Source organism: Corvus cornix, chromosome 2 (genome assembly GCF_000738735.6).
Source record: "Corvus cornix cornix isolate S_Up_H32 chromosome 2, ASM73873v5, whole genome shotgun sequence".
Taxonomy (NCBI): domain Eukaryota; kingdom Metazoa; phylum Chordata; class Aves; order Passeriformes; family Corvidae; genus Corvus; species Corvus cornix.
Genome location: NC_046333.1, coordinates 71,161,079 through 71,449,436, shown reverse-complemented (window position 1 = coordinate 71,449,436; position 288,358 = coordinate 71,161,079). Strand labels below are relative to the sequence as shown.

At 41.0% G+C, this 288,358-nt stretch overlaps 1 protein-coding gene across 2 annotated transcripts; it reads left to right on the top strand.

The window, feature by feature from the left end:
* The first annotated feature begins 138,008 nt into the window (after positions 1 to 138,008).
* On the top strand, positions 138,009 to 256,803 carry CDH20 (cadherin 20). Of its 2 annotated transcripts, none has more exons than XM_039549551.1 (12): positions 138,009 to 138,315; positions 219,075 to 219,442; positions 225,965 to 226,259; positions 227,960 to 228,079; positions 231,215 to 231,382; positions 233,246 to 233,433; positions 238,035 to 238,288; positions 241,648 to 241,784; positions 244,276 to 244,397; positions 246,303 to 246,420; positions 253,534 to 253,785; positions 255,195 to 256,803. In XM_039549551.1, the coding sequence occupies exons 2-12, from the start codon at positions 219,200 to 219,202 to the stop codon at positions 255,692 to 255,694; spliced, it is 2,397 nt and encodes a 798-aa protein (XP_039405485.1). In that variant the 5' UTR covers positions 138,009 to 138,315; positions 219,075 to 219,199; the 3' UTR covers positions 255,695 to 256,803. The 2 variants fall into 2 exon arrangements, with proteins under 2 accessions (XP_039405485.1, XP_010398465.1); XM_010400163.3 differs by lacking the exon at positions 138,009 to 138,315 and adding an exon at positions 145,792 to 147,053.
* The last annotated feature ends 31,555 nt before the right edge of the window (positions 256,804 to 288,358 follow it).

The following is a 288,358-nucleotide window of genomic DNA, read 5'->3' as shown; positions in this document are numbered from 1 at the left end:
AGAGCAGCGAAGGCTCGAAGCAACGGCGGGGGCAGGATGGCCATGGCCCAGCTCCCAGCGGGGCAGGGAAGGTGGGCTTGGGAATCCCAGGGCTTCTCAGGTAGAAGGAAGGCAGCCGAAAAAGCAGAAGCCTGCCCTGCTTATGAATTCCTTCCAGCCTCTCTCTCCATCCAAACGCTGGGAACTAACAGCCCACAAGCTCAGGTGAAAGAGAGTAGCCAGATGCACCCCTCCCTCTGTGGCCAGGTCTTTTGTTTTTCTTAAGCACCCAGTAATTGGTCCCCCTGGCAACACGTACTAGGAAAATTCTTTAAGAGAAAAAGAAAACAAAAGGAGAACTCCTAAAACCCCAACACATGTGATACTGAATGCACCATTAAGTGGAGGTGAGTAGTTAAAAAGAATGGTGCTGACTCTCAGTGCTTTTGAGGCACTGTTTGCCTGATCTGCCACTGATCCATAGCCCTACACCCTGCTGTCATATTCAGCCCCCTCCTGTGGGTACCATAACCTTTCTTTCCCTCCCCCTCCTTCATGCACCCGTTCATCTGTTTCAGCTCTTGCCTCTGCCAGTAAGAGAAGACATAATCTTAAAAAAACATGGGGGACAGTGTGAACAACCACCACTAGAGTCCCTTAAACACATGGATTTGTAAAACTTGATTGTTCTAAGCCTGTCCAAGCCAGGACTACAAGTTGAATTAAACATAAAGCAATTCCTTTCACTGAATCAATAAGTGCAAATAACATAGCTTGCAACCATGTTTTATTTCCCAGGCCAAAATGGTTCTTAACAGCTTCTGAAGGCTATGCTTCAGCCACCTGCTGCTAAAGTTGTTTGCATTTTCCTAGAAAATTTGATCTTCTACAACATTAAAACAGACAAGTATGCCGTCAGCATGCTTGTGCATGCTTGGGGCTAGATGTTTGAGTCATATTTTTTAATGAACACTATAACTTTCTACAAACTTTATTTTAGCAAGTATGAATGACAAGGATGGAGGGTGGAGAGCCGGAACTGTGGGAATTTTTCTCTCAGACTCACTTAATTTTACCTGCATTTTGGACACAAAGGCAATCCTCACTGCTATTGAGAAATGTCAGTTTGCTGTTTTGCCATGTACCTCTTATTTGCATTTCTAATACTAGCTTTCACTGCAAGATCCTGTTCTCTTGGTATTCTTCTCTGGTATGTGTGCTCTGGTATTTGGGTTCCTGCAGGGACCTTAGAACATGCATTTTGCAGTACTTGTTTCCATTTTGCAGATACACTGAAGCACACTGTAATACCCGTTGATTTTTGCAGCTGGCATATGAATGTATTGTACTCCCAACAGGAGAGTGATTGAAATGCAGACGTTGAGAACAGCTGTTTACAGTGAAATCCTCTTTCCCAGTTGGTTTGTTCTGAGCAAGAGGAGTTTCCTAGAAAAGCGGATAACCCCTGCTTTTCCTTCCTAGAGGTATAAATGCTGAACAAAGGTTCCACATTTGCTATTTCACAATTCGTTTCATTAGCAAAGCTAACAACGAAAATTCCCTTCTCTAAGAGCTCTTTTCTACTATTGCTCTTATCCTCTCCAGGCCACCAAGTAGTGTATTACTTCATGCCTTCCCTTTGGTGTTCAACATCAGCAAAAGCATTAGGTACAGGCAGTGAGAAGTGATAATTTCCAGCATTGAAGATCATTAGAATTTCATGGGATTTACTTTCTGTTCCAATATTCCCATATATTACAGATCACTACTGTTTTTCAGTCTATTTCTCTGCACACTTAATTGATACTTAAGTAGCTAACAGGTAAATAAGGGAGGACTGGAAATTCAGATCCATTATTTTTAAATCCTGAGTCAAACATGCAGGATGACGAAGAGAAAAATTGTATAAATCAGCATTCTCTTGGGTGCTAATTTACACCAGATGAGGATCTTGAGTGCTATACAGTTTCTAACTTTTTAGTTTCTGTCTTAGAGTGATGCCTCTGCAGCTATGCATTAAAGCTGTTGTATGGACAGCAGGCAAACTGCACTTAATAACATGCTGTTGCTAAATCTAAACCACTTTTTTTTTCTATAGAAGCGCTTAAGGGGAAAGGAAACATCCAAAATCCAGTCCAAATTGTATCTTTATGAAACAACAAAAATAAAAAGTAAAAGCCAGACAAACTGAACATGTTTTTTATTGTTATTAAAAAGAATGTGGATCTGGACTGACAGCTTGTAAACTAAGAGCAACTTGATCTGTTTTCAAATGCTGTACTATCCTCGGAACAACACATGGAAATCATGATGTTCTGTTAAATGATTCAATACTCAGGGATTTGATTTGTCTTCTTAGTAAAAGGAGATTATTTCTCAGAAGAAATATTTGTATTTTCATGCAGTTACCCTTTGACTTAACTATTGAAACCAGCAGAAAACAAGCTGTATCTCAGCAGCTGTGCGGAGACACATGCTCAGGTGATCTAACCCTGTTTTGCCCCTCACCACTGCTCCTTTTTAGCCTGATAGCCCAGTCACTCCAGACTTCCCCCCATTTGCTTTTCTACCCCCATGTCTCTTTCTTTGCAATCTTTGATGTGGTTAACTGGAGCCTTACTTAAATTGGAAAATTTTATCAGAAGTGCAACTGTACTCTTTCTAAACAGTGTTTTCACAAACATCACTTCTGTTGGGGAAGATGAAACAGGAAAGCCTTATAAATATGATTGCCTGACAAAAGATTTTGGGAATATGAAAACTACAGGCAACATCGAAATGAAAGCCACTTTTGAAATACCAAGTCTTAGTTACTGAACAACTGGAAAACAATGGTATGGCCGACTGAAGGTAATCCCCTCTTGATGGAACAATACCCTCTGCTTGCAAGCAGGTCCAAGGGTCAGAGCAGACCCTACTAGCTCAGCAGAAGGGGTCCAAAGAGTAGTTTTTAGAAGTTAAGATGTAACACTCTATGGTAATATAAGAACTCTTATAGGCTGTATGTAAATGCTATAGGATTTGTATCTTGTATTAGATTGGTTAGTGACAATTAGAATATTCAGTACAGAAGATGATTTATTGTATTGTAACCAGGACTTCAGACATTCCTTACTACTACTTCCACTCCTGCTCTTACTTCCACTCTTGCTCTTACACTCTCTCTCTCTCTCTCACCCGTTCACTCTCTTGCTCTCTTGGGCCTGCTCAGAGCTGAGTCTGGCAGCTCTGAGCAGTGCCCCTATACCCACGCCTTTTACAATAAACCGACTGTGTCCCAAGACCTGCCTATAGAGATCTCTCGTCACCGTCTACGTCCGGCCGTCCGGTAACCTACAACTTCCACCCTAGCTATTCATGGTTTAATCACACCAAGGGCAATAAAACTCCTCTTTATTTATGCTAGACTAATGCTTTCTTGAGTATAATGAGATAAACTTTGGCAGGTGCAACTGCAGATAATTTGTAAAAGCCCAATGGACATTTATTACTTCCCTACCATAATTATATGTGTTTGGAAAATGTGTGTCAATAGAGGTGAATACATACATACACGTGATTGTAAAAGTAAATGAACAAGACGTAAACCAAAACTGACAGACTAATTCAATAGGGAAGGAATAACCAAAGGAAAGAGAGCTGATTACTTAAATATGAAAAAAAGTGCCACATCAATACAATATTTGGGTTGCCCTGGCACTGGAGTGAGCCAGGAGCTGCTGTTACTCCTCACCAAATCATACCAGGCATCTCTGCTGGTTGCCAAGCCCACAAGTCTGTGTACAGAGATTAGACAGGAGGTACGTAAGTAACAACTACCACCAAGTGAATGAATAACTATAGAGTACAACCAAGTGCTTAACTTCTGAGAGAAAAGCAACATCTCCTTAAACAGCATGTCTGTCATTCCACAAGACATAAACACTGTATTGCATAAATACTCTACTTTTGCTCCCTAAATGATGTTTTGCAAGTATTTTTTAGCAGCTGCTAAACCAAATTGTTTATAAATGTGGCAGTGGAAAAACTGCATCCATTAACTTTATCTGAAAAATGAAAAAGAACCCTGCTGTTAGGGAAGTAAAAAATAGCTGACAGCCATTTCTTGGCTCTTGGTGGGTTTATTGAGCTATTCACTGTGATAGAGGGGACTACACAACCACAACACTGTTGAAAATTAAAAATACCTCCATAAATAGGTGGTATAAAATTAGCAGTGTTCAACCAGATGAACATGGATGCATTTAGCTGCAGCTTACATGCACATTGACTCAGTGAGAGTACACCTGGGGGTGAAATTCACAGTCCTGTGTGCAAAAGGTAGATGCTCACTTGACAGCAAACCAGTTCATTACCTTGGTGGTTTTTTCCTCAAGAAATGTCAGTGTCTTTTAGCTTGGTCCAGGTGCGAGAGATGTTTCAAACCTAAATGTAAAACTGTTGGGTGAAGGTTACAATGTGATGCTGGTCCAATCTTAATGCATGTAAACACATTGTAATGCTTATCATTAATGGATTATGGTGCAATATAACTGAAATTATAAGAACCAAAATATTTTAATCTGTGATTTGTCTGTAGTAGCCTTTCCCTTCTCTCTATCCTCCTCCTCCTTCAAAAATTTTTTCTTTTATTTTAATGGAAGCAGTGTCAGGATCAATTTTGCTGCATTTCTAACTGCTTTGCTTGGGGAATTTGCAATATTATTTCAACACAATTTTTAGGTGTCACCCCAAGGCTTCAGCTGACATTCTTCCCATTCACACAAATGTACCACTCTTAGATGGGAATAGGAAGACAAGCAAGGACAGAAGAACTGTAAAGTTGAAGGAAATAGCAAGAAAGAGCAAACCATACAAGGTAATGTTGAAAGTAAGAATGGGGTCAGTTATCAATACCTAGTATAGGAACACCTAGGACTGAGATTCAGGTTGGGAGCCAAATGATTCATCTGTATTTGCTGAGGTGAACAGTAAAAAGGGGGCAAAACACCATGTTGTGATTCACATATAGTACAATTTTATGTATACAAATATCTAAAGGATATACAAAGTAAAAAATTCTTATCCTTTTAGAATATTTGAAGCTGAATTCAAAACTTTGGTAGATAATCATGGCAAAAGTCATGTTAGCCAAGTTAATTTTTCTCTAACTTTCAATATTTTTCTGACTTTGAAGCTAAGAAGGGTAGTGGAGACAGGACAGATGAAAATCTCTTATATCTAATTTAGAGTTAGAATTGGTTGATATTTTTTGTGTGAAACTTTATTTTTGCTTCAAAAGTTCTACACATAACAAAGCAATACTTCTAAAACAGAGTACATAGCCCTCCATTTAGAACTGATTTTAAAATTGGTTCTGGTTTGCAATCTTACATTACACTTTAAACAAGAAAACAAATGATGGATGTCTTGAGCTACATTCTGTTGTAGGTAGCAGAACAGATTTGACTTGCCTCATGGGGGACAGAACTGTGTGTGTGAAAGACAGCTCCTTTTTGGGGTTCTGCTGGAAAATGCTAAGGTAATGGGCTCCTTGGTCTTTAACAATAACAGATAACCTGCTCTCAGGTTCTGCAGTTGTGAGTTCAGTGAGATGAATGTCCAGTATTTGTGCTCAAAGCTGTGTTCAGGGCTTGTAGTTCAAAGGAAGAGCTAAGACAAAACTAGGACAAAAAGGACAGCTACTCACTGGAACATCTGTGGGCTATGTGACCAAAGGACACTTTCTGGGAGATGCAAAACAGAAAACCAGATCTTCACCATGAACAAGAGATTGTATTTTTAAATTCTTGCAGGATGAAGGATTTCTAACACGAAAGATCAGAGCAATCAAAATTCAGGAAGACTGCTGAAAAGGATGTCACACTCCCTACCCTTTTCATCACCAAGACCACGAGCAGAAGGAAAAAGGGATATAATGCAGAAAGACACTAATTGTGAACTGATCTCACTGGGAAAAGGTAAATGACTTCTCAGGAGCCCTCCCTTTGGTTTTTTCTCTTTTGAATGTTGTTTCAGGCTGTTTCAGACACAAGAGTGCCAGAGTGATTTTGCCAAAATGATAGAGATCTGAAATGTTTAAAATAGAGTCATAGAATCCTTAAGGTTGAAAAACACCTCTAAGATCCTTGAGTCCCACAATTAACTCAGCACTGCCATCCATCAGGACACATCTCTGTGATTCAGTGCAGCCAGTTTTAGTTGTGTTCACTCTGACCTTAAGATAAATAGCTTCCAGATCTGCACTGGCTCTCACTCTCCAGTTAGGAGGACAGATGGCACTCGTGACACCCCTTTTGCTGCTCTTGGTATACATAACCTCCAATCAAAATGATACTATAGATGTCAAAAACATGAAGCAAATTATGCTCATCAGAGCATGCAGAATAGCAAATAGACATTATTCCAAAAGCATGAAAATCATGGAGAGGCACTTAATACCATATGGCAGTACTCCGGTTTGGTGGGATCCGTTTACATAAGGGAACAAGACAAGATTTCAGACAACTTGTGCTGGCATTTTGTTTTCCTTGCTTTCCTGGTGTGTCCTTTTTGTTCTTCTAAGCCCCCTCTTTCTGAAGAAAATGAAAGCCCCAGCAGAGTTTTGCTGCTGTTTGTTGGCATTCCAGGAGACCTTCTTGTCTTGGTTATATAGATGAGCCAGTCAAGGAGCAAAAATGCCACCACATGGTTGTAATGACTGACAGAGTCACTTCAGTAATGAACCTCAGATGTTTGGGTACGTTTAGCTAAACCTTAAATGTTTAGCCAATGAAAAACTGCCTGGCTGAAATGTGTTTTCAACCAAATATCTGTAGGGCACTATTTGAACAACAGATCAGCTCATACATCATCTCCCTGTGGGCTATCCACAGTCGGGAAAAGGAGCTAAATTCAAGGAATAGTCTGCAGTAAATAAACACTCTGCTGTAGAGTCTCTTCTTCTCCATTCATTTTTCTCCTAGTTTCTGCTCAGCACTTCTGGGCAGACTGTTTTCCCAGAGAACTCTGTTGATTGCCATAGGCTGCTGTTGAGGAATAAAGTTCAGTCACAGTCTCCAGTGTAATGTCAAAAGGGAAAACATTAATTAAAAGAAGAGGCAATCTAATACTCATGCCCTGTGAACAGACCCCAGACAGTACAGAGCTGATTCTTCTGTTTCATTTCTCCATTGTACTTTGGCATTTGTGCTGAGTCAGGTAGATGAAACTATGCCTAGAGCAACACTCTTTAACTGTTTTTTTTTTTTCTATGTGCTGAACACCTGTCCCCTACTGTCCCAGTGCATTTAAAAGAGTAGAGGTCTCATATCATCATTTTTGTGTCTTTTTCTGAGAAAAATGAATTGAAATCTCTATTGATATTTAACAACTGCTCTTTGGTGCGAGATGATAATTGGCTAAAGAGAGATGCATCTCAGTGTGGTTCTGCTTGTGTTTTTAACAGCTTTCAGGCATTAAACCAGCAGGTCGGGTTCTGACCCAATATAGTAATCCTCATCATCCATATAACAGAGAGAAATGGACAACAGGTTATATTCCAAAGGGGAATGCAAGGAACAGAGTCATGAACAGCTTAGGAACAACTTCACTGGGAAAGTCTCTCGTAACATTGAACATTTTAGCTGTTAGGTTATGTCCCGTGGTATCAATGCTTGTATCTCCTCAACAGAGATGTTAATACTATTGCAAAAGGGTATGGACTCAAGTGTATCTTAAATGAAGTCCCAAATAGTTCTTTGCCTCAATTATTTTTTTCCAGCAATGAGTTCTTCACTGAAGATATCAAATTGTTGCATTGTTTTCAATTTCACTGCCAGTCTTTTGTCTAAGAATAGATGGTTTACCTGATTTAATTTCTGTAAGCCATTAGTCATCACATATTACTTTGTTACCTTTCTTTCTGTTAAATATATCATCTTTTTCTCCTCCTCCAAAAGCTTTTTTGAGCTGTTGATACCCATGTTCCTACTTCTGAAGCACTTTTTCTAAAGAATTTTCTTGACATAGGGGTCATGACAGTGCACAGTACAATGGATTTTCTGTGATGCCTGGATCATCTTCCAGAATTACCAACATTTATTTAAAAGTCAGCAATGTACTCAGGTAGGTCAAATGCTTTGTCCTAATTTGTGTTACCTTGCATTTTATGTGTTGTGCTCTCAGTTCACCCATCTTTACTGCATGTCGCTGGAGTGCCATACAGCCTCTAGTCCTAATTATTCTGTGTAACTCTGTGGCATCTGCAGGTTTTTGCCACCTAGCAAATCATTTTTAGATCTCTCATGGATAATATGAACTAACCTGCCTCCCTGCAGGGCTTTGTGCAGTCACTGACAACTTTTTACACATTTTAATTGACCATTATTTCTCCTCTTTAATTTCTGTCTCTCAGCCAGTTTTTATTCAATGATGGGACTTTAGCTTTGGTTTTGTGTTTTCCACTGTACCTGTAAGCCATAGAGAGGTATTAATTCCTTGAATGTTTCCCTGTCTGGCAGCTAATTTTCTGTTGTCATTTTAGCTGTGGATACCAGGTCACTTGCAGCTGTTCCTGACTCCTGCAAGGCAGTAGGCTTGGCCTCTTTCCCAAGGCAAATCCTTTGCCTTCCCCCAAATTCCTAGTTTCCTCTAGAACAACCAAGAGCTACAGAGTCATATAAACAATACCCAAAGGCTGCCCTTCCCAGTAAGGGAGGAAAATTCCACCCCAGAGCAACCCAAAATCCACTGAACCAAGCAGCGTTATCTGAGGCAGTCTCATCACTTAAGGGAATGCAGTAACATTGCAGTAATATTGCCACACAAATTGAGATGTCTCACAGATCCAAACTCTGCCTAAATAAGGGCCATCCATAATTCAGTGCTGGCTGGTCTAGCAGTAGTGGTCATTATGAAGCAGTCTGGGGAAAAACAGGATCATAGGAAGCTGAAGCGGCTTGATAAATATTAACAAGTTAGTATCACACCGGGCGTAAATCATCTTAAACACCTCTATAATCTCTAAAACACTGCCTGTGCCTGCCCTTGGATGTAGTTGTACAGGTCTGAAAGTTTGTTCCTAATTCAGGCTGACAAGGGTGATGGAAAGCACTCACAAGAGAGCAGAGTCTGGTTCTTGAGCTGCAGTTATTGCTTAGCATATACTTAATTAATACTTAGTGTTCTTTGAATGAGAATGAGTTTTTAACACATACAAGCACCTACTGCTCCACAGCTCTCTGAATCAAGGTTGTGCTGTCTTAGAGCCACAGGATCCTTCTACTTTGTAGAAGTAATCTTTGACCAGTTTTGTTTTCAGACACCATCTCTAGCTGAGCACTGAGGCTGCAGCTCAGAAAAAAAATCTCCAAGTCCTCTAACTGGAAATACTGCTTCTCTTCCCTACTGGAATTAAATTAAAGAAAAGTGACATTCATTTCTACTGATGTAAGTATTTGCAAATACGTATATTTGTAAAACTTTAATTTTAGGCCTAAGTTAACCTGACATGTCTTTTTAAGGAGCTTGCCCAGGGCCACACAGTGGCTCTGTGTCAGCCAGGATTAGACCTCAGGAATTGTTGCCTTTCAGTCCGCTAGACCAAGCTGCCTCTCATGCTGCCGTCAGAGCTCTCCAGGCCAGATCAGATCAGTCTGATCGCTTTCTACATGGGGTTGATCTTTAAAAACATGTGTATGTTAACTGCCTGAGAAACCAAAATAATGGTTTCCTATACCAATAGAGGGCATAACCGGTTTTTCCTCTTTTGATTTTAATTTTTTTGTAAGACAAAATTAAATCACACCTGTGCCCTAAACTTCAGAAAAAAAAAATCCTGAGGCACTTAAAGCTCCAGAGATGCTGGTCCCACTTTGTGTTCTCATCACTTCATCTTTACCTTTTAGCAGGATTTCCTTTTCCCATTTGGCCAACTCCAGAAGGGATGTGGGTAGCATTCACAGTAGCAAGAAATACACACGAACTCAGAGTAAAAGACTTGAACTCAATTAAAGCATTAACACCTTCTTCATTATTATTTCAGGTACACCTGGACCACAAAACATATTATCCAGAGGCTTTATTTTGTGTTATCTCCTTGTCTCAAGGGCTGTGCAAATCAGATGGTGCCTGTGTTCCCGGCTGCATCATGCTCCTTAAGGAGCAGTGGAAATCTGCTTCCAGCCAAGGTCTGGCTCCAGGCTTTGACTGCTTCTTCTTCCTTCCCCACTTAGCTTGTCCTAAGCTCCAGGACAGGACACACTGCACGTACTTTGTCAGTCTGCTGCAGGACTCACTGACTGTCTGCCTGATATGTCGGACACATGCTGCAAAAGAGGGGTCTTGCAGCTGTGCTGCAGCAAGCAGCACAAAACCCCCAAAGCCCTGTGCCCGCAGGAATGTCCATGCTGTACTCTCTGTTGCCACGCTGGGGCTGTGCATCCATCCCAATCCGAGCACAGGCTTCCCTTACTGTGGCATCCAAGGGATGAGTTTTGGGGGTTACGCCACATGGAGAGATTTGGGGAGCTGATGGCATGACAGAAAGATCAGAGAGGTTTTTTTTCACAGTAGCTGTGAAGTGTTTGGAGCGTGAGAAGAGGATACTTAGCAGAACAGAGATTTTGAAACAACCAGCTGAAGGTCTGACACTAAGGCAATTAACAAATCAAGACAGATTATGTAGATTTCTCTGGATCTACTGGGAAAATGCTGCTTATTGCAGTTTTCCAAAGCCCTTTAAAACTCTGCCTTTACTAAGCCAGACTAAATAGAAGACCATTGCAGCTCCTTTTGTGATGTGATAGGAAATTTGCCAGCTTTCAGATTTTCATTATATACACACAGTAGCTGTGGGAGAACTTCTTACCATCTGCAGGTAATAACAGTAATGTCTCACACTGTTTCCATGCCTTTCATCTGTGGATATCAAAAGGCTTTCTAAACATTAACTAGTTAAATGGCACTGCTCCAGTGAGATATGTACTTCTAACTTGGGTGGCTTGGGTGACTTTAAGAGCTCTCATAAGGCTGTCAAGGCTTTGCTTACGAGGCAAAGATAATGATCAGGAAAGATGTGTTGGTTTGGAGCCTGAGGACTAGGACAGTTTAGGGAGGGGGACTACTTTAATTGTGCCATTTTTATGTATTTTCACTGTGTTCTTAAAAAACCTTTAGTGACCTAAAATCTGAGTAGCCATGTAAAAGGAGATAAACATGCATCTAGGGATAGCTGAAAGTAATGTATTTTGTAGGGGAAGGAATATAAAAAGTCTTGATGTTGACTCAAGGTAAAACAAAACCTAACCAAACTACTCCCACAGTAGACACAAACCCTTTGGTGGCCTGTGGTGGTGTTCCATCAAACCCCTGAAAGTTGAATTTACTTTTGGAGTTTTTATCATCCTTTCAATAGATTTACTTTCTAATGGAGGAGGAGAAAAAATTTTTCTGGCACAGATGTTCTATTATTAGATGGGTTAATTTTTTTTATATTTCTATCTGAGAAACAGTGAAATCACTTTGGCCATTTTAAAGGGAATCACTGGGAATATGAAATTGGGTGTTGCTTGTACTCAGACAGCTGAGTTGTATCCATCCTCACTCAGAGCTGAGGTGAAGAACCCTCTCTCATTCCAATTCAGCCTTTGTTTAAGCCGGGCTTTTCAGGAGAAGGAAGGAAAGCACTCACTTCCCAAGAGAGACTGGGCATCTGGCAGAGACCAGCCCAGATAACTCTGAAGTATCTAAGCTGTTCAACTGGGACTGAAACCAGGGCTTACATTCTGGTGACATAGCTTTTCCTTTGCTGTGATCTGATGAATCCTTTAGGCAAAGCCCATGGGGCTCCACCATCAGCAGTGTGGTACTGACTTGCTGAGGCGGGTGTTTGAAATTCTTTGATGCCATTGTTTTGCAATGAGCTCCACACAGACAAGATCCCAAAGAAAAAATGTAGTCAGCTCTTGGGCCAAGTGAGATGTAGCTCACAGTGGGATTGCAGCTGCCCTGTGTGTGTTTATGCAGCTGCCGACCACACTGTGATAGAGGTACTCCCCAGCCGTGTGCTAAGCCTTGTCAGGCCAACACCTTCACAGAGGTAGCCTAGAAGAGAAGGCCAGACAGAGTAACCATCTATTAAACTGTAACAGTCTGCCAGGCTCCTTGGCATTCCTTGGTCAGAGCTGCTGTTTTTAAGACACAGACATGTTTTAGGATACTCTCATTATGTTATCCTGTTTAGGAGACAGTGTTAGACCTACAGGCAAAGAACTATGAATATGCATAGAGAGCAGTGCTAGAATTCAGTCACGCTCAACACTGAAATATCCTGGTATAAAACCAGGTCACCTTAATTTGAATCAATAGACTTCCTGTACTTTTAAGCATGCAAAGAATAGCACTGACTTCAGTGGGACAGTTTGAATCCTTAATATTAAAGATGTATTAGAATTCATGGGAGGAGGGAGACTAAGTATGTATGTGATTTTCTCACTCCCATACCAACACTGCTTCAATGTTACAGGAAAGCAGTGGATACTACTTGGGCACTATGTGTCCCTACGGGAGAGAAGTTACAAGTCCCATCTTTAAAAAAAGGTAAAAAAATAATCCACTGTGCATTTACTGTGTGAAGCCAGCATGAGAACCTCTTCAACACCATAATAAACACCCAACACTTCAGCTGAAGTGAACATACACCTCAGCAGAAATGAGTATATAATTATCACTTCATTGTTTAATTGTGATCATGCCCCAAGGACTTGTACCATTTCAAAGACACAGGTGGCAGTCTAAGTAAATGCAGGATAAAATGCCTGTGTGTTATGATTTTATTTTTTAAACACAAAGTTTAAAATCAGTGTTATATGTGTTTTCAGTGGGTAACACATGGATCTCCTTCCTTTAAAATACTCTCCACAGAATCTGTATGTGTTTCTGACTGATCCTGCTAGGGCTGGAAACTCTCTTGTGCCCTCTGACAGTGTCCATCTAACAACTGCAGATTTTAGCATTGACCCACAGACCCCACTTGAGCCCCCATGCTAACTGAGGACATTCCAGCAAGGGTGGGTTATGCAGGGTCCCACTGGTGTTAGCAGGAGCAAGGAAAAGGCTTTAAGAAGGGTTCTTATACTTTTGCTGAACTCAGCTGGAGTTGTGCCAAGCTGCTCACCATTACTTTGAAAAGCAGAGAGCATAGTGTGGCCATCAATCTCAGAAGATCAGAGTCAGGCAGTCCCCTTCAGCAGCTGGTGCCAACTTCCGAAGAATTCTTACTACATTTCTCTTGAACTCTTCTTCTTGTCTTCTTTCCTCCTTTTTTTTTTTTTTTAATTACTTACAGTCCTCGATATCCTACTGATAGGAAGAAGATGGGTGTAAGGGGAAGAAATGTCCTACATAAGTAGTTTGTATTCTAATTATTGCTTGAGCAGTCAGGTGCCTTTAACACACATACAGTGCACGTACAGTTCTTGCTGTAACTGCAACATAGGTCACTGCTCATGAAAATTTATAGACTCTTTCAATCTTTAAAGTCAATCCCAAAAACAACTTTCAGTATACCAGAAACCTCACATCCTTGAAGGAGAAGGGAGAGTCACAACAAATTTCTTTAGTGCTGCATTTTACTTCATCCCAAGTGTTGGCTAGCTTTTATATTTTTCATTTAGAAACAAAAGGAAATGCTTATCATTTGTTTATCATCTGATAAACTGGTGTACTGGAGGGCAAGTCCTATTTCTGTAAACAGGCATTGATGCACTTAAAGTATTACAAATGGTGGTTGATGAATATTCAGCTTACCCAGTTTCTTCTCTGTGGATTTATTTTGGAATAAAAGGGAAGGCATAACAAGACTAAATCAAGTATATCTCTACTCAAAATCTTTCTGCAGTTCTCTTATACCACTCTGGGTGCACAACGAATTTATGAAAGGATTCTGCATTTTATTTGTGTCTGAGAACAAGCCTCAGGTGTTCTGTTGCTCCTCAGCATCTCCTGTGGCCCAGCTTGTGTGAAGTGCTGAGACCATTGCTCAGACAAGCACTTGCAGGCAGGCAGTGCATGCCCCATGCAGGGTGCTGCTGTGCCAGGATCTGGGCAGCTGAGCACTGGCCCAGGGAGGAAGCACCTCAGAGCTGTAGAAGGATCAGGGTAAAGGCTGAAGAATCTGGGAGGATGGGACTCAGAAGGATTGCTACCTTCACATGAGTGTGTAGGCTGGAAAACTGGTAGGGCTGGGGTGAAATGGGCAAAGCAGTGAGATCTTAAGCTGTGTATATGAGGGATTGAATATGTGTGCAGTGGATCCCAGAGCTGCACTAGATGTTAGAGGTGGTTTGCAGGCCATGGATATCTGTCAAGTAATTCACTGCTGCTGCTTGAGGGTGGGAGGTTTAAAAATGTACTTTCAGAGGTAGGAGATTTGAGGTCAGATAATGACATGACAGCGACTTACTAGGAAACTGTAAGCTTTCCATAATGGCATCTATACTGAATTATTGTCCCTATATAACATTTTAAAAAAAGCCCAAACCCCCAGCCAAAAGAAATGAAAAGGAAAAATAAAAACCCTGCCATATACACACTCACAAGCCATGATGTTGCTTAATGAGAGCACTGTTTGCAGTAGAAACTCACTCAGCCACCCTTCTAAGTGCTGCCATCACTTAGGGTAAATGGTTTCATAACAGCTTGGAACAGAAATTGTTACAAGTCAGAGATGTGTCATTCAGAGCAAATCTAGAGAGAAGTCAAGTGACTATGATATGTGAATCACATTGAATTTGGCTGACTACAGGATATAATTACCTCCATTTATTGTGTTTATGAACATTTCTTTGTGTGAAAAGCTGTTTCTTCAGTTTTTAAAATACTTTGGTGGGACACAGATTGAGATAAATTCCAACAGAGTGGGAGAAATGCATCCTTGCACCTGTTTCTCCATCATTAATCGTATTAAGTAGCTGAGAACAATTATGCATTGTATTCTTACAGTTTGAGTTTAAAACAAATGCCAAAGACAAGATAAAGGGACATTATTAGCACAAATAATTGAGGGAGCACCTTTCTCTGAGTGATTTCAGCATCACATTTTTTGCCTGTGTCATGTCTAATTGTTAAACAAGGAGCACAGTTTTAGATAAGTGACCGAATAGCCTTCTCCAGTTAAGGTTTACCTTATAAAAGAGAGGAAAAAGTAAGTCTCTCTTCTCACTGCCTCATTGATTGGTAGTCTATCTGCCTTGTCATCCTTGATGCCTAAAGGCTGTATTTCCAGATGGAGAAAAACTTTTAGTGTTCCTCACTTTTCATCAGTGATGTTATTTCAAAGGTTAGAGGAAGTGAGACAATTTGCATAAAACAGCCCTTAAAGAAGTAATGTAGAAAAGTGACTCAGCCCCTGCTCCCAGATTCTCTCTCTATAGTCAAATATGAGAAGTCCCGATTGGTTTTTCTGGCAGTGCAGAACAATGCTTTGAGGAGAGGGAAAGACCCGGTTTGTTGCAGACAAATATTGAGACAATAAAGCACATGAGCATCTGGCTGTTTCATACAGGCAATTTCATACATGCTTAATGTTTGAAAACTAGAAATGTTTCCTTTTTCAAAAGGCTGGAGTGCTGACTTGGTTTGGGACTGCCCCTGAAGCTCCAGATCTACAAAATGAGCTTTTCTTTCTGTCAGGACAAAGATGAGCTGCAATGGGGTGTAGCAGTCAGGGGATTTTGTTCTCCTGACAACAGGTCTCTCAGGTTAGGACATAATGCCAGGTGCACCAAAGCTGTCTGCAAGGGTCTGCAGCTGCACTGTTCATAAGATTTAAGCAAAGCACCTCTTTCCTTGATCCAGGGCAGCAGTTGTTGGAGTCCATGCTTGTTTAACCACACAGACTGTCATTAACATTTTAAACATCTTTGTTAACCAGGAACAGCCAGGATACCCTTACTTCCAGATTGCCTTTGGGCAGCAGAGAAGCAAACATATTGGTGATTGCCATGTTTGTGGGTACATTTCTCTAAGCTTGAAGCCGAGAAAACATGACCAGGAATCTCTTCTGCCAAAATGTGCCTTTACACCTGCCTCTGTCCAGAATATGTCTCGCTTCACACACATGGATGACAAATGAACAAACACTATGAGACCTGGTATTTAAGTACATTGGGGGTAAAGAGAAGTATTGGCATGCTGTGGCATCCATAGGCTCCTTTTTCCTGGCTCCCAATTCTATCAGCTAGTGTCTAGGATATCATCCAGCTCCTGGGGTCTTCATTAATGCCTTCTGCACAGGGCAGCAGGAGGCAGTGAAGAAGTGAAAGACCTAAATGCTGGTTTGTACGTTTTTGCTACAGAAGATGCAGTTTCTCAGACTGACACCAGCTGCTCATAGGCAAATGCAGACCAGCACACAGATACAGCCAGCCTATTTTTCTCTTTTTTTTTTTTTTTAAAGTGCCATCCACTCCCCTTGAAAATCCCTTCCTTAGTGCAGTGTGTCTGCTTTGATGTATTCTGCAGAGAAACCAACACTTCTCTGCAAGAACACCAAACAGCACCATGTTACTGCCACCCCAAAGGTCTGCCTTCACAGATCCATAGCAGTGACAGGGGGTAGGATCCAGGAGAAGGGAGGATGCAGACGATCCTGCAATCTTTTCAGAGGAACAGCCTCAAAAGGTTTGGCTGGGATTGCCTTGTGCTGGGTCCCACAAGTTCAGCTGCTATGCCACTCATACCCACAGGAGCCCTTCTTTTCAGTCCCCTCAGCAGGGACAAGGCAGCACAGGCATCTCCTTATTCCGGGCACTTTCCCGGGCACCCCCATGCTGTGCCCAGATGTCTGAGTTCACATCGAGCTTGTACTCAAGATTTCTGCATTCAATTAGCTCTCGAGCAGCGTGATTATCACTTGGACCTTTTCTGATAAATGGCATTAATTCACGGGAATATGCTAATTAAATAATTTGCATTTTCCCCTGTTGAAGAAAGAGGCCTGAGCTGTAACTATCACAGCCTGGACACAGATGTGTCTCACATGCTCGTTTCATGAAATACCTCCCATGGAAGATGGAAGTGGGCCACACAGGGCTGATGCAGAGTCCAGGGGGCCATCCTGCCCAGGAAAGTTTCTCCAATCTTCTGTAAGAAAATGTAGCGGTTCACTTTTCTTTCCTCACTCACCTCTCCTCTGCTATCCATTTTTTTTGAACTTTTGCATTTATGTTCCTAATTAATTTAACAAGTGAATTGTGCCATTTAATTCAGCACATCACATCTCTTTGTAGTGCACACTCTTCAGTAATAAAGTGGCATTATAAATTATTCCATTTTTCAAGCTTTGAGTCTAAATCAAATAACATATGATATCTTTGAAGACATTTTTATTGCTGTTCTTAAAATATATGAATATTATAGTAGTTTTCACACAATGGAAACCAACCCCACTTATTTGTTTTGCTTTGCTTTAATTTGATAGGAAGTATACGTATAATTATATTTCTCCCTTTTATCTGTCATTTTTCCTGGAGCCCAAATGGAGCGTGCTTCTACATAAAGCAGGCAATGAAAGGGATGTCACCTCTTGAAAGAGATTTTGCCTGTTTCCAAACAGAAATATTTTAAGGCAGATTGACTGTTCTGAATAGGTTAGAAGCAGACTTTCATAACCTCAATTATAATACATTGGTAACAACATTTGTGAGATTAGAAATTGAATTAGGTAGGTAGAGATGTATTAGAAAATAAATGTAAAACATACAAATAATTCTGGAAGTGCAATTTCTAAAGCTGTTCTATTCATTAAAAATCTACTTGCTGATGTATGATTTATTGTGTGTTGTGTAAATAAACTGCTTTGATATGAGAGGAAAGAGGGAGGGCTGTGTGTAACATCTGCAGCCGACTCGAAGCCCTTGCAAAGGAGTTTTTCACAGCTTCCACTGCACACAATGTAATATAACATAAAATATAGGTGATTTGAAACCTTCTTCAAGAGACCGGCTGTCTTAGGGTTTTCAGTTAGAAGAGTAAAGGGGAAAGATCACTATATACAGCTTTACAAAGGATGGTGATTGGTTCTTATACAAACTATATGTCAAGGGTGTTGTTCAGGTTTTGTTAATCTCTAGCCTGTAGGATGTGATTAAAAGAGTTTCTTTTCCATTATCCATGATGTGCTTGGCACTTTACAAATGAACGTTTGTTTCTACCACCAAAGGATTTACATTTAGCCATTTAGTGAGCTTGTGTAAATTAGAGGTAGGTTTGCTGATGGTAGCTGCAGGTACAGCTAGGCTGAAAGTAGGCTGCACTTGGAAATTTATAAGAGGAGCAGAATTGCAATGGATCAGCTGGAGCAGAAATTCTAGCCCCAGCATTTGACATCCGGCTCATGGTCCAAAATGGGACTAGGTGGGAGAAAGCACAACTGCACTGATGTCAGTAGTTTCAACTACATGCCCAGCTGCTTTGCTCCTTGGAAAAGCTCACAGCAACTAGCACAGGTTTGTGAACCTGGCCCTTATCTTTAAGTGCTTTACTTAATACTTTTACTTTGGGGTTTTGCTTGTTCTTTCTATTTTTTTGTAGTTTTTTTTTTTTAATGGTGAATAATTCCTATATGGCTCATCAGTTTTCACAGCATGTTTTGGCTTTCTAAAATTTGACATGAGTGACTGTGAATATTTTTGTTGGTTTTTTTTTTTTTTAACAGTAAACACTGCATGACAGAGCTAATAATTTTTTGTGGCTCCATTCTGATCAACAAAGCAACTGAATTTCTGAATGGGCTGTCTTTCAGTTTGAAACAGTGTTTTCTCATTGGCAGTGTTAGTAGTGGACATGAAATAAATGAAAAGTTACATCAAATTGTTATTCCCATCAGACTTATCCCTAGTGTCTAAGCATTGATTTTACGGCAGAGAGTAAACCTCAATGCCTTCAGCTGATTAATGTCCCATTCCCAATTTGCATGCATGGATAGCGTCTACCCAAAGGTCAGAACAGAGGAGTGAGGTGAGCTGTGCTAGTACCTCTTCCTCAAGCATGAGTTTGACAGCAAAGAGATGGAGAAAGAAAGCATGTAAAGATTCATGCCCATGGGAAGGGATCAAAAAGGTCATTTCAGGTCCATGATGTATATGTTTCTTTTAACCAGACATGACAATAATCAAACATACATAGTGGCAAAAAAAAATAAAGTCTTGTCTACTTCTGCTTATTCAGCATTTACCAAATTCAGCTCCTCTCAGAAGACTGAGGTTTGATTTGTCATAGGGTTTTCTGGTGCTGTTGTTTTCTGAGGGAAAGCATGCATGCAACAAGGGCAACCACAGGGAATGATTGCCAAGAAGAATCTTGTGGGGTTAGTAGGAATGAGAAAGAAAGATGGGCAAGAAGGAGAAGAAGTCAGGTAAATTGACCATAAGAGTCTGTATTTCCAGTCACTGATTAGTGAAGGAGGTAATTGCATAGTTGAAACTTAGTTTGGTATAATCATGTAAGTCCATTTCTTGGAAATTATGAATGCAGAGAGGGCCATCAGTTTTTCTTTAAAAGTTTGACTTTAAAAGAATAAACCATGGACCAATTTCTGTAGTAACTAGCTGCTCCTGAAAAAAAGAAAAAAAAATGCATAAAGAGGAGGCTCCAGAGATGCAGCTTCTCCACTCACCGTGTGGAGGACTGTCATTTCCACAGTGCAATGGGTCCCTCTTGCTCTGCAAGGTTTCCTATGCTGCATGTCAGCTCAATTTCTCAGTGAACTCACAAAGAATTGTGGAGGCCTGGTGACCAGACATCCTTCCCTCTGCAGTGATGCATTCAGACCACCTGAACTGGGCACCAGGCTGGAGCAGAAGTCCTCATGCCAATGGAAGCTTATACCTGAATGTAATTGAAGATTTCCTTGTATTGCTTGATTTTAGGTGGTGTTTTAAATGATTGAAAAGTGAGGTCTGAGTCCTGAAAGCACTTGCATGTGGTGGGAATCACACAATCAGGTTGTGGGGTCAAGTTTGCTGTGGTTTTTGAAATGCCTGAGCAGTGTGTTTCCTCTCAGAGGATTTGTAGATAAGAACTGTGGAGAAAAGAGGGGCTTATACAGTGTTTAAACTAATGGGAGGTCTGTCTAAAGGCTGAGTATTGAGCTTGTGGGTGACTAGGTATTAAGGCAGCTCGAGAGGTCACTTAGCTACAATAGAAAACTAGAAAGCAGATTGTGAAACTGTCATTTGTTTGTCCTCAACTGCCATAGATGATTCTTCCATCTTTCAAAACACTAAACCAGTCCATCTGCTACTGGAAATTCTATGTATTGTCTGTGTTTCACTCTGGGACCAGTCCAAGGCCCTGGATTAGTTGGTGTTGCCCCTGCCCTGCCGTCTCCTGGGCAGGCTGTACCCAAATGCAGCTTGAGGTGGTGGCACCGGGGTTCTGAATGCAGCAGAGAGGCCATAAAGAGGCACACATGGGTGTGAGAGGAGAGCAATTCTCCCAAAATGTCAGCTACTGCCTCCACATCACTCCTCAAGCAGTGCTGGCGTGGCAGATCCAGCTTTTTGGGTACCTGGACATCCCAGGTGCATGCCTTTGTCCTCTTCTCTCCCATTTAGCAGGGGAAGTCTGTTTTCAGTCTGGCACCATCTCCTTTTCATCCTTTTGGCAGCAAAACTCCATCTGCTTACATTTCCGAGGAGCTTTGAGCCAGCCCCATCTCATAAACATGTGCTTTGCATATTTGCTGTAACTTGTTACTTTCCTTATAAGTAGTGACATCCCCAGGTGTAATGCTTCCAGAATCAATAAATGCCATTAAAACCTTTATGCACGTTGTAGCTAAGAGATTGGGAGTGTTTGAATGAGTCTCAAGTTAAGCAAGCATATAAAGTTGACAAGCATTCATTTTAAACTATGGATGTGAAGGTCAGATCTCAAAGATGGTTTAGTTACTCGTTCATCTGAAACACCTGCACTTTTACTCTCTGGCTTGTTTTGATTTATTAAAATAGAAAAGAGAAATTTTTTGAAAGCATAAGGCATATTTCATTTTCTTGCTTTAGACTCTTAAAATTAACCCTTTTATGTTTGCTTTAAAATCTTGAGGGTGTTTTTAATCACTCAGGGTTTTTTAATCGGCAAAATCTTTTAAATTATCCCCACTTTATTTGATTCTGTTTTCTATTTACCGTGAAACCAACTTGAGCTCTTGATAAATGGTACTTCAATGCCCATTCAGACAGTGTGCAATTAAAAACTAAGCTTAAAGAAATTCATAAATATGTGATTGTCACAAAAATTGAATCTGATATTTTGGGGGAAGCAGGGGAGAAGGTGGGAAATTTCTTCCAGAATTTTTCAAAACTGGGTGAGAGGAAAATATGGGGAAGAATCCCAAATAATCACTTTTTGCAAGTCTGTGAAAGTACCTAACATCCTTGATAACCAAACATGATAGGCAAGTTTCTATCTTACCTTGGTCTGTTTTCCCTTTATCTGCTTCAGCTTTATTTTACCTGTCCCTTCAGCATGTGATACCATTACTTTTCAATCCAAATACACTTTCAGTACTGGAATTCTTTCACTGCAGCAACTAGTCAGCTCACATACAGAAAAGGTCTCTAATACTACTCTTTCCAGACTTTGCAAATATTGTATATTGTGTGACACTTTCCCGTGCATCCCCATCCCTCTGCATCTACCCAGTCTGCAAGGAATGAGACAAGTTTTTTTGTTTAGGTTTTTTTTTGTTGTTTCTTTTTTGCAGTGAGTATGACTCCTTTTTATCCAGAAGCAACCCTGATACATGTTGGTATTTGTTCCCAACCCACCTACATCTCAGGATGTGGAATACTCATTTGGTCTCCTCACAGATTTCTTCTTTGTCTGTGAGCATGACAAATGAACAAAACTGGAAAGCTCTACCTTATCCAAAGAGTCCCCCATGGTTTTGCACAAAAGTTAGTGCCTGATCATTCCCAAATGATGGGGTAGGGGAAACATAGTGAAAACGAGAAGCAAAGTAGAAATGCACATTAGTGAAGTGTCTAACATATGCTTCTGTTTCAGCTTCATACACCTTCATCTCAGCCCTCCCCCTCCAGTTTGACATCCCCACCACTTGCATACAATCTCACCTACCTCCAGTGCATGTTGCAAGGAAAGAAGCTATTCCATTTTGTTAAAGACACAGCCCACAGTATGATTCATTAATTTATCATTGTAGCAAGTACTTGAAGCCACATCAGTTTTATGGCCACCATTAAGTGTCCCACCTAACACAAAATGAGAGCACCTTGCAGTACCTGCCTAATATCAAAGTGATAATTGCACCATTGCACTGTTTTATGAGGCAGTAATCCAGCTCCTGAGCAGACAAACTACCAGGCTGAAGGCTGAATAGTTTATCTTGATGAGGAAACTCTATTTTTGTGGAGTAAAATAGCATGATGGTACTATCACCATTTTTCTGTGCTTGTTGTAGGAATTCTTTTGAGTTATGGTGTGGTTTGTAGGGGTTTTTTAAGTACTTGAACGTGCCTTTATCCAACAGCTAATGGTCATCTGTGTATCAGCTGCAGGAGACAACACTGACTCTGTTTATTTTGGGGTGTGTGTCTGTAATTTCTGCCACTGCTGAGGCCTAGGCAAAGCCCCCACAGGCTGCCTCACTGCCTGGCACATCACAGGGGTAACTTTAGCGCCCCAGGGGTTTCTTACCCCTTCCACAGAAGTGCACATGTGTATGAAAGGGTGTTTGTGCATGTATTCCTCTCACATACAATAACCTTGTGTGGTTTGTTAGTTTTACCCATTTTGTACCTAAGTGGTTCTTGATGACTTAGGCATCTTTCTTAAGCTGCTGGTTTTGTTATACAAAACTTCCATGCTGAGTTGAACAAAATCAATAAATAAAAACAGGAGGATATTTCAGCCGTCTTTCCGGCAAGCCTCTATTCCTCTTGACATGTGCAGGGAATGTTGAAAGGCAAAATTACTTCAAAATCAAATGATAAACAGTGCCCTTTGATTAAGTTTCGCTTATATAGAAGATTCTGAAGAGAAAACAAAAATGTGTTTCTCTCTGTCTTACTCATAACTTCTTTCCTCAGGCTTAATAGAAAAAGATAAAATGGGAAGAATTACAATGGCATTTGCCAATTTGCAGGCAGAATATATTGCAGGTGAGCAGACATTCACCTTCAGAGATAAAACGGAGTCTGAGAGAAAGAGTCCACATTGTCCTTAGAAGTAATGATCGTTCACATCACACTGGATGTTTGTTATGTGCCGTTTGTCAGTCAAACAGCAGACGTCTTTTTGCTACACTCTGGTCTCACAGTTCAAATAAAATAATGCCATAATAGATGAGGCTGTCCAGGTCACAGGAGTTACTAAATGTCTTTCCTTTGCACCTAAACCTTGTTTCCACACACCACACAAGATGAATGATATGATCCCTGTAATATTTATGTTAAAAACAAAACAAAACAAAACAAAAATTTGCTATGGTATGTTACTGAGGGAAAACAGGAAACTACGAGAGGACAACAGGACAACTTCAAAGTAAGGATCACTCTGCAACATGGTTTGCAAGGGGATACAAGAAACAAAAAGCCACATCCTTGTCTGGTTCCTGTGTCACCTGTGGAAATACTAGATGGCAGCCTGAGGAGGATAGCAGCTTCCCTGGGTTCCCCATATCTCCTGCTTTCCCAGAGAACTGGGCAGGGCTGAAGGTGGGTCTGGGTTTGTTTTAGGGTCAGCTCTGCCAGCAGTGCAGGCATACGCTGCACCTTCTTCTGTTATTGTTGCAAGATCTGCAGGTAGATTTTTCTGTGTTCCTAAATTCTCAGAAGAGTCTGTTACATCAGGATGCCTAGCTTGGCATAAGTTAGAAGAGCCGGCTGTCAGAAGATGCTGAACACATCCTTCCTTTTGCCCTCTTTCCCTTCCTCCCCTTAAACAGAGCCCTTTCAAGGCTCTGAAGTACAGGACTTCCAATTGCTAATCCATTTTTAAAGACTGTGATTGGTCTATAGGTATTCCTGAAACACCTTATCTCTGGTCTCCAGCTGGAAATGTAATGCAGCACATAATTGCACAAGTGTCTCAGTAATGGTGCAAATTCAAATTAAATTATGGGATATTTCACACTGTGCATGTAACTCCTGATGTCTGTTTTACAGGCTGCACAGTTTAGCAGCATGCTTTTTAAGATGTAGCACTACAGTACACATTAAAAACAAGAGAAATAAATGTATGGACTCTGCAACAGTATGAGATTTTTTTCCTTCCAGGGATGACACAAAGGTAAATCAGAACAATCTATTTAGTTCAATTTAATTCTTCCTGGCAATAATTCCTAAAAAAAAACTAGTTCAAGGATGGTGACCAAAGAAGCTCTTGGCCAGCCAAGTTAGATTTGGATTTTAGAACAAATATTTGTTTTCTTGGACTCAAGTAGACAAAGAGTATTCACTGTCCCAAGCCCTCTCCCTTACCAGGCTGCCACATAACACATTCTTGTTCTTTCTGTGGCTCACACTGACAACGCTTTCTTCACAGATCCACAGGGATCTCCTGTTTTAAATCTAAAGTCTGCCCCTCAGCCCCGATGCAGCGCTCTGCAGTGTGTGCAATGTGAATACATGTTTTCTGTATTGCAGCTCCATTGGGAACCAATGACCCAAAAGCAGACCATCACCAGCCAGCTCCTGGCATCCAAATACACAGTCAGCTTGGCTCTACCGGCCTCTCACAACTGTGGATCACACTACATTCATGTAGCCAAAGAAGAAATAATAAGCAAAAATGCCGGTGTTTGTCCTCCATTGTCTTTTGCTCTGCCTTTTCTCTAGTTTTCCATACATGAAGGGGAGAGATAATAGAATGAATCTCCATTGCACCATCTTATCCTACAAAACTGCTTTGGCTTAGCAGTAGAATTGTTCTTGATTCAGGCCAAACAGATTTTGGCAATGATATATTTGTATTTCCAAGCACAGGAATGTTCAGGCATCAGCAGACTGGCTATTTGTTTAGGTTTATTTTTTCATAAGACATAACCTCCTTCCAAATACTACCTGCCATTATCTTTGATGATGCTGTTACTACACGTGCTGTTCACAGCAGCACATTCAGCACTGACATTTTGATGCTAAGGAAAGCAAAAGGTAGGGAGTTCATTACAGAAGCTCCCTTCAGGCTTTTGGCAAAAGGTAGTGAGATACCAGTTGTTCCCAGTCATTTTCTGTGAACAGAATATACTGGAGCATTCAACCAAGCAGAGTATATTCAACATTATTTCCTTTTGGTTCATATATTTTGTACAAGCACGATGAAAAGAATTCAGTTGATCATGCTCATAAGTTTCCTTCCTAGCATCTTCCAAACTAGCAGTTATTCAAAATACGAGAAACTTTTGAAGGTTGTCTGCTCCATGTGGTATTCTTGCCTTCTCCCCCCTCCCTGTCCCCACTAACAAACAGTAGAAGAAAAATTGAAAGGTATTCGAACTTATGTTGTCCGTCAGAGAAGGAAGGCAATATGAAACCATTTTTTTCTTTTCTAAATCTCCCACCTATATTATTTCTCCTAGCTTTTCATCTAGTAGAGTCATGTTGTATGTTGTGACAGTAATGTATTAGTATTTTTCCAGGCACTTCTTATATGTCATACAAGTAATTGCAGAAATGATAAAAAATTTGGCTTAAACTCTTAAGTTTTAATTAATGTAGGAGTGTCATACTTAGCCCTGTTTGATTTTATGATGAGACACCTACCCACCTGACTAGATGTGTCTTTCTTGCTGCTCTCCCTCACCTGCACTGGGCACTCCATCAAGAAAGGTTATGGTCTGCCCTGACCTCCCTAGTGAGTGAATGGCACTGAGTCTTCATCTCTTGCTTTCTCAGAAAGGAACGGGAAAGTCAGAAGTTTGATAAAGGTGGGGAAAGTCAGACACCACCTCCTAGATGTTATCCCCACACACTTGCTACACCGACACCCTACCTGTTCCTGTTGGCACCACTGACAGCCCCAATCTGTTCTCCTCCACACTTTAGCACTACCAGGTTGTGCCTGACCTGGGTGGGCTCAAATCTCCTTGCAGCCCATTACTGAACCATGGAAAGGCAACAATGGTCTATCTATACTGTAATTGAAGATATGAGGGCCTCATACTCCAGCACAGTTCAGCAAGGTGTAGTCCCTCTGGCTCCAGCACAAGTAGAGTGAAACCAGGTCAATCCAGCCCTGTCTCAAGCTCACCACTGGAATATATATCAAGGTTTTCACTGTTGCTTTCAAGGGCCAGTGCTCAGGTCTCTGCCAGAGCTATCTTGCCACTGTCACTCAAACCAAATAAACTGACAAAAATTTCAACACGACTACACACGCTGCAATAGCACCTATAGCTACGTACACAAGGGAGAGAGGGAGACTGGTACCTGCACAATATAATTTTTGGCACTCAGACAAAGTAATGGAGATCATTTAGTCACCCAGTTGATGCTAATTCCCCCAGGTCCCCTATGTAGCCCATGGAGAGAAGTTCCAGTTGTATGGTGCTTCTAGGCAGGAAGATCTCAAAGCCATCAGTCTGATGTTGCAAGATACACAGCATTCTGCCATGCCGAGGCAGTACAAGTACCTTCTAGAGGAAATGGGCTTCAGAGGAGGAAGGTATCTCCTTTTTCATCATCAGGAGCATCATTGGAGGTTAGCTGGGCACTCTAAGGACTCCTCTGGCACATCAGAAATGCAGAAGGTGATCCTCGACCTCTATTATCTTTCCATAATACACAGAAGCATGAGTCATTCCACTGTTTTCCTCTGTGTCATTACTGTTCCTGCCCTAAATAAGACAGTTTGTTGGGTTTTGTTAGCCAAGATATCTTTTTTCTGTTCTACACACAAAGGTGTTGCAGGTCTGTGAATACAGCGCTCAGAGGACTGGCCTGGTTTAATTCTTTTATTTTATCATGCTGTGATGGATGTTGAGATTGCTGCTTTTTACATATTAGTTGCTCAGAATGTTTCAGTGGGATCATCTAGATTGCCTTCTTTCTGCCAGTGCCATGTTTGACTGAAGCTGCATTAAAGGCTTTCCATTTCAGTGGCCCACAAATATGCATGAATTCTGAATAGTGGGTGGTGATTTAAGCTAGGTGAAAGAAGAAAACAACACCTGCAGCCTTTGTCCTGCTGCCTCTCCATTAATGAGCACAAAATTCATGCTCCAGGTTCTGTAAACCTCATTTAGGTGTGTCAGCAAGAGCCAGAACTATATTAAAGGCCTGAAACTGGAAAAATAATTAAGAAGGTGCAATGCCAATTACTTTTCATCTTCAAACTGCTGCTTACGGTTTATTCCCTCAAATGCTAAAAGGTCATCAGCATTTTGTTTTCTTTTTCTTATGAACAGGTTATTTAGATTTCTTCTTTGTGTTCTCAGCTCTCTGTGGTGTGGTATAGAAAAAGAGCCCAATAAACTATAAGCCAAAGAGCTCATCTCTCATACTAAATGAAAGTCAGACAAGGATAGTCCATTTTTCTTTTTAATCCCAGGCAGTATTCATAGCACTTCCTTTATTTTCTGTTTTCTTTCTTATTATCATGGATAGTGCTGTGGAAATGTAATCATTTTTAATCAGGTTTAATTATATACTTTATTCTCATGCTTTATCTCTCCTACTTGCTAAAAAGGTGAGTTTCTGTCTCATTCTGCTTCCTTTGTTAGTGCACTATGAAGCCCTCAAATAATATGTGTCTTCCAAAGCTGGTGTGCCTGCTCAGACACAGGCACCCACACCAGAAGCCTTTCTTGACTTTGGAATCCTCTTGTGGGCTCCCCTTGACAAGAGGTTTAATGTAAGGCATGTCTTGAACCGCAGTGAGTTGTTGTGTTCTTGTGTGTCCGTGTGCCCTTGGAGTGACACCACATCACAAATTCTGGAGCATCTCTCACACTGCTAATAGGTCTGCCTTGTACCCATCATATTAATCTCAGGGGTCTGGTTCTTCAAAGAAGATGCCAGGCTAATTCTCATAAATATTCCTCAATTTATTAATGCTGAAAGGTGTCCCTCTCATCTTTTGCAATTTAAAGTACTCTTCTGAGGAAAAAGAGTTATAGTCCTGTGTTTAAAAAAAATCATCATTTAAAAAAAAAAAATGTTCTTACTTATGTTACTTTGAAAACTTAGATTGTTTAGGTAATTATAAGAAACAATTTAAATTAATTTCTGTTTTTTCATGTTCAATTATATTTCTTTGCATTATGCTGGACAACCAAGGTTGATGAATTTACTACATATTATTCTCTATCACTTCTATCTCCAGGTTTCATATACTGGCAGGGTTTGAATTTTAAGTGCTACAGGCAAGGGTGAAGCATATTTGTTTATTCACTTTAATCACCACTGAAATAATAATATAAAAAGCTGCAATGAGATATTTATATTTCATCAGGTGTTGTGCTTAAATTACAAAAGCATACTGAATGCTTGGAAGAGGGAGGAGAGCTTTGTCCCCATTCTTTCTTTAAACTCTACTGCCTGAGCATTCCTCAGACAAGGGATTTATAGTGCAGGTCTACTCAAATAAGGTCCTCGCTCTTATGTCCTTCCCTCAATGCTAGTGTGCACTGCATCCCAACACTTCCCTCTTTTTGTAACCTGCTGCCTTTTTGGTAACCTTTCCTTTCTTTTCCAGCTTTCTCAGATGTGAGCCACGGGCCAAAAAAATTGGGGAGGATGAAAACAGTAACAGAATTGGCACTCACAATTTCATCCAGCACATTTTTTCTGTTCATAGGGGAAATCTTTATAACCTTCTCCAAAATGTTGACATATTTTTAAACAAATGTTGACAGGGATGGGCAAACTTCAGCGAGAGTGTTTACTCAAGAGCTCATTTCCTTGGTCACTAAGACATCTATGGTTATGATATATGCTAAGAAGGCATTTTCTGGGTTGCAATAAGACAGTCTGATAACTCAGCCATCATTCTCCCAGTCAAATCTGAGGGAAATGTGGGTTTGCTCCTAAGGCTGGTTTCTAATAATCTGATAGAGACTAGCTGTGGGCAAGGTCATTTAACAGCCCAATGGCTACCATTGCTTTATGAGGGAGCAAAGTTGTAATAGGCAGGGTGGAGTGAATCACAGATATCGAAAGCATAAAGTAAAATAAGAGCTTTCAGACAGCTGTAGCACCAAGAGAGGGAAAAAACATATATCTTGAATGGCTGTAACACAGGTTTACTGAACCTCCTACTTGCAGACAGAGGGTCCTCAGCACACTGTGCCAGGTTATTTTCATGAAGAATGGAAAATTCAAATGAATGCAGGAGAAGAGGAGATCGTTTGTCAGTGACAGAGGTGTTCTTGCTTCAGAGTGGGGTTTTCAACAGTATAGGGGGTGGCATAAACTACAGGTAAAGTCCTGGCTCTGTACAAGATATGAAAAATGTGGGATTTTTGTCTTTGACTACAATGAAGCCAGGATTTCATGCCAGAAAGCTAGTGCATCTAATGCTGTAAAATATGTCAGTCGCAGAGCCAAAGAATAGGGTTAGCTGACACAGAATTTGTCATATAACAATGCTGTAGCATCTGTCACAGTGCCTGAAGATGAGAAAGTACTAGTAACAACAACAGAAATTGAATCCATGTCTCTTTCATGACAAATGTCACCTGAGTTAGCTATATGTGTGATTTTGACTGAAAATATGAAACTGGAAATGGGTAATTGAGTTGTTTATTCTCTGGCACTTGGTGAAAAGTGCAGAAGTAACTCCTGTACTTTAAATTAACTGTTGATATTTTTTATATGATTAACAAGGATTTTAAGGTTCATGAGGAATGGCTGAGGCTGTTATCCCTGCATGACACTATAAAAAGGATTTTATTTTTAATCCTGTGAAGGGCACTGTGAATTGCTTTGGTGGCTTTCACAGAATAACAGCTGTGGTGACTGACAGTTCTCCAGCTGTGTGGGGGGAGTCAACAGTTTTATTGGTTTACTTAAAAAGAAATATGGAGTGAACTTCCTACCTTTTCAATGAATGAGGTACTGAAAAGCCTCATGCAGGCAGGTACTAGCACTGGCAAATGTCATGGAAGTTGTTAAAGTGATTAACCTTGTTAGAGCAAGGAATGGAGCTTTCAATGGCTACCACTCTGTCTCTGACACAAAAGTTGCTGAGAACAGAGTTTGGGGATTGGTTTCTTCAAGTTAAAGTGTAAAAGGAGATATTTTGAGAAATGAATAATATTTTTTTTCCTCTGAGAATTAAATGCTAATTTTCATGATGAAGTTTTCTGCAGTCAATAACCTACCACTAGATTGTATCAGCACAAACTGTGCAGTATTGTTGGTTTGTTTGACTTTGCATTTGCTTATAAAGTAATTCTTACTTCAGATTTCTTTTTAACAGAAATATAAAAGTTATTGGAAAATACAGTGGGCAGAAGAGATTGTCTTCTCCCCAGTTATCACTTATATTTCTTCTAGAGCAACAGATGAAAAATGAATTATCCATAGAAATTGTTAATGTAATTTGATTTTCTGCTGCAGCAGAGGTAAAATACTAGTTTACACAATTTTTCGTATATCCACATTAAATGGTGCATATGAGTCTGAGACAGGAATATAGGAGACCTTTCACAGACAAAATTTTTACTGAATTCAGCAATTCATGCAGTCAGTCCTGAAACAGAAAAACGTGGTGTGATGCACTACAAGATATACGTTGCCACAATCTGACTTACACCATGAAGTTTGAGTAGCAGCTTCTGTGGGATATGGAGTAACATGCCTCAGTAGGGAGATGGCTGAAGTACTTAATCACTTTTAGCTGTGGGGATGGAGTAGCAATACAGCCAGTTGCATCATCAACCTCTTATAATCCACCCCCCAAATTATTACATTCTGAAAGTAGAAGGAAAATGAGATGAGGTAGACTCCACAGCCTCCCTGGCTAATCAGTTCGGTGCTCAGTCACCTGCACAGTAAAGTTCTTCCTCACATTCATGTGGCACTTCCTGTGGATCAGTTTCTGACCACTGCCTCTTGTCCTATTGCTTGGCAGCGCAGAGAAGAGCCTGGATCCATGCTCTTGACACCCTCCCTTCAGATATTTACAGAAATTGATGAGGTCTCCTCCCAATCATCTCTCAGTCTTCCCTTGCAAGTGAGATGCTTCAGTCCCTAAATCATCTTCACAGGCCTTTGCTGGAGCCACTCCAAGAGCTCCATGTCTCTCTTGTACTGAGGAGCCCAGAACTGGACACAGCATTCCAGGTGATGCCTTACTGGAACTGAGTAGAGAAGCAGGATCATCTCCCTCGATCTGCTGGCAATGTTCTTCCTAATGCACCCCAGGATACCTTCAGCCTTCCCAGGCACAAGGACACACAGCTGGCTCATGGACAGCTTGTTGTCCACCAGGACCCCCAGGTCCTTCTCCACAGATCTGCTTTCCAGTAGCTCAGCCCCTGGCCTGTCCTGGTAAATGGAGTTATTCTTCCACAGGTGTAGAACTCCATGTTTGCCTCCATTGAATTTCAGACTGCTCCCAAAAAAAATGAGGATCTTGTATCAAAAAGCCCTTGTTCATTTTCAAGTAAAACAAATAGGTGGAAGAATTTGCTGTGAATTTTAAACTCAATAAAGTGAAGTATAAAGGCAAAAATAGACAGATTGTGTCCTCTTACTTCCTAGGTCCCCAGCAACAGCTGTCAGTGCAGATGTAGGTAACATTATAAAGCATAAAATACCGAAGTAGTCTTGTCACTGGAGTCCTTCTTACCACGTTGTAAAATGTCTCTGAATTTTGTTGTATGGTTTTTTCTGTTAGCATTTTGGAATATTAACCATTCTTTTAAATGATTAGTCATAACGGAGCATTGTGGGGAGCAATGGGGAAATGAAACCAAGCTAATATTCTTTCATGCTAATCCAATTTTATGTCAGGGGTCCTGATCTTCTGCCATTTTAAGAGACTTATTTTGGTTGCAGGCTACTGCAGTATCAGAAAAAGATCATTTGGCTTTTCAGTAGAGGTAATTTCTGTTCTAAAGGAATTCCCTACACCTGGAGGAAATGTTGGTATAAATAAGACCAGACAAGTGATTGTGCCTCTCTTGAGAATTATTGGTGCTATAAATTTTAGCCAATCCCAGAGCCAAGGAATCAGCACTCTAAAGCTCCAGGCCTTTAAACACATGAATAGGTCTATTGAAAGCAGTGGCACATCATCTGTGCTTAAAGCCAAGTACCTGTATAAGTATTTACAAGATCAGGATCTAAGGCAGAAATGTATTACCCTGGTAGCTCAAATACCTAATTTTGGATTCATAATGCTAGTATTGTTTGACCCTGCTGTCATGTTTGAGTTGTCCTACCTGTTCAGCATAAGACCCTCAAGAAGCATGGCACAACTTTCATGTTTTGCCTCTTGACACTGTGGAAGAGGGCAGGTGTACTATATTTTAGTCAGCCCTTGTTTTCTGCACATAAAAGGGATGCCGTATTCATCTCTTTATCCCAACAACAGGTAGACTTATGTTTATCAATGTAAACCACACACTGAAATGTTATGGTTGTGCCCTTAATTCAGAGAGCCGGTGTTTTGCCATGCTTCTCTTCTATGGGCAGCTGTTTATAATCACAACAACTACTCACCTGCTTCTATGCTGCATCATTCCTGATGCAGGAGGTGCTAAGGACTGACTGAGAGGTGTTGTAGACCTACTGTGAGTGTCAAGAAGTTGTAGCACTTTTGAGGAAAGCAGCAAAACCCAGCAGTCTGGGATTCTTCATGTTTGTGGTAAGTGGTTCAAGTGGATTTGACTTTTGCTTTTTTTTTTCATAACTGATCATATCTCTCTTACATGGTTATGTTTTCTGCTCCATGAGATAGCACTCTGGAGATTTTTAATGAGTGATGTGTCCTGTCATTTAACTAAAAGTATGTGTGGAAGACCTTGTAAAGGAGAAAAAGGGCAGGTGAAAAGGACTCAGACTGCTGACTTAGACCACCGTCATATCTCCTCTCTGTCTTGAAGAAGAGATGAGAGGGCAGAAAGAACACTTTTCTCATAATAGGATGCATGTAGCACTAACTCTGCATCAGCTTCATGGATTAATACTAAATTTCAGTAGCTGGTCTGGGTCTAAGGTGAAAGACCCCCTAATACTGTTGTTTGAAAGACATCTTAGCATGTGCCTGATACTTGTGGGACGTTCTTTGTGCTAGCGGTTCATCTAACAAATCCTCTGGTATTTCCTTATGAATGAGGGATAGGTAGAGGTATTTTTGATAGCGGCAGCACATGGATACATTAAACTTGCTCCATGTAAAGTCACCTGCAGCTCCTAGCAAAGTGCTGCACATAGAACAGTCTCAGGGAGCTACTAAAGCCTTGCAGAGAGAGCTGAAGCTGAAACTGATAGCCTGTTCTGCTTGGTCTTTTGGGAAAATGAACTGGAGAAAAAGCTGGTTAAGTGACATGTGGAAATTCTCCTTTTTTTGCCTTTTTCTTTTTAATTACTTGAACATTTGATTCAAGCAAATTATAATTTATATAAGCTAAATAATATGGTGCTATAACATTTCTGCAGTGGTGATACTGCCTCTCTTGAAGTTACCAGGGCATTTATTTCCACCTCAGAATGTTATGTTTATAAAGGCATTCATAGAGAATTTCCAATACCTTGGTAGTAGCACCTTCATTTTTCCAATGACTGTGAGACTGGCACCCAGGGCTGCCTAACCCTTTCAAAATCCTCCAATTTAGGAGCAGCAAAAAAATGGTGCAGAGTCTGCATGCAGATGGCTGTGTCTGAGACTGAATGAATTTGATGGGTGGACTGTTTGGCAGATGAGGAATTGGTTAGCTGCTTGCATGCAGACAATAGTGGTCAGTGGCTCAATGTCCAGATAGAGATCACTGATGACTGATGCCCCTCAGGGTTCTTTATTTGGGCCAGTACTGCTTAATATCTTCATCAATGACATTAGTGGGATCAAGTGCACCCTCAGCAAATTTGCAGATGACACCAAGCTGAGTGGTATAGTTGACATGCCTGAGGTATGGGATGCCATCCAGAGGGACCTGGAAAAGCTCAAGAAGTGGACCCATGTGAACCTTGTAAGGTTCAACCTAGCCAAGTGCAAGGTGCTGCACCTGGGCTGAGGCAAACCCCAGTATCAATACAGGCTGGGGATGAACAGACCAAGAACAGCCCTGCTGGGAAGGACTTGGGGTGCTGGTGGATGAGAGGCTGGGCATGACCCAGCAACGAGCGCTCACAGCCCAGAAAGCCAATGGTGCCCTGGTCTGCATCCAAAGGCAGCCATCAGGGAGAGGGAGGGGATTCAGCCCCCCTGCTCCACTCTGGTGAGACCCCACCTGGAGCGCTGACTGCATCCAGCTCTGGAGTCCTTAGCACAGGAAAGACATAGACCTGCAGGACCGGATCCAGGGGTGGGCCACAAATTATCTGGGGAAGGACCACCTCTCCTATTAAGGACAGGCTGAGAAAGTCGGGGTTGTTTATCCTGGACAAGGCTCTGGGGAGACCTTATTGCATCTGATCAGTACTTAAAGGAGGTTGTATGATAGATGGGAACAGACATTTTGTGAGGCCTGTTGCGACAGGACAAAGGGTAATGGTTTTAGACTAAATGAGGATAGATTCAGACTGCATAGAAGGAAGACTTTCTTATGATGTAATGGTTTTAGACTAAATGAGGATAGATTCAGACTGCATAGAAGGAAGACTTTCTTATGATGTAGGTGGTGAGACACTGCAACAGGTTGCCCAGAGAGGCTATGGTTTTCCCATCCCTCAAAACATTCAAGATAGGGTTGGACAGGGCTCTGAGCAACCTGATCTAGTTGAAGATGTCTCTGATCATTGCAGGAGGCTGGGCTAGATGACCTTCAAAGGCCCCTTCCAATCCAAACCATTCTATGATCTGGAGGTGGAAAGCCTTTCTGCGCAGTCATTGTAGGACTGAGGAGGGAGCAAGGGTAGGTAGCATGCAGGTGGCTTTTGGGTAGCAGGGTTTCTTGGAAGCAGTGTCTTGGCATAGGGGGTCCTGAGAAAAAATTGTAATGGGCAGTTCAAGAACAACTATGACTTCAGTTGGTGCTCCAACTCCACCAGACTCAGGAGTCTGTGACACAGCCATGCTGACTGTAGCATCTTGCTAGAAATATTCCAAAATCACTAGTGTCATTAGCTGACTCAAAACACTCAGCCTGAGTCTCTTAAGTGGGCTAAATCTTCCAAAAGTCCTGAGCATTCATACTCTGAAGAGTGAATTTCAATTTTTAGTGTATCAATTTGGTTCTTCAGATTGTGGGATGGGTGTTTTGCCCTTTTTTTGTCTTTTAAATATAGAAAGGGATAGCTTTTGAAACCTTAGCCTTTAATCTTAGGAATTTCTGAACCATCCTCTATGTGAAGAGAGGAGATAAATTATTATGAACTCATCTGAAGATTTATAGCACTTTAACAGCTCACTGGCTGACCTGCAGCATTTGCCTTGAAATACAGGGACTGGTACAGAGCTTTGTCACAGAGCAGGTGTCACATTCCTGTCTGGAGTGAGCAAACAGTGTGTGCAGGGAAGATATTCTTTCTTGTCCATTAGTTTAGCTGGATTTATGACTGCTGATGCCTTCAATCCTTTGCATGTCTGTTTTGTGACACTTGAATTATTACATTTGCTACTAGTGCTGTACCTAAGAAGTGAATTTCAGGACTGGAAGTGCTTCTTTAGGGCAGCTTAAATCAGAATATAAAGAATAATATGTATTTATGACTGTTACTTGTTACATGCTTTTGTTCCTTATTTTCATGCTGCCTTTGCTTCCCTCCATCCAGCACCTTCCATGTGCTCACTCAGACTAAGAGGTCTATTCAAGTACTGTATTTTAACATTTCTCTGGGAGAAAAAAAAAAAAATCAATGATGGGGAAACGCACAGCAACAGGGAGTTGACCTGGCTGTACTTCAAACCAACGATGAACATAATAAGAATCTGTTGCACTGTGTTTCAATCTAGGTTAAGAATATAACTGCAAAGGCGATAGATTTATTTAATTACAGTGTGTCCTGCTAGACTCAACCTTAACCAGAGTGCTTAGGCAGGATGAAAGCACCTTATGAAGGATGTACACTACAATATCCAGGTGCGAAATCTTCGTATTAATCACTTCCATATTGTAGTGGCAACACATACCTGCAAATAATTGGTTAGAATTTTAAATTGTTACAGTAAAACTAGCTCCTGTGACCAGAATTCCTAAAACCTTAAAGCCTGTAAAATAGGGGTGGTGGACACAGAGAAGTGCATGTGGTAGAATAGCTGTTAGCGTATGTGTTGTGTTAACCATTTGGTATGTATAAACCCATCTGTGGTCACTGCCTTGCGACTCAAATGGATGTGGAACTGCTTAACTGCTGCACTTCTCTCTACAAATTTCTACATAAGCAGTTGAGCTGCTGCTGCTAAAGCAGGCAGTAAGTTCGTGGAGGGTGGATCAGGTTCAGGCCCTTGGAATCTGGCAAGGATGTCAAGCTGGTTGTTTTGCCTCAACACCTTTGCTGTAAAAATCCACCTACAGAGAGAGGAACCTTTCTGAGATCATCACAGTACCTTCTGTGGTAGGTTACTCCTTCTTGGAAATCCAGTTCAAGGGAAATGTCTTCTTCATCTTCCTCCTTCCGCAGTAAATCGATATTTTCTAGTGATGGAAGAATTGAGGTGCCGTCAAGCATTTCTTTGGTGCTGAATCAAAAGCAGCATCTTTAAAATAGATGCTTACGGTAGAACCTAGCATGGTATGGCAAACTGGGATGGATAAGACACAGATTTCGATGACCTGAATCTCCTGCATTCACTTATCCAGAAACATAGAGATTTCCATAATATATAAGGCTGTTGAAAGATGTAAATTCATGTTATTTTTGGGGTGTTGTATTTTCAGAAGCTGTAGAAAAGGGTACAAGAGCTTTGCTATGCATATTTAGGACTTGCAAACAACCCATCCTATATCATTCTCACAGGTACAATGGGGCTCAAAGGATATGGCTCAATGCTCTGCTTTCCATGTCTCCAAACAGAGCTGCCAAATCTCTGGAAATCTTAAATTTGATAGCTGTGGAGGCAATCACAAATTTGGTAGCTGGTTCATGCAGTCAAAGTGAAGTTGCTGCCTTCAGAAATCCTGTGGTCTTTGAGATGGAAATCTCCATGTGGAGGATATTTTGCTAGCCCTTCTGGAAAAGAGACACGTTCATTTTCACTGGATCATTGGTAGGCGAAGCTAAACCCTGAAGCTGTGACTTGGCATAACTCTTTCAGCTGACAGATAGGAATGCTGCACTGTCAAGTTTATAGTTGTAAATGACACTTGAGTATTGAGGGAGGCAAAATTTATATTTCGCCTCAACAATTTTCCGCTATTTCCTTGTGAATGGCACCAACGTGATCTTCTGAAGATGGAAAAAGTGTTAACGCTTACCACAATGAACTGGGGCTTGTCTGCTTTCTGCACACTTTGCATCGCATCCCTGCATTTCACTTCGGGTGGCAGGATTTTTTACTTTTTCAGAATAAAACCTAGGTAGGGTTAATTCAAATTTTGGGGATTCTGTTCCTGTGGATTCTAGTCACATTTTGTTCTTAGGAACAAAGCAAGAAAGAAAAAAATCAATCTTCACGCAAAGCACTTGTTTCTGGATGCTCTCTTTGCTTCACCCACTTTCTAGCTGTGTGAAAGGAATTAATGAGGCACAGACCACAAGCTGATGTTTGTAGTTGTTCAAGGGCTTTTTTCTTTTGCTTAACTCAACAAAATATGGACTTTTAAATCTCTTCTAAGTTCTTTAATATCAAACTGCACTTAAAAGTATTTTCTTATTAATCTGCAACAAACCATAAAATGTAATATTTTAACCATGACTGGTCAATGGCCATGAAACTTGTCAGCTTTGTCTGAGGTGTATACAGTGTTTTAATAAAGGATGTTATCCTCCTAAAATACTTCTGTTTTCTATTTAATTTGCATGCAGAATTATTACACCAATTTTGGTTATCAGTAAATTACCAACTGTTTTATGGCAGTGATGGACCCAGGCGCTGAGGCCCTCTGTATCCCATGACCTAAAAGTCATTCTGTCAGAGACGCTTAACTGTTTTCCAGCTGCCTCATTTTCACATGTGAATGACCTTTAAAAAAGGTGCTGAAATGACAGGGCTGAGGAATGGAACCCTATTAATCTTTCGAGGTGGCTTTATCATAGGCAAGAGATGGCAAAGGTACAGCAAGCTTGCGTAACACTGTGAGATAGCAGAATGTGCAAATGTATCACTAGAGGAATGTGCAAAGGGCAAATATCATCTGGGCAGGAGGAGGTTCAGCTGTGGGTTTAGCCAAAACTGATGTTTTGAGTGAAGTCAAAATGCATAAAGCTTTTTCCAGACTAGCAGTACACAGACCTAACTGGGGCTTAAAGGGTGTGAGTACTGTTCCCAAGGTACTGGTGTGTCTGATCCTTAAACCTTTCCTCTTTTTGAGCTTCTGAAATGCTCTTAATTCACTGATTTCAAGGTAGAAAATCAGATCCACCCACAGACGTCACATCAGCTTGAATTTTTGACAGGTGGAGAATTACACCTCCCTTTCAGATCTTTCTGGCTGGATTCTGCCAACATGTCAGTCAGAAACATTGCTGTTCTGAAGGGACTGCGCTAGCCCAAGTCTCCAATTTGAGGTCTGTACATGTTGGACAGAAATTGTGTGGTGTGAGTATCATCAACCCAGGCTTTGAATAACCAGTGGGAAACTGAAAGTCCTAAAGGAAATTGTCCTTTATCATTAAGATCTCTGATCACTGAAAAACACAGGTGTCAGCAAAGAACTTCACAGAGCTGGGCACATTGTTCTCTCATCCTGTCTCTTCTCACTACATAAATGTGTGTTACACTGAAGTGTGCTAAAGTCAGGCTTTTCACGCTTTTTTTCTACCATTTGAGTCAGCTTGCTAGACTTCGATGGGCTGTAGGAAGCTGCCTGTTTTCTAACTGGGAAATGCAGGTTTGGATGGTCAGCCTTGATATGAAAATATTTTTATTTGATACCTGACACAGACAAACAATTCAAAACAGGTGGGGAAAATAAGTGCTGGGATAAAACCTAACTAAAAAATTTCCAACAGTGTAGGTCTACAAAGTACATGTTGACAGAATTGAAAACTTGAGAAGAAATGCTTTTCTTCCTCCCTCTAATTCTTGCACCTATGACAACCCCAGAAGTAAGAAAGTCATTTAGTGATAATGATTGTAGTTTAAAACAGCTAGCCAAAGAAATTGTATGGATTTGGAGTAACTGGAAAGCTCACTAGGCGAAGTGGACTTTGCTGCCACTGACTTTCACTCCGGCAGCTTTAGCGAGCACTGACCTTACATGGGACCTGGGTGTCTTTGAAGAACTGTCTCTTCTAAGAGTCCTTTGCTGCTGGCACTTTATAAGTAGATGTATACCTATTTTTACACAGATATTTGTTTAGATCATCTACTACACATTGAGAAAATTATGTAATCTTTTGTACCTACATGCCACACACACATTTTAAAATGACAATTCTAATGGCATTGGAATGTTATTTATCTAGTGATTTTTGCACTCCTCAGAAGAAACTTTGATATGTAGAGTACATTTTGTCTGCTTCCAACTATTTTTCTGCTGAGTATTAATATTGTTGAGTATGTCTGTTTCATGGGATAAGAGACCAGTTTTCATTCCTAAAAAGTCAATGCCTTCTAATTTCCTGTTGTGAGTGCATGTAGTAGGACATGCAATGGAGAACTCTGATGTATGGTGTATGAAATCTTGGACATTTGGTAATGTTAAATTGCTCAGGGAGCTCTTGTGTTAAATCTTGTGCTTCCTCCTTCTGTCTTCATTCTCTTGTTTGCATATTTTATTTCACTTCTAGTTGAAACAGCAGGATATGAAGTAACTTGAGGGAGAAGGAAAGGTATTACTTTGTTTTATGGTTCATTGTTCTGCAGGAGGGAACTCGAAGATACAAAGTAGTACACAACCCATGAACTGAAAGCTGTGTTAAAATTTTGTTGCTTGTTTTCATCTAGAAGGGGAAGTTGAAAATGATTCATTAAAGAGAAAGTGGAGGAGAGCTATGACAAATGTACGATGTTTTAAGTACTCTCAGAAACAGATTTGGCATTTTCTGCTGAAGGAGATGATATGCTATTGAGTAAGACTAATAAATCTATCTTAAGTTTTTTTGAGTCTTTGGCTCTCTGACTATATATGCAATTCTTAGCCTGCAAAAGTCATATCCACTTGCCTTGACTGTTCCTTAAGGACTAAAGCAAGACAACTCATGTAAGTCTAGGTTAAAAGATAATTTGATGCATCATCTGTAGTAAGGTGCCCATCTCCTAAAAAAAAAAAAAAAAAGATACTGGTGCTTAATGCTTGGAACAGATCCATGGCTGACATGCTTCCTGAATGCAATGCATTAAATGTAGTCCAAGATCTCCATCATTTCTGATTAAATATTTCTATCTGGTAGTTACTTTTACTGTAGTTCTGACAGTTGTTCTTCATCCACTCCTTTGTCTTCTTTAAATAACCACTGCAGCATTTCTAATACATGTTGAAATGTGCAAAAAAAGTATGCTTCCTTCTTTTATACAATTCTGAGCAAAAATCCATCATTATAAAACTTCCACTGGAAAGCTAAGTATCAGGTCTTCTGAATTTCCCAGAGGAAAATATATTCATCCTGAAAAAAATGCATTTTTCACATAACTCTTGAATGCATTAGACAAATTGAAGATGTACAAACAAACTCAAACTAGTCCAAAATAAAATCCTAACAAACAGCAATTCCAAAAGCCTAGTTATTTCTAAATTTTCCTTGCCTATGAAGTAAAAGGCCTGCTTTATTTCCTTGAGCCTTTGTTCCAGTGAGATTAAATAATGAATGTTGAATTGAGCTGTAGACTATGCTGGAAGCAGTGTCTCTGTCCTGAGAAACTCTTTCAGGATTTTCAAAAATGTTTCCTTAAGCTTCTCGCAGAGAGAGGAGGAAAGTTGCTTGCATCTCCTTATCCTTGCCCCCAGCTACACCAATAGCAAGTTAATCAAAGCACCTACTTGGAGTGCAAGGAACAACAAGCCATTTAGAGCAAGAAGGCCATCTGGATTTTGCTGGGAAGCCATCTCTGTTCCCAACCTCTCTCCAACCCTTCTTTTTGTCATATCTCCCCCAAGTAGCTCTGTTATTCAAGATAAAAAAACCTTGCTTGTTCTGTCTTATCAGAAACAGTGTGGTCAGCTGGACTAGGGAAGAGATTCTCCCCCTGTATTCGGCACTGGTGAGGACACACCTCAATTTCTGTGTCCAGTTCTGGGCCCCTCACTGCAAGAAGGACATTGAGGTGCTGGAGCATGTCCAGAGAAGGGCAATGGAGCTGGTGAAGGTTCTGGAACACAAGCCCTATATGGAGCATCTGAGGGAGCTGAGGGCATTTAGCCTGGAGAAAACAAGCCTCAGGGGAGACCTTATCACTCTCTACAACTACCTGAAAGGAGGTTGTAGCCAGAGGAGGTTCAGCTTCTTCTCCCAGCCAACTGCAACAGGACAAGAGGACATAGTCTCAAGCTGCACCAGGGAATGTTTAGCTTGGACATTAGGAAGAATTTCTTAACTGAAAGAGTCATTGAGCATTGGAATGGGCTGTCCAGAGAGCTGGTGGAGTCACCATCCCTGAAGACGTTTAAGGAAAGACTGGACGTAGCACTCAGTGCCACGGTCTAGGTGACATGGTGGTGTTAGGGCATAGGTTAGACTCAATAATCTCAGAGGCCTTTCCCAACCTAATTGATTCTATGATTCTTATAAACAGAATCATAGAATATCTGGAGTTGGAAAGTACCTGTAAAGCTCATTGAGTCCATCTCCCTGCTCCTCACAGGACTACCTGAAATGAAACCATATGCCTAAGAGCATCATCCAGATACTTCTTCAACTCTGACAGGCTTGGTGCCATGTCCACTTCCCTGGGGAACTTGCTCCAGTGACCAACCACCTTCTCTGTGAAGAACCTCTTCCTCATGTCCAATCTGAACTTTCCTTGATGCAGCTTCATTCCATTTCCTCAGGCCCCATCACAGGTCATCACAGAGAGGAGAGCAGCACCTCCCTCTCCACTGCCCCCACAGAGGAAGTTGTAGCCCATGATGTGGTCACCCCTCAGCCTTCTCTCCTCCAAGATGAAAGCCAAGTGACCTCAGACATTCCTCATAAGTCTTACCCTTGAGAGCCTTCACCATCTTGCACATCCTCTAGTAGTGTGATGTCCTTATACTGCAGCATCCAAAACTGCACACAGCACCAAGGTGGGGCTGCACCAACACAGAATAGAGCAGATCAGTCACGTCCCTTGACCAGGTGGCAATGCTGTGCCTGAGGCACTCCAGTATGTGGTTGGCCCTTTTGGCTACCAGAGCCCACTCTTCACTCATATTCAGTTTGCCATGGAACCCTCAGATCCCTTTCTGCAGGGCTGTTTTCCAGCCTCTTGTTCCTCAATTTGTATACATAACCAAGATTATCCTATCCCACATGGAGAACTCAGAACTTGCTCAACTTCTGTACAGTTGTTGATTGCTGAGCTTGTCAGTTTATCCAGATCTCTCTTTTGGCCTCTTTACCCTCAAGGGAATCCACAGCTCCTCTTAGTTTAGTATCTCCAGCAAAATACTTAATGTTCATTCAATTCTTGTGTAGAGATCATTTATAACAAAAACAGTAAGGAGCACTGGTCCTAAAACTGATCCTTGGGAATCCCCACTGGTGACTAGCCACTGGCCTAACTCCCTTTGAGCCAGACCCGTGAGCCAGTTGCTCACCCGTAACATGATGTATTTATCCAGCTGTGTGCTGCACATTTTGTCCAGAAAGTTATGGTAAGAGTATCAAAAGCTTTGCTCAGAAAAAAAAAAAAAAACCAACCACATCTTCTGGTTTCCCTTGGTCAACTAGATGGGTGACCTTGTCATAAAGGGAAATTACATTACTTAAGCAGGATTTTCTTTCATGTATCCTTGCTGGCTGTGATCAGTGAAGTTAATTTATTTTGTATAAAAGAAACCCAGTGTTTCATTGAATAGGTTCTGCTTGAGGGTTTTAGGCTTGATGCTTTGACTTGAGCTTTGTAGGATAGAGGCAAGGTCACATAAAATGTACCTTCAGGACAATGTGGAAGGTCCCTATATGGAAGTCTTTTTGCTTTCTTTTTCATCCCTGTTCAGATGATTAGGCACTTGAAAAACAACTTGGAAGAAATATTTAATCATAATTTGCTGGTGGGCTCAAGGAATTAACACCTGACGCGAATGGTTATTACTTCTATGGAATTTCTGATGTCAGAGGCTGAGCATTTTTTTTCAGTTGGGTAAGGTAGATGCTCTGGAGCAGTAATCAAGAAACAAACCTTCCCATTATCAGAACACTTAGGGGATATTAATCTGTTTCTTTATGATGTTCATTAGTCAGTGGAAGTCTTAGCTAACTTTTCATTTTTCTTCACAATAGTGTATATATCCCTATCTTTTCCATCTTCTATAAAATCTCTCCACACTAGAAATAAAACTCTTCCGAGTAATGGTTATCGTAACACGAGTTAACAAATCCCTCCTCTGTAGGCACACCCTAGAGTATCAAACTTCAAATGAGATTTTGTGGCTCAAAATGGCCTGCGGTGTGATGTTCCATTATAGCAAGATTAGAAGGTTATGGTTCACTTTAAGACCTTTGTTGCTGGGGGCAGTGAGTGAATTCGTTCAAAATTAGTCTTTCTTGTAGTATTTTCCCCCCAACGGTTCAGCCCTTTGGACTGGTACATACATTGAAAATATAACAATTGCCATAACTTCTACAAAATATCCCATAAATACGCATCAGCAACTCTATTTCCTGGCCTGGGACTAGGGACTCACTCCACTTCTGTGTGCACTGAAAATAAATAAACTAAAATTAAAAAGATTTCTTTTTTCTTTTTTTTTACCAGTGCCTTGGTTAAAATAGGCAACCAGCTGGAAACTTCCCAGATAGTCATCAATCAGTGACCTATTAAAATTGATTTAAGGGTATAGAGGTTAGGAGAATGTTGTTAATACATTGTGTTACAATGACATGAAGATGACCCGCCCGCCTTCTTAAGAATTTCTTGCAGGGGAGTCCTAGATAAATCATCTCTTATTTTTCATTCAGTAAGTCTGTGAGATCCTGCTAATGTATTGGTCATAGAGTCATAGAATCATAGAATGGTTTGGGTTGGAAGGGACCATGTAGTTCTAATGTTCTTGCCATGGCCCGGGACACCTTCCACTAGACCCATCCAAGATGACCTTGAACACTTCCAGGGATGAGGCCTCCACAGCTTCTCTGGGTAACCTGTTCCAGTGCCTCACCACCCTAACAGTACAGAATTGTTTTCCAAATATCTAATGTAAACCTACTCCTCTTCAATTTGAAGCCATTCCTCCTTGTTGTGTCACTTGATCCGTAGCTCCATTCTCATGCTGGGCATTAACTTTTTTACCCTCTACCCTTAACATTCATTTGTGGGGAAGAGGGGGAAAAAGACCTACACAGAAAATCCCACAACAACAAAATAAAATGACTGAAATAATCTTTCTATCAAGGTTGCTTAATAAGGCTCCTTATGCTGTTACTTCAACAGTGTAAGGATTACTTGTTCATTCTGTAGTACTTCAGTTGTAGGATCAGGCCTGAGACTTGCCTGAGCACCTGTAGCACAAACTTCAGACCACAAAAGTTTTCTATTCCAAACCAGAAAATTTTTCTACTTTCTAATGACAAAACACGTACCATTTTTCTCTTTCAATCACAGCTTTCCTGTGCTCTTGCTTTCCCCTGTGTTCTATTCCTGAAGAGTTGCTGTGATTCATACTTGTAGAGTGCCTGGGTAAATTGAACTTTTTAGGGATGCAAACTCTTTTTAAGAAGTATACTACTGTTCATTTGCAAGTTGCAAAGATAATGTAATATCCAGAAGTATTAGATTTTCTAATATACAAGCTCAAAAAAAATGGAGCATGTCCATTAAGTCTTTGATGTTAGTGCTATAAAGCTGGTTCTTGGTATAACAAAATAAATGTAACCTAGTCATGCTTTTAATCCAGACACTTCATCCTGTTGAGTGAGAGAGGATTTAGGAGAAAAAGACCTGATATGTTCAGTGCTCAGCTGGGTCATTTAATACATATTCTCAAAAGTTTGTTCATTCTGATTTACTTGCGTCAAAAGCCCCACATAAAAACCATCAGGTGCAAAATGTTAGATAGATGAGGAAAAAAAAAGAAAGAATCAATATGCAGCTTGCAATTAAATTTTTGCTATAAGAGTTATTTGGGAAAGATCTCAAACATTAGTCAGGTACAGTAGCTGCTCTGGATGGCAGGTAGAAGGATAAACCAGACAGGTTTTTCTGCACCAATCCCTTTTACCCTATGCACAGTAACCCAACTTATAAAAGTTTCTGTCCTAAATAGAGTCACCATTTTGAAATTAACTGGATTAGGAAGAGACTGCAAGCAGTCATATGCTTAATGCCACTCTTGATAGTGGATGCAAAGTATGTAGAACTGTAGAAGTCAAAAAAATACCTTCCTCATCCTCCAATTCTTCTTTTCCCCTCTCTTTGCACCTTTCTTCCAGAAAACACAAGAGCTCTACCCATACTCTTTCTGTGTCTTAAGAAAGGAGCCCATTTTACTCAGATACCAGTCATTTTTCAAGGCATACCCTCTTATAAGCACTAACTCAGGGAAAATCAAAGTTGCAGAAAGTGACTTTCACAGGGAGATGGGCAAAAGAGGCTCTCCTCATCTTTCACTACAGAGCTTGCACTCTGAGCTCATACAAGGCAATACTGAGGGGCAACTTGTCCACCATCCTCAGACCCAGACACGCATGCACACTGACTTAGGAGGAAACATAATTAAAGTAATCTCAACGGTACAGTGGAAGCTATAAAGTTATAATATCAACCACCCTGTATACTTAACTTTAGTCTGGCACTTTACAAACAAAGCTGATTCTGCTGGTGAGGTTTCTGACAGTTCTGGGATAGAGAGAAACCTCTTGGTGACCAATAAATCTAAAAGTTTTTATGTGCGATTATGCATCTACCATTGCAAACGGAGTGATGCTGTTTTCAATTTCTCTTAAGTGTTCTCATAAATAGCGCCTGTGTTCATGTTTTTAAAGACAGTATTTGTTTGATATACTGTTTTTTCTGGACAGCCTGGGAGTGAGTGAAAATTAGTAAACATTAATTTTCAGGTGAATGACATTGTTTTTCCCTTTTATAGAACTACAACTTGCTGAATCTTTTCTTTCTGTAAGAGAGACTGAAAATAGGTCATCCAAATTCTCCATTACTACACTGTACGTGCCCTTTGGATATTGAAAAAATTGAGACATGTCAGTTAAATACAGCAGACAAAATAATATGCACATCAATCAATGACTGGAAACAGTGTCCAAAATGTTATTTATTGCAAGTTTTCATAAAATATGCATTATTCTAATGATCGACACATTACAAAGACAGACACTTGGAGAAAAATTACATGGAAGAAGACTAAAAAAGATTGCAGCCAACTTGGTGGGGAAATGTGGTTTAATTTAAAAATCATATAATTGTTATGGAAAGAGCCATATAAATCAAACTTGTCAATGTTGACAAGGTTTTTATCAGGATTTCTAGTTCTCTATAGTCTCCCAAATATCACCTAATGAGTATGCATAATAAAGTCAATTTCCAAGCTGTTGCACTAAGAATAATGATATAAGTTTTCCTTTCTCTTTTATTATTAGAAAAGTTTTTTTTGATTTATGTGAATGACTTTGGTATGAAAAGGGAAGAGTGCATAAACAGGAAAAAATAGTCCACTCTGCCTATAAAATTACATATAGTCCATTGCCCTAGGCATAGTTCAATGTATAAACTGAATGCAAGAGCCTCTGATTTTGGGGGATTTTCTTTTATATCTTTTTTTTTCTTGGTTCTGGCATGAATAGGTAACAGCTTTAATGGAAAATAGCCACAGGTACTAGGGCTTAGCTCTCAGCATCCCTTTCCGTCCCTACCTCCCCACCTCACACAGATGCACACAAACATATATGCACACAATACCCATTGATACCATTTTTCTCCCCCATTTTATAAATTCTGTGTGTTATTTAGTAATTGTGCTTGTGGTTTGCTGTCATGTTCATTTTTTCATAGATGAAGCTGTATGTATACTGCTGTTCTTGTAAAATTGTCCCAAACCGATGAGGTTTTGGAAGGAGGAGGCTGTATTTTAGCATCTCTGCAGGCCAGTTAAGGGCCAGCGCCTGTAAGTTTTGAAAGGGTAGAGAGTAGCATAAGGAAAATTCAAGTCCTGCCTAAAGACTGAGTTAACTGAAGAGAAAGGAAACCTGAAGACTTTATTAGCAGCAGCAGCAGCAGCTTCTAGTAACAGGGTGCCTTAATTTTACAGAGCAACTCGACAATGAAATGTACTCCCTATTTTTTTTTTTTAACTAAGAATTTGATTCCAAAGACTTAGAGACTCTCTTGTAGACAGCATTTTTCAATAATGCTCACAAAACAAAGTAGTTCTAATGGGGAGAAGATGGAGAAAGAAGAAGAAAAATTTGTGGGACATAGAGATTGCATTTGACAGTGTGACAGCGTGATAACCAACACTCCTTGGAGTTTAACTTTTAAATAGAGGGCTTGTGTGTCAGTTCCCTAAAATTAAAAATGGATCCAGAGGAAATGACTTCCCAGAGAACAAGCCAGCCACTTTGGACAGACTGGACACAAGCCATCCACACAGCTGCCTGTGGCTCCAGCCAATTGCTGGTCTGCATGCTGCTAGAGGAGTCCTCTATCTTCCATAGAGCAAAGAGCATATGGGCCTTTTCCACAGCTGACTCAGACAGAGAAGGAGGAAAAAAGTGGCAGCAAAACACTGGAGTTTGCTTTGCTTAATTATGGTGGTCATGAGAACTTTAAATGCCAGTAAAGGTGTATAAAAAAAGGCAAGAGAGATTTTTACTGGAAGGTTGATGTTTCTCCTTACCTGTAGCATGGGAACATATTTTGCACAAGGCTGTCGGATTTTATCCAATGAACATTTCAGAATGGCTCCTATTCCTGTCCTCTGAGTAAGTTCTAAGCCACATAAGATGCAGCAATCTGTGCAGGGCCAGGAGGAAAAAGTAGTGTTCATTTTTCTTCTGCTCTTACCTTTCCTGAAGCTGTTCAGAACTGGGGAAACTAAACCACGGTGATATTTTTATTGCTGGTCAAAAATAGTTTACTGGACAGAAAAGGAAGAAAAGCTTTACAAGCCTGGCATGGAGCCTATACTGCACAGCTCTTTCTGGCACAGGTTATAAACAGAGCTGCTCACCCTAGACCGCTCTAGTTCCAAGGCTTCTTTGGAAATACGCAGCATCACTACTGATCACTAAAACATAAGAAAGAGTATTGTAATGCCAAAAGTCAAAGGCTATTTGCATAATGCTGTAGATATGAGAAAGGAAGTAACTGAATTTTCAGCTCTTTATATCATGCTTAGATCACATAGAACTTGAACATTCAGCCCAGTCCTTTTAATTTTGAATGATGCAATGAAGCCTCACCCTCTACTTACAAAATATAGATATTAGGGACTTTTTGTTTGGTTAGTTGATTTTGTTGTGGTTTTTTTTTTTTTTGTTTCTAAACCTGTTCCTAATCTTTCTTGTTTTATGAATTGCATTTGTATGGAAAGAATGCAAATACTGGAGGAAGCTTTTCCCTTCTTTGTCAACAAACTGCAAACTGTTCCTGTAAAGCCCAAATCTTAAGCAAATACGCAACCTACCCCATATTTCTAGACATGGATGCACAGAAGAGTTAATAAGTCAGTAGATGTATAATCACTAAATGTTAGATCCACAAATATGATCACAACATTGCAATCTTATTAGGTGTGTTTTTATAATATAAGACTTTTGCATTAGAGAATGGCATCTACATATTTCTTTAGAAGGCCTTATTTCCCCGTCCAAAACAGAGAATCATAAAGTAGTTCTTCATAATAGTCTGGAGTTAGGTTATGGTCTTTTTATACAAGAAAGCTTTTCATCTTTGAAATACAATTAGACTATGACCACATAGAGGATTTTGCTCAATGTAAAAGAATTGAACATATGTCGTGTTTGTAGGACTAATGAGTTAGGATTTGTTTGTAATCTAGAAATGAGGTTTGGAGTAAGAGTCAGTTCTTGCTTTACACACGTTTTTCCCTTATCTCTGCACAGTAATCTCACACATGTGACATTAGCCTTCTCTCTAGACTCCTTGGTGTTGTTGCTTAAAAATCGAGAGCCACTGCAACAACTAGAGTTTTCCACTAGTGTGAATCTTCCTGCTGGCTCCATGAGTTTGGTATTAGCCATGTTTCTCCCTGGACATAGTGCACAGCAGAAGGCTGTGTGGGAAATGGCTTTGAGGCAGTCTTGGCATGCATGTAGAGGACAGGAGCTTGTGAGGTTGCTGTGCCCCATGTTTCCACTCCAGCACATGGAGTTGCAGGAAGAGGGGTTGAACAAGGAGTTTGAAGAACAACTGCAAGGTAGAAAAGTGCAGTGAAACCAAGGGCTTGAATTTGACATCTACAAGAACTGTTAGAGCTGATGGCAAAATCAAGCTGAAGCTTTGTCTTCAGTGACAGAAAAAGGAGAGGAAGAAATAGCGTGTACTTTTCCCAAGATAATAAGTTTGTATTAGCTATCTGGACATAAAATCTTATGCAAAGAAGATTTCCATACTTTCTTCCAGAAATTCAAAGCAAAATTATATACTCTCTCCTCATAAGTTTATCTTTCTTCGATTACAACACAGGAAAAAAAACTGCCATTATATTTGTTTGTTTGGGGCTTTAACTGCCAGATGCAGCTTATACATACCAACAACATGTATTGTTAGAAAAAAAAATGTGGGATTTCTGCTGGGTTTTAACTCCTGTTGAAGGAAGAACACAATTTCAGTACCCCTGAAAAAAGGTGACATATCTCTTTTTGGGCTTCCGGTGTAATAAGACGATCAGTTAACTGGGCACCTTTATCCTTCTGCCTTACTATGCTGTTTTCTGTTCATCTCTCTGCTATTTCTCCTACCTAGCTGCTAGCAAAATCTTCCTGGCCTATTTTTCAGTCCTCTCCTTTCTCCAAAACATCTGTGAACAGTGACCTGTTTAGAAAAAAGTGTTCAGCTTCTTTTAGGAAAAATATGAGATGAACTGTTGCCTAGTGTATTGGTAAAACAAATATAATATTCATGTACAAGTACTACAGCCATAGACAGAAAAGTCCATAAAATTGTATCTATACACTTCAGCCATCCTCAGTACAATGAAGGATGGTGTCTGTGGTACTTTTTCTTAAACTTCACCTATTCTCAGTTTTTACTTTCTCAAGCCACGGAATTTGCACCATTTCCTCTGGGAAATAACTTCTATCTTAATGGATCCTGCTCCTTTTCCTACTTAAATGTAGCCTTTTTTGATTGCATCTCAACGCTATTAATTGATGGTCATTTCCCATCTTAATCATTTCCATTTGTTACATATTATTGCAATCCTGAAAATACAGAGGTTAAGAAGCTCTGAGTGCATTGCACCATCTCAGCTAATTTGAATTGTGCCCAAATTTCAAATCTTATCTTCTAAATACCAGTGGACAGTTTTAGAAGCAGAAGCTCTGATTTTCAGAAGTAACTAACACAGGATGGGCTAGGTCTAGGAAGTCTAAAACCTTTGATAAAGTCATGCTGTAAGCTTCAGTGAAGTGTCCTAAATCCAAACTCACATTAGCAAATTTGGGTCAGAACTACTCTAAGCGTATTTTATTAATGTTGAGAAATAGATATTAAAATCCTCTGTATTATCTTGGCTGATTTCTACAAAGGCTTTGAATTCAAAATGCTATTATGGGAGTGTGTGCCAATTTTGTCCTTAATTAACCCATTAAGCCTTGTCCAGCAATCAGTGGATTATATAAATATAACCATAGCAAACCTACCTTGCAGACAAGAGGAAGACTTGCTACTCTTACTACATTCATGTTCTGGTTTGATATTCCCAGAGCCATTGTTCTTCTTTGGAAGATTATGAGCATTTCCTACATTTACGACTTTGGCCTGGATTCTACAGTAGAGAAAACTGTCATGAAGTCTGCTGATTCCAGTTGAGATACAGACCTGATTTATAGGCAGCCCTGATCTATAGCTATTGGCCCTTTTTGAAATTTGGTCTCAAGTGTATGAGTTGAAAAATAGTGTCTACAAGACCTGAAATAAAACTCCATCTTCCCAATCTCTTACAGAGAGCAGCATAATTCTAATTAAATGTCTCTGAAGAACTAAAAAAAACTGTTTAAGGTTGCAAATGTCTTTTAATTGTGCTTTCTTTTCCTCTGGGAGAATTCCAGCTGAACAAGAGCCTTGTGAGAAAACTCAAGCAACTGATCACTTTAACCATATTGCAACTAAATTAAGCATCTGAAGATCTCATTTTGTCACATTGCTCCCCCTAAAAATGCTTGATGTCAAAGCTGCACCTTGACTATAAAGGGAGAGAGGGTTCTGAGATAAACAAGCGTTTTGGGAAAGAAAAACAAAAGACTCATTTATCTCTCAGATTGGGACAATTTGCCATGCTCCTGCTGCTATGAGAAATTCTCTTCACACCAGGTCTTTTCAGGAGGTTATCCACAGGGAGAGGAAAGTGTTTCCCACAGTGCCAGAAAGTAAAAACATCCAACAAATATCAAAACAACCCTCCCTGAGGCCTGTTGGGAAGAATTTTGGGGAATCCTATGATGGTGAGAATGAGGTTGGAGGGGGGCAGAAGGAGATTTAGAAGATAAATTACTTTTGTAAGAGAAAATCTCTTTTCCTGGAAGCATATATATATATATATATATATATATATATATATATATCTCTAGGATGCAATATGCCACTCTTGCTAATGCCTACCTTGTCACTAACAAACGAAGCTTGCTGCTTGCAACCAGGAATTTTCAAATATAAACACTATAGGCAAGCTGCTGAACAGCACTGTGTGAATAGCCTGCTGCCAGGGCTGCTGCTGCTGGAACTGGTGTTTGGAGACCCCTTAAACGTGTGTCACTGTCTTTCTGTGCTTCCCTGTGCACCCATTCCTTTTTGTGATGACCAGCTAACTTGAGTATTGCAAATCTACTTGTGGATGTACAACTGTCATAGCTTTGTCTAAGATTTCACATTGCCTTGGAAATGTTTAACTTCTGAAAATCATTGTAAGCATATTTCAGCAGGCAAAGTGTATTCCAGCAACTTAGGAGACATTTGACCTACCTCACCGGTTTCCTACTTGTGCTGCTCTTGTAAAGAGGCTGCTGGTAGGTTTATACTTGCTATTTAAGTACCCACAATTGTACTGAAATGTTTATGGTCATGCAAATGAATGAAGATTGAAATCCATTTTCTTGATTACCCCCTCTGTGAGCTCACAAGAGCTAAGATATCTTGCTTACTAGCCATAATCTTAAAGCTCATGAAAAAAAGCTCACAGTCTGCATAAATAGATGTACTAAATAGAAAGGGCTAATAAGGCCTGAGGGCTTGCTGCTCAGCATGGAGCTCAGCCCTCTGAGCTTTCCAACACTGAGCTTAAGATACAAGCTCCATATCCTGTACTGCAGTGCGATCTCTTGAGTATCTCTCACTTTCTTTCTCCTGAAAACTGCTTCTTGTTGCAAACATGCTCAGATAGCTGGGAGCATTTACCCTTTATTTGCTCAGTAACAGACCTCAGGACTTCGATTTGCATGTATGAATCATTACTGGATGACCATTGCTCTGCTTCCCAGTAAGATTCCTTAAAGCAGGCCTTCAGTTGTAGCTGGTTCCAGCTGACTTAACTCCAGCATGAAGTTTACTTGATTCCCATTCATTGAGGAGCTGCCCCCATCTGCTCTCTGCCAGAGGAGGCTATGGTTATGAATACAAAGCCTTGATGAGAAAGAGAGAAGAGCTGCATTTCTTTCTTACTTCCAAATTATTCTTATATGTTGTAAAAAAGACGTATGTCCAAAAGCATGGTTTTTATTCACAAAGGCTCTTCAGACTAGTTATCACCCATACATTAAGGAAAAAAGTAAGTGATTTCTGCAGAGTGCAGCCATAACTGTTGTCTCTGTGTGGTTGAAGAACAGATTACTAGTGCCAGGATACATCAGTGATCTATCTTAAATGTGTCTGTGAATATGAGGTTCCTTTGCTTTGTATTATGCAGTTAAGAAACAGAAATGGGATTGCCCAAAAGGGACTTGATGCTGCTCTTTTCTCACCTTGAAATGGTTCGTTTTCCAAAGAATTTTACAAGTGCTCTATTACAATAGCTTTTGCGGTATTGCACATTTCCACCCCACTCTATATTTGAGAGCTTATTGCAATTACTACTATATTTTATATATATATATATATATAAACACATATAAATTTATATATATATATATTTGCAATGTCTTCTTGTAGCAATGCTGTGTTGATTCTGGGAATCTTGCCTGAGCCTTGAATGAGCCAATGGACATTGTAATATGACTGTTAATATTCATGCAGATGCATGCTTGGTCTCAGGCAGTGCAGAGAGGTGTCCACCACCTGTTTTCTGGAATGATGTTTGTTTGTGGATGCTGACTCTTGTCTGGGAGACTCAGCTGTTTCATGGCCCCAGATATAAAGATGATGTGTACACCATTCTTCTCTTTAAAGAAATGATCATTAACAATACTTAAAATTCATAGTGCTCTATTGTAAACATTGATAGGTCTAGAGGCAATTTTCACTTCCTATTAATGTCAGGCATAAACCTGATGAGTTCATTAACTGGATTTATGTAGTTTGTTGGTGATGACAAGAAAAATATTAAAGCTTTAGTTAACACCTTTTTTCATGGGTACAGAACAGGCTGAGCTTTTGATTTGTTTATTTGAACTTCAAGTCACTGCATATATATGTTTATATATATGAAGTATGCCTCTGTGTGGATTATGTTTTCTTAATGAGTATTAACAACATTAATCTCTGTATATTGTGATTGAATTTGACTGTGAAAGGCAAAGAAGTTCTTTTTCCAAGGTTTGACAGTAGATTTCTGATGCTTGTTAGAAGAATCATGAGAAGCTTCATATCCCAGTTTTAGTACCTCAAATTATGCAAAAGCATTAAAAGCCAAATGGCAGACTCAGGGCAGAAGGATCCCCAGCAATACAGGCTGGAGCTGCCTGTAAAAAGTACAAGCTGTGCTTTGTACGTGGAGAGTCCAGTCCTGCAGAGTGTCCTGGCAGCTAGGGGCATGCTGGGCAGCCCCAGCCAACACACAGCCTGCACATCCAGCAAAGGGTTCTTTCTCCTTTACAAAGCATTGTGCCCAGTTTGGGGTACCTGGATGGATTTTTTTACCTTTAAAGTGAAAATCACTAGAGAATTTAATTCCAATCTGCTGCTGCCAGAAGGAACACCACAGAGAATATCAAGCCATACCTCCCTCAGAGAGACACAGCAAAAGGGCCAGAAGCAGTGCTTAAAAGCTACAGTATTGGAAGATCCAACCGGATAAAAAAGGGCAGGGGTAGAGGGGAAATCCTGTTAAAGCCAGTCAAGAACAAGATCAGCGTTCAGAAAGTCATGGGATCTCCATTCTTGGAGATCTTCATTACTCAGCTGTCAAAGGCCACGGTTTTTAGATCTAGTTTTGAAACTAGCCCTACTTTAAGCAGAGGGCTGGACTAGAGATTTCCAAGTGTCACTTCCAACCTCAATTTTTCTGTTATTTTCTGAGTGCCCAATGTTCCAGCAAGCTTTTGGCACTTTTGAGTCTCCCTTTTCTGGACACACAGAGAATAATGTACGTGGCTCTGGGATAAGACCCCTGGGTGATGTTAGTATTTAATCTCTCACTAGCAGCAGTGGTGTTGCACTAGCAGCACTGAACTGGAGATCAAAAGAGCAATGTCAGCCTTGGGTAGTCAAGTTTTCATTAAAAAAGGGTCTTGCTTTTTAGCTACAGGTTTTCTACTTCCTCCAATGCTGTGCTCTCCAAGCCTGCCTTTGAACTTGCAATTTCTTATGGCAATTAACCAGACCTCTGAGTTGCCCTAGTTGTGTACACCCAGTGTGGAGAGATAAAGGACAATAGCTTGAACTGAAATTACTAATGCTCTTAGCAGGGCAAGGAGAAAATGACCAGCAATTGAAAATAAGGGCCATTTTATGTGGCCTAATCAGAGGATTATATTGGGAGAACATGCACTTGGCATGAAAATAAAACAGCAGTTGAAGGATTTTGTCCCTGGAAAATTCCAAGCCTTCCATCAGAAACAATGCATTTTTTTATATGTGATTTCCAGTGCCATAAACATCTGGTGAATTGAGGCTTGCTCAGAATAACAGTATGGAAAGAACACAGACTATCACTTGTCTATTAAAAAAAAAAAAAGATGTAATTAAAAAAATTATAATGTCATTTCATTTGAAGGAACCTACAATTCATTTGAATTTGAGGGGAGCAAGAGAGAAGAAATGATCAGTAAATTATTTCAAATGCATTTTTGAAAATGAAAGATTTTAATTGTTTTTTAATTTTAAAAAATCACAAAAAATTTTCTGGCATTTATAGTCTTTCCCCAAAACGTTTTTCAAAATATATTTTTTAAATAATTTTTCAATCACATATTATCTGAAAATTCTATTAAGAATAGTACAGCAATTTATTGAAATAAAATGTTTATTTACCTATAGCATCTGACAACAGAATTCACTTGGGTAAAATTTCAGTGTGATTTATCCCCTGAGCTTCACTAAATATTGCTGCAGCTGCATGTTTTAGGCCATTGAACAGCAAAGAAAAGAGAGACATTAATTGTATCTTTTACCATGGCCAAGACATACATTTACTAGATTACAGCAATCAAATAGCATGTATGTCCTTTTTTTAAAAAAAAAAAAGAAACAAACAACAAGCCTGTCAACCAAAAAATGCTTGTGTAGGGGATTGTGCACCATATATTTCCCTTCTAAAAGACCTTGTCATCCTTTATACCACTTGTCATACTGTCAGTTCTAAGCTTGATTAATGTGGAGGAAAATAAAGGAGAAAGTAAGTAGCAGAAAGAAATTCTGTACCCAGGTAATGGCTTTGGAAGGGGGGATGGGGGGGAGCTGGCCACAGATACAGTCAGTGAGCATTTCTGAAAGAGAAGAATACTGATATGACTATACATGCTTGTTTACGTCCAAAATGTGTAGTTAATGCAGGACTGATCAGACCTGTTTCTTTCAGGAGCTAGCTGACTCAAACCAGTGGATTTCATATAGCTGTGTCTCTCACCATTTCTGTGGGCATTTAATTTTGTAGGGTGATACCCAAAATGTTTCTACCTCTTTTCTCTTTACCTACTTCTAATTCTTTCATTTAGTCATGTCCAGATAAGCCAAAAGTGGCTGGAAGCTAGAGGAAGAGTTTAAATTACTTGGAACATTGACCAGTGTTCAACATATTTAAATATACAGGCATTATATATTTTAAAAATATATGATGCCTGGCAAACCTTCTGGCTTGCCACAGTGCAGTCCTAGTTTTCATCATTTCCTAGGCCTTTTCCCTGGTTTTATTTATATGTCACTTACTATAGCAAAGTAGCCTGATTAATTATCTTGTCTTCTTTCTTTCCTTCCTTTCACTTTAAAAGAAAATCATGAGGAAAAAAAAGAAAAAAAAAAAAAAGATTGTTGTTTTCTTCTTTCTGTCTGTGACACGGTATTTCTGTTTAAAGAAAACAGTTTCTGGATCCTTGCTTGGCCACTGATGGTTAAACGTTTACCAGGGAAGGAATGGCTTGACTGATAGGACTTTGCAGATCTGTGTCATGCAGTCCAATCTTCTGGAGGGATGGAGCTAGGGAGATGAACACTTTCGGCAGCACGTTTTCTAGAAATTATTATAGCAATGGGACTTTTCTGCACGTTCTTCCAAGGTTATAAAATACAAAGTTTGTAAGCTTGATTCTGGTGTCATTTATGGCACTGCACCACTGCTGACAATTTGGGGAGAAAAAACAGATGCACGCTGGCATGAGTAAGAAGAGAATCAGCTCTGCCCATTAAGCTCTTGCCATTGTGTATCTTCAAACTTTCTCAGTTCTCCTGAGGAACTCTCCCTCTGTAATGCAATGAGACATTCACCTGGGCTGGAAACTCTGAACAGAAAACATGGTATTCAACTCTCCCAACTTTTTACAATCTAATAGATGGCAAGTCATTGAGACTATCTCTGTAATGAAGAGCTCTAAACTAGATTGTAAGAGGGAAAGGGATACAACCGGGCCTGCTAAAGATAAGCCTGGGGGTGACACACCAATGTGTGAGGGATGGTGTGTGGTTGTGGTCCTTCAGTCTGCCATATGGAGCTAGGGACTGGAGATCCATGCAGCAGTGAAGACAAAAGGGCTATCAATGTGCCGGAAATCACAGAAGTGTCTTAGAATCATCACATGGGAATTAGGGCTTCTCCTGCCTAAAAGCTGGTGTGATCAACAGCCCAATCGAAGAGCATCTATACCAATACACATAGCATGGACAACAAACAGGAAGAACTGGAAGTCATGGTGCAGTAGGAAAATAGTGGCATGGCTGCCACCACAGAGATATGATGAGACAAATCACACAACTGGAGTGTTGCAATGGATGTCTATAAACTCTTCAAAAGGAATTGGCAAGGAAGGAGATTATAGAGAGTTTTGATTGTCTGGAGCTAAATAATGGTGATGATAGGGATGAATGTTTATAGGTGAGAATCAGGGGGAAGGCCAGTAATCCAGATATCCAGGTGGGAGTCTATTATGTACCATGCAACCAAGATAAAGAGGCAGATGAAATATTCTTTATGCCACTGGGAGAAGTCTCATAGTCATTAGCCCTTGTTCTCATGGGGGACTTTGACTTACCAGACGTCTGCTGAAAACACAATACGGTGGAGGGTCTAGGAGGTTCCTGGAATATGTGGAAGATAACTTCCTTACACAGCAGGTGAGTGAGCCAAGCAAAGAAGGCAACCCACTGGACCTGTAGTTTGTGAACAGAGAAGGGCTGGTGGGTGATGCAATGGTCAGGATCATGAAACAATAGAGTTTTCAGTTCTCGGGGAAATCAGAAGGGGACTCAGCAGAACTGCCATCTTGGGCTTCCAGAGGGCATGATGTCTTAGGATTTTAGCTTTTATATTTTTCATATCCTGTAATGCCTTAGTGTGTAACTCTAAGACTCCATATAGCCTGTTAGCTGCTGTTCTCCCATTCTGGTCAGACAAAACAAATCCACTCTAGGCTCAAACTTCAAGGACACCATCTCAGGCCCTGAAATATGTAAACAAAGTGTCTAAAGAGGGAGAGCAAACTTGGGGTAATGACTTCATTACCTGAAATTGTAATTGGAGAATTAACCCCAATATGCAAACAGACCAAACTTATAAAAGTATGAAAACCCGTGACCCTGTTGTCCATTTTGGGTGTAGCCTTTCTGAAGGCTTTTGACTTCCCAAAGGGTACCTGAAGGCCCTTCAATAAATACCCACTTTTATCTTAATTTTTTCTAGCCTCTGTTTTTAGGTAGCCCCATCAAGGCATCAGGCAGACTGACTTGAGCATGGTTGATAGAGTTCCTTGGGAGGCAGTCCTGATGGGCAGAGGAGTTCAGGAAAGCTGGACATTCTTCAAGAAGCAAATCTTGAAGGCACAGGAGCAAGCCAGCCCCATGTGCTCAAAGACAAGTCAGCATGGAAGAAGACGGTCCTGGATGAACAGAGCTGTGACTGGAACTCAAGGAAGAAGCAAAAAAACAAAAAAACCCCAAGAGTTTATGACCTTTGGAAGAACGGGCAGTCAGTTTAGGACTACAAGGGTGTTGTGAGGTTATCCAGGGAGAAAATTATAAGGACCAAAGCCCAGATAGAACTTAATCTGGCTACGGCTATAAAAGACAATAAAAGTGTTTCTATAAATACATTAGCGACCAAAGAAGGGCTGAGGAGAATGGAGACTCTCCTTCCTTCATTGGATAGTGGGGGAAACTTACTGACAAAGGATGAGGAGAAGGCTGAGGTACTTAATGCCTTCTTTGACTCAGTCCTTACTAGTAATAAAAATTATTCTCAGGTACCCAGCCCCCTGAGCTGGAAAATAGGGATAGGGAGCAGAACAAAGTTACCATAAGGTAAGCCACACAGACACAGGCAAGTATATTGGCCCAATGGGATCTACCCAAGGGCACTGAGGGATCCGATGGAAGAGCTTGCCAAGCCATTCACAATCATTTATGATCAGTCCTCATCAATCAAGGAGGTTCCAGTCGACTGGAAGTTAGAAAATGTGACCCCCATCTACAAAAAGGCCCAGAAGAAGGTTCTGGGTCTTCTCAGCCTCTGTGCCAGGAAGACTGTTGTAATGCTAGGTTTTGTTTAGCAGGCTGCAGCTTTCCTGAGAGCTCAGCAGAGCTGCTTAGGGCAGTGCGACCATTGTCGCCCTCCCGCAGTCCATTTCGGACGGCCCCGCAATTTTTGCTCCGGCAGCTCTCAGCATTGCAACCAGTGATGGCGAACAAGGCGAGAAGGGTCTCCCCATGAGGATTTAAGAGGATCTTTTAATAGTTACAGCTTGTCCCAGAGACCCCAGAGGCAGAGAGACGTCATGATCTGGGCGCAGTGGCTCAGGGGCGGTACATGGGTGGAGTTGGGGCACAGGAACCAACAGGGAGAGCCCGAGGGAGTGGTCAGGGCTAGGGGCAAGGAACGGGGTGGGGGGAACTATGTGGGATAGGAAAAGCAATGGGTAAACAGACCACAGAAGATCATGGAGCAAATCATTTTGAGTGACATCACATGGCATGTGCAGGATAACCAGGGGATCAGGCCCAGTCAGCAACACTGCAGGCTTGGCAAGACTCACTGGAAATCTTCCCAAAGGAAAAGGGCCTGGGAGTGTTGGTTGATAGCTGGATGAACATGAGCTGTCAGTTGTATCAGAAATAGTGTGGCCAGCAGGACCATGGCAATGATTGTCCCTCTATACTCGGCACTGGTCAGGCCATACTTTAGATCCTGTGTCCAGTTCTGGCCTCCTCACTACAAGAAGGACACTGAGGTGCTGGAGTGAGTCCAGAGAAGGGCAACAAAGATGGTGAAGCATCCGGAGCACAAGTCTGATGAGGAGCAGCTGCAGGAGCTGGGATTGTTTAGCTTGGAGAAAAGAAGACTCAGGGAGGACCTTACGACTCTCTACAACTACCTGAAAAGGAGGCTGTAGCCAGGTGGGGGTCAGCCTCTTCTCCCAGGTTACAAGCAATTGAAGGAAAGGAAATGGTCTCATGCTACACCAAGGGAGGTTCAGATTGGGTATTTGAAAAATTTCTTCATGGAAAGTCTTATCAAGCATTGGAACAAGCTGCCCAGGAAAGTAGTGGAGCCACTGTGCCTGGAGGTATTTAAAAGACATGCAGATGTGGCATTTAGGGACAAGGTTTAGTGATGGACATGGCAGTGCTGGATTAGTGGTTGGACTTGATGATCGAAATGATTCTGTGAAAATCATGGAGTGGTTTCCATACAAGGAACTATTTAATAGCTTAGAATTCTTCAGCCTGGAAAATAGGACAGCTGGTTCAGGCTGAGACAGCTGATTAATGTGAGAGTAAACATCTATAAAATTGCAGACTGGATGTGTATGGTTGATTGCTCAGTATCTTCCAACACATGGCCTAGGGGGGATTAAATTAAAATACCGAGTTCAAACAGAAGAAGGTGGTTCTCAACACGTCTGGTTAACAAAGAATTGCCCAGCAGTTGTGGTAGCTAAATGTTGGCCTGGGTTCAAAAACAGAAAAAGTTTATGGAAGGGAAAGTTTTACATTTGTAAAAAGCTATACATGTTTTCAGATAAACTGTAGCTGCAAGTTGTTGAAGGCTGAAAAAGTATTTCAGAGAATAGCACATGTAATTTCATTATTTTTTTTACTCTGAGTGCTTTCTTTTCACTACAGTGGCAAATACACTGGGGCTGGGTGAACCATTGCTCTGATCTATGCCTGTGTTTATATTCTTGTCAGGGATGTGTATTTACTACCATTTGAATGGATATGTTACAGAAGTTTTGTTATGAAGACACTGAATTGGAGCTATCCTACCCTTTTTCTTATCAGGCAAAGTAGATGTCACATGAGCAAATACACAATTGTGTTTTGCTCTCCAGTCCTACTCTAAGATATTTAACCTATTTGCTTTTATTAAAAAAAAAAAAAAAGTTGTCTTTTATGTGCTTTTATCCTTTATATACATGCCTGTGTTGTATTATAAAGAACAGAAACCTATTTCCAAGGACTTGATGAAATCTGATGACGGGAAGTTGATATAAGTGAAATTCACATCACAAAAGAGGTATGGATTTTTTTGTGGAGGTAACTAAACTATGACATTACTAATTTATTTTTAAACATAGTGAATCCTCTATTAAGTAAATTTTAAAATAAAAGCTGGGCATTTTTTAAAAAGTTGCAGTGCTACTCAACTGAAAGTAAAATTTTTGATGTAGGGTTTTTTAATGCAGACTTTCTTGTGTGTCATCAGACCATTTTTGGCTTTAAAAATCAATGGAACAACTTCTAAAAGGTAAAATTAGTTTCAGTTCTCAGAAAGGAAAGAGAGGCACAAGAAGATCAAGTGATGAGCCCAAGTTTGGTTTGGGACAGACACTACCTTCCTGACAATAACTTAGTGCTCTGATGTCTAGATTAGGTATCTTCTTGTGAAGAGATTTACATGTCTGTAAGAAGCTCTACAATAAGAACTAAAAAGCATACACTTAGCTTCTCAGAGAGTGCAACGAAGCATAGTATTCTCAGTGCAAATACACAGATTTATACCAGCCAAAGAGCTGGTTTACAAAATCTGTTCAGTACACTGTGGTAAAAAGGCATCATTCTAAATTGTAATTGTATTCTGTGTTAATTTGTAATAAGTAATCTAGAACTGGGCTGCAACAGCATTACCTCTGATTTTGTGAGCTAATCTCCAATCTGTAAAACATGCTCTGTTTGGATTATCTACAGGGTGCGCATTTCTCAGTGAATTTGTTTTCTTTGAGTAATGGGAATACATTCAAGGAAATTAATTTGCAGACAGATACAGTTGCTGTTGGATGAATGGGTTCTCTCTTTGCACTTGAGGTGTAGTGTTGTTGGTATCTCGGCTGGTGGCATGTGCAAGAATCTTTGGATTGCTTGACAAAAATTTTCCTATAATATTCTCAGAAAACTTATGTGACAGCTTTGTAGTCTGAGAAGTAGATACAAACCCCCTGCCTGCCACCTCAGAGCTTAACTAGTTTGAGTTAGAAGAGGGGGGAGAAGTATCACACAATAGGATATTTCCTCTAATGCACCTGCAGACTGTAGCATATATGTGACTGCCAGCAATGATTTGTCCCCATCATGCTTTTTTTCATTTCAAGTCTTTCCATCGTCCTGCTGTGGAAATGCAGCACAAAGCTGGTTGTGACCCAACTGATTTTATTTCACAGCATTGGCTCCGGGATGGTTGGTTTCATGTTTATACTCTAGGCAAACTGGAGACTATGCATCTCTCAGAGTCTGGGGTTGAACACAAATAATGACCAGATATTTTGCTGCCTGAAGGGAAAACTAAAAAGCCACCTCATTATCCCGTTGAATCACATAGCTGTGATTTGTCTACAACAACAAAATAAAAATCAGAAGTGAAATGTAAAGGAAGGAAAAGGGATAGTTCATTACAATTGTAGAAGGAAGGGAAATAATAGAGAGAATTGGGTCAAAAAATGTATTTTTATACATCTATGAGTAGCAAAGTGAATCTTTGAAAACATGACTTCCTGAAGATCCTATATCTTGTTCTTTTAAGCTCTAGCTGGTTTTTTTACTAACCTCTTGTTAATAGCTGTACTGAGGGAGGGAAAGAATTGGGAAGTTCATTCCTATTTTAAGCTTTCTATTCCTAATGCAAAACAAACAGCTCTGGCTTCTGTCACAAAGCTATTGTTCTTGTCTCAGTTTTTAATGGAGATAATGCTTAGAAAAGTTTGTTTCAAAGTAAAAGCTTGATGGCAATCTTAAGGACAGGATTCCTCTTGCTTAGCTGAAGCACCTTAAAAAATGTGTCTAGTATAAGCTGGTTATCCAAGCTCCCTCTGTGGTTGCTTTAGAGAGAAAGCCTTCTCCAAAAGCCTTTCTTCCCACCTTAAGATAAATGTCTCAGTTAGCAAGATGACTAATTTCCATAAAATGCCTATATCTGTCCTCTGGCAAAAACCAGAGGCTTGACAACTAGATTAAACTAAATGTGTAGTCACTGGATGGCCAGGGTTAGGTGAGACAAATTCCATCATTAGCCAGAAGCATAGAGCATAACTCGATTTATAACCATGGATTTTTTTTCTGTTGTGTAGACAGCAGAAAAACGGCTCTTACAAAAAAGTGAAGACATCTGAAATAGTCCTATAATTTTTGTTTCAGTATCTTCTGTAAAAGGGAAAAATAAAATTCTTGGAGTCTATTTCTCAGCTAGGTCACAGGCTGAGGTGGTGTACACCATGAAGAAGTCCTGGGTGGTGTTCATGTTGGGAGGCACCAGGAAGAGCTGTCAAGTGAGTCAGGTGCCACTATGCTAGGGAACAAAAGTCTGAGGTGAAGAGGCCAGCTGAAGACAGTCTGGGAATCTGAAAAACCCTTATTAAAACAAGTTTCTCAGATTCCAAATAGAACAAATCCTCTCTAGCAGGAGCTAACAGACCCAGGATATAACCTAAGTTAAATCTTTCATGTTTGTATGTGTGTATATATACATCTATACACACACATATATAAATGATTGTTTCTACAGTTGTGTGAAGATAAAGAACAAACATTAATCTCAACGCTTAAGAGAAATTATTTTACCAAAGAGCATTTTATTCTGTTTGGTTGGATAAAAGCCCCATCTAGGCTGGGGTCAGGTTTTCAATTTGTATAAATCAACATACTTCTATGAAATGAAAGTAATTCTTGTGCCTTCCCCCTTCACTTTTCAAAATTCTTTAGTCCCAGTGCTAAAAAAGATAAAATGACATCTCGTGTCCCTGAGAGATTTAAGGCCTTGCATTTAGCTATATCTAAAGAAAAAATTTATTCCAGGGAACCCAATTACAGTATCTTTATCCCTGCAATACAATTAAAGCATGTCTCCATTCCTGTGGTGTAGAAGGGACCTAAATTTTCCCTTCAGCCATGTTAAAGCCTCTTTACTCAAGGTTATAACATGGTTTGGGAATATGATTGAGGCTTTTGACACAGTAGAAATTATTGTACTTCAACTGTATTCAAGTTGTCTTTGAAACTGCCCATGGAACAGAGCCTGTGACCTTCACGCACAGATACCCTTTGACACACTGTTTTGTAATGTCATGGTTTAATTGCAAGGGTCACTTTGGTTGCCAACAAATTTGAAGGCCAAGGGGGACCCAGTAATGTTGTGCTGTATGTGAGGTGACAATGAGTACAGATCCTTGAACTGAATCTTTTATAAAGGTCTTGTGGTGTAACGTGAGGGACAAGCAGAAAGTTTGTAAATTTATATCTAATTAACTAGAAGTCAAAAAAGGAAAAATTTGCACAGTCTGAGCTCCTCTGAAGTGGAAATGGATGTGGAATAGACAGTCAGGAGAGAACTGAGATCTTCTATCCGAAGTAGAAGGCAGGCCTGTGCAATCATGTTCTTTCTACAGAGTTTGAGGGCAAAAAGTTACAGGTTATGTGATGTTAAAACCTTTCATGGAGCTACACCAGTTGGGGTTTCTGTAATTGTTCATTAGGGTGAAAAATACTTTTTAAGTATGGCAGGATATGAAGGAACATTTTGTTCTGACACTTTCTGAACAAACAATATCCTCTGACACACTCTGAACAAACAATTTATAAAGCTTTTTTTTCATATTTTCCTTCAGTTCCATTAGAAAACTTCCAAGTGTGTTTTAAATGGATTAATATACAAGATTAATATACTGCATGTATTTTCTCAAAATGCAAACCTTCATTTCACCTCAATACTGTTGAACTCTTCTATTTGCTCAAAAATGAATTTAAATTGCAAAAGTCCCACTCACATGCTTAAGTGAATTATTTAAACAAGAGAAACACTATTTCAATAAAACAAAAATGTATTTACCACAATTAATCACAGTAGGCAGTAGCTACAGCTCTCACTCAAAATACTCCTAGCCATGTTGACTAATCTGTCAGAATGCATGTTTAATGCTATAGGAAGCTTCATCAGCTTCTGCCCCTGAAGAAGGTAGGCCCTGCAGAAGAAGCTGCTTTCCTGTAACACCAGTGCCACAGAATATTGAGTAGTTTACTTGAAACTGCTAGCAGACTTCTTAGGACTTTCCTAGCACAAGCAGCTGAAGATCAGGAGAGTCAGGAAGGTACTCTGTGGATTCTCTGGGTGTTTCCACCTTGGTGCTGGCACATCTATTCATGAACATTTGTATATCACAGGTACACACATAAAAAATATCATTTAATTGAACAAAGAAGAAAAAAACTAATGCTCTTCAGCCTATTCCATGCAGAACTTAGTGTCTTGTCACAACTTTATTCTTAAGCAAGGAATAAACAAAACTAAATGTACAATGCTGCATCACTAAGATCAACTCAATGATGTTTGACAACCTGCCAAAAGGCAAGGAAGAGGGACAGGACAACAGACTGTAAAACTGCAAAATAGCTACTGCTGATCTGCCAAAAAATATCTTCAGCCCTTCTGGGAAAAGGTTTGGCTTAGAACAAAAGTGGTGCTGTTGTGCTTTCCATGAGTTGTCTCCAGAGAGTTGGTGGGATTTGCATGTGATGAAAAATAGCCCCAGATTATCCTGCCAGAGAAGGAAAAACGGATAGAAGGCTTGGCTGGAGTATTGAAAATTATTTAGGTCCCTGTAAAAATTAATCAGTCCTGCCTCTTCATCCTGTCCCCTAACACGAGGAATAAAGTACATTTTACTGAACTGCAGTACTGAAAACACAGGGGGCCAAACGGAGCTGAATAGTATTTAGCTGCATATGTCAGTCACCAAATCTCATGGTCAGGAAAGCTTGTCACAATGGCATAGAGTTTTAGTAGAGGAACGTCATGAATTTTTTAGTAAATATTTACACTAGTGCAAGCAGAATTGGTATGAACAGTAACCCTGAATGCCAGGCTGAGCAAAGATCAGGGTCCACTGAACAGAGAAGCCCTCAGCCTGGTCAGTCTCACCCACGTGAAGTCAGTAGCCCCTGTCTGTGCTACTCACACCAGCCCACTGTTCTGCCTCAGCTCTCCATGTGTGCTGCACTCACCGCCAGCTGCCAAGAAAACCCACGAGGCTGCCCCGGTGGTTACAGAGATCTCTCATTTCCCATGCTAAAACATGAAGCAGATAAGAAGAGACTTGTGTAGTGGCACAGCTTTACACCTCGGCAGAGACTTGTGTAGTGGCACAACTTTACACCTCGGCAGACGCATACACTCCTGCTCCCAGGAGGGAGCACGCTGTGTGGGGCTGGCTCCTCTCAGAGTGAACACACTTCCAACACTACAAAACATATTTTGCACTGTCACCTTCCCTGGAGAAACATACAGAGACTCTTACATGGTAACTGCTAGATCTTTAAAACAAGCAAAAGCAAACACTCCTCAACAAACAAAACAAACACTATTTATTTCTTCTCTAGGGTGAGACAGGAGTGGGGAGAGGGGGAAGGGATTAAGGGTTTGTGGAGGGTTTTTTCCTTTATTGTAAGGCACTGGGAACAGCAAGGGCTAGGGCTATTTACAGTTGGAAGTAAATGTGCAGCTGTGTATAGTAGAAACTGGTAATAGACAAGAGACTATAAAGGGTGATGGGCTGGGGAAGGTGATAGGGGAAGAGAGCCTGGGCGTACTGAGTGGGGAAGAGGGCCTGGGCATACTGAGTGGGGAAGAGAGGTTTTGGGAGCCCTGACAGAAGCAGTGGAATAAGGAAGAGGAATTGTAGTGGAAAAGAGAGAGATGGAAAGATAATGAGAGTTTGGGAAGCAGGAAGATAGTTAAACCTGTTCAAGACAGCAAGAAGTAGAATGGAAAGTGAGAAGAGGAAATGAGATTGAGAAGCTCTCACTGATGCATGTCAGGGAGAGCATGTAAGGAACAAAAGGAGAAAAATGAGGAAAACAAGATGATTACAAGTATTTCTGATTCAGCTTAATGGCAAGCATAAATCATTTTGCTAATATATGTGTGCATATGCATACATGTATGTTAAATAAAGTAAGGCATTGCCTGTCTCTGAAATACTTCTTTCATGGTTAGGGTCTCCCTTTTAGGGCTGTAGAATGTGATAAGGAAAACTATATGGAACAGACACTTCATGGCTGATTCCACCCCTTTATCTCTCCCTGGTATTCAACATCTTTCATTTCAGATGATAGTTTCAGCAGATTTGCACAACCATTTGAGATTCTGGATTTTTCATGTGAGTGCCAGTGCAAACCACTGCATGCTACATAGGGATAACTGGTTCTGACAGCCTCCAGGTAGAGCTTCTTCTCTTTCCATACCCTCAGTATGTAAATTAGATGCCAGCTAGATGTCCACAGATGATGTGAAATTGAGATAGATTACTTGTCGACAAACAGTTCCTGCTTGGAACTATCACCTCTTTGCAGAACATAGGGAGTTTAGAGTAAAAAAAAATATCGAAATTCAGGTCACCTTTCATTTTGGTTCTACCAAGAAAAAAACGAAACAGACAAGAAAATTGTACTGACAAAACCAATCCTGGTTTGCTCTATCTATATTTATTGGGTTCTGAAAATAGACGGAGCATTCAGAGCTCTCCCATGCACTAGCAGCAGGCAAAGTTCATTCATATCAGATCTTACCCTCCTCTTCTCCCTTTGGACAGTATAATGTAAAAGCTACATAAATAGAAATAAAGCTTAAAAAAGCCTGGAAAAATCCCCAGCAATATTTTAGCAACCTCCATATGCCTCTTAAATCTGAAAACTTTTTCCTGAGCACTAAATGGATGTTTCTGAGTGCTACAACCAATTTACAAAAGAAAATAAACAACTGTTAGTTTTGGTATATAGACTCCAAATATTAATAGAAGACAATATTTTAGGCTATGTGATCAACTCTGCTTTTCGGAGTTCAAACATGAAATGCACACTATCATTACATCAGAAATCTAGTTGAGATATTCCTGCTCCAGTAACCTTTGCATCATTAGCTGCCTGCTCCACTGTGCATTCAAACAATACCCCAACTTGTTAACCTGGTTTACTTTGCTCTAGTGTTATTTAGGGTTGGGGTTTTTTTAATATATAAGCTTGTATATTTATATTTTATATACTTTGTTTAGAACCTTTGGCCACATAGTTTATTCATAAGTAACCACATCTTAACAGAAGAAATCTGAACTGATATGCCCAGTGCTTCTTACACAGTTGCACCTCAATGCAAAATATTGCCCAGGCATAAAATTATGCTGAAGGAATTAGTGTTTCAAAGTCGCTCAGAATTGAGGCAGCAAAATAAGTTATCCTATCTGCAACTTTATTTAGTTTTGTGAATCAGCTGCTATGTTTAGTGATATCCTTTCCCATTATTACCATTACCGAGTTTTCATAGGACTCCTGCTCCACTTGCATATAGACTGTGGTGTGACCCGGAAATAAGTTGAAAATCCATAGTGAAATTGCATCTTTTCTCCCAGTGTCCTTACTTCTTTGTTGTGGGAAATCAGAGGTATCAGAAGAAAGAAATAAGGGGCAAAAAAAGATGAGATAACCTTGTGGTTAGGGAAGCTGAAGGGCACCTAGAAATTCCAACATAGTCTCACTTATATCCACAGTCCCAACATGATGTTTTGACCAGAAATGTTTCTCTCTTTTAGTATGACTCTCTTTTTTTTTTGGAACAGTATTATTTTAAATTTTGGTCCTGGAGTCTTATCAGTAGAAGAGCTGCTATTTGACTATGTAGGAGTCTACACAGCACTGCAAGCTTCTTACTTTGATCTCATTGAAACTCATTCTCCCACTTATGAAATATTACACTGAACTCACAAAAGTGGTGGGAATTATTATTTAGGAAACTCTAAAAAAAAAAAAATAGCAGAGCTGACATAGGAAAAGGCCTAAATAATTCATTGTTCGATTAAAATTTGGGTCTCGTTAAGTACGAGTTGCTCATTCATGATTTTCAAAGCAAAAGTGCCAGCATCTGCAGAATCAGTGTTCTCAATGAGCAAATATCCATTACTTTAACATTTTTCAATTGTTTCTCAGGGAAAATCTAAACAATGTATCCCTTCAGCTTTAAACCATATAATGTGGAATACTGTCTTAAAGGAATTGTAATTTGGGGCTGCATATGGTCCTATGCTAATAAATTAAGCAGCTGCCAGGAATGTTCCCAGACACTAAAATGTTATTGTCTGTGTCATAAAATTGTAAAAATATTTCTTGGCATGACTTTGGCCTCAGCCAATTAGCACTTTCCCAAACAGTTGCACGGGCCAGGGACAATTCTTAGTAGGCAGAGAGTGTGTGGCTATCCTGTTTTGAAAGGTAAAAGAATTTAACAGCATGCTTGGATGCCATTCTGTGTCTGTTGGTCTCAGACCGTGACCTTGGCCCAGTTATTTAGAAGTGTAAATGTAGCCATGGAATCCAGGGTCCCAGGCCAGATTATCTGTCCAAACATATTGTTCATTTTTCCTTCTACATAACCACATTGTTGCATTATGAGCTCCAATGGAATATGGATATATGGAGTATACCATGGAAAATACCACTTTTTCAGGGGGCGTGGAACTTCAATCTAACTCTCATGACGCAGGAAATCACTGCAGGGTAATCTGTTTTAACGTAGGTAACTTTTTGCGAGGGGAAAAAATTATACCAATTTGTATAAACAGGTCACACCCATTTCCAATGTGATTTGGACTCCATAAAGACTTTCCAATCCACTTTTGTTTCATTTTACAGTTCCAAGGTAAACATTGCCTGAGAGTAAGTAAGGGGTGGACAACTCTGCACACAACAAAAACAGTGATGTTCAAGGGCATGGAGATGTTCTTCTACATGAAACCCTTGGATGAGTGCAAGTAAAATAAATTTTACCCAATGAGGAAAATGTTGGGTTGGTAAAATCTAGTAAGAGGGTGAAACCACAGTTGAAATGGGAGGCTTTCAGTATCATTTCTCTTCAGAGCAAAACAGCAGAGAAGCTTACCTACTAGTGCAAAGCAATGCCCCAGGCTGGCAAGGAAGAGCACAGGCAGTGTTCCTGGCTCCCACACAAAGAAATGGTAATGACTCTCACCAGTTCTGACATCCATGACATGGAACACATTAAAGCTTACATCTTCTTTCTTCTTATAAAGTCCAAAGGACTTCGTTAAGGATCTTTTCCAACGCAAATGAATCTATGGGTCTATGAATTCATCTGATAGACAATGAGGAGAAAGCCACTTGTGCTTCTTGGGAAAGTCTGTTCAGTAACAGTAAGACTTTTTTTTGGAAACCGTGCCTTATCTTCACCATTTCTGTGTGCTCAATTATTGTCATTCCTTAATGAGGGATAAGTCATTCTCATCCTGTTTTACCTTCTTTCTTCTGACCTCACATTCTTTCTTAAATTGCCTTCCAAATGAAAACCTGCCCTTGAAGGAACCCTTCAAATTAACGTCCATTGTTGGTGTCCACTATAACAGCCATCCTCTTCTTCTCTTTGATCCCTTAGAATTGTTCCCAGCAGCTGTGATTTCAAGATTGTCTTCCCTTCATGTCTTCACTTGAGCAGGATTTTTTCACAGCTGCTATCCACTCCTCAGGCTCACAAACCCCTTCACCCATGCTTTTTGCCAGTCCACTCTGTTCTCTTTGCTGTGCCTGTCCTTAGAAGTTGTCCTTCCTCCTGTCTTCCTCATCACTGACCCACCAGTCTCCACTATGCCTGTAGTTCCCCATGTTTCCCTCCTCCATTGACAAGTTCATGTTTCTCAGCAGACATCTCCCTGAAAACAGATGCAGTTTTGGAACAATCTCATCAGGCTCACCTGCCCTTTCTGGTGCCTGATACCATAATGACAAGATGATGCTGGGCTGCAGGTGGGCACAAGCATCTGCTGTCAAAGCGCTGTGGGGTCATCAGGCATAACAAAATATGTAATGGACAGAAGTTGTTCCTCGCTGGACCGTCAGCAGCAGCCTGTTTTCCTGGTTCTGTATTTCACCTGGTGCGAGTGACAGATGGGACTTAACAAGTGAGACCATTATTACATGCCCTTTTTTGTCCTTATCTTTCAGATGTTATGGACTGAAAGAAAACAGATTATAAGGTATGACTCAGGCTTTGTTTACTCTCTGCTGTCCAGATCAGACCCAGAAGTTTGCAAGTGCACTAAAATCTTTCTTTCTTTCTTCCTTTCACTTTCCCTACCCAGCTAAGGGACAGACTGTGTGGGCACTGAGACATTTACAGGAGGCATTCATGAGTTATTTTTACTTTCAGTCATGTCTTGTATAGGAGACATACCACAGGCATATGTAGAAATGAGAACCTTTGCCAAAAGAATTTCATTCTTGGGAAAAAGATACATCTTCCTTCCTATGTGAATAGGCCTATTAATTTTTCAATTACTTTTTCCAAGCACATGAAAATTAGAATAATTTTTTTAAGATATCTATTACTTGAAATTGGAATTTATCCTGCTGTTCTAACCAAAAAGCCCGTAAATGTCACACTGTTGTCTGAAGCCCGTGCAGGTCTCTGTGACCTCATGCTCACTCCCTCTGGTTTGGTTGGTACTTCACCCACTGCAGTGCAGCATCAGAGCCAGTGACCAGCTAACACCCCAGTGTGCCTGTTGTGGCAGGTCGCTCCAACTTCCTCTGATCCATCATCCAGCTCAGCCTGGCCCACTGCAGGAGGGAGATCTCACCTGATGAAGGGTGCCACTGAGGGAGGCCTTATGCCCAAGGAATGCCCCACTGCAGTCAGAGTCTCCAGCTGCAGCCAGCTGCTGTCGTGCCAGGTAACTGGACTTGCCAAGCATGTCTCTGGCACACAGTACAGTCTCACAGGTGGAGTGCAAAGAACTTCAAAGGTCTGAAGTTAATTATCTCCAGACTGGAGACTACAAGGGGCTACTGTCTCAAGGCTGAACTACAAAATAAACTTCTCCATTAGTATCAAAGAGAGAACCTGCTCAGCAGTATCCCACTGTGATCATGTGCTGCTGTCAGGCAAGTGGCATTGGTTCAAATCACAATTGGTAGTTCTCCATCAGTAATTTACTATAGAACATTATTGTTCATTAAAATGATCCCTTTTGTCCCCAGAGAAGTAAAAGACATCTTCCCCCTGGAGTTCCTCAGTTGTCAGCCAACATAAGGGATTTCATGCCTTTGCCAAGGCCAGCCTGAGCCTTTCTCAAAGCAGTGAGCCACAGCTGGAAGTTGCCTGGCCTACATGGTGCAAAGTCCTTGGGTTTTGGACAAAGGAATCTCTGCACATTAGCCGAGCAGCTGATACAGTCTTTGGTATTTATTTATGATAAAGAAAAGGAGCAGTCTTATGAATAGGTGTAGGATAGCAGGTAACAGCAACTTACGCTGGTTTGTGAATACTAGAGCATTAATAGCTGTGCTGCATTTTTCTAGTCTGTATCCTGGGGCTTTTGTGAGTAAGGCTGTGGAAAGAAAGGACACCTTCCTATTATCACAACTGGTATGCTTAGACAGATTTTTAGGTATCAAAGCCTTTTTTTGTTACTTTCTTTTCATCTTCATAAAACGAAATACAAGAGAAGAAAAGCAGTGTATTATAAAGGCCCCAACCACCACGCAAATTGAGATCGCTTGGCCATATGCTCAAATCAAAAAGTTCCACAACAAAGGGATTTTTGTTGTGCTCCCTTATATCATAGCTGTGAGCAAGGACTTTGAGATGATCTTTCACTGCAGGATCACCTGTTGTTTTTCCTGCAGAACCCTGCTCATCCAAATCAGACAAGTAAAATCCCCCCTAGTTCCACTTATTTCAGGCTGTTTTCAGTGGTTCACTTTTCCACTTCACATTATGTTAATGTACTTCTCTCGCACATTAGGGAGACTCCCCACCTCTTCTTTCCTAGCACTGTCACTCCAGGTTTGAGGAACGCCAAGGCCCCCACCACCTGAAAGGTCTTTAAAATGTAACCTAAAGTTTAGTATACTGTTTCTGTCCAAGATCCTGGAAAATTGCACTTCTGCTGCAGTCACACCTCAGTGGGAATGCCAGTTTCAATCCTTTTCAGGGAGGGCTTTGGAAACCTTTCCCAGCCCCAAAACTGCTTTGCCAGCTGTTTACTCCCTCCTGGAAAGCCACAACCATCTCTCACCTGTCTCTTGGTCTCTTGGACTCCTCCACAGCTCTTGACAGGGGGACTGGGCAACTTTGTTCTGATCACTTTGTCACTCATGCAGATCTGGTGCTGCTCGTGAACAGTTTTGATTGTCAACCTTCCCAGTCCTGTTTTTGCGTAAGGGTTTGTATGTTTGGGAGTATCATCACTGTAGTTATTTAAACAGCTATTCTTCAGCCCCATGCTGTTTAATAGCTTTAAATATGCTGCTTTTGGGGTGTTGTTTTCAATTGCTGCACTTTCTCGTGTCAGTTCTCTGTAGCTGCAGCTCAGTTATTCTGCCTCATACCAACATTGTAACCTCAGTGAGAGAGTGTGGCCTGGGATCTCCCTCAGCAGAGACTTTGTAGAGGTCAGACACGAATTACAGCTGAGTATCAACAAAAGACAGATTGCCATTCTGAGTCCCTGTAAATACTCATTGTGATCATATGTTATCACCCACTTTATCCTTCCAAAGGACGTGAATGTATTTTCAAGCATTTATCAATTAAGCCTCAAAATATCTCATTGAGGTACTGCAAATTAGGTGATAAAGGGATCAATTTACCTAACACTGATATGCACCTACTTCAGAAATTAAATAGCACATCACAGCTATTCAACAATGCACATTTAAATCCCTGAATGACGGACTATAGCCACAAATGAGGAAATTAACTCCTGCACTGCAGCACTGTCTGGTTCATTTAGCAACAGTCTCAGCCAAGAGTTTTTGTAAGTGAATTCTCTTGGGTGAGACAAAAACTCACTAAATAGGATTGTGAAATACATGTGAGAAATAGCCTTATCTGCGCCAGTCTTATCTCTGGTGGATGACTAGACCCCAAATCTACACATCAATTGGTTACCTAAAGTCTTCTTTATGAAGATTGCCTTCCTCTGTCAATATTAAGACTACAACGACGGAAAAATTGTGCTACCTTAGACAACGTTGTTCCTTCTTTGATTACTTCCTCTAAATCCAGCAGTAAGATAAATTTCAACCAAAAAATAGAGGTACATACTAGATACCAGGAGGTGTATGTGTATTGTGTATGGAGGTTTATACATGTATGCATTCTATATATATAATATAAATATAAACACACTTATATATGTATGTACATATATTTATATATATATATATATAAAAATTATTTGTTAAGTATTTTCTCCACAAGGGAGGTAAATTATGTACTGTACACTGAGTGAACTCAAGTGTTTGACTTTAGCATTATTGATGATATTTCTTGAGGTTGCTTGATACCAAGGGAAAATGTGGCAAGGCGGTGGCAAATCATTTTGTTAACAGAGCAAGATGTAAAATCTTGCTGATTTTAAACTTTAAAATGTCATAAGGAGCAGAAAGTACTCTTCAGAAAATGTCAAAATTTAAGAGTCTGTGAACTAGACTATAATGAGATGTTTTTTGTTGCAGTAACTAGGAATTCTAAGGTCCAAGTTTCACATTGTTTCCAGAAAAAAATACACCAACACACCTTCTACAGAAGCTGTGAGCTTCAAGAAAACCCAGATGTGGTTTTCTCAGAACTTTCAAGGTCTGTGCAGAAAGCAGAATGACTATACATTTATATTGCTTTCTCCACAGAAGGCCCATCCTACATTTGTAAACCCAGGAAACCAAGGCCTCCCAAGTGACTATTTAGATAATTTGAAGAAAAAGTCAGCTTTCCATCTGATTTCTGTCAGAAATCCTTTCTCTAGCTCATTGGTAGCACATTACGTGGCATTTCTGAGAGATATTTCTGTTTCGAAGAATTGACAGCTTCTGGTGCAAGCATGTCTCACTGGAAAATTTCCAACTGCTTTCCTAGTTTCTTCTTGACAATTATGAAAAAATGGCAATTTCTTCTTTTAGAACACTGATCATCTTAGCACTAGAGTAAATTAGGAGTAATATTATTGGAGTCTTTAAGTTGGTAGAAAATTGTTATGGGGAAACTGGGGCTCTACTCTCCCTTTAGACTCCTGGCTGAATGTCTGTGAGGTATTGCTTCTATCATTTAGAAATATTGATAAATATGATCTTTAAAAAAGAATAATGTCGATACTAGATGACATGTTTGGTGACCTTGGAGTCTGATTGCAATTCTTTCTTGATTCTCTGCTAATTTATCAACAGGTTCTTGTTTATACACAATGTAACTGCTACCACAGATTTCTGGCGTGGTCATGGCCAGCATACTGCTTTATAAATGTATCTTGGTGACACTGAGGCTTCAAAAGTCATTTTAATTGCACATGTGGCCACCTTCCTAAGCATCTTCCCAACTTCACTGTATTTATGCTAATACACTAAATACCAGGAAAAGGACCTCTATTGTTTCTATTTCTCAGGTGATAGAAGAAAAATATCCTCTTTCTTCACTGATCCATCACTCACTGCTGCTGCCTGCAATCAGGCTATTGACTGCTGAGCAGGGAAGAGCTCTTGCTTGGCACCGTCAAGGCTTCTTTGTTTTGTGTTAGTGAAATGCTCAGCGAAGCAGAGGCTGGCTTGCACTGTGCACATGGGGTGTGGAAAGACAAGGTGTTTGGCTTCTGGCAGTAGAAAGTGGAGTGGCTCTCCCATGAGCTTTCAGATGCAGGCTCCTGGAGCAGAGAACTAGAATACCATGACCCAACGACTCAGGCATTCATCTTGGAGGCCAGATCAAACCTCCAGCCAGAACCAGAAAGAACAATGGTTTGTTCTGGTTCCTAAGTGTATTCTTTAGCTAACAAGCTACTGGCTGATTTTTGGTAAAACAAAAGATTATATCCTTCATGGACAGCAATTTCTACATTTGATCTCAAAATTCAGTCCTCTCACCACTTTAAAAAAATGAATAACTTTTTAGAAATTTTTTTATATTTTATAAATTTTTAATTTTTAAAAATAAAAGAAAACCACTTTTTTCAATTGTAAATTTCCCATCTGTTTCAGCTCCACTCAAAACACACATCCTTACATCCAGGATGGGTAACGTCTGAACAATCCTCTCCCAAAAACAAAAGTATAATCATAGAATCATTTAGGTTGGAAAAGGTCTTTAAGATCATCAATTATATTTTTTCAGGCTCTCTTTTATTTTCTTATGGGGTAGAAATTTTTAAATTACTTTGTCTATGGGATAAGTTTTTATACTAAACACCGGTCTCAAATGGATAGGCCTATAACAGTCTGGTCACTGTGCAGAATGTCATGGTGGAAAAACTGATGCAATAAATCCTCCCTGAGAATTTGAAACAAATTGATTTGAAAGCCCCCTCGTACTCTTGCAGGGTTGAGGTCCAATATAGTGCACTACAGAAGCACAGTAGAAGAAATAGATTCCTTTGTTCCTGTGTGGAAAATCTACCCAGAATGTGTATGTGTAATAAGACTGCTAACAATTTACTCATCATTAGGTCTTTGAATTCCAATTTAAGATTTCTTGTTGACTGATGCCAAATCCTGGAGATAAGATTCCCTCTTGCCTTTCATTTTTCACTGTGAATAGCTGATAATCTGATGCTTTACAGAAACCTGTCTGCATCCCTAACCCTGGACAGCTTTTGTGCTCCACTGTCAATTCCCCTGAGCACTATAGCTGCTATGCATGAATGCTGTAATTTTACAGCATGACCTGCAGAGAGGAACAGAGGCAACTGGAACCTATTAGACCATGAACTTCATTTTCTGAGGACCTGCAGCTCCTGTTGAAGTTGTGCATGTTGGCAATTTCTGAACATGAGAGCCCCTCCCCCACCTTTTTATAAGAAATTTTGACAAAAGCCCGTGGGGTTGGAGTACGGTTTAGGAAGGCTGATAGTTCATAAGCCTTGTCAACTCTTCCTCGTTCTTCTAATCACGTTTTATAGTGTGTTTTGGTTTAGTTTTTAATCTCAATGGTTCCCTCATCTCTCTCTCTCTGCCTGTATTTTTAGTTTTATGTCTGAAAGGCCTTGTTGGGAAATACATACACATGCATCACTTGCAGAAAAGTGAAATGTGCTTCTGATGATATTTTTTTAGTTTACAGTACATATTACTTTTTTTTTCCTGGAAAAAAATGCTTTATTGTAAAGCATTACCCTGTCTTCATAAGTAGAAAGCAAAGCTTATTTGTTATAGATACACAAACATTTTCAAAAGCAGATTCTTTCTTCTAATAAAGAACTCATGCACCCAACTTTGTCTAACTGCTGAGTCTAACAATGCAGCCACTATGAGTCCTGACAAGCTGTAGGACTGCATTCTGTGTTTTAGAAAGTCCACTAGCAGCAATCAATATAGCTGCAATCAATCCAATGATGTTAATTATCATTAGATATAAATCAGGAGTCCGTGTTCTCAATACCCTTCTTTAAACCTGGGAAATCTTTCCTATATTAATCAAGTTAATGATGTAAGAAAGTAACCTGTGTGTATACATAATTCAGTTGAGATCAGTTTCAACTGGGTTATATTAATAAATGCCATAAATGCAACACTTATAAATAACAGGACTGAACTTACAGGTAGCAATGCAAGTGCTGCAGTAATAGATTCTGTAATTCAAAAATATTACAGAGAAATACATTTAAACAACTGATTTAATACAAAGTAGTAAAATCAGTGAACACTAAATGATTTCTTGATTTTATAATGCATTTATGAATGTGTCAGATCATTGTGAGTGCTTGAGCTGCAGGACAGCTCAGTGGAATTCATTGTGACACCTACACAAAAGGTGTGTTTCTTCATCTACAGCTGCAGCAGATTTTGGTTTATCCTTTGGTCAGTCTGTGGCAAGCCAGCCAAAGTAACAACTACTGCAAATGTGTGCAACACTGATGCTAATTTTAGACATCTATAATCAAACCCATGATTTTAGATTGAATAGCAAATAAGTTTATCAGTTTAATATAGATGCTGCAAATCTGTACCCTGCCAGGCCATTTAGTCCTGCCTGAGTGAGTCTAGTGACTGGTCATAAACACCATGTTACGTGACAAGATGAGCTTTGCTTGCTGCCTTTATTCAAGACCCACCATGCAGTTGGAATAAAAAGGTCATGCTAAAGTGAAAGGGTCGGGCTGAATGTTCCTGTAAATTGCCCTTTCCCTGAACAACAGGCTTAAACCAATAAGAACTTTCCCTAGATGTGTGTTCTTCTGGTGCCACTGAAAATCAAGCTATTAATCTGTCTCCGAAAAAAACAGCTGTTGATCTTCTACTCAGTTGAATAACTAGTTCATACAGATGTTGAGATGTGAAAGACAAAACTCTGAGCGGCAAAGTCAGCACAAGTTGGGTGGAAAATATAGGGAGAACCAAGGGCAATTGTGGAAAAGTTGTGGAGTGGTTTGCTAGAGCATGAAGCAAAAAAATAGTCTATCTTTTCATGTTCACTGTTGAATGTACACACAGACATTAAAAGATCTGATGGCTGCAATCTGGTCTAACCTTTTATCTCTGAGAAGTGATCTAATAACTCACTCTGGGCTGTAGCAGTTATGAGTTATCACTTTTCTCACTCACAAAGATCAATGCAGGCATCTCCACGGCTCTCAGCCATCATGCAGTCTGAAATTCTCTCTGCCTGTGAATAAATAAGCTATGTTATTAAATTAATAACAAATATGTCTTCACTTAAGTTACAGCAGGGGATGTAGTTTTCTTTTTCTCTCTTTATTAGTAAATGAGAGCTTGTAGCTGCATGAGTGTTAATCACAAGGCACTAAGTGCCTGCTCACATCCTCTCTGTGTGCTGATGCAAATGACCTGATAGGAAACTATATATTTTATATTATAACTTTTTTTGAGAAAAGTAAAAGCCTGTATTTCATACATGAAAGCAAACTAAATCTTGATTGCTCTTCTGCAGCAAATAGGCGGCAGAAGATTTTCCCTGTAAAAAAATTAAATGGTTAAACCATAAAATACATTTTTTAGTACAGTACCAGTAAACTCCACAAAAGTGGTCATGACAGCATTTAATGACTGATTTGGTGTGTAACATTTGCACACTAGCACACTCAGAGTTTGCTTGGGATCATTAATAACTGGGTTATTAGGTGTTGCTAATAACCGGTCTTATGTGCATTATTTGATAATACATACCTTCTGTGTACCTCATATGCAGCTAAGCATAAAAGCAAGACTGAGTGGAAAACAGATCACCAAATTCTATCAATATTTCACACTTCACAGATCGAATTTCAATGCTGTAATAATTCTGATGTATACTGTAATTAGGAAAGACAATCAGTCTTTCTATATTTAAAACAAATATCTGTTCCTGGAGTTTGAAATGAAGTGTTATATTCCAAATATATGGCTGGTAAAGTAGTCCTTTTCCCCACACTGCACATTCCCACTGTTACCCTCACCCCAAAATACTTCACTGAAGGAGTAAAAATGAACTGTTTTGAGTTTTAGCCAAAAGGTCTGTCCTCTCAAACACTTTTCTTCATCAGACATGTTCTTCTTGCATGGAAGCTGCAAGTCTAGCTCTCAGTCAAAGAGACAAAATGAGGTAACACAATTAAGCACCTCTTTGCAGGGAGGGCAAGGGAGGCTGGCAATGGAGAGCTTGGGGCAGTGAGAGGCTGGATGAACCTGTAGGAACTTCTCTGGGAGCTCAGGTAGCTTCCGTAACTGCTCCTTACAGCTGGAGTCCAGCCAGCTCCTTTCCTGAGCTTCATCCCCCAGCTGCTTCTGTATGGAAGGAAAAAGTCCCTCTTGCCATAAGGGAGGACATTTCTGTGCTGTCATGGTTTAACCCCAGCCAATAACTAAGCATCACGTGGCCTCTTGCTCACTACCCCCCAGCAGAATGGGGGGAAGAGATTTGGAAGGGTAAGAATGAGAAAACCCATGGGTTGAGAAATGAAAAATGTAATAATTGTAATAATAATAATAGTAATGCAGAAAAGGAAAATAACAAGGAGAGGCAATAAAACCCAAGAAGGGCAAGTGATGAAAACGAGAACTATTGCTCACAAATGATGGATCAATGCTCAGTGAGTCCCTGAGAAGCCAACCTCCCCCCTAGTTTCATTGCTAAGCATGACATGATATGATATCCAATATTCCTTTAATCAGTTGGGGTCAGCTTTTCTGGCTGTGTCCCTTTCCAACTTCTTGTGCATCCCCAATCTCCTTGCTGGGGTGAGAAACAGGAAAGGCCTTGACCCTGTAAGCACTGCTGATCAACAACTAAAACATCCCTGTGTTATCAATACTGTGTTCAGCAAAAATCCAAAACACGGCCCCATATCAGCCACTGTGAAGAAAGTAAACCACCCCAGCCAAAAGCAGTATAGGGTGCACACCCAGGAAAGCAGAGGCAAAGGGGAGGCTCCTTTTGAGGGATCTTGTTTTATTCCTACCTGTTTGAGGAGGAAGCTCTGTTTTGCAAACTACTTATACTGGGTGAAGCCTAGCTGGTTCACCTTTGCATTTTTTCCCCAAGGCCACATTACTGCACAGTTCTCCCACAGGGTTTAGTTGCACAGCTTGTTCCAGTTTCAGAGAGATGACTGATTCTGCTGAAGGTACTGGTGCATAAAATTGGAGTGCCAGGAGGATCAGTAACATCTCTAGGATGAGAATGGACTTTAAAAGTGTAATCAGAATGATTCCTGCACTTAGAAGACAAATTTCTGCAATACTTCTACTCAACTTTTCACAAGCATCAGGCCATGAACTTTGAAACAGTCTAGTAGAAAAGACTAATAATAAGAGTTTTAGCTGCTTAAGCATTAATATTACAACAGGTGTAAGAAATAAATGTCCACAGAGTTTACATATTTATAGACTAAAGCTGCAAAACATAATCTGTCTTAAATGCACATGCTTTTAAGCTGTCCCCATTCAATCCAGTGGCAAAACTTTCCCTGATGTCAGTAGTATAGGATCAGGGCCTGTGTTTTAATACAGGTGCAGCAGCTAGCATGACTTTAGGATTGTTAAAAATGGCATGTAGGAGCTTTAGTGTAGCTTTTCAAGAGAAGAGAGCTCATGGCATTTCCAGTTTGATGTACTCCTGTGCATCTTGAGCCAGCTCAAGATTTTTCAGAGGTGTGGGGAAGATGAGTTTTGATGCTGTAGTGTGTGGGAGAAACTGGGGAGGAAGTTGGGGTTAGGCTGCTGCTTCCATGAGAAGTGAGGGTGGGAGAATGGCAATGGCTCGGAGAGCTGACCAGGAGTGACACCTGTTGCGCCCACCCTGGGTGAGGGGACAATGGGTTTCTGTGAGGAGCTGCCCCATGCCCACCAAGACCCTTGGAAAGCCTATTTTCTAATGCAGCAATGACCACTCTCACCAAGGGTGTTTTGCTGTTCTGGGCAATTGCCTGCTCAGTCCACTCCACAAGCTGACTCTGTATCTTCCTGGATTCTGTCAAGACCACCTTCTTTCCCAAAGCATAATGTATTTAATGCTTTGGGGATTTGATTTTTTCCGGAAGCTCTTTGATGCACAGCTGCAGTTACACTACTCCATATGTCAGACTTTCCAAACATGCAGGGAGAGATTAAACAAAGAGCAACCCCATGGAAGAAATGCATCCCGTAATAAGAAACCCAGTAACAAAGGGGAGCCTGCTTTTCCATGGTGTCAGATCTCATGGTTAGGTTCCTCAGCATCTGATAAGGTGCCACTTGAAGATGTCTCTTCAATATAAGGAGCATCTTTTTTCTATCAAGTGTTTCTGCCGTGTTGAATTCTTGTGATGAACAAAAGGTGAAATTATCTTGCAACTTTCCCCTCTGTGGGGATGCTAATAGGATCGTTCTTCTCCCAGCCACCTGTTTTCATGTAACTTGTGGGAGCTTAATATCTTTGACAGCAGTTTTGATTTGATTTGACAGCCCAGTGGATTCAGAAACTACGGTGGAGGGGGTCGCAGAGCACGTATTTAGATGCTGCCACAGGGATCCAAGAAAAGCTACAGTCTCACAGTAACAACACTACTATTTACCAGAAGAAAAGTATAAAAGCTCATATAAAGCAAAATGAAACAAACATGCAGAACACCATGCAACACCAGCAAAACCTTTCTCCTCTTCTTCCAGAACTGCTCAGGGTTGGCCTAGCACTGCACTTTTTTAATCCAGGGAAAATTTTAGGGCTTATGAAATAGTTTTAATTGGCATGTTTTCGTTCCTTTTCCAATTTTCATCTTCATGGAATGCCTATTTTCCTATTTTTTATTTTTTAAGGGGAAAGTGAAGACTGTGTTATCAACGTGTTAGCCAGTTCAAACTAGGTTCTGAAACTCCCTAAACACCAAGGATCTTTTCAGCAGCCAAAAGCTGAAGGGGGGGGAAATTTTTGCATTTGAAGAATTTTAAAAATTAATATTTTTTATTGTAAAGCAAAATATTTGGAAGCAAATGAGACATTTTCACAAATATATAAAATAACTCCCTCTGAATTCTAACTTTAATATTGATTTGAATGAGTACAGAGACTAAACCTGGGCAGGTTTTTAAATGGCCTCAAATGTAATGTAGGATTTTTTAGAATGTTATCAGCCAAGCTGGGATGCAGAGTGTAGTAAGGTGCTGTTCACAGACCGGGAGTTTGCAGGAGTGTAATGAGGGGCATCCTGAACAGGTGGTGTGGAAGAGGCCAAAGCTGAGTTTCATGGTGTGCCTTTCCAGTTTGAAAACACCAAACAGCTTTTACATGTTTTGTTGTGTTCTCAGCACTGGGTGCACAAGGCTCCAGCTCAACAGGGCTGCAGAGTTGGTAGTGGGCCATGCTGTTGTATCATTGCTTGAAACATACACACCACTGCTAGCTGTGTGACTGGACTGGAAGCTGCACAGTTAATGGATGAAATGCTTAGCCGTGCTCTCCTCTTTGACCAGATACTGTATTTTATCTTTAGTGAACTGTGCTGTGCTAGCAACAGCATTTCTATTAAGTTAATTTGGCTGTGAGTGGTTTTCACTCATACTTGTGCAGTTTGGCTAATATCTCCATGAGCTGGTCTCTGATTAATCTTGTCAAATATATCCTAATATACCAAGTTCTCATAAACTACTGACATATATTTGTCAGCAGATTTGAGTATTTTCTCTGCATATAGGCAAAATTTGGATCTCCTTGAGGTCATAGTCACGTTTCACAATAGGAATGTAAAAAAAATGCCTGTAAAGACAAAAACTGCAATTGGATACCTCTTAAAGAAAAAATAGCTGAAATATATTATGACCTTCAGTATCTAAACTGCAGATTAAGTAAATTTCCCAGCATATGAATGAAATCATCTCCACTAATAAGAAGAATACACTTCTTCAAAATGTAATCTCCACTGCTGGTCTGCAGGGGCAGAGCATAAAACAAGGGAGAGAAAGTAATTATGTGAATAGAATCAAAGAATCACCAAGACTGCAAAAACCTTTGCCCAAACACCAAGTCAATTAACCATAGCACTCAGTGCCACGTTCAGTTGAATTGTTCCCCTTTTTTATCAAAAACGTCATACACTGAGCTAGAATACAGTAGATGTTCCTTCCTGCACAACCTGTGGTAAATGTTTTTTTCTGGACAAGGCTCATGCCCAGCACTGCTGCACGTGGGTTCTCCCTTGCAGAAGGAGAAGTGCTGGCTGCAAATCACCAAGCCCAGCCAGCTTGTTTTCACTCAAAGCCTGATGAAAACAGCACTAGGTTTGGTCAGCCACCACCTTGCCTAGCTAAGCCTTGCAAACCTTCACAGGCAGAGATTCAACAGCCTTTACTGCTATCCTGTTCCTCTCCTCTAGTTTCCTAGTGAAGAAGGCCTTTTTCTCATATTATCCTAATTCAATCCTCCCATCCACAATCTGTTACTGCCACCTCTTGTTGCACCACCTACTGACTGAAAGAAGTTTGGGTCAGACATCTTTGCATTCTCTTCAAATACATGTAGGCTCCCATCATATTGCTCCTTACCCTCTTCTTCACCAGACTTTGCACCAGCTCATTCCACCTCTCCTTGCAGTGCATGTGTCCATGGCTTGTACTCACCAAGGCAGCTCTCTGCAGGACCATCTCCAGTTTCTCCCCTCCCATTCAAGCTAGGAGGCCCAGGACTGGATGCAGCACGCCAGGGCAACCTCATCAATGCTGAGCAGAGGGGAATCAGAGCTTTCCTCAGCCTGGTGGCCACTCTCCTCCAATAACAGCCTGGTGCCTGGTTTGCAGGGATACTAATTCATTGGCTTATCCTCCACTTGACATCCACTGTAACCCTTCAGTCGTTATCTTTGTCCCAGTTCTCTGCTACTAACTTGTTTCTTGGTCTTTCTCGAATCATCAGTTCTGTTTGAATGCACCCCTGATCCCTGCTGCTCTGTAAATTTGAAATGAGAGCTCTGTGCAATATCCAGCAGACAGTCTCACACTATATGTTGGCACAGCACTCAGTACAGTGGGGTCCCGCTAGCTTTGTTATATTCATACTTATAAACTGGAAAGGTTTTACCTTCTATTGCTATTTCACATACACATTAAATAAATTGCAATTCATCTCACCAACAACGAGAATCATATTGCGAAAGAAGAGAATGGTAAGAGCATGAGGAATATAACAGATTCTTGTCCCATGAAAGTCCAACCATTCTGTAATGGTGGAGTCTGCTTCACTGACCGGGGAGACAACTAACCACAGCCTAAGTTTACATTAGTAAAATACTGCCTAGGTTTGCTTCCGAGCACTGAACAGCAATGATTTGTACTCTTGATTGTTAAGATACCACCTTATATGCCTTTGCCCTGTATCCAGTCCCCTTAACAATTCCCAGCCAAGTTTTGGGAATCGGAATTTACCAGAAGTTATTCCTAACAGGTGATCTGTGGTCACTACACCCTAGAGGTGGAGAAAATTTAGTAGCATAAATCTGTGACGTCAAGTAGCTCAAGCACATTCAGTATCTAGGCACAATCCTGGGTGTGTTTAATTTACTAGTACAGCCATACAAGCCTGCCCCACACAGTTGCCGGGAACCCAAGTTCCATATTCATACAACCACACTAATTGAGAAGTAAATAATTTTGCTTTTATGACTGAAAAAAATAAGGCCATGCCACTTGGAGTAAGGCACTGATAGATAAAGTTATGCCAAGAAAACAAAACCCGGTTAAGACATAGCAGAAATCATACCACTTTCCATAACAGTCTTTATTCCTATCAGCAAAATAGTAAAAAAGGACTCCTGTGATTTAGAAATAGGCAAATGTGCTGCTCTTCACAGAATGTATTTTTGTCAGCTCATCTCTTTCATCAGCCTTTTCTCCTAAAAAAAAATAAATAGAAAGAAAAAGACAAAAAAAAAAAAAAAAAAAAAAAAAAAAAAAAAGAACTTGCCTGGAAAATTTTGAGCTATTTATGGTCTTTGAGCTCCGGACATCCCTCCATCTCACTCATTCCATGGTTCCCTCTATCCTGCTTCCCCTTTCACTCCACCTTGTCCATAGCTCTGCTGCCAAGGTCAGACAGCCTCTGAACTCTCTCTTCTGTTTCCTTCTCTGTGCCAACCATGGCTCTCTCACTGCTTCCACAATGGCATATTTTGTGAAGGGGGGTTGCTACATCCTCCCTGAAGTCTGATCATCCAAATTGGAAAGGGACCAACTGCGCATCAAGTGTGACGGTAACTATGCTGGTGTTGCACAACTCAGCCTCCTGCTGCTACAGTGACAGCAATGAGCTTTTTAGGCTCCATTATAGATTTCTGTGAGCATATACAGACAGCTCCCAAACTATTTCACCCCACTGAATTTTCATCTATCTTTTCTTCTCCTTTTTTTCACACTTTCTTTCTTTCAAAGCATTTTTACAAAAATACGTAATAATGTGAATGACATACTGACATTTTCTAAGGGTTTATGACTCCGAGAAAACCTCTATAGTCACTGTTTCTTGTCTTGACATAGTCATAAGAAACAGCTCAGTTCCTGAAAGGTGAAGAGGTATGGTGGTGTTAGCATCTAAGAAGGAATCACAGAGGCAGGTGCACAGATGGAGGAAAACACCCCCTGAACACAATCTAGTGACAGCAGTCCAAGAAAAAAGCAAATCTCCAGAATTTATTCTGTCTGTGGTGTGGCCTGAGAGGAATTGAGAACTCTCACCTCCAGAGTGATTTTCCTCATCACCTTACTGGTGAACAGAGGTCTGAACAATTTTTGAAAATCAAAGAGATTGAATTTCAGTTACCTGTTTCTACCATATGCTTAAGCCAAATTAATACATTCCATGGAAATTCAGTTAATCTCTGCACTGAACAGCTACAATTCCCTCTGCTCTATTCCATTTTCCCACTGTAATGAGTCAGTGTAACCCCTGACTAAAATGTAGTGCAGGAGATGTAGTCAAGGCAGAGACCAACACATTCAAAAGAAGAGGAGTGCATGATTTAGAATTACAATTTGCACTAACCTGTCACAAATCAGAGGAGCATTGTTAAGTTGTCACTCCATGCAAAAGCCTTGTTCCTTGACACATGTAAATGGATGAAAACTTGCAGAGTTCCTCACATCCACTTTTAGTCTCTATTTTGGCTTTTCATTGTGATTCAGGATGGAATGGTATCCAAGCATTGGGATGACCTGTGGGAAGGGCTCATATATGAGCCTCCCTATTGCTTGGGGTTATCCTACATGGTGTAGAGCAACTGCTGCTTGGGCAATGAATGAGTAACCCCAAGTCCTAATAACCAATCACTTAAGTGATTCTCTAAAAGTGATAATTCAGTAGTTCCAGTTAAAAACTTTCTGTTACTTTGAATTTGCTCTCAAACCTTTAAGAGAAGATTAATGATGAGTTCTTCAGATGCATTATTTTAGGGAAGGCATGTGGTACGTGTTAGTACCATTCAGGACTCTTGTCACATTCTGACTTGCTTCAGCAGGTGTTCTCAGAGCTGTGCAAATGTTAGGAGACAGCTCATCGAGCCAAGTATTTACTTCAAAAACTTTGTATTTTTCATCTTATTTCTGGTTTATCATTTTTGAAGGAGCAGTATTTGCTCTTCCATCATACAAAGTTTGTGGTTTCTTCTTTTTTTTTTTAGTTTCAGGAAGCTTCTTACTGGATTTTGATGAGATCAAATTTTCTCCAGAGCTCTTAAATTGGTTGTCACGGTAGTATCTTATTCAGTAATATGCAAATGCACAAATTCAGTTTTGTTTTCAGTGTGATTGTGTGTGCACATGTAAAATTCTATTTTTCAAGCATCTCTCTCACAATCTAGACACACCACTCAGCGTAGTTTATCTGAAAAACTGATTAAGTAGCCTCTCTAGTATGCTTCAAGTATTAAAAATTAAGTAACAATCAAGCAAAGATTATTAGAGGAAGTTACTTCATTTTAGTCCAAAGAAAACCAGTCCCATCCATGTCAAGAAATAAAATGTTTACTAATGTGTTTCAAGCACAAAGAAGTGATTTTTTTGTTTTGCTTGTTTGTTTGTTTTCAGTAGAGCCACAAAAATATTGTTGTAAGTCACCAACTCGCAGTACAGAACTCAGAATGACATTGATGAAGTTAATGGGTTTTCCATAGACCCTCAAACATTACTCTCTGGAGTTCACTAGAAGAATTACTAAAATTGTATGACACTTTTGAGCTGAAAATGACATGTATTTAGATAAAGTGAAATAGTTTTAAATATTTGATATCAATACATATCAGTAGCAAAATGGAAACAGGAGGAAAAAATACTAGTGATAATACCCTGTAGGAGACACTTTTATATTCTGATCTGGCCAACAACAAATTTGGCTTTTTGAAAATGCCATGATGTCTTTATTTATGAAGGTTACCTCTGATAGTGGTGGCTAATTTGCATCTGGCCATAGATGTGGCTGATAGTGTCATAGCTGGAATGACGTCATGGTGATGAGTAGCTGATATAAATTTTGGTAATGTTTTATCCTCTGAATATTATCTTTGGAGGTTCCTGAGAAAAGGTACCAGTGGGAAAGCCTTAAGTATATAGAGCAAATAAAGTATATTAAGTATATAAAGCAAAAATACAATGTAAGTGTTGTGATGGAGGAGACAACACATAGAAAAAAATAGTAAGAAATTCTGGCAATGTTGCATCCAGCATTGTTAGCAGTTACAGGAACTGAAAGGCAGGAATTAATTAGGTATTGAGTTCTTCCAATTTCTGTTAGGAAAATCATTGATTTTTGCTCTGTTTCTTACTGACAGTAACTTTATAGAGAAGATAACAAAGAGCTGCTGCATTTGCTGTCCTTCTGCTCCTGCTCTCAAAAGTGGGTTTACCCAAATAAATCTGGGATATATTTTCCTTCATCGTTGCCAAGGCTTTGCTGTTTGAACACCTTGGGATGAGGTGGAGCAGGAACCTCACACCCTGCGTCTGAGCAAGTAAAGAAGGGAAGAGGCAGATGTTGCAGAGCAGCTGAGCATCAGTGACAGAGCTTGCTGGAAGGGAAAATTAAGCGCTGGTCTGGGAACAAGCTATAATCTTAAGAGCCTGTCCTACCGAGTCTAACTTGCTGCCTCTAGCATAGATATGCACACAGCAGGCACAACATACATTCTGTATTTTTCCTAGGATGGATGTGCAATTTTGAAATTAAGATATTAAAATCTTGCACTATGCCTGCAGTGAATAAGGAAAGCGTGCTTTTGCAGTGAACTAGCTATCCCACACAAAATCTCACAATGGACAATGGACAAGAGTGGAGATTTAAGTTCATATTTCATTGCTGTTATCCACATGCTGTGAGGAGAAAACTGTTTAGTGCTGGCTTACTGCTTATATCCCTGGTAAAAGAGAGGTAAAAAAAGGATGGAAAAAGATGTAGACGAATTCATATAATACATGTTGTTCTTGAGATTAAATCAATTGCAAACTTTCTAATATTTTCAAAAGCAAAGTTGACTCTATCTTTCTAAAAACATAGAGGAATGAGGTTTAATCTAGATCTGTTGTAAAGATTGTTTCCACCCTCAAAATCTGTCATTCCACTCTTATGTAGCATAATGAGTTACGTCATTTTTCATTTCTTTTTCTTGAGACCGAAATTCTCCCAAAGAAATTATCTTAACATCATATAAAATACATATCTCAAGATGGGCTAGATTCTGATGCTCGGCTTCATGCCACTAAGAGTTTATATGCACTTAGTTCACTGAGAAACACACACAAAAAAAACCCCTTATAAAATAATAAGAGATTAGAATCCAGACCAAGGTGTACCCCTCATCCTTCCGCACATAAAAGCCACCAACACGTGCAGTATGTCCCAGCACAACTGATATGAAACACAATTCTCAAGTCCAGTTCATTGGCTAGATAATTAAGAGACTGAAAACAGAGTTTCTATGGATCCAAGGACACCAGGGACAGCTCAGTTCCCAATATTTTTATCAACAAGTTTCAATATGTGGGCTTTAATGACTGAATCAATGTGTTACAGGGCAGACATCAAGATGTTAAAATATTGCTGTATCACATTTAATTTGCAATGCTTTTCCTTTTTTGTCAGCACAGTTAAGAAGACATCATGCAGTGATTTAGTCACGAACAAAATGTTTTCAGGCCTTTTCCCATAGGTCTTTTATGTAAGGAATAATGAAAGTTCACTCATAATATTTTACATATAAATATAGCTAATTCATATTGTGTAGAAAGATGTGTAAGGGCTCTGTCTCTTGGATTTCTTCTACTTTTACGAAGGAAAACATATCTATAATTAAGCTGATACCATAAAGGATTTTCTTATTGAATTTTCCTTTTGAAATGATTGATTTCTGTATTGACTCTAGGAAATGGAAACCAGTAAGTAGAGTCTGACATAAAAGAAATATTTGAGTTCTGCAGTAATGCCATTTACTACAGTAAGAGCTAAACTAGAATGCGAATTGCCACCAGCTTCTTCTGCATATGCAAATGCATTTTTTTCCTCAGGGTCATAGTTGCATCCTCTTTGAGGAGGGTAAATAAACACAGCCACTGATTCATCTGTCGCTGCAATGGGGGAGGGTGGGAGGGAATTTGTACATAATTAGGATACCTGGCCTGGAATTTTGGCCTAGAAAGCATTAGTGTATAACGTGCAGGAAAAACTAAAGCCTCCCTCTGCTCTTTCACGTGGAAAAAATGTGAGAATAACCTGCAGGTGAGTGGATTTCTGTGCCAGTCTGGAATAAGCATTGGCTCTGCTCCTGTTGCTGTTATTCACTGCTCCAGATGACCAGTGATACTGATGTTGCTGTTCATCTGTGTTGAGCAGCAGTACTACTGTGTCAGATGTGCTATAGGTCATAAAATTGCAAAGTGATGGTGGTGATGTTCCAAGTGAATTTTTACCTACTGTATAATTTCATAAAACAATAAACACAAATCTCCTGCATTCATCCTGCAGCATAGTTAATTTGCAGAGCATGAGGTGAAAAATCACTGCAAGTTGCTCACCTAATAATAATAACGGTCAGCCAGAATTGCTAATAAATCAGGCTTAGACACTCTGAGACAGTCTATCTAGATTATTTATTTTTTCATTACAGGGCTTGATTTCACAATTTATTATTCCTTTTATTATTTACATTCTACTGGTGCCCATGTTTTGCTCTGTTATGGCCCAAATGAGGCAGAAGATGCACATCCCTGCCCCAGGGATCCCACACCAGCTGTCACAGCCCAGTCCATGCTTTGTTCTGTGGTAAATCCTGCACAGGGATGGCAGCTCCAGCCATCTTCCCCCAGCTCGATCCTGCAAGTGCAGGGCACAGGGACCACACACAGAGTTAGAAGTCTGGAGGAGCAGGTACAAGTGCTGTGCTGCACCTGGAGGCAGTAAGACTGCCCCTGGTGGGGCAGGAGTTTGGCTCCCAAAGACACTTCTCTAAAAGGCATCTCATGGCAGCATGGCAGTGGCTGGATTTGGGTAGGCATTTTTTAGCTGAGAAAATCATGGCAAGATGTGGAGCGAAATGCCAGTCATTTCTGTATCTCTGAATTCATAATGTGCAGAATAAAACGTTAACATGTAACATTTCACTGTTGAAAAAGATGAAAAGAGGCTATTTTCAAATTCCCCAAATGACACAAGTTCTGCAATTAGAAGTAAAGGAACTTCAAAGTCTCCCAAAAATGCTACAATAAGTGTCGTAATGCCTTCAGGGGAGAAAAGCAATAAAGCTGTCATGAGACGCGGATCTTGCCTTGCCTTCCATTTTGTTTCTGGGCTGAGCAGCCGTCTGCACAGCAAACTGTGCACGTACAGTCATGGCTCTCCTCAGTCTTGGGTGCCACAGAGATCTTCCATCTCTCTTCTTCTCTTATTAGAAATAAAATAGGCATTGCTGCTTTCACTAACAGCGTGAGGTCTAGAAACAAAGCTGGGACAGACTGTGGAGGGAGCAATCTATGAAATGTCTTTGGAGACTCACTCCCCCAACTTTTATCTGACAGTACTCAAAATCGCTATTTTCCAAATGCATCTAAGCTCTTATTTTTCTAGGCTTTTTGTGCTGATAGAGTGAATGGAAATAATTGAGTTGTGAGGAAAGGCTTTTGTTTGGGTGTACCAAGAGGCTTGTAATAAGAACATTAGCACACTTATTAAAATGTCTTGTTTGTTCATGCCCTGGGATTTAGACAGGGGTATTGCATTTTCTTTTTTTTTTTTTAAGAAATCTAAATAAAAAGCTAATAGCCAATTTCTGAGCATGGCTGACTAGATGGGAATGTGCTAACCTTAATATATTCTCATTAGACAAATTTTATCATGCTCCGGTCAACAAAGAAGACATTTGTCCATAGATAACACTCGGTTTAAAAGCGGGACCAGCTCCAGAATCCAAGATTGCTGTTCCCCACTGCACTGTCAGAAGTTTCTGCTGATAAACCTGCCAGTCCTGGTGAACCACTGGAGCCAAGAGGCAGCATATGAGCTGCCATGTGCTACCCATTTTCCTTCTGGTGTGGGGGATGTGACTGGTGGTTCCCCGGCTGGTTGTTGTGGCCTTCACCAGACCCATCTGGAGCCTGCCCTGAACCCATTCCCAGGGAGAGGGAAGACTGAAGGACTCTCTCATGGTCTTCCTCTCATCCTCATGTCACACCACTGAGTCCAGTGGAGTCCTCCCTTAGGATGCCACCCATGTGCAGGCATACCAGTGAGCAACATATTGCAGTGTTCCCATTTGGAGCCTGCATCCCAACTGCTTTCTCCAGCCTCTCTCTTTGTGGATTAATTGTGTGGCTGGAATGTCTCCGCAGCCACCGCATGAGAAAAAAATGAGTGGAAGCTCAGTGCCAGCCTGGCTCATAGCTGAGCGGAGGGCCTGACTGCTTATTAATGGGTTTCCACAAGGACACAGCATGTAATGCTCAGCTCCAGGGGACCATGGCACTGCGACCTGGATGATACATTGCAGTTTTGCACCAGGCAGGAGGCAATAGCTGGGTGCACCTTCCCTGTGAGCAAGACAGCTGCAAAGATCCACACCTTGAAGTCATAGCAGCTTTTCCACAGTTAGCAGAGATGATGTAAATCCCGAGCCAAAGCCCCCAACATCTATTTCATTTTGAACAGAAGGCTGAAATCCAAATGGTGAAATGTTCCAGATTCAGCAACCATAAATACAGGGATAGCACAAACAGTAAAATTAATAGCAGGAGCTCATTAGAGTGCTGCTCCCCTGTAAAATAACAAGAACAACAGAAAATCTCCTCATATATGCATACTCATTCCTAATTAAACTGCCTAGAATAGAAGGAAGAAAGACACTCTGGATTGCCTCAGCCATTGAAAGGCATTTTGGCATCAAACCTCCTCATTCCAGCTGGGCAGCTGCTGGAGGCTTTGAGATGCTCTCCTTGGAGGAGGGAGTGGGGCAGATGGCCTCAGTGTCTGAAGCATGCATGTCCCCTTTGGGGTCCCCCTTCTCCAACTCTCCTGTCAAGTGATCCATGCAGAAACCCCTCTGCCTGCCTCTGCCATGTTACTTAAGTATCTCTTCAAAGTTAAGCTTTCAAGTAGTATCTATATAAACTGGAAGGAGTTTCTGTATAAACTGACAATTTTGTGTATGAGTAATTACACAATAGCTTTATGATTTGCATGGCCTCTAAGCACTTCTATAATTAAAATAAATCAGTAGATATATTTACTGTAAATGTTGAAAATCTGTAAAGTAAAAATAAAATAATGGCGAACTTAATGTACTACATAAATTTGGAAATATGCCCCTTCATGTCAAAGTATAAATAAAAGCATCTATGCAAAGTGCAAAGACTATTGGAAATTCTGAGCAATGATGTTCAGATAGAGCTGAACAGCAGTTTAAATTTTATTATTTACAGGATGTGTTTCCCCTAGCATCAAAAAAGGAAATGTAAACCCATCAAGGAAATCATAAATATTTTGGATTTGCATCTAGTAAATCATGAGAGAGATGAAATACTATAACAGTTTCTCACAATGCATGATTTATTTTGCTGGGGAGAAAATAGTATTTGCCAAGAGTTTATAGTAGGCAGCTGTTTTGGAAAGTCACAGAGAGAGCAAAGGTTATGTTACCTTTCATTTGCTCTGCAGTTTGAGGAGGAATTTGTTCCAAATATCCTCCCTTCTGTCTAATCTGTCTATATTCAGTATTGGACTACAAAAAAAAAAAAGAAAGAAGGAAAACTTTAGAGAAATTCTGCAAACTGCAGGGTGAAGCATGTCCCTGAGATAATCACAGATATCTGCAGAAAATCCTTTCAGAGGTTTATTATGCTTTTTTATGATGATTGTGATGCCTCTGTGCATTTCTGCACAGTAACACTTCATTTGATATGTCTTAAGCACCTCAGCTGCCATTATTTGGCAGGCTTCATTTACCTCAGTGGCGCTAAGCCAGTTTACATCACACAAGGATCTGGCACGTGGTTTTCAGAGTTGTTTAAGACATGCATAGGCTTTTTCTATGAGGTTAGTAGAAGCAGACCACTTCCCTAAGGATGGAACATTATGTACTTCTGTTTGCAAACATCACAGAAGTATTTAACTGTTGGCATAAGACATTAAATTAAAAAAAAAAACCAAAACAAAAAACCAAACAAAACCACAAGCAAAGAGATATAAGGACACAGACAAACACCAGATTCAAAAAAATGAAATATAAAATATATAAAAGGTGGGCATGCACACATGGGCAAGACATCCATCTTCCAATCTGACAGAGAAGAATGAGCTTATTCCATGATACGAGAAGTATGATGGACATTGGGATGTAAACAGAAGATGTTCCAGGTGTACAGAATTTGTGTACTTGTCTCTTCCAGCTTTTGCTATCAGGGAACTAATTTCTGTCATTCGATACATGGAGTTTTATGGTAGCTCTTTTTCTTTATTTCTATTGCAAGGTTGTGAAAGCTAGCAAGGCAAAAAAAAAAAAGTGCTGATGTTGATTATGATAACTTATTAAAAACAAAAGGAAGCATATTAACACTTCAAACATGTTAACTAAAAACAAAACAAAGCCACAAAGACCTCTGGGTAAATCCACAGCTGGTGTTAAGCAGCAGAGTGTCACTGAGGTGCACAACATCTTCTTCTAGTTCAAAGAGAAATTAATTCAGTGAGGCTCTGTAGTTTTATGTCATGTAGGTCAGACCGGATGAGCACTGTGGTACCCTGTGGTTTTATATATAGACTGCAGAAAGTGGCCAAGCTCATCTCCTTTCTTTAAGTAGCACCATTTATTCCCACTGCTGAAACACAATCCAGGGCTAAACGGACCATTGATCTGACCTAGTCAGATATTCCTTATGTTTTTATAATTTTATCAATAAATCTTCACCAATTGATACAGGAAAAGTTCAAGCCTAAGCTGATGAAATATTTATCAAAATGCCTACCTAGGCTGTATCCTTCCTCTTGTATTCCACTTCTTCCTTTGCCTATATTTATTTGTTCTGCTCTTCAGTTAAGTTATAAGTTCCCCAAGGAAGGGTGTATCTTCTGTGTGCTTCCACCAGCGTGGCTAATACACTTTCAAGCAATAAAACAGAGTCATAAAGGTATTGCATTCTCCAGGGCCACTTGTTTTACTTCCCATACTGCAGAATTCCCAAATTTTGAGTCAAGGAAGCTGCTAGGAGAAGAAGTACATGTCAGAAGAAGTAAACACAGGTAGCATAACTATCAGAGTTGTGCTAGGGGATGGTTTGGCAGATTGTTGACTGTAGCTTCAACAGGTCAAGGTCTTAAAACTCACTTTCCTCTCTAGGATACAAATTCAGAATGTGCCTGTCTCTAGTTGATGAAAAACATGATCGTCAACAGGTTTTGTCTATATTAAAGTCAATATGGCTTTAAAGCGATCCAAGCCTACTTGGCAGACAGTCTATTTACGGTAGCCAGCTGGAGAAAACTCCAGCCTAGGCCACTGACAGAAAACACCCAAAGCACTGCAAGCAGATCTCTATCAATGGCATTACCAGCACTCATATGCCATTAATAGAGGCTTAAAGATGCGTAAAATAGAGAAGGAATGGAGCAGCTAATTAACAAGGCACAGTTATATTTAGTGACCTGTGTAAGCCCTAGATTTTTCTGGACTGGAAAGAAAAATGAAAATCATTACAAAATAGGAACACTCTTTTTCTGCAAATATCTCAGAACTTGTCTTGCTTATGTAGGCAACACTCTGTCATCAATGTGTTGCTGTTATGACTTGCAGTGCTGGAGCAAGGCTGAGCTGGTGTTGCCCCTGAGACCCTTCCCAGCAGGGCACTGAGTAATCTCAGAGCAACAACTCACAGAGGCAGCAGCTCTCACGTGTGGGAGGTACAAATGTGCCCAAGAACTGGGCTGTCAAAGAACTGGTAGAGAGAGCACTGGCTGTTGGATGACCTGTGGATGATATTTTATTGCTGCTTCTGTTCCAGTCTTGCTATCTCTGGGACATAACATATCCAAAAGCAGTCACCCTGCACATATGTGCCATAAAGGCAATACAACAGCCACAATTCACCAGTCTTTTGCTCAGGCATGACTTACAAACTCTAGCAATTATCTCAAATTAGGGTTTGGGGTTGGGACCTTCCTTGTTAAGCATGCTGATTTACAGAAGCTGAAGAGTTCCTACAGACAAGTTCTACAGGGGTGGTGTCCCAGTTTTCCACCAGCCTCCCACAACATGTTACAAGCCTGGAAGAGCAATAAACAGAAGGCTTCACATCACAGTCTAGCATAACAGCTCAGAAGACCAAGCTTTTTCTAATGAGTTTTGGGCTGAGAAAGCAGTGAGTGAAGGGGTGCAGCTGGCACACCAGTACGCATCTGATGCAGCAGGAGGGCAGGAGCCTCTAGCAGGAAGAATCTGGGAAATAAGTCCTCAAAACACTCCAGCTCAGTTTGCAGAAGTTTGTATGTCAGAGTCCCAAACATCATCTGCTTTCTGCTGTGCCTAATATTTGCTGAACCAAGTCATCTATTTGCAGTAGAGTTCTGGGAGCCACAATTTCCCCTGAGGTTTTAAAAACTGATAATCTAGCATTAGATAGGATAGCATTACATTAGGGAAGTACAATCTCATGCTTCAGCGCATGTGCCAACTTAAAGCCAGAACAGGTAGGTAGGAAGGCAGCTGAGCGGCGAGCATGTTTAGCCATAAGTATGGCACAACTTCTCCTAAAACACCTAATACTTGGTGTTGTCTTGAGACAAGAGGCTAGATGAGAGAGATTAATTCTGGTCTGATAGCTACTTTTCTCATTGTTTTTACACCAGCCTGATGATGTTAGACTAGATCTTTTTTGCGGTTTCTTCACTTCTTATGGGTTATGTAGAATTATGTAAACAATGGCACTATACTCTGATAAAAGTGCAAAATAAGGAATAATCAAGTAAGCAGTTTCAAGAACCCTGTAGTGTTGTGCTTGCAAACTGCTATATGTCTGAGTATTCCCACAGCAAATACAACATTTGGCACTTAGAGCTATTGCAATGCTAATCCGTGTCCCCAGGTAACTAGAATATGTCCAAAAAGGTGCTGTACAAAATCATTTTGATCTTCATTCAACATGAATGCCAAAATAGCTTTATGCATGAGAGTAGCATGAAGAAAGATGAGCAAAGGACTTCCAAATAAGCATGAATGAGGACCTTTTTACGTCCAGTTTCCTAGTTAGTTGGAAGGGCCTTGCCATATAATACAGCACTGGATTTCTTCTACAGTTCCTGCTGTAATAATACCTATGAGCTGTGTACATCTACATATGTATATCATTCAGGCAATATTCCTTCCATGTAATGTGGGTTATGCCCCTTGGTGATACAACACATAGGAAAGAGCTCCACAATTCAAAATCAGCTAAAAGGCTATTTAGCACATATTACCTGCCTTCATTTCTATGTTATGCTCATTTCTGGCAAAATTAAGGGAATCAATTTATTTTTCCCTGGAGTACCTGCTAAAATTATAGGAGTTTTTCATGATCTGTACTTTCTCCCCAGTACTTCTTTCTGTTTGGCTGTTGAGGTGAACAGATAAAACAAAAATGAAAATGGGTCTGGGCTATACTGATTTTCTACAAACATGACAGTAAAATAACTAGTTACCTGAGCAAGTGTCCAAAAACTGTGACATTATCCATTTAATGCAGAAATAGATTTCTTCAAAAGCATTTAAAAACTAGCATCATATTTTCACAGACACCTAAGATCTGGAATAAATACACAGCTTTACTGTTAGTTGGTTTAAGACTCACGTAATTATGTTAACAAGATACTGGACCTAAATTTGATCACTGGGGCTGAACTCAACAGCAGGATCTGTGACTTCCATATAGAAATAGCAAACACACTGTAGGTCTGCATGTCTCTAAATTTACTCTCTGTTTGAACATTGATGAATTTAATGCTCTAAGATTACTTGTGATGGCAGGAGTACTGGTGTTAATTTTGCCTTGCAAGTACAGCAAGTCACTGATTCATAAATAAATTAATTAAGTAAGTAAGTAATAAGTAATGTAACTATTCCCAAGCAGCCCCTGCAGGAAAGTGTTGCCCACTTAGAGCACCCATGCACCAACATCCTACCTGGCCTTTGCCACATAAGGAGGTAGAGGTTTCCCCTGGCACAAACTGCTGTGGGAAAAAAGGTAAGTCCACAAGAAGTTCTCCAGACTCTATTTTTTCCCATATAAGGGGAAACAAGTCTGTCTAAAAGACAGTAAGCCAAATTTCTTCTGAACTTCAAACTTTAATAAGCAGTCTTCCTTTAAATTCAATACTGAACCAATGTAGCTATATGAGTTCAGTATTATAGTATAATATACTGAAATACTACCATCTGCAGTCTTCCTTGACACCAAAGGTCACATTTATGAAATATTTTACTCATACTCTCCTTTACCTGATCCACATTTCTCAATTCTGCTTTGTGAGACTTGGAGAAAACGTATTACAAGGAATGCCTAATATCTGGGGGCAGATTAGATGATTTTTGTCTCCAAATAAAAAGTGTTAGCTAATAAAATCTGTTCTCACATCCCTTAAGAACTGTCTTCCATTATTCATTTGGAAAAGAAAAAATACTGAATGACTTCATGTCCACATGAAATAGAAGCCTGCTTTGGCCAGTGGCAGAATGACAGCCTCCTGATGATTGAACTCAGTGAAGCAGTTTTTCTGTGTTGAGAAAATGTTTCCTCTGGTGCATTACTACAAAATGTCAAATAGTGACAATATCCATAACTAAAACGTCCAATCAAATTTGTAAATTATTTATTTTTTAATGTTGTGAAATGTTTAGGTTGTTTTTGACCTTTTTGAAGTGGTTTCTATGTTTGGCTGCCCTTTAGCATAAATTATCTTCAAATTGAGGCCATTTTGAACAAAATAGTAGAATGCATCATTAAGACAATGTTGAAACAGATATAACATTAAATGGCCCATTCACTCATTCATTCACTTACTTGCTTTCTCTCCGAACAACTGAGTCAACAAACTTTTTCATTGAAAAAAACCTGAATTGAAAGACTCTAGATTAGGTAACTAATGTATAAATTAATTTGATATTCCAATTCATATACTGATTGACCTGTCCATAGTTGTTAAGGAACTCTGAAATACAAAACTTAGATTTCATGCACCTGGCTGCATGAAAACCCTGACTCTAGGTGATCACACGATACTGAAAAAAATATCCATCACATAGATGTTTTTCTAACTCCTCTGTCTTATGTCTCTCACTATGAATCTGTTGTGATATAATTACAAAAAAAGTTACAAAGTTGTAGACATTTATTAATTTTATTAAATCTTGTTAGAACTTACATCTTTACATTATTATTGCTCTCCTTCATCCTTTGTTCCCATAATCAAGTAAACCCTAAACTTTCTTCAGATATTATCTTGCATTTATTTAGACATCTGTCCCTTGGCCAGTGACTTTATTCATATGACAGACATGTTTTACAAATACTTTATGCATAATTTGCACAATCAAAGTTTCAGCATATAAATAAGTAGTGACTATGTATTGTAAGTAGTGTACTAGGTTGTACAGTATTCAGTAAAATGAAGTTGTTATAAAGGTAGGGTTCATTTCTATGTTGAAGCTAACTTTGTGAGTCTCATTAAAATATTCAAAATGGAGTTTATCTAATTTCATCCTGGGTTTGTTTCTATTGAAGTCCATACTTCCTCGGATACTTCCATACTACTTCAAATCCAGTAATATTTGAGAACAGTGTTTATTTCTATATCTATGACACTTTTAGCAGTCATCAGGGTGTATGTTCTTACTCTTGCAGTAATCCTTTCCCCATTTAACCACTAAACATTTCTTTCATTTCTTTCGCTCCTTCCACATTTTTTGTGCCTGGCTCACAAAAAGCCTTTTGGTAGTTTGTATTTTGTTGGGGTCCCTCCCCCCTGCCATGTAGCCCTGGGAGAGGGGCCCTGGGCAGGAGGCACAGGGTTTCACAGCCCCTGGTCAGCCTCATTCCCCATTGGTTGTTTTGTGTTCCCCTGCGCAGGCAAGGACCCTCGGGTCCCGTGATTGCCTCAGTTCCTGGGCAGATCCCGGCCATGTGGCTGGAGAAATAAACATCTCTGAAACATCTAGCAAGAATCTGTCCATAGATATTTCTTTTCCACGGCCTCCTTGTTTGATACATCATGTTACAGTATCCCCACTGTAGCAATATTTATATTTATGTTTATGTTTGTGTTTGTGTTTGTGTTTATATTTAACCTGTTGATTTCAGCTGAGAAATCTGGCCTTTATTGCCCCAAATATGCAAAATAATTCATTACATGCATTATCATTTTGTACAGTTGGGACTGGCTACTGTTCAGAACAGAAAGGGACTTTTTTGCTCTTCAACATACTAGGGCATTTCTGAATACTTAGAAATATGTTATGCCTTGTACTTCCAGTAGTTAACAATTTGAAGTGTATGTGTGTAATTAATAGTGTCAAAAATAGGGAAAGACATATGGTTGAGTTTTTTCTTCCTATAGAAATGAAAGTTTTAATTTCTGAAAGAAGATGCCAGACCAAAAGAATGCCCTCTTCTTGTTACCTTGATAGTCAGGAGACATAAATAGTATTATTGATGCACAAACACAAAGGGCTGGAGGGTTATAACTCTGTTTCTGTGTGATTAAAGACCTGCAGGATATCCTTGGTGGCAACAGGCAGAGGGTGTTTCTGATAAAAGGCAGTAGAAACTGAAACTGACCTTTCCTGTCATAAATGAGACTGCAACAACTTTGGGGCTCAATTTCCCTGCAACTGCCTCTTTTGTCTTCCCACCTCACAATTCCATACTTTTAGATGCTTTGTTTCGTATTACTGTGCCAAAGTCAGAGTGTACAGCTTAATAACCGAAATTTTTATCCTGCCAAAAGAAACCTAACCTTTTCTTTCTACCAACAATGTTTCTGATAAAAAGGATGTTCTTCTATTCCTGCCTTTCCTTTCCCTCAGATATCAGTGCTATGCCCTCTCTCCCTCTGCTCCATAGCATTCATGAACTTTGAAACAGCCTGGAAAAGACAATCTGGATAGCTGCACTTTGCTTGCATGCGTTTTCCCTTCACTCCTCAGCACAGCCACCAAAGTAGCTCTGATGCCATCAGGCAGAGCGTGGGGTATGAATCACTCAGATGGTTCTTGAGCTGGTAGCAGCAGCCTGTAGTCTGGGAGCATCCCAGATTCCACTTCAATCGCAAATAATCACTAGAAGTAGCCACCGGAAGGCCAGAGTGAGGAAAAAACACAAGGAATTATTTGGCTGCAATTTACCACATACAGACATACCTGTACACTTTCTGACTGTAAGGAAAGCAGACCAACACTTGTGTCTCCTGCAGAAAATAATTGACAAGTAATAATTTTGTTAGAGAGAGGTGTTGTGATAGGACACAAAATGAGAGTCTTTATTTTCCTTGACACTGTTTTCATTTGTCCTTGCTCCTTTGCACAAAATGGTAATAATAATGCTCATTGGTAAAGTGTTTCAAGGATTAATGGTGCTGAGTATTGCCCTCATTTAATAAGTGGACAGGCCAGGATATGTCAGCTATGATATTGTGTGGTAGTAGCGCCACAGACACCTTTAAACTCCCCTTGCTTTAGTCTGCATTTTGCTCCTAACCTCAGAAATGTAGCGCAATGTAGTGCAATGACTGGAGTCACCCAATCTTTACTTCATATAATTTCATTGTTCAATGCATAAACAACTATATCAAATCAGAAACCCTGGTATAGTTGCCCTAATAGAGTAATTTAGCCTTTCTCTCAGACAAATATTTCAAAATGTCAGTAAAACTACCCTCCTTCCTGTGCCTTTAACCATCTCTTTTTTTAACCTCTTTTGATTTTCTTGCTGTGGTAAAGTTGACATCAAAAACCTTCTACTTATGAACTCCAGTGTGAAGTGGTCCATAGGTTATATTGATACAGCTCTTAGGTCACTGTTTTGGTCATTTCACTTGTTCCAAGAAGCGAAAGCCTCATAAATCTCTGGTGGCACAGTCACCATCTTGCAGCATGTAATGGCCACAGGTTGAACCCCACTTAATTGCCTCTCCACTTCACCACTGGTCATTGTGGAGGAAGATAATGGACTTATTTTAAGAAATAAAATAAGAATTCCCAAATTGAAACTTTTATGTTCCATTCCTGCTGGACTGCAAAGACAGCAACATTCCCTGAGATGAATAACAGAAGACAGTGTAACAAATTAATACAAATGAAGTCATTGCTGAGCGACTCCATCTGCTTTGGAAATGAGGCTCGGACTTTCCAAAACGTGGCCATGATCCAGATAATTAGGCTTAACTCCAAATGAAGCCACACAGGTAACTTATAGCTTCATTAACTCTCCTCGGGAAGGCAGGCATCCAAGAACTAACCTTAATAGAGCAGCATATGATCCATTGACAATCTGTTTGATATTAAAATATGAACTTTGTTTTTACTATGTTACATCAGTATTAGGCCAATAGCATATGCAGAGCAAAATGTTAGGGATTGGACATGTTCTTGTATCCTGTATTACATGCCAGTCACTACATCCAGAGAACTGGGATCGTAATTTTTTGTTTACAAGGTTTAATCAAAATACATTAATAATCTACAAAACCTAAGCAAGGCACATAAGGTGTCTGCAAGTGTCTTTCCTCTGTAATCAACAGGAGGATTATTAGGTAATAACAAATGTTATTCATCTTCATAATGGCTAAATGACAGCCTGCTTAAAAATAACAAATGACTACTCTTCATCAACTATTACAGGGTGAATATGACCTTCACGTACTTTAAGCAAACAAGTCATCTTTTCAAAGACTTTCTTAGTTCTTTAATTGATAATGATGAGATGCTTTATCTGTGCAGAGGAAAAAAAGAGCTCTAGTTATACCATTTATTTTACTCTTGGAGTCATTTTATATAGCCCTCTGTCAGAAAAGATACTGAGATATAATACCAATTTTTTCATCAATAATAAATTAATGCGTAATTAAGGTGGTTAGTGATGTGCATAATGAACTCCTGTGAGATGTTTCCCTCTAATGTTTATCACTCTTCTGTCTGATTCTTTTCTTTTGACATGATGCTGCTTTAATGCAACAGAACTGGAAAAAATTGCCCTGAAAGAATCCTCAAGAAGTTCACTCATATATCTGTCTGTTCCATCCCTGGCAGAAGTCTCTCTTACTGCTTCTTGAAAACCTCCAGTGTTGACAATTCCTTCCCCAGGAAAAGCAGTTTCAATCTTTGTTACTAGACATATTTTCATAAAATCTAATCTGAATCTCCCTTGTTGATATTTAAACCCAAGTGGGTTGCAGAGCAGGCCCTGGGGTTTCCAATCTGCAGCTCTTCTATAGACCTAATCTTTCCTTCTAACAAAGTTTCTTTGAGCCTGAAAAGAATAAAGCATGCGCCACAGCTTACATCCATACAGACTGATGAGGATGGAAGCCTAAACAGCGCTACTGTAACATAGTAAAAATTGTCATTCTGCCTTGCAGAATCTTTGTACAAAGAATTTTTTTGTCATTTAGGTAGTTTTGTCAATTTAGGTCGCTCCGATCCCTGCTAATAATGGTTTACAGGAGTTCTGGCCTTTTGTGGATAGTGACAGCCATAAATGTATCTGTGTCTCTGTGTATCTGTGTTGAAGTAATGCACAGTGGTTATACCTTCCAGTGAGGTAAATTAGGATGCTCTTTTGTGAACACTATCTACAGATAAAGCAAAAAAACAGTAAATACTATGCTTGCTTCTGTCGTCTGAAAGATGCTGCCTTTGCCAAGTCACAGCCGTATTTGACTCATTTGCCATACAATTTACACCCACAGGAACTGAGATGAGGTGGAATTAGCAGCTTTCTCCTACCTCTTGTTTCTCTTACAGTGCTATGGGTGTTGCAAACAAAATTTCATTTGCCAGATAAGCTCAAAGCAGAGAAAAAGTGATACTAACATTGGTGGAGATCATTTTAGCAATCTTAGACAATTATTTTGACTGAAAATTGTTGTGCTTTAGAAGGGACATTTTAACCATGCTCCATAAAAAGCAATCCAATAGTAAAAAAAGTGTATTATTCGTTTTGTTTAGTCTCATATTAATTATAGCAGAGCATAATGCTCTATGTCAAAACTCTGTTGTTCATTTTAAGTGAAAACAGTGATCCACATCATTTCAATTTGGTCTGGTATGCTCTAGTATCTGGCTGTTCCTGCAAATCAGTGTGTAGTTATTAATCACTGACTTCTCCTTATTCAGGCACAAAATGCAGGAATTGATTTTTATTTTTTTAACATGCTTATTTAATTATCTCCATAAGTCATCTAATAACTGAATAAATACTGTCATAACCAAAAGTAAGTTTTACCTTTTTTATTTTCCTGGACTACAAGTATGTCAAAATGCATAATTGTGTCAGACATGTGCACGCACACACCCACGCACACACACACACATACACATGAATAGCATGTTTCTTATAAATACATACATTATAAATTTATTCTGATCATTTTCCCTTTTTAACAAAGGGATATGTGACAAAAATTAAATGAAGACTGTTCATTAGATTTTATTAATAACTATCTGATTATCTGATTCAAGCTAACTAGGCACAGCACTGGCAGGCAGATGGTTTGATATTCTCAGTCAACACATGGTCTGTGTCTAAAACTACTATTTGCTGTATAAGAAACATACCAGTTGTACCTTCAGCCTTAAAGAGATGATTTGCTGAAGTTATCACATCTTAGAATATCAGTGCTTTCCTGTTTGTGACAGATTTGAGAAAATCTGGAGACTGAGGAAGAGCCAGTTGAAAGGGAGCATCATCTGAAACTTTCCTTCCTGGGCTTTCTTCTTCAAACTCACTCTCCTTTTCAGGAGTGTTTGCAATCAAACTACCTGTGTTTTCTATATTTATTGCTTGTGTCATGACTTTGTGCCCATTAGTCTTATATATGAAATTATAAAATTATCAATGTGTTTTTAGTCTGAAAGCTCTGCCTTTCTTGTTATAATTGTGAATTACAGAGTGGCAGGTAATATTGAATAGGAGCCTGTTTTCCTAATCTTTCTCCAAGGTCAGTCATTTGTTAAATAAACTGCTAACAGTATAAAACTAATGTTATTCACCTCTCCACATATTATTTATTTGAAGCAAGATGACTGTAGGAAAAAGACTGCAGCAACATTAGCAACTACAGATCACAAGCTGAGGTCTAGCACATCAGACTTCATTTACTGGTTTGTGCAGAGGATTCCATATTGGGAAGAGCTGTAGTAGAGCCAGGAGTTTGCATTCCTGGTGACCAGACAGGGTCTGGATAGACTGCAACACCATGGATGGCCAAAATGTTGGGAGTTCCTGGTCTGTGTGAGTGGACATAGGTGAGGTAGTTTCCTTGGGGCTCTTTCCAGCAAAGTGCAGACAGGTAGGGGATGCTGCATGACCTTCTTGTGGCTGCAGGCTGAATAGTGATGAACCTGATGTGCCTGGGGTAGAAAGTGAAGAGGCAAGACAATTTTGGGAAGTGAGGAGTTTTAGCTTCTCCCATCAGCTCCCTAGGAAGGAGATGGACAGCGCTAGGAGACGAGTGAGTGGTGGGCATTAATGCTGAAACACAGAGGGCAGGAGACAGGAACAATGAACAACATCCCTGTCCCTCTGCAACTCGAGTTTACTCAGTTTGTTTCTATTTTGCACAGGGCTGGCAACAGTCACATTTGAGCTCTGAGCAAATGGTAGAGAATTGTGAGCAGAACAATCCCCGATCCCTAAGCGACTGATTTGTGTGAGTAAACCCTGGAAACTTTGGATTCCTCTTCTTGGTTTTGCTTTGCTCTTCCATATCTAAACTATGGAGGAACAGTGGGAAGACTCTTGGCTCTCAGAGCATATGGACATTTACCTTAAACTTAAAATGATTCTTGAACAACGATTTGTAAATTTTAGCTTGATTCAAGCTCAAAAAGAACTGAAACACTTCCTGGCATGGTTGTTTAAGAACTTTTTCTATGTTTCTTGGGATTTAATTCTTACGAAGGGCTTTTGGAAAACGGTTTGGACACAGTTAATATTGGAGTCAAAATATATGCCGATGGAAGAATATTTTCGTGAATATTATTTAGTTACCGAGACTGTTGAGCAATGTCAGCTGTGTCCTGGCGAAGGGAAGCCTGGCGCAGGGACCGTGCGGCCCAGGCCACGTGCACCGAGCGCTCTGCGAGCAGCAGCGAGGCAGTTCCCGTGCGCGGGCGGAGCCACGCGAGCCGCAGTGTCGGCGGCGGAGCGAGGCGCGGCGGGAGCGGCGGGACCCGGCGGTGCCCGCCCGGCCCAGCACAGCACGTGGTGGAGCGAGCCCCGTGAATGCCCGACCGAGAGGGGCGGCGCGCGGGCGGCGGCGGGCGGCGGTGGCGGTGGAACGGAGCCGCGCCCAGCCGAGACGCGCGCTGGAGCGGAGCGCGGGGGAGTCGTCGCTTGGGGGCCCGGCCGAGACGTGGGTACAGCACCTGGCAGCGGCAGCGAAGCTGCGACCAGAGGAGGCGATGCACGGAGAACTGAGCGGCGCGGCCCGGCCCGGCCAGCGCAGCCCCGAACGCGACCCCGGGAAGAGCGCGCGGGCACCAGCAGCCCCGACAATTCCAACACGGGAGCGACCAAAAGAGAGGGCAAAGACGCAGCGAGACAGAAAACAGCAGCCACTCGGAAAAAGGAAAAGATCATAGTAGCTAAGATCTTAGGGATAGTAAAATGGTATAATGTTAAGCAAAATTATGGTTTTATAACAAGGTGTGACAACCAGCAAGACATATTCATGCATAGAACTGCTATTAAAAAGAATAACCCTGAAAAATGCATCCCAAGCTTGGGAGATGGAGAGGTGGTGGAATTCAAAATTGTGCTAGGTAGAAAAGGGTTACAAGCATCGCAGGTCACTGGGCCTGATGGTGTTCCTGTAAAAGGCAGTATATATGCAAAAAATCGTAGTCATGTTAGACAGTATCTCCATTGTAAGCCCCCCCTACAGTTTCCCTCTCCTAATCCCACCTTTCCCTTTTACCCTATGTCCTATTACCCCCAGTGTATTCCCAATCTGTTTTTTCATCCATGGTTTCCCTCACAAAACCATGCTTTTGCCAATTGTTTCCCCAAAAATCCCTTTCCAATGCCGAGTGGGGGATGAAAAGGGGGAGGGAAGAAGTTAAACCCTCTCCTGCCTCAGTTTCCCCACAAAGCATGCTCAGAGAGTTCTGTCTCCCTTCTGTCAGCCCTAAGATGTTCCACAGAATCTGATTGGACATTTAAAGACTATGGAGGGTGGCTTGTTTTGTTTTGAAACTGTTCTTGTTATGTTTATCCAGTTGTTTTCATTCTCCTTTTATTAAAATAAAACGGGTGAGGTGTTGGGGTCCCTCCCCTGCCGTGTAGCCCTGGGAGAGGGGCCCTGAGGGCACAGACACGGGGTTTCCCTGCCCCTGCTCAGCCTCGTTCCCATTGGTTGGTTTGTGTTCCCTGCGCGGGCAGAAGGACCCTTGGTCCCGTGACTGGAACAGTTCCTCAGCAGAGCTCCGGCCATGCGGCTGGAGAAATAAACATCTCTGAAACAGCTATCAAGAATCTGTCTGTCCGTATATATTTCCTTTCCACGGGACTCCTGGTTTGATATATGTATGTTGCAATATCCCCACTGCAACATGAGCAGACAAATAATTCTGCCCTACCACATTCCCCTCCAGTTTCCTGCCCTATCATTTTTTTCTGGTGCCCTGCAGACAGCTAAGCAGGGACCAGTTTTCTCTCCAGAAAGGGCTGCATTTTGGTAAAGGATGCAGTGTGTGTTGTAATTTGAAATCAATGGTGCACTCGGAAGTGAGGAAATGGCACTACATAAATCAGTCAGTTATCGATATTATGCTTGTTGCTTAATAGCATAATTTTAAAAGAAAGTTGTCTGCAGACATTTACCTACAGTGTCTAGGCAATTCTTTAAAACAGAAGGTTGTAAGAGCGCTTGAGCTTTTCCAAGATCAGCTGAGTAGTCCTCAATATTTTTTGTAAGGTTTTAAAAGGCAGGCAGGAAAATATTTGTTCCCTTCTTTTAGGATTCATACAAGATTTTGTATTAAAGAACAGTGTCTTTCCATATTGTAAGGCAGACGGGTTCAAGTGATTTCTGTGGCTAGATGGGAAATCATATTTGGACCTATCATGAAAGAAAACATAGGTCCAAGCACAACCAAGTCACAAGAATTTGAGCAAAGTTTTATGAGTACCACCTGTATGAAAAGCCATGTATATATTATAATGCAAATATCATCATTAATTGCAGTTCTTAACAGAAATACTTAAACAAGCACAGTAAGCTGCTGAAAAGATTCCTAGTCTCATTGAACCAAACCTTGTTGATTATAGATATTCTTGATTCAGTCCATTGGGAGCATTTCCAAAACGAGCCCTACAGAAACATGTCTGTGTATTGCCTACCTCCAGTCAAAAAAGCTAAAAAAGCCACAGATTTTGTCCCCAGATATACCTGGCATTTTAAAAAAGGAAGAATACACAAGTCCTTACCAATACCAGTGCATGGGATATAAACTGCAAGAGTCAGGATTTTGTTGATTAGCAGCCTTTCTAGAGCTAATCAGCCCAAGAAAAGTGGAGGTTGCATAGAAGCCATTTAAAGACAGATCTATTGAAAAATATTTTTAAATGAGTGAAAAAGTATTACATTTCCAATGTACCTTCTTTATTACCATGCCACTTGAAGCAGATTTTTAAATGGTCCTCTATTATGCCGGCACAGTAAGGCGTGGAAGCAAATGTCTGATTTAAATGTCTGATTTTTCAACACAGTTCTTCTACAAATCAGATCGACATCTGATAACCTTATTTATTTAAGGGCATTTCAGAAAATGATGCCTGTCTGCAAGTGTTTTCTACATTTACATGCCTCATAGTCTTTCTTATATTTTTCCATAGGTAAGGGGCCAGTGCAAGGAGCTAAAATCTAATGATCTTTGGTAAAACCATAGAATCATAGAATGATTTGTGTTGGAAGGGACCTTAAAGATCATCTAGTCCCAATCCCCCTGCTGTGGGCAGGGCCACTTTTCACTAGACTGTGTTGCTCAGAGCTCCATCCAACCTGGCCTTGAACACTACCAAATCAGCCTCAAAACACTAAGAGAAAAGGAAGAGATTATTTTCTTATCGGCTCATGCTGACTGGCAGTACAAAATGTACCACAGATCTTTCAAAAGCTTCCAGAGGAGTGGATTTGGCCGTGTTGTCTAAGGATTCTTTTCGACCAAAAACAAAAAAAGGAAAGAGTCATTTGGTCTGTCCATTCTGTCCATTCCCTATGAATTGTCTAAGGAGGGGTTATTTCCATTCCAGAGAGTGAAGAGTTACCTCTGATACTTTCAGATGCCACAGAAAAACTACCAGATGCTGGACATTATTTGGGTAAATCCAAGACTGTTTTTCCCAGAGCAAAGATGAAACACTCCACTGTAATGTCTGTGTAAAACAACTTGACTTTTTATTCTGGAAAATAAACCCCATGATATTGAAATAATAGCTAAAGGGTTTTTTTACTTCAATCTTGCAACAGAACAGTAACTCTGTGAGATCAAGTAGTACACAATTTACTTTGTGCTTCACTTCCAAGGAAACAGCACCATCAGCGTCATTCTCCCTCCTTTCCCCTACAACTGCAAATAATATTAGCAGATTCTGTGACCAGAATGTGGCAGTCCTCTATGATCTTCCTCCATCAAGTCTGGGATCTCTGTCCAACGCTGGGAGAATGTAGCACTAGAAATACTGTATCAGTTCTGGCCAGAGCCAGCCTGTTCACCCATGTACATGGAAGAGTAACTACAGAAGAGCACTCAGAGCTTTCTCAGGCCTTCTGACAAGAACTGGATGAATAATGTGCATCCCACATCTAGGTGTATGTCCCTCACCTTTCAAAATGCAGTTTGGGCAAAGGGCTTCCTCTGATTTCTTCCTTTAAAGCAGTGTTGATGATCATAGAACTGTGCATGGTTGAAAACTCGACTTGTTTAACCTGCCTGTAAAATGTCATCTTTTTTTCTGGAGAGTGACACAGACAACCTTAATTAACATGCTCTAATCAGATACGCAGTCAGTGGAAGTTGTTCTCAGCTCAAGTGAGATTCTTACAGTCAAAGCTCTTTTTTTTTTTACACAGAAAGGCTGTGTAGGCCTTTCTATTCAGGAATGAGCAGACCCCTGGTAGGATGGGTCAGGTGGTCGAAGAGGATGGAAGGAGGATGCCCATGACTATGTAAAATTCCAGGGGAGCCAAGAGACAGCAGTCAGGGGCAGATGTTTGTATGTATGAAGCTAATGCATTCAAAGCTTTGCTCACCCCTACTAATTCAGGTCTGCACAGTGTTCCACAATGGGCCCCAGGGGCCATTAACTTTGTTTTGTGCTCTCTCTTACACATAGGGAGGAAAACTGTGGGCAATACCTGATCTACTACACCATTATGTGACACAGGGTTTTACTTCCTGTCTAGTCAGTGGTTTTCCCACAGGTGCTCAAGCCAAAATTTATCTCATTTGCATAAGGGAAAGTCATCCCAGTGAGTGCTGCATGAGATACTGGAACTGGTGCTGTGGTATTTCTCGATTGAAAAAAAAAGAAGTTGGGCATTCACATCCAGTTTCTTTAAAAATCATTTTTAAATGCAACATTATGAAGGTCCGTAATGGGCTGGGGAGAAAAAAAGGCAAAGCTAATTAAATTAAATTGCAGAACATTTTTCTTTTATCAAAGTATTTGTTTAATATTAAATGAGTTATTTAAAAATAACTATGGGCAATAAATGGACAAAAAAGATCAGGTGGACTGAAAATTAAAAGTGAACCTTAAATATTAACGGAGTTTTTTCTCAGAGCTAGGGTTGGTCAGAAACTTTTTTTCCACAACATTTCCTGTCAGAAAATGTTATTTCATGAGAACAAAACAATCTCTGTGAATATGTCAATTATGACAAAACAGGAGGGAGGGCCAGTGAATGACTCATTTAGTGGTATCAAAACATTTTATTTTGAAGCGTTTCTTAACATCATCAGCATGGTGCTTCTTTTAATTATAATAATTTTTTTGTCTGGTTTAAAAGTGAAGATCGGAATAAAAGATTCAAACACCAAAAAACAGGTCTTTCCAGACTTTTAAAAGTATCTTTAAAGATTGTATTTTATATCATATTCTTCATCTTCAAAATTATATTTTGGAAAATTATGTCATAATTTAGGACAAAAATTTCTCAGCTCATAATTCTTAAAGAAGGGAACTTTCAAATTTCACAGGGCTTTTCTTAACATCTGTTCATATCTTTTGCCTCATTATCTACTTTAGGTGGCTTCACACTTGTCTCAGGAGACGATATAAACGAAACCAGAGATGTTGTGCATTATCTTTATTAGAAAAGTTCATCTTTGAAATGGAACTTCTTCATATAAGATATTTCCTCCCTTTCTTTTTTCACTGATACCCCATTCCTGTATCATTCCCACCCCATCTCCCCCTTGTAATGTAAATCACAGCAAAAAAATAATTTGGTGATTTATCCAAAACACAAAAAATGGGGGAGGGAGAGTTGTTGGGGTGTTTTTAAAGTCTATTTCACAAAAATAGTGGGTTTTAATGCAGATTATTTTGATAATGATTCCTGTAATGTAACCATAGGAGAGGTGTCAGTAAACCCTGTAGGAGAGGCAGACACCAGTGTTAGTGGGTAGGCAGGTGCAAAAGCAGTGAGGAAGGAGAAAGGAACCAGACAACCCTTCTGCCAAGTTCACTACTAGAGCAAACATGTTGTAGACTTCTACAAAGACTCAGATCCATCCACAAGGATGATCCATGGGGTGGCTATTTTGACCAACTTGTTTAAAACGAGTTAATCTCATTAGGTACACACAGGCAGTAGTGGAGTCATTTCATCTGCTGTAGTGATTTATCTTTGTGCCAGATGTAACAGTGAAGTTGCCTAAACTCTGAAGGCTCCTGACTGCAGTCTAAGCTTCCAGTATTTCCAAGACAGCTGTATCCACCATTTACACATAAAATATACCCCTACACTGCACATGACATCAGTATCATGGTTAAAAATAGGCACTCTGTCTCTTTTTACAAATGACTGAATAGACACCTTAGTGGGTTGGGATTTGGTATGAGGACTCTCATCACAGAGGTCAAGGGTTCAAATGTTTTCAAAATCAATACTAACTGAGAGTTATTACCTTTGGGTGGTCTGTGCAAAATGAATGGTAGTTCTAGCCTAATTTCTAGTTGACAGATGTCTGTACCATCAAAAAAATCCCATCATTGCATTTGGCATTCTTCACATAAGCCTCAACGTAGAAGCCAAAGACAGACTGGGCACAGAGGTGGAATTAATCTGTTATGAAAGGCCTCTAGTTGGTCCTTCCAAAACAGAAATAAAACAGATTATTGAGGCAGTTTGAGGAATACCAAAGAGTTACTTCTTGTAGTTGGCTCCTCCCTGTGAATAAAGAGAGGGCAGAATTTTCATGGTTTTGATCCAGCATCTTTTCACAAGTACCAAATTGACTTTTGCAGGGGAAAAGATATAAGAGGCTTTTTTGTGCTACCAAGTTAAGATTGTGTCAGCATCTCCCTTAAAAATGCCACCAAGCCATAAGAATTTAATCTGGGCTAAAGTTTCTCAGCCCTCAAGTATGTTTTAAACCCCATTAAAAAATATGTGTTAGGCCACTTATAAGCTAAAATACTCAAGGCTAAATAACAATAATAAAAAAGTCCTTTCATCTGACTATGGAATGCAAAGAGGAAATCGAATGTCAAATATTACATGGTTTAAAAAATATTCCTGTGTCTGTGCATCAAATGATGAAGCTTTGACAAGTATTTCTGATTAAGTCTGAGGATACTTGAGTGGTTCTTTTTGCTTGAACTGTAGGGAATATTCTACCAGCAGGTCCTGAAGACAGATCACAGGGAACTTTAAGGAATATGAGTGATAACATTTTGAAATAACTGCAGAACTTCATTGCCATGAAGAAAAAATATGTAGATTTGGCTTACTCCCAATGGAAAGATGAGCTGCATAGTTTTGTGCAGCTTGAAGGCGTTAAATTTGCCTGGTGGGAAGACCAGTTAAAAGAGAATTACAGTAGTTTAAGCATGAAAAATAAGAGCCTGCTGCACATCAGCACTCTCAGTGCTCAAGCAGATATTGTTAATCTTAATTCTTGTTTGCATTTCTCAACTGAAAAAAAGAAAGAAAACTGATGATTTTAAGAAAAATATTATCATCTAATTTGTGCATTTAAAAACCACAGTATTTTTCAACATTCAGGTGTCCCCTTCACCCTTCAAGACATCATGAGCCTGAAAAGGGATAGATCTTGTCCTCAAAAAGCTTATCAGATAAATGCTTTTAAATGTGATGTAAAGGGCTGGATCTGAAATCCACCTGGGCTGCTTTAAGAACTGGACTCTGTAATGCCTCTCATTTGCTGTGGCCCTTTGCTGTTCTGCCTTGATGCCAGAAGAACGGGTGCAGATGTGAACCAGGCTGGGAAGGAAACCCAGGTACGCAGCGAGCTACTGTCTTCTCTAAATTGATCCCAACATAAACAACTAGGAATGCTGGAACCCAGAGCTTGATGTGGACGGCATCTCGCCAGACATTTAGGTTTGCCATAAGCAAATGAACATTGTGCACAGAAGAGTTTTGAGCCATGTGACCCAGAAAAAAATACACCTCGCCAAAACCATTAAACACACTGCAAGTTTCTTAATCAGAAATGCTTCTGTTCTGTGTACGTTTAAAGAGAAGAAAAATCCTACACAAGACACTTCAGGGAACCATGGCACATTTATAGGAAGTATGCTAGATAAACTAATATATTTTTTTCTATATCTAAATAGCATGGAGCTAAACTATAGATAAAAATAACAATCTGGGAGTACGGCGTGTTGATAGGAGAGTTAGTGCAGAAATACCAATGTTGCACTCACAGTTTCCAGAGATCATACAGTCCTAAATAACAACTCATAGCCCAAAATCTGATTTACAGGAATGTCTGTAGTGGATCAAATAATCCCTAGATGAGCTACCTAAGTAGTCAGTAAAAAGAAGGAGGGTACTTCATCCTGATTTAGCTCCTAGCTCGAGTGCTTCAAGAGGCCTCTTCCACAGTGATTGCACAGTGAAAGGGACATGATTGCTCTGGTGCCCGGTTGGTGAGAGCCAGGGTCTGGCTGAGGATTGCTCAGAGGAGGGCTGGTAGGAAAGGGCGAAACAGCTCTTTGCTCCCTAAGCAAACACAGGGTTTACAGAGGAAAAACAGCTCTTTTGGAGTCACTTAATTAAGCCATATATATGATATACATGCACGCTATACACATTTATTTTGTATCTAGGGGGGAACATTTGTAAACACTGTACTGGGTGCAGATGTATCGGTGCCAGCAGAGACACACCAGCAGCCCCAGGACAGAACGCAGTGGGACAGGTGGATGTGCCTTCTGGGAAGCTGCAGCCCATGGGGAGCCCACAGTGGGGCCCTTATCCTGAAGGACTGCAGCTAGTAGGAATGCTCCAGGCTGGAGCAGGGAAACAGCATGAGGAAGAAGGAGTGGCAGAGAGGAGCTGTTATGACTGCAGCCCCCCATTCCATTGCACAGCTTAGGGGAGGTGGTAGAGAAGTCGGAAGTGAAGAGTAAGGTTCAGCCTGGAAAAATGAGTGGTGTTTTGGTGCTTTTTGGTTTTATTTGTCAACCCAACTTTATTTAACTGGCAACAAATTAAATTTTCTGAGGTGGAGTCTGTTTTGCCCATGACAGTAATTGGCAAGAGAACTCTGTGACCCGTGAGCTTTTCCATCTGATGTTTTCCTGTTGGGGAGGGGGAGTGAGCGAGCAGCTGGGTGGGTGTCTGGCGTCTGGCCAAGGTCAACCCACCACAATCTCACAGCAGCAAATGAATTGCCAGAGCTCCAATGTGTACCTTGTTGGCTGCGGTATTTAACCACAGAAGAGAAAGCTGCTTATTGCCTCAAATTACCTATGAGAATTTGATTATGGTACAACATTCAGCATTTATGAGCCAGAGAGGCATCAGCTGCAGAATATCAACCCTGAAAAGAGAGCTCTTCTGAAACGTGCCAAATAACGTGGGAGCAAACAGGAGGCCTCTTGCCTGACACTGTCACAGAGACACTGCTCAGAGGAGGCAGTTTCTTCAACCCAGAGTGAGGGGTACAAAGTGAAGACTTGCTCTTGTCCCTGTGCAAGTGTCTCCAAGAACACAGCTACAAAAAAAGCTGTTCCTTTAGTCCAACAGGCTGCAGAGTCCAGTGCCACATCCATTGGGACAGGAGAATATGCTTCTTTTACAAGGGGGGAATTCTACCGCCAAGCATGTGTAATGTTTGTTACTTTATCTTTAGAAAATACAACAATTTACTAACATTTAGTGTTCTGGTTTTGCAGTGTCCTCATGTGCATACAGCTAGTGAGATGTATATCTCTCCTCTTCAATTGTTCTTCTGTATTGTGAAGGCATGAGGAGGTTCCCTATGCCAGTTTCCTGCTCTCTTAAGACAACACAGATAAAAGCAGAATTTCAGCATAATTGAGTCTTAGACCTCTCTGCTATAGGGAATGCATAGTTCTTTGAGTTTATCTCTACCCAAGGAAAACCTTTCATTATTTTTTTTAAGTGCTGGGTCTGATATGTTGCCTAGTCTAACTGAAGCTTGTAGTATGCTTGCTAAGATAATAGACCCTGTGCACCTTGTGTTCACCGTGACTTACAGGTTTTTCATTGGGAAAGATCTGACTGCTGCTGAGAAACTCAAAAAACACTTCTAATCCTCCCCAACCCTAAGTAATTCTGCTGCTCAGTGAGGTTTATTTTTTTATGAAGTGTTGATGCAGCAAGGTGTTCAACTGTGTCAGTCCGTTTCCTGTTACAGTTGCTCAACTGAAGTTCTATCGAAAAACACAGAAAACCTTCTAGATCTGTATTGCTCACAGCTCAGAATGGAGGCCCAGCTCCATTTCACTGCTCTGAGACACATCTAGGAGGAACCCTACCTCATTACATTCCTTATCTCGTCCTACAGCTAATGAAGAGGGGAGAAAGGAGAGGCAATTCCAGAGAACAGCTCCCATCTTCCTCTCTCCTTCCCCATTAGCTAGAAGAGAAGTGTGAGGAAGCAAAGTTCCTCTGGAAGGTGCTTCACAGGCTCAATCCAGTAAGTATGAGCCAGGAATGCATAAACTCTTCCTGATATAACCAGCAACCTAAATAACAAAGGCTGGGGCCAATCATCCTGAAGCAGTTGGAGCACTAAGTGAGCTCTGACAGTCCCATGGTTCCAGAAGTAAAAGGCAATCAAAACATATTTAATTGCTGTGTTGAGACGAAGCAGCAAAATATGGGAGTCCTGAGATTGCCTGGAACTGTGGTAAACAAGGAGAAAGTGAGATGGCTTTTGACTGTTATCTGCAAACAGCATCCACAGGTGCATCAAGAAGAGAGACAATCAGAAGGTAACCGGTTCTGACAGTGGCTAGTCCGTAGGCATAACATTTTGTTCTGCTAAAAACAAGAATGCCTGGGCTGTTAGGAACAGATGCCAGAGACTCTGGGAAATTACATATATGCAGAGTGACAGTTAAGGCAAAACAACCCCCTCACTGATGAGAGTCGGACCCCAGGGCCACTGCTACTTCACGGGAAGAGACTGTACCTACCCACGTCAGTAAATACTTGCTGTGAATTGCCACGGTATCACCAGAGGTAGTGGTTATCTGCAGTTGCCTGAAATTGTCAACCCAGACAGTGGAGTCACCTTCTCAGAGTCTCAGAGAGGAGAGAGGATGGGGCTGCCTCAGGTCAGCCAGCTCCCTCTTGAGGGGTCCTCTGCCAGGCAGTGAGCGCGACAGGCTGAGACGGGGGGACTTGCAGGACGCGCATGTCAGAGCTGTATCACAAGGTTTACTGCCTCCCTGGGCAAGTGACACTGAGGCTGGAACGGAGGTCTGTGAGCTTGAGCAACAGTGCTGCATACTCTGTCTGAGCTCCTGGTGTTGGTGTTAGCCTTAGCTGCAAGTGTGTAGTGCAAGGTGTTAAAAGCATTACAGCCCAGCATTTTAATGGTAAGCCCTTTTGTTGTAAGGGAACAAAATCTGGGCAGTGTGGTCAGCTCCCAAAATACAGCTTCTGCAAAGTACTGAGGATCTGATGCAGTTATGCAGAGCTGGCCACAGACCCAGGAGTCAGCTCTCTCAGAAGTCTTAAGCCCTGAATATCTAAAGAATATTTCACCCTGCTAGCAGGTGGTGGTCAAAGAGCCCCCCTTCACCTCTGCAGGGAGGTGGATTCTAGGATTTCTAGAGCATGGAGGAAGGATTCTAGGCAGCACTCAGATGTTGGGGGCCATGATGAGTGTAGGAACGGAGAAGCAAAGGAAGAGCTTCACATAAACACACTCGTAAGGAGATTCTGGGCTGCTGTTCCAGGGCTGAAATGGAAACAAAGTTGTACATCAGATTTTAGAGATACTGAACATAAATCAGGAGCCAAAGGGAGACAAGTTACCTCAATTGAGAAGATACAAAGTCATTTGCAAATGGCAAAGGCCGAAGAGCAGGACTTCAGTAAAGCAGGTGTTACATAAAAAGTCATATCATTTTAGACACTGTCTCTCACCTGTTTTCATCAAACTTGCCCTTAAGTCGCTGTCTGGTGCAAAAAAAAGATGAGAAAGTTATTGTGGGTTCTCAAAGGTAACAACGAGCAGTTTTGCCTGTTTCTGGTTTTTTTGTTTAACATAACTTACTGGATGATTTTTACAAATAAGGTAGCAACTCTGAAGTTCAGTGATTAAAAGGTGAAGTTTAAGACTGCCATGTTTGTGAACTGAATTAGTAATGTGGAAGAGATGTAACAAAGCTGCAAATTCAGTGAAACAGAGAGAATATGACATTTTCATTGAGTACAACATCAGCATAACATTGTGAGATTCAGACAGGGAGGAAATAATTGAATGTTTTGCCATTTAAATGAAGAAGTAAGTGTTTGAGCCACCAGCAACACTGGCAGCATGGTGGTTTGTTAGAAAGCTCTCCTTTTCAGTATGTTCAGATAACTGGAACTGCATTCTCATTTACAAAAAGTACCAGTCAGATGCTGTTCTCAGCCCAGCTGATATACCCCTGAAGTAACTATAATGACAGGCAAGAGGTGATATGGGGTTAGCTCCAGCACAGCTGAGAGCAGTGTGCTGTGCTAGGGTGTGTTTTCACCTGCTGGTGGGAATGGCAGGAGCATCTGCAATGGGCATGTTACATAGATGTTAAGACAATCAGTTCTAGTTTGCTTTCTGCTTAGCAGTGGCTTTAGATAGATGAATAAGGTGCTGATGCCATTAGCAAGGCTGGAGGGGAGAGTGGGTAAATCTTTATGTTGCATGGGTTAAAGAAGTCTGCCTCCCCAGAAAGGAAAAGGGGTGCAGTTTGGTGAGGATGCATCAAGCCCACATGATGTGCTTGACACAGTTTAGATGCTGCAGGAATTTATTGCTTGGTTTATGATCCAAAGGCTGTTGAAATCAATATAAAGAGACACACTGTCTCTGAATCGGGACCTCATGTTGCCCTTCACAGTCATGCAACAAAAGAGTCCCTCAGGATAACTGGATATGAGAATACACAAGAGAAGGTTCTTTGTAGAGATCTCATTACAAATTTGAATAAACAAATCCAAGCCAGAGGTAAACATTTGGATAACAATGTGTTGTCTGATAAAAATGGATGGAAAATCCTCTGCTGGACTCTGCATAGGTGAAGCCTAAAAAACCTATGGGTCATAATGCACAGCTCTCCCTGCTGAGTGAAAATGCCCAGTGAAAGAGTAAGCACATGAGACAAAAAAAGAAAAAAATATTGAAGCATAAGCCAAAACTGACTGCAGTAAGAAATGTCAGGAGAATAAACCTGACAATACTTTACTGGTGTTGTAGATAAGGGTAGCATGTTGTCCTCTCAGTATCATCTCTGGTTCTGGTGGCCCCCACCTCAGAAATTATCTGACCAAGTTTGTCAATTCCAATGTTACTGTAATAGTGACATGTTTTATTAGACCTATTGAAGTTTGTTAATATCAGAGACTCCAGAAGCTTTGGTTATCCTCTGCTGATGAGCTTTTATGCCAGTCAACAACAAAGCTCGAACATTAGAAATAGATATAAATGGGAATTTCTCCCTGATTTTTACAATGTGTCCCATGCACTGAGCTTTAAATCTCATCTTTACTCAGAATATTGTTTGAACATCTGTTTGTGCTCCAGGGAATGACTAAGACCATTTTTATTTTCTCCTCTTTCTGTATCACATTTTTTTAAAAGTTTTATTTCCTCTTGCAGTCTGTCAGCCAAATCCAAATGTTTCACAAGCTGGAATATTTCAGGCAGCTCTCACCTCTCCAGAAGTCTGTGTTAGTTTATCGCATTAAGACAGAGGGTCACAGCCTGTCCTTAACTGCAGCCTACAAAGCTGACATGCTTAGTGTTAAGTCCCAGTTTGTCTTCCTCATGAAACACCTTGGCCTTGACCAGATCTGTCCTCTCTGAGATGAACTGTGAGGTGCAGGTGTGTTCTGTCTTGTTCTGCATGGGCCCCAGCTCCCTACTATCCACACTGTCTGACCACATCTGGATGCCAGAGCCAAGTGTGGACACAGCAGCCTGAGACCTACACTGTAAAATTCACATGGGACCATGTCAGTTGTTTTCAGCATTAAAATTAATCAGCTACAGTCTCATAGTATGGATTCTCTGACTTTCATATTTCCTTTGATTCCTTACATCGAAAACCAATTTGTCTCTAAGGCACTTCTACATAAGAGTTGCAGTTCAGGTGAGGAATAAGTTTTTCAAGCAAACTTCTGAGTTGTCACTGTTACCCTGCTCTGTTTCATATTTGTATTGAAAACATGCTGACTTCTGAATGAAAATAAACCAAAATATACACTCTGGGTGCACACTGATATGCTACAAACACTACCAGGCATTTGGTTTACAGGATTAGACTAGACCCAGTCCAAAGTAAACCCTTCCAAAATGTGTACATGTCAGATACCCTGTATCACCTGTTGCACTCTACACATCCCTTCCTATTGTGCAGCACTATTTGCTAATGTAGACCCAGCCTGAGAGGATATTAATGCAAAGCTATTCCAGGTCAGATTAAACTGTCTTAGACAAGTGGCATGTATTTGGCAATTGAAGGGTGTAATAATGTAGCACAATAAATGGTGTGGAGTGATGTAAAGTCTGGCATTTAATTTTCTGCCACTTTATTTCAAAACAATCTGGATGTGGACAGTATCAACCTAATTGTAGGGATGTTTGTGAATACTAATAATATTAATATGAAAACCTGGCATCTTGAGACATAGTAAACACTCTGATTTGTATTCTCCTGTTTCATATTTTTATATAATCTTTAAAGGAGTTGCCCCAAAAAAATTAACCTGAAGCACTTTCCAGAGAGCATTGTCATGCCCTCAGAAATACGCAACAAGGCATCTCTGTGGCATCTTGTGTGAGCCCATGAGCTCCTTGAGAGGTGCCCACCACCTGCTGCTCACTGCAGGAGCAGCCAGGGGCTTCACTCCTCGGAAATAGATGCCTAAATCTCAACAACTTCGATGAGAATCGACTGTAACACCTGCTTGTGTCCTTGGCTCAGTTTCCCCATATTTTCAGCCCTCCCAGTACCCAAACTTGTGGGGGAGTTTCCATGAGAGGAAACACAGTGTTTCTCCACAAGTCTCTGGGAGCCCTGTACCAGTGAGGCAACTCGGTCTTTCATACATCCGTAATATGTAGTGAGGCACATTCACACCCCACAGACCTCAGTATTCACTAAACTCTGCACAAAGAATGGAAGTTCTTGTGTTCTTTGCTTTGCACAAGCCTGATAAAGGTAACTGCTCAAAATATAGAATCATAGAATGAGCTGGGTTGGAAGGGACCTTAAAGGTCATATAATCCAACCTCCTGCCAAGAGCAGGTTGCTCAAGATCCCACCTAACCTGGCCTTGATGTAGAGAAGCCTTCCTGCAACTTGGTAGGCTTTAGAATCTGTGATATTTGGGATGAAATAAATTTAAATCACCATAGAGCTGGGGAGAGGTAATAGAAGGCGCATAGTGTGGAGGTGACAGAGTTCATCACAAGGTAGCCAGAAGAGAGGGGGAAAAAGTCACAGTAAGAATGGAGATGGGCATTGCTTTTTAAGTCACACATGTTCATCTAGGGGTAACTGACCCATAGGGCCTTCAAAATTTGAAGTCACACTTAGAGGTGTCTTGCTTGCTTCTAGTCCTGTGATCTTCAGGATGCCAGGTATAAGTGTGCTGTGGTGGCCAGCAATCTTTATGATTCTGTGTTTTGTTGGGTGGGTGAAAGAACATGTAGAGAGCCAGTTTCTCAGTTTATTCACCCAGAACGTAAAAGGAGCAGAAACTTTAGGAATTGAGAAATTTTTTGCTTATTCCTATTCAGGGTTTAGAGAACTCATATTCTCACATGAACTCATGTGCCTTCTTGGTATCAATTCCTTCTGATGATATTGTTGGAGCCACCATAACTACAAACAAAAGCAGAATTGGATGGGGAACTGAGCTGAACTGAGAGCAAGCGAAAGACTTTTATTCTCAAATATCCCTGGCAGGGTGGCTGTTTCCCATGGAAAGACTGAACATCTGGGAGCACTGTTCAGTGTACAATGACCAAGGACAACTCCTCAGTCAAGGATGACTTAATTTGTTCTCCTAGTGAGACACACTGCAAACTGCAGAGGATGAGAGCAGACCCTAGTGAATTCTTATGATGATCCTCCTGACTATTTGTGCAAAAAGCCCCAGAAATCATCAGAGATGTGTTAATTGCAGGAGCCCCCAAGCAAAACAACATAATATTTCCCAAGGCAGGAGCATGCCACCAAACCATGAATAATGTTTACTGCATGGGAATTGGTATACAATAAATTACCCTTGTCTTTTGTATGTTCTCACCAGCACATGGAGGCAGTGGATGACAGATAAAATTACTGTGGGAGTAAGATTCACTGATCATTAAGAAAGGTATAATAATACCCATTTTTTCTGCCTTTTGCATGTTTCTTTCTCTTTACAGTATCCTCAGTCTTGTAAGCCCATGTGTTATTTGTAAACAGGGAAGTATACCCTCATAAGAGTGCTTGGGAAGGAGGCATTGAGTAATGCCTGTAAGATTTAAAAAGAGAAAAAAATCAAAACCAAAAGATAATATGACAACCCAAATACCAGATAAAATTATTTTGATAAACTATTCAAAACTACAATTTAGCTGTGCAAAAGGGAAATGGATATTTTGGAATGCCTGTTGAGGATCAAACCCTACAAATTGGCACCTACCTGCAAATTGATCTCTACAAAAGAATGCAACAGTTTATTCTTTTAAATGAAAGGTACAGTAACACTTCCTAGAAGCTCTAATTTGCAAAAATTTCTGCAAGAAGGAAAAAGGCTGACATGTATGCTGGTGTGATTTATTTTTGTTTGTCATGAGGAAGGGGAAGAAAGTATTCCAGTTCCAAAGGCAAAACAGCTTGTCATTAGAGCCTGCGTGTAACAGAGCAGGTGAAGAAGAAATTTTGTGTTGCAGGTATGAAAAAATTTGGATGTTTCAGGTTTTTTATGGAAGGCAAAATCATAAATGGTACAAGCCCATTTTCCTAGTTGGCTGCTTAGCAAGGCAGGAAGGCAGGCAGGAATGAGGACAGATGGAAAGGAAGGGAAGTAAAGAGGGAGGTGCTGATCTCTTCCTTCCTGGTATCCAGTGGTGGGACACAGGGTTCAAAGCTGTGCCAAGGGAGGTTTAAGACTGGACATTAGGAAGCATTTCTTTATCAAGAGGGTGGTCAAACACTGGAACAGGCTGCATGGACAGGTGGTAGACGCCCCAAGCCTGGCAGTATTGAAGAGGGACTTGGACAATGCCCTTAACAACATGCTTTATCTTGGTCAGCCCTAAATTGGTGAGGCAGTTTGACTAGATGATCATTGTAGGTCCCTTCCAGCTGAAATAATCTGTGCTAAGGGAAGGAAGGGAGGAAGAAAGAAAGAAGAAGGGCAGAAAGTCAAAAATCTTACTTTCACTTTCCTGTATTAAGTGAAATATATAAATGTTCTTCACATTCCTATGTCTTTGTATTAATGTATAATATTTATCTGACCAGCTGGATTTCATCTGTGGCTTTTAGTATCCTTAATAATCTTTATTATTGCAACAAAAAACCCTAGCTGCCGATGTCCTGGACTCCTGATGGCCATGAATTGATATCTCAGCTCAATGAAATGCTGGTGTTCAGGAAATCAATCTAAACCCATAGTTAGTTTAACTCCTGAGTTATCTGAGGTATGAAAGGACATGAGGAGTGAATAAACACTCCTATTCTTCTGGAGTGGTTCTCATGAACTGAAACGTGATTTTGATGTCTGTACCAGATCTGTTTGCAACTGCAGGAGTGTAAGTGCATGAAGGACATTTTTATCTAGTACATTCAGTCTGGCACCTTTGGTCAAAACAGAGCTCAAAACATTTGTGTCAGCCAAAACAGGTGTTTGGCTGCTAATGGAGCTGAAGCAAAATTTGAACATTCTGTAGGATGAAAGATGAGCTTGAGGAATGTCTAGAGAATACATTTCAATGTGTAAATATTCCAGGCCCGTGTGTGCCTCTCAGTGTTGCCCAATTCAAGAAGAAATACAGAGACAAAAACAAGCTTCTGGCAGCCTCCACCCCCATGTCTTCTTCTCTGTTTGCTTCCAGTAGGGCTAAATGCAGGCAAATAGGGAAGGCCAATATGCTACAGAAAAGAGGCACATCTATTACTAGCCAATGTATTGTCATGTCTCAGTTGGAGTGCAGTTTGCTGAATTTCCTTTTCCACTTCCAAGGACTGCCTGTCCATACTCTCCTTCCTCATCCTTCCCATCAGCAACACCTATCCTGCAGGCTGGCAGGCAAATGAGGTGTCAGGAAAGAAATACTGATGTTCCCAGCGGGTGTCTAGCACCCAGCTTTTTCTTCAGGAATAGCTTTATTTTATATAAATTTTGGATAGCTGATCTGGCAGAAAACAAATGAAAGCTGTGTAATTTATTCTGGTTTGACAAAATGCAAAGTGTTCCTTGGAAGAATTTAAGATAAAATTAAAATCTGTGGTATACTCATCACATGACAGTCCAAACATTCCAAATAAATTATAACATATCAGCTAGTGCAGCCTTTTGACAGTATGAAGTCCTTAATCTTCAGTCATTATGGTTCTCTGATTGCCCCTTCTCTCGTTGTTAATACCTCCTCCTGAGTCCTAGTGCCAGGAATTAGCTGCAGTAATTCTATTTCAATTACAGCCAATTGTTGATAATCTGAGTTTCTTATATGGTTCATATAAAGTTATTGTCAGGCTGGTACATTAGGTCTGTGTTTGTTTATCTTTCCTGTAGGAAAAAAAAAAACCAGAAGACTTTTATTTGCAAATTCACAAATTATGCAAGTCCTTCCATGATCACCAAGGCAAATTAAAAGATAAAACAGCATAATGTACACCACTAGTCTGTAAAGGATACTGCTGAATTTGTCAAAGAGGGATAAAACCTTGGGGTGCTATCTGAATCATCAACTAGGCTTGGATGATCAGCTAATGCCAGTGATTACAGAACACCACCCACAACAGACACACTCTCCCCACACACACTGTGCATCACTTTCAGATTTCAAGGAAACGTTGATCCTTTATTCTGAGTGTGTCTTTGGTTCCTGTGATGCAGATTAGACACTTAACAGCTCCCAACTGGGTTAACAAAATTCCCTGTACTTTAAACAATGCATCAGCTCCAGCCATAAAAGTCATCTTTCTGCTGCCTCCAGAGCCTGATTGCTGTCTAGAAATAGTCCAAAATCTCTTTGCTAAGGTACGTCTTTCTATTAGTGTGATGTGGTTAGGATCGTATGACATCGGCTGCAACCTTCATTATTGCAGGTTAATTTGCAGTTTTATTGAAAGAGCCCCAGTTATCAAACAGCAATCCAAAACTTGAAACCCAATAGTGAGGATCTACAGGCTAGAGTAAGGATACATGGATCTGAGAAGAAAATCTCCCAAATCTGGAGTTATCAGCATTTTATAGCATCCTATTCTGTCTCCCCTTCTCCTGTTAAAAAGTGTCTTAAGACAGGAGAGAGCTCACATCCTATCCAGTCCTACTGAAGGAAAACTGTTGCATCCACGTAGCCATGGCTTGGAAAAAGCGTTGACTGGGAAAACTGCTTTCAAGAGAGTCCAGAACAACGCTCCTACACACGAGATCAGGTTGCACAAAAAGATGCCAACAGTTTGATAGATAGTTCTGACCTGCAGCAGACATCCAAGCCCCAGCTGTAAGAGCCAGATGCGTGTCCTGCTCTCCGTGGGAGGCTGATGCGTTTGTGACAGGGAAGGCAGGGAGCACAACATGCACAGTGCCTCAGCCATAACTGGTCACACTCCTGCATTGTTAGCAAAAGTCAAAGGGGAAAGCAGATTTGTATTAACATGCCAGAGTGTCATATGGGACAACTGAGATATGGGCACATTTTTTGCTGCCCTCTGACATCATCTGTCTTAGACAGTTGCCTGCACTATCTCTTAGGTAGCAAAAGCCCTGACAAGAAGTGCAGGAAAAGAAGGGTCTGGAAAAGAAACTGCAACAATTTTGAACAATCAGAACTATAAGCCTGGTTGTTGGTTTGGGGATTTTTGTTGTTGTTTTTCTGTGAAGGAGATGGGATCAGGATCTGTATCCTTCTGCACTGAAAGAATGTATAATTATTATTTTTTCTTAGAAATACATATGACATGGAATAAAAGGAATTACATGGTAGGCTGGAGTTTTTTGTGTGTATATATATATGTCTAATGCCTCTGCTGCCTGGTTTTGCTGGTTGTCTTGCACACCATGACTACTTCTGATAGCATATAACCTTGCCATTTTGGTAGTGTGTCCAAGGCAACCCTACTTCCTTATTTGTAATATGCAGCCACTTTAGGAATGTGTAGGAAGTCTAGCCAACCTGGGCAATTGCAGGGCTGTTGTACATGTGAAGATCAAATCTGCACTGCTGGAACAACACGGCTCCCCCTCAGCCCCCCACTATGCTACTGTTTTTAGAGCTACACACACTGACAGGGACATATGAACATAAACACTGTGAAAGCAAAAATTAAGAGGCTGTGGGACCTGTGCTGTCTGAACAGATATAGAAGCCCCCAAGTTTCAAATGAAAAAGAGTGACACAGTCCTGTAAAAAAAATACCACCAGAGAGAGAGAGAAATATATTAGGATGCTTGTAGGTCATTGTTAATTAAAAAAGCATCTGATTATCATTAACATAAATTGTCACTGAAGGAAATGGGGCCTGCATTGCAGGAGACAAACTGGCTGAGTTAGCTTAAATTGCCTGGAGTACATGTACCATGTGATGGAACCAGTGAAGAAATTGAAAGCAAATTATAAATTTGCGTGTCGGTAAGTGATTCAGAAAACATTTAGGCTGAAGTTGAACTTCAGTGTTTTGTTTAACTGCAATAGAGCCAGTATAGGTAAGGTTTGAGCTAAAGCTGTAGGAGCAGCAAATTTACTATAGCTGAAAACAACATTCCTACATTTTCAAAAGCTAACACATGAAAGAGAGCAATGCAAAATGTCAGAAACTCTTGATACTTAAAGGTGTAGCTCAAGAAAATAAAATCCTATCACCTACATTAAGTTGCATCTCTCCACTTGCCAGACGCTTCTGTGCCAAGCACTCTGATAGTTTGATTTATTAATTCTTTCCTACAGACAATTCCACCTAGTTAGAAGTTGACTTGGTTGTCTTCTTGCTCCAGAATTCATTCTGCTTTGCTCTTGGATTGCCAGTGGCTATGCCAAGAATAGCCCTGTGACTGACACAGCCTCCAAAGCACTGGGAAAATTATATCTGAAACTCCACATTTACGAGAGCATTGGAAGTGAAAGTGTCTTTTGTTCTGTTTCCCCATTGAGTGGAAGAAAGACACTTGGAAAATCATCTGAGAGAAGGAAGAATACTAAATCAAGCAAGAAAAGCTGTAAATGCTACTCAGATCTTTAATTTACTTTCTGTGATACACATAGTGTTTACAATGCTATACAACTGGAGGAGATATATCTTGGTATGAACCTTTTGAATAATTTTGAATTTGTTTTTACTATGTCAACAGGCAGTTTAGCAGCTGGAGTTTTGGGATTGCTTTACTAAGTTACCTTAGTAAGTAACTTTATTGAGTACTCTGCATTTTCTTACTGTATCTCCACTTTATCTAGTATGATTGTTGCTACCTAACTGAACAACTAGTAAACTACTGAAGTTTGCCTTCAGAGTACAAAGCATTGGAGGGTAGGACTCCAAAAAGTGTAGTTTAAAAGTACTTGTCTCAAGCAATGTAATTCAGTGATTCTGCAAAGTTAGTTTGTACCGTTGGAAAACAAAAATAGCTACCAAGGTGTATATACACAGATGTATGAGATAACCACTAAGGTACTCTGTTATTTGTAATATCATTTGCAGATAGTAAACTTGTGGAAATCAGCATAATTCTCTTGATTTTGTTGGAGCTAAAAGGATTTACATGAACCACACATTTGCCTCATCTCCCATGAATGTTTTTATCAGAGTATCATATCCCTCTTCTAAAGAAGTGTACTTGGAGATCAGTTCCTGTGGAAAGTGCTGTATCATTAAACATTAATTAAACCATTTACATTATGATAAATTAATAGCTGGTAGAGTTTAGTAGAGTGATATCTCTTCTACAGATAATTTAAAAATAAATGCCTTATTTCATTTATAAATTGTTGGGGAAAATTTATCTTTTATCTTTTAATTTTCTTTCCTCCCAGTCTTTCATTTTCAGGCAAACACAAATCCTACCTTCAAATGTGCAGTGCTGTTTCAGACAGGGGACAGTTTCAGCATTTCTGAAACTATTTGAAAATGTCCAGACCTGTCTCCTCTATATTGTTGCTAAAAATGTCTGCTGATTTGAAAGCAGGTTGAGGTCTCTAGAAACTCTTTCATTTTCATGAATTTTCAGCTGGGCTCTGACTATGACAACCAGGAAGGTGCTTTCTGAAAATGCTCTCTTTGCTCCTTTTAGATTTATCTCTAGCAGGTACTCTTCATCTGCAGACGGTGACTGGGACCTTCTCTTCAGCTCTTGGATCCAAAGGGGATATGAAGGGTGAAACCCTCTGTGCCATTGTCAGTTTATCATCATTTGTTTACCTTAAAACCCTAAACTTGGAGTCCCTGGTAGGGAGGTAGCCAGATGTGTAAAGCAAAGTTGTTGTCCCCAGCAAACAGACCACAGCTAGAATTATGGCCTAAGGGCATGTTTTTGACAGAACAGACCCTGGTCTCGGAAGGGTCCTAAGAAAAAAGCACACAGGGTGCAGATTTATTGACCAACAGTTACTATTTTTGAACCCTTTGGATATTAAATGTATGCTTCTCATATCAAAAGTATTGCTTCAATGGAAAAAAATATTGTAAGTGGTTAATACTCCTGTGTCTGACCATTGTGACTTGTCTTTAAAGGAACTCGCTCTTCAAACAGGTCTCTTTACTGATCTGGAAAACTCAGAGCCTTCTAAAATATCCTGAAATTATAAAACAGTCCCTATCTGGATTTAAATTTTTTTATTTTCATTCCCCGATGTCTTGATCCCTGACTTAAAGAACAAACCTATTTTGGTTTTCGTGCAGATATTCAATGATGCTAAAATATGCATGTACAAAAAAGGCTCAGTTGTGTACAGGTTCTTTGGGGAAAATGTTTGTTGACATCAACAAGATTTTTTGCTTGAGTAAGGTCCACAGGATTTGGTCTGATAGGTGTCTTGAGGTTTTCTGCCTGAACTGTGCTGTGATGACAGCTACAGTGACAGTAATAGCAGATCAGACTTTGTTTTTTCAAAGCCTGTAAACCCAGCTCCCACACAGGTACACTGGAAAGCCCACTTCTTACCCTGGGCAGGTATATTTACATATGCAAAACAAAGTTTCAGTTGCCTTTAAGCATGTAAATTAGTCCCTTAGTGTCTGCTTGTGAGCATGTGCCTCAGAATTAGCTAACGTGCACTGAACGCCGAATTTTACTACATTCCAGAGAAAATAATGTCTTCACAGGAAAATAAAGAAGAGACATTTTGTTGACATTGCTCTTATTCTATCTACTCTAGGAAAACTGAGGACATATTTCATTTATGAAAAGCTACTTCAACCAGCTTAGCAATCAAGTTAGAGTCACCTCAACAGTAACATACTGCCTTTGTCATTTTTCATATATGTCTATATTTTATGTACTGCACTGATATGGAGCTTTTCTTGGAGAGTTTGCTTTTGAATCACTAAATAGTTGAACAGAGTGTCACTAGAAAATGCTTTGGAACTTTTATGAGCATACTTTTATTGTAAATATTAATTTACAATGAAGCTATTTCAGTACCAGAACTTAAAAAGCAGTGTCATGAAGATTCGTAGCTAAAATAATCTGCATTTTATGGGATTTATTTAGTAAAATGTTCAGTTGCAGATGGCAAATTTTAGTCAGAATTAATAAACATATGTCTGCTGATTTGCAGTATTATTTTAGCTTGTTTGCCTTTTCCGTGTACACATAAAATCTTTGAAAACCTTAAGCTTTATCAGTGTCTTTTAGAAGGAAACATAATTATGGTACAAAATTCATTTTCTCTCTCTCTGTCTGTTGGGATCTCAGTGCATTTCCAGCTAATATGCAAATTAGTATTTTCCTGCTTAACTTGTCCTCCTCCTTGAAGACAGGAATAGCATGCTGCAAGACCACAAAAGTTACAGTGGCAAAATATGTAGCCCCAACCCTGAATCACACCTCTGGTCTGTGCCAGCTATGCCGGCTAAGACTGTGCTCTGGCATGGTGTGCTTCAAACCATTGCCTAAATTTTGCTTTAGGGGGACAAATAGGTCTGCTCCTGGGGATGGCCCAACCCTGCAGCTCTGCTGAGTGCAACGGGACTTGACAGCTCTGCCTCTTCCCTGTGCCGTACCAATTCCTGAGCTGATGGGGATGGATGAGCCCATCCACTGCCCTGTTCAGAGAGGTGAGCTCGAGGCCCGAGGCAACAACCCATGCCTTTGTCTTTCTTCGCTGCCAGCTTCCCCTTTTCATTAGGCTCGAGCTGGTAACTGAAATTTATTAGCCTAAACTGGGCTGGAACTGATGAGATTTACAGAGATATATAGAAGAAATGCCGAGCTGGAGAAAACGGATGAAAAATTGAAATGATAAAGTTGTATTGGTAGCTTGTTGAGGTAATTGAAAAGCCTTGTTATGTTGTATTGTGATGGGTTCAAATAAAATATAGGTGCAATTTGTCTAGATCATGCCTGCAGCACACTACCAAATAGATTCCTCTCTTCTAGAGTTGGGGATGTGTTCAATTTTTGCCTGTCAGTGGGGATTGTGAAGGGGTGAGATGAGACTAAAACTTCTCTCAATTGATGTAGTTGACAGCTTGACATTTTTCCCACCACAATGCTTGCAGGAGGTCAGGGAGTGTTCTTCAAAGCATCCAGAGGCATTTTTGCAAAGTCCAACATGCCCATTTTTGTCCCGCAGCAGTCTCCCATGCTCTGCTCCCTTCCCAGAGAAAACTGACTAGCTCTGATGCATTTCTGAAGCTCAAGGCAAGTACCCATTGAAAATCTAAAACATTACCTTTCATTGTATCTTTCATTTATTCCCTGTTTAGTCCTAAAGTCCACTCAGGAGACTCCAAGACATTCCCAGCACGATCCATGATCTCAAGGAAATATAAAGGTGGCAGATAACCTCCTAATTCTTTTTGTTACCTGTAGAAATAAGACACAGAAGTGAGAGGGTATACCTTCTGCAGGCCCAAGGGTAGTCTGCTTTCTAGCAGACCTCTTCTAGCACAGACACCCCGTGGCTGAAAATTGCCTTCCATACCCTTCCTCAACGCTTGTAGGTTCCAATCTGGTTATTTCAAGTGGTCAGAAGAAGATTTTGTCTAAATGCATTCCCAATAAAGTAGTGAAAACATGTCAGGCACTACTAATAACGCAGAGGAGTAACCAGGTTCCCATACAGGTATTTTATAATTACATAAGCAGCAGCATTGTAACAGTCATGGTGATCTAAGATTTTAACAGCAGCTAAGTTTGCCAGGAGAAATAACATCTTTTATATAGCCAGTTTGAGCTCCTAGGGGAAAAAAAAACAGACCCTTTTTTACTCAGTGAAGAGCTTGTGTTTCTGATCCATCTTTTCATTGTAATCAGTTGGTCTAATAAAAAATATTACCTGTGTCTACAAACTTTGCCTTGCAAATATATCTGACTTGAATCAATAAATAGATCTTCTTTGCACAATACATAATCATATGATAATTCAGTGCCAGAGAGTTTGTCAGTAGTGGCATACAAGCTGCACACAAGATATTTTTAAATATAACTATATTAAATGTATTTTGAAAAAGACTTTCTGTTTGAAAGAAAGAGTAATTTTATTCCTATGAATGGAACCTGTAATGTGCTTGTGCAGTGGAATTCATCTTTCTCTGTCAATGTAGTATCTTTCTCTCTTTCTCCATAATGCCCTTCATTCTCTGCTTTGTGCTAAGGATATGTATTGACTTTGCAGAATTGCTGTAGCAAGCTGTAAATGATGTATTCAAAGAAAAATCCCTGCTCGGTTCCCATAGAGAGAACATGAACAGTGCTGGGCAATCAGAGTTACGCTGCATTTTGTATTGTGACATCCAGTGCAAGCAGGAAAAGCAGCCCAAGCACAGACATCACTGACTTAAGTTCTGACAATAGAAGCCTGTTCCTTTTACTATTCATACAGAGACATCTGAAGTGTTTTTCCTTCTTCACTTTATTTCTTTTCTATTAGCCCCTGTCATCATGCATGGCGAGAAGACAATCCTTCATTAGCTACAGTTCTCTCACTGCAGACAAGGCTGTATCTAGCAATTTGACAATTGCTTGTTTACAGCCAGCACACTACCTGTGATTTGTCCATAGTACACACTTCACATCCTGTGGTACAGGTACCACAGCAAATAATTCCCTCCTTTTACCTAAGTAGTGCAGTTAGAGATATTCAGAATTGGTTTAGTAAATGCCCGGAAGAGCAGAAAATCTGCTCATCAGCATCCCATTAGAAATGTTGTGGGAGAAAAATTGTTAAGAGTAAGTAGAGTTGTAATAATACAGTTTTGTGCATTTTTCATTTGTTTTCATTTGGAAATTCCACATGCCCTGATAAAAATAAGCAAAATGAAATGGTGCTGTCAGGAAGAGGCCAGGCTGAGGCCAAGATGACACGGCAGTTCCTTGGCAGCTCCCTCTGAGACTTTCAGCCTCCTGGTGCCCTCCATCTGAGGTGACATTTTGAGATGTGAATAGGACTCTGTGAACTTTCTTGCTACTGTCTTGAAACCAAATCAGGTTTCAAACTAAATTAATAAAGTCCAGAGCTTTAAAGTTGATGCCTACACTTGGGATTCCCTGCCTCTGCTGTGGAGTTTTAATGCCTCACTGTGAAGAAAAAGCTGATGCATCTCTCAGCAGGACAAAAAAGAGTATTTTCCTCAGCGACTCCAGACCACAAATTACTCTGCTGAAGATACTGATGGAGTAGACCATGGTAATGGTCTTTTTAGTAGAAATAGAAGTCCATATTCAATTTAGTCTCTTCCTTACGAACAGCCATTGAGAAAGAAGATACTGAATCCTACAGACCTCTCGAAAAACAATAGACTAAAACAAGACTAAAATGATAAACTGATAATTAAGGTTAAGAAGAGGTGACAGAGACAAAAAAAGACTTTATTTGAAAGAGCATGAGATACACCAAAACAAGGTTGTGCTTCCAGATGGCCACTAGATTTGAATATATGCTTGAATATGGTTTTCTTTAATTAATATAGAAGAAAATGTGACTAAGAAGAAAGCCGTGTCAGATTGGCCTTCCCCACCCTACATAAGCAATGGAGGAGACAAATCACTGTATTGAGTGACTGAGTAAGGCAAAACAAGAAAAGAAGCAGAGCAAAGAGGGAGGGGATCCCTCTCTTCTGAGAAAGGAAAACTTTACAAAGATTTTCTGACAGTGGTAAGCTCAGGTAACTCCTTGAGAAGGATTCAAATTAGGCCTTACTCCTGAGCAAGACCTGGTTGCTTGGAAGAAAAGGAGAGTGAAGGCCAAAAGAAAAACATGTGACAGAGAAGGTCATGGAGCCTGCTGAATGAGAGGTTCTGGGGTACCTCTGTATACATGTGGCAGAACAAACACAGCCATACACAGCTCTTTGTGTCCTGTGCTCTAGTCACATTAAGTTCTCCACTGGATTTTGTGTGCATACATGCTTTTCAAAGAGATGGTACAGCATTCAGGAGTTTCACCATTGTAGCATGTGACGGTCTGGGCTTTCTTGGCTGCAAGTACAGCTGATATTCTTCCCTGTGGACACGAGAACTTGAAAGCTATTCCTATTACTGGTTTAGTAACATTTTACAGAGATGGATGTGACTTTATGACTGCACATATTCCTTTCACCATTCTTGTTATATATGCATTCTCTTGCTATGTCACTTCTTCAGCAATGCGCAATATTGTTTTATTGCTTTGGAAACTTACTGCTTTTGGGTCGTGGATTCATTTTATCATTTGGCATATGGAATCATTTTTAGTTAATATTCACTTTTTCACCTTCCTGAATAGATTCTATGGTGCCCTTAACAATTGTATTTTGAAAAGCCGTGATTTATTGCACAATACAAACCAATACAGTTTAGGTTGCAATTAACTACAAAAGCAAATCAATGGTTAAATGAACACCCACCGTTTTAAAAAGCCACAGAGGTGCTACAAAAATTCCATCGTATCAATTCCTCCAACATCTCCTGGCGCAAATATACCATCCTAGTGTTTGTAAGGAGTGAATGTTTCTTGTTAGCCACCTCTAAAGTGACACCACACACAGTCCACACCTGCAAAATCCAAAACCTCTTTTTTTGTCAGAAGAAAAATGAACAGATATGGATGAACAGAGCTGGATAAAGTGAGGCAGGGGTATAAGGGACAAACATAAAAGCTGCTGTATGACATGCAATAACATAAAAGTTGAAAATAGTTGTTTTCCTGCTTTCTCCTCTCTTGTTCCTTCACCTCTGTCTTTTAGGTAACTTGTAACTCATGCCTTGTTTCAGTCCTGCAAGGCAGAAAACTATATGAACACATAAGCAATATCCATATATAATGCTTCATCTTCAAAGTCTTCGTTGTAGGAGAACAGTGTAAATAGCTTGCAGCATACAAAATTCTCTTGTTCAAACAGTGATAGCAAAATGCTTCTTTCATCTCTCAGAAAGCCTCTAAATTTTAAAACAACTCAGCATGCTGCATTCTCTAGCATTTTTTTTCATTCTGTTTGTATGGTTTTAGAATTATGGTGGAAGGGAGACCATCAAGTATTGGAGAGGAAAGATTCACTTCTTTCATGTAAGGATATTTAATCACAACTGTGCTTAATAAAATTCTCTAGACTAAACAAATTATTTTTATGGTTCATGTAAGGTTTAAGAGTTAGATTCCATTTTTGTAATTTAAAATTGTCATTTTATTTTATGTTTTTGAGGAAGGAGGTGAGACACTTCTTCATCCACCTGTTCATATGTGCATTTCACATATGAATGTTTGAAACCTTCTCTCATTTTTCCTGAAAAGCCTGGTGGTTGAAAACATGCAGTGCTGAGACAGGTGAGTTGATGAACACACTCTTTGCCACATTCTCTCAACTCCAATTTCAGAGGCACAGAAGAGCACTCTTCAGATTGTGTGATTCTGCCATGTACTGGGGAGGGGAGCCAGTGAAACAGTGAGACAGTGAAAATGTAAGTTCCTCCTATTTTACTGTGTATCACAGGTCTCAGAAAAGATAAGTCACAGGCACATTACTGAATTGTGTCCCTGTGAAGGAAGACAGCACATGAGGCAGAATTTAGAGTGTGTAGCCACATCTGCTTTAGTAAATACAATGTTTGGATAACCCGTTTGGCTGTGTATGTGAAACTGAGGAGTTCATGTATTAAATGCATGGATTTGTTCTAGTGCTTGCTCTGTGCATCATAGAATTCTCCTGTGTTTTCTGTGTCATATAGGAGTGCCGCATTATGTACTGTATATTAATCCTAAATTATAAACTTAAACAATAGACAATATTGCATTTTATTTTCATGGTACTCTGGTACGTGCAATAATCAAAGGGCATTCACCGGGGTTGCCATTCCGTTAAAACTGTCATATGTATTTTATTCTGACTTTTTTCCCCCTACTGCAGTCCAGCTTGGGGGAAAAAACCAATTCATAGATTATACTCAAACTGAAATGCAAACTTTTCAAGTGGCATCTATTTAGCCTTTAAGATTACAATCAGACTTATTCCAAGTATACCATGTTGAAACAGAGGAATGGAGATGTGTGCATATACTACAAGAAGCAAGTGAATTTATTCAGTAACCAGCTCAATTCTAGCAAGAGGTCACTGCTCTTGCAGTCAGACTCGAAGCAGTAATGGTGTACTGATAACTTTCAGTATTACAAGTATTACAAGTATTTATTATAATATAGAGGTTTTATGTAATAGAGGTTATTACAAGTATTCTGTCCTAGTATTAGGGAAAAGTGTTACTAAGGGGTCTGTTTTGCCTTATTTTTGTCAGAAGTGCACTGAGTCTCTGTGGCTGACCAATAATGCTGACAAAGGCCATTCCTGCCTCCTCCAACTGTTACATTAAAAATGTTCCATCAGCCTGAGGATGAGCCCAAAGATGAACACGCAACAGAGGAAACGGGGAGAATATTGTATGGCTTCCCAACACATCCAAGTATTCATTTATCATAGCTGTAATTCATCATTTGTTTTGGGCACTTTGCCAGCATTCAAACTTCCAACAACTTCTCTCCAGAGATCTGACTGCCCTTTTTCTTCTGTAATGCTGAAATGACTACATTGCGATCAATATGAAAAATGCAGGGCCAGAAAACTAGCCAGTGAGACCTTAGTTCTGCAAATAATCATTAGTGCAAATCTGGAGAGGAAAAAAAAAAAAACCCACCCAAAACAACAAATCTTGACTGTATAATCTGAATCTTCATCTCAAGATCTAATTGTTGAGGGACTGGCAGTGTCCCAGGTAATCGATAAGGAGATTTAGAGTCTCCTTCTGCCAGTCACTGGCTTGGCCACAGATTGATGGGGCACAACTCTGCTCCGAGCTTAGAGGAGTTGTTTGAGATTTACCAATGTACCTGAAACAGGGAATGGGCTCTGTGCTAGCAGCAAAAAGGAGTTATTACTACAGGGAACTATTAGAGGGGTAATAACCTTCTCATACCCAAGTGGACAAGTTTCCCTCTCTTTTTCACACATACACATCATCAAAGTTGGTGCAAGTTTGCTGCCTTCCTATTCTGTGCAGAAAGATGAAGGCTAGCACAGGAATGGTGAATAAGAAATACCTGCCCTCCTGGTTGCTTCAGGTCAAGATTGAGATGAATTAGTTGGCAGAAAGGATGCCTAATCCTGCCACTGCCTTTGCAGCTGTTGTTCTGCGGATGGGGAGTATTTCAGCAAGCCTGACAGCTTTTATGAACACTAAAATGATCTTTAAAGGTGGATGTAAAATCCCTTTATTATTTGGTTGTTTTTCCAAAGTCTTACACAAACCCTCCAGGAAACTCTACTGTTTGCCCTCATAAAAGCAGCTCTGACATTAGTCTCAGCATGTTCATTAACTAAAATCGAGCCTTCCAAAGAAATTCAGCTTTCATCTTTGTACCCTTTTTGCTAAATAAAGAAGCGCTTCGCCTCTCCAGTATGACTTTTGGTCTACCTCGGAAGCCCATCCTCTCGCAGCCCATGTGGTGCGTTGTGGAATCCTCCCGGGATGTAACCAGCCCTGCGGAGGGGAGACCTGGGGTTGCCCTCCCATAGCCGGGGGCTGCGTGGGGCCCGGGGGCCGCAGCTGGGGCGGGGGGTTCCCCGGGAAGGAGGGCGGGGGGCGGCGCAGGGGGGCGCAGCTCCCCGGCACCAATCGCCTCCCGCAGGTCCCCGCGGCAGCGTTAGAGCCGCCGCGATAGCCACGGGCAGCCGAGCCGGGGGCAGCGGCGGCCACTTCCAGCGGGCAGCTCCGGGGAGCGGGGCGGCCGTGGGGCTCCCTCCTCCTCCGCTTCCTCCTCCTCCTCCTCCTCTGCCCGCGGCCGCGCAGCCCCCCAGCCCGAGCCTCTCTCCGCAGCCGGAGACAGGAGCGAGTGGCAGCTCCCTCCGCGGCAGCGGAACGGGGCGGCGCGGGGATGTGAGGGGCGCACCCGGCGGAGGAGGGAAGTCCCGTCGCCAGGAAGGCAGTCGGGAGCTCCTCCACGCTGCAAGGTAACCCGACCTCTCATTCGCGGACTTTTTCTTCTGCTTTTTCCCTTTTCCCCCTCTTCCCCCCTCCCCTTTTTCTTTTCTCTTTTTCTTTATTTTTGATTCCTTTATTTCTTTCTTCTTTTTCCCCTTTCCTTTCTTTCTTTTTTTTTTCTCTCTTCTCCTTTTTCTTCTTTTTCTCCTTAGGTTTTTAGTATTCTTTTGATCTTAGTTGTTCCTTCTATTTTTTTTTTTTTTTCTTCTTCTTTCCCTGGCTGTCCATCCGCAGTCAGAGGGCGAGGAGGAGGCGGTGGGGAACGGAACGAGCCCACACCGGGTCGCTCTGGAGTTTGGCTGGGACAAGCTTCCCCCGCTCCGCAAGTGCTCTTCTGCGGCGGCAGGACTGGGCAGAGCCGGGCAGGGCAGGGCGGAGCGGGGCACGGAGCGTCCCGGCGGCGCGGCTGCCCATCGGGAGAGAGGAGCAGGTCAGAGAGACGGAGAGGGGGCAGAAAGAGCCGCCGGGGGCGTGGAGCGTCTCCCTCCAACTTTCCCGGGGCGGGGAGCCGCCTCGAGGATTTCGGCAGAACGAGAAATAACTATGGGAGAAGGTGTGCGTGTGTGGATGTGTGCGGATGCTGTACAGCCGGAGCTGGAAACTATCCCCCCCCGCCTGCCGCCCCCTCGCCGGGGCTCCCGAGGAAGAAGCGCCCCCCCGTCCGGGAGCGTCCGGGAGCGTCCGGGGGTGTCCGGGGGCTCCGGGGCTCGGCGGGCGCTGCGGGAGCGGCGCGGAGGGGCTGCGGGGGCACACAAATGGTAAAAGATACGGAAGGAAGAGCCCCAGTGGCTGGGACATAAATCAGGCAGAATATATGGGGAGTTGATGAGAATAGGTCTTTTCACCCTTAAAAAAAAATAGCCACTTTGGAAGAGAAAAAGGAGGCTGATTATTGGCATCCAGCTCTGAAACCCAGGCAGCTGATGCTGAAGGGAGCCAAAGGGAGCAGTTCTTCTTGGTTTAAAAACAGCAAGACAGTCTCTGCCAAAGATTGCTGTAAACACTGAATAAAGATTTCATTGTGGCTTGGTGTGACCGGAATAATTAGGCAGTTAATTGTTTATTCTGATCTTAAAGTGCAGTAATCAGTAGTGCACAGTAGGAAAAATGCGGGGGAAAGGGAGGAAGAACAGCATAGGGAAATGATAGGAAAATGTATCACTTTTTCCTCTTCTGCAGTTTTTTTTCACGAGGGTTGCTTTTTCTTTTTGTGTGTGTGTGAGACTGGGAGCACGTGGGTCCCAGTCTATTTAGATAGAGAACACCTTTGTAAAGCTGGGGTGTAATTGTGCTTTTGCTGCCACTGTGTCAATATTATTTTGGGCTGGACAAAATCAAATTATGAGATTTAAAGAAATCCTATTTTATGGATATGAAATCTGAAGATGCCTGGGGAAAGAACATCTTAACTAGATTGACTAATACTAATTAATGCATTTTACTTATGTGTGCACTTTATTGCCAACTCAGCAGGGATGAAAGCTAATGGTGCCAGCTTTTGTGCTGCTCTAAGACATTTCTCAAGCAGTCACACAAGGCTTTAATGGTAAACTGTTTCGAGTTTTTAACACTGTGATTGTGTCCCTGTTCAGCTCAAGTTCCTTGCAGCAGTGATTCTTTCATGGTAATCTAATGAAATGATCTCTTGTTACACTGTGTTAGCTATTCCCTGTGACACAGCAGGCAGATACAACCTGCAAGCGTTTGTACTGGAGGTGGTGATAAGTTGTCGAGCAAGATGCACTTATAAGCAACAGAATATGACTTACTGATATTAACTGGAAGATGGCACCCTAGGCAAAAGGTGTTTTGCTTTCCTGTATAGCATGTTTTTCCATATATATGCACACATTCGTGTTAAAGAAGCATATAAGTGAATTAACCATCAGAAAGGATGGAATGATGTTGTGTTTAAAAAGAAAAAGAAAAACCAACTTCGAAAGCAGTCCTTAGGCATTTAAGCAAGGTAAAAGAATTTCTCAAAGTCTAATTGTAAAGGAAACAGTCTTCCCATTCGTATAACTCTCTTGACTTTACAACAGTTACATGAAAGACTCATTTGGCTTGGAAACATCTATATAGCATGCACATCCATCATAAATAAATAAATAAACATCCTGTAATTGGGCAAGGTTTAAAAAATAATTCAGTTAAGTATAATTTCTGTCACTGCACATGTAGGAAACTAGGAGCTACCCATTGCAAGAAAAAAAAAAAGGAGGGAGCTTTCATTCAGCTCTGAAAGGTAAAGCAGTTTGTTAGATTTTGTTGGAGCTGCATTTGCTGAAGGTTTTGACCTGCACTTTCTGAGATTTTTGTGGAAAGACAAGAGGCAAAAACATGAGGCACGTTGTCCATCTAACAGAACAAAACTAATATAAAACACTGCAGTCTTCTCTCAGGTCATAGAGCTTAGAAGAGCAAGGACAGAATGATGGCTCCAGAATGGCAAAAACATCTCTTAACAACTGGGTATGTAAGGGCCAATGTTAAGATCCACTTTACGAGCATTTTTATTAAGCTGTTGAATGTGCTCTGTCCTACTACAGTGATACTCAATATTCAGTCTGTGAAGAGTATTCCTGATTTAACAGCAATCTGTGGTGAAAGAATGTCTGCAAGACATTTACCTACTGCTACAGTCTAAAGGGGGATGTTGCAAACTTTATTTGCACCTGTGTCGTCCGAGAAACCTAGAGATGTTCCACTTTCTTACAAAAATCCAAAAAATGTGGTGACAAGTGATCACATAAGAGACTCTGCTCAAGTTTCTGATTATGTTTTGTCAAAGAATGCTTCAAAAAAATTGCGTAGTGTGCCCCTTGCACGAATATCATGTTAAAGTCTAGAATAATTTGAAGATTGCTAGAAAGATTTTGAGATGAGTCTGAAGTGCAAGTGGCTCCTCATTTCTATAATAAAATGTATTGGAAACACATTTTGGTCATCACGGTGAGTTTGGTAAGAGGTCTTTCTTGCATTGTTATAACATGTGCAGCAAAATACAAGAGGATTATACACTTTTATTCAAGGAAAATATTTTTCATCAAATTGTAGGTAAAATCCTGGATACTATCTTATACCTATCCTTAATACTAACTTACAATATTTGAAATGCACAGTACATCTTCATAATAAAATTGCATTGTCACAGACATAATTGTTATTCATAACAAGTAATCTCACAAACAGATTCCATCCCTTTAAGTATTGAGTCTCAGTCAGGCCAATTATGACTAAATTACTGCATGTTCTCTCCTGTATCAACTAATTAAAGGGTAATTAATAAAATGATAATTTCATTCCATGGCAATGTCTACATCTGGTTGTCATAGCAGAGATTGTTTGACATATGGTTAAATGGTCAGATACTACATTGTATGAATGCAACATTTGCACAGAACACCTGGCAAGCCAGAGGAATTTTAACCCTTAAGACATGAGTTTCAAGAATCAATGTGTTATTACACTGGTTTGCTTGTTCTCTCCACCTAGTCTTCTTACGCCCTTAAGAAAATTTTGTTCTCCAAGTTAATTTAAGTAACTCTCTTGGGGCAGGGGAAGAGTGGGTAGACAACTTGGGATTTTAGATTGGAAACGAAAGATAAAATAGTACTGACTTTTCTGTGGGAAATAAAATGGGTGGTTCTAAGTTAACTTCTGAGAGGACACACTCCATTGGTTCTCGTATTACTGGGAGCTTCCCCTTTTCAGAAAATCAGGCTGAAATTAGCATGGCGACAAAACTATCTTTTTTTTCCCCTAGATACAGTTGTATGCCAGGATTAAGACTGAGATTGTGGTCACAAAAGCATTGAAAAATCTGCATTGCAGCCTTCCCTCACTCTACCTGTCAGATGTAGATAAAACTTATGTCCTCAGGGAGAATGACCATAAAATTCACACATGCTAAAGAAATTAAACAATCTTTTATCAAGTAAACAGATTATATAAATAAACAATTCTCCTGCAGGCAGCTGTTGTATAAAATAACATATGCACGTACTTTGAAGTATCAGTGGTTGAAATTCTCAGGGCAGCCCATACACAGGATTTTATACATATCTTAAAAGAATATATATTAAGCCTCAACATTGTCTTGAAAATTTTTGACCACTGCTGTTTCAAAATATGCAACAGACTGTATGTCTGTCCTTTAAAACATAAACTCTAAGTAGCGATATTTTAACACTAACTAAATGACAGCGTCTTATCTATACTGGGTCAAGCTGAATCCTTCATAAAACTAAAAACAAGAAATGAAGCAACAGGCATAATGTTTTCCTTCTCTTTAGAACAAAAAAAAATGCTTAAGAAGGGGAAAATAGCTAGTGCTTTTTCCCAAATAGAGCAAAGTAAAAAGGATGTAGTAAACTGCAGGAAGACATGAAAGTCTGTCTTTTCCCATGCAAACGATCCTCAATGAACAGTGAATAGTCGGGGTCGCTCATCACCTCGTGTGGTCAGGTGCAGAGCGTGGCCCGTGGTGCTTATAAAGCACTGTTTGTCCGTCTCTCTGAGAGCCTGAGTCCTGCTCCTTGAGAATTTCCAAGTGCATGGATCCGCCTCATTTTCATTCTACTCGCGTAACTCATTAACACCTGGAAAATCTTTTATAGCATTTAACTGCATCAGATGCACTGTCCGGCACATGTTTTCTTAATAGGGCTTTCACTGTGGTATTGTCAAAGAGCCCTTATGTCACAGCTGGGAACATGAATCTGTCATGTCAGTGCTGTACCTTGGGTTAGACAGAAATAGTGTATGAGTGTGTTTTATGGAAGAGCCGAACATGCCCATATACTGCGTCAGCAGGGAAGAATGTGAAGCTTGTTCTCCTAAATAAAGATTCAGGCTGGTGCTAGTAGAGTACTTTGTACCATTTAAACACTGCTGCCTCTAAGGCATTGCACTTAAGGAAAGGGAAGTTTGAGGCAAGCAAGACACATCCTAGTATTTTAGTGGTGTAATGCTGCTAGTTAACGATATGTCATCATTTACATTTCAGTAGGCAAAAAAATTGCCAGAGGTTTCTAATTCAACAGAAACAACCAGAAGTTGATATGAAAGTCCTTACCCTGGGAATATTTGTTTTTAAAACAAGTTTGATTTAAACATATTTGGCAATATAAGAAGGGGAAGAGAAGTAAATGTTTTCTAATTCCATATGGGTTTTGTGCCCATTAGATCACTCTAAAACCCAGCTTTAAATAGATTACTTTGTAGCTCTGTAATCAGAATGCCTTGGGTAATTAAAACAAGGATAGAACTGTGAAAACTGACAGCAACACATGTATAAGACCTACTTTTTTCAGAGGAATTTTTAACATAGTTACATACATTTCATCTGAAAGTTAAACACTAAAAATTCACCAGCTACAACACTACCAAGCATGTCTTGATGGCATTCCAAAAGATAGAGCCCACATTTGAAAAGTGTTTGCAGACTTGAGAAACCGTAACTGTTGTGAAGGAGTTGACTGGGGTCCTCATTTAGAGAATGAATGGATGAAAGGAGCATTTCATGCAGTCACAGGCAGTTCCAATTTTTAAACTACTTGTTGTGCTTTGAAAAGCATATGCTTTTTGAAATTCATATGCTAAGAAATAAATTCAAGGTACACTACTAAATGCAATTCTGTATGTTAAAAGTGTTTGACTGTGATGGTTTTAGTAATGGCTCTTCAAAAACCTGGGTATTCAGGGGTTGATACCCCAAACCACAACCAGCCAAGCTTAAGTTGGAACCAGTGAAACACACGTTTGGGTTATAGGTTCCTTCTGAAATGCTTTCTGAATTTCCCTCTTGGTTTTCTCCTTTTTGCCATCTGTGTCATCTCCTGTTTTTTCTAGCAGTGACAGCACTGAGATGCTCTTGTGGGCCCATGCAATTAGTTTCTGTCCATGTCTTCACTAAAGAGGGAAGGAATAGAGCTGGATAGGGCTGCCATGGGGCCCCTGGAGAAAACATGTGGATTTGTTTCTTAATAAGGCTTTTCTGTAAATTATTTTACTTTTTTCAGAAGGACTGATGCCCTTCCTGCTTCTGTGCAGATGCCCAATGGAGCAAGCACTCACTGAATTGTGTAGGTTTGCCCTGTTGGACTATGCAGCGCCCGACAGCATATTCCAAGAGGTGCTAACAGTTTTCAAATAGAGAGCACACTGCAGCTGAATTCTTCTACATGATTCCTTTTAGCAAATCAAAGGTAAAAAATGAGTCTGTGTAATTGTGTTGACCCTGGCTGGACCCCGGTGCCCACCAAAGCCACTCTATCCCTTCCCTCAGCTGAAGAGGGGAGACAAAATACAATGAGAATACAGGTCAAGATGAGGACAGGGGGTGTTCTCCACCAATTACTGTTACCAGCAAAACAGACTCAGGCTGGGGAAATCAATTTCATTTATTACACAGCTCTTCTCCCCAGACTCAGCTTCATTCCCAATTTCTCTACCTCCCTGTGGAACAGGGGGACAGGGAATTGGGGCTGCAGTCAGTTCATCACACATTGCCTCTCCTTCTTCCTCACAGGAAGGACTCCTAACACTCTTCCCCTGCTCCAGCATGGAGTCCCTCCCACAGGACACAGTTCTCCTCCAGCACAGGTCCTTCCCATGGGCTGCAGTTCTTCATGAAGTGCTCCAGTGTGGGTCCCCTGCAGGATCAATCACAAATCCTGCCAGCATAGGCTGCCTTCACCATGGGCACTCTACACGCATCCACAGGTCTTGCCAGGACCCTGCTCCAGTGTGAGCTTCCCATGGGGTCACAGCCACCTTTGGGCATCCACTTGCTTCAGTGTGGGGTCCTCCATGGGCTGCAAGATCACAGCTGCCTCACCGTGGTCTGCACCAGGGGCTGCAGGGGAATCCGGAGCACCTCCTTCCCTTCCTACTTCACGGACCTTGGTGTCTGCAGGGCTGTTTCTCTCACATGTTCTCACTCTCCCCTCTGGCTGCTGTTGCTTTTTCTGCCCTTCTTAAATGTTATCCCAGAGGTGGTGCCTTTGTTGCTGATGGGCTCAGCCTTGGCCAGCAGTGGGTCCATCCTGGAGCCAGTGAACATTGGCTGTAATGGACATGGGGGAAATTTCTGGCAGCTTCTCACATAAACACCCCTGTAGCCTCACAGCTACCAAAACCTTGTCACTCACATCCAACACAGTAATTAACCTTTGTACATGCCTAGGTATTGTGAGACACAGTTAAAAGCCCTTGCAATATGTCACTTTGTTATAGCAAAGAAAGTTAAGGATTGAGGGAAAGGCTTAACTATAAATTTTCTTGCCTGTATGAGTTTAATTTAGAATGGCAATCACGATGTAACATAAATTAAAATAGCAGTAGTAGATCGCTAGTTGGCAAATCTCTTAAGAATAATATAGGTACTTCACTAGATTAGGAGTACTTTCTATGTGCTTAGCCTATTGCTGAAATTAGTCTATTTTTTAATTTTAAGATACTTTTGAAGAGGAGAGAAGGGTTTTAACGGGTGAAGTTATAGTGACTCTCTGCGTGAACTAGAAGACTGACTTCTGGAAAGGGGAGCTTTCTTAATGAAAAGAAGCATTTCCCTTCAAATAAAATTTGAAGTTTTGCCCCAAGCATCCTCCAATCCATGCATAATCTGGAGGACATTAACCATTAAAGTAAATATTATGTATTACTTGACCTGCAGGTGTAATATATTAAGGCTTCAGAGCAAAAATATGTTTTTAAGGAAGAGAGTCGAGAAATAAAGAGGAAATCTGCAGGCCTTGTGAAAGACCTATGAAGGAGTGGTAAATGCCTTCCCAGAAAGGGAAGTATGGGAAGACTGTGTATCAGTGGTGTCTGTGTTTTAATTGGACACTCAGTTTCTTTCAATGTCAGAGGAGGGCTGCACGCAGCAAACAACTACCATATCTCCTGAGAGGAGCTGCTGCTCTGTCTCCTTCAGAATGTGGAAATGGACAGTCTCCATGCAAAGAATGCACGAAGAGTGAGCACAAGCTGGTAAATTTATTCTAATAGCAAGGTTAAACATCATCTTTTCTGCGCACCCCATGGACACCCAGAGGAGATCCTGTAAAATGACTAGTGCACGTCCTTGATAATGACAAGGGGAAGGGCTGCCAGGCCTGTTGGAAAGGCAGCAGTCAGCTGTTGGCATTATCAGACCGGCTCTGTGGCCCACAGCCATGTACACCTTCTGTCTTGGAGACGCTCCTCAGGAGGAAGGGCCACGAGGAGCAGCTCTGGAAGAACAAGCTCCACATTAAACACTTGTAGCGGAGGAGGCGCTTAGGCACAGTGCTGCAAGGAAGAGCTGAAATCAGCCTTCAAGCAGATGACAAGAGAGGATCTGTCAAACCAGCCTTCAAGAGGACAGAGAGCATGCTGAGAGAAAACGATGATAATAGCAACAAAACCTTGAGGAGACTGAACAGAGAAAGAAGCTGCAGGAGGGCAAGAAAACAGGATTTGTATAGTGAGGCAGACAGGAAGAAATTACAAATGTCTTCATACAGTAACAGAGACAAAAAAGGATAGATCTGATAGGCGGCAAGTATAGAATTTGGCTCTGGCTCAGATAGAGACTAATACAAAAAGAAGGCAAATAACTGTTCCACAGGGTTGTAAATGAGCATTGCAGAAAGCAGAGGAGTTTGTGGTAACAGATAGAGATTGGAATAACAGCATCTGGATCCCACAAGAAGTCTCCAGGGTGAGTAAAGAACATTGCGGGGGGAGGGGGGTGTTAAAAAAATCATATTCCTAGGTTTGCATGTGGTTTCAGGTCGTAGCTCATCAATATGCCAAGAGAAAGGTGTCTGTCAGCAGTGTGTTGTAGATAGAAGGGCTCTATACAAAATGTAACCATTGTATAGAAATGTTGGTCTGAACCATGGCTAAACCTTCTTTGTGTAGTATAGACTTGGGAAAGGTGAATCCTCATGAGGGTGAGCTCAGTGGTGCCTCTAAGGGCACTGTGTTAAATACACTGTGGTGGAGGATCCACTCTTCCAGGTGGGCTCCTGCTGTCTCGTGCCCATGGTACATCTCAGCATGAAGTGGAGGACTAAGGAACTGGATGCTAGATTCAAATGTGTGGAAGAGATAATGGAAGCAAAGAAAAAAAGGAAAAGAGCACAGCTCAATACTGAGCTGTCAGTCTCGGCCCGTCTGTTTTCCTTGCCTGTTTGGCCCATGTAGCTCTTCAAGTGCCCTCTTTTGTTGTCCTGCTGCTCTGTGCAAGAAAAGGAGCTCCCATTAAAGACTCATTTGTATTACAACCTGCTAAATAGACGACTGTTAGTGAGGCAATGAATCAACCTTGGCTAACAGCAGTGATACCCAGTATAGCTAATAACTTTTCCCTACTACTGTTTGCTATCTCCACCTCATTTGTTTCTCACCTTTGGGAGAAAGAGCTCCATTGCATTACCTCTGTAATCCCTTACTGAGCTGTACAGCTGTTTATGCAGAACAAACATATATGCTTGTGTGGCAGCTAGGTGCTAATTTTTTACTACAAATTCCCAGCCTCAAAAAATGCATTCTGATTAAAATCTGTTACCACTTCAATCCTGTTGTCCATCAACCCTATGAAGTCCTTGTTTTGTTGAAGCATGATTAATTACAGTATCAAAAATAAATTATAAGGCGTCCTTATAATTTTCTATAAAACTTTTAAAAAAAAGTTTTCTTTTCATTGTGTCAATTTAGCAAAACATCAGTAAAATGCTCGTAGATGACCATCTGACACTGGGGTTTTATGCAGTTTTTTCTCTTTCTTTTCTGAGTATCTAAGTGTTAATACCTTTGCAGTGGGCAAAAAGTAATTGTCCCAGGAAAGCATGGCTAAGAGTTTTGAAACTGCTGTAGGATCTGGGCACTTAAGTTCCTATTATTTTTAATGATCACTGAGCATCCAAATTCCCCAGGTAGTTACAGTTACCTACCAAATTGTCCTCAAAGAGTTGGTGGACCAAAACTGTTTTTATTCTGAGATAAACTGCCTTCTTTTCTCTGGGAACTTACCAAGTTATTTATTGAAGAGGCAATTACCAAATGTCATAACAGATTTTACTTACTAGCTGTAAATAGCCAATCTATCAACCATTACATGCATTTAAAAGCATTTTTAGGTCTACTGGTCCTTTTTTTGCCTCTTTAGGAACTATCTAGAGGGGACTGAACCACTTAACTTCTCATTTAAAATATCACCCTATGCCAGATGATTATTTTATTGGAAGACCACCCTGAATTTCAGGGCTCCAGGAGAGTTAGAAGAAAGTCTGTTTTCTGTGTTAAAGGTTGGTGTCTTCTCCGGCTAAAGAGATCTCTCCTGTTCTGTATGATCATGGGCTATTCAGACACTGAAATCACTGCTTTGATAAACTTTTTTCTGTAATAATTTACTCCCCAGGGTACCATTTCACAGTGTTGGCCTGTTACTTGAAGAACAATCACATGACATAGGGAAGTAAAAATATAAATTAGAAACTCATTTTCTACAGAGATTTTTCTTTGCTGATTTGTTTTACTGTGTAAATGGAGACCACTTAAAAAGCATTGCCGCAGCTGCACAGCCCTACCTCTGACAGTAACTTTAACAATCATACTGTCCTTTAATGCTCACCATCTCCTTAAAGATAAGAAACACAGGGTAACGTAATGCTGCATAGTTGAATGTTTAGCTTTAGAAAATTTCCCACCAATGAAGAAAGGGTAGGAAGTGGGTGTTTTTTGGAAGCTTAATACTAGATGAAAGTATTTAGAATGGAGATAATATCAGTGAACTGCAAAGGAGGATGCATTTGCAAATTCTGTCCATATTGACCAATAAACAATTTATGGAGACAACACAAACAAACCCTTAGAATATTTTAAGATCATAGCTTCTGACAAGTATACTTTATTTATGACTTTGCGGTACATTCGTCTCCAGTAATGTTTACGGGAAGTAAAAAGAGACAGGGGGAAGATGCAGTGTTCAGAGTGTTTACAGTGTTTTATCCTCTTGTCCTCTGCCATGTGTGGGGTACTGTCAACATCAGTTGATCAGATAATCTCCATGTTCCTGTCTTATAGAAAACCCTGGAACTAGAAAAAAATCACAGATGTGACATTAAATGCTTAAGGAATAGGACTGTAAAAAATGGTGCTCCTTTATCTGAAACTTGTGCAGTACTGCTGTCAGTAAATGAGTGCTGCAGGCACAGCCAAGCCAGTCTGGGTGAAAAAGGAGGCGGAGATGGGGTGGGATAAGTGTCCAGCCTTAGCACAACTTCTGCCACTGTTAGACACTCTATTGCCGAAGCCAAAGGTTCACAATCTGATGGAATTATACACCTAGATAAGAGCAGCGTTTGAGTTTAGCTTCGAATCTGCTGATACAACAGGGATTTTGTAGCTTTTGTCCACACAGGGATCTGAGTGCTTGAGGAGGTACATAAGGTTTAGGTTTCTGAGACTGAATCACCAGACAAACATAAAAGTTCTATTATTAGTTATAATTTATGGTTTAGAAGTGCCTGCAGGTGCTAGGTAATATGCAGATCCCCCCGCAGCACAAACACTTAGGGCATAATGCTCCATTGAAGTGTTTGCAGTCCAAATACCAGAGCTGGGAGATAACAGTTCTGTTTTGTCAAAGCTTAGATTTCAAAATCATCATGTTTTAGAGGGAAACCAAAGCCTTTAGAAAAAGCTCAGACAAAAGGCCTGTCAGAGCAATCATATTTAGTAATGAAGAGGTCAAGATTGTGATCTGTGTCTCAAAGTCACAAGAAAGAGCCCTGATCTGAGAAATATTTTCCTGGAAAATGTTAAAGTTCATATGTTTCTGGTGAAAAAAAAAAAATTATATTTTACTTGAAGAGAATGAATCTAAAAAGCCAAAATGCTGTTGAAAACAAGGCAGAGGGAAGGTAGAACAAGCCCAGAGAACAGTGTGGGCTGAAGGAGAAAGGCAAGAAAGAAACCAAACACTTGTGTCAGCCCCCTTGTTGCCAATCCCATACCATGAATTTGCCATCCCAATTCACCATCCCTTTTCCTCTTTTAAGCCTAGGCCAGAGTTTCTGAGGAATGGGCTGCAGTCCCTGGAATGAGGAGGGCAGCAGCCCTCTTTGCTTTGGACACCCACCAGTGATTCCACATGCTCACAGCACCAAGGGGTGCAGGCGCACACCCCGCTGTACCAGGCGTCCTTTTGGACATCGCGACATCTTGGGATAAGGCCGCCACACCACCCCATAGCCAAGGAGGGCTCCCTTTCTGGGGAGACCCTCTCCTGTCTGACCACCACTTCCTAGGCCAGCATTGCTTCCATTGCTGGAGACACACTGTTGTGAAAAACCTGGAGTAGAAATAAGGAGGCCCTTAATGGTATCTTCTGCTTTAAAAGATACCCTAACAGTGCTGGTTAACTAGACAGGCGTGCCTCTAACAAACCCATCGAGCTTGATAAATGGTTCTCTATTAATATCCTAATTTTGCTGGATCTCATGAGCAGCTTTTGGAGTTCAGAGGCAGAAAAAGACTGCTTGAAAGATGGCTCTTACAAGAAGCTAATTGCATACAGGGTTTTCAGAAATATTAGGTCAGTTCCTGTTCAAAAGTTGGGTGCCTGTTCTTCTTTAGTGGCAAAAAAATTAATTCTTCTGGGCTTGGGGAGAAAAAGGAATATTTTGATTTTTACCAGTTAATATACTGTTGAATCTTACTTCAAATAACTTCAGAATTTTTTAAGTTTTCAAACATTCCACAAAGGAACGGATATAATTTCAAGGATGAAGGATGGTGTAAAATAATTCCAACAAAATTGATTGTGTTGGAAGCACTGTGTGTATATGACTTTTGTAAAATACTGTGTTTTTAATGCTAATATTTCAGCAGCAGAGAAGAAATATTGCAGTTGGGTTCTCTTCTGGACACATACATAAAAATACCATTTACTCCAGTACAGCAGTGAAAACAATGTGATTTAAGTGGGGAAAGATCTTTCCCCATAGGCCATGTTTTAGTTCTAATTACAATCTATCTATCTTAAAGATCCAGGATTTACTGTCTAAGGATAGACTAGTGTCTGGGACAATGAGCCATGTCAATATTTCAAAGAAAGATGTAAAAAACTTTTACAACATGGCACGTGTCTTTGTTACTCCACTCTTTAATACAGTAATGCAAGCTCACTAGTTTCAATGGGGTTATGCTGGTGAAACGAGAATACATTTCATTCAAAGAGGGCCTGAGTTTTCTTTGTAGTAAGCAACAGATTTTTGATTGCTTGATTGTCTCTGATTTTTTTTTTTTTTTAAGAATTTACTGTTACTCTTCTATTACAAAGATGACCTCACCACCCTCTGGCTTGGTCATTCTATCCATCATGGCAGACCTTGCACAGATTCCCAATGAGGTCTCTACCTTATTAAAAGTTTTATAGAAAAGTGTTGCAGTGTGCTTCTTGATTTCCAGGTGCAAAATAATTTTTAAAATCAATATTGCTATGAAAAGAATTATGAAAAGTGTTGCTTATAAAACATACTTTTTAAACTTTAGGCTGTGAAGAAGGACTCATCTAAAATGCTTTTCAAAGCCCCTTCTTATTTACACATCACACTGAGATTCTAGCTTGATACTAGTCTTCTTACCTGATATTCTGCCTTGATAGTCCCACTCAAAGGATTCAAAAAGCAAGGTGTAATAAAACAACTAGGTTTGATCTCTAAAGTGTCCAATTAAGTATTTTTCTGTTGTTCATTAAATTTGAGCATGTTCGTAGGGAAAATAGACCTTTCAGTAAAATGCTTCACAGGAAAATCTGGCTGGCATATATATTTTGTAATTGGGATAAGATGTTGCATTGGTGTGAAGTATCTTGGGAACAGCTGCACCATGAGATTCTCATGCATGATGGGGTTCTAATTCTGGCTGGGAAGAGGGATCCATAGGTAGATAGAGACAAGTGGGTCAGGAATATCAACTCCCAGTTGTGGCCATCTACAGTTGGAGTGAAGGAGCAAGATCACCACACCCCTCTTGCTCCTTAACACTAAACATTTTATTTCTAAAACTTCAAGATGACCCATATCATAACATCGATGTTAAAGTTTTTGCCTTTTTAAACTGATTTTTAAAAACTCCATGGAAAGATAAATTGCATCATTTGGGCTTTTTAGCCTGACTTGGGAGAAATGCCAAATGCTATAACTTCTTGCAAGATGGAAATTCTGTTTTTCAATCTGATATAAAAATTGTATGATCCTAGTAAATATTCTATCTTAAATCTCTTCTAAAAGGAAAAATAATAGGTACTGCTACATTTCTCTCAAACAATCTTAGCTAATCAAGACTTCATAGCTGTAGTGATGTTGTAGCCATCACTCTGTGTGTGGGTGTGGGTGTGGATGTGTGCAAGACTGGAGAAATCCCAGTCATCTGAACTTGTGTTCCTAAGTGTCCTTCATGCAGAAGAGTATCTTCAATATTAAATCCTTCCAATGCCAGCATTCTATAATAGTGAACTCTGGGAAATGTGTCAATTAAAAATATCATGAAAGGCAGAATGAAAGAATCTCCTTCATGAACGCCAAAGGGTTTGAGTATTTGGGAATCAACCTTTCCCAGTGAGATGAGCCCTTCCAGTGGGATGAAGAGCAGGAAATTCCAAACATTCCTCAGTTAAGGAAAGTGAAAATGACAGTCTCCTAATGCAGGGTGAGAGGTCCTGCCCTCTCATTTTTATCCCCTGAAGACTCATCCAACTAATGTGTTAGTGCTATTTTTTGCTGATTATTTAAATTAGATCCTTACACTGCAGTTCTGCCACATATCTGTCCTCTTACGTAGCCTTCTCTTTCCCTTTCTTACTTGATAATGACCCTAAAGCAGGCTTTCTTTTACATGTGCTTTTAGCCTGAGCTCATCCACAGAACTGAAATGTAGAAGTACTGTTTTGTGCAGCCTGTAGAATACAAAGACAAGAGGCTGGAAAAGTGGCATGTCCCTTCCTTTTTGTACTTCTTTCCTGATGTAACCTGAAGGTGTGCAATAGCCTTTAAATGTTTCCTGAGCATCCTTGCATCTCTAACAGCATATTTGCCCACTTATATGTTTCAAAACACATTGATAACCTCTCTTCTGTGCTTCCCTGTTTGAAAATAACCTCTAGGTTCCATGATGTTAATCAGAAAAGAAAAAATAGCCGCTCATTGATGAAGTAGGTTATGCTATGTATTGTCCCAGCATGTAATATAACAAAGCAACAGGCCCTTTTGAAATGTTGTGATAGGTAGGCAAGTGCTCAAAGCTGGACTTGGACTGCTTTTACACATGGAACAGATGCAATTTTCCAGTGCATTATCATCTCCAGCTCCCTGTGACAATCTGTGAAGTTTTCACCTTTCTATCAGCTCCAGCAGCCAGCAGGAAGCTGCACCTTCTGGGAAACCAGGCTGAGACTTTGGCAATAACCTCCTCAGAAAACTAATGACCATTGCAAACCCCACCACTTTCTCCTTTGCAAGCAAGGTGCTGCCTTTGTTTACCTTCCCAACATACCCAGCATGTAGATTTAAAACAACAAAATCAAAGTCTTGCCAAAACAAAACAAAACACCACAATGCATACTCAGTTCTCCCTTGGGAGTAAGATGAGAGGGAGAACCCCACATGGCAGATGTTGGTTGTTTAATGCCCTACAGGAAGGCAGTCAGATGCTACAGTGACGTCTGACCCCATGGGGAGCAGGGTAAAACAACTTCCATGCTCCCCTGCTCAGCAGCGTGAGAAACAGGGATGATGTACAGGTGGAAGTAGTCAAGCTAAAAAAATGACCAGGAACGTGTACCAACACTAAGCAGTCTTAGTGCTTCCACTAGGTCAAATCCTCGCTTCGGAGGATTTAAGTAGGACAGAGCCCCATGCTAGGTTTCTTTCTGGCCATGGGTTCCACTCCTGTGTGCACATGCATGTGTGCAAGCATCACCCAGTCTAGTCAAGGCAGTGAACACAGCAAAAGTTCAAAGCTTTTGGATTCCTCTTCATCACTTTTTTTTAGGGGCTGCGTCTGATCTTTGCTTTTCATCCCTGGATTTATTTGGAAGCATTTCTCTTCCCGTTTCTTCATGAGGCAGGTTGCACGCAGATTCATTTTTCTGGTATTCAGTGACCATCCGCATTGCTTTGTACTTAGTTTACATCTTCACGGCTGTAATGAAACCGAGACTTGAAGGAATAACTGGATAAGCAGGTCTCTCTCTCCAGCTGTCATGTCTAGTTGTGGCAGAAAACTGGTGTTTCATTGTAAAAGATGTTAATTTCAATCTGAGCTGTGGCTGTGTTGAGAGGAGCATAAAAGGAATTCTTGATTATCTATATCAGTACCGTTGTCCCTGGGGACAGGCTCTGAATCTTCAGATCACATATGGCAAGAGTGCTGTGATAAAATATGCATCAATAAAACTTTGCAATTTATGATAATAAAGGAGTGGAAAGTTTTATACACTGTGATAATTATTCCTGACTGGTACTTTTTCCTTTCTTTCGTTCTTCTGTATGCCTTTGTGTTTAAGCCTTTTCTGCATGTTGTAGCAATGATTGTATCACTGAAACTGCAGGTTCACAAACTGGGGGGCTCACCTTGTTTCTAGGTCCACTGACCTCCTGTAGCCATCAGTTCCCTTCTAAAGCAGCAGGAATTTGCCATCTCTGGGCAGGTTCTGCAGTGCTGTGACTCCTCATTGTTCTTCCTCTTCTGTGCATGCACACACACTACATGCAGCATGGATTTCAGAGTAGCTTCCAAAAAGGATCAAATAATATTCCTCTGATCTTTCTTTGCATATCTTGTTGCTATAATCGAAGAGAGAAGTATACATTTGCACGACAGTAGCATTTATCCCATACTGTGTGTCACCTGCGCTGTTTTAAATGTATTTCATCTAAATAGAATTTTTATTCTTTTGAAGTAGGAGAAATAATGATATGTTTACACTCACAGGAAGTAAATGGTGGACTATTAAATAAAAGCAATATATTATCTGTGACCTTATTTTTTTTTCCTCCTCTGCTCGTTATATCTTTGGTGGCCATCCTATGAGAGAGCCTGTGTTCTGCTTTGGCACACTCGACAGCAATTAATCATACAGCTTGAAGCGCGTGGCCTGGCAGTACAAACCTCTTGCATGCTTGGGCTCTACTGACTTCAAAGTGACTTCCACATGCAGTGTTTACAGGCAGCTCCCCTTTACTGAACACCCTCACTGACATATTTGCACAGCGTCTCGCGCTGTGGGATCCCAGGCTTTACTGGGACATCTTAGCCCTGCTGCAACACAAATAGTCGTTAGTCCCATCTGTCTCGTGTTCCCCTTTTGTTTTTTCTTTTCTCAGTATTTTGCTCCAGTTGGCCTGAAGGGAATAAATCAGCCACCCTTCTCCTTTTCCAGGCTTATTTCTCCACAATTAAGGATGATCTGTGAAACTAGTTAGGAGAAACAGTGTAGCAAACAAGCTATCTCAGGAATGTTTCCTTTACTTGTGCTAACTCCACAAAATTCTGCGCTCCTGTGCAATGGTACCGGAGTGCTTATCTTGAGGCATGTGCTTATTTCCTATCTGCTTCAATAGCACTTGGTCACCTGCCTGAGGTTCAGTATGTGCTCAGAGGTTTTGCATGTCTGGGTACCAAGGCTGCCCTCATGAAATCCATAACTATTCAGTCTTGCATGTTCACCCTTTTTCTCAGATTTCTGCAGGTGCTTGAATGTCATCAAAAGCAGCAAGATTTAGATCATTCGTTTAAGTGATTAAGTGGACTTTGACATCTTTAAAAGTTCTGCTGAATCTGGACCTGCCTGGTTTAAAGAACCCAAACATTTAGCAAAAAAATAGGAAGGCTATTTGCAAGTACATTTCTTTTTTGTACAGCAGCAGTTAAAAAGACAAAATGTAGAACTGTTAGTTCCACATTAAAGAATGATGGGAGATTTAGGTTACAAAAATAATAATTTCTAATTCTACAAGTATAAGGAGGACTGGATGATTAAAAACAAAAAGGATCATGTGAGGGGTTTTCTGCCTCTGCACTTGTGTGAATTAGTAGGAAATTAAAGACTATTAGAAAGTTGATTGAATTTTGTTTCTTAACTTCTTCATTTTTCATTAAGGTGATCCTAAAAGCAGGTGGCTTTCAATTAGTTTTGTTGACAGTGCTGGCTAAAGTTGTAATGATCCTTGGGAGAGTGAAAGAAAAGAGAATTATTGCAGTAGGGATAAGCTAGGCCAGGCAAAGAGACAGAGTACATAACCACTAATTAACTCATGTAGTCATTAAGAAAAAAAAAATAAAAGGAGGAAGAAAAAACAATGTGCAACCTGAAAGAGGATTGTAAAGCATCTCTGCACTGCAGATCAGACCCTTGAGCTTTCATTACACTGTGCATATCATATTAGATGGTATATATGAGCCAATTGCATATAAATCACATTCTCCCAATGTTGCAAGTCCTTGTCACAGAGCATATTTAATTTAACATTGTAATATTTATTTTCTAAAGTTCTAAGTAGGCCAAAATATACCCACTAAATTGAGTGTTCTGCTACAGCACAGTGCCTGACCTACACTCCAGTAGAAAATTAACCCTAATTCATCTTCATAGTGACCCTATGCCAAACAGCTATTCCAGATGCTCCATTCCTGCCCTTCACTGACTTTGTAAAGTGAAGCTGTAGCGATTTGGACTAATACAGTTTGGTCTTTTAATTACATCTATTCCATTCATTTGTTTCCACTTAAAACCATCGTGTTGTGGTTGGGTGGCTTGTAAGCAAGCTGTGCTTGGTCTTAGTATCCTTTAGGGACAGGCTTAAGCCAGAAGGCGTGTACGTCTGTTGAAACCATGTCAAATGGGAACTGCTATCTCAGATTTGAACTACAAGGCTTTGTTTTCTGACACAAAGGGTCAAAGTCTGCCTAGTTATTTCCATGTGTCCCTCCCCCCTCTCAGTCCCATCAGGATTATTTTAAATTCACATTATGGATGAGCGTTTGTGTGCATATGCACAATTCACTGGAAAACAGAGGCTCTTTATTGTTCAAAGCTTCTCTAGAAGTGACTTGTTTCAGGCATTTCTCTCACAACCATTCGCACATCTCTGAAACCAGAGAGATTTCAGTCAATCTGCTAACAAAGTCTGTTTTCAGACTCCATGTGGAGAAACCTGAAATGCTTCAAGCATTTTTATTATCTGATTTTTTTTCTTATTGCTGATAAGAATTAGTAGAAATCGATTAAGAACACTTGTGCTTATCCTGCTATTATTTGAGGGATTAATACTATGTTTTATAGTACATAACACATTAATACTGTGTTTTGTAGTGCATCACAATCAAACTCTTCTTTCTGCTCCTCCCAAGATTAACAGAGATTGTATTTGATTTCTGTAATGTTTTCTGCATGTGTAGAGCTGGGCATATTTGGACTGCAGAAAGGGTGCAAAGTGAGAAGGCTGCAGAAAAGACACCAAGATAAGAAAATCTGAGTCTTCTCACTGACCTCTTGCCAGGCACAAATGAAAATGTTTCATGACAAAATCTATTAAATTTCATGTATCTTGTGAATGCAAATTATTCCTAAGAAGTTAGTGTGGAAGGAAAAGACAAAATTTATTTAAATTAATTTTTTTTAAAAACCCTGGATTTATCAAAGTCAGGTGACTTCTGGTTTTGACATTACAGGCACACAAGTAAAGCTTTGCTGTCATTTCTTAGCTCTAGTACAACTCTGCTTATGAAGAAAAATTGGACCATATGGGAGCATACGGAAAAAACAGACGGTTAGTATTTGTGGGAAAGTACCTCCTACAGGTGGCATTGTATTTAACCTTGTGGGTCCTGAGTACCCACGTTACTCAAGTGTGCACAGGTGCCATGTCCCTGCATGGGACAGGAGCACAGTTCCCATGCCAGGACCATCAGGAGCCACCTGGCCCTCAGGCCACCTTTCCCCACCATGGATCTGCTGGCAGCCGGGCTCCCCCACATCACACAGGCACCCAGTGGCCAAGGTGGAGGGCTTCCCCTCAGAGCTGGGGCCATGCTGTCGGGTAGCACCATGCTCTCCCTGAAACCCTGGGGAAATAGCAGTTGGGAGGCTGCTTTCTCTCACCCCATGATTTCCCACGCCCCCTCGTCCTGGCACAGTCCTGGCACCCAGGGTCTTGCCAGCTGGGAGAGGAGGGGGAAGCTGTGCCGCAGTCTGGCTGGCCTCGCTCCTCTTGGTTGCCCTGGCTGTTATCAAAGGGCTGGTAGGATGTGACATAGTAGCAGATTTTGGCACCCTCCTTCCCATATTTTGGGCAGAGCTGGGTGTGTCTCAGCATAAGACACAACCTTGTGGCCATGTCTCCTCCAGCCCCGTCAGCAGCTGAGACCATGCTGACTGTGCCCTGGACATCTTAGCATAGGGACAACAAATAGAAATGAGAAGTAGCCATATACACAGAGGGTCATATGCCTGAGACATTGGCATGTATGGTAGGGGAATAGGTGGAGCAAATGTGTTTGGGACTGCGAGCTCAAGAGATGGGATCAAGCTTGGGCAAAGAGTTGGACCCATGTTTTTCCCCTCAGCATGACTGCCAAACACGTATCATCAATAACTGCTGGAGAGGACACAAATTGAAGTGGATTGAGAACTGGCTGAGCAGCAGATCCCAGAGGGTCATAATCACTGTCACAGGATCTAGCTGGAGACCTGTCACTAGTGGTGTCCACCAAGGTTCAGTACTGGGCCCACTACTGTTTAACTTATTCATCAGTGACTTGGATGAAGGAGCAGATGCCTCCTCAGCAAGTTCACTGATGACACAAAGCTGGGAGGAGTGGCCAATACCCCAGAGTGTTGTGCAGGCCTTTAGAAGGACCTTGACAGGTTGGAGAGAGGGAGATGGGCAGAGAAGAACTGCCTGAGATTCAACAAAGGCAAATGCAGGGTCCTACACCTGGGGAATAATAACCCCAAGCACCAGGACTGGCTGGGGGCTGACCTGCTGGAAAGCAGCTGTGCAGAGAAGGACCCGGGGGTCCTGGTGGGCAACAAGCTGTCCATGAGCCAGCAGTGTGTCCTTGTGGCCAAGAAGGCCAAAGGTATCCTGGGGTGCATTAGGAAGGGCATTGCCAGAAGGTCGAGGGAGGTGATCCTGCCCCTCTGCTCAGCCCTGGTGAGGCCACATCTGGAGAGCTGTGTGCAGTTCTGGGCTCCTCAAGACAGGAGAGACATGGGGCTCCTGGAACAGGTCCAGCGAAGGGTGACAAAGATGATTGAGAGATGGGAGTATCTCTCTCATGAGGAAAGGTTGAGGAAATTGTGCTTCTTCAGCCTCAAGAAGAGAGGACTGAGAAGGAACCTCTTCAGTGTCTATCAGTGTCTGAAGGGAGGGTGTCAAGAGGATGGAGCCAGGCTCTTCTTGGTTGTTCCAAGCAATAGGACAAGAGTCCTGAGCAAAGAAACTGTAGCATAGGAAGTTCCACCTGAGTGTGAGGAGGAACTTCTTTACTGTGCGGGTGCCCACACACTGGAACAGATTGCCCAGAGAGGGTGTGGAGTCTTTCTCACTGGAGATTTTCGAGAGTCATTTGGAGACAATCCTGTGCTCTGGGATGACCCCATGCACCCCTTCCATCCTGATCCATTCTGTGATTCTGTGAATTACATCTGAAATAACAGGAACCAGCACAGTCGAAATGTCCTCACCTCCAAAAAGATTTGAAGCTTTTGCATAGCTTTAATAAATGCAATTTGCAGAAACAGTGCAGTGTTTTAAAATAAATTATGCTCACAGAGTCACATGCTGTGATTTATCTTTAAGAATCCTCATGCAGTGTGGTTTATTAAATTTCAACCTGGGCTCTCAACTGTTCAGTTAATGTAGATAATTAATTTGATTATCATTCAGTCAGGCTGTTTTGTGACTGAAATAGTCCCATATTGTTGCTACAAATATTTCAGTTAGCTTGTATGAAGAAATCATAATTTTTTTTTCGCTTGCTTGTTTGTTTTGTTTTATTTTTGTCCTCACTATCTTTCTTTCTGGCAGTGAGTTGTTTTAAAGTACATAGTGTTGGATTACTAATGCCTCCCCCTAATGCTTTAATGGGTTTTTTTGAGCACACAGTTAGTATTCATTCTTAGCTAGGCATGCATCTTCTAGTCACATTAGGTGACCCTTTTTTCTTTCCTTTTTCTTTATGCAGAAGATAGAGGAGGAAAAGTGTGGGCACCCTGTGTATTACGTTGCAGTTCTTAATGAATATATGTGTATTACTTACTAATTGTAAAAAGCTGTCTGGCTGCAGTATACAGGATGAAAAGTGTTATGCATTAGTAGACTACATTTTGTTACACTTCTTGACTACAAAATTATATACTAAGTACATTAGTTTAGAATTAGAGCAGAATGTAAGTACCTAAATACAGTTGATGTGCTCACCCTATTTACTTCTTGTGACAAAACAAGTGGAGTTTGTTTTTACTAGGGTCCATTAGATGTACTCCACTGTAAAAATTCCACAGAGTTCCAGAGATGGAGGTGGCTTTATGTGTTGTCGCCTCAACAGGCACGGTGGGCAGCCTGCACACCACGCATCACAGAGGAGGCCCAGTCCAGCCTCGCGTGGGGAGGTGCTCACTGCACCTCTGACCAACCAAGGGAGGTGAGTGAGAAGAGGTAGGAAGCCTTGTTGGGGCAGATGGTGAAGTTGGGCAAGACTTTGAACCCATAACTTTGCTTTGGCTGTGTCAGCCTGTCTAATTAATGAAGGATGTTGATTCTGCTCACAAGACTTGTTGCGTGACATCAGCACTGCTCTCTGTTACTATACACTGCACTCTTCTGACGAGCTCCTGCAACAACACTGAAATACCTCTCTGGAGAGCTTGTACACATGTCAGGGTGAGGAAGGCAGAGCAGAAAAAAATATAAAGAGATAGGGCTTTTTTAAGTGATTGGTCCTTTATCCCTTCCAAGAACAACTATAGACTTTGAATCGAGGGTGTTCAAATAATTTTTTTTTTAATCCAGGATAGAAATTCCACCTTGAACTTCTAATAATAGCTTAGCATGGATTGTTGATTTCATTTATGAAAAAGACCTCTGAAATTGTGTTCAGTCTTGCCTCAAGCCTTCAGGAGTATTTTTTCCCAGTTTATAGAGGGCATTGCAGTGGATGCTAGTAAAACCAATTATTTCATGAAAGTGACTGGTAGACTGCAAGGAAAAGAAAGTCCTTTCTCATCTGCCTAAATGAAAGAGTTAGATACCCTGACTTGCTCAGTTCAGACCAGTGGGCAATGTTTGCTGCAGAAGGGTATCAGTGAGAGCCTGTAGCAATTGTGCTCCTTGTTTCTTCTTCCTTTGCTTTCCCCTGATCTGGAATGGGAATGTCTTGGAAAGGTTATGGGGAAAGACTGTGATTGTGGAAGTGCAGAGATGTCTCTGACAGCAGACCTCAGTCATTGTAATGCCAGACTTCAAGCATGAAATATTTGCTTATAAAGGTAGAATTGAAAATATCAAATCTATCTTAAGCATCAGGACTGAATCCAACTCCACTAAGATTAATGCGAGTTTTGGCACTGAATTCCTTTGAAATATTAGGCTCACCAATGCACATAGGAAAGGGTAGACAATATCAGAAGACCTTGGAGAAAAAAGGAGCTAAGCTACACCTTACACTGCTATTATTTATTACTAAAAACCATTTCCCAAAGAGTGCTGGGTACTGGGGTGCAGAAATGTGTAGGAAGAGTCAACCCATGCAGCCGAGAGCCTCAAACTCAAAAGCACCAGATCTTGGTCCCTGTGGAAAGCTTTTGCAAAGAATTAGAAGGGCTTTTTTTCCCCCCATTTATTTGACCTGGCCAACAAATAGTCACAGATCTTCTTGTCAGGTTCTGTATGTCACAGGAAAGATGTGGTGCATTCTTTTTCCCAAAATCTCCATATCCCACATAGAGAATAGATAAAATGTAGTATTTTTTTCTCCACTTTTCTACACTGTTTACTGTTTAGTAAATTTTCTTTAAATGACATTCAAGTATTGTGCATTATATTATTTTGTTTTTAATAAAGACATCAGAACTGTGCTTAACAAGTACTATGGCTCAATTTAAAATAACACTGCTTTAGAATTGCTGCAGAAGACACAATCTTAGTCTTGTATCTTCATTTAGATTTCCATTGCATTGCTATGTTACTGTTGTTATTAAATTCAGATAGAATTCGGTGTGTGTGCTGGGGAAAGAAACAAAAAAAGCAAGCTTGATGTTCCTGTGACTTGAGGGCCTGTGTAGAAGCTGTGTTCAGACAAGGTCTACTGGAAAGAGAAGAGTTAAGGCAGCAATAGGTCACGGTAATGGTATGGTAATATCAGTAATGTAGTTGTTGATAACATAATGGCTTTTCTCTTGAAGGTAGTTACCTGAGAATAAACAGATTACAGTTATTTTTACATTAATTCAGCATTATTAAATGCCAAAGAGCAACTGGAAGTGAGCCTTCAGGAGTTACCTGACTGTAAACTAGAGCATATTTTAGAGAGGCATTTCTTGTAAACGCTGTGAAGACAGCTTTGGGGCAACTGAAGGGTGTGAAAGCCCAGGCCAGTAGATAAATAGGAGCAGTGCTGATGCAGGGAAAGGAAGTTATATAAGGAAGCAGAACAGTTTAGGATGTTTAGAGCAAAAGATGAATCTTGAATCCAACCTATCTTGTGTTGGTACTTTTGCCTCGTGAAGTATATTGTTAACAGTGACCAAAATGTTTGATTCTTAGGGTGAACTAAACCCCCTACATTACAGGCAGATTTTCAAGAGAAATAGAAAATAGAAGATGCGGCTACTTGTCCTGATGGTTAAAATCAGCCTTTATACACTCTGCTTGTTACTGCAGAATTAATGGACATGCACATATCTTGCTAAGTTACTTTGAAGTATATTGAAAGGCACATGTTTTATTAATCTAATTCTGCTAAGACTACTTTAAACAAAGTTGTAAAGGAAATAGTAAAATATTTTTTGCTGAGATTATAATAATTTACCTAAGTAACATTAGTAGAACAGTAGGTAATGGTGACAAATGACTATGGAATATTTTAGGCAGCAGAAATCAGGCTTACAAGAATTGAAGTCACTAGGGACCACAAAGGTAAAATAAATTTCCTGACTCTTAAATGCTGAGTTCTGTTCCACAGTGAGATGTGAAACTCATTGGGGACTTGTTTCATATAACCTCCAAATGAGAAGTAAGAAGAGAAACAGTCAGCATCATGAAATTTAACAAGTTGTTCCAGGAGCAGCACAATTTAAAAAGCCTCGAGTCATATAGATTTGTTTTCTATACCCATAGATGCCTGTGCCTCCTCTAGAGTAGCCTTATTGCCTCTGTCATGGCTCCTATTGTCTCAGGCACCCTGACAACATCTCAATTTTCCTTCCCCATGCTCCATCAGTGTCCACACAAAACTAAAGGTTCTTTCAAGGCTGTGGGGCTCTGTTCAATGACAAGGTCCAAGCCACCCATGTGCTAGTTGTCCAGCCAAATCCCCAGGCTGCCCAGCAGAGGCCAAGGCCAGAACCACAATTAAGACAGCAGAACTTGCTGTAGATTTTCTCTTCATGGGATATTCATTTGGCTCTTTCTTCTCTTTGTTGCAGTTTTGTATAATATGTGTAGGGCCCTGATGATTTCTGTTGCTGTCAGCTGTGAATTAAGCCAGCTGAAACTGACTGAAAGAACAGAGATTGAAACAGGCCAACAGATTTTAAACTAACTATGGCTAGCCAGGACAGACAGGCAGAAAGAGCCTTTTTTTAAGGAGCGGGCTGTGAGTGTGTGAGCACCCAGGGCCCCAGCCTAAAAGGACCCTGGAGACCCATCAGTCTGTGCTAGGATTGCGCTTGATAATAGAGATGATCCTGTATTATGCAGTCCTGTACAGACGATCCAATCCCACATCTCAGACGGGAAACCTTTTGAGGGAAACAAGATTTTTGTGGCAACAAGATCCTCAGCACCCCAGGCTGCTGCACATCCAGAAAACAACTGGTGTTTGCTTGCAGATAAGTTGGATGTGGGCTGTAAATCTGATGTACTGGACTGCATCTGCAGGGAGGCTGTATCTCTCGCAGGCAGCATGCCTGCCCAGACCCTGCTCCACAGGCAAGGGAGAGTCATTCCCTCATGTAGTATGTATTTATCCAGGATCACTGAGGCCCACAGTCCACACTGTCCTTCAACATTCACGTTCTGGCTCTGCCATAGACAGAGGGATGGCAAAATTATGTAATTTCTTTGTGAGCCCATGCTTTAAATGGTGCAGGCACTGAGAGGGATCTTGTTTTCAGATGGATGAGGGAGCAGACATCAGCAAAGCAGGAAAAACCCAGCCTAAACTGCAAATGAATATTCCTCTTTTTTTGTTGTAAAATGGAGTGAATTTAGAACCAGACAATTTAAAAATGAATGCAATGCAACTCTTCCACATTCAGTAAGACTGAGACATAAGCCTGACCCTGTTTTTCAGCATCACCCTGTCCTCTGGCACTCCCTCTATTGAGTTAAGGACATGCTTAAGAAAAGATGCACGTTTCTGCCTTGGTGAATTTAATGGTGCTGAAGTCCATCCCACTGCAGGACAGCAGTTAAGTACCTGCTTAACTTTCAGAAAGTCCCTATGTACCTGCTGTAATCCACTTCTGAAGCAGATAATCATCTCAAGTACAAAGATATCTCCCTAGAAATGAACGTGCCTTGAACTGTTCAATCCATTACAAGTATTGAGGATATATAATTCTTATGTAGTTAACGGGCTAATACACTATTATTTAAAAATTTATTAATAGCTATTGAATAAAAATATAACTAATGCTTACCTGCAATTAAAATCTGTCTTGATTAGGTACTGCTGGAGAAACTTCTGTAATAAAATATGTACACTGCCAAAACTTGAACAATCCTGTAGTCTGTTATCCCTCTTCCAAAGACCAGCAAAACAATGCAAAACCCCTCCAGTGGGCTCATTCAATTATGAAATACTGTGGAGGAGGTGCAGGAGGAAGAGAAAAAGACATCCTTTCTAACCCTTGTAGTTATTTGGCCTGGAGATGAAACCTCAAGTCCCTGACTTGGATTTCATGCGTGTTTAAATAGTAATCCCTTTTAAGTCCTAGAAACTGTGCAACCCACATAATGCTCATAATCCCAAACCAACACAACATTTTTCAGACTTCTCACCTTAGCCTGTCCCTTTTAGTGACTGTTGCTTTCCTTCTTTTTAGGAACTTGCCTTGCCTCCCAAATGAACAGCCACATTCCCTCTCCCATAAAATATATGGCAAAGTCATTAACTTCTGGAGTCAGTGACTGAATGGGCCCTTGCTTCTGTGGGGTGAGCCTCACAATGAGCTGATGAACAAAGCTTTTCCATTTATGTGCTAAAGTCAAAGAATAGGGTATTCCGCTGACCTAATTACCTGTCCAAATAGGGCAGACCAAGTAGAAGAAAAAGACCAGGGGTCAGATCTGGATCTGTGTTACACTGCTGAAAACTTCAGTGTAATCAGTGACATGGCTTCATATTTAAATTTGACTCTGTGTCCATTTAGTGCATTAGTCCTAGTCTCAGAATCTGTAATGAGCAACCTGCAATTAACTCACTGTTTGTACCCTTCTGATTCATCATAACACTCCACATTATTGTTAATGCAAATGGTTACCATGAAATATTTCTTCATTAGTTCTGACTGGTTGACTTTTCAGTTTTTCTCTTTCCCACTAGAAAAAATAATTACCCAGGAATAATACAATTAAGAATGTTTTAAATCAGTTCCATTAACTTGCTTTGTCTAATCAGTCGTGTGTCCCTCAGTCTCCTTTAAGTTTTATCAGAGGAGCTTCTTCTGCACTGGTGCCTCTTCAAGGACTGTTATGTGAGCTGACTGTCCTCCCCTGGCGACTGCACGGCGCGGTATCCGTGGGGGCAGTGCCATGTAAGGCCTTGACCCTTAATTGGGATGAGTGAGTTAGCTGGACAGCGCTCGCTTCTGAATTGCAGCCAACACTATCAGACAAACCCAACCTGAGCTGCATCCTCCCCTTGTAATGCTTCCATCTGGCATCATCAGGCAATGCTGCTTTGCAAAATGCCACAGCGTCACAAACCCTGTGCGCGATGGGCAGGAGCAGCCAGTTGGAAAGACAAAGGATTGTCCTCCTCCTTCACCTTCCTTGTGTACGGCCTGCCAGGGCACAGAGATGGATTTCACTGGAGGTGGGGGCAGTTCTGTTACTGCGTTGGGCACAAAGCCCTGACAGAACTTTTCTAGAACAGTATTGTAAATTCAAATTAAGATGATAGCATGAAATCATTGTATTGCAGCATCTATTTCAGAGTGCAGGCTCCAGCTAACTTTAACTTGGTTAGTTTTGATTTAATGGCTTTCCTTCCCTCTCTTCTTCTTTTGCCTCTTCCCTTTCCCCATCCCTCTCCTCCCTTTCTCTTATATTTTCTTCTTATTCCCCTATAAGTCAAACCAAGTGTTCAGTACATCTGTATGGGTAACTAAATTATTAGAGACTGATCAAAAACATAAAGCCTTTTACTTAATGGCCATGGGTTCAAGTGCAGACTACACAAAAGTCAGAAAATTGTGGTAGCCTTTGTGTGTTGTATTTGGCCATTAGTTTTTTTCATCAGTGAAGATTTAGATGGTGAAATCTATTGGGCAAGGTACCTTCTCAGTCACTCTGAGGATGAAGGGTGCTGGCAGGACCACTTAGAACAGCACAACCATCTTCTGTAGGGTCATGGAAATCTTCAGTCTCTAGGACAAAATCCACTTGTCATCTTCTCAGTGATCCTGGCCAAGTCTGGCTTCTCATCAGTCTGAAAGAAAAAGGTCTAAAGGAAAGGCATGACTCATTCTCTGTGATTTGGGAGTGTGATGTGTGAGAGGACAAAAGCAGGAATGAGATTTGTTGGATGCCACATCATGCCACCATGTGGGCACATTTGCTCTGGAGAGCATTCAGTAATTTTCAGACTAGTTCTAGGGTGGCAGGCATGGAGTAGGAAGAATTGTCTTCATACGTAGGCAAAGTCATTTTGTCGTTGCTTTTCTGGGCTCTTAGGTTTTAAAATTGGGTATTATTTGAATACCAAGAAAACTAACGTGATTTCCAGGAATTGAAGCTCTGTTACAGAGTTGCAGAAGCACAGAATAGGTAATGTTGGAAGAGAACACCTGGGGTCATCTAGTCCAACTTCCCTGCTCAAGCAGGATCTCCTCAGGCAGCCTCCTGTCTCTTACCTCTACAATTTCTAAGTAGGGCAAAATCCTAGTTCAGATAATATCTGAAAAAAACTATAGAAGGGTTGTGTTTTGAACCTGTGCTGTGCCTTGAAAGTTTAGGGGCAAGGCTTTTTCTCAAAAAACTGAGCTAAAGCAAAGCTGCTTCACATTTAAGTTATTATTGGTTTATTTCCTCGTACTTTAGTTCTATCACTCCTCTTATAAGTTAAGACAGACCTCTCTTGCTAGGAAAATGGGGGACTAAAAAGTCAGCCATGGCTTCCCAAACATCTCCCCAAAACAACATAGCAGCTTGATAGAAGGCTTCAGAGGAGGGAGATGTAAGAATCAATTATGTGACTAAAATGAAATGAGTTAAGGCTTTACTTCTGAGAAAAATGTCCGAAAGTGTAATCTTTCCCCATCACAGCAGTAGACAGGATATTTTTAATGACAATGACATATTAGGATGAGAAACTTGTAACTGGAGGCTTGCTGCAGCCGAGCTAAAAATGTAGTTACTTAAGCAATTGCCAAGGGAGAGAAAACTAGAAGTAAGCAGCAACATTTTCAGCCAAGGCAAATTAGCCCTCATGGTACCTCAACATGAAAATACCTGCTCTGCCTCAGTGCTGTTGTGGTCTGGTGCAGAGGCAAAGACAGATGCAACAGAGGTAAATCCTTAATTATGGATGACATGGGAGATGGCCAAAACAGCTGGGTGTGATGAAACAAGCAGCATTAATGCTTGGGCTTTTCTCTCATAATGCTTTGTCTTTCTTTTCAAACCATCTTTAGTTTTTAATTCCAGAAAGAGCTCTTAACACCAAAGTGTTCTGCTGTGCCTCATGGTAAACTTTATTGGAGAAGACCAGCTGAGCTGAACAAAGATCAGCCTGCTGCTATGGTCGCTTGGCTCTCTTTAATTATATCCAGTGTTTTACTGTTTCCTGCCTTAATTTTTGTCTTTAGTAGCTTTAAGCTGATTAATTTCTAGCTCAAGACTTGATCTTTTCCATCTTCTCTTTGGCTCTCTCTTTTTCTTTACTCTTCTCTTTGCTTCAGGACTGACTAGTTTGATCTTTTAACGTTTTCTTTAACACTTCATTCCTGAAGGCAGGTTTTCCATGTACTGGGATGCAGTGCAGGCTGGGGATGGTGGTTTCACAGTGTTCACCACTGTCTGCTTCCTATCCCCAAGTCCTCCATCACTGCTGCTCCCCGTTCCGCATGCCTGCAGGCTGTGCTCAGTGTCCTACTATTTTCTTTTGCCATCCTGTGGCAGCTGGTCCCAGCTTCCCCAGTGGAAGGGCTCAAAAGCAGCCCTCCTGCCACCTGCCACCATGGAGGAGACTGGCTTTCCTCTAGGAAGCCTTGGCACTGCACAAAGCTCCCTGAAAGCAGCCTCCCAACCTCAGCCTTGCTCATTTGTTATTGGAGGCAGTACATCCATGTTTGGGGAAGGGAAGAGGGAGAGGGATACAAGACCCATTAACCCCAATGCCTATGAAAAAATGACTTCTGGTCCTTTAATTTTTTTGTTTAAATTGTTTTTTTCCATAGCAATGTTAATGGTTTGGGTTTTTTCTCACCACTCCTGCAGAGACAATCCCCTCTCCCATTTTGTCTCTGTGGGATCTGTTCCTCCTTGCTGTCACAGCTTTTTCGTTTTGGCTTTCAGCCCAGTTTCTCCACAAAAGGCACCTGTAAAAGATATTTTTTTTTTTTTTAATTACTTTAACTTTCTTTAACCTGCCTGTTTGGGTTTTTTTCTCTGTTCACTCTCTGATTTAGAACTTTTCTTAATACAACCACTCTCTTAACATGTTTTCACTCTTTGGTTATCTTCTATTCTTGTAGCAGGCAGAAAACAGCCTGCAGCTTAGATTGAGATGCATCTCCTCTCCTTCCAGGCACACGATTTATGTAGTTTGAGGACCTCCTCAGCCATGCTACATACAGAAGATAGGATCTTAGAGAAATAGAGCAGCTTTGCTGGCAGTAATGCTTCTGTTAATAACCTGAAAATGACACAGAAACAAAAGGTAGATTTCAGAGCGAGACTCCCTGCTGCTCTGCACTTCTGTATAGCACATGATATCAGAAATAAAACCAGTTTTGAGTGCTTTCTCTTTACAGTAACTTTGTAGTGATTTATATGGCTGCCCAAAACTGAGGGCACTGGGAAGTCAGGCAAGACCCCTTTTAGCACTGCTGTGAGGAGGAGGAGGTGCACCTGCTTACAGCTCCTCTCTTTAACCTCTGCACTTTCATAGACTTCCCCCTTGAACCTCCAGCAATCTCTGCTGGCCCCGTCTTTTCCAATCCCTGTGAATGTGCTACTGCTGCCCTTGGTATTTTCAACACCCTTCCCTATATTCTCCTGTCAAGTGGTCATAGATGGGCTCGCTAATTTCTGTGATGCAGTGAGCATCTGAAGGGAAAATTGTCTGTTCTTAGTGCAAAAATAATTAGCCTCTTAATTGTATCTCTCGTTTAGGGGAAAAGGCTGCCTACTCCTGCTTTTTTTTTCTGTTTCACACTTTCTTTTTTTCCCTTTTTAGGAGTGCCCTTTATTATGAGAGTGACTTGTATCAGCAATGTAATTCCTCCAGCGAACTCACTCTGCTAATTTCAAGAGTCTGTTGGTGCTGTTTTATTCTTGTCATGTCGGATGCAGTAATCCAGTTTGCATTCACGATTAGATTAGGAAAGACATGAAATACCTGCATTTGCAAAATTAGTGTGGATATTTACCAGTTGGCAGCTTGTTCTCTTACTTCCTCCCCACCTCACTGCTGGAAGCCTTTAATCCACTACTCAGATGTGTAAGTTAATGCCTTGCTGTGAATCAAGAAAATGCCTTTCTGCATTGTTAATTTCTGTGACATGATCTCACCTCATGTTGTCTTCATAGGCACATGCCATGGCATAACCTGATGAGATGTAACCTGTACTCTAACAGGCAGCAGGTAGTCAGTACGCTGACGATGCCTCCCAGCAGCCTGTCTTAAGAGAGCTTTGTAAGAGGGAAAATAAAAAGGAAAAAAAGACAGGTTGGCTCACCTAGCTCCTATGGAGAGGTACACAAAACCAATGCTATATGGTGAGATATGGCTCATTAAGAGCCTGATACTCTCCATGGAAAATAATTGTCAGGGACTACTTTTATTTTGTTCTCCACTTTTGCTTGTTCCCAGGACCTGCAGGGCAGTGAACAGATAGGGAGTGCAGAGAAACATCTGAGCCTACAGCAGCCCAGAGCCTTTTTCCAGCCCAGTGTTAACTGGGTGCTGGAGACAATGATTTGCAGGCTCAGAGGGCCCATCAAGCCAGCACTCAGACCCCACCCAGGTTTAAATTGACCCTTTTCCCTTTTCACATAAACACGGCTCCCTGAACTTTGTTGCCTCTGTGTCATCCCTCCACTGAAACCTTAAAGTTCATCTGAGTGCACAAGTATGATCATTTTACAATTAAAATGTTGGTAGCTTTCAACTTTCCAGGCTTTTGTGGGAACATTCACAATAGAAATGAGTGTGCCTGGCCATTAAACTTCACTATATAATGGGAGCTAATTCCTGCAGTTTCATGGCTTGCTCTTGGTTCCCCCACACATGATCTCTCATTGCTCCAACCCCTAAAACTCTCCTAGCTCAAACTCAGATCTCCTTCAGAATGCTTCTCCCTGGATAGACAAGAGTCCCAAAGCAAGAGCAAAGACTGGCATGCTTCACATCCAGAGCTCAGCTTGCGTCACATCCAAACCTCGGTTTTGTTGGTAGTCAGCAAAGGATGAATAGATGGGCCACGCATCATTAGCCAAGGGCTTCTGTTTGTTCTTCAGTACTAGCCAGGAACATGTATTTCTAAGGCAATAAGTCCCTTGGAGAAGACACTGCTGGTAACTCTTTCATGTTTAATCTGCTGGGATGCTAGTCGGAGCCCCTTGGTGTATTACTGCAATGCCACCTCAGAGTTACAAACCTGTGTGCTGTTCTGCCAAGGAAATGTTTTTCCAAATATGCTGAAAGCTGCCAACTAGCTGTTTGTGCAGCTTAGTAAATTCTAGGTAATTTTCTTAGGAAAGTGGAAAGAGAGTAGGGGAAAGCAATAATGAAAAGTAATTTACAATTTCCCAGAAATTACCCAGAATCATCCCTTGGGAAGAGCATCAGTGGAGGCATCAGGGGATGCTCCTCCTGCCTACAAAGCTGTTCACATACCATCACTACCCCGTGATGTTTCCACCCTTTGCCCCAGCCTCTGCAGTCTCTCTCTGCTCACTCTTTCCGTTCATCCCTCAGTCACATCTCTCCCTGCAGGCAGGCTGCACTTTCCCAAGGATCAGGCTGCTCCTCTCTGACTGCTAGGAGCTGCCTCTCTAACATCTTGCCCCTGCTGCCATCCCAAGAGCAGCCAGCCAGAGAGATGTGCTTCCAGCCTGCTAGTGGCTGGATGGGCACAGGAGTGGGCAGGCAGACTGCCAGATCATCTCAGGGGAGCAATCAGGAAAGAACAGCCTTTCCTGGGGGCAGGCTTTTCCCAGCCGAGGATCCATCCGGCCAGATCAAGGCAGTTGGCCAGTATTTCCCAAGGCAAAAGCTGCAGTGCCTTGAGTAGCCAGGAAGTCAGACACTAAAATGTCAGCATCTGCGTCTCCTCCCTGGTGCATGACAGCACGGAGGACAGAAAGGCCATTTTCCTCCCCATGGTGGCCTTGCCAGGGAATGAGAGCCAGGTGGGAGCTGGTGTAAGGTATGGAGATGAGGGCTGCAGCACTCAGGACCCCACAAGTCACCTCTATCTCAAAGGGTGTGGGCTTAGCCCTGATTTGGGAGGAGCAGGGTGCTGGTGGGGTGAGCCTGTGCACCCAGGGCTGTCTTCGGTCAAAGGGAGCAAAGCAGCGAGGCTGCAGCTGCCTCCAGCATGGGCAGTGCTCTCTCCCCATATACATCCCACCAACAGGGCACACTGTTTGCCTCTGGGCTTCCAAAAGTGCTCTGTGTCCCCCCACAAGCTCATCCTCATGTGAGCTACCACTCCACTATTGCCAAGTCTTCCTGGAATGAAAAGATTTGGAAGGCAAAGGAATGCAGCCAAAGCTGTGGCTAAGCAAAGAGTGTGAGGGAGTGACGAAGTTTAAGCAAAACCAAAAATAAAAGCCTTTCTCAATTTTCATACAACTGTGTTGACATATGAAAGCTAAGCGACAGTTTATTTAAAGCGACTCTGTTACCTATTAAATTGCAAAAGACCAAGTCCTTTGGTATTCATGAAGAAGAATTCATTAATTCCATAACAGTTAACTTTAAAAATGCAGCAATATGCTGAATGCTGATTACTGAGCTGTGTAAAAAAGGGCAAAATAATAAAAAAAAAAAATCAGACCAGTATTTTATTTTGTTGTTTTCATTTCAGGTTGAACTGAAAATGGTTCAGCACTACTTCAGCAGGTGCAGTGCTAACCACTGTAACCCTAAACTGGTCTCACAAATGGCATTTCTCTGGGTCCAAAGCCCCCATCTCTTGCTGCAGCTTGCCCACAGCACTGCAAAAGTGCACACTTGGCTGTCAAGAAAGGCTTGCAGGAGCTAAGGATAGGAAAAAAAAAGAGGTAGGAGTGGGAGCACCAGGCACAAAGTTAAAATATGCATTTGTAATGTATCAGTGGTGGTGTGCTGGATTATTCACGCTTCTGCTCCACAACTTGAAATTGAGGGTGGTAAAAACAAGATGTTCAAAACCCATCTAGATGATTTCTCAGGGGGTGCTGTATAAATGCGATAACCATCACCAGTGAGAATAAAGCAAACAGCAGGAAAAAAAGTAAGCAGCCTGGTCTTTGGTGAATTCACTCTGAGTCTTATATGTCAGGAACCATTGTACTTATCATCTGAAATCCAACTCCCAGCCCTATCCCGGCTCTCCATCAGCCCTCGGTCTGCAGTGAGCAAACTTCTTCTGAAGGATTGTCGGTTTGTAGCCAGCACAGGCAACGCGTCTCTGTCAGGAACAGTAATGCATGTCGACAAGTGCACATTAATTTTAGATTATTCATCCTGACAAGGCTGTTGATTTGGAGGTTTGCTGCAACTGTTGGTTTAAACAGGCACAGAAGGAAGCTGGAGGCATGAACAAAACCCAAAAGGGGACTTCTGGGAGGGGAGCTAATATCCTAATGAAAAGTCTTCCTAAATTTGTCTAGAGCTCAGCTTTGAGCTTGGAAAGTTAAAGTGAAATAGAGATGTATTTCAAGGCCTAGCAGCACAGGAGAGGTAACCATGGCAATTTAACCTATTCAGTCTGAGATAGGAAGAAGCGGGATCAAGTTCTTTCACTCCATTTATGCAGAAAATGCTTCACGTGTGACAAAGGATGAAGGAGAGGTTGTCAGCAAATGAATGAAGGAAATTAAAGAAAGTCATGCAGAAGGAGGCAGTCTTGCACTCCAGAGCTGCTGGGGAGGTGTCCAACAGAGCCAGTCCTCACAGCTGGGGCTGACAAAAATGCTTCATTAGATTTTACCACCAGTAAGGTTAATGATAACCCCCACCCCACCGTTGAAAGAATAAAGGATATTGCTTTACATCACCAAGATGAGCTCTGTTTGGGGCTTCTCTCACAGAAGCATATGGAGAGTTATGGTTCACCAGGGTGTGGTTCAGGAGGTCCTTTTTCTCAGAAAGAAACAGTAGAGTCCTCTGGAACAGTTTTCTTTAGCATGTGCAAAGCACCTGCATCTGCTCTCTGTGGTGCAAAGCAGGTCTCGCTGCCCTCCGGACTTCCTGTGCTCCTGTGCACCCAGGGCCATGCAGCCTTTCCGTGAGTTGCTCTTGTGTCAAGTGATGCAAATGCATTCATAAGAATTTGGAAACAACCACATGGATCATCCATTTTCATGGATCACAGGTCATTTAAACAAAAAAAGACTAAAAAGCAGTTGATAAAATTATTGAGTTCCTGTTCCCACTCCTTAATATTTATCTCTCTGTGACCCTAAACCAAATAAAAATGAGTAAACTCCAGTCAGCCTAATCTGTAACATGTCACAGAGTAAAATGGTGTCATTTTCATGACCAAGAGGAGAATCTATAGAGGTGAAGTTGAAGTGTAGTGAAAAACACTGTATATTCAGGTTCTAATATTTATTATTTAAAATATTCAGACAAATACCTAAAATACAGATAGGAGTGACAGGATGGGTGTGCCTTGCTCTCACAGTGAGGAATTCCACAGTTGCGGGCAGGAAGCTGATTCTATATCTCCTTCCATCAAACATCATTGTTTTCTTTTCTCTGAAGACTACAGTTTGATGTGCATTGCACAAACACAGCTACACTTCCTTCGCATTATCTTTTGATAATCACAGCCTAATGGTCTTCGAATTCACATTGTCAGACAATAGCTCCTGTCACACATAAACTTTTCAATTATTAAAATAAAACTCGGGTAAAAAATAACATCTTTGAGATTTCCACACAGAGAGCGCAAAGAACTAAAATTGCCATCATCTCTGAAACTTCAACAGCAAGCAGACTCCATTCCAGAGATCCTTCTTCTCAAGGGATGATTTAGCCCACAGACTGCTAGTATTGGCAGCAATAATTATCTTGGTGAATATGGACCTGAGCATTCCAGATATGCAAGGCTCCAGACCCTTGATTCACTCATCTTTACAAAAATTCTGCCTTCTTCTACCTAGGGCAAGGAGAGACGTTGTGGTGGTGTATGACAAGCAGGTCTCAAGAGACCTGGTGAGCACCAAAACTTGCCACATTGAGGGTTTAGTGCTGTTAGCTCATGGTTACAGGGTGTTTTCCAGAGACTGTGTTGCTGCCTGTTGAGCATACTCCTCACCCAGAACACCTATTTAAACTCTGCTCCTCTCTGTGGTAGAAACAGCACTGAGCAGTGACATGGAGAAAGAGGCAGTTTCAGAGGTGAAATGGTTAAGCAATAGTCATCTCCCTCTGGCTGTGGAATTAACATTGGAGGCAGAATGTAAAGAGCAGCATGCAGAGCAAGGTGAGTGCAGCTTTCCCAACCGAGGATGAGCAGCCCAAGTGAGTAATTGACTAAACAGCATGAAATCTGGCAATATTCAGTCATCTGAATTCAGGTGAAAAATGTCGGCTGAGCTACTGAACCTGCTGCTGCTTCTAGCAGCAGTGCTAAGCTGGCAAGCCGTAAGACACGTTCCCTCATGCCAGTTTTACCAGCCTCCTGCAGCTGGATGGGGCCAAGGCAGTGGGCCCTGATTTAGCCTGACTTCTTAACTAAAGAAATTGCTTATGGTAGCATGTAAGTTGGGGTTTTTTTGCCTGATCACATTTTCCCCACTGCCTTAATTTTCCTTTCACCTGTGGAACTTTCTACTCTACTGTTGCTTCCCTTTTCTCCTCCTTCCCATATGCCCCAGAGTGCATCCTGCGCACACAGGTATAGCCAAAGGAGGACCAAGACCATGCCACGATTTGTAGTTGATTCTTTACTTGGAAAGCAGGGTGCAAGGCACAGGCAATTTCCCCTCAGCCTGCAGCAGGCTACGGAGAGGTGGATGTGGTGTGTTTGATTACATGAAGAAAGCCACGTTTTGAGTCCCAATCAATTACAGTTAACCCATATCAAAACATTAAGGCTTGTGAGTACAGTGGCATTGCTGGGGTTTGTGGGCCCTTCCTTCACTCTCTTGGGAAGTTAAAAAAACAAAGTAGAGCTGCAAATGGAAGAGGATTTTGTAGGGTGGCCCTTGAAATCAGGTAAACTGAGTAAAATCTGAGTAAAATCTGAGTAAGAAACTCTTCACCCATCATCACTCAGTGCTCTCAAATGCCTTACTCACTCTTTTACATACCAAGGCTTAGTGGATTTTTCTTTTTCTTTTAACTGTAACTGTTTCTCTAAGATTAAATAACAAACTGTAGGATTTTCTAATATTTGAATGTGATGTAATTTTAGTGGTCATCCTTAATCTTTTTTCCCTAGCACAGCTTTTTCTCTCATCAGCTTAGTATTTAAAATGGATTCATTTTTAATGCCTTAATATGCAAACACATTTATGTCAAAATTGATTCAATATTTAAACTTGTTCAGTTTCAAATACATTTTATGCTTCAGCTGTTTCAACTAGTAGATTATTTCAAACGTGGAATTGATTCCAAAATTAAGCAGGTTTAAATGTTCAGTCAATTTATTTTAAACTGTGTGTGTGTTTTAGAGACCTATATTGAGAAATGCTAATTTTTTTTTTTTTACTGGTGCTTTCGCAGTTTTCAGTGTGTCAGCAGTTTAAAAGTAAGTCTCTGCACATACAACTGCTCCTTACAGTTTAACCAAGTCTTCTCTAACTAAGAAAATGGCAAATTATTAGCCTGTGCTGAATATAGTATATAAAACCAGCCAACCTCAGAAACATAATTTTGTCTGTCTTCAAAAATGATTGGTGAAAATTAGGGTGAAAATCTATCTATCTGGCTGGCTGTATATTTAAATGTATAAAATAATGCTTTTCCAAAATATGTCATTTCCAGACATAACTGTGAATCTAGGCTGTATCTGTAGAACAGCTTGGCTGGACAGAAATGGGATGTGGCAGTGTGTTAGCTAAAAGGGAAGGAGGTCTGTAACTGCTGCCCACTAAGAGGATCCCAGCAATCTCAGTCAATTCTCTCCTCCATGTGAAAGCCTGCATTCTCTGAACCCTGAAAAAGGGTACTGGATATTTCAGGCAGCAGCATCTTTGCTCTGCATCCCAGCATTGTTGCTCCACTGTGTGAAACAGACAAATACCATTTTGAGTGGAAATTGAAAGCAGGTTCCCATATTCTCAGGTGAGTATCCTAACTGCAGAGATATAAAGTCCCTCTCCTTTCTTTTTTATTCTCATGGACGCTTAATTATTTATGTGAAGTGGCATAAAATAAGCATGAGAGATTAAAAGCAATGTGTAACCAAATTTCTTATGACCCTCTAGCTTTGGAAGCCCAATCTGAGATGCCTCTTCTTTCCCTGTTTCAAAGGAGAGATTTGAAGGCCATTTTCCTACTTCTTCAAGTACATGTAGAATGCTCCAAAGTTTACTTTTAAAGCTTTAATTTTTATTGATTACTTTTCTTTTTCCTCCAAAAAGTTCACAAAGAACTGAAATCTCTCCTCAGTGAAAGTGAAAAGAATGGGAGGAGGAAGGGTGAAATGGGGATGTTTTGATTAATTTTTGTCCATTTCAGTGGTGAGGAGCAGGAAAACAAACATGGCTTGAAGTAGTTCTCTTTTGTTTTGTTTTGGCTGTTGAAGAAACCCACTCAGGAAGACTTAATATTTTGTAGCTGCTTTTTTATATCACAGTAGAACAAACCCCCCAGTTTTTCAGCTAGCATGACCTTCTTTGTAGTCTTAGAGAAAATGTACTGAATGGTTGCAAACAGCTTTGCAATTGGATGCACAGGTAATGTGTTTTTGTGGTATATAGGGAAAGCCTTTGGTTTCATTGTTTAGATAGAGCCAGAAGTGCTCTGCTTCTGTTATTACTGATCTGGTATTTTTAATGAATATTAAAAGAAAAAAGGTTAAGTTTTTGTCAGACAACTGCTTGCAGTGTTGTTGATGCTTTGTAGTAGAACATCTCCTTGCACCCGTTATTTCCTGTCCTTCAGAGAGTGCTAATTTTGCATATGCTGTTAATACATTGCAATCCAAAGAAAAAAAGGTTCAGGTAAATTTCTTCTCAGGTTGGTTATAATGTGTGAAAATAGACATTAGTTAGTTTGGGCTATTTTCAAGATTCCTGTAATTTAAAAATTGTTTCGTTCTTCAAAATGAAACATTGTGTAACATTAGTTAATTATGTAGATGAGCTTTTTTGTTGTTCTCTTCAAATTAAAATTTCTAAGTTGTAAACATGAGTGTTGGCTAGAGCACACATATTAGCTGCTTTCATTTCAGAGCCATTAAATGCACACAGAAGTATTATCACTTCACATTAGGAACTGGTTGGCTATATATACCTGTAAACATCATCTGTGAAAAACAAGTGGGTTTAATATCTGCATAAGCTCAAGTTTACAATATCTGACAGATTTTATTTAAAGTTGTACTTTAACAAAACTGTAGCTAACAGAAGATGATTGCATGGGTTTATTGAGAGTTTAGGCAGTTTCAGAAGACACTACACAGACACAGATCCACATACTCCTACGGAATATGTAATTTACTATGTCATATTTGCGTAATTATTTCTATCAGTTTGCAAATTATGGTCAGTTTAGTACTGCTGACTGGGTTTTGTCCTATGAGGGACAGCAGCTGTATGCCAGTGAAAATACTCAGGTGCTCAGCAATAGGAGAATCAGGTCTGAGAGTGAGAAATGCAGCCAGTCAGCATCTGAGCAGATGATAAAAGCAGCCTGAGGTTGCATCTATCCTAGTTAATTAAACATGCCCAGGGCTGCTGTCTGACACTGAGACCAGTAGGCATGAAACGTTCCGTGAGACTGGGGACTATTCTGACAGTCTTGAAAGACAGATTACCACCATGCACTGCCCAGGCACCATTATTTAATTTACTAAAGGTTAAGATGGCCTAACAGCTCAAATCCAGAGCTAACTTTATCAGGGCATAGTCAAAGCTCCAATATTAGCACAGGCTGCATGTTTTCAGAAGCAGTACAAAGTCTCTGGATTAGTAGCTGCTATTCCCATGCAGCTCCCTTCCCAGTGGATGCAGCAGTGCAGCACCGTATGCATCTGTTCTGTGCCCAGAGCTCCTGCACTGAACCATCCTGCACCCAGCTTGGCACATTATCACACAGGAGCAGCTCAGATCATCCAGGGTGCAGGCATGGCCTTTTTTTAAGTTTCCTGTGTTGAAGGTGATGGGGAGTTGGTTTTACAGCATCAAAGGCAGGCCTCCCAGGTGAAGCCAGAAAAGCAAGAGAAGTGTGGTCCAGGAATGAGCCAATAGGCTGGACTTCTACAGACATGACCTCCATCCCTCTGGAAGAACAGGCAGCCACTGGAAGCTCTGCCTGGGAGCTGTGAGGAGGAGTAGCCTTGGTGTCAGGTCCAAAGCCTGCTTTGCAGGACAGAAGGATAGTGATACTCAGTCAACCAGTGGGAAAACACAACTTAGATGCAATCTGAAGGGAGATGGGGAAAATTATCTAGGCGTGAGCACGGGGATAAATCTGGCTTGGAAATAGCCTCTGTGCTTCCTGGGACACAGAGTGGCATGAAGGGAAGAACAGCTGAATTCTGTGTTGGTTTCAATGGGTTTAGGGGTGTTAACACAACCTTGTCGCTTCAGAGCATTAGACAGTTCAATACGTTTATGGTTTTGACAGAGAAAACTCAATCTGCTTAATACCATGGTAAACAACTAGCTTAAAAATCTATCATCCTTTATTAAATATGCAGAATAAGAAAAGAAGAAGATTAATGCCTCTGACATATAAACACTGAAGTAACTTCTTTTTTAGCAATATGCCATATTTCCTTAGACTTTAGCTGTAGAGAAGCCATTTGGCAACCATTTGACTGATATTAGAGGTTATAGTAATTGCTCTTGTTAAAGAAGAAAAATGTCATTTGAGCTGGGTTGCAGCTGGTTTGTCACATCTTGGTTCCCTGAAGGACAAAATGTGCACCAAATAAGGAGCAAAGAGCATCAAAGAGAGAAAAATTAGGCTTTGGACTCTGAGACTGGCTCTTACTTGCATGAGTGCTTCTAGAGAACAGCAGGCACCACATCTAGTCTTCTTAGCCCATTCAGTCTTTGTATTGGTGTTGGGCTGACTTGCTGGTAGCTCCCTTTTTGATGGTATGCTCAATGTAGCAACAAAAGCTGCCACCTTAGTCAAGCAGATCAGATTCACACAAAAAAGACAGACACATCAAAAAGCACACGAATGTATATAAGAACATCCAAATCACACAAAAAGAAAAAAATAGTGTAGGAAAAGAAAAAAATCGTATAGAAAAGGGACAAATAAGGATAGAGATAGAAAATGGCATAAAAAGAAATGAAAGAACTAGGCATTCATTCATTGCACAATAGATCTTGGCCAGAAGTAGTTCTGAAACAAAATACCTGCTGATGTCCTCCAAATCCCCCTGATGGTTGCTTGGTTCATTCTTATAATTTTCCAGGAACAGGGAAAGTCCCACAGTGTTAGGTGCATTGTCTGATCAGAGGAGGTGTCCCCATCACACACACCACTATCTGCTTATTTGTATTATACTCACTATACTTTCTTCCAATCAGCTTTCCAAAAAGAGCTCTCCCAATGGAAATGGTAGGTGGAGTAGCATGTCCACTCTTTATTTTGTTAGCTTATTTCTCAGCACTTTGGTTCCATACCCTCGATCTCTCAAGGTCTCATGTTCTTGTGCCTGCTGCTCAGACTTCAGCAGACTTGCTGGCCTTACCAGTAGGACACCTTGTGTTCTCCATGACTTTTGCTGACTCTTACGATAAATGTTGTGCAACAGGCTGACTTGAATTCCTGTTACCTTAGAGAGGGGGAAAAAAGTAGTTTCTGGTTCTATTACTGTATAAAACACCATAAAGTAAAGAAAAACAGCCCTATGAGATCTGAATATTCAGAAGTTGCAGTCCAGCATGGACACAGTCATAATAGGTCTATAGAGGCTTAGAAGGAGCAGCCAGTGATACATGAGTCTATTCTAAACTGTAGTTTGATGCATGAATTATCAAATAAATAAAATTAATACTTGTATACTTCTAGTACTCAAAAGCTGGGAGCTCTGAGTCCATCTGCTCTCTTTATGGATTATCTGCATTAATATAATATCCAAAAGGCATATCAGCTGCAACACTATGCCTGTATTTCTCAAATAAAACTAACATGACCCAGAAGATCTCAAAGAATTAGACTGAGATGAGCATGGGAAAGCTGGCTGTCCTAACTTGTAATATATATTTATGAAATGCACAATGCATTAGGTGACACAGACTGCTGTTTCATTAACTACACATTTTGAAGAGAGATTTTTCTTTGTCTTTTAAATAGATCTTGTAAGAATAGAAAATATCATTACATCAAAGAAAATATTCATATAACCCAGAAGATCTGACATAAGCCCTCAAATGCCAGGCAACCCGTAGGTGATATTAGAATTCTGTGTCTACCTCTAACCATAATGCAAATCAGTAAAAAGTTCGAACAAAATGTCATCTTTTATGCTATAACTCTGTGACAGGAAGACCTGCAGGCAGACAAAGTGAGTATGCCCAGCTGATCGCTTTTAACAACGGTAACATTGTCATTTTTTAAATGCCCTGATTTGTTACCTCATAAGGCAGGATTTCATACCCCTCAGAGACATAACTATGCTCTAAGGAACCTTGAGATTCACTTTCTCCCTGAAGATGCCCTTATGACATTCTGCCTGAGGGAGCCTTCCTCACCTCCTTGATGTTATCAAGCCCCCTTGTCACTATTACTTCTGCTGATGGGGTCAGTTTTGCACTTCTTACATTGCCAGTCAGCTCTTCTAGCAAGGGTATGGGGCCGGCATTGAGTTTAGGGTGCAGTCGTGTCTTCTCAGCCTCTGTCTGCCTATTAGGAGTCAAGGCTGTACTCGTGCTAGCAATTTGCTTTGGAGCAGAAGTGCAGCATTGAAGCAAAAGTGCAAATTATCATCATGCACCACATAGTGGTTGAGAAATCTGCACAGTTCTTAAAAAACAGAGTACAAGAAATATAAGAGTCCCATTCATACACAGTGGACAAGCAGAACAGACCACACAGTACTTAGCATATTGGTTTGTATTTCTTTATATTTAATTAAATTAACTTTTAATTTTACTAGAGAATAGTTTTGAATTCAGCTTTTTGCTACTCTTTTAAAATGGAAGAACACATGCCACCTGTAACAGAATTCTGATAAGCTAAATATAGGTTATCAGAATTTTTTCTAACCATCAGATTTTATGGCTTGAGACTTAAGTAATGAAGAAGGATCAATACAGACGAAGAAATCAATATGCCTTGCACGTACTGCTTCCCAAGTTCAGAACAAACTTGCAGAACTGTCTGTAATTCCTCCACTGTAGCCATATATTTTGAAATCTGTGGAAAATCAGCCATGCAAAAACTTTTCTGAAAACAAATATGAACATAAAATCATCCCTCCCTCCCCCCAAAAAAAACCAAAAATATTCATGCATTTTCTTCCCTTGCTTCAGTCAGAAAAAAAGAGATTTGCATATGCTGCTCAGCAGAGTTGATTCAGGGACCACTGATGGAAATTACTACAGACACAAAAAGTCTTCCATATGAAAAGATAGTGAAAATCTTGAACCTCCTTAGCCCGGAGATTAAATAAATAACATGGAGCATGATAAAGGTACACCGAGTAATGAATAATGTAGAGGAGGCAACTTGGGAACTCCTAATTACCTTTTCTTTATAACTCATAACCAACTGCTAAGATGGGATATACTTTTACCCAAAAGCACAGTTAAATATGGAATTCACTGCCACTTTCTATCACTGAGGCAAATTGTCTAGTAAAAAATGTTAAAGTGTATGTACATTGAAAATGTCTATAGTTACCCTGGGTCAGCTTAAAAAGACAATGTGTCATCAAGCCATATTCTTCCAAGAGGAAGCTAAATACTAACATGTTTTTGACATCTAGTTTGTTCCACTATTGTGTTACGCAGTTTTTGCACATCCTTTGAAACCTCTATTGCCAACCACTGGCAGAGGTGAGAGCCTGGGACAGAGATGTCAGTGCTCTGCGCTGGCCCAGCAGCATTTGTACAAGGCCGGTCATGCCTGAACACAGGATCAATTACACCTCCAGTTTGGCCTGGTTTTAAACATGGCCAGGAATGGAGGTGCAAGAGCCTCCCCATGCACCCTCCTGCAGTGGCTGATAAGCCTTGTCCTTGCAAGGTCACATTTTGTCCAATCCTCCCTTGCAGGCAGGGAAGCCTCCTGTGTCCGGCATCCACTGTGGGCACGGACAGTGCACTTTGCCTTTCTGCTTCACATCATACTTTTATGTGTGTGATGACTGTTGTGATGTTGCCTCCTTAGTACTTTCTTCTTCAGGCTAATTAACTGCAGACTTTCCTCTGAAGTCATGTTTTCCAGACCTCTGATCTGCCTCAGTGCTTTCCTCTGCCCTCCCTCCAGCTGATCCACACACTGGTTGAGGCATGATGCCTAAATCTGAATGCAGCCCCCCATGAAGCCTCTTCAGTGCCAAGTGCAGATGTGTTGCTTTTTTCCTGTTCATACATCCTGCTATGGTTCTTCCTTTTCTTGTATCTGCAGGATATTTTTGAATCTTGTTTGGTGTGCATGATCCATTAAAACCTCTCAGTTTTTTCCCTAGAGCTGCAAGTTGCAAATTATTTCCCCCAAGGCATGTACAGATGATTAACCCAAATAAAGTGTGTACCTTACTTTTCCTCTCTCAAATTTTGTTCAGTGTAAAATAAGAAATGGGATACCCATTTTGAATGACTGAATTTTGTAATGTAATGGGAAAGAGCTCTTGTTATTCATTTGTTAAGTGTAATTTAGCTTTCATTATTTCTTACAATAGCAAATCATCTAGTCGTAACATCCCATGCTGAAGACTGAATTCTCTGTGACTGAAAACTGCGTGACAACAAGTATTGAAAACTTTGGTTGTGTGTAGATTTGCAAAACAGAGACCCTTTTGAAGTTTTCACAGAAGACGGCAATAGTCTTGTGGAAATGTGTGATCTAACTAGTTAACTTCCCTCAGGAACTGAGGACTATTGATCTTTTAGGAAAGATAAACTACAGAAATGTATCAAATCATTAAGTCAGTGTTTTGACCCAGATAGGAGCTAAGGTTTTATCACTGATATTGCAGTGATATATATACAACAATAAATGGAAATTCTCAGATACGTTAATCTCATTTAGATGCTGACATTAAAAAACAAATATTCAAAATATAATGAAGGAACTGTCAAGAGAATAATTTGGTAATTATTAGTTTAATATCTTGAACTAAAATTTTCAGAAGTTACACTATTCTTTTTTTTTTTTTTATAAATTCCAAATTTGATTTTTATTACTAATTTTATATAGAGAATTTTCAAATATTTGTAAAGAAAAGATGCTAAATTGCACCTTTGCCTTCCAAATGACAAAACCGTGTAAGCCATGAGAAGTATGAGAAGCATTTACCTTTCTCAGGTAAATGGGCAAAACTTCTGGTATAGCCATGACTGTATTCACATTAAACTGCCTATGTAAGTAACTCTGGTTTTCCTTTTTATATGGAAGCTTTTATACTGACATGCTGGCAGGACAGGGGTTCATACAGACTTTTGTAGCCTGTGAAGGTTACAGCTCTCCAACACTGATGAATCACAGAATCTATTCTATTGGAAAAGGCCCCTAAGATCATCAAGTCTGAGTATTAACCCAGCACTGCCAAGTCCGCCACTAAACCCTGTCTCTCAGTGCCACATATGCACATCTTTCAAATACCTCCAGGGATGATCACTCCACCACCTCCCTGCGCAGCCTGCTCCAATCTTTGACAACCCTTTCCATGAAGATATTTTTCCTAATATCCAATCCAAACCTCCCCTGGTGCAGCTTGAGGCCATTTCATCTTGTCCTGTCACTTGTTACCTCTAAGAAGTTGACCCCCATCTGTCTACACCCTCCTTTCAGGCAGTTGTAGGGAGTGATAATGATGCCTTAAGAGGCCTCCTAGAAACAGACTAGACAGGAGTAAAGGATTAAAAGAGGTGTTCATTTGAAAGGCCTTCAAAGGTACCCCTTGGGGAGCCTGAAGCTGTTCTCAAAATGGACCCCAAGATGGACCCCAGGTCACGAGTTCTTCACGCTTTTATAGGTCTGGTACATTTGCATAGCAGGGTTAATTCTCCAATTAAAGCTTCAGTTTTCCCCACAGCTTACCCCCCCTTTAGAGGCTCTTTGGTTTATACTTTTGGCCTAGGACACTCTTGGTGTCCTTGGAAAGCAGGGCCGGAGAGGCTTTGTTATGTCTACCTAGCATGAGAGCAGAAATTAGCAGGCTACAAGAAACTTCAGAGTCACACACCAAGCAATACAGAATTTGAAAAATATAAAGGTTAAAACCTAAGGCATCAATAAGGTCTCCCCTGGGCCTCCTTTTCTCCAGGCTAAACACCCCCAGCTCTCTCAGCTACTCCTCATAAAACCCCACTGTACAGGGTACAATAACTGCCTTGGTCCTGCTGGCCCCACTGTTTTTGATACAAGCCAGCATGCCATTGGCCTTCTTGGCCACCTGGGCGCACACTGGCTCATGTTCAGTCAGCTGTTGAGAAGTTGAAGAGACAAGCCCAAAGATAACCCACACATGAAATGACACTCAGTACTAATCAGCCTAGCTGGCCTGGTAATTAGCTCCCAGAACCCCTTCAAAAGTCCCAGGTGCACGTCTTTGCCTGCACACCTTTACTTTTTCATCAGATCTGATAATTTTCTGGCTCCAGCCTGAAACAAATTTGAGTAGCTCCTGCTTCCCACCTCCTGCCTCCCACCATGAGTACAGGTGAAGCAGCTGGAGCTGTTTCCTAGCCAAGAAGACAGTAAATAAACCTCTCTTGGTTTGGATTAGTTTATTCTTCCCAGAAGAAAAGTGGAGTGACAAAGAGGAGCACTTTCTGAGCCATTCACTCATTCATCTGCTCTTCCATCAGTACATAAAGCATCCTCAGTGTATGCACATGGCTACTTTCTGTTTAGTTTTTAAATCTGGGGGAATTTTTTTTTGGGTCTCAAAATTTGAGCCCATACTTAGCAGGGTATGTTACTGCTTCCATTCATAGCTAGGGATTGTGCTCAGCAGTGGAGGTGAAGGAGTGTGACTAGAAAAAAATGTTTGTTTTTGCTTTATTCTCAGTTTCTGCTAATCTAGTGGCATTGATCTGCTGCTATTAATAAAAGCAATTGTTTACCTCCCTCATCAGCAGACTCCCAACATCCTTGCAAACACAACAGTGCTGTTTGCTTTATTTTCTATGAAAGCATTTTCCCTCTCCATGCTCCCACTCACGTACAGACAAAGACTATTAGCACACTGCAGCTATCTCATCACAGTCAGGACCTTGCAATTTGATTTTACTTAATGGATCTTCAAGCACAGGAAATTGTTATTATTTATTCAAAACTAGTCAAGCCTCTTGTTTTGAATGTAAAGGTTCTTTCAATTCTGCAATTCTTTCTTCATTTATTTAAGGTTTCAGAGAAGAAAAACAAAACAAAAGTAATCTTTACTTTCCATTGCATTTAAAGCAATTTAAACAGTTTGCAAAACAGAAATCCCTGCAAAAACAGTCCTGGCATATTATTTAATCAGACCTTGGGCCTCCACTTAAAATATCTTGATTTGAAGGGCTAGAGAGACCTTCAGAAATAATCCATCCTGTTGACAAGTTGAAGAGACAAGCCCAAAGATAACCCACACATGCAATGACACTCAGTACCAAACAGCCTAGCTGTTAAGCTGTTTAATCTTGGCTGTTTAAGAGTCAGATTCCCCTCTAGGTGGTAAAAGATTGGCATGTGCCAGCACTGAAATATCAACTTCTGGGTACACAGCACAGAGGTCTGTGGTCTCCACTTCTCTGATCTCCAGTTACCCAAGCTGTTGACAAGCTTTAGGTGTATTTATCTTCACAGCCTCCTTAGAAATGGATGATGCCCTTACTCCCATTTTCTGCTTTCATATAAGGAACGAGCAATGTGAAGCCATGAGCAACATGAAGACAGTGAATGCATGGCAATGGAAGGGAATGGGCACCATTTGCTCAGAAAGCACTTTCCCTTTTTATTCCCAGAAGCTATAATGGAAAGAACTGGGCAACATACTTCAATTTGCAGTTCCCTTGAAATCCTTCCTGGCCTTGTGTATGAGGAAAGGGCTCATGAACTTGGAGGGAAGATCCTGAGTTATCATTCCAAGAGCCTGATAGTCCTTTGTCAGGGATTCCTTTCTCTAGGAGGAAAGCATCTAATAAGGCATTCAACAGCCTAAAGACAGGGGGAGGAGGGGGATTTTGTTCCATTTGTATGTAACTTTACTGTGAAAAATTACCACATAAAAAGAGCATCTTCTTGCTCAGGGGGTCTAACAGAACTCTGAGTTTCTTCTGTTACTTTTCACTTTATTTTGTCCTGCAGACTTGATGCAAATAGGCAGACAGGAACTGAGGTTTCTATTCTACCATAAGCATCATCCTCAGAAGTGTTTAGAGAGAGCTATTAGTCACAACCTGACTAATTTCAGTGAGGCCAACAGAACTGCATGAGGTCCAGCAGCAGTGCAGTTTTGCCAATTAGCCATTCATGCTTGGTAGCTGTGTAAAAGGCTTTGCTGGTCCAGGTGTACATATGGTTTGCAAGGTCTGCAGTCAGGAAACAAACATCCACTTTACTCTCAAGCTGAATGTACATTATGCAGAAAATCACACACGAAATAATAAATATAGACATGCACAATGTGATTTTTGCTGTAGCAGAACTTCCTAGGAGAACACTGTATTTTAACACTCCCAGTTATGCTGTGGGACATAGAGGTCTTGGAGGTCTTCACATGTAGATGTCTTTTCACTTTTTTCCCTGAATTTAATCATGAAATTGTATCTACTGCAACATACGTTGACTTAATGTTTAATTCATTAGATCCCCAAGGAAATCTGCAGGTTCTGCAAAAGCTATGAAAATCTGTCTGTTCTGTGCAGGCACCCCATTGTCAGGCCCACCTCAACACCTCTCCACAGCAAAGATCTTGTGGTTAGAGGAAAACAATATTAGGCCTCAGCTGTGATGTGACTGTTGAGCTGTTTAAAGCTCCTCACTTCTGCAGTTCAGAGTAATATTAAAATATGCAATCCCTGGTAATTGAGACCAGAGCTAAGGGCAGACCTGTAAAGGAAAGGCAACTGGAGAATGGCTGTAATTATGAGTCCCCCTGCTTCCCTGAAACGGGAATGTCCAGTGGTGACACAGGCACTGCAGGATGCACAAAAGGGAGGGAAAAGAGAGCTTTTCTGGCAAAAGTAAACTAATGTATTTCAATCAGAAAGACCCGCCACTTCCAGCCAAAGCTAAGGAGCAGAAGTTGCACTTGGCATCCCCTGTCCTTGCTGTGGGATGTGTGCCAGAATGGTCCCTGGCACCTGCCCGTTGTAGCAGCTCAGCCCAGGATGGATGTGGCTGTGCCCGCACCTTCACCCCCCTTTGGGCATTCATCTGAGTCCTGGGGCAATCACAGGGCATCCCAAGTACCCAGAGACCTCTACACCGCTGAATTTGCACACCTGGGTTGTAAGAAAAACAGCCCCCAGGGACCTCACTGAGATGCTGGGGGAAAAGGGACCCAGGCCAACAGAGAGGCAGACAGAGGAAAAAGAGGATCTGTGAGCAAAACAGATCAGAAGGAAAGGAGAAATAAAGACAAAGGAACTGGTCACTGGCTACCCTGTATCTATTTCTCATTTTGCCAATGCCTCCTTGCATCTGCAGTCTACTGGAACCCAATGACAGCTATGTCCTTTCCCAGATTCACCATAACTAAACCTCTCTGAGGCTGAAGCACTCTGTAAGACCTCAGAATAAAATGAATGAGTAGAGTGTTTCCCATTGCCACTTTGCTTAAAAAAACACCTACAATGCCTTCAGTCTTGTGACAGTCATTCCTTCCTCAGCTGTCTCCTTGGAGTTCTTTTCTCACCCACTTCTGTTCCTCTTTCTGCTTCTTTTACATGATATTTTTGGTAGAGAGGCCATGAAAAGGAAAGGCAGAAAATACAGTGTTGTTCAACCATTGCCAAAAGCTGGAGTCACTTCACAGAGACAGAGTGATCTAGGATTTACTCTGTAATCCCAAACATGTGAAAACTGAAACAGGTCATTGTAGGGCTCAGATCACAAGATGCACTGCTAGAGGATGTTTGGGTTTTCTGTCCTGTCAGACAAAAGAAGTGTTTATTATGTTATTGCTAAATTTAGAATAAAGAAAAAGAAGAAGAATGTCATGTCTTAATAATCTAGTGTGCTGGTAAGCAAATTCATTTCACTGCTCAGGACCAGTTGATGACTTTCTTAAGCTTTTTTTAGAGGGGTTGCTGCTGTAAATTGTATGCCTCAGTTTACTTGCTAAAGAATACAAATAAGCCAACAAAAATCTGGTTGTGACTCACATATAATGAAATGAGAACAGTATCATCATCATTAAGCAGCAAATAAAGCTATTGATTATTTGCATTATGCTGTCAGGTTTAATTCAATTTCATTTTTGTCTCCTTTCAGCCCTTAATTACACAGTTGATGCTGTATCCTCGTTTTAGCAAACAGAATAGAGTGATGCCTTACCTTCTTACCTTAGCAACAAAAGCACAAGCCTACTGAGCCCCAACATATCTTTGTTGGGCTTAATTAAAGACAAACTTCCACAGTTTCTGATAAAGGCAGGTATTTGAGTCCTGAGACAGTCTGGGCGCTTCGAGCACAAAATTGGTGCTGCTGGGCTTTGTCTGCCTCTTTCTGCCCATCGCCAGCTGGGTGCACCATCAGTGCCTTCCATTTAGCTTGCAAAGGTAAACCAGGCTGATAAAAAAATGCCCTATAGAGCTGGAGCCAAGGAGAGGGTGGCAGAAAAATGCTGCAGCAGTCAAAATGTGAAAATAAAAATCAGTACTATGTGATCTCATCAAAGGGCCAATGTGGAGCAGGGTATGAAGGAAAAAGAGGTGGGTGAGGGAGAGGAGGCATCTCCTCTGAGTCCTTTCTATCAATAGCAGGTACAGAGAGCATTGAAAGTGAGTTCATGGGCACTGGGAGCCCTTCATTGTAGGATGTGCTGTGCCCCAGATGTACTGTCAGCGTGGGTTGGACTGCTGATTGCTTACAATGGCAGGAACATATTGTACCATTTCTGCAGAGCAATCTGAATAGTGGGAAGAGAGGGGGAGTTTTTGTTGATTTTCTTTAAACAAAACCCATACAGATCAGCTGAATAGCATATTCACTGGATATTGTTCAAGCAGCACTTTTCCCTGCTTGTGGCCAGTTTGCAATACATGTATTCATGCTGAGGGATACCTTATTCTGTGAGTTATTCATAAATACTTTCTTAATATGCATCAATGGCAAATTTGGCCCTGGTTGAGTAGCTGGTTGTAGGAACAGTCTAGACTGATGCTTTTTTCCACTTCTGAGTTTCTGATGAATATGGACCATGACTTATAGACAGGTTCTGCTCTCTTGCCTCAAACCTTCCAAAGCGATCTCCCTCAGCTCCAGCAATTGCAGCAACACAAACTTCCATGGGACCACTCAGTGACTTCACTCCTGCTCACTGCAAGTCAGGGGTCAGAGCCCACCGTAGACAGTGAACACTGATTATTTTAGAGGGGTCACGTCTTCTGAATGTTTCTCTTCTGCCCAGGTTTACAGGGATTTCCAACACTATTAAGGGAGTATGTATGTCCCCTTCACAGGAACTGGTGAATCGTTTTTTCTGCTCCTCCAGATGAGCATATCGTGAAAGGAGGATATTAAAATAAATCCTCTGGCATGAATTCAAGAAAACCATACCTGCCAGCACCTTAATTAAAGACAGAAGGTATCAGATCAAGTGAATTTGTGAAAATATTCACCAGGAGGAAAAAAATGTCAAGAAAGAACCTAAGGTGCTCGTTTCCTTATGAGGTCTCATGTTCTCTGCAATAACTGCTTAGACCTTGGAAAAAAAATCTGCCTTCCCTTCTTCCACCCCACTTCTTTTTTTGTCACAAGAATTAGTCCATTGAAGTATAACGAAAGTTGATGTTGTAGTACTGTTGTCACTCAGGGTGTTTTTTATATTTCAACTCTTGGGAAAGCTATGACTACCTGATTGCTCTTTAAGTTTGTATTTTTGATGCCCTACACTGCTTTACGTCAGGACTCTCAACACAGTGGAACTGTCTCTACCTGCAACAGATCTTACAGAATTGACTGATGATTTGTAGCCATGAACAAACTTCAGAGAAAAATAAAGTTTGGTTGAGACTCCCTAAGTCTTCTGAGGATGCCACCTCTGAATCTCACAAAACTAAGTTTCAGCATCAGTTTCATAATGATCTGAGGGTACTTTTCCCTGAGCAGATGAATATTGATATTTGTTATCAGTTGTCATCACCTCCGCTTTAAGCTTCGCCGACAAGATAAATGAACATGGCATAAAATGCTTCTAAAGTCCATTTCATATCCTGTAGAGGTCTGTGTGGGTATTGTGGAGCCTGTTTCCATTCTCTAAACATATTTTTTATTCTGTCTACCTTGTGGAAAATGCAGAACAGAAAAGAAGTAGTGATTTGGGGTCTGTCTTTTGAGTGAAGGAGGTTTAGATCTATGTAGGCTTAACTTTCCTGCAGGTTAATAATAATACAGAAGAGTTTGATGAAATTAATACGAGTGAGTCCATCACCTCAGTGATTTCTTGCAAAAGAACACGGATAAAATTAGGCTTCTATTCCTCTCCTATATGGCCAGGATATTTCTTAGTCTTTAGATATTTCCTTTAACATCTGTTAGAAAAAAGAAAACAGCTGTAACAACAACAACAACAACAACAACAACAAACTGTCTGATGTTTTTGACTGCTTTATAACTTTAAGATCTCTTCTTTTGCTTGTTACACAGTCTCTTTCTCTCCAATTTTCATCACCTCCTTCCTCCCTCATTTTTTTTTTTCTGTTGCAGTATGCTATATACTGAATTAAGTAAAAGCAATTATTTGCAAACTTACAGATGCAGGTGATAAAGCCAGCGACACTAAATGATAATTTCCCTAAGCAGTTTTGTTTGCAGCTTGTTTACTGCTCTTTGCAGCTGTTACCAATGCTCTTTCCCCATTATCTGCCTGGGAGCAGTTGTAATGGAGAAGGTACTGTGAGAGAAGTGTGCCCCAAATTTCCTGCTTATGGTGAGGAGCCCTCACCCATCATGACTGCAGAGAGTGCTTGGCTGCTTCTGAGGCAGAGCCTCCAGGCAATAGCACTGAAAGCAGCAAATTGTTTTGGATTTTTTTTCTCCCCATCTGATTCTCCAACTCAGTGAATCGTTAATATGGTTTAGAATGGAAATGAAAATGCCACAAAAGAGCATCTCATTGCAGGATGTCTGTAAAGATATATAAAAGGATCTTTTCATGGGTAATTATTCAAACTATTTCATATAACTGTCACCATTAAAAGGTCACTAACTTTTACCACACAGGGATCGCTAAAGATGCAGTGCTGGCACCATCTTCTAAAACTTGGGAAAGTACTCTAGTGTCACTCATGGTCATCTGTGATACTGCCTGGTTTTGTCTTCCCTTAACTCGACTCAACTCACTTCCACTTAGCTTTATTATGTTAGTAGAGAGCATCAAGGTGACCGCTGTTACTGTCAGTGCACAACCTTATAACAAATAGCAGTTCTTTCCTTGAGGAACTTTCACTCACAAAATGATAGACAGACCATATCTCAGGCCTGTCATCTTTTTACTGGTAATAATTGCAATTACAACCTACAATGTTCTTGCTGTATTTCATTTCAGATTTTAATTGCATACTATCATTCTCATTCCAAATTAAGATCCCAGTGCATATTTTAAACTGTCTGTAAATACACATTAAAAAGATGACATCCATTAGACAGCCATGCAAGCAGCGTATATGTGGCATATTAAACAAGCAGATATACTTGAAGAGCTTGCTCTCAACCCAAATGCAGGCATTTACAAAGTTTCTGTGAAAAAATAAGTCCTTTGGGTATATTGCATATAATCCTCTTCCCTATACACTATAACATCTTTTCTGTCAAATAGGGTTGAAACTGGCTAAATGGATTCCAGTTTTATTAGATGAGGACTGACAGGCAGAAAGAAACTACTATACACCCATTTCTTTGGGAAATCCAGCTAAAAATCCTTTATTCTCTAGGTAGACAATACAAGTGGTATTACTCACAGCAATGTGATATGCAGCTGAATTTTGAGGCTTCAAAATGTGGCAGGCTATACAGATGCTGTGTATCAGAGGCAGCTCTTCTGCTGCCTGAGTGAGTCCTGGGCATCCCTGAGCCCTTTAAACATTTGCAGAACCTAGGGAGGTTGCTTGTGAATAAAATGAGTGCTAGCAAACTTTTCATGCCATCCTTATAGAAATAAGTCACTACCCCCATTACATCGCAGGTCAAGTGAACTCTGAGACTCTCAAAAGGCAAAGGAACATTTGTGTCTGCACTGAAGAGGTGTTAAAGGTTTGGGAGTTCAGAGGAAGGTGCAAAAAAGCTGCGTAAACCCATCATCTTGCTCAGAGTGGGAATTCAAGGGAGATGCAAGCGTCCACCTTAGAGAGACGGTAGAGAGGGCAGAAGAGGACCCAGAAGTGGAAGATGAGCACAGCTTCCTTCTTTCCTTGGTCAAAGACAGAAATTTTCCATATGGCTAGCTGCTCAGAGCAGCAACTTTGTGTTTGTACAGACCAGAGTAGGTTGTGTCTAGTGTTTGCAACGCCTGAGAAACCTGAAATTCTTTTGCCTTTGCTTGTCCTTGACTTCTCCAATAGCCAACAGTAAAGAAAAGAAAAAAGCATTACAGACTTCACTTATTATGGGAAGCCTGGAGGAAAGTGCTTGTTTCAACTGACAATTACTCCTGCAAATACCTGTTATACTGTGGGAAAATTGTGCTTTCCAGTTACATAAACTGGAGAGTAAAGTGCTCTAAGGTGCTACATTTTTAACAACAAAGTTGTCTGCCACTGTACCATCCCAAGCATTTCACATGAAACATGGTCAGTCAATGTGTATCTGGATGCTTCATGTCTCTGGGAGCTGCCATTTCTGAGGGCCCTTAAATGTGTGCGCAATTATTGATCCAAACATACAATTACAAACAGCTTTTTTGTATGTTATTCTAATGCTTGTTTATTATTCTCATGTTTCAGTAGCAGTGGAGATGGGGGTTTTTTGGTACTGTAGCCTGTGTTAGATAATGTAGAAATTAGTGCAGTGCTCATTGTTAGTGGTTATTTCTTATTAAGAATGTTTGTTGAGTGAGCCTTTCTGCACAGTAATAGGTGGCTGATTGGTGCTGATTTAATGATTTACAGCATCTTATTTCCTGAGAAACGAGAAGTGCCAGGGACGTGCCTTTTGAGAAGGTGACATGGGCTGCATATTTCATGTACTGCTGGAGAGCACAGGCAGGCTGTGTAGTATCAAATCACAGAAGATGTACATATCTACAATTTTCCTGTGTAACAAAAATCCTGTCATCTGCTGACATGAGAGACACGAGGTAACAGTTCTGAGACCCTGCCTAGTTCTTCAGTCTGGACAGATGAGACAAATCTAAATAATTGAATATGAGCTCCTCAGACCTTCTTCACATTAGTGCAGTGCCACAGCCAAAAAGCATTGAATGGTTTTGAACTGACTGCACTCTGCTCCTGCTTGCAGTGATCATTGTGTTTTGCAGTTGCCGTCAGTGAAAGGGACAGCAAAGTCCTGGGTTCATGCAATTCTAGGTAAGACTTCCCCACTGGCTGGCAGAAGCTTCCTGCTCTGCCTTTTCTGCCACAGATTTGGGAAATTGCTGATTCCTCTTGGATATAAAGATATTAGGATAACTAAAAAGTATATCCATGCACATGTAGGTACACAAGCATGCACATGCATTTACTCATATGGACACTTCCATCTAGCAACAGGAAAACATCCAACATCCTTTCTCACCTCACTGCTCACTGCCTGTAGTCCATCATTTCACAGTGACCCTGGGCTCTGTCAGGCTTGAGAGGAAAGGAAAATTTCAGCATTAATACCCCTGTATTGAGTGGAGAGTTGCTAGCTGCCTCCTATTGGAAATTGAGAACTGGCAGTCATTTAGTCTATTGTGATTACCACTGCAGAAGATTCCTTTTTAGAACTTAGTCCTGTTTTCTTTTATTTGCATCTGTGGGTAGAACTTAGAAAAAGCAACAAAAGAGCAGAACATTCACCAACACATTCATAACAACCTACTGCCAGTGCTTTTTTATTGCTATCCCTATTTAAAATGACTGCAGTTTGTATTGACTTTACCTGAGACTCATAACATCATTTCCAACTTACTGTTTGATTTTGGGTGCTTTTTTTCTTTAAAGCTTTACTTGTTAATGTATTTTTCTATAATTACACCACAATCACTCCTAAGTGCACAGTTTACATTGAACAGAGCCATTAAGGGTTGCTGCTGGTAGTTGATTGTTGCACACAGTTGTGCAGACATCTTTGTATTTAGACCCAAACCAGCTTTACAAGGCAAAGATATATTTATCTGCAGGAATTTCCAGTCACTATTTTTGTTGATGTCTGTAATTAATCAGGCTGGACAGCCTATAGGGTAATCATGAAGCTGGTGTTAAGCGGTCCTGGGCTCAGTAGAGATCTCAATGTCTGTGCTGTGCATATGCTAATGTGCTTTAGTGGCTGGCTCTGAACTGTGCTCTGTCTGATGCAAAGGCTTCATGGCACACTATATATAAGCTATCAACAATGCAGATTTCTGAACTCTTTGTTGTTTCCTTCTCTAAACTTTTCCCAAGGTGATGAAGTGATTCTATATTCACAAAACCTGATTTTGATCCTACCTCTTTGGTGAAATTCATTTGAGTTCTGTGCCAAGTTTGTTTAAGGAGCTACAGCTCTTCAACATGTTTATGGCTCAGTGGGGTACACTATAATTTGAGGAAAACATTAGTATGTGTAATACTACTAGTGATGAATAATTAACATACAATTATAAAATCTTTCATCAAGATTTTACGTGTGCAAGAATCATTTCATTTTTCCCAAGGCCGCATTTGGAATAAACCAGAGCAGCAGTGAAAGAGGATGTACACCCACAAAAAGTCCAGGGTAGGCATTGAAGATGACTGCCACACACAGATGAAACAACAAAGGGAATTTGCTTAGACAAAAGGTATTAGCAGAAATCAAGCATCCACTGATGAGGCTTTGCACAGTGCCTTGCACATGTCATTAACTGATTTGGAATTTGGAAAGGAAACAGAAGACTTCATTACTGCCCTTTTTGAAGGGACTACTGCATCTTTAAATAGCCTCACATAAGCAAGAGCTTATTTTAATGTACTGTTCAGAAGAAAGAACACCATCTGCAGAATTAACAAGAAGTATCTGTGGCAAGTGGACGTTCTTCAGGAATTCAATACCTTTTCCAGCTCTTCCCTAGCTTTTAAAAACATGGGGAATCATAATGCAGAGTGATATGAGTGCTCAAAAGCTACTGCAGGACGAAACCAGGAAGCGGTCTATTTCTGTTTGGGCACTGTAGGTTCGCTGAATCAGGAAAAAAATGATAAGGGTGTATGAAGAGCAAACTTGAGCAGCTCTTCATACACACCGGAGCTTCGGAGAGCTCCGGCTCTGAGCACAAGGCAGGCACCACAAACGCCATTGAGATCAACCTGGTATCATTTCTGCCTCAGTATACCAAACAGCAGAACAGGCAGTCCTCAACAGACAGGACAGGGAATTAGCTTGTCCTATCAAGGGAAAGCCAAGACTCTTTGGCTTGATATTCAACAGTAATTGCCAGCCCAAACTGCTGATAAATTAAGTAGTTGCATGGAGCAGCTGACTGAGACATGCAGCTCAGTCATGAGTGCAGGAAAGCTACGATGCTTCAGTACCACCCATTATAGCAGTAAAGGCTGCTGCTCACCATACAGTCAGGATCCCCTGCTTCAGTCCAAATGGAAGCTCCTTTACTTGAGCCATTGTCTCCAGTTTTTTGAGGGAAAGACTGTAAGAAATTATCTAAGCCATCAGTAAGAAGGAGAAGTGGAAAAGGAGTGAGTCAGGCACTGGTTCTTCTCCCACTTGTCTCCTCTGGTACGGCTGGAGGTGCTGCCTTGTTGCAGGGGCACCCTGCATCTTCTCCCAGGACTACTAGGATGGAGGAAAGCCCCTAGCCAGGGAGCACTCAGGTAGCAGTGTCTACCTCCAAGGATGGGGAGCAGCAGGGCAGCCACCAGCCCACCCGCACAAACCTGCTTGTGGCCGCTCTTCACTCAATGTGAATGCAGCAAGGCTTTTTAAGCCCTTAGTGACAGCCACAATGAAACAATAAATGGCCAACAGGTGTCAGTCCTGCTGTGATTGGTTTGGGAAAGTTTTTTCCCTGCCCAGGCTCTTGGCAGATTGGCAAGGCACCTTTTGAAGTGGTTGGTTTTTTCCTGTTTAAAGTATCAGACCAGGCAGATTCAGAGCCACAACCAGCAGTCAGCCCTCGCTTCCCAAGGCTCTAAAGACGGGTCACCAGTGGGCAGGGAGATCGGTATTAATTCCTCCTATGAGTGCTCTCTCTTCTTCAGTTTGCATTGGTAACCACTTTAGAGGTCATCTGTAACTTCATCCTGACGTGAAATTGCTCTTCTATGTTTATCTTTCGCCAGAAGTTTTTTTTTCATTTTTTAATTTGTCCATTTATAAAAAAGAAAGGACAATTTTATTCCATATTCCATTTTCTCCAGCATGGTTCTGATAAATGCTGATGACAATCTAACCCACATTATTGGCATGGAATACCCTTTACTGACTCCTCCTAAGTAAGAAAGTTTTCTAGACAATAAATAATGATTGAAATTGGTCATATTTTCTTGGCAGCATTGTAGGTTTTATTGATTCTGCTGTGGTTTCAAGTCCAAAACAGAGAAAGCCGAGTTCTGTGTTCACCCTAAAAACGTCCTTTTCGAATGTGAGCGTTCGCCCATTGGATGGTGACTCGCCCATATATGACCCAACCAAACAGAATAGCTGGTAACGAGAATACATGGGACTAAAATACTGAAGACTCGCTGAAGTCCATGCTTCTGAAAATGTTAAAATCTCAGGCTTATGACTATAAAAAAGTCAATTCAAAATGGATTTGCCATTCCAGTTTTGCTGACTGTTCTTAGTTTTTAGAACTAAAGATCACACTGTAAAACTTACACTTTGCTAATTTTTTTCTTGCATGCCTAATGGAGAATGAACATATTTTAAATTTTGCATAACTTCCTCCAGAGACACTTAAAAATTATATAAAATTATGCCATGTCTTTAGGTAATTATTTTAGTTACGGGCTGTTTAAGAAACAAAATTGCTTATTTAAGATTCACAAGTTACTAAAGTTATTAAGGGCAAAGGGGCACTTTTGGGATTGACATTATAAATAGGAAATATGACTTTGCATTTTACTTTTTTTCAATCTGTCTGGTTTTCCCCAGTGTTTTCACTTCTTTTACTAGGTTTCTGCTTTTTGTGTATCATGCTAAAATGAACTTTTCTGTATAAAAGACAAAAGCGGGACCCTAGTACTTTATTATGTTAGGCAAACATTTGTCCCAAATTTTGTAGAAAATATTCTACAACTCAACATTAGCATGACTTCACCTCTGGTACAGTGTGCAGTTTTGGGCTCCACAATATAAGAATATTAAATTAGCATGTGTTCAAAGGAGGGCAACGAAGGTGGTGAAAGGACTGAAGGGCATGACTTAGGAGGAGTGGCTGAGGATATTGGGTTTGTTCAGCTTAGAGGAGGGGAGACAGAGGTGTGACCTCATTGCTGTCTACACCTTCGTCATGACAGGGAAGAGGAGAGGGAGGTGGTGATGTCGTCTTTCTGGTGTTCTGTGATAGGATATGAGGGTGACCTTACTAAGAGATGTTCCATCCAGTTCCAGTAACCCGAAGTTACCTCCTCTGGTCTTTGTTAATTACTGTGTCGCAGCTTCCTCCTTGGTTTTCTGACATGGGTCAGGAACATGAGAGCTTGAGAGAAAAAGAGCTGGAAAGGTGACAGTGCTAAGAACTGTTGGAGTTTTTTTCACTGTTAATTTCTCACTGAGTTTGTGGCTGGAGGAGTCTGACTGAGGCAGAGTGGTAGTTGAGAAGACAGTTAACAGTGAATGATGGCTTTTTAGAGCTTGACTAACAACAGTGTGTTGAAAGGTGTTTGACATATTCTCATTTGATAGCAGTAATCATGTTGGTCAAGAGAAGATCCTAATATTTCTCATTGGCATTCAGCAGCTCCAAGAATTAAGGGTCCCTTTCAAATCTGATAGTTCAGATTTCTATCTGTCACACACTGTCAAAGAATTCATTCCTTTGTGTGGTTTCAAGTCTGGCTTTGCCTGGAGAAAGCACTTTGAACTCATTTTATCTCATCTGCAAAGGAAGATGACAGATCTTTGCTATAGAAAATTTGTGTCTGATAACTATACTACCTCTTAATACAGTCTTTTCAGCCCAAGACTTCCAAATACTCACTGCAGAGACAAGGCAGAACTCTCCCCATTGATCTGTCACAGGTTAAGACTGTACTTTGTGATGCTTTCACGTAGACTAAGACACAAGATGTAAGTGGTAGGAGGCAAAGGCAGGGAAGGAGCTGTGTTTGTGTGGGGGAATATCCAGAATTTATTTTACTCTTCATTTCTATTTTTCAAAACATGCGTACATATTTGCAATCCATTCTGTGTTTCTGGGCTGCCCAGTCCACTCCAGTATAGAAACATAGAATGGTTGTGTTGGAAAACACCTCTATCATCAAGTCCCACCATTAACCTACATGCCAAGTCCACCACTAAACCATGTCCCTGAGTGCCACATCTAGATTTATTATCAGAAGTACTCCTTCACCTGTGACAATGGTAACTAGAAAGACTCCTCTTAACCTCCAACTCATTTCCTATTTGTCAGATCAGAAGGATCCACTGAGTCCATGCAGCACAACATCAGCTCACTCCTCAAAGCAGTGTCCTGCCCCTGCTATCTACAGCATGACTTCACATAAGCTGTATCCAATCTATTTCTATGCTACATTGTCACCAGATAAAATTGGTCTTGTTCCTCCATTTTCAAGCTGAAAGGGGAGAGGAACAGATAAGGCCCAGTTTAATTTGTTGTGGCAATTATTGGAAATCTCCCACAGAGAGAGGAGCCCTTGCCTATCGGTGCGGAATGACATCCAGCCTTACGGGCCCAGACAAAAGGAGACCCTGCTTTTCTGCTAGTCTATTCAGGCATGTACAGACATATTGGCTGAGGTACCAGCCCATTCGCATCTTAATGGAGAAAAGAGACGCGGACCTAAAAAAAAAGGAATAAAAACTGTGAAGCGAGGACTGGCATTGCAGCATTGAAGGCTTGAAAACAAACTGTGCACTGGTGAAGAGAGTGGGAAAAAACTCTTGACTGGCTAGTCCAGCAGATAACTACACTGCTGCTGTCTGTGTTTCAGAAGTACCAAAATATTCTGTTATTACAGATAAAGGTTACGCTAAGATTGATTTAGAAATTCAAATTCAAGATGTGTGTTTTGGAGCTGGGGTAGAAGCTAAGCTTTTTTTCTTTTCTCTTTCTCTCCCTCTCTTCCTCTCCCTCTATTTCTGAAAATCATGATTCAACATTAATTCAACCCAAATGAAAGTGTTATGATAAAACACCTCTGAGAAGCATTTTAAAATATAATTTCCTGCAAAATGAGTGTGTAAGTTTATTAAAAAACCAAAGTGCTAGTCAAAAGGTAAAAGAAATATATTCCATGATTATGGAGGAAGAAAGAGGTTATTTAAGAAATAGCTGAAATGGCAGTTCTTTTTAAATTGTCATGTGAATGCTTTTAAAATGTAATGACAATGGCAGCTATTCTTTAAGGCTTTTTCTTTATACTCTGCTCCTGAGCTGAAGGAAAAAGTGTTTGTGGAGAAAATCACTTTAAATTCCAGGTAGATTTTTTTTTCCATGCCTCTGGATTAATTTTCTCAAATTATCCCTTTAACAATGCTTAATTATCATAATTCTTATGGCCACCTAATTTGTCTACACTGAAAACAGGTGACAGGGAGAAATGTCAAAGTTTGGTCATTGATATCCCAGAAATGATTTCTTATTGCATTAATAACATATTACAGAAGGAGAGCTGTAATGTAAACTTAGAAAACAGCAGACCCCCTGCTTGTTTTTAAAGAAACTGTCAAGACCTATCCAAAGCTCACTGCACTGATTGAAAATGCTTTTGCTAGCTTTGCTGAACTTAGAGCTGATGCATTGTTTATAGGGATTATAACCTTTGCTGTTGTTGTCTGCAACAAAAATTAATAATGTACAAAGGTAGCAAAGATCAGCTTTCTTTTTGTTAATGGTGATTTCTCTACAGGATGATTAGAGGATAATTTTTCTGACTGACCAGTGCTCTAGTTAGACAAATTGGAAAAACAAAGTTTAAAAGCAAAAACTGTGCCACCAGATAGTTAGAAAGTGCATGTGTAATTCCTGGGAAATTAGTTCTTACTGCAATTAGTGGCCATTGTGTTTGAGCATTAATAGCCTGGGGAAAACATAATAAAGTTGCTCCTAACTGTTGGTAACGACACATTTCTCAGGGATTATTACTTAATTAACAATAATTTGAACGAGTGGTTCTTCTGAGATGAAGCATTCATTTATATGGTGTATCTAAACAATACCAGATCAAAACATGTCACCTGCTAAGATTTCTCATGGTCCTTTGGTTTTACTTGTGAGTGCCTGCTTGCCTACATAAAATACTGTATTTGCATCTGAGCTACTTCTTCTGTGGGTCCATGTAATAGGAATTTGTCTCCCCTTGGAAGTTTGCACATTGTTTTCTCATCATATGGTGTCTTCTGGGTCTGTGCAGATGATGATTTTAATTAGAAATGCTAACATGATCAGGGAAGTACCTCTCACGCCCACTCTTTCCACGCCCTCCACACCAGAATGGGGCAACTGTTTCCCCAACACATGCATTATTCATTCCCAGCCACCTCAACATGAAACGTTTGCTATTGTTTCCACTGTCCACTCATGTAGCTTATGTTCTCCCAGCACCATTTCCAGTGAATGGTGTCTGTATACCTCACCTCCTGGGTTACTGGTCCCATTCACATACTGGTGCATCAGTTGAGAAAGAGGCTAGATCATCAGACAAAGAGTGTCTGATTGGTTTGTGATGATGTCTTTTCTTTTTCCTGAAAGTTATTGCCTGCTGTAGTACAAACCAGACTTGTTCTCTGGAGCAGGTTATGTTAAAAAGAGGGCAGAGCTGCTGAAGCACCTGTTGCACGCACTGCTCAGAAGAGCACAAGAGAAATGCAGTGTGTAAACTGAGCTGCAGTAGCAAATGACAGAACAGAGAAATGCAAACATAGTGAAAGGTATGTTTTAATATTACTGTTTATTTTTCTCAGTGGCATAAAGTACAATTTCTCTGTTGCTTCCTTCTGAATACAGTGGATTGCTCAAAACCAGGAAAGATTTGAAAAGAATTGTATTTTTGTGTTGGTAAGAAACAATGAATATGCTGCGCTCTCTAATATGTGGACAAGCTGTCCGAGACAGTGCTTCAGAAATATTAGGTATCTGTCTGTTGCATTCATTGGTATCCATATAAGAGGCTCAGAATAATTCCATTATTTGCTCCTCATAGTCCCTTCAAAGAGACTGGAAGTTTAAACCTCTGCATTTCTGGAGAGTGACAGTGACATGGACAAATTATTCTTAAACAAGTTGTAAAACTCTTCTAATTGAAAAGATGATTTGTAAAATAGGCATTAGGCACATACATTTCTATTTGTGCTTTCAGAAAATTCCTGTTCAAAGAGCTAATCTGCATGTCTTGACTGCCTGTTTGGAAGTAGATTAGAATGGCACTTATGCAGAGCCCAGACTTCTACAGTGGATCAAGATTGATTACAGTGACACAGAATTTCATTTTTATTTCGGTAGAATTTAAAAATTTCTTAGTTCACACAACATCAAAGGTGTTCTTCTAAATAAAAATCCATGCAGTGCTCTGTCTTAGGGCATGTACAATATCATCAGATTGATACAGTATTGCATCAGAAACAACAAAGCTGTTTTGAAATGGGCCTTGTGGGAAAAAAAAAATGGGGGATATATAACAATATATGTGTTTCTTTGAAGAGAAAGAAGAGTTACAGTGAATGAAGCTCATGCTAATTAATAATGTTGGACAGATGATATGTCTTTTCTTGAAATACTGAATGAATATTAAACCAGAAATCAAAAGTTCTGTTGGCCTTGACATATTTTTTTGCAAGTAACATTGTTCACATTTTTCTAGTTTATTCAGTTTCTCTCCATAGTAAAATGACCAGAAACTACTGCTACAGAGTCCACTCTCTGAAATTAATGGTGTGTGGGGATTACAATTAAAGAATAAGGTCCTTTTAAAAAAAAAAAAAGCTTTTTTTTTAAAAAAGGCTGCAAAGACAGGTAAATGCCTGTTAAAATTCTCTCAAGCAAAGCAGACTAGCTCCCCTGTATGGGGAAATCCTCACTTTCCTCCTCCTGCCTCTGACACTGCATGAGAAGCAGTGATTATTTTGCTGCTCCACTGGGGCCATCCCTCCAGCTCCCCAGCCAGTTGCACTCCCCACATAATGGGGTGGCACTCTATCAGGGGGTCTCTGAGACCTTTCTAGACCAGAGCAAGAAGAGATTCTGCAGGCCGTGGGGCAGAGAATTTTCTCTGCCTGATTTTTAGTGTACAAACTCTGCAGCGTGCCCAGCTTCCATCCAGGAGAGCCACAATGGGCTCTTTCATCTCCATTTCAGAATGGCTGGAGAGGATGCAAGCCAGGCACCCACTGGTTGCCCACAGCCATTTGTAGGTGCTTCTCAAGGCCACGATCCCAGGCATGGTCCTTACCAGCTGGAGCAGGTGGGAAGTGCAGGCAGGCAGAGCAGGTGTAGTGGACAAACCACAGCTCAGCACATAATGCGGGAAGAACTTGGCTTCAGCCTTCACTGGTGGTGCTTGAGGCTGCCTGTGTGCAGAACTGGGGCAGACTGCAATGCTCTCCCTGTATCAGCTTTGCAAGATACCACTTCTCTATTTAAATCCTCTAAAAATGCAGCTGTTTGCTGAGGCTTCCCAAGTCAATCACATTCACTGGTTTATTACTCTACCTTCAGTATTTAACTAGAAATTATCAGCAACTGACTTAATCAAATCTGACCATTTCTTCAGTGCATCACAAACTGTGGAATTAAAGGTGTCTCTCATCTCCCTGCCTTAGAGCTGTCCAAGCACTTAGGGACGTGAGCTGCATGTATGTTGGGTTTGCCCTTCCTGGCATTATCAAGTGATGCATTTTCATAAGCATGCCATATCTCCTAGGTAAAATGGACACTGTGCTTTCCATATGTGTTGTATTATATTGCATTATGTTATATCACTTTATAGCATATTATATAACATTGTATTATACTATTTAATTTTAACTGAGTGAAATATTTAGAAACCCATTCTCCTTATATTATGCAAATGGAGATCATTCTGGCACTAAAAAGTAGAAAATTTCATTTAGGCTGCATTTTCCTTATTATCATGTGATTGTAAGAAAAATATTCCTTGAAGGAAAGATATTCTAGGGGCTGGAGAAGAGGTGATAGATTTTTGACAGGTAATACTATGAATTTATATTGCATTTCCATCCCCAGGAATGTCACAGTAGCGTCTGAATAAAATTTTAGTTTCTTCAGACATATTTTGTCCCTGCCATTATTCATTGTTGATAATGAGACAATTAATAGGCTAATGGGCACAAATGTTACAATATAGGCATTTAATTCTGCCATCTGAATGCCAAACCTAGAGTTGTACCTACAAACTATATAGTTAGGTGTTGTAATTCTTTTATGTCTTTTAAATGCCTCTGCAGACCTGTAGGTCATATCTCCATTGCTCTGCTCACCTGAATATTCTTCCTGAAGTACACTGGGAGGTGCAAATGAGCCAAGCAAGTAAGATTTACTCTGAGCAAAGTCTGTAGAAATCTAGAGACTTGGACAGAATCTTTTTCGGGAAAAAATTGGCTGGGGAGGGAAATTTGGTTCTTGTGCATATCGAAACACATGACATTGAAACATGGCAAGTCCAAGATCAAACGCAGTAATGTAGAGAGCATTGCCGTAAGACATAGGCCGAAAGTGAGACAATCAGTGACAGCTTTAGGTGGATCTAGATAAACAGAAAAGTGAGTTTGTAAGAGATGAAAAAGAACACTTGTATTCTTACAGAAAATGTCGATGAATTTTTAAAAGGCCGAGGGTCTCTTTTATATGCTAACTGCCGAATGCAAAGAGGCATTTCTTGCTGTGTCCTGTGATGCTGTACAGCAAGCTAGGATGGAGTCACTGGTGTTCAAACTTTGCTTTATTGAAAATACGTTGTACTTAATAGGAGGGGTCAGTTAATTATTTTTGCTTGGATACATGGACTGTGAACCTATTCTTAGAGGTGGGAATCAATGAGAAAAATGAGTAGATAGTCCTTATCTTCTATATAGGGATTTAAAAGGCAATGGGGAATAATGGTCTTTTACAAAGCTGCAGGGAGTTTGGCCTAGTTAGCACTTTTGTATGCTAACTTAGACTTTAATAAAGTATCAATTAGCACATGCAGAATCAGAGGCCCCTTCTGAATCAATAGAACATCGTTTGATGGTCATTTTATGAAGTAAGGCAGCACTTCAATGTGGTTAGGGAGATTACAGAGTAGCTTGCAACACAAAAGTCCTTATACTGGGATCGAGGGTACAACCTCCCGCTTGACGGGATAGTCTAAAAGAAACACTGTTTAAGCATACAAAGCGCTGGATCTGATTTACCTGTCATGAAATTATTGCTGTTACAGAAGTGGGGACCCTCCAGAGCAAACAAAGTGCAGCTAGAGCGAATGCTTTATTCCTCATTAGCCCCACAGTACAGCAATCCCAGACAAACACCTTCTGATCATCCCTTTCCAGGAAAGACCCATTTCTTATGATGATCAAGAAAAGCATGAGGGGTTTTTTCTTTATCTTTTTTTCCTAATTATCACGAGAAACACTGATCATTCCAGGATTCATTTGTTATGTTCACACAAGCCTAACAATATTATCAATGCCTGATAAGGTTTCTCTCTACCACAGAGTACAACCTGGTTTATTTGAGTACTTATGCAGTAAACGCAATTGGAACATGTGGATTCAGCCTAACAGAGGAGGAGACAAAGAGGTGGAAAGACCCAAAGAAATGATGGAGCAGACTAGACATAATGAGTCCTCAGACCTTTTATTTTGCATTATAAGATGTGATTTTTGTTTGCATTTCAGGGTTATAGAAATGTAGGTCTTCTCTAAATTACTTCTGTCTTTTGTTTCTGATGCAAGATCAAAGATCACCTGAACAACTTCCAAGACTACTCTTGAGCCTTTACTTAAAAGCTAAAAAAAATGAGATTTCACAGTTTCTATCAGTCATCTGTTCCAATATTCCACCCATCTTATGCTTAGAGATTTGGTTTGCTTGTAACCTAAATTCCTCTTGCTTCAAATTAGGTTTATTTCACCTTCAAGTGTCCTGGAAACTAATGTAGATCAGCACTCTTCTTATTATACCTGTTAGTATGCATTACACTTTTTTTTAAATCTGCCTTTATGCCCTCACCCAAATCTTGTTTTTCCAGACTCAGAAAACACAAATTTTTAACCTTTTCACTGGTCCTGTTTTGCCAGACCTCTGCTAAAACTTCTTGCTGTTTTCCTGGCAGCAGTTTGGGAGTCTGTCCATATCTCCTTTTCAGCTGTGATGTGCTGCCTTTTTATGCTGAGGTTGCCAGTAAAAATGCTCCACAGACGTGACACAAGCAGCTTGCCCAGCATCCTGTGGACACAGCACAGAGTGGCATTTTCCTCCTTTGGAACAACCCATGCAATAGTGTTGGCTCCTATTCATTTTGTGGTCATCTTTCCCACAATGCTGACTCATAGGCTGTTACTCACCTCTCTATGCCTGGGCATTTGATTTTGCTGTTCCAAGGCTTGTGATTTCCACTTGTCCTTATTGAATTTTCTGGTATCGATTTCCAAATATTTGTCCAGTTTACCAAAATCATTTTGAATTCTACCCTCATCTTCCCAAGTGCTTATAAAATCTCCCAGCCTGGTGTCCTTCTCACATTTTGTAACTGTTAGCAAAACCATTCAGTGGTACTGGTCATGAAGCAAAATCCTGCAGGACCACTCAATGCTGACTCCCAGATTAACACTGAGGTGCTGGCAGTGGTTCTTCAGGTTGTTTTCCAATCTGTCACTGTCATTTCACCTGGGTCATATTGCCCTATGCTGCCTTTGACAATGAGTTGTGGAGTTGTGTGAAGCATTTTACAAAGGTCAAGATGTGGTGCAGTTCTCTCATTGGCTAGGCCAGTTATCTTAACCAAAGAAGAAAATCAGGCTGGTTTAGTTGTCAACTTGTTCTTCACAAATACATGTTTGTTATTCCCTAGCACCTTATTATCCTCTAGATGCTGAAAATTTGGTTGTTTGTTCCAGTAACTTTCCACATATTAAAGTTATAATGAAGGCTCTGTAATTCAGAACTCTTCCCCATTGCCCTCTTCCCCTTAAATATAGGTATAATAGTTTTTCTCTGCCAGTCCTCTAGGAACTCACTTATCTTCTCTAACCACATGAAGGTATTCACTAATTTTGTCTATTGCTTTAGCTGGTTTCTGAAGTACCTGAGGGAAAATTCAGTGTGGACTGATTAATTTTGCAAGAGATTTCAAAAATGTAGGTTATATGACTTGAGAGCTGACAGAACATAATATATAATATCCCATCAATTTTCACTGGGCACTGCACCTGGCTTTTGGCTGAGATGAAGTGAAGTTGGTGAAGTAAAAATGGATCTATCTATTTCTTCATACTTCTCCCAAATTTAAAAGAGAAGCTGAAAAGCTTCAGAAAAAGGCTGAAAATATGGGAGAAATTGAAGGTAATATTTATACCACTACATTTTTTTAAAGAGAAAAAACGATTCTTCAGTCAAAAGGAAGAAATCAAAACTCACGCTTCAGCGCATAAACTGATTACAAGGGTCAGCAAGGAATTGTTCTCACTATTTCCATCATCTCACAACGGTACAGTCTTATTTTTTATGGTTAACTAAAGATTACGTATCAAGCAGTATCACATTATTGACCTCAACATTGAGCACTGGTGCTTATTGCCATTGTTCTTTGTTTTCCACTTCTTCTTCCCCTCTCTGAAACTTCAAATACAAAATATTTTATTAACCAAGCTTCTCCAACAAGGAGGAAGAAACAAAATTACATCAAGGCTGGAGTTTTCAGCCTTAACTTGAAGCAAAATTTCCTTGTGTAACATCTTTCAGGCAAATTATTTAAGTATGCAAGTATGTCTTTCATATCTCACACATTCTCCCAGCAATCTGTAGTTCAATACCTCAGAAAAATATCACTTTTTCTCCTTTTCTTATATGTTCTCTCATTAGGATTTCACTTGTGCCAGACTGGAAGACCACTCCATTTCCACTTGGGATGTTCCATTTTTCTAGCTTCCTGGTGTAATCCTCTTTGCTGCTATTAGTCACAGCTATTCTGATGTCAAGTTTCTTTTGTCAGAATTTCTTTCATTTCTGAACTATCACTTCCAAAGCATGTGAAGAGGGAGTTTAACTCTTTGGAAGTACCAGCTACTGGCAATTTCCAAAGGCAAGAATCTCAACATTAGAGCAGAGATCTAGTTTGACAAGTCCATCCTGATATCTCAAAAAGTTGCGGTGCAGAACTAACTGATAAAAATGCAGATCCATAAGTAAGAAAGAATACATTAAGAAGGTATGTAAGAAGAATCTTTTTGCTGAAGTACACATACAGAAAGGATCTTCAAATTATTTGAGGGATTACATGAAGTGGCTACCAACAGTGGGAGAAACGGGCCTTGATGACCCTGCAGTTGCTGCTTATAGGGTTTCTCTGTGGTCAGGGTCATTAGTTCTTTGTACACCGCCAATGTTTTCCTGCCTAAAGAGAAGGTGTGCCTAGATATCAAAGAGGCACTAAATGACATCTTAGTGACCACCAGTAACAGTGAATGGAAGCCATACCTTCTTTCAGGTCTGTTCTCAAAATTTGCACTGATGTGCTCTACTGGATCACTGAAAAGGCTTTAAAGCAGTGGGGAGGCCCCTAGAATTTATATGTGAATAAAATTTTTCTCTAAGACTTTTGACAAACAAGTGGAGAGGAGCAGAACTACAAAGCCTGGTTTATTATGGTTATGTCTTTCCCTCATAACTCTTCCTTCATACACAATAATTTCATCTCCTCCCAGCTCCCGTGTCATAACAGCCAAAATACCCCAGTTACTATTCCAGAACTGCATGCAAGATGATCCCTCAGTCAGAGAGATTGTATAACTGCCCATACTTTCCTCAGTGGGAATGTTAACCTGAATCTTCCTTCTCTAATTTACCTGCTAATCCCCAGGGAGCAGATAGAAATGCTGGACAAACAGTTGGACTCAATGATCTTAGAGGTCTTTTCCAACCTTAATGATTCTATGATTCTATGAAATACCGCAATCCTTGGGATCTCTGTCTTTCACAATGCTAATAGAATATCAGTGCAATTATATCACTGCATAAACTCATTTCTCTGGGAAATCAGACTCAAAACAGCTGCAGAAGATTCTCCCCTCTGAAGGACAGCAACCAGATGGCTCACAGCAGATAATGGAAGGATGGGAATTTTGGCCAAGAATACCTCAGCTCTTACAAAAGCTGCTATTACATCACCATTCAAATTGAATACTAAGACAGATGGAGCACAGGGTTTTGGAGTCTTCTCTGAATGATTCACCTGTAACAAACTGACAAGCAAAGAGTTTGCCAGCAAGACAAAAAAATCTTTTATATTCTAGTAAATGCTAGTTCTTCTTAGCCATTAAGCAATCCAGTCAGAGGAATTGCTTCATCTAGGATACTCATTTTATGTCATGGGAGGCACTGGGAAAGCTGGAAACATGTCCCAGCAGTGGATTATGAAGAAGATGAAAAATAAATATTATATACCTCCCTTGTAAGGGGTAGGTGTTGTTAGAGCCTGTCACAATAATAGGGGACAATTAGATAATAAACTCTCGCATAAACTCTCCGTGGAAACTGCAACGATTGAGTTTGAAGACCAAATCTAGAGGCTGGTATGCAAAGAATCTGAGGTTGTTTTTCAGGCTTTATGAACCTTTTGCTTGTTGTCTTAGAACCAGAACAAATGAGGTCAGCACACATTTATTCCTTCTTACTTTATTCTTTCAGCTTGAAAGTGCCCTGTGAAGGCGAGGCACTCGTATTCTGTATTTCTATAAACACTTTGAAGCTTGGTGATAAAAACAAGGTAGACTCTAGTAGTTCAGAAAAGAGAAGGAGGCTGTAAGACTTCTTTTGCTGGTTTGGTTTCATACACACTAGCTTGAAGTTGACTTGAAAATGTTCATCCTGTTGGTTAGTAGTATATGTCCTCATGCTCAGACAAGGCAATCAATGAGATCAGGGCAGGTGCAGATGCCAGTGTTGTACCACTGAACAATGTCAGAATCAAGAAATATGAATTAGAGGAAAGATTTTCACCTCTTAGATCACCTACAGCTATTTTCTAAGTTAATTTAAAGAATACCTTTTCCCTATGAAGACACTACAACAACAACAAAAATACAAGTAGACAAATCAAAAACAACAACAGAAAAGTCCACTACCCACTAAGTGCCAGTGGGTGCATGCAGTAATTATGAGAGATGGCAAAATATTGATTTCTGATTAGAAATTACCTGTTCACTTCTTCATCTTCAACAGCTGCTTTTGAAAATGGGTTGGTTTGGGTCCATTTCTAATATGACAAAATGCTGTATGAAATGCCAAATTAACAAGGAACACAGTCATAATCAAACTAGGAAGTTGTCTTCACCATAAAAAAGCACATAGGCCCTTACCAATCATTGGTTTTGATCTTCATGCATGGGAAGAAATATTACCTCTACCTGGTGCAGACAGACAGCTGCTTCTCATATCTGGCACCAGATAGGAGATAACACCTTTTCTGTCTTTGGCATTTGGGGTTATCAGAGAGCCTTATCATCTATCCAGCAGCCATGGAATAAGAAAGAGACCATTTTTCACTGCTACATGGAAATATGTCATATTGTGGGGACTAGTATGCACAAAATGCAATGTTTTGTAGCTAAAGAACATGATCTGCTACCATAGTCACCATGCAGCACAGACAGGGACACCTCAGGTTCAAAATGCGTTCCAGGTGTGCAACAGGAACAGGTTTTGTCCCATAGCAGGGGAGTGGCAGATGCCTGTATTGCTCAGGGGCCTTGAGACAAATCTGAGCAAAGGCTCCTGGTACAGTTGCAAAGAAAGGTCGCACTTTGGGGAGAGGAAAGGCTTTATGTTTTTTTTTAAAAAAACTATATGTGCTAGTTTACATGAACATCAATTCACAATTTAGAGTTATTTGTACAGGGTTTTTGACAGCGTGGCAAAAGTAGTCAGGATGTGAGAATTAAAAGGAATATTTTTGCTTAATGATGAAAGCATAATTAGTATGATTTTCATAAGTTTTGTGTATCTTTGCACATCCTTGATGAAAGAGGGATTGTTTTATCTGAAATTTATTTGAATTTTCCAGTGTATTTGCAATGCTACACTTAGTTTCTGTTGAGGCTGACTTCAGCAGAGTTAGTTAAACCAGCACAGAGCTTTAGAAACTGTCCTGTACTTCTGTACTGCTCTTTACAGTGGTATTTATAGTGCCTCACACTGAATAAAAGCTGGGGATCAGATCTTCCCCTGGTGCAAGTTATAAGCATAATTCTATTTGGAAATGTTTACTTTGTGATTGTGTGTGTCTTTCATTCTTTTTGATCTTTTTATGCATCTATAACCGTAGGGCTGGGATTTACACAATGAGACTCCCTGGGTCGTTCTGTGGGATTTTTCACTCTGCAGACATTCCACATCTTTGAAGGACTTCAGATCTTGAGCAAAATGAGTTCACTGATGTGTCCCAGGAGAGATTGTTGACTAGTCTGTAGATGTACTTTTATGACAATAGATTGTATTTTGAGTTAATGTTTATGCGCCATATGCTATATTGTCAAGTTTCATTGTATTTATGAAGATCTTAATAAAGTGAAGTAAAAATAAAAATACATGTTCAGGCCCAGTCAGTTTTCAAGAAAAGTAACAAGTGCCTCTTGATTTTTCCCTTTAATTTAAACTTGCCTCTTGATTTTTCCTTTTAATTTAAACTTGTCCAGAAAGTATAACAGGTAATGATAAGAGTAGGACTGTCCTGGACCAGGGATTAAAACAGGAAGTTCTGGAAGTAGTACAGAAATATTTAGGACTATAATCAGGCAGCCTGTTTAGAGATATGTAACTTAGGTACTGCAAGCATTAGGATTTCTAAAATCATAGAATCACAAAATCACAGAACGAGTCAGTCAGAAGGGACCACAGGGGGTCATCTGGTCCAATCTCCCTGCTCCAGCTGGGTCATCCCAGAGCCCGTGGCACATGATTGTGACCAGACAGTTCTTGTATATCCCCAGTGAGGGAGACTCCACAACCTCCCTGGACAATCTGTTCCAGTGCTCAATCATCTGCACAGTAAAGTTCCTCTTCATGTTCATGTGGAACATCCTGTGCATCAGTTTCTACCCACTGTCTCTTGTCCTATCGCTTGGCAGCTCTGAGCAGAGCCTGGCTCTATCCTCCTGACACCCTCCCTTCAGATACTTATAGAAATTGATGAGGTTCCCTCTTAGTCCTTCTTGAGAATAAGCAGGCCCAGCTCCCTCAGCCTTTCCTCCTAAGAGAGGTGCTCCAGTCCCTGATCATCTTCATTGCCCTCCACCGGACCCACTCCAGGAGTTCCATGTCTCTCTTGTACCGAGGAGCCCAGAACTGGACAAAACACTCCAACATATAACCTCACTAGGGCTGAAAAGAGACAAGTATTGCATTAATTTCTTAAGAAATTTTAGTTCCTGGATCAGTGGAGCCTCCATCCCTGGCAGGCGTTGTTAGCACCTATTGTGGTGGTCTGTCTGGTGGAGAATACAGCAAACAGCTTCTTACTCACTGGTGCTCCGGTGGGCTTATTGCAAAGGTGTCTTATGACAAAGCAGCAAGCAAATGAGGGTACAGGAAACCTAAGAACTAATCTGTGAAAACATAAAAGGATAATCCATTTCATGGTGGGTAAATAACTTCACAGTGCTTACAGTGCACCTCCACCTTCGTTTGAAATATCAGAATTGAGAAATTCAAGGAACAAAATAAATAGCTCATTTGGAGAATTCTTCTCAGTCAAATTTAATTTCTTCTTCCTGTGTTCATCACCAATTTGTTTAGTTTTTTTGCAAAATACTGGGGGGGGAAATCTTTAAATGTGTCATTAAACACAGAAATCATTTTCCTTGGCATATTCCTAGTGCATTGTATGTGCTGCTAAGAAGCTTGACATATTTGAAACACTTAAGAAGTATCACATGTATTTGTGTATCCATGTACAGAGAAAATAGAAGGGGGAGTTTAAAACTGGTTGCCCCTCTTCCCCACTTTCTCTTTCAAATGAATTGCCCTTGCTCAAGCAATGTGCCTGCATGGGATCCACTAAGGTCTGTAGTATTCTACTAGAATGCTGAGTCCACACAGCAAAATCCATTGCAAGGACCAGGCATAAAAGATATAAGCATGTAATTAATTTTGTGAATGCAAATAAGTCCACTGACTTTCTGGGAGACCACTTGCTCATGTGATGAGTACACTAAGCATGTCAGTAAAGCTTTTCAACTCTGAGCTTTTTGACTATAAAATCCTTGGCATTTATGTAAATATGTATTGAGCACAATACATTTCAATCCCAGTGGAACTCTCTGGTGCCCATATGGTCATCCAAACTATTAAAGTTTTTTATCCTTTTGTTGGAAGTGTTGTTCTCTTCAGAATTAACAAGATAAATGGGTCACTTGCAAGAAATGACAGAAGCTGGTTGTGGCAGTTATTTCATTTTCCTTTTCATCTTTGCCCAGAATTAGATATTTAATTAAGAATAGCTTAATTACAGAACAAATATGTGCTGGGGGCAGGGAGGGAGGATGTTTGTAAAACTGGAGCATGAAGAGTATGGAATATGCCTGCTTTAATTTTCAATATGGGCTAAAAGAGAAATTAATATTTTCATTGGTGGGAAGTGCATTATTTAGACTCTTTTTTGTGTAGAAAAATTAGGTAGTTCCTTTGTACGATGTATAGATCACAAGTAGCACAAAGTTCAATCAGATCTGCATGCATCTTCATGAAACCAAAAGCCACATTTGTAACTCCTGACTGACAAGAAAAAAGAATTTTCAGTAATGTTTGCAAGGCAAGAACAGAGAAAGTAACCTAAACAACTGAGCTGATAATTTAATATTAATCTCAAATGCAGGGGCAAGAAACGTATTCACTTTGGGTCAGGGATATAAACTGCACAGATACACCTAAATGTTTTACAATGGACTACACAACTGTGAGAAATGAAATGAAATGAAACATTTAAGTTATTCTTGAAAAAAAAGTACCCTCTGAAGAAATCTCACAGATTTTGGTCATGTAGTCTTCCTGGGCTCAATAATTTTTGTGTCTGAGCAAGGAAAACAAGATTTCCCTCTCTTTACTGCCTTCAAATTCTTTGCACATCCCCATGCTGAGTCATGAAACTTGTTTCTGTAATATATTTCATATGGCAAGCAGAATGTCACCAATTCCATCTTTGCAGATTTCCTTAAGAATGCCTTTTGAGGGGCTCCAAGAAACAACTTGCATTGAGGGAACATTAAAAGTTTGGTTCTGCCCCACTCAGGAATGCCAAGAAACCCTTCCTGTGTAATGGGTCCCCCTGCTTCCCTGCAAGGAACAGACTCTGCCTCCAAGCCTGAGCCATCCATCTGTGGCAAAAACCCCTATGGGCCACCTAAGTCTAGAGATCTCACCCAGCTAATACACCCCAAGCATCTGTCTTTTACCCTAACCAAATGTTGCGTCCACAGTCTAAGTGACCCTGTATTCATCCCTCACACGCAGCTGGTGAAGAAGCCATCTCCATGAGTCCCTCTGAGACACTAAGTCACCCATGGCCTTAACTGTAGCTCAGCCATCACTTGTGCTACCACACAATTCAAACCCTAAATGTATGTGAGTGCCTTTTTACGCTGCTGAGAAATGCATTCCTTGGCCTGCAGGCCTTGCAGATGCAGAGACCAAGAGTACACACCTGGGGTTGGTGACATTGTGGGAAGAGAAACAGAGAGATCAGCAGCCCCTCAGCCAGAAGTTAACAGAGGTATCTTTCATCCCTTTAACACCAGCTGAGGGCCTGAGACATTCTCCTTCAGTCTCAGTGAGTGACCATTGTGGACTAAACACTGATATTAATGGTATCAATTTTCCTTTAGGGGAGGAGCAAAATGCAGTGAGTTTGAGCCTGCTTGCTCATGTTTTGGAAAGGCATGAGAACGAGAAACTCTGCTATTAACAGAGAAAAAACCCGTTCCACTTCAATACTACTGCTTTCTTCCATTTCTACAAAAAGATATGACCATGTCACCATGGGCTGGCGTTAAATGGGGAAACTACTAGTACTCAAGGAAGGAACATCCTTTTACGAGACTTTACATTATTTAGTGGCAAGTTTCCTGATAGTTGCAAGACCCCAGAATAAGACTCCATTGGAATAATAAATGTTCTTAGGGATGTTGCTCCCGGGGACCACTGGGTTGCACACTGTTTTCAAGAAAGGTTCCTCATGGAACTGCACATTCAGATGACAAAAGCTGTTACCACAGAGAGCCTGAAGCATTTATGTCCCTACTCTTGACGTTTTTTCCACTGCTTTTACTTACCTTGCTTCTTGCTGACTTACACATGTGGATGAAAAGCATCCTGATGACCAGATTTCTTTTGCTATTGCCTCATTACAGGTATACTAGTAACTCTGCAAGTTCATTTAACAATGATATCTCGCCTAAGCACTGTTGATCCTTGATGGCTGAACTTAACTGCAGGAGACATCTGGCACCATTAGTTTTGAATTTGTGGTTTGAGAACTCACCTACAAACACAATTCTGATTGCCACAGAAATTGGTCCATCATGTTGTATCACCTCTTTGTCACATAAACAAAGATGTAACTGATCTGTGCAGTAGCCGGAATTTCTTAAATGCCCATCCAGGCAGGACCTTAGCTGCTGGATCATAGCCTGACCCCACTTTCTCTTCCTGTTGCATGGCAGAGCCAGTGGTGGGTTCCCTCAAATTACATTGGGGGGTGGTGGGAAGCTCTTCCCCACATTTACTCACCAGCAAAACATGGGTTGTAAATAATTTCCCCCTGATTTTGCTGAGAATAACTTCCTGTTTAGAACATGCCAAGAGCATGGTGGGCGTGCTTACGTGCAGAGAGCTTCAGCCTTCTTTCCCCAGTGTAGAGGTGTGTCGGCTGTTTGGAGCGAAGGCGTCACAGGACAGAGAGAGGCAAACCCTGCATACTATTGGACTCCTTTGGTTGTGGGGATCAGCAGGGGCTGTGAGCCTTGTCTCTGCCTCTTACAAAAAGCTGCCACCTTCTTCATTAAGTGACAGACACACAGAGATTACTGTGGTCCTTCTGGGCTTGTACTGCTTAGGTAAATCCCCATTCTTTGGCTTTGCAGACAATAAATCCTAAGATATTATGTAGCCAGTGTCTAAACAACCAGCAGTTCTGTACATTGCTTTGCTTAGAAGAATTTTACCATGTTCTGTGCTTATAGTTTTGTCTTTCTTTGTGGTATCTATTCAGTCTTAGGTTGTAAATTTTTCAAGGTAAAGGACCCATTAGTTTGCTACACTTCACAACTGTATAGGCTAGCAGCACTGTGTAATCACACTTCTTCTAGGCTTTATAATTGGAAACATTATCTTGTGTAGAAATTAGTCTTAGATGGTAATTCTGGCTCTACTCCCCCTGTGGAAACCTCTTCCAGATTTACACTGCCATTTTCAGATTTCAGCCAACTTTCAGATTCATTTCTGAATTTCTGTTTCAGTAGATTTCTAAGTGTACCCAGTTCTCCAGCTTTACCAGCCTCAATGCTGGGGAATTCACAAATACTCTCTTCTTCTCTGTTAAAAATGTTGCATTGCCTCAGTCTTTAAAGTCATGCAACTGTCAAAAATACTTTTTATGATTTTGAAATCTTTCAAGGATTTCAACTGTAAGTATTTGACAGCCATCTCCTGCTACATTTATTTCCACAGGATAAAACAATTAATTAAGCCTAAACACCTAAGTGTAGAACAGCAGTAAAAAGAAGGGTGAACTACTTGCTTAAGTCTCAGAGCTCCATGTGCCTTTCCTAATGAGTCTGTCACAAAAAAAGAAGTGTTCTTTAAAAGAACAGCAAAAATACTGGGCCAACAGAGGATGTATGGAGTGTTTTGACAGAGTAACTTGCGTGCAGCACTAGATCATTATGTTCAGCAAAATGGTGAAGGAAAGGTTTGCTATAATCCATAGCCTGGAGTGAGGTCACCAACTAAACTGACTTCATGACAAGAAAAGACCCTAGACTGATGAGAAAGTGTCCTCTGATAGAGGTCAGCATTCCTTTGCCTAAACAGGTCTTTCAGGCCTGTGGAGGAAAGAAATGTGTTAGCTTGACTTGCTTGGACATACAGTACATAGCCGCCAGCACTGAGAAACCTTTTGTGGGTCATAAAATGATTAACTGACCATTCAAATTCTAGAAATGTTGCATTTGTAGCAGCAATCAGCTCCTCAGAGACAAGGCAGCAGTGTGAAACCCGAATTCAAAGAGCAACAGAGAGGCTGAAAGAATAATTAAAACTAGAAATAACTTGAAGCTGCTAGAAATTATATTCAAGGTTTGCAATATAGCAATAATATCTGTATTTATGTAGACGTGTGCATGGATATATGTGTAATGACAATGACATAGTTTCCAAACAGAAAGATGGTTGCCAAATATTGTTCTCCACCTATCATAATTTTCCAGAGTGAACTGGTTTTAAATATTCTCTGAGGACTTCTGGTCATAAATATTTCTGAAGAGTATGCACTTAGCTCATGCCAATCAATATCATAAAGTAACCCTGCAGCTAAATTAGCAAAGTAGAGATCTCGTGCTAATTGACTAAACCCTGATGTTTCTTGTACCTAAGGCTCCAGGTCTGCAGCTTATATGGTAATAGTATTTCTGGTTTCGAAAGGTGTGCATCCTGATGTTACAATTTTATATAGAAGATTAAATACTTTATAGCATATTTACCTATTGAGGAAACTCATTTGCCTTGAGGAAAAAAGCATTCTCTTATGAATTTCCTTTGACTTTACAGGATACTGTGTTTCTGAGAACCAGGATTTCTCCTGGACATTTCAAAGGACTACACAGAGGACCTACTTTTTTCTCAAGGGACCCAAGTTACTGTGTTTGGACTTTTAAGTCAGTCCTAGTATACGGATGTGGACTTCAGGTAGAATGAGCAATGCAAAGAACTTGTTTGGACTTGGCGTCTCCTTGTATTTTTGGGGACTGATGGACCTTACTACAACTGTGCTGTCAGGAAGTGCCAGGCCCCTCACTGAAGGGCAAGAAGACAACCTGTCAGACAAGCTGCATCAGCGTATGAAGAGGAGCTGGGTGTGGAACCAGTTTTTTGTTCTGGAGGAATACACAGGAACTGACCCTCTCTACGTTGGGAAGGTAAGACCCGCAGCAGGAGGATGTCTGGAAGAGTGTATCCATCTGTGTATCTGCAGATTGTGGTGAAACATGGGATGTTTCCACAAGTGCCTTTGCCTTCTTTCTGGCAGTGAATTTATCCACATTAAATTCACTTCTGCTCCCAAGAGCTTTTGCCCCATGTCACCTTTGTTTGGGAAGAATTTCTGCTTCAAGGGGCTGTCAATATAGTTGCCTATTTTAAAGAGATCTGCTGCATCAATCATCATCTGTAATTTGAGGTAGTGTTAGAAAATCTGCAGCGATCTTTCCAGGGACTCCTACAATGTCAAGGCAAAGCAAGGTTATATTGACATATAAGGATTAGGAAAGAAAGGAAGAGTTTGTGATCATGCTTCTGTCCATGATCAGGTCAGCTAGAAGCTGCAATTCAAAATCATATTAAATAGCCAGTTTCCCTTGAAAACTGACATTTCAGTTTTTGTTTTCTGCAAATCTCCAGGGTCAGAGTATCTTCTGACTTACCATATCTTGGCTGCAGGTTAATTCTGTGGACTACAGAGAAGTTGCTCAAGATCAAGAAGTGTAAAGGGACAGGTCATTAAATCCAACCATGAAGGGTCCTATTTTTGGATCCCTTATACCCCAAGAACCTACCCATCAGTACAGATATGTGTAAAATGTGTTCCTGAGCTCATCCTATATACTTGGTAATATTTGGCATTTACTTTCCTGTGTCTCCTTGAGAAAGAAGCTGATGGAAATCAGACCAGTGACATCTGCCATCACAATCTGCCTCACTATAACCATCCTCCTTTTTTGTTTTGAGAGACCCTGAATCGCTGACCCTGTATTGATCCTGTTATTCAAAGTTTTATGGTCAGCATCAAGTTTGCTTCTATTCTACTCCAAGGTGGCAAATCTGGACAAAAATGTGGAGAGAGTTAATGTATTTAAGTGTTTGAACAATACAATCAAGATTTTACATGCCTAGAATATCAGATATGGCTATGACAAGTGGAGACTATGTATAGGTATATATGAAAAACAAAGAACTTAGAATGTCAGAAAACAATTCCTTCACATTTCATTGCTTATTTTTTACATGATACAGGCTCCATTTTTCCTTCCAAGTTATCCATCTGCAGGGAAAAAAAATGTTACATATCCAGAGGCCCAGTTTGGACTCATATTTGTCATTCTACAACCCCATAGAGCTAAACTGTGCTCTCAGTCACACCAGTATAAATCAAAATGAATCCACAGCTTCAAAAGACCTCCTCCTAAATTATCCCTGCACGACTGACAGCAAGATGAGCTCTTCTTCCTCCCACAGCAATGGCATAACTAGTGATTGCCTCCAGATGAGACCTCATTAGTCTTCATTCATCTGTGCACCTAGCTTTTCAGCTCTTGATATCTCTATTGATTAAAGAAATTAATATTTGTTTTCATGCAATTCCCAGCTTTGGAACAAGGGCCAGACTTATTATTTCACATTCTCAGTTACATCTGAAATGACTTCAGGCTTCTACTTGTGAGCCAAATCTTAGGTAAAACAAGTACAGGGAGAAACCAGCTCATCTTTTAGACCCGACAATGTCATTAGGAGCACATGCACTTGGCACAGTCAGCAGCACTCCTGAGCTTGCCACCACTCGGCTTTGCCCAAGGGAAGGACACCAAGACAGCTCCTCACGGCCCGTGCCCACCACTCTGAAGCCCAAGCTGCCGTCGGGGAGCTCTCTCCAAGTCTGCCTGCGCACTGGCTGTGCTCGCACCGGGGTGCGCAAGGGCTAATTAGCTCCCACGGCTAACAGGGCCAATTAGTCCCACGCACTGCTGAGCTGACATGGCTGGATTGCTCGGAAAGACTCGTAACTCGGCAGTGCTCCATGGAGTCCCGGCCCCAGGGAACTCTGCTGCCAAAAGGGCCCTCTGGGGCTCACACGTGCCATTGTGTCCCATCCCCGATGCGGGTGCGGAGCCGCCAGCCGAGCCGTGCCATGGGGGCTGTGGGGGCTCTGTGGGGCCAAGGCTTCCCCTCGCCTCACCCAGCCGGAGGCAGGGGCGCTCCCACGAGGCAGCAGCCTCCCACAGTTCATCGCCTGCCTGCCTTTGTGCTGCCTGAGTCTTAGGGATCCTTAGGAAAGGGGTCAGCAGGGAATAGACTGTGGGGTGAATTAATTGTTCTGGCAGGCCAGAAATTTTTCAGCCCAAGTCACCCCAGGCTGACTCAAAAATAGCTCTGTAAAGGCTCGCACAGAGTGGGGCGGAGTTGCAACAGGGCTTCCAGTATGCTGCTGGCTGCTCACACCAGCCCTCCAAAACAGCCCTGGGTCCCATACCAGGCCAGGCAGGGCCTCTTCTGACTGATATCACCCACAACATCCTGAAACATCCTCATAGCCAGGCCTTGCTTTTATCCATCTGCTCTCTCCAAGCCCCCGTCAGAAAGAGAAAGAATGCATAGCACAGAGCTGGTTGTACAGCTGGTTCTGGCTGGTTCTGTATGACTGGAGCAACCACAAAAGCACCTTGACTTGAACCATAGGTCCAGGCTTGCCTAATATGATTTCCAAGGCTGCTATGATTCCATGAACTTTCCTACACAACTGTTAAGGCAAAATATGTTCTGGACAGGGAAATGAAAGAAACTTCCTGATGTGAAGTCAGTACAATTTTTGCTTTTCTATCAGTGTTCATGATAGTGATTTAAAGCACTTCAGCTTCAGAGGGTTCCTGGTCCTGTCACAGATAAATACAAGGCTTCAGTTTTCCTAGAGGTAGCCATTATTGGCTAATACGATAAACTAGGGAAACCAAAGCCCCTTCATTTGCTACAGCAGGTATTTTCCACATTCACTGAGCAGCCTACACTGTGTCAGTAATTGAACTGGGGATACACTTCACCATTTTGCTGTGTTGGAGACTCCCTAACCCTGTTTCAAAGAAGCATTTGAACCGCAGCAGCTGAATAAATGAATAAAACGCAACCTCTTTGCAGATTATCAATGTACATCAACCGCATTCACTCATGCATCCTTACAAAAATCCCCTGCAGGTGCTACCTCCCTGGAAGCAGAGAAGGGAGAAGCACATCAAGGATGGAGTCACACACACTGGTTAGCAGAGCTGTGTGAGTCCTCCCCTGAGCTGCTCACTGCAGCACTACCCTCTTTCACATGCCCTTTGCCAGGAAATGTGTCATTCCAATGCAGATGTAACATCCTCATTTTTTTGTACTATTCTCATCAAAAGAAGCAACACGGGTTGACACAGTTAAAAATTTCTCAGGAGTTATCAGCTTTATTCCTCCAATAACCCATTCCTTAATATGGAGGAGAAAGTACAAATTAATTCCTCCTACTCTGTATCAGCCACATGGCAGCACAATTTATTGCACCATCCATAAAACAGAGCCAACTTAAAACTAGATCACCTTTCCGACACAGTGACTTTTACACTCCAAACTACAGCATCCTGATATTAGGTTTGGGGTGAGCTTCAGTCCCTTCAGACACCAAATTCTTTCAGATTTATTGCAATCTGGCAGTGTTATGTCTTTTATACTCTTTTTTGCTTTGTCTCGGAAGAGCAGGTTATACAAGAAGCTGCAAAAGTGTTGCTAGCATTTCTTACTGCCTAGCCTTGGTTGAGACCCAATGTTTCTAACAAATCACAGTTAGACAGAGATCCTCTTGTACTCCCAAATTCTTAATAGCATGCCATGTTCATTCCTTGTTTGCTCCCTTCACAACTGCATTTATTCCAAATAGGGCTTTGGACAGAAGGTGTAATTTAACCCATTAGTTTGATTCATTATTTGTTTCTAAGTATTCTGAAAAGTCCTGAACACCTACTGCTATCTCAAAAAATGCTTCTTTTTTTCTTTCTCTTTTCCTTCTTCCTTTTCTCCTTCTTCATTTTCTTTTCCTGTTCTTTTTCCCCTTTTCTTTTTCCATTTTCTTTTTTCCTTTTTTAAAATTTCTTTTTCATTTTTCTCTTTCTTTTCTGTTTCATTTTTCTTTGCCTTTTCTTTGACTTTGAATTTGACTTTGACTTCTTATTTCTCTTTTTTTTTTTTTCTTTTCCTTATTTAATGAGGACTTGTTGTTGTTCCAAAACACATTTTCTTCCATCAGGGCTGGCTCTAATTCCCCAGTCAGGTCTAACATCTGTATCTGTCTCAGCAGCTGCATTCTTTCACTGGTGCACTTATGCACTAAAACAAACACCCAAGATGTAGCTTAGTGGTTCTGAATCAATTTGAAAAGCTATAATAGTGTCCTCCTTCTGGAATTATCTTGTTTACTAGCTCCTACAGTGATGATCTCTGAATTATGGGTGTTTAGGGTAATGACAACCACTGTCTTTTTTTAAATTAATCACAAGATGGTGTTTCCTGAAGATACACCAGTTTGCAGTCCTAGTGCCTGCATGTGAATTAATACACATGGCAGCCATCTAAATTTAACTGTTTACCCCTGCCAAATTTTTCTGGGCTTGTTCTTCCGCCATTCAGTTAATACATCACCTGAGAGCTGCCAGCTTTCCTCAAAAGGATCAATGTTTCTCAGATGCAGTAGCCATTGCAGGGACAGAGACAGAGGAAGAGAAAGGGAAATACCAGTGGCCTGACAGCCGTTGTCACAAACCTGCTGCACCTTCAGCTCTTGCAGCCACATTGCAGTGCTGCTGCCCTTAAATCTCACTCTCCCAGCAGTCACTTGGAGTCCGTGGGCCACCTCCATGCACACCTGTCTGCAGGCTGGGATATGCCATGGAAAACCACAGGATCCCACCTCAGCTGAAAGCAGTCTTGCCCTAAAACCAGGAGTGGGTCCAAGTTTTGCGTGGGTCAGGTGACCTACCTGAGAGGCAAGTAAGGGAGACAGAGAATGAGCATCTTCCAACCAGACCCTTGGCTGGGGGAAAAGGTCTTTCCTCTCCCCAGTCAATGGGATCGTGTGCCCTAAAACAGCTGAGGAGGAACTCTAATGGCACTAGAAATGCTTAGGTCAGATAAGTCATTTTGTCCACACCCCTATTAAACTTTTTCCTATGAGGTAAGTTATCCTATAGGTTCTTTATGTTTTTAAACTGCTCAGGGATGAGATCTCTTCTTTCGTTCTTGAGAGGAATGCCTGTAATCAAATGTACAAAGTTTGACTTCTGCTTTTCGACACAAATTATCCATTTCTGTTTGGATTCTTTCTTCAAATCCTACCAATCCTGTGTTCATATATTCAGTTTACTATTCTAAGATTTTTCTCTCCAATACAAATATTTACCTATGTTTGGCCCCATCCTTCAAAATTATTCCCATATGTCCTTTAAGCTCATCAAAGCACTAAACACACACTTAATTCTGACCATATTTCTGAGATGATTTGCTCGTATATGCATTTCAAAATGTGCTTAACTGAATCCAGCCCACTTTCACTATTTTTTAAATAATTGTTTATCCTTTATTCATCTCCCAAAATGATAATCACACTGGAAAACCATATTCACATCTGAACCTTTTTGATTACTGCACTTCAAGTCTATTGCCTTGCTGTCTTTTGGGACTGAATGATTACCACCACTGGGCATTGGTCTTTATGCTCTGTTCCTCAAAAGTGTGGAAGTGCGAGCATACCATTGCAGATTTTCATAGTGTGAGTGAAATTAAGCAATTCGATTGCTTTTGATAGTCATTCCAGTATTTCATAGGAACCAGGTGTTTAACAGAATGTAGTCCCCAGAATGATTTGTTTCCCTGTTTTAGATCATAATTAGTACTGCGTTTACTCTTTCTCTGTTCTGTTGCATTCACAGCTATCTGTGGCTGCTCAGAACTAATTAGCAGTCATGCAATAAATCCGTTTGCTAATTTCCTAGAAAATCTGGGATGGTTTTCATCTCTGTAGCTTGCCATGGTCATAAGCAATTGTTTCTTGCTGCTTACCTTACCTACTGTTTGACAGTATTCCTTCCTGAAGTTGTAAGGATCCAGACTAATTTTATTACTAAAATTTAATGGAAAAAGTCATAACACTTACTGAACCATAACATTTACTGAGTAGCTCTCCCATTCTGCTTTCCCCTTGATCCCAAACAGATTTGCCTTATTTCTCCCACCATTATGCTACCCCTGTAGTATTTGACTCCTCTTAAGCCATGTGAGCAAATAGTCTGCAGGTTTGCTGACCTCACTTTATCCCAAATCTTCCCAGTGGCCATTGCAACCAGGTAAAAGATAATTATTGTGTTGAGTGAGATTCCAAAAAGGCACAGAGCCTGTTCCTGTTTGGGTGCCTCTGCTTTTTCTTTTGGCACAGCCATGGGTGGAGAAACAGGAAGACAGGAGAAGGTTTTTAATTGCAACTATGTGATACAGACTTTACTATTTGCCTCTTTCAGCAAAGCAAGTTCATTAAAACTACCTTGTGAGTCCCGACAGTGAGAGCAGAATGCTCGGCACGAACACGTGCTCAGTGTTTCTCAGCAGCTGTTTACCCAGCGCACGGTCTAATTGCATCCTGTTCCTTTCCACAGCTCCACTCTGACATGGACAGGGGAGATGGCTCGATAAAATACATCCTCTCAGGAGAGGGAGCTGGCATTGTGTTCACAATTGATGATACGACAGGGGACATTCATGCCATTCAGCGGCTGGACCGGGAAGAAAGGTCACAGTACACCCTCAGAGCACAGGCTCTGGACAGGCGAACGGGCCGGCCGATGGAACCAGAGTCAGAGTTTATCATCAAAATCCAAGACATCAATGACAATGAACCCAAGTTCCTGGATGGACCTTACGTAGCCTCTGTTCCGGAAATGTCACCTGTGGGTAAGGCAAATTTTGTGGAGTCTCTTTCCCTTATAAGAAAATTGGAGATGGTCACCAAAACACAAATTCCCTGACTCCTTGAACTCAGCTTCTGCCCCTTGCGCAGGAGCTGCAGGACAGAGGAGCTCACCCTGGGGTGCCTGGTTGCTGTAGAAAAGGGAATGCAGGCTTTACATCAGCATCAGCTCAGCCCCTCTGAAAGAAAATGTGCCAAGGGAAGCCTGAGAGCTGAAGAAAGGTGTGAATCAAACATGCCATGCTCAGACAATTTGTAGTAACATAGTGCCCCTTCTCCTCTGACATCAGATGGTAGAAATAGTAATGACCATTAGACAACTATTACCATCCCAAAAATAACACAGTCTTAGCAACCTAATCAAGTTCATACTGAGAGCTCAACTACTGTCCAGGAGCCCTTGAAAACATGGAGAAATTACAGCAATCATTAGCTCCTTCTAATCCATGTAAGCCTGCACTAAACAAAATCCAGTGAATCCTGAGATTATGGTACTATTTGCCCTCCACTTTTAGAGAATGGGACCATCTTGAAGACACTCCTGTTATTGCAATGTAGAAGACAAACAGTAGCTTTCCATCTACACAAGTCAGGAGAAATCATTTCCATATAGTAAATTAAATAATCACATAAAATACTCTTTTTCTGGACTCTTTTTCTTTCTTTTTGAGTTGTTTTTTTGCTTATTGCTTTTGGGCTCTGTGACATCACTGCAGAGAAAATAATACCATATAAATTTCATGTCCTGAAGTTACAGATATGCTTCAATCCCTCATTCTTCAATATTATGTTGACATAAAACTAGAGAGAGGCATCAAATACAAAAGTTCCACTCAGAAATAATGTTTCTTAATGGTAATGGCTAGCCTGAATTCAGATTTATCTTCAAGTGCTTATCTAGTAACACTGGATTTGTTTCTAACACAAAACATTATGTAGAAGGCTAGATACATTCATAAAGGCATTGTCTGACATTTTAAGGAGTCAAAACTCACGCATATTTCAGTTGTGCCTCACCTTCTCCTTGTTCTTGATAAATTACATCACCTGCAAGCCATTACTAGCTTCAGAGGAAGCAGACCTTGAAAAACAATTGAAAAAAGAAGTATATATGCCTCTGTGTGGGTTCCAAAAGGCACTTCAGCAGTGTATAATCTCTAGGCCGTGCAATGTAAACTGCAATCCCACAGAGAGATTATCTCAGAGATACATCCCTTCCTGCTCACAGTTTGTGTACAATTTCCATCTCTCAGTCAACATACAGCATCTATGGGCCTGCTACAACAGTTAATGATTTATGTCAGCAGAGCTATGGAACTTCTTTGAGCTGCCTCCTAATAACACTTAAAATCAAGACAAGGGGAAAAGAAGCAAGCAGTATATAATTACCATCTCTCTGCCAGCCATAACAAAGTACTGTTAGTTCAGCAGTTCTGTAACTGTGGTCCATAGAGTACTTGCTGGTTTATATCTTCTTATAGATGCATGATGAATTAATACCTATTAATTCCTTTAGTGCTAATGAGCTACAAATATGAGCAGTAAATACAAGCACAGTGAGCATCAAGTGAAAAAGTTTGGTTGGGGAAAGCTCTTGTTAGGCATTTCAATTTACTTTGAACTGTGTACTTTTCCTGCCAGCTCTTTATCCCACAAGGTCTTACCTTGATGGTTTTTTTGTCAGGCACCTCTGTTATCCAGGTGACAGCGACAGATGCTGATGATCCAACCTATGGGAACAGCGCGAGAGTCGTATACAGTATCCTCCAAGGACAACCATATTTCTCTGTGGACTCTCGGACAGGTATGTTATTTCATCAGGGAATGAGTCAGTGTGAAAACCAAAAGAAAAAGCTGCAAGCAGAAAGAAAGGGCAGTGCATCATTGCTGTGGTCAGAGAAATGTATTTCTGTGGCTTGGAGCCAAAACAGAGCAGCACTATGTGAGGGGTAAAGTAATGCTGTGGCAGTGAGTTCCAGAAGAAGAACGTGCTTTTTCCAGTGATATATTCCTCTGAATGACCATATTCTGCAACTCAGGATCTGGATGGGTTTGGTGCTGTAAATACTCTTGCTTGCTTTTATCATTGAAAAATGTCTTCAACAGATCTAGTTGATAACAAGGCTTAGGGGAAAAAAAATCTATGAACCAGCCAGGACTGGAAAGTGCAAGCTAAAGGATGCAGTTATCTGGAGTATTTTTACCTAAGGGCGCTCTTGTTAATAACCTTACATTTATCTATAGGACACCCTCTCTGTTTTGCTTGCTTTCTCTCTCTCTTTTCTGTATATATCCAAGGTTTATATTCAAAAGTGGAATCTGACAGATTTTGACAGTTTCTAAAGGGCATCTGTAGTGCTAAGGTCAGAAACTCAAGAGACGATAGTCACTGCAGAGCCCTAGGGGACAACATAGGAAAAACACTGAATAATCTGCTTCTGAAGTTAGCAGTTTATGGGATAGGTGCTCTAGCCAAAGACAAATTTGTGTGTGGCATATTATTTTCTCAGCTTTGTTTATATTTACAATATAAATAAACTACTAATGTTCCTTTTGTAATCAGGTGTCAACCACAGACAAATAAGGGCGTAATCACAGATTTGCTGAGTACCAAATTATTTCTAGGAAAGCAAAGGACCAATAGTCAGGATCAGATCCAGTACAGATTTAATCACTAGGATGCAGCTTATACAGAAGAGAGGCCCTTAAGTCCAAAATCATGTACTTTATGGGTATTTAACCCAGAAAAGGTCTTTTTCTCCTCTTATTATCTTCCCAGTCACTTAGATCTGCATCTCTGAACAGGTTCAGAGATGCCTCTGCCTTTAGCTGCCAGAGTCAGCAACTGGACTCCCATTTAGGGTAAGCACTGTTGTGGGCCATAAGCCATTTCCCTATCACAAGTACAGGACTGTAATCAGCTTCCCCTGTGCAAACTCACCCTGTGGGATTTGGTAGCCCACAAAATGCAATTGCAGCTCTGACATTCTTCTAACACAGAGCTAGAGCATAAATGACCTACAGCTCCTTTGTATTCATAGATAGTGATTAAAACACCCAATAGTGGACACCTTATTTCAGTATAGTCCTCCTCTAGAAGCACTTGGATTCCTTACCATTTACCTCCCAACGCAGCCTCTTGGTTCCAGAGGTGTGCTCCTATTCCTATTCTGTCACTGTCCTCACAGGTGCTGAACAAGTGTCTATGTGAAAGCACAACTTCAAAGGAAAGTTGAGAGCCTTCTCCTCCCTTTTTCCAGGATATTTCTACAGCCTGACAATCATATTCCCCTACAAGATAAAAGAAGTCTCCCACTTCCTAAGAAACCATCTGGCTGTTATAGAAAAGAAAGGACATCACCTCTGCTCTTTACTGTTTTCTTAAGAGCACAAACCTCGCTCAGTTTAGTGAAAGAAATGGTTCCAGCACACTTATTTGGAAGACCTGAGGATCTGAACCTTTCCCATAGTCTTTCCCATAGCCCTAAGGATGGGTTTAATGTTCACCGCTATCCTTAGCATTTCTTTGCAGACAGACTGTGTGCAGCAGCATCAGATGCTCCCTGCTCTGCATTGCTACACCTCTGGGTGGTACCTGATCTGGCTCTGAGTCTTGGTGTCCTGGACTAGCCCTCCTCTAGGGACTGGAGGCCCCAAAGATAGGCATGGCATGCCTGGGGTTTAGGCACTGATGTCTTTTTTTTAGGTCAAGCCAAGAGTGGAAATTCCCTACAAAGTGTTCATATATGGAGAAAATACTTCCCAAAATGCTAAGTATTTTCATATCTTATTTATAAATCCATGGGAGCTGAGGAACTACAGCACTTCACAGGAGGCACTCAGCTTTACAGGATGGGGCTCAGAAGAACTCCATGCAGGAAAATTAAAATAGCGCACTGCGTGTTGTTCCGTACTGGTCACTATTTCTTCCCTTCACACACAGTGATAATTGCCAACACAATATCTTTTTACTGCTTTTTTATTAAACCCATACATTGTCTTTCTGCTAAAAATAAAGACTAAATGCAGATCAATCAAGTTAATAGTGTCCTGATGTGCAAGTGCTGCGTGTTGAGCCGTGCGAGCGGGATGGTGCCTGGGGCTGACACACACTTGCCCCCACCCCGAAGGGCATCCCAAACGTGTCGCTAGCAAGGGAGTGTCCCCTGGCAGCGCATCCCCGGGCTGCTCTGCCGGCTGCTCGATGGAGGTGCTGCAGGCGGGAGGGCTGGAGGACGGGCAGCGGGAGACGCGGAGCTGTGCGGGCACAGCGGGGCCGCCCGGCACTCCCGCGGCACCGGCAGCGCTGCCCGGGCCGGCGCTCGCAGCCTCCAAAAGAGAAGTGTTGCTGCCACCTCATGTCCTCTCGCAGTAGTGTTACCCCGAAGGGAAGGGACGCCCTGCGGTCTCGTGGAGCGGTGGCCCCTCCGGAGCGGGTGCAGCGGCATCTCCACACATTCTGCACTCGCAGCCCCAGCCCGGATCCCGAAGGACACGAGCAAAGCCCGCGGGCTCATGCCAGGTGGCCTCCAGGACTGCGTGCTTAGGAACACTCTGGAAAACTCGTCTTGATGGATTTTTTAGCAAAGCACATCACTTCCAGTTTTTGTGCAGAGATAGTCATCCTGAGCAGGGCCTTAATTCGACGTAGCACACTGTTCCCAAAAAGCTTTTCCTTGGAAGGCAACATTTTAATTTTGAACAGACAGCCTGTCCCAGAGCTGATGCATTTTAACTGGCTCCTTTAAAATTCACACCTTCTGTTAACCTAGATTCACTTGGGTGAGTTTTACTCTGCCAGGAAAGGTGGGATTCAGTGCAGGTCTCATTCTTGACAGAGGGAATAGGATGCAGGAGCAAGAGCCCTCCACCCTCTTTGTATACTCTCTAACTGCCATTTTCTTTTGTTCCCCAAACCCCTTTCCACCCTCAATCTCAGGCTTAATTAGAACAGCTCTAATGAACATGGACCGAGAAGCAAAAGAATATTACGAAGTGATTATCCAGGCCAAGGATATGGGTGGACAGCTGGGAGGATTAGCTGGAACAACCACAGTCAACATCACCCTCTCTGATGTCAATGACAATCCACCCAGATTTCCACAGAGTGAGTACCCGTGGTGCCAGGACAGGCAAAAAAGGGGTGGCTGAGTTTTACGTCTGCTGTTTGCTCTCATGACAGCCATTTTCTAACTCAGGATAGTGACTACTAGAGATGGGCAGAATTTTTTGGATTTGATACGGAACTCTCCTTCAGAAAGATGTCAAAAGGAATTATTCAATACCTTGCCTTTCAGAAAAGATTTCTGACCTCAAAAATGATCAAAAACAACACCTTTTTTAAAGGATGAGAAATTAATTTACAGAAAAAGGCAGGAAGGAGAACTTTTGTGTTTAGACTCCTCATGGCCATTGCCTTTGGCTACTAATTGCTGCTCCGATTGTCCTTTCATCCTATCTCCAGAGGATGTCTCTCAAATCAGGGACATGTGGTGGTGCTGGAAGTTGAAAGATAATTCATTCAACACTCCAGCCAGGCCACAGCAGGGGAGTGTGTGGGAGCTGTGCTGCCACTGTGGAGTGGGTTGTCATACAGGCTGTTCTCCGGGAAAGGTTCATCTAAACCTTGGCAATATACAGTTAAACCCTAAGATATGGAACAGCCATAGTTAATGGAATGCAAAAATAGGCAACTCCACTCTTATCAGAAACATTATTTTGTACTTACAAAAGTGAACTTCAAAACAAGATTTGCAATATTTTGCTCTTTGTTTATAAGATTTTTTTATCACATTTATTTACATAATTCTATATTGCGGTTAAAATTTTGAAAGAAGCTTTTCAGTTTTGATTGAACTAAATCTTCCAAGAGATATAATTTTGGTTTTTTTTTAAGCAAACTGATTCTTCTAGTGGTGTAAATCATTCTCAAGCCATTTTGGTTTTGACATTTTTATCATTTAGCTGAGTAATGCAAACTCCCGCAGTTCTTTTTGTTGGTATTCTTCTTCTCCATCTGTTTCTGCATGTTGCCCTGCTAAATCAAAGTGTTCCACTAAGATCATCAAGAAATCTCAACTTCCACTTTTCTTCTTCTGTTAAAGCAACTTGTTAAGCAAACCATTGCCAATTGTGTTTTGAAAGTGACATGAATTGTAACTGATATCAAACTCTTGATTAAGAAAAATGACAATTCATCAAACCTCATCCTTGGTGTCATTCTGCCTTGTAAAGCTCAATAGATGATGCAGTCAACAGAGAGGGTGCAACAAGGAAGGTTTGAATTTAAAGTATGATGCCAGAGAAGTATTTTAGGTACAACATTTATATTTTCAAAATACACTTTTAAAATAGCAGGTTGTTCTTTCCCCAGTCTTGCTGCTAAGCAAATTAGCAATGCAACAAATGTGCTCAAGACAGTATTTGTAGGGAGAGGCAATACATTTTAACAGAGTAACTGGTAAATTTGAAAGAAACTGACAAGATCCTGAGCTTTCTTCAGGGCTGAAAAGAAGTTTGTAGGGACTTGAGAAAGGATTTGTGGTGCTCAAAACTTATGTTTATTCCTGCTGTACAAACTGATCTAATAAAAAGATGCCTGTCCTATTAAATCTGTTCCATACCCTGCTTTATATCATGGCTGCAACAGCACTGGTGTTAATTGCCCTATTTTTCTAGTTGAAGTTCCTATCTTCAGGTGTATTGCTGTTAAAAAAAAAAAAAAAAAACATTCAACAAACCTTTTTATGTAACAAACACCTAAATAAAACTTCCCCAGGGAATTTAGCTGGGCTGTAGCTTTTTAAAGGAAATCACACGGCTGCCACAGCTTTGGGAGAGGTACTACAGGCTCTGTAGTACCATGCAGCATTGTGGCCTGCCCTGATCTGCTCTTTGCATTGCTGTGCAGTTTTTGGTTCCTCTTCACAGCCTGGTTTCTCACCTCTCTCCTCTGTGCTGCTTGTTCCAGAGCATTATCAGATGAGTGTGCTGGAGTCTGCTCCTGTCAGCTCCACCGTGGGCCGCGTGGTTGCTAAAGACCTGGATGAAGGCATTAATGCAGAGATGAAATACAGCCTTGTGGATGGAGATGGACTGGATGTCTTTGATATTAACACTGATCCTAATTACCAAGTTGGCATCATCACTGTGAGAAAGGTAAAAAAGCTTCCTTTTTATAGTAATTTATATGGCTAACAGTCCTGATTACATTTTATGTGTGGAATATTCCCTTATGCCAGCAGTAACTTGGTTCCCATTACATGACAGTAGCCCCTTTCCAGCTGTAAAGCACAATTTCTTTAGCACTTATTGCTAAAATATGAAAACAGACTGCATTCCTAGGAACAACTTCTATAAAGTGGGGACAGCATTAGCATAAACATGTCTTTTCCCACCAAAGGAATGTTCTGATTCCCTATTTATCTATTTAAATATTCTCTGTAGCTTAATTATCCTACAATGCAAGAAATTAGATCAATATTTGCATTTGAACTGTACATATTTTTCATTCTGGTGTTCCACAAACAATAATAAAGCATGCCTTGGAATTATTTATAAACCAATAAAACTCAGCCAGTGGTTTTTTTTTTAATTGCTGCTTGAAGATCCATAAATGCTAATTAGGCTAGAAGAAGCTGTCTCTAAAATGGCAGCTGTGAAACTGCTGGTACTCTGTACCACAGGCTATGCAGGAAGGCGTCGAGTATTTTGCTTAGGCTCCCTGCTATAGGATATTTATTCTACAATCTTACATAAATGTTAGAAGTTCAACTCTGTTTCTAGGTTATGAAATTGTAACCATATTTCTGCCTAAGCATATCTCGTGTACTAATAAGGAAGTATAGTCTCCATTTAAATAGCCTGGGATTAAATTGTGCACTAAAATGGAACAATACAGGGGAGAGCTTTGACCTTGCAAGTCTCTATGCCCTACAGCAAAGCATTTAAGCATGTATTTATGGTCACCTCTCCCCAGCTCTTGTTTATGCATATTAGTCCCTAAAGTTAAGCATATCTTCTGGAACAAAATAGATGTTGAATGCAAACTTTAATGTAATTTTCCACTCATTTATCAATGAAAGAAAATAGTTTCTTTGGAGTAAATGTGTCAATAAGCTTGACTTTTGTTATTATGAATACAGTTTTGCTACATGTTCATGTATGTCCAGAGGAGTTATAAAATGTATGGTATCAATCATATTAGAAGTGTACTGGCATCAGGTACATATTGCTCAATCCACCTACTGTACATAAACATTTGTAACATTTTATGTATGTCTCTAGCTTTATATAATGCTGTGATTATCAGTAGCCAAACACTGGGAAAGTTGTCCTTTGGATCCACTCAAGAAACAAAAAAAAAATTCAACTGGTGTCAATACAAAAGGATATCAAAATGGGGGGAGAGGGGAGAGAGAATTTCTAAAATGTCTAAATCAAGAATGAAATCTTATTTAAAAGTAAGATAATCTTTCCCTTTAATTATTCTTGACAGATTTCCCAAAAATAATTAACACTTCTAGCATGGGCATCAGAAAACCAGAATTTACAGTTATTGACAAGACTGTTGCTTGTGGTGTTGTGGCGACTTACCAGACCCTACTAATCCCACAAAATGTTGAGCACCTCCTGAAGATTTACAGTTCCTTCCAAACTCCCTGCCTGGGAGACTGATGCTCACCCTACCTTCCTTTTCCCCTGCCTTCCCTTTTGCACTGCCCATGGAAGGCAGGGTGGTGGGTTCCCCAGCCAGCACAGCACCCGAGAGAGCCCTGCCCTGTCCTGCCTTCCTTCCCTGGTCAATCACTTTCTCTTGCTGAACTCCCCCCTGCATAGTGCACCTCCCAGTGCCTGTGTCAGCACTGGCAGAAGGAGGACAAGGATGAGGAGCACTTTCCATGGGCTGCCTCTCCCCTTGGCTGTGTTTTACAGCATGTTTTACAGCATACTCAGTTCACAGGAGAAGGCAACATGCTTGCCCTCCCCATGGGACCAACACTGGGAAGAAATTTGAATGCACCCATGGCAGACAAATCTGATGAGGAGGACAGTGGTGTTGAGGCATTACCAAAGGAGAGAAACAGGAGGGAAACTCACCTTTTACAATGAAGGAGTCCGAGGCAAACAGGAGCATCAAAAATGTGATGGTCTAGCACACTTTTCTGGTTTTCCTAATTTTTCTAACTTGATCTGAGTGATTATATGTTTTAATAATGTAACTGGGTTTAATAATTGTTAAGTGTGTCTGTGATTTAACTGCTCTTTTTATAACTTAGCTTTTTTAGTGTACATGCAATGTTTCTCATGCAGTGTTCTTCACATGGGAAATCATTAAATATAATGGCCTCTTTCTTAGTATAGGCTTAGGCACCTTTGTATTGCACATTCCTTGCCAGATGGACAATAAATGTTGCTTGGTCCTGTGATTATATCTTACTGCTATTTTTACAGTGAATAAATATGCAACTGGTAGACAATAATGACTCTGCAGCAAGGGATATTACATTTGTAGACCTCGCCAAATCCTTGCTGACAAGTGCTATGCCTGCAATAGTCGCTGATGTACCAGGTGGAACTAAAGGCAGCAGGAGCAAATTTCGGATCACCTGTTTGTATCTGCTGCCACAGACTGCACAGTTTGTGCTGTCTCACTCACTGCACAGCTTCTCCAGCAGTACTGGACCATCGTGTCCCCAGCACAAGAAACCAGTTCCCATTCCAGACTTCATTCTTCACTCCCATGTACTAAATGCTGAGCGATTTTCAGTTTCATAATTTCAAGAATGCCAGTCTTTAGTCAGGCATTCCTATGCAGGACATCAGTGCTGTGAAAGCATGAGCTTTGATATGTCACTGCAACATTTCCAATTCTGGAGAAGGAAGCTGTTGCGGCAGCAGACAAGTACTGAAGTCTTGACTGAATTCAGGAGGTGTTTTGAGGCCCATAGTATATACTGCTGCCATGCCTGAGCATGGAAATCTTCTCCTGATGCTGCTTAAACTAGTACATGCCTCATGGCTGCAGAACTGGACACCACTGAGCATGGCAGGAAAGAAATGGGTTATGAGTGGTGAAGGAGAACTTTACAGTGATGATCTTTGCACCTTTGACTTCCAATTGCTTTGGCATCCTCCTTTTCTATTTTTCTGCCCATCTCCATGCATCAGTCTGGTGGTTGGCCTTCAGATAGAAAGAGCTGAATAGAATAAGCAAAGGGGTTGGATGGGAGCAGCAGCAATCTTACTGTAATCTGAATGAACTGCTGCTGTGTGTGGTAATTCTACACATGATGCTCAAATCCCTGTGTACAAATAAAGCCACTCTTTTTGAAAGCGAGTCATGTAACAAAGAGGGGTATGCCCCACTGGATGACTCTGAGATTAGCCATTTCTTTCCTGGTACAAAGTTTGTCTTGCTCAGAATCTGTGCAAGCTAAGGGAATTCAGCCATGCTGGTCTTCAGCATTAAAACTCCCCAGATGATTCAAGTAAAGGGTTGTGACCATTTAACCACAGCACAATTGCTTGCAACTTCTGACTGCAACTTGAGAAGTGTGGCTGTATCCTCTGTAAGCTGTATTTCATCTGGTGAAATTTTTTTTACATTTTGGACTGGTCCTTCCATACTGTGATTCTGGTTTGTCAAATCCTTTCAGTTATCTCTTACCAAGACTGGTAAGTAGCACATTAAATATGGAATTTTTCATTCAGTTCTAAGAAGGTTTGGAGAGACCTTATTTTCTTCAGGGATCTCTGAAAAGAAGATGGAAGGGAGATGAAAAATTTATTTATTGAGAGGTTCAGTGTCAGCATTAATTACTTCTATAGCCATGTATACCAAATCAGTAGTTTTATCTAGACAGGAAATCAAATTCAGGTAACTACTAACAGAGGAAGCTGGCCCCCTTTATCCATTGTCTCAGGAAGGAAAGAAAAGGGAAAAGGAAACCTTTCTCAATCCCTGCTTCAAATAATACTTGAGTATTTAATATTTCACATTTCATATGAAGTGGAAGAGTTCCCACAGGAAGATATCAGGGATTATTTATAATTAAACTGCTTTGAAATTAAACTGTTCTCTAGGCAGGGAGCAGATTCAAATCCCAGCACTCATCATACCTGGACTGTGAACCTGTGTTTAGGATACTTACTGAAAGGAGCAGGTGAAAAAACCTTGCTCCTAGGAAGGATAGATGATGGATAAAAACTGGAACAAGAACTTGAAAGAGAGGCTGACCATGCTCCGTGCTCCCACTGGAGCACTGTAACAGCTTGGCAGACAGGGCTCTCAGACACAAGACTCCGGTGTCCTCAGGGAAAAAAAGAGGATGCTAACTGGGACCTCCACCTCCTGTGTGAGCATCCTTGTTCCTGCCACTAGGAGCAGTTTTGAAGAACCAACTGTCTTACCTTATTTTCAGGTACTCCCATTACTGTCTGTTTCTTCATTTATTTTTCTCAGAGTGGCATGAAACAGGTGGTGTGAATCACAATGCAGTGGCAGGGTGGCTGCTTATATTTTCATTTTAGCAAGAAGAATGAAAGAATATGTATTTTGAAGTGATCTACAAGTATTTATCCTGGCCTTTTCTGCTCAACTATCAAAGACAGAAAAATTATACAGTGCCATTTCTAATACTACTGTCTTTCAATGCTTTTTCTGCATCTGCAAATATTTATCTTTGTTGCATTTACAATTAAAAGTAATAATGATATGGGTCAGTGTGCCTAATGCTAGATATATTTTTTCTCCTCAGCCTTTAAGTTTTGAGAGCAAGAAAAGCTACACCTTGAAAGTAGAGGGTGCCAACCCTCACCTGGAAATGCGGTTCCTGAACCTGGGACCCTTCCGTGACACCACCACCGTCCACATCAGTGTGGAGGATGTGGATGAGCCTCCTGTGTTCGAACCCAGCATCTACTTTGTGGAAGTGCCCGAGGATGTGGAGATTGGAACCACCATACAGATCATTTCTGCCAAGGACCCAGATGTGACCAACAACTCCATCAGGTCTGTCCTCTCTTTGTGTGTGGCCCCAAGAGCACTCCTTAGTCCATCTGGTTGGTGGGGCAGTGATGGGTGAGAGATGCTCTCTCTTTCCAGCCAGTAGTGGTTGTCAATGGCTTTAGCAAACCAGACCTCACACACTGAGGGCTCTCTCAAAGCAATGCAGGAGCTCCTCCTGTTCTGTGGTATGGAGGATGTCAGCATCAAGTCTTGCAATGGGCCAGTCAGGCATGTCCTGAGAGTGTACATTAAAAACAAACCCCAGACTGTGCCCCTTTGCTGGCAGAAAACCTGATGGCATCACTGAGAACCAGCTGCCATCCCGATGGGAAGGTGATCGATTTGCCTGTCCTTTCTCCCCTTTCTGTTTCAAAGCTTGCCCTTGTCAACAGCTCAAACACACAGCTACTTTTGAAGTGGATTGAATGCATGCTAATAAATATTAAAGAACTGCTAAATTATCTAATGTCTGCTCAAAGATGCAGAGCTAGATATTCTTGTAAGGCAGTAAGAAAGGTAAAGGTGTATTTACAGCCATGGGAGCTTCATAGCTGCAACTCAGAAAGGAACCAAAGGAGCAGATTTGTGTGACCATAGCACTCTTTTCCACAGTGGCTGCCAGCCACTGCCAGCCCCATTTATCAGAGGGGGCTGCTTTTCTCTGAGGCCAGCTCACACAGGAGTTTTCACAACATGCAGCAGCAACTAGTGACTGCACACTGATTATCCCAGCAGGTTGGCTTCTTCTCTCATCTGAGAGTTTTGGGTGTTAAACTGCTGTTTGACTAACCTTGCATCAGCCCAGCTTCTGAGATGCCTGTATTCAGGAACAGTCCTGGGAAATACAGGAGGGAGTTGAAACACTGAGTATTAGGAGTTTTTGAAGAAAGTGAAATCCAAATGAGCAATTCTGTGGGCTTCAGCTAGGAGATCTGAGCAGACATAAAGCCTATTCTTCTTAATGGTATTGCACTCTGTGTTGCTGGTCTAATTATTTTTTTTCATCTCTGCTATCTTAATATACCTATCTTTTCTACATTATAAGGTTATCATACTTCTCATGGCATTGTCTCAAATTCCTCAGTCAAACTATTATACTGCCTGCATCACAATTTCATTACCCTAAACTTTGTTCCACTCGCATCCTGTTTTGCTGATTACTGTCTAGCATTACCCAAACCCTGTAATACAAACAGCTCTCTGCTATCTGCTTAAAATAGTATAAGAATAATTCTGAGGACTATCAAAGGGTAGAATTGATCATTGTTATTTTTAATGAGGTTTCTCTTAGTTTTTTTCAGAGCTTTGCAATGACTACCCTTGATGAATATAAAGCACAGAATCCATCAACAAAAATAAATTTAAAAAAAAGTTGTAAATATGCACAGACTCTTTTGTAACTCTGTTCCTTGACAACTTCCTTCCTCTTTTCTCCCCACCTTCCTCCTTTTCCACCACCCTTTCTTCCCTCATTCCTTACCTCCTTTTCCCCCATATTGAGGTAAAGAAACAGATGAAAAAAATAAGAATAAATGCCATTTTTAATGCTATCTAAAATGCAGATACTAAGAATTAGTTCTTGCCTCTCTTGTGGTCTCCTGCATTCATTCCAACTCAGTGCAGTATCAGTCGGGCAATGTTTTAAGCTTGCACTGAATTCACTTTGCACAGGGCAAGGCAAGATAAGAAAGACAATAATACCAGATACATACTTTGTTGCACAAGCTGAAATCCATTTGAAATTTAAAATGTGGTCTGGCTCAAATCCTCATTTTCCCAGCATCCAGTACCTGGCTCCCACACTGTGAAATTCTGATGGTTGGAAATATGCCATGATTGTTGTTAAATGATTCAGGAAGATTATCTAACTAGTACAGTGGAAACAAGTGTGCAGGAGCAGGTACTATTAACAAGAGAACTTAGCTAGAGAATCTAGAAAAAAATCCACCTGTGCCTCTTGACACCAGTGATTAATTCTGCACCACTAATCACAAGGCTATATTCAATTTCAGATACTCATTGGCCTTAAACTGTCAGAGAGAAATTCTTTTTATAGCCCTCATACAAGAATAATTATTATACCAAAATATAGGAACACTCATACTTATTTCCTAAATAAATCAAATGCCTGAAAAATCTCTTTATTTAAGAAGAGATAAAAAGGACTGGGAAGGAAAGGGATACAAACCTGCCATCTTCCTCTTTGATTGTTCTGAAAAAGAGTGTAAAAGAATTTCTAAACAACATATCTCAATAGTGTTTTATATCCTGGTTTAATAAGTCCCTACATAAAGATAGGGCTGTCATGCTTGTTCCAGTGAATGCATTCATGCTGAAAGGAGAAAATTCAGAAGAATGAGCCCTGTTCAGTGTCTGGTGTGACTAATGCTTTCAGTTCCCATCCACTCTGATGAAAGAATCAACAAAAAGAACAGTAGTCTGGGCTCTGTTCTAGGTTGTGACTATTACCTAGGCCAATGTGTGGCTTTGGCCAAAGTATCCCTTACCATGCTAACAGCTGGGAAGGCAACTTGCACAAAGTGCCCTTAAGAGGAAGGCGATGCCTATGAAAGGTGCTGAGTATTTTACACACCCTGTGAAATCATCCCTCTGACAGAGTACTGCAGTGACATCTGTCAATCAGCTGCCTCCCTGCCCAGGTTTTCTGGTCTGCAGGCACCACCACAATTCCCCATTCACAGCTGCAAGAAGCTGGTTCCCAGCACAGAACTGACATGACATTGGTCAGGCAGGTTCGGTAATTACGATGAATCAGCCTCACAGAGGGAGCTGTTTTTGTGACTGGATGCTTTGAGAAAGCCACGCATCATCCCCCTTGTGCTGACATAGTGCAATCAGTAGCATGCTCCAGGATGCAGGTGGAGTTATTGCCCTGAAGGAGGAGAGAATGCAGAAGAACAAGGAAAGGAATGGTTCTTCCTCATCAACCTGGGTGCTCAGAGAATGAGCTGATCTGAAGCCATTTTCATCCTGTCTGAATTTGCCTAGAGACAGGGCATAATTATTTCTCTTTGAAAAAGAAATTATACTCCTCACTGGCAGATTTTCTCTGTAAAGCTGATGTTCCTGTGCTGATCTGTGCCTTACTTTGAGGCTTCTTCCTCTAAACCTTCCTGACTTCCAGCTCCATTCAAGTAGTACTCACTGTTAAATGCCATTAGCCACATGAACTTTTCCAACATGTCACTCTGGACCTATGCAAGTCAAAGGAGCACATAACTAGATTGTGGAAGAATGTGGATCTGCTGTGTACGACACTATCCCCACTGCTGATACTCTGTTGGCTATAACACACAGTTCTCAAAAGGATTGTGTAATATTTTTCATATGTGCTCTTGCAGATACTCGATTGACAGGAGCAGTGATCCAGGACGGTTCTTTTATGTTGACATTACATCAGGAGCACTGATGACTGCACGACCTCTTGACCGGGAGGACATTTCTTGGCACAATATCACTGTGTTGGCCATGGAGCTGAGTAAGGAGAATGCAAACTGTACATAGATTAAAGAGATACAGTAGACAAAGCAGGCTGAGAGACCTAAATTCAGCAGTTCACATACTGTTATGCACTGAGAGGGAAGCCGTATTAAGTGAATTGCTCTTCTGACATCAACAAGCGAAGACTGCATGTTATTTATTTTTTTAATGCTCATTTTCACAGGGTGGTGGGAGGCATAGGGGATGGCAATTAAATGCAGAGTCCTTCTTTTTCAATTCATTAGCATTCCAGGAATTAAAAACCCTTCCTGATATGTTTCTGGCAGAGTCCTCTAACTTCAGAAGGGCTAGGCAGCTAAAGCACAAACTGCAGAGGCTGCACAGCTGCCGCAGCTACCAGTCCTACCTGGAGGATTGAGTGGTGCAGGGACTGGGAGGCAGCAGTGATCCTACACTGCTAGGTCACTAGTTGAAATCTGCTCCGGTTCAGCAGCAAGTAAATGACATCGCCATCTGCTTGCTACATGAATAATTTGGGCCAGAGTGCTTTGGGATCTTCGAGTATGCTGAACTCGTTATGCTTTTGGGTTTTACAATGAGCTAAAACTCAGCTCAGGATTCATCTGTGCCGGGTATTTTTCAAGGCTATGAGAACAAGAAGATGCTCATTTCATCGGGTCAATATGAAAAATTTATCTAAGCTTGAAATACTCACAGACGTGAGCTTCATACAGGAGCTTGGGATATATAAGCAAATAAAAGGTTCACCTTGTCCTCACCTGAAATCTCTTTGGTTCACATAGCTTTTGCTCAGGATCTCTGTTCATCTTGTGAGGGGCAGCAGCTTTTTGGCAGCTTGGTGCCAACAGCTGAGTCATTCCTCATGTCTCAGAGAGCTTCCTGCACATCCAGGCTGCGCCAGAGATATGGGGCACTCTAAGAGGAACAAAGTTGCAACAAGCTTGCCCAGAATGCAATCTGCCAGCTTGAAAGCAGGGGAAATATGTCACAAGAGGTGGAGTGACTCTGCCACATATTTGCAGGCCATTCCACATGATGCCTTTCTGTGCCCTAAGTAGTGAGAGGGGTTCGTGAGACTGTGGGATTTCACCCCCATCTATTTTGACACCACTGTTATTTTCAGCCGCCAATAGCTACTGCAATTCCACGAACCTGTAAAAGCTGCCTCTGTAGCAGCACTTGAAGGTGAGAGCAATAGGAAAGCATGTCTTCCTTTGGCTCCCTTTCCACCAATCCTCCGTCAGTTTTGCTCCGAACATGGGCAGCACAATATTTTAATTTAGTGAATAGTTTCAAAAAGGTCATAGCTGTGCACTCCTCCTGAATAAGGCCCATAATGCTAAAGGTTAGATCAATATTACTAAGAGTGTAAATGCAGGTATTCATCTGCCAGAGCGATAGGTGTGTTAGCAAGACGTGTGTATGCATATGTGGGAAGCTGAAGGATTATATTACAAATTAGGGAGGAACAACATAGTTTGAGCATTATCTCAATGCCACAATGTGACACGTTATGGAATACAGTACATTGAACATTTAAGAAAATTCCAGAGTTTGTGAAAACTCTCTGTTGTTTATATGAATATATCATTTCTTACTATAAAGGGAGATATATTTGGAGATAAATGTATAAAGTGCTAAAGCTAAAAAGAAGATGAGAATACTAATTTTAAAGAATTTTCTGGACTTTTGCACTTCTTCTGACCCCTTAATATTTTTTTTCTTTCTGATTAGAGTTTCATTTTATCATTAAATAAGGGGGGGAAAGATGATTTGGGGCAGAAAAGCACTAAGAAAAACAAATTATTCTGTAGCCACTTAGTTTGGAATTTGTCAAGATATGTGAAAAGATGTACGGATTTACTGGCAAAGAAAGCTAATGAACCAGTGGGACAGAAACATCACAAATGATGTCATGAAGAATGTAAAATTTTCATTGCAGTTTTAAGCTTCACTGAAAGCTTTTCTGTACAATTTCATGTGTTATTACATTTTAAACCTCTCCGTACAAGGCATCAAAGACTTGACACTATTTTTGAGTTCAAAGAACATAAATTCTGAGCAAAAGCATATCTAAACTGGAGAATTGCCATTTTTAACAAGTTCTAAATAACAAGTCTATCCTTAAAACAGTACCTTCCCAGTTCATGCCACCAGTAGGGAGGCTCAACAAACAGTATTGCCCAGCTGAAGGGCAATGAAAAAAAAATACGGAGCATTGTCTAAAACTTTTGCTGTAGAATAGTTCATTGGACTGAACCAGGCTGAAGTCTTTTACAGAATTTGTTTGTAAAATATGTGATTAGATGGGAAGCCAGGCTAGACAGAGAGCAGCATTTGCAGCTTCACTCTGAGTCACACAATACCCAAGTCCACACAGTTCCCGATGGGAAAATGTGATCTAACACAAGCTAGTAGTGGAAAACCTGCTTTACATCTTGAGAAGATTGAGGAGCAGCATCTTCCCCTTCCCATATATTGCCTTTCTTTACACCTTCTTCTTCCAGATAACCCCTCACAGGTGGGCAGCGTCTCCGTGACGGTGAAAGTCCTGGACGTGAACGATAACGCACCAGAGTTTGCAAGATTTTACGAAGCTTTTGTTTGTGAAAATGCCAAAGCAGGCCAGGTGAGAAATGCTTGTAACACCAGGGGTTGGAAAGGGGATGCTGTCCTACATGGAGGCAGCATGCCAGGAAAGGTGAGTGCTGGAAAGAGGCTCAGCTGCCCACACATTTCATCAGAACTCTCATCAGCCGCCATCTGTGCTTCATTCCAAAGGCAAGCATGTCACACTGGAAGGAGCATCGTATACAGCACCTCTTGTTTCTTCCACATGTCTTCTCTTCTCCCACAGTAGATTCTAGGCTCACTGCACAATACATTCCATAGCTGAAATGAAGCCTTCCCTTAGGCATGTGCCAGCAGGCGAACACCCAGTGTGTCCTGTAGCAGCATCAAAGAGAGAAGTGTTATGAGAAGTGCCACAGAATCAGTCCAGGCCACGTATGACAGACAAGACTTACTAATAAAAGTTTTAAGAGCCTTAAGCTCTTAAAACTGGACTTATGGGAGCTGGACACAACTTACTACATCAGATTCAAAGGGTTCCCAAGCAGAACATGTTCTGCTGTGAACTGGAGGTGACAGAGAGTCAAAAGCAACACAAGATTTCCTGTTCCACCCACTCTAAACTCTTCAAGCAAGCAGCAAAAACTCTTTGCTTCTCTCCCTTCTGAAACCCCATCAAAGCCCTTGAACAAGGTCACCAGTGCCAGAGATGGACGTGAGCTCCCTCTCAGACCCTTGGATCTGCTGCAAGCTCTCCTGCTGATCGTTTGTGGGGAGCCTCCTCTTGCTCCACCACCAGGGTCCACGGTGGGGACTGGTTCCTCCTAATGCAAAGCTGACTAGCAGAGTTTAAACACACAGACATACCTCTCATGATCTGTGAAGGAAAAATTATGCAAGTAATGTTACTGTATGTTTGCTGAAGCTTCTCCCAGCTGTGTGAAGCAGAATGAAACAGCTGATCACTCCTGGGGTAACTGTCCTTACAACTATCATATATAGGATATTTTCATCTCACCAATTTACAGAGGTTCTTAACAATATAGGCAACAGAAATCATTGCCTAGACCTTTTTTCCTGGTTTTGAAGGGTGGGTGTCCTAAGTAATAAACTTTCTGAGTTCATTATTATTATGAATGCTAATTTGGACTACTTTCTTCAGCAGAGAACGCTAAATTCTATTGCCACATTTTTAAAAGTTCTGAAATCAGTTTTAAGGTGGTGAATAAGACTTTATGGGTCTGACATTTGCCTTTGAATCCCAAAATAACTTTCAAGTTAAAAAATCCAGGTGAAGATTTGTTCCTTGTCCAAAAAGGTGCCAGAATGTTTATTCAGACAGAGCTCATTGTGCTTCAAGCTGTTAGACCTACTTTACAAAGCCCCTATAAGTGAAGTAACAAATCTCTTTCTGGATTTAGCATTGTCTTAGTCCCTTTAGTTTGGTATTATTTATTGCATATGCAGAGCTTCTGCATGGTTGGCTTTTCTCTCTCCACTGACATCTTGGGAGGAATTTTATTGATTTAAAACTAAAAGAGTGGCAAAATAATCAACCTGAAGTCCTTTTCTACCTGCATAATGAAGCTGAAATTAAGGGCTTTCTTACAAGCTCTTTAATGCACAATGAATCTTCTGAAAAACCTGGGCCCCCAAAAGAAAAAAAAGAAATGTGCAACAGAAGATAGGAATACATGAGAGGAAAGCATCTGTTATTTGAAGCAAACTGAATATCTCCTCCTTTGTTTAAAAGTGATGTGCATGACCACAGCAAAATAGGTGACACCTGCAAACTTTTGAGTCTCTTCTTGAGAGAAGATCGTACATCTGGAAGGCAATTTTTTTCAAATGCTCCAGTTGCTTATATTTACAGATATAAAATACATGTTATCTGTTTGATTGTTGTTTATATTATAAATATTTTGCTTCTCACCTGTTTCTACTTTTCTCTTGTGTTCTGTAGCTGATCCAGACAGTGAGTGCCATCGACAGAGATGACCCACAGGAGGGTCAGCACTTCTACTACAGCCTGGCTCCAGAGGCAGCCAACAACCCCAATTTTACTCTAAGGGACAATCAAGGTAATCAGAGTGGACACAGACAGTTAGCTACTCTAATTTCTAATGCCTGAGTTGGACTTAAGAAGCTGTGACTTACAGTGGGTGATAAGACTGCCATTTCAAATAATACCAAGTGACACCTGCTCCTTAAAGGCAGTAATAAAATGACATATTACTTAATACACTTGAAGATTACATGATATTTTCATCTCTATAAATATTCTCTAGCAATAGGCCCTTTTTTCTTTTTCAAGGAAATGTGCCAGTGTTTTGTGCAAATTCAGGTCTTTTGGTCAGGCTGCAGGCATCTTGGATTATCAGAGTGGAAATTGCATTCGCTCAAAAGGAGATGCTTAAAGGTAGGATAATAACTGGAACTAGGAGACAAATCTGAAGGGAATTACACTGCTCTTTTTTTGTACTCTTTATGCTTTCTCCCAGGCATAGAAAAAGGGGTTTTTGTACTGTTCCAGTCTTATCCCCCAAGCACTTTTTTTCCTTCTCCTTGCACATCCTTATTTCCCTAGAGAAAGAGGGAAGTAGGGAGCACTAGCAGAGCCTTAGGGGGGTAACTTGGTGTTCAGCAAAAGGTCTGTGTAAGATGACCTAAGTAGAAACTGAAACACCATTGGGAAGACTCATGGCAAATCACTGGCATTTGAACATTGTAATCAGTGGAATTTGATCCTTTTGGGAAAGCTTTGGTGGTTTTGGATCCTTCAGGAATGTCCTGCCATAGCAGGCCTTTGCATGACTGCTGTTGATAGATGATCTCCATGGGCAGACCAAGTCCAAAATCAGGTCTGCACCACCCTTCATTAGGAAAGAGAGATGACCTTGAGTGACCTGGTGCAGAGCTTTGAAAGTTAGTATTGAGGGGCTGGGTTCCAGTAGGAGTTTAGTGTGTAAAGTACCACAAATCAGCAAGCGATTCTAGAATAAATAGGGAGAAAGACTGGCCACCTGCAGCATCCATGGCCAGCCTCCAAGCCTAACCTTGCTCCCACACATGCCTACTTGTCACACTTACTTCCATTAGCCCCTACCTGGGCCTCTCCAGGCATATGAAAGAGCAACACAAAGGCTTATAAAGAAGCCCATGCCTTCATTAGCCAAACATGTCTTAAAACATGCTACTTGCAGTGTCTGGAGCCCTCCTCAACAACACACTAATGCTCTTTCATCCCAAAAGCATTTTGTTCTATAGTGTCCCTGAAGCGTCCCCACACAATTTCTTGTATTTTTATCCCCTTCTTTCTCTCATTGTCTCTTTTATTTTTTAGTATATATTACCAAAATAAATGAACAAATATAACACAACTATTGCTCAAGCATTTGGGAAACCAAGCTCATTTCATCCTCAAGGCATTGTTCTAAAAAAAGAAACTCACAAAAAATTCCAGCATCAGATGCACTTTTTCTGTCTAAGGCCATACTTGCAATAATTTATAGTGACAGCAGTGACTGAATGACTGTGCCTCCCACTCTCTATAAAATACCAGTTTTCCACATATATATATATATACATACATATATATCACATCACAAGAAGCCTATGGTATTATTAATTACTAATTTGAAATAAAAATGTTAGGTATCAAACCCTTGACTATTTGAATTGTCCACATTTTGGTCACCATAGTATAAGAAGCACATTAAGCTATTAGAGAGTGTCCATGAGGATGGTGAAAGGTTTGAGGGGAAGCCGTATGAGGAGTAGCTGGGGTCACTTGGTCTGTTCAGCCTGGAGGAGACTGAGGGGTGACCTGATTGCAGTCTATAATTTCCTTGTGAGGGGAAGCAGAGTGGCAGGTACCGACCTCTTCTCTCTGGTGACCAGTGACAGGACTCGACACAACAGCATGAAACTGAGTCAGGGGAGGTTCAGGTTGAATACAATTTTCAGGTTTCACCCAGAAGCTGTTTGAGCACTGGAAAGGTTCCCCAGGGCAGTGGTCACAGCACCAAACCTGTCTCAGTTCAAGAAGCGTTTGGGCAAAACTCTCAGGCACATGGTGTGACTCTTGGGGTGTCCTGTACAGGGCCAGGAGTTGGATTCAATGATCCTGATGGGTCCCGTGCGACTCAGCATATTCTATGATTCTATGATTGAGGGCTTTTTTACTGCCTCAGCAATTTGGAGTGCAGTAGTCATGTCAATAAAAGTAATTTGTGCTTGTATTTTCATCTAGGGGCCACTAAGAACTATATAAATCACATAACTTAGGCACAGAGGGGGTAGCTATACTGTTTGTCACAGGGTGGCTAGACAAGAAACAGAACACACTTTGCTAGTCACAGCCTGTGCCCAGACACACGAGACAGGAATGCTTCCCAGGCTCTGGGAAGGCGCTGTTAAGATTAGCAGTTGTGCTGATTACTTGGTGGTCCAATATAGCAGTAAGAGAAACTGCAAGATGTGTAACCTTCTTGGCAACAATTAAAACCTTGATTTATATGGAGCAACAGATAGATCACAGTTTGCATTCTGATGAGCTGTTTCACATAGTATTTTGGCCCGTGTAATTTTAGTCTCTGAGAACTTCTTCACTCCATTCTTTGCATATCTTCAGCAGACAGAGGAATCCTATTGTTCTCCTCTATAGCTGGGGATCTGGGGCAAGGAGAAATTAAGCTACTTACACGCTGGGTTCTCTTTGAGTTCAGTAAAATCAGAGAGAGGTAGACATGTTAAGTAGCTGCAATGATCTGGGCACAAATGGCTTCCCAAGCCCTTAAAGGATATATGTGATGAAGCAGGGAATTCAGCTGGAGTCTCCCATCCCTTCCATGTCTGCTGTAGGGCATTGGCAAGCCATCTTCCCCCACTTCTAAGTCCAGATGAGACTATGCTGGGAAAAAGTTAAAAAGAGAGGCTTGCTGTAAGAATGAACAACAAAATAAGATTGCTGCATTTTCAGATTAAACTGAGCTGATCTGTTGAATCTTAATCACTGCCCTCCATCTTTGGGAACCAGGAACTGTTGAAGAGAGAAGCCTTTTTTAATGGGTGCAGGATCAAGATTGGTCATACCCCCACCAGGCCTGTCACTGGAAGCCTCTGGAAGTTCTCCACATTGCAATTAAATTTGTCCTAGGAAAATTTTTAGCTATTTCTGCCTTCCCTAAAAATGTGGTCTACTTCACACATGTAAGCAGTGAGATGAAAATCCTCAAGAAAAGGTGTGACTCTTTCCCCAGCCCAGTGGTGTCTGGATTGCCTGCTTCCTTGTGCTCTTTCTCCCACTCCTGGTGAAATATTTCTTTATATTATTCCTAACTCTTCATAATTTTTACAATCAGTTTTTAAAGTCTAACAGAATTTTCAGGCTAATCATCCCCAGTTCTCCTGCAGGAGCATGCAGAAAGAAACCAAGCCTTTCTTGTGAGAAGAGCAGTGATTAGCTCTGATCTCAAGGTTGGCACCTACACAGTGTTTAATTCCCCTGACCTCTCCAGAGGGGTGCATCACTTCCAGTGGGGCAGAAACCTACAGGAAGATGGTGCTCTGTGGCTTTTTCTGACAACCACAAGAAGACAGCAGCCTGCATGCCTGTGGGAAGTTCAGTTTTCACACAAATGTGGGACCAGCCATGCTGCAATCTTCGGCATCTCTGCTCAGTGTTGGACCTAAGTGCTGCCATCCAGCCCTCTGCAAGCCAAAGGTGCTATGTTGGAAGCTGTGATGAAAAATATTGTGCATTCTTATCATGCCTGCTTTTATTTTTTTAACATAATGGGGCTTTCATGTCCTCAATAGCCCTCTTCTCTTGAAGGCTGGGGCTTAGCAGATATCAAATTTGGAAGAAAATTGTGTATTCCAGTTTCTGCCATGCTGCATCACATTCCATCATGTCCTTCGCACTGCAGTAGCACTTCAAATCACATTGGCTTTTGATGAGTCACACAACAAGTTTTGGCACCAATGTATTTCAGTTGCAGAGTAACAGGTAGAACAATTCTTTAGGGATGATTTGGATGCCTGCCTAGTACAAAGCAAAATGAAACAAAAGGCCCAAAATGTAGTGCTGTGAGTTACAAAGAGAATTTAATCACCAAGAACATTTAAGACCTTGATGACATGTTCAGTGCATCACAGCAGAAGGTATATATACGTATTTATCTTTCAATATTAGATTATAGAAACGCAGTTTTGGCCTGAAAAAAGAATTATTAAAACCTTTGAGATCTCTCACTAGCTGATTTTGCACAGCTTCTGTCAGGTTCACTGCCTATGACCTCTTTTGCAGGCAAAGTATGACCAGCTCAGAATAATTAAGTCTGTTTTCCCCCCATAAAGAGCAATTTTACATGAAATGAAGGTTTGCTGTCACCTGAATAGAATTTGTGACTTCTATTGTAAATCAGTTTAAAGAAAGTGAATCCTTCACCCAGGAAAGAGAAAAACAACCAAATTACTACAGTTAGGATGACTCAAGTGTTTTCATTGACACAGCATAAATGCAGGCACTTTGCCACTTTCTGCCTTGGGGCTGCTTTTCCTCATGCTAAAACTGGCCCAGTGATGAAAAGATATGGTATTAATAGCTGGGGAGTACATAGAGGGGGAAGATAAACAGCCCAAGGGAGAGAAAGCACTTGTATGTGCCCCAGGAGAGAGACGGGAAAGGTTTGAGCAGGCAATGGCTCCTGTCCACAGCGCTGCCCTTACCCAGGAGCCATGGGAGGCACAGGGTACTGCTCCCTGATGGGTTTTGGGACACATTCCTGAATCATAGAATCATTTCGGTTGGAAAAGACCTCCAAAATCATTGAGTCCATTGGACACTGCCAAGTCCACCACTAAACCATGGCCCTCAGTGCCCCATCTACAGATCTTTTGAATGTCTCCAGGGATGGTGACTCAACCACTTCCCTGGATAGCCTTTTCCAACGCCTGACCACCCAGTCAGTGAAGAAATTTTTCCTAATATCCCAGCCTCCCCTGACAAAGCTTGAGGCCATTTCCTCTTGTCCTATTGCTTGTTACTAGGAAGAGACCTACCTATGTCTGTCTGTACCCACTGCACATACTCAGAGCTGCATGGCATATCAAAGGTGAAATCAGTAAACACTGACACATAATCAGTTTTAAGCAACTTTGGGATTTCATCTTGCACCTGGCAGTTTTTCCTCAAAGCTCCAGCTCTTGGGATCACATGATTTATCAAGACACTACAATTTCACTATATATTTGCATGCAGACATGCAGCACACTTCAGAATTTTATGCTTTCAGAGTAAAAGCTTGAAATGTCATTGACATGCAAGAAAAAAGACCCTGAGATTCTTTTAAAAAACATGTCATAAATTTAAATTAATCTCACAAACTGTGGAACCTGACATCTCAATACTTAGGTGTGCCTGTACTCTCTGATGCCATAAGATTTGCAGCACAGAGCATGTAACTTGGAGCATAGTTTAAGTCTAGGAGACAAGTCTAGTGGGTCTAGCTTGAGTTTGCATGTATTCCATAGTTGGCTGTATATGATGCTCCTGATTTCATTTCTAAAAGCCACCAAATCATTTCTGGTGTCCAGACTACAGTAGATAATACAGCTGAATTTATCTGCGTATAACCTGAGTCTCTACACTGAAAAAAAATCACCCAAGATTTAAATTTTAGCAGTGAATGGACAGAGAAATAACAAGGAAATTGAACACTTCTATGTTAATATTTTAGCTTTTTTCACAGCCTACTTGTGATCAGAAGGTTTCTTGCCATTTCCAGGCAGCAGTCCCATGGGAACAGCTGATCAGCATCCTGCATTTTCAAGCATAGCAAATATACATTGGTAACAACCTGGAGATGTAGATGGCCAAACTGTGTGACCTCTTTTTAACCAAGGGAACAGGAAATAAAACTAAGTCATAAAAGAAACTGCATGAAGATCATCTCCCAGAAAAATGCCACAGTATCACTGCACAGAATCAGGGCTTGTAGGTCTGCCAAAGAGAAAAAATAACTGTGTTCCCCATTTGTCTTTGCTTGCCCAAGCCTTGCAGACATGTTTGTAACAAAGGACAATTTTCATGCAAGTTCCTTTAGATTCCCTGGTGAGCCACAGCACATTGGAGACATTCAGTCTTGCACTTTCCTAAAGTCTCTGAGGCCAAAAGGCTTAAAAGTCAGCACTGACAAAATCAACACCCCTTTCCAATGAGTTTTGCCTTGGCATTGTGAGATGAGAATTGAGAACAACTTCCTGAATCCGCTTTCTTTCTAATTAGGAAACTTGGTGCACATTCTGAGGAATTTGAGGGAGGATGTAGACAGGAATTCAAATGCCACTGGTATATTTTGACATTTAAAAAAACATGTTGAAAATGAAGGAAAAAACCCCAAAGGTAGGAATTTCCCTTGAAATGGCCAACAGCAACTGGCTGTTAGGTCACTCTTTTACTATTTTTGTCAGCAGCATCATTTTGATTCCTTTTGATTTAAGTTCTTATAAAAAACAGGCAGTCATACTAAATGAAGCAGAATGGTCAAATCAAAGCAGAATAATTCTGACAATGATGACACGAAGCATTCTGACTTTTTTCAGTGGCAGAAGTACTAATGAAATTGCATGTATTTCACAGAAAAAATGTTTTGTTGCAAATTTTCAACTCGCTGCTGCTTTAGGATAGCAAGCTGGGTTTTTTTCTTTTGTCTCTTTGTTGCCTTGAGCAGATGAACATGCCACATATCAAAAACCACAGGGTAGCATAAAGTGTCCACAAGGGTTATATGCCAGCATCTCCAAAATAGTGGCAGTGTCTGAGGTGTAGAAAAACTGTTGAGCACAAGTAAACAGGGACAAGTTGCCTTCAACTGCTCATTTCTGTCTTGCCTTCTGAATGCTCTCTTAGCTAAAACTGAAGACTGGGAGTTTGCTCTGGGCACCTTATATCAGAAGGGGTAAAGGCAACTCCTGCAGTGTGTATGCCTCTCAGGTTTGGAGCTACAGCCTGAGAAGATACTGGAATAGGGGAAGCAGAGGCGAAATGATTAGTGATGAACTAATTTTTTAAAAAAAAGGAGAGAAGAAAAATGAATGTGAGTCTAGGGCTGATTTTTTAACATTCCTTCTCTGCTGAATGTATTTGCTCTGCATATAAGCTGTTCTCTCTGTTTATTTCCTGCCCCTAGACAATACAGCATGGATTTTGACAAGGCGCTCTGGCTTCAGACAACATGAGCAGAACACCTTTTACCTGCCCATCCTGATCAGCGACAACGGGCGCCCGGTGCTGAGCAGCACGGGCACGCTGACCGTGCACGTGTGCAGCTGCGACGAGGAGGGCATGGTGATGTCCTGCAATGCTGAGGCCTACGTCCTCCCTGTCAGCCTGAGCAGAGGGGCACTCATTGCCATCCTCGCCTGCATCTTTGTTCTGCTAGGTAAAGCCCTCACTCACTTCTTCTTGGGAGGGACAGACTTTTTGGTTCTGGCCAGGGGGTTGCTGATCCACCAGAGGTCTAGGACCCAAACACACACACACACATCTGTGTATATGTGTGTATGTAGACACATGCATACCTAAAGGGCCAAATCAAGGACCTGATGGTGTAGTCAGCTGCATCTGGCTTCAGGCTCTGGACTGTAGGAATGGGGGAAAACTATGGCCTGCAAGTATTTCTGCCAGATGTCCAAAGTGCTAGGGTGTCTGATATGGCCATGCTTTCCTCCAAGGGTATGGCAGTGAGAAGTACTGAGAGCTGTGGCTGGGGGCAGGTTAGTTTCTCATCCTGCTCCACAGCAAGCCCAGTTCCATTTCTTGTCTTTTGGAGAGAAATATCCCCACCTCCATCCTTTTTCCTTGAGACACTGCATTTAAACAGTGCCTGTTCTGCAATAAAGGGGCTGAGCGTCTTGTATGAGTTCTGTCTCCACAATTAAACGTCATGCTTTCCTTGCCCAGACGTCCTATGTCCCCTGTTAGCTGTTGCTATCAAAAGAACTTCACTTCCCTTGTTCACTCTCTCAGATCGCGAGATACTAGTTCAAAGCACACATTTCCTGAAATTTCAGGGGACCCAGTTTAAGGAACAGTGTAGTAAGATACAGGAAAAATTCTTTAAAAGTACCTCGGTTCTGGCTTTTCAAAGGAGCCTAGATACCTCAGCTCAAAATTTCAGTATCCAAAATCTTTGCTGAGTTCTAGCTCTGGAAGCGGTCACCAAGTGATGGCACATTTTCGACAGCAAAGGGCTCTGGTGCCTCTATGACCACTTCTCCCCATGCTAGTAAGCACGGTGAGGGCAAGGAGCACCAGCACTGCAGCACTGCAAGAGGGTTGCAGATAAACAAAAAGTTCCTTGGAACAGACTAAGGGACTAGCTGTGCATTTTGCTGTGTAGGCAGACATATCACCGTAGTGCCTTAGGACCATCCATCTCTGTCACATGCAGTGGCCAGTCCAAGAGACATCCCCAAAGCAGGCTGCAAAACCCACCCACAGAGCAGAAAACAAAATATCCCCATGGAACTATGCTGCTGCAGATAAACTGTTACTGACCTCTGAGCTGGCTAGCTTAAAAGTGGCAAGCACGATTGGATATACATGTCCTAAGTGTCACCAAGAGTTAAGAATTGGGGTGAGAAAGGGGACAGATTAGCAGGACCTCAAGATACTAATTTTGACTGGGGAGAGAGATTTCTACACCACTCACCTTGCGAACAACGCAGCTCTTTAAATCCAAGGGGCTAGTTGGGCTCACCCAGGGGAAAGTAGGGCAGAGGAAAGTCCGAAGCCCTGGCAAGATCTGCCTCCTTGCTGACAGTGCCATGTCTTGCTTGGCTCCCACAGTGTTGGTACTCCTCATCCTCTCCATGCGGCGCCAGCGGAAACAGCCATACATCATCGACGAGGAGGAGAACATCCATGAGAACATCGTCAGGTATGATGATGAGGGTGGCGGGGAGGAGGACACGGAGGCCTTTGACATCGCCGCCATGTGGAACCCACGGGAGGCCCAGCTGGTGGTGAAGAACCGGCAGGACATGCTCCCTGAAATAGAGAGCCTCTCCCGATACGTGCCTCAGGCGTGCGTCATGGACAACAACGTCCACAACTACGTGCTCGCCAAGCTGTACGAAGCTGACATGGACCTGTGGGCACCTCCCTTCGACTCCCTCCAGACGTACATGTTTGAAGGGAACGGCTCGGTGGCAGAGTCGCTCAGCTCCTTACAGTCCGTGACGACAGACTCAGACCAGAGCTACGACTACCTGACGGACTGGGGGCCGCGCTTCAAGAAGCTGGCCGAGATGTACGGGGCCACAGACAGCAGCGGGGCTCTGTGGTAACAGACGAGGAATGGCAGAGGGCTTTCCATGTGAAACGGTGTCCAGTTCGGTCCATTCTCATCAGATGCTTCCATGGACATGGGTGAGGCCTCATAAAAAAATAGCAATACGGTGCTTGGATGAGAATGGGAAGAAGGGTGCGAATGAAGGTCTCTCTGGATCAGCTTTACTCAGTTAAATTAAGTCACAGTTTTGAAACTATGAGAAACAGAAGGAAGGAAGTTTTTTCCTGGTTTTTACAGCAAAATTGGAGAGCTCCACACCTGGAATATAATGACATTGCTCTCTCTCTCTCTTCCTTTCTCTTCCCTTTGTACACGGCAGCTTACTGAGCTCTATACATCAGGGTTCAAAGATCTGTAAACTCCAACTGTAATCTCCAATTTACTGAGAAATTGTCACCACAGAAGAGTTGTTCCCCACTGGTTATTTTTTTTCCCCATTAAAACAGCAAAGAATTGCTTGCTAACAGGAGGGAAAAAAAATCCGCAAAGCAGAAGATTGAAACTGGAATCTCAGAGGGCTCCTTGTAAACTAAACTCCTCCCTCTGTTGCTAACAGAGTTCTTTTTTAATCCTTTAGAAACAAGGCTGAGGTTGGGGTTCTTTCCCACATGACTGAGGGGAAGAGGCTTTGAATTTCTGCTCTAGTTTAATGGCTGATCTGTGAGTCATTGGCGTTAACACTAATCCATCTCCTATCAAGTTTGTGTAAATTTATTCTTGACTCTTTAAAAACATGACTCTGCTAAACTGCTCAGAACAAAACCAGAAAATCTGCCTCTTTTGCACTGTAGATGTCTCTTCCATGTGCCAAATGTGAAGATTAGATTCTACCAATGAAAGCCAAATAAATTTTAAAATAAGAAAAAGCTATATTTGGTAACTACATGGGTTAGATGGGCTTTCCTAATCTGTGTGAGGTCAATCCAAGGGATGTTTACATACTGTAGATAACCTACTTGAACAAATGCAGTATTATAGACCAATAAATGGATGTAAGAAAATTACATGTATAAGTTTTGTATATTTGTTAATTTTGGTAATAAATATGATGTACTGCATACAGTACAGTACCTTAGCACCTCTTTTAATAAAAGTTAAACAGAAGGGGAAGTCTGATGGCAATTTATTGACTGCTTTGCACACAGCAGTTAGTGCTTATCTGCAGCTTTACGTGCCTTGAGCATCAAGACAAAATGGTTCATCAGCATCATGTCAAGGAGACAAGGCTTCAGTTTGCAGAGTCGAGCAGATTGTCTTCTTCTTTTATCACTGTTCATTTGGACATTGCCCTTAGCAGTGAATCAGCTCAAGTACAGCCCACCAGAGTAGTTACCTTTCTAATCGAATAATGTTGAAGTCAAAAGAAAGTCTTGCCTGATTTTTTTGAAACGTTAAGGCTGGGGCATTGATAGGCTTGGAAACCAGTTACACAGCCCTGACAGAGTCTCATGCCTTCAGAGACATGACAGACTAGGATAAAATATCTATTTATTCTTACTCTGCAGTCAGTTTTGTACCTGGATCTTCTCTTGTTTGCTTGTGTAAATGAGAAGAGCTAGGGAACTTACACTAACACAAGTTTCATGGAGAGTGGTGAAAGGCCTCTGAAAGCAGAACAGTCTGCAATGGAATTTGCAGGTTTATTTCTAGCTAAGGAATCTCTACACCTCAAATTGCCCAGAAAATAGATGTGCACACATAACCACCAAACTACCACACTTTTACTACGGGCATGCCATGCTCAGTTCCTGTGGCAGATGTGCACAAAACATTTCAGTCTCTCCTTTGCCTAGTCTTAAGCTGTACCAATTTAAGACAGGAGCCTTGTTTCCATAGACTCATGCAAAGTCATGCATCCCTGGAGAGCCATGCACCCATCAAGGAAAAAAGTTTTTACTGACTTCTTGTTTGCTCATCTGACGTGATGTAAATCTGTGCATTCACAAATGTAAAATGCCATGGGTTCTGCTTATCACCTGAAAATGCTTTACACCATTACAGAAGGAGCACTGATAATTATTTGATAATGATTCTTGTACTCATACCGTAGCACTCACCCTCACATGTCATATTGATTTTAAAGCACTAGACTAGAACCGCAGCCATCATGATCAAGGAAGTGGTGTAAAGGACACAAAGTTGCTGTTGAGACTCTGAGAGCTTTCTTGCCTCCTGCCACCAACAGATACCACAGAACATAGACAGGAGGACACCTATTCCACCACTTCCCCATCTAAACATTAGTTTTACGTATTTTAAGCAGATGCCTCTTCCTTCTTAAAGCCCCAGCTGTTAAGGCTCTGTAACCTTTCCATGCAGTCTTCCACAGCATCAGTATACTCATTGCTGAAAACTTTCCATGGGAAATGTGAGGCATATATCCCTTGCAGCCATACAAGCCTGCAATGCAGATAGATGACTTTGTCCCTCCACAGAGCTATGATTTGGTATTTTCAGATCATTACTGTCTCTCTCAGTAGTCACAGTCTACAGTAACAAAAAAGTCTCTAGATTGTTCTTCATATCCTGATAACATGATGGTTTAATTCTCCTATTGTAGGTGGAGCAGGAGGATGGGGCATAAAAGTACAGTCCAGCATCATATTGCCTTCAACCTTATGCATTTACTAAGAGTTTTTCCAGGACAAGCTGCTTCACAGTCTGTTTTGATTCCACAGAAGCCTCCAGGAGTGGTCTCTGCAGGACAGGCTGTGCAGCAGCCAGGAACAGCTTCCCAGGCTGTGTATCCCCCACTGGGGAAAGACCAGCAGCCCTCTTGCTAGGGGCTTGTGTTCATGCCACAGGGGAATTCATAACCCACCTTCCTAAGCTGCATGTCAGTGTTAGGCTCTCTGATTGTCCTCAGGTTTGCCTCAACTTGTGATCACAGTCAATAGCTGCACAGCTTGGTGTTGTGACACTTACCAGCTGGTGGTTAGCAGGCACTTGGCAGCCTGGCACTTTTTTTTCTGTTTTATGGAACAGGTGACAGTGTTTCTGCAGTCTGTGAAATCCCTATGCCAACAACCAACACTTGCATCTATCACACTGCCACAAACAAAACTGAAGAACCCTCTGGTTTTGCTGATGAGATATAAAAAGGATCCATTTTCAGACACATCAGGGCTCAGCAGGTCCAGGGCAGAAGAGGAGAGAAGACTCCAAGCCCAGAGGAAGTGTGTGGTGCCACAGACCGTCAGTGAAACAAGCACGCTGCTCACACAGGTCCTCAGCCTCCTGCTCAAGGGCAAGCCTGGCCGTGTGCATGAACATTTGCAGCACTACATAAAACCTGCTCATGGTTTACAGACAAGGAGTTCAGCCTGCCATGGTGGAGGGACTGGGCTTTGCCATACCACCAGACACCTCCAAGTGACAGTCTCAGTCCTGCATGGCACTCACACTCTACCCACTGCCCTGGTGTAAGGGCAGAAATGTCAGAGGGCCAGGACAAGGTCCTACATGCCCTCACCAGTGTCCCCAGTCCCCCTGTGCTCCGAGGATGGTCTGAGTGCATGGAGCTTTTACCACTATTCAGTTCAGTTTGTTCTTCTGATGATATTTTTTATCACAGCTGCCAGTTCTTAGGGAAAAACAAAAGGACTTACCATCCAGCAACAGTCCCCTAGTCTGAGCTATGGCTGCAAATCAGTGGTTCAGAGGGAAAAATAACAGAGCTTGCAAGTCATTTTACTAATTTCAGTCATTTAATAATTGAGCATATGGACTAAGCAATCCATCTCAACCCTCCTTCTAACAGAGTTAGACAAAGAGTGATTGATTCCCCCCCACCTTGGCCATCTGTATGATGCTATGGCCCCTTGGAGCTGTATCTCTTTCAGTTAATGGCCTGGACTCTTGGGAATTCATACCTGCTGCTCAGCATCCGGCCCTAGGCATGACATTCCCAAGCCCTCTGCTCTACATGTGGTTTTACAGGTGACCATAGGCAAACACTATAGTCTCTGATGTTTTCCTTTCCTTTTCCTATGACCCATCTCTGCCTTGTCTGCATAGATTGCATGACCTGCCACTATTATTCTGCACTGGTCATCACACCTAGGCTCTGAGTAGCAGTGTTCTTTAAACCAACTGTCAAGGACTCCAGATCTCTTCAGAGCAAAATACAGAACTCAAGAATGCATGAAAAGATATAACATCATTCTCTCTAGTGTAAATTTTCTTGCAACACTGCCTTTCATTTGCTGCTGCATTGCCCATTTATCCAGCTTTATTAAGCCCCTCTTGATTTTGTGATTTGTCCTCCAGCTTTTATTGCTCTTAATCATTTTATGCTCCCATCACATTTGTTGCCTAAAATTCCCTTTTAGACCATTCATTACAGCCAACAGTGACACAAATCCTTGGGGGACCCAGAAGCTATATTTTGGTCACCTTGAAATATGATTTATTAGCCTATGCCAGTATTTTTCTTGATGCAACTTTCACATAGCACAAGCTAGAACCTGCTGTCTGAGCACAGCTCCCAGGAACCATCAAACTGGAGGGATGGATATGTCCCAGACATCTGTTCTTCATATGCATCACATCTTACTTGTCCTGGCCATGAGTAAGAGAAAGGAGGCATATAAAAGAGGCACAAGTGATACCTTACAGATTCCAGAAAAGTTCTGACCTGGACAAATTCAAAGTTGAGGAGATTCAGTCGCTTTTGCGTTTGTGCTGCCAGGGTCTTATTACTAAGCTCACCTTGGTTTATGCCAGCTATGTTATGAGTTAGATCAAACCCAGGAGTGAAGGTGGGCTCAATAACAAGTGAGGATATGGCACATGAGGAAGTCCATACTGTTGCGAGCTAGTTACGTTGCTGCTCTCCCTCCTCCTGTGTGTCAGGGTGTGAGACAGCCCAGTTCATCCTGCTCAAGGAATAGCCTTCAGCATATTGTCTCCACACAAAGCTGGTGTAAACAGGCAGTGGGTCTGTCCAAGACATCCTAATTTGTGCCTGCTGAGATGTACAGCATTCAGAAGAGGAGGAGCTGCGTTTCACTCAGTTGTGCCATGTCTCTCTCACGGCGATGCATATGCCATCAGAGAGCCCCAAGATAGACACTGCTGCAAAACAGCTGTATCACCTAAGGGATTCGTTCTCATCCTTAAAGGTCAGTGATTTGCCTCTCATTTGGACTGTAATGCAGTAATAATCTGTATCAGTGCATCCTTTCTAAACAGACAGGAAAATCAGCAGAGAGCAGCGAAAGTGAGGTGGAGTCAGAGCCATGATCCTAGGAAAGCAGTAGGAGCTGGGGAGTCTCACTGTCAAACCAAGACTTTAAGGACAGATTTTCTGTTTTACTTTCTTATATCAACCTTCTGAAGACCTTGCCCATGCAAGATATTTTGCCGTTGACCTCAGAGATGGAACATTAGGCCACCTGCATCACTGACTGAGCAGAAGCAGCAGTGCAATGTTAATACTGTATTTCCCAAGAGACATTAGAGTAATATGGTGGAGGAGGTAGAGTCACTTCACAATTACTTTAAAAATCATGCCATTTTTAAGAGCTGATGTAGGAGACAGTACACAGTCTGAATATCGCTTTCAGACCTCATTTGTTATTAAGCTCACCGTTAGGGAATGGCCCTCTTAGGAAATATGAATTTTCAAATGCACATCTTACTATGTATAGGCTGGTTCCATGATGACTAATCCTATTATTTTTTCCCACAGCATGTGATACTAGAGGCAGAAGTTCTTGCCATGCCACATAAAACCAGTAACAGTAATAATGACAACATCTATCATAATGGGGGTCAGATTTTGCTTCTGCTTTGTGGGAAGGGTGAAGGTTACCAGACTCATAATGGAATTTAGGAAGCTGAATCCCTAGTTAAAGGATTAGTAGTTCCAGATGTTCCAGGAAGTGTTAAAAGCCAGGCTGGATGGAGCTCTGAGGGACCACTCAGAGGTGTCCCTGCCCATGGGAGGGGCGCTGGAATTAGATGATCTATAAGTACCCTTCCAACCCAGGATATTCTGTGATTCTATGATGATTCTGTGATTCTTTCTGCCAAACATGGGTAAAGCAGAGGGCAACATGAGCCTCCTCAGCATCACAGTACCATGATGAGTGCTGAATAGAAGATTTGGTCTTTTCCACCATATCTAGGAAAAGAAAAATATGGAAAACTTTTCTTTCAAGCAGTAGTGCTAAACACATGATGGGTTATTTGGCATTATTTCTTCTCTTCTTTGCATAGACTATTCTTGGGGCTTGTCAAAGGGAGATAAGCTGTCCAGCAAAGTCATTTCTTTCTGAAGCTCAACCAAATATTCTGTAAGATCATAGGTATCACAGATGAAAAAAGTAGAAAAAAGTGAGGTACAAAGCAATCAAGTGTCTTTTTAATGGTAATATAAACAGAGCCCCAACCTGCATATGACTTATTCCAACCTTAGAGCAGCCTTGTGGTTACAAAAACTCTTGTTTACTTTCACCTTAGAGACATATTCTCAAAAAGAAAACTAACTAGAGTTGAGGTATGTACTTTCAACAGCCTCAATCTTGTACCTACTGACCATGATCTTGCATTTAAGATGTACACTAGAAGGAAGGAAAATGTGCATGTTCTGCCTATACACTATGCTCTTGTCCTGGGATTGCAAAGTATTTTGCAGACTGCTACAGAATAGTCTGAGGTTTTTTACAGACAAATAAATGGGAACACAGAGAAGTTTAAAAAAATCATGAAGATTTTAAAATAAATCATTGTAGAAATGGTAACCTGTCCCAAAAGTCTGCTGATCTAAACAGAATTCCTCTTGCAACTTAATAAATTATGCCAATGGCATAGGTGGCAGGTGGGCAATAGAATTTTGAGCTATAGCTCAGGTGCAAAATTATTTTTTACCGATAACATAAATACATCTGTGAGTTAAATGAGAAATATAGTCCCACAACATAAAATTATCTCTGCTACTAATCCAAAGGAATTTCATTTCATCATTTCTGCATATTTGAATCTCTAATTTACGATTCAGCCAACTGTCCAACCACTAAAGAAATCAAAAGTCAATGTTGCATTTACAACTCAAAACAGATGACTAGGATAAAAATGCCTGAAAGCTCTTATTAAATCTTATCATCCAGAGTTAATTGTAAAGCATTTTCCTAGACTGTTAGAGCAGTGAACAAGCACAACATAAATTATGTGTAATTTTGAGTAATTACAGACGATGTTAGCATTTTCGAAACATCACTCACAGTGAGAGTTCCAAACTGACCGATTTATACGATACTGTGCCTCCTTCATCTTCCCTGACAAATATCATCCACCTCATGGTTCTGCTTGATAAATGAACAACACATTAAAAGATATGGTAAACTGCTGGCTTTGCTTAGAACAGGACCTAATTAAACAAGCATTTTCTGTCAGCAATTTCTGATAAGGTATAGTTCCTCGCCAGCCCTGACTTCATTTGCAGGTTGGTGCAAGAAAAACCAGTGTCAGTAAAGACAACAGCTCCATCCCCTGGGTAGAGTTAGAGTGTATAAACCAGCAGCCACCCCAATAACATGGTGGTGGAGGAGAAAGGAAGACTGAAAACCTTCCCTATGATCCCAGTACTATGTTTTCATATCTGGGCTCACAGAAAGCAAGGCGTCTGCCACCAACACTTTGGTGAACAGCCACAATCCTGTGTAAGCCACAGAGGGGCAAATGTGCTTTCCCAGCTCATCACTAACAACCAACACCGAGGGACTATAGGACTTGAGGTGTGGTTTTGACTCTGATGTTGATGCTACATGCAAGTCAGGCAAATTTTCATGGTCTTTCTGTGCTGTGGCTTTCTACTCAGCATTCCACAGGGGTAACTGTCTATGGTACCCACTCTTAAGTCACATAACAGCATGAAGAGTTTTGGTATTTATCTAAGCAGACTGGTAAGCATTTTAGAGCCCCAGGCACATACTGGATAGGATATAAAGCTGCATATTTCTTTTCAAAAAGCACATACCCTTCTAGCTCTGGGAAAAGAGAAAAGAAGGATGACTCACAAGCAGCAGATGTTGGTAGCATCTCTTAACACATTACTGGAATGCACTCAGAGGTTGTAGGAATGCAGGCTCCCTTAAAGCCTACCTAGAATAGATTTGAACAAAATGCTGTAGCAAGCCAGATCCTACATCATTCCCTTTGTCTCACTTTATCAGCTGTAGTCACAATATTTTGCTTCTTTGTCAGACCTTCTCTCCAAAAACATCCAAGCACACAATAAATATGAATTACTAAAGCAGCACAGCATTCCTGATGTGTACAGTGGCTCTGTTATCAGTAGCCCTGGGAGAGTATTACATTGTAATATTATTGCTGAAGAAAATCAGCTGAGTGTCTTGGTGCAGCACAGCAGGATTTGAGACCAATAATAGAGCAGGTCCCATTTTTCCAGCAAAGAATGCAGACCAGATGTAAAAATTAAATGTCTAAGCTCTTTCTATAGAGAATAGAGAGAGAGGCTGAATCCTCAGCAAAACATGCACTTTACCTTAGACACCCTTCTGAGGACAGGAAGATTTCACCCTCTAAAGGAGTGTTTATCTCTTCCCAGGCCATTATCTGCTGGCCACACAGGAGGTGTCCCCATGGGCCAGAGGTGCCCAAGGGACTGCTGAGGCTTCAAACTGAAAGAGTAGGTCTAGATCAGATATTCAGAAGAAATTCTTTACTGTGACGGCACTGAGGTACTGGAACTGATTGTCCAGAGAAGCTGTGGATCCCCCATTCCTGGAAGTATTCCAGGCCAGGTTGGATGGGCTTTGAGCAACCTGGTCTAGTGAAGGGTGTCCCTGTCCACACCAAGGGGTGTTGGAACTAGGTGATCTTAATGGTCCCTTCCAACCCAACCATTCTGTGATTTTATGATCCTGACATTTATGATCCTGCACAACTCCAAAGGGGATGAAGAGAAGTTTCATTAAGACAACAGTGCAAGACACTCTAGTGAAGAGTAACATCTCAGAGGAACCCAGTTTTCTCTGTTGGGTACCAGTAGTTGTGCACATGCTGCTTCACAAGGTTCACAAGGGTGTACAACTCAGCAGGCACATCCACTGCTGGTGGACATACCTAGTGTCAGCACCAACTACTACCCCCTGACCCACTGCTCAATCTGACATGTGGGAAAAACAAGCTGGCCAACCCCTCTTTTAACTGAGAGACTTTTGTACTGAGGACCAGATGCAAGAACATGGCACTGGTTTCATGCTTAGTGTGATAAAAACTTTCTTTAGACCTGTAGCAAATTGTTTGTTCGATCAGTATCAGATCCCTGTCCACAACAGAGAGATAATGGTTTTCTCCACCTTAGCTACTCTGCATGTAAGGCCAGGGGAGCCCCTCTCAGTTTGTGTCCGGATAATGGGTACTGCAATGTATCAGAATGATAACAAGAAAAACTATGCTATTTAGCTACTTTTGCTGTTGCATCCTCCCCGCCAGCCCCTGTCTGCAGCTCATTGTCCTGTCTCTGCAAGTAAATACTGTGATAGCATCTAAAAGCAAAACACAGCTGTAGTGAAACATCCGATCAGTTTGCAGCCATTAAACAAACAGAATGCCTGCTCTTTCCTTTTGTTTAAAGTATCTTTACTTGGGACCAAGTCCTCTCTATCACTGCCTTTGTGCTTCAGTGCACACCTTAGGTTTTCAAACCTGACTTGGTTTTGGCTGAAAAGTTTCATTGAGAGAGCCTAGAGCCAGCATCTCCACCCACACTATTTTCTCCCACTAATCAATACATTATAAAAGCTGGAGCGTCTCCCTTTGCTGAAAATGTGGCAAGGGATGAGGAGCCACACTATGGTCAGGCTCTAATGCAACTTCTTGCAAGCCAGCTGCACCATTGCACATGCCAGCCTCCTGCTTCCCCTCAACCCTTTCAACTTCCCTGATTCTCCATGTAGCTGATAAAGTCTAGTCCAATCCTACAACAGCTCCAGTGGCACCACTCAGAAAACAAGAAAAGCTTTGCCTGCTCTGTAACAGGTATTTGGGGTTGGCACACTGCAGCAGTGTTTTGAGGAGCCTGGGAATGTTTTTAAGGTGTTTGGATGAGCTGAATTTATAATAACTGAAGTCTTTTGTGGCTGTAAGTTCCTGCCTCCTCATTTGTTTGTTTTAAGTGTGTTCAGGATTTTCCTGAGCTGCTTTTAAGATGATTGACAAAGGGATCTGCTGTGCAGGGGCTGGGCAAGACAGAGCTCACAGTAGATAATAACTGCTTTGTATTCATGATAGCCCTGGCAAAGGCTTGCTCTGGAGTGAATAGGTTCCATCCAGAAACACCAGCATCAGAGGGTGTCAAGATGCATCTAACTGCAGACCGAGACCCCACATAGGCTGCACATACCCCAGACTGTCACCATGTGCAACCAGACTCTACCTGGTGCTTCATCACACCTGTGAGATCCACACCATGTGTCAGCCAAGCATGACTGAGATGTGCAAGTGGACTCACATTTAAGGACAGCACAGCTCATGAGAGAAGGGAGGAGGTAGCATCTCATCGCTGGGCAGTGTGCAGATCCAAAAGGAGCAGGAAGATGGAGGGAAGCTGCTGTCTGATCATGAGATTTGGGGCACACTGGACAAAAAGCACCATTTAAAAGGGCTGGGAATCAGACAGTGCAGAGAAGATGGAGGCATTTGGTTGTGAGGATGCTCATGGCTGTGAGGATATTCACTTTGTCCCTGCAAAGAGAACATTCAGAACATGATGACGGAACAACAACAAGAGGAAAATACTTCATACTCTTTTAGCTGAAGAGGAAAAGGGGCAGAGAGTGAAGCACCGTGTTAAAAATGCCTGAACAAAAATCTGAGGAGGAACAAAAAACAATGGCTTCTGCAGATACTTCATTCTGGAATTTCTGATGCAGGTGGGAAGGTTATATAATTATGCAAAGCCATAGGCTAAGAGAGGAAGTATGTCTTCTCCTTATATATGGGCTTGCTAATTTGAATATTTCCAGAAACCCTTCTCTGGTAAGTCTTCAACAACAAAGCTAAAACCTGCACAACAACAATAAATTTTTTAAAATTATATTTTTGTGTCATTAGTACCAAGTATACAGATGAAGTATAAATCACACCGCAATTAGGAGACATGGAGGACAGGTAATCCTCCTGTACCCCCATGATTTCTTTTGAGGGGGCAACAGTTATGTCAGTTACAAGCATTCAAAAAAAAAAAAAAGCCAGCTATCTCCAAATTATTAAACTTTCTTTATTTCATCATAATAAGTTTTTCTTCTAGGAAGTAATTGCATTTTGTTTTTAACTATTTGCCACTAACACTAGCAACTTTGGAGGTCACATCCCAGAGCTTCCAGTCATGATAAAATCTCTCTAAATAATTGAAACGCTGAACTGCTTTCTTAGGTGGGTGTTTTTTTTAGTGAAAACACATGTATTGCAAGAATTTTGTGATGAAACTCCCAAAGCCAGGAACACTGACCATTACTCCTGGAGTCAGGTTTTTATTATAAAAGAAGGGACTGATTTTCTTCTTATCTCACACCTAAAGTTAATCCCTTCACAGGATGGAAGGGCACATGGAAAGAGAAATAAAACAGGCACAGGCTCATGGCCCACTTTGGGGTGCTGAGGCATTCTGTGAGGTGCCAGGGAGGCCAGGCTGAGCCAGCATCACCTCCAGACAGCAGCATCACATCACACCCCACTGCACTAAGAGGGCATGGAGAGAAACTGGCACAATTTGTTGGACCAATGTTCCAATGCCCAGCCTTCATGTCAACATGTCCTGAGGTGTAACACAGGATGTCCCATAATGACACACATTTCATTTGGGACCTACAGACTTCATTGTCTGCTACCAGCTGCCTATTGGCAACCCACATCTGTGCTAGAGGTATTTATGGGATTCACTCCATTCTAATACTACTGTGTCCCTGCATTCCTGCCTGTGCCTGAAGTCTGCACAGCCTTTCTGCAAAATATATTACACCCTCCCTACCTCAGTATAGTACCATTTGATTCTTGGCTTGTTTCATTTCATGAACTTACAGGCTGACTTCTAAAACCAGTCATGAAATGAAACAAGCAGTGTAAGGGAAAAGGAAAAAAAATAGAGAGAAAGAAAACCCGAGGGAGGAAACAGATATCAATTCCTGACTTCCAAAAGGCTAATATAAAAAAGCAAAGGAGTGGGAAGGAAGCATTTGAAATTTCATTTTAAAAAATACCCTGGCAGTCTCTTGCCAGCAACAGTGTTGGGGCTGAATGATATATTTGTAGGTGAATCAGGTGAACAAAAAAAAAAAAAAATAGAAAACTGTAGCCATACAAATATCCAGAAGTATGCCACAAACTCATCCACACAGCTCCCTGGTGAAGTAAAAGGGTCGGCAAGTCCTCCACAGGATCTCCCCAAAAGCAGGGAAATGACGATATGTGACAGAGCTGGTACAGCCCTTGCTCTTCAGACAGAGAGGGTTTTACTGGGAGTAAGAGGGTTTGGAAACATGCTTCACTACCAGGCTTCCACAGTCCCTGGAATCATTCCTCAGTGCCACAAACAAGCATAAGTGAGCACAATCAGAAATACCCTCAGGTACCACCAGGTTAAACCAGGCTACCCATGACTTAATCAAATGAAAACAGGTTGGCCAAGAACTTACATTATTCTTCATAAGCCACTGAGAACCCCACCAGCTTCCACTGGAAAGGACCACCTGGCATTTGGCAGGCACATTTTAGTTCTCATGGTGGTGTAACAGCCCTTCCCACTGACAGAGCAAATGGCTCTACTCCCCTTGGCTCCAACAGCTATAGAGAATTTTGCCACAGACCTTGTAGAGCATCTTTAAAGGCAGTGTGATAACTTTCACAAAGGCAAGGATCAAAACTTGGAGGGGAAAATAAGCAGCCACTATGAAACACAGGAGATCCTTTCTATTGAATTGTACAGTATGGAAGATATGCTCACATAAGGTGCTGTCATAATATGAGTAATTTAAAAACACAGGGTATGCAGATCCTCACACTAAAGAATAGGTTCATAAAGGAATTGTAAGGTTTCTTAAATGATTTATAGCTGTTATAACCATTTTACAGATGAGTAATATATTTTATAAGTCCATCAACAGAAGACTTAATAGATAGGCAATCAATCAGCCTGCATGATAACTAATTAACTATATACTAAAACACCCCTTAGTGCCCTATTAACCCCTCACGCTCTGGTCATGAACATACCCTTAGCACAAGCCCCAGTACAAGAAACAAAAGCCATCTGTCCTACCCAGTCCCTCGAATCCATTAGTCTCTGGCTCTTAACCTGCAGCTCAAGGATGAAGGAGCCTAACTTGGCAGCCTGCCCTGGAAGGCAGCAGGCCCCTGATTTTCTGGAGCAGCAGGAATGCAGCATCTCCCATCTGATTATCTGGGTTTCTGCTAACAGTTGTTTCTGACAGGGCTCTCTGTCATGTGTACCGTGACTTTGGCACATCAATATTCCCCCTTTGCTGGGCTGCTGGGGCAGCTTGCGAAGAACTGCCGCCCATGGGAAGGAGTCATGTTGGAGAAGTCCATGGAGGACTGTCTCCTGTGGGAGGGCCCCTATGCTGGAGCACAGGAAGGAGTCCTCCCCCTGAGGAAGAAGGAGCAACAGAGACAATATGTGAAGAACTGACCACAACCCCCATTCCCTGTCTCCCTACACAGCTGAGGGAGGCAGAGGTAGAGAAAATCAGGAGTGAAATTGAGGCTGGGAAGAAGGGAGCAGTAGGGGGAAGATGTTTTAAGATTTGGGTTTACTTCTCATTACTCTACTCCCATTTGACTGTCAACAAATTAAACTAGCACTCCTAAGTCAAGTCTGTTTTGCTCTTGACTATAACTGGTTAACGATCTCTGTCCTTATCTTGACCCAGGAGTCTTTCATTATATTTTCTCTCCCCTATCCAGTTGAGGAAGGGAAGGATAGAGAAGCTTCAGTGGGCACCTGGTGTCCAGCCAGAGTCAAATCACTTTATCTGTTAAGAAAAGAGGTTGGTGCCTCTATAAGAAAAGAAAATGTAATCAAAACCTCAGGCCTGTTTAAATCCACATGAAATGTCGGCACTAAGTGCAGCCACTGCAACCTCAGCTGGTTAAGGTTGCACTGGGCTCACCTGACAAAGGGTTGCAGGCTCTGTGAAGAAATGTGCTTCCTGATCAGTTTTTCAGATTCAGAAAATATTTGCAGATATTTAAAAACACATGCAATTTTAAACACACACACCCCTGCAAAGTAAAAAAGAAGTATTTGATAATCCTTCCCTTGCTCAAGCTTTCAGAGGCCCCACACAGTTACTGAATTCCCAACCTGTCCCACAGAAAAAGTTCACATACCAATTAGCTGAAATTTGGCCGTACAAAAATTTCATTTCTCTCAAAACAGTAACCCCTGCTTCATAACAGTACTAGAGCAGAGCACCACAGTACCAAACTGTACTTTTCCCAGTAGGAGAAGTGGACTCCCTACACATTCTACACAACACTGTGGGGTATAAACATCTTGGTGCTTGTATATTCAAGTGGCAGCAGGAAAGTGGCTGCTCTCCACTGAAGATTCAAATTCCTCTAGGGTGTCATCATTGAATGGATCTGTAACTCAGTGAAAAAAGCACATTCACCCCATCCACCTTCTGTGATGATCTGTACACCCAGTCACGGCTGCAGACTGGGGCAGCGCCAGTATTGTTTTCCACTGCGCTAATTCTGCAATTCAGCTTCCCTATTCTCCTGTGTATTGCTGCCAGTTCCATTACTCAGACTCACATCACAGGGGCTGTGTGCAAGTTTTTTAAAAACTAAGGAAGAGTAAAACAGTGCCACAAAGAAGCAAACTGAAGGCACCCAGATTTAAGAGCGGCTGGATTTCCTTCATGAAGAAAGTCTTATTTTCCCAGCCAGCTTCCTGCAGAGAAGGCAAGCAGTTGTATATTGCTCAGGCACAGACTACCCCGATGAGTGAGCAAGATGACAAACTTGGAAGATGAATCTGCAGTGTGAGAAGGAGCAAGCCACAGCCAAGGGGCTGTTTCATCTCAGCCTGGAGGTGGAGGACAAGCTGGAACCCCCTTTTCTGTGGAAAAGGAGGTGAACAGTTTTTTGGGGTTGTTTCTTTTTTTCTTTTTTTTTACACTATAGTCTTACAGGTTTTCTGGGTTTGGATGACCCATGGAGAGTTTTTTTACACTCTCATCTTTAAGGGCATATGTGTGGACTGTGTATTTTAAAAACTAGAGCACATTTCATTGCATGTCTCTGCACCTGTGTATAACAATTTCTTCTCCAGAATTCCTTTAAAAATCCTTGAGCTGCCACTTCATTCAGAAATATTTCAACCAGCTAACAAATAACACACATGATGTCTCTCAAATTAATCAGTTTCCAGGGAAGGATGTATAACCCAAAAAGCTGGCTCTTCAGCTGGCTCCAACTGCTCAGCAGTTTTACTTCAAGGGAAGCAGCACCTCTTCTCCCCACTGTCAGTACCACCAGGTTGTAAGTAGAAGAATAAAATTAGAGACAGCCTTTCCAATCCCATGCAGTGATCCATTCAGTTACTGAGTTTGCTGTTCAGTACTTTTTGGGGCAAGTAGTTAAAAATAATGGGAATTAGTGTAACTATAACATGCTAGAGAAAGAAGCATGGCTGAATCTAGAAGTTAAAACAGTTTTCCCTAGTGAAAGGCAGAAGAGCTTTTAAGTAAAACTTTGACACTTTGGGGCCTTTTTGATTTGAGTGGACAGGGATGATCTTGAATGTCTGATGCTTTTTACTTTTGTTTTCACAGCCAAAATTAAACTAGCCATGCAGCAAATCCTCAAAACCAAAGACATTTGATTTTGCAAAACCAGGTTCTGTGCCCTGTTCTAACAAGCTCTTCTAATTTTTCTGTGAGAAGAGTCTCTCACATAATTTCCCTGTTGCTTTCAGGCATTATATACGTCCCTTCTAATCCTTCATTCTTTTAGCGGGCTTCTATGTAGAGCAGGTTCCTTAGTACTAAACCAGGCATTTAATGTTGTTACTGCCATACCCTTAGTTATTCCCATTTTAATTTTATATGCTTAAGCACTAATTGAGTAGTGATCTCTTTGCAAATGTGACTTAACCTGCTGTTCTCCTGATTGCTTAGGCACCACAAATAAAAAAATAATGGCACTGATAATTAACTGAGGCCTGGCAATATAACTTGCCTCTCAGCCCGTGACGGGTAAAAGTTCAATTGAAAAGTAAGGCATATAAATGCATATTAAGTGAACCAGAACTAAGCACCAACCAGACATACAAGAAAAGCATGAGTGGAAAAAGAACTTTAGATTTCAGTTTGAAGAAATTGGATAAACACAGGCAAGCTTTACTTTTCCAAAGACCAGGAGAATTATCAGTATCTAGATAGGCAGACAGAAAACACATGCACATACAGTTCCATTGTGTTTCCCAAGTAGCACCAGACTACAGAGAACTGGTTTTCTCCTTAGGAGAACATACTTGAAATTTTGTAAACAAGTATTCATAGGACACCTTAGCATTGCCTGGCAGGAAAGTAAACAGGAGAGAGACGTACAAGGTACAGAGCTGCAGTTCAGTCTGCAGCAAGCCATACTGAAAAAGCTGCTGCTCTGCTCTCAGTGGTGTGAAGGTTTTGTAGCCAGACAGAAGCACCAGGTTGCACAGCGGCTGCACCTTGTGAGACATAAAAAGCATGCTCGGAGAGAAAACTACTTCTAATGGGGGAACACACTCAAGCAAGGATACAAGAGGCGAGATAAACTCTTCCACCTCTCTTACTGAGGAAAACAAACCCCTGGGTTTTTTGTGCAGATCATGAACATTATAAGTCACCACAAACTGGAGAACAGGCATGGTGTAAACTCAGGATGTTTTGTCCTCACTCTTGATTTTCTTTGATAGGCCTCTGCAACTATCTCCCTCTTTTACCCTTACACTATTCATATCCAATTAGAAAGCCTTCATGCAGCCAATTTAGTATCTCTGAATCTCCACCTGTTATAATCATAACTCCACCTGTTATAATCATAACTGTGGAGTCTAGGGGATGAAGAAGCCGCCTCGTATTTTGAAGTTTAATAAGTTTCATTCCTGTAAATATTACACTTCTATTAAAATTCATGGTCATTTTTCCCACTGATTTCATTTATAAATTAATTACTTCCAATTTACTAAAGCATTGCATGACCAGTGACCTATGCAGGTCATCCCAAATGAGTGTCCATAAAACCTTTAAAATGCAACATCTCGTATTCTGTACATTTTGCTCATGACCCTCTCACAATTCATAATTGAAATTCACAAGGTAGGGTGGAAGAAAAGGGACAATTTTCATAGTTTATGTTCAGAGGATACTGAAAAATTAAGGTGATTCAGATGACAAAAAAAGCTTTTGTATAGAGGCAATGTTATGCCTACAAACTAAGAGAGCTCTACTTCGCTTAGTAACAGAGAATAATAAATAGACAAAAAGAATCAAAAGCATGGATGTTACACTGTCTTCTCTTTTTCTCTCTTTCTTCTCAAAGATAGATCTGCATGCCAGAGGCAATTATGTCCTACAGGTAAGTGGAATAAGAAAATAAGTATATCTATTGAAAAGCACCTAAGTCTGCTCACACTGCAAGAACACCTGGAGTGAAACTGCTGAAAGTTCGCCAGGATGTTTTGGAAGAACTAGGATATCACAGAAGATACATCACGCATATAAAAATTATTCAGCCAGTATGAGGTATGCCAACCAAATTCTGTGAGAAAATAGTAGAAGCAATGGAGTAAGCAAAATAAAGAAGGCACTGAGTCCATAAGTGCCAAGAGGCAACATGGGAGTCATTGAAACATCAGGCTTTTGTTCAACCTCAGCATCTAAAAGCTTTAAAGAGTCACCATTCCCCAAAGCTTAATTGTAAAAAAAAGATTGCAAAACATATCTCAGTGATTGATATCAAAGCTACATTTGCAGAGACATATTCCTGGGAAGCATCGTGTTCCCGTCCCACCAGTTCCAGCCGGCAGCTTTCACTGGGGTGTGCAGTGTCCTGCGAGCACTGACCTAGTGGAGGCAGCCCATATCCCCCCAGCAGGTAGGTCATAACCCAGTAAAACTGGGTCACTTACTACCCAAGCATGGTGACCAGTTAGCCAGCAGTCTCTGAAATGCCTTGCTGCCCTGGCAATGTGTCTGGTAAGAACATCAGTTTGACAACTTATTGGTGTAAGCAATCACTGCAGAAGCTCCTTGTTCTCCCCAGATAGTCAGTAACCCATGCCAAGCCTCAACGACCGACCTCACACTAAGCACAGCAAAGCATAATGCATGGGGCCGTATTTCCTTCAGGCTCACACTGATTTATCACCCCACTGCTGCAGTTTAACACAGTACAGGGACTTTTCAAGAATTCAGAGTTGGTCTTGGGTATCATTTTTGATGCTGCAAGTGAGTTAGTTAAAACAAATAAAACAGTGGGAAAAACATTGTTTTCCTTCTCCAAAATGTTTGCGTTGTGGTATCAGCGCATTTGCTATTACTATGCACACCCTGCTTTACACATATTAAAAAGATTCCCAAGGAGCTGCTCACAATTCACAGGGCTGAATTCATTTTTTAACTGCACAAGTTAAAGCTGCAGACACTTGCTGGCAGCTCTCAGAGCTCATTATACATTGCTTCCTCAGCAAAAAATAGTTCTGTACGTAAACCTGCAAATTTTGAATCACCAAATTCTAGGCACGTAGTTATTATCAGATTAACTCATCTAGCTGGAAGTAGCAGTCCTTAAAATGCCCAAACCTATAATTCTTTCGTTCTAAGGCAAGCTAAATTGCATTAAAATCTCAGAGCACTTCCATGTGGTTTGCAAACCTGGGACTGTGCATGCTCCAAGGAGACATTTGCTCTGTATTGGTAAATCCCATTAACATTTGGTTGTTCTGCATCGCTGAATTAAAAGCAGCCTAGGTATTGTAAAAGGAGCAACATATTGTAAAGCCTGTGTAAAGGAGGTTTTGTAACTCCAAAGTTTCCAAGGTCAGCTGGGAGAATCAAATCCAAAGTGTGTTGACTGGTCCCTGGTGTAGCTGGAAAAACAAAGGAAATGCAATCTCTGACTCTGCTTTTGATCCAGAGGAATTCAGAGACCTCAAAACTAAGGACACTGTTGATTGCAGTGCCAGAAGGCACTCAGATGCTAGAATGATGTATGGCCCTGTACAGAACAGAACTACAGTACTTTGTGGACATGCAAACAAGACAAGACCCCCCCTCTCCATCTCAATCTAATTTTTTGAAAACTTTGGATTCTCCAAACACCAGTGCTTTTCCCTCTGCTGCACACACAACTGCTTTAAAAAGCAATTATTATTCACAGAGAGGAACGTGAGTATCTTGAGAAGAAAAGAATCAGAAGAGTTGTGAAGAACTGAATTTATTATCTTGGTAAGAAAAAAAAGAGAGAGAAAAATAAGTAGAGACAATGTGACCATAGATATAGGACACAAATACGTTTCAGTATTCAAATTCAAGTCCAAGGATTATGAATTATTTATGGTAATGTAACCACTGTCTTAAGTTGCCACTGATTAGTACACAGTTAATGCAGCTCTTCTTTTAACTGTCTGGACAAGAAAATACTGCTGTAATCTGGAACTCTCACTTTTAGGATCTTTTTGAAACCTAATTTAGCAAAACATATGATGTTGTCCTTTTTACTCTGTCAAAGCTTCTAAAGTGTTATTCAAGCAGAGATTAAAAGCACCTGCTGCTAATGTGGCAGAAAGATTTATTCTCTTTTCAAACCTCAGTTAGAAGTTATTGTTTCAACCTCTGCTCCACAGTGGGACAGACGTAACTGTGCAATAACCAGTGGTAAAGGCTGCTTTTACTTCAGTGATACAGAACAAAGGAATGTTAGTAGGAATTACTAATACAGAGCTAAGAGCTGTATCAGTCCCCCCAGTTCCACACCAGCCCTTTCTGGAATTGTCATTCACAGGGTTTTGGCTACCTGAACACAAGTGTGAAGTACCATTTGAGACGCCCTTCACTATGTAAGACATCCTCATGGTTCTGACACACATGACACAACCTTCTGGAAGAGCAGCTGGATTATAGGAGATGGAAAACACCTGAAAGGCCTCTATGCTACCTCTATTTTGAAAACTGGGTCCCATTACTCATCTTTTAAACCTCCTTGCAAATGCAACTTATTCAGAGCATACTCTCTTGGTGCTTGTATGTGTGACTCACATCATGCATTCTCTTACTGCATCACTTTCACTGTAAAATTTATATCTGCCCTGATTTTGTCCTACAGCAATTTCTATTCCGGATGAAACAGTCCTGTGAAAAGATCTTTTGACTCTGCTATGAAAGAATTTAAAACTTCATTCACTAATTTTCCAGGGAGAAAAATTTAGAAGGCTCATTCTCACAGGTTCAAAGCACTTGATGCCATGTGACACTGCCAATAACCTATATGTTTTTCCCTTTTAAGTCATCAGCTTAAATTCTACTCAGTTTGAGAGGACAGCATGTCTCACTCCTGAATTAATTTCTCACAGTCCTATATGTTAGAATAGGTTGGAAAAAACTAGAATCCAGAATAAGGTTTTCCTTGATAAAATCGACACAAGCAGTTCTGACACCTGGAGGACCAGGCATAGAAGAGGCAAGTGTGAACATGTTATTCTTCATGACACCTGACAGCCAGGTATATAGCAGGATCAAGAAAGCACAGGCTTTCTCATGTAAAAAGTCATCCCAACTGTATGCTCTGGAAGCTGCATGAAGTCATTGTGTCTGTATGTGCCTGACTCAGAGGCAGGATGACACTAAAACCCTTCTTGCCCTTCATCACTAAACTGCATTGGGTGGAAGAGTAATATAGTGACTCAGTTACACTCTGTGCTCTCTAGTTCACATTATCCTCTGTGTATTCCACCATTTCCAGCACAAAGATACTCTCAATAATTAATAAAAAATAATCATGGAATGCTTAGCTGAGCTAAACTCTTCACAAGTTGCCCATCTGCCCTGTTTACTTTCATTTAGCATCAGCATTACACCAGAAATACTTTTGCTCCAAAGAGACAGGACACACTCAAAGAACAAAGGAACAGCAGCACATGGGCTTCCTTGTCCTAATTTTGCCTTGGGGCAAGGCACAGCTCCCACTAAGAGCTCTGTCCTGCCTACACTCAAGGGAAATAGCAAAGCTGCAAACACAAGATCAGCATTTTTTAACATAACTTGATAGTCATTTGTGGTTTTATTTCCAAGGGAAATGGCTATGAAGCATTAAACAGCACACTCAGACAGGGAGCATGGATAGTATAGTAACCTGAAAAATCCATGTTCAGTACTAGTAGAAATGACGTTACTGGATGTACAGAGGAGTTCCGTTCTGGGTCCCATCAGCTCACCTGACCACAGCCAAGGGAAAAGAGGGGACAAATACTGCAAAGTAACTTCTTTACTAATCAGAAAGCAGACGATATCTCATTGTACACAGCAAAAAGAGACAATATTTGCAAACAAAAGAAGAGTGAGAAGAGTTCTGTGATGATTTTGGGGGGGGGGAGCAGGTCTGGAAGTTGATTTTAATTACTCTTACAAAGCTATTTGGTAACACAGGCCCTAGGAATCTCAATGTACAGAACTACCCATCAGTTTTGGTTTGTCTCCTGTTCTAGCCTCCTTTCCATCCCACTCATCCTGTTCCAACAGCCTTCCCATCAGCTCAAACCTATTGTGCCATTGTTATTATTTTTGTTGTTGTTGTTAAATTGCTATCATTCCAGAAAGTGCATTCTTTTCTTGAGAGCTACTCTGTCTTGATAGGTAAAAAAATGAACTACTCACTTTTTCAAAGAAAAATTGAGATCTTCTGCTGAAAGTTTTGAGAAATTATGAAATATTATTCAACTTCTTCATAAGAAAAACCACCCAATTTTCAGCTGGTTCCTCCTAAGGTTCCATCTACACCCCAGTTGCCTCAATGGTGGGAATCGGTTTTTAAACCCAAGTTTAGTTTGGTTGACTGGTTCTTACAGTATGTGCAAATAGCACTGCTCTAAATATCCATTTTTCTAATAAAAACCAAGGGACAGATTCACAGGAGAGAATCCCCTGCGAAGAAGTTATTAATAAAAGGCAAACATTATGGTTGTTTTTATTGACTCCTATAGCAGTTGGTAGGTGCTGTCCTCCTGATAACCAGGAAACCCACTGAAAAATAAGAGGGAAAGAAAGAATTTTGGGAATTCACTTATAAAGCTTTAATTGAGGGAGTACATGAAAAGATTATAAAAATCTTCTTCAACTCCCAAAACTATATCTTCCTTAAAGTTCTAACTTAACCACACCATTCTGTGAAAAATTGTACTTACCTATCGCAACTCCTTTTTTTCCTCATGCAGAGGGTACAATCAGGATTCTCTCGTTTCTTGCATTACTACCTGTATCACTGCTATGTGTGCTAAACTCCGGGTCTTGGGCTGGTGTTGCAGCATGGAAGTGACCTTGACAGGGACAGGATGTTCCAAAGTTTCAGCTGCAGTGTAGCTCATATAAGGACTAAGATATTGCCAGCTACTGCAATTTCAAATCTACAGGAACAAGATAATCATGCAGCTGTGCATATTGAATGCCGACAATCACTTGCGCTCTGGTGATTAATTAAGAAGAGCTCAGAGTAAAAAAGACTCACTTAAGAATTATTAAGGGAAAAAAAACTCACACTCCCTCCTGCAACTTTTTTGTCTCCTAACAGCACAGTCTTGTCTTAGGCTGCTTTCTCTAAAGAAGAGAGGACGTGTCTGTTCAACTGTGATTCACAGGAGGCTTTTCACAGCTGACACAGGGAACTGCAAAGTGCCGTCTGCTTCAATTCTTTACCTCCTCAGACAATATCTGGTGGTGAACAGGTGCATGAGAATATTAAATACAGACAGAGTTATATCTTACTGCAGAAAAGGGAACACAAAAGGAGGAAAAAGCACCCAAAGAGATGAGTGTCCTCTAACGAGGAGCATTTTCAGTAGTCAGTGGGAACGTACCCAGTTACTTACTGCTCATTTTAGTTTGTATTGGTTGATCAAAGTTAATTCCTTCCTATTATCCAAGAGGCATTTAACTCTCCAAATGAGACTGGAAAGTTATTTCAGATGGGTAAGAATAGGGAGGCACTCTGTGAAGCCAACAGATATTTAATGTGTCTTGCTGTATCCCCACAGTACTATGAGATACCCCCACAGTACTATAAGGATATTTAGGCTCCAGTTCACAAACCAGCAATGTGATGCAGAGGTGCTGTGAAGCCATTTATCAGGGGATATGCATCAAACCAGTGCCTAAGCCCAGAAGTACAGAAGGGTGCAAACTTACATCTATCTTCTCACTCCACTGGAAAGGATTATAGAACCCTAGAATTGTTTGAGTTGGAAGTGACCTAGTTCCAACCCCCCTGCCATCAGCAGGGACACCTTCCACTAGACTAGGTTGCTCAAAGCGCTGTCAAACCTGGCCATAAACCCTTTCAGCAACAGGACATCTACAGTTTCCCTGGGCAGCCTGTTCTGTTGTCTCACAGTAAAGAATTTCTTCTTAGTGTCTAACATAAACCTACTTTTTTTCAGTATGAAGCTGTTCCTCCTTGTCCTATCACTACATGCCCTTATAAAAAGTCCCTCTCTGGCTTTTTTGTGGGTCATCTTTAGGTGGTGGCAGGTGCTGTAAGATCTCCCCAGAGCCTTCACTTCTCCAGGCTGAACAATGCCAACTGTCTCAGCCTGTCTTCATAGCAGTGCTCCAATCCTCTGACCATCTTCACAGTCCTTCTCCGGACTCACTCCAGCAGGTCGATGTACCTCCTACACCGGGGGCTCCACAGCTGAGCACAGTACTTCAGGGCAGAATCACTTCCCTGGATCTGTTGGCCAAAATTCTTTTGATGCAGCCAGGACACAGTTGGCTTTCTGGGCTGCAAATGTATATTGCAAGGTCTTGTCAAGCTCCTTCTCAACCAACAGCCCAAGTCCTTCTCCTCAGGGCTGCTCTTAATCCATTCTCCCCCAGCTCATATTGGTGTTGGTGATTGCCCTGACCCGCATATGGGATCTTGCCCAACTCACCATGCAGGGTCTGCACCCCTAATTACAGCTCACCTCAGTGGGAAATTATGATGCCACAGCCAGCATCAAGGTCAGTCCATAAATTGCTGTTAAAGATCTAGACAGCCATATACACAGTCAGCAAAGTAAAAGAAATGCTATAAGACACCTTCCCCTGCTCTGAAAGTGAGGAAAATGTTGTTCTTTAACTCTCTGTACTTAGACAGCATGGGTCTATTCATCAGCTGCAGGGAGCCAAGTCTGTATTTAGGAAATGGTATTTATAATGCAGTACTATACTCAATGTCAGTTCCCAGAGGACACTCTGTGCTGTCTCTGTTGCTCTACTGGAAGTGAACAGCTGCTTTCTAGATTTCCCAAAGCCCTGGTGCAAAATAAATCCTTCTCTCTCCACTTAATTTTAAAGAGCAATGACGCCTGGGCAGGGAATATATGCAGGAGCGGAACAAAAGCAAGGAATGAATTGGTTTATATCATTTAACATTTGTATTATCTGTAAAATTATAATTTAAACTACAAAGCCGACAAAACTGAAAGTACCATCACAGATGCAAGAAAGTAACTGCCATAGGGCACAAACACCACTTCCCTCTTCCCCCCCCAAGCTGTATTCAACCTTCCCGATTCCACGGAGTCTTTACCACAATGAAGGGAAAGCAAAATGAATCTGTAAAATCAAACGTATTTCATCCAAGAAAAAGAAAGAAATTGAGAGCAAAAAATACATAGGCTCACTCCAGGTCCTGTAAGCTAGCCTTCACAGGACTATGGTCAAGACTAGCTTGTTTCCATTTTAGTTCTTATTTTTAGCAGGTTTATACAGCACTGCTGACTTATTACACTGCAAACTGAAATCCAGTTCACAAAGCAGAACAGCCAATTGTTTAATCTGACAAGGTCACAAAACTAGTCTCAAGGTTACGTTACATTGTTTTAATTTCTGGTCGTGTGGGACTTTAAAATTTGTTCTTTTAAAAGCTGAGGCAAATCTTTATGTTCTTCCATCAACAAATCTGGAGGGGGCAGCTCCTTGATGTTTTTGTCCCCTTATTATTTGCCCTACATGTTTTTAAGATTTCCTCAGAGCCCTCTTTTTGAGCACATACCCATAGCAGATTGAGATGTTGGTATCCAAGCTAAGACACACTGGGGAATACAGCAAGAACAACCATGCTTTCATGTGCTCTTATTTATGGCACATGATTTCCAATGTATATTAACATTTACACCACCCATCTACCTTCTCAATCATCAGTGAGTGCTTCAGCTCACACATGATTACAGTTATTGTGCTGCCCTTTACATTCAGACAGTTTTACTAATGGATACAGCTTGTCTGATTGATAGAAATTTGTCTGTTGCCTGAACTTCACCTAGAGTTTTGCAGCGGGCTGCTCCATCTCCAACACAACTACAGTTTAACAGAGTAATACTCATCTCTCATTCCCTGACTATAAAGGAGAGAAAGTAAATAAATAATAACATATACTTTTATACACCCACTTTGCTCTCTCATACATGTGTCTGCATTTATGCACACAGAACTCACATGCACAAATTGTGGATTTTATGTGTTAACATATACATCAGTTTAATGTTCTCTCTTCTTTAATCAATTATCCATGATAATCCATTGTATTCCCCTAGGTACATAGTCATCAAAGCCACTTTAAACCTCTTCTTGAAGATCAAATGACTCTTTAATCCATTTATTTACAGTTTACAGAGTTACAGAAAATTAATCAGGATCATAAGTTAGCTACTGCAGCAAGCGTCTTCTGAAGCCTGCTATCATTACAAACACTAATTCTCAGAGACCCAACAGGACATGGGAAGAAAGGAATAAATCTCCTCACGTCTGTTCCTCCCATCAGCAGCTGTCAATGACCGTCTCTCTCTGATCCTTGTTTGATCAAACTGTGCTCCATCAAATCCATTTAAATGAATTAGCACTACTAAGGTAACAGGAGAGCTAATTAGTCTTAAACTTTGTACTTAAGTTCTTCATATAGGGTCTTCTGGTGCCTAGCAGGCTGGGCTGGATGTTTCCTTCTGAAGTTCACTGGGCACAATAATCCATATGTGAGGAAGAGTGTGGATTACACGAGAGACCACATTTCTTTGAACTCTGCTAAAGTTTCACTTTACTGCTCCATGTCTTCATCCAAACATTCCCTCCCTTGTACCCAGTTCTGTACACTAGGCAGCCTACCAATGAAGTTTAATGGCCAACTTTCTGCTTATTATCAATACTGAACCATTATAATCAAGCATTAACTGGATGAGATCTCACAAATTTAGGGTGTGACATTACACATTAGCATGTGAGCTGTGTATATTCACACCAGTTCTTCTCTAAAAGAGTCAAGAAACTCTGCCAGAAAAAGTGACACACAGTGAGCTCCTGAATGAATTTTTTATTAATTCTTCAAACCCCTATAATACTATTAATAATTACATTCACCTACACATGCAAAACCAGCAACCCCTGAAATGCTATCATTGCATTAGAGACAGTAGGAGCAGAACATAGCTGTAAAGAAAAGGAAGTGAACAAAAATGCCATTGACAAATGGCTCTGCTGGAGGTGTTGGAGCAAACTCAACACTATTTGATGAAATAAAATTGACTGGGTTAGAGGGAGATCAGGCTTCCCATTCCAACTTACCCACATATTACCAAGACTTCACTTTTGCTTCTCCTCCAAAGAAGATACTACAGTCATGAAATACATTTTCAAAATGTACATAGAGCAGTAAAATAGATACACTAAAGCTTCGCTAATATTGTAATCAGTTCTCATGAAGGGATAATACATAAAACTTTTCTTTATCAGAAAATATTTATATATGCTGTAATCCCATTCAGAAAATACATCATTGCCTCTTTTTCATAGAGTGCCTCCAAACAGCTTCACAAATGACCTCTTCATTTACAATTACTTCTGTGGATAAGTGATACTCTCATCATATTAGAAGGTTGCCATAGGGTAGAAGTCCCCTCCTGCCATATAATATCCATTTACTTTATTTTGATTACAGTAAATAATCAAGGAGGTAGATCCTGTCTGAAACACAATGTGTATATAAGAGCACTATTGCTGAAAAAGTGCAATCTGGGAGCTCCTGAGAAAAAGGCATTTCCATGTTACAGCTAATTTCCAGACAGGCTACATGCTAAAACACATTTTTGTTGGTGTTTGGTTTTTTGGGTTTTTTTACTTATGCATTTTGGTAAATAACTTGGGCCTTGACAGACTGAAATTCTGTGTATTAAAAATTGTATTGACATATAAATGCTATTTAAGCAACTAGACTGCTTGGTATTCCTTCAGTAGAATTATTGAATAAAGGCACTTGGACCGAATCAATAGGAGGATGTCAAAAGGAGAAAATTAAAATAGATCCTCCTAATTTAATGTGACAATTTCTTCTGGTTCTCTTCCAAGAAAAACCATACCAACTTGGATTCTTGTACAATCACATATCAGTACGCATCTATTAGTAAGTCTGGGCATCTAATTCTTCTCTCACATATTTCAGTCAGCTCTTAGAGAGGTGTTATCATGGCATGTGACATTTGCATCAGAGAGCCTAATTTTGCTTTTTCTTGCATTGACGTAAATCTTCAGTAACAGAGTTAACTCCCTAAAAAAACCTGCACAGGGGAAAAGAGAGTTGAGTCTAGTCAATATAAATACAATACCATATCCTTTTTCTTTTTCCTGATTAGAGCCCTACTTTATAATCACCTTAAACATCTCCCAAAATGCCACACTTACCAGGGAAGGCAGTCAAGTAAGGACACAACAGAGTCCTTGACAAGGATTCAGATCACTTTCGCAGTTTCCCTGATTCTGTTCACCTTTAGCATGGAGAGAAGAGCCTGGAATTGCTCTATCTGGTCTCAGCATGGTAGGGACTTGCTCCTAGAGAACATCTGCAGTTCCTTCTTCCATTTTCCCCATTTCCAGGCTTCATGCCTAAATTTCCCAGTCTAAAGCTGTTTACACATCAAGGTTTTGGTAGCTATGAGGCTACAGGGGCACCTTCTGTGAGAAGCTGCCAGAAGCTTCCCTCGTGTCCAGTTGGGCAAATGCCCATTGACTCCAAAACCAACTCACAGTTGGCCAAGGCCAAGCCCATCAGTGATGGGCCTCTGGGGTAACTGCAATGAAAGGCTCATGGGTTGAGAGAAGCACAGGAAGAGATCACTCACCAATTACTGTCACAGGGAAAAGAGACTCAACTTTAATAATTTAATCTATTTCCAATCAAATCAGAGTAAGGCAAAGAGAAATAACACTAAATTGTAAACCACCTCCCTGCCATCCCGCACTTCTCCCTAGGATCAATTTCCCTCACAATTTTCTCACAGTTTTCTCTACATCTTCCCCCACTGCAGTTATTAACTGAAGGATATGAGTAACTTCAAAAAGTGAATTAGATGCATATTTCCTAAAAAGGTAAAAGGTAAAGTATGATGTTCACATCAGGCTTATTTACCTCTTATCCTTCATATCCTAAAGCATCTCAATACAGGGTCTCATAAAGCCTTCATTAAGGCTGTACAAGTATTTTTTTGCAGAGCACCAAACAATTTTGCTATGTGTCGGTCATTCTTCCTTTTGCCTAAGGAGAGAGCATTTGTATGCATTTCCTGGACAGGTGCAGGAAGGAAAACAATGCAGCACTTTCTAAGCACCGAAGTTCACACCAAAATACGGGGATGTAGTTGTCCAACCTCCTCAGTGTAACACATTGCTGCATAGGATAAAAGTCACTGGAGCATATAATGTGTCTCTCTCTTCCAAGACACCTATGAGAAACCCGAAACAAATTACGCAATGTATTTCCCAGACACCAAAAGATGGCAGTGTTTCAGAGCATTACATGTATCTGTGTGTGGTTTGGCTAGTCTTATATGTTGTGCTCATAATGGTAAAGAATCAGCTGAATTGTGATTCTGCAACCCAGTAACAGGGAAAAAGCCAAATTTCTTCTATGCCACTTCATTACAAGGCGAGCCACAAAAACAAAGTAACCAACTGCAAAAGCTACTATTGTGCTCTGAATACTCTTCAAGATTAGCAAGCCAATGCCACATCCAATATGTACTTGTAAGATAGATATGTGTGTACATCAGTAAAAAATAAGTTTCATATTAAAGGTTATATTCTTATAAGTTTTCTTCAACCATGTCTGGGAAAGGAGCACTGGTGAGCTAAATTTTGCATCAGAAAAGGTGTAAGAACTCATCCTGTTGCAGGGTAACCAAACACAAGGAGGGAAATTCACGCATAACCCTGTGAAAGTGCTATAATTTACTTTCAGTTGTGAAAATCACCTGAGAATCTCAAAGCTGCACCTTGCTAGCCTGTACCAGCATCACTGTAACATAGAGATATCATTATGAAAGTGCATTGGAATTCTTCGTTCCTTAATAAGGAAAACTCTTGTTTCCACCTTCAGCATCTGTAGTCGTATGACATTTGTGGAGAAATCTGCATCCCTCAAATGACTGAGGAGACTTGCAACTTCATTAAGCCTATTATAATTCTCCTGTCACACAGGTAGGTTGCGAAGTTGAGGAAACATACACAGTGTTTCAGTATGCTGTTCTACCCCAGGCTCTCATAGATGTTCCAGCACATCACACAGGTCTTGAGACATGCAGGCCTGCACAAAGGGTCTACAGGAGTCTTGTAAAAGCATTTCTCATCTTCCTCAGCAATTGCCTAATTCTGTTCCTAGTTCCAGGAAGCAGAGCATCTGCTTGCTTTCTGTATTCATTTCAATTTCTCTTTTCCACGTCAGTTTTCAGTAATTCATCGTTCAGCTTTCCCTTGCTTTCCACTGCCTCTCTATGGATATATACTGTAGGCATCTTCTGTGATCATTCCTGACACACAGCCTAGCCCCTTTAGCAGTCCTTCTTGAGTATCCCACTGCAGCCTTCTTCTAGCCAATTAGTTTTCTGTTCTTTCTCCTGCATTTTTTGTGGATTCAAAGCTCTCACTATTCCATCTGATTTCTGCAGCTTTTATCTTGTCTTCATTGGGTTGCTTCAGCCCGTTGCCACCAGCTCATGCAAGGGCAGTACACATCACTTCTCTCAAAGGTGCTGAAATGCTGAAATATCAGCAGTCTCCCACATCCCACGAGGCTTCCACATGCAGTAGTTGCTTGGATGGAACCTTCCCAATTTTCTTTCTTTCTTTTAATTTTAGAGAATAAATCTGTTCTGGGGATGGACCTGGATTTGGTGGTGGAAAGAGCATTTATCTGTCAGACTCAAGGTCATCTGCTGACATAGGAAGACTAAACAGTAAGTAGGCAGGAAACTGGAGGAAAAGCAGAAAGATTTCATAGGTACAGAAACTGAAACTCTAACTGAAGAATAGTATCAAATCTCTGCCTCTGCTGCTGGATTTCCTTCTGATGTTTATTGGCTTTAATCTTCAGGTGTCAGTCTGCAATCTGTAAAAAGTGGATATCATCATCCCCTCTCCTTAAAAGGTCTTTTGAAGTCTTTACTGTTTAAAACCTAGAAGGTTATTTCAGCACAAGCACCCTAGAAAAGTCCAAGGTGAAAGGAAGCCATCAATGTTTATGCAAGAGTACACAGAGGAGTGGAAAAATACTTTGAAAGATATTTGGTGAATGAACACCAAGTGTCCTCTGTGCTGGGTGAGACAGGAGGCCGGTAGAAAAAACATGACCAAATAGCAAACAAAAGGCATATTGCATAGAGAGAAAGCAAATTAGGGCTTCTGCTGAGCATGAATTCCAGCATTTCTTTGTTTCTGGGTACTTGGCTTTGCCTCTTTAATACTATCTTTATAAAATCATTTCATGCCATTTAGCTACCCTCTCATTAATCAGAGATTATGGATGCTTTTATTCCAGAGACATTCTTGTGCTCACAGAAAATGAGTCTCCAGTGACCTCAATGCAGAATATAGGGTGTTAGCAAAATAAAAATAGGTAACAATGAAACAATTCAATTGTTTTATTTCTCTTTTCCTACTGCAAGGAAGCCACATCCAGGGCTCTTTGAGATTAAAAAGCGACAGGACCAAACTGCCAACAGGTTTAGCAGTACTTAAAAGTCTGTTGGAAGACAAGAAAGTTATAAAAAAATTATCACCTGTTTCAAAGTGGCTGTATATTCCTGGGGTGGCTGTGCTGTGCTCATTAGTTTTGCAACAGTACAATTCAGTTGCCTTGTTCTTACAGAAAAATAACTGAGGTCTGGATGTGTTCACTCCCTCCCCTTGATGGAACGTAGCAAATCACCTTTGAGAGCCCAGGAAAAGGCAGCTAAATATACAAAGCTGCCTCTTCACAGCTGCCCAGGAGGTAAAATCTTGTGAAAAGATGAGAGAAACTGGAAGGGCTCCCTTCTAGCTACCCACAAATGTAATCCAGAGAAGGCTGGAAGAAGCTATTGCTGGCTTATCAGGCTCATCTTTGCTGGATCTCATTATCCTAGAAGAAACATTTTCATTTCATTATTTGCCTTGAAAGAGCATTGGGAAGGGGGAAAGCTCTAATAACTTGACATCACAGAATGATAAAAACGAAAATGAAATTACTAGTAGCAGCACAGGCACTGGGTACACACGCCGTGCCAGCAGACCCAGCTTCTTTTTATAGTGGTTCGCCTTGTACCACTTCCTTTAGAAAATTAATTTGGACCAGTGACTCTCCACTGATTTCTCTAGAGCTCAGCCAGCTTCCTCCCACAGAGGCATGAATGCCAGAAAGCTGTTACTCATCTTCTCGTACAAGGAGAGAGTCAGTATCAATTCTGATCCACAGTATCCAGAGATTAATGCAAAAATAATTATAAGAAAAATTATTTACTGAATATAATATACAATAGGTCAATCTATTGTTTCCCATCCTGTGTTTCATTTAGCATTTTCAGCATCAGCAAGCTTTTCAGTAACCCAGTTTGTCATTAGTCTTTCTGCTACTGCCACTATGCCATCCTTATCTCAACATCAGATACTACTAATACATGTTTTTGAGGTAATGTCATTGCAAGAAAAATATGGCAGTCCAAAGAAAGCACAAATCTCAGAAAATCAAAGGTGAGGCACTGCCTCTAAATCAAGAATTTGGATTAAAGATTAAATGCCCACATTCCAATTCTTCTTTTACTCCTGGATGATATTTGAAAAAATATAACACTGTATAAGAACATCCAAATAGAAAGACAGAGAAATCCATTTTTATGGGAGGAACAGCAGTTAGTGATTGCACTTTCATTCCTTCCTGGGGACCAATACCTAACTTTGCTACAATAAATTCTCCCATTTTACATCTCCCTCTATCAGTGTTTACACGGCATGACATTCCTCATATCTGCTATGCCACAATACCTACAGTCATATTCAACAACTATTTACTGCAAACAGTGCTTTATATGGTATATACAAGACGTCACAGAACATTGGAATATAGAATAAAACAA

Coding starts and splice junctions, on each gene's coding strand:
- CDH20 (XM_039549551.1), top strand. CDS start 219,200: ATGTGGACTTCAGGTAGAATGAGCAATGCAAAGAACTTGTTTGGACTT. Junction 231,383..233,245: donor TCCACCCAGATTTCCACAGA/GTGAGTACCCGT, acceptor TGCTTGTTCCAG/AGCATTATCAGATGAGTGTG. Junction 246,421..253,533: donor TACTCTAAGGGACAATCAAG/GTAATCAGAGTG, acceptor TCCTGCCCCTAG/ACAATACAGCATGGATTTTG.